This window comes from Tenebrio molitor, chromosome 1, assembly GCF_963966145.1.
Source record: "Tenebrio molitor chromosome 1, icTenMoli1.1, whole genome shotgun sequence".
Lineage (NCBI taxonomy): Eukaryota > Metazoa > Arthropoda > Insecta > Coleoptera > Tenebrionidae > Tenebrio > Tenebrio molitor.
In genome coordinates, this window is record NC_091046.1 from 8,037,352 (window position 1) to 8,276,743 (window position 239,392).

Below are 239,392 nucleotides of genomic sequence, written 5' to 3' on the forward strand. Positions count from 1 at the left end.
ATAATAAATCATAGCTAAATTTTGCACTTTAATATCAAATTCCATTTATTTCAAAAACCGGTCATATTTTCATGATTTCAATGACACCAAATTTTTCCAAAATGTTTGAAAGAATTCTCACTGAAAAACTATGTAAATTAATGATCGGTCATTGAATTCAAACGAAATATTTACCTGTTTCATTAAAAAATCTGAAATTTTTACAAAATGTGCTACAGCGATACAAAATCATTCCTGAATTTTTTGAGAATTTTAAATCGATTACAAGTGGGTGTTTTCGATCGGGCCGTAAAACTTGACTCACCCTTTACAAAGTGACACCCGTGAAACTTGACTCACCCTTACAAAGTGACACGGTAACCAGTTTTATTCCGAGAATAATGGTAAGCATAAAATGTAGAATATGTATCTAAACATGTTACTTTATCTACGACTACTATTATGTCAGTCATTTGTGTTAGATAATGAAGTTCATTACTTCATTATCATACTACGACTCATTTTATTTTTTACAAGTAATGAAAACAATAAAGTAATCAAAATCTATTGAAGCTACCACAAAAAAATACAAATTATACCTGCAAGAAACACCAAAAAACATATTAATTATTATAAATATTGATTACATGTTTTTTGCATTTAGACAAATTTAAGGGGGACGAAAGTGACCTGTGGCAAAATTTTACTAATAAATTCAAACTTTTAATTGTTAATACTTATTGAAGCTTCCATATTTTCTTTTTCGGCCAGAATTCTAGAAGTTATTCTTTCTTTTATTTTCATATGAAGTCGCAGTAAGAAATTCTAAGTAGATAGATAAAATTTTGTATGTCACACGTGGGATAAGGCATCATTATAGCACTCGTGTAATGGGATGCTTACGACCTGGTCATGTAACTTTCACGGTTATATAATAATGCCTTTATCCCATGTGTAACGTAAATAACTACATATTAGCAAAAATTTTTTTTTTTTTTGAGTGAAGTATACACATTTAATTTTTATATGATGTGGCCAACAGAAGATTTAAATGTAGATTATAGAAAATAATTAATTAAATATGACATTTCCATCTTTTGCAAGTATGTATATCAGGTGCCCCAAGGTTATTGATGGAAAGATCAATAATACAATTAAAAAGAACATAAAGAAAATAATTATAAGACCATGTAATTATTAAATTTTCAATAGGTCAAAGTTGTATTTCTTATTATCCCAATTAGTGACCTGAGTTAATTAGAGAATTCCTTAGGGGGATGATTAATCAAGAGTATTACATAAGTGCATTAAACTGGCCAGAACACATCCGAACAATAATAAAATAGGTATATTATGATTTAGTAATTGAGATTTTATTTTTACCAAATCTCCTAGCTCCTACTCGTACATGTTTCTATTCTCCTCGATAAGTGATAAATAAAGAATCTTTTAAACTGAATAATTTATTAAAAGGCTCGAGATAATATTGAATACGAAAATAGTACTTCTGCATCGATAGATACATATTTGCATTTCTCAACCCAATTCCGAGATACGCAGAAAAGTGGACTCATATTTAAAATTTTTAGTAAACAGTTGTTCATGACTCATGAGTTGGAATAATTAATTCATTTCCGTAATTTCCCGTTGTTATTAACCAATTAAGCACCGAAATCAATTCTGAAATCTTACCAATACAAATACTCCAACAAAAGTCATTACTTCTGCTACGGCGAGCGAACGTTCTCTTTTCAGTCACATTTGAACGAGTTCCCAGTTAAAAAATGCTAAAATTCTATGATAATCGTTTTGGTCACTTTTCTTGTCAACATTTTAACAAAACTAAAAGGTGTTATAGTAAACAGTAAAATAATAACGGGTGTTCATTTAAATTTATCCTCAAAGTTGGCGTTGAAGAGTCGATTGTGAACGCACCCCTCGTCAGTCTGCAGAGTAAAAACACGAACAATGCAAAAAGTGAGGTTAGATTTTAAACTGCTGATCCGTGATCTGTAATCCGTGATGCGTCCATAATCAACTCTCATTCCATATATTATAGCATTCCTCACAGAGAAGCAAAAGACTAAGGAGAGTTTTTCTTCTCGCAACAAACTTACTTAAGACGCTACCTCATATGGTGTAATTCACTAGGAGCTAAATCCGGAGAATGCGGGGGTTGCTCCACAAAAATCTATGGAGTAACCCCAAGATTTGAAAACAAATTGTCATTTTATTCTTTATTTCCTTGATAGAATTTCATTCTACAGGAATTCCAAAATACTAATCATAAGTTTTCCTGTTGAGAAGGTCGCACATAATTGAAAAAAAATCCTTGTGTCTCTATTCTCTATTTAGGTAATTTGCTTTAAATTCTTTGATGTTTCGCCGTATCTTATTAAACGTATTCAATTTGGAAAACGTTTTTTCTACTGTAGCATTATCAAGCTCGTCCTGAATCCAAAATTCTTCAATCTGGTAAAATTCTCCGCCCACGACGAATTCCCAGTAGCATTCCATCCCCAAACGCCACGCACCCTTCACATTCCTGCAGAAATGACCATGACCCGTCGAACCGAAGAGGTCAACCGCAATCCAAAAAAAAAAAGGCACAAGTCACGTGTCCGTCGCCGAATAACGAGGGTCCTCGTTGACGCCACACCGTCCATTTCCGGGGGCGCTCCGGGTCCGGGTGGGAGCCGAGGTCGGCGCTTGGCCGGCGCCCCCGTCGGCTCCTCCACTAACCTAGTTCGGCGCGGCTTGACGGATTTCGGGGGAGAGCGGTGACGTCGTCCCAGGCAGGTGAAAACGTCGACGTAGAGGGAGAGCAGGCGCGTTGGCGCGTCAGGTATAGCGACCAGGGAGCCGAGCCGGCCGTCCGGGCCAACAGAATAAACGCGCAGCTCATCCAGTTCGCGGAACGTCCAGGCGACGCTGCCGACGCTCATCGTCGAGACGCTCGCAACAGGTAGCTCGACCCGCTGTATAGTGCATGTGCGCGCCGACATACACCCTCTAATTTACCACGTTCACACTCGCCAACCGGCCAATTCGCACAAAGTTTGTGGAATTTATTGCCGTCTTTTACTCATCTAGATGCGGTTTTATCTATGAATTTTCGACGAGGCGCTCTCCATCATCACGAAAAACCCTTACAGACACACTTTACCAGTGAATAATTTCGCGGCTTTGTGGACTGCTCGCAGTGAATTTTTTTTAGATTTATGAGCTCTTGACTCGGTAAGTGACAACGAAAACGAAGTCTTCCAACGACGAACAAATGCTAATGTCGCGGTTTAATCTTTTTTCTCTTTTAATAACGCCGCTGATGTATCGGCTGTCTTGGCAATTGTCTGTCCTTCACTTTCGAAACTAATAAAACCTCTTTTTTTATAAACTCTCCCACGAAACCAATAAAAAACACAAAAAATTCAAATTACAACACGATTCTTTCTCTGAAAAATCTGTTCTACCACAAGAATCGACCCCCGTGAAGTTATTTTTTCATTTCATCATTTAATATATGATATTTTTCGGAAACCGACTGACAATACCTGGGCACCTGAACAAACATCACTGTTATTTATAACGCAATGTTTATTTGTGTAAATTCCATAATGAACGAGAAAATAGCTCTGCCCAAATTGTAAAATATAATTCAAACAAAAATATTTATTGAGAGCTGAAATAAACACACGCAAACAGTTTCCATTACAATGTTTGGTTTGTATTTTGAAAATACGAGCATCATTCGTTCTGTCTAAAAATTTTTTACGGTGAACGTTAATCTGTTTAAAATGCGAAGTATGTACTTTTTTCCAGTTCTTTGTGTTACTTATTTGTTTTAGAAATTACAAACTCGATTCCGAGTGTTCGGCAAATATTTCAGAAAAGAATATTTTATATGTTGATTATTTATGCACACCGAGCTTTCGTTTTAAGCTTCAAATTTACTCTGTCGATACAGTTCCTCCACAGTCCATTTGCACGCACAGATTTTATCTTGAGCTTTCGCCAAAAATAAAAAACAAATACTCAGATGCAGCACCGAAATGTACAATGTAAATTTGAATAAAATAAGATATTTCAAAAAATTAATTTTACTCTGAAAGCAAATAAATAACGAGAGTGGCGGTACAAAATATTGACTCGATTGCTTCATTCTAATTTAATTCAAATCAGGGTATGTAGTAGAGAATTATCTAATTCCACTAAAGATGAAGCAATTTATATGGAAATGGCTGATATGACGTACCTACGAAATAAAAGTGTTGATTTCGTGAAAATAAACTATAATTAATATTTCCATTTCGAAAATCAGTGTTACTTGTTTATTAATATTTTTTAACGTATATGGAGAACATATTTCTAATTTGACGTATTGTCCCTGATTCTCTGCGTAAATTTCTAGCCCGGCGCATCCACCATTTATGATTCAGACGAGGTAAAATATGTTCTAAACACTTTGTTAAAAGAGGATTTCACACTTCTTGATGATAAAATAAATGTTTTTCCACTTTTTTTTTTTAAATAATATTTCCCAATTCTGGAATACATCTAAAGCAAATCATTTTGTTTGTCTTTCCGAATCGGAATTCTTTAGGCAACAATATTTTATTAATGCAAAATATCTAATTTTCCATTTATAACTATTTCAGAGTAATAGCGGTAGTTGTGCACTTTATTACAAACAATTTTGCTGCTAAAACAAAATGTATTAAACTTTTATTGGCTGATACGATAAATTGTTTCCTTAATTGAGTGCTCGTTCGAATAAAAATAACTGTGTCTAGATAATTTTTACAATTTCATTAATGTATCCCCATAGTCCTAATGCACGACGTTATCTGTTATGACAGTTTTTTTATGAGTTAGCGGTTTTCCTTTCTTACCGTTTTATCATCAAACCAAATCATTAAAACAAAATTGTTTTTATGCAAGGAGCGCTCTTTTTCATCACAACTTGTGCCGAAACGATAGATAAGTCCCTCGATCCTGTGATTTTGATTTATGGCCATATATTATTTGTCACCTCTGCAAGAGACAGCTCCGTAATATTCTCATAACTTGCCCTAAAATATTTATTACCTACTGGCATTAGATAAAAAATCGTCGTGTTGACCCTCGGGGCATTCTCTCCAGTTTCGGGGGTTGGATTTCGTACCTTGTTCTACAAGCCGTAGTCCCTTAATGCTGTACAAATTTGAATAAGATACGTCTACGGCTTATCCCACAATTCCCAAATTTCCCCGTTCCATTAAAATATTTTATGCAAAAGGGATTACATTTGCGGTGTTCGTTGTTCTTGTAGGTGTAAACTGTTGAGAGATAAATTTGGTACCTTTTGAAATTTTTCAAAAGACGTTTCGTCACGTGTATCAGGAATTATATAAAACTCTCACGTTTTCTTTAAGCTTTTGAAAAAAATAAATGTGAAGGTGTATCTTATACGTTGATTCTTTTTATGCTTACCGGGCTTTCGCCCGGAGCCTTAAATTTGTCACTGTCGATACAATTTTCGTGCAGACCATTTATGCGTACTCGTTTTTATTGTGAATTCCCAGTAAAAAAGCTGATTTGGCGCAAAAATAACGTTACATAAATGGGAAAATTCAGACGTCCTCGATTGAGGATCTATGACGCTCACAAAATTTTACATAAATAAATAAGAATGTAGTAGGCAGGGTACAGTTTAATAACCGTCACATAAATCTTCACAATGTCATCACAGATTACAATAACATAGGATTTTACTAATAAATTACATTCTCTGTCCTTATATTGCTCTGGTTAATATTTATTTAGTTTATTTGTGTAAGTCTGCACAACTATCTAAACAACTTAGCAAATATTAGTTCATTTCGATTTTATATTGTTTATCAAATTATTTACAAAAATAGATCAATCGTTTCTAACTATCCAGATTTTATCACATTTGATTCTTTAGGTATGATTTTCAAAAAATCATAAATTCTGTTCCAACAAAAATGTGTTAAAAATGTTTTTGAAATACATGATTAGAAATAAATACATTTCTGTAAATTATTAAATCAAACGCTTTCAAATTTTTCTTTCAAATTAATTTTATTCAAAATATCTCTGGTTACTTATCTCGTACTGTCCCTGTTTATAAACTTTTTTTAATTTAAAAATATTTTATGATAAATATTTTTATATTATCAATTTTTTGAAACATTTATTGTTTATGAAAAACAAAAATATATTATCGACTACATTTTAAAGCATTTTTTATATGCTTGGGAGCTTTTTTATTGTATTATAGATATATAGTGAAATTAGAAAATCCAGCGATTGTATGGAATTACTAGTGACTGTACACACTCACTGATCAATCTAGTGAAAGTAAGAAATTCCATATTTTTTACTTATCTATGTTATAGTACAATCACTATAACGTAATCGTAATAATTAGGGAGATTGAGGTAAATATGAATACATTTTATTTCAAAATCTAAAAATAAAGTAGATACATAATGCAACTTATTTGTTGCCAAGGGATTTAGAACTGCATTTTCCACAAACATGATTGATATATTCGTGTGTAATTAAATACAGTCTTTTTTTTCGAAATTTAAAACTTTAGTTCCTGTTAACTGTTACATTTTTCAGAAAAAATAATAGCCAGAATAATATTTCTGCAATTGGAATATTAATTAGACTTCAACTATCTACAAATAACAAATACATACCCTAATAATTACTAGTGTAAAAATTAAATTCATATTAATTTAATAATTAAATATCATATTTTATGTTTTAATTAATTTGGGATATAGTTTTTAGTTACAATTTGTTACTATTTGAAAATTATAACATTATATTATTTTTTTAGGATTTCGATATATTTTTTTTGTTTTCCTTGCAAAATAAAATTTATATTGTTAAAAACATTTGTAAATCTGGAACTGCAATATCCTGTACATCTAGTATTGATTCACTCAAATGTCAAAATACGTAAGAGTTCAAACTGGAGGAACTGCAAAAGCCTTAAAACGTTTCCCGATCATCCTACACACGCTTTGACTAAATTTGAAATTTTATTTCGAATATAGGTTCTTTCAACGTATAATCTTGCGATCCTCAAATGTACAAATAAGCGAGTTGTTGGAGCAAGCAATCTTCCCTCATATATAAATATTTTCCTTCAATCACAGATTAAATTAGTTACAAACTACACTCATAAAAATATCCGGTATTCATTTAAATTTCTCCTCAAAGTAGGCGTTGAAGAGTCGATTGTGAACGCACCACGGATTACGGATCAGCTGTTTAAATCTAACCTCACTTTATGCGTTGTTTGTGTTTTTACTCTGCAGACTAATGCGTTCACAATCGACTCTTCAAAGCCAACTTTGAGGATCAATTTAAATGAATACCTGATACATACTTCAAACAGTTACTCATCTTTAGTAGGTCAACCTCGACATTTCTTAGCTCCACTTTGATGAAAACATTTAAATCCGGAAACAAATTTGAATAGGTCGAGTAGGAGGATTCAGTTTAGGACATCCCATTTGCCGGATGGGTGCTTTACCACATCAGCAACCCTCACCTGTAAATGTTAACAACAATCTTCCCGTGTACAGATTAGAATTCTACTTTCTGTGACGCATCAAAAAGACCCACCATCTCTCTTTTCCAAAACTGGATCCGACTAATTGCACAACAACCCAAAAATCATCCATTCGTAACGTTGAAATTTTTTCTAGCGGAAAACGTTTTCCCTCATTTTGTTTGACACATACCCACATATAAACAACGTCCTTGTTTGTCTTGTCGAGAGCGCAAAATACGAAAGCAGATTAACGCGAACATAATTAAACATTTCTTCCCAGGGACAGAGACCGATTTTACTGATTCAAAATATTTTCCCTGTGTCGTTGTTTACGCAGACAGAAAGTTTCGCATTTTCCAAAAACGTGAAGAACTTCGGCCCTAGTTGAATAGTTGGCTATTAAAATCGGCAACAATAGACATCTGATGCCAACATTATTATTCGGTTCGGATTGTAGACGAAATAATTGGTTGCGATGCATCGGCCTAAATTGTAAGGGCGATTATGGTGAGTGCTTTGTGGAAGTTTTGTTCCCGGTTACCTACTGCTAAACTTTTATCGAACAAGAGTTTCAGGCCTACCCGCAATGATTAGTGTAAATTTTGTCTCGGTACTTGTTCTGCAAAGACGCGAAGGCTTTTTGCTGGTCGATAATAAATTCACAATTTGGCGGCGGCAAAAAGGAAACTTTCCCAGGAAACTTTTCAAATTGCACATGAATATATTTTTTCGGGATAAAACTCCGACAGAGAAAACATTGGAATTGTCTATTTACGTTACATGCTGTAATTTACCGACGCTCTAAATTTAATTTTGGATTATGATTTCCAGAAAAGTGGAGTTTGCTGTTTGTTATAAAACTCCGCCGCCCACGCAACGGAATCATTTGATAAACTTCCTAATGCGGATTATTTACCCAGACACTATTATTTAGCAATTCCCAAAGGTTACCTTTTTGACCCTGACGTCTGCTTTACTTTTTGCAACTAAATTTGTTATTCTCAACACAAGATACAAGAACACTCTAATAATAATAATAACATTCAAAATTATTTTCATCGACAAACGTCAAGGTGACATTTCTGAAAAATGTATCTATAGTGAAAACGTTTTAGATGTGGATTGTCAAACTCAAGGTCGCTTAAAATTTATGACTGAACTGTGCTTTAGTGAGAAATCTGTCATAATAAATTCCAAATACCTTATAAGCGTGCCTAGTTACTTTTGCTGGTAGCGCCAACTTAACGACAAGTTCCCAACCATAGCTGAGTTGTAGTTCGCTGCCCTCGTGCGCCTAAACTTCCCACTTGCAAAAAATGATCTCTTTGTAATACAAAGATTATTTTAGGTCGTGCTGGTGCATTTCTGACGTCTGGATCTTTGACCTGGTGCGTTGGTGTAGTCCATTACTTTACTAATATGATCTTGGGCAAAGATAGTATAAATCATACAGACAATAGGTTTCTCCTAAAATTTCTGACCACCCAATTACACGAGATTTATTACTCACTCAGTCACACGGCCGTATTTACCAGACATTTGCTACACTTGCAAGGAGTAAGTTATCAGGAGAGCGTAGAGGAGTCCTGCGTGGGCTTATTAAAATTTAAGGAATTAACATGACGGAGAATTTTAAAATTTTAATCACAGCTTATATTTACCCGTAATAAGGGAAGCGCAATAACGAATTTATTGAACAGAAAGAACTCGTATAAATGGTAATAGATTACGCGCTGCAAACAATAAGCGATATTAAATTTCAGATAGATGTGAACTTTTCCCTGCACAAAACGAATACGGATTATTACTTTGTTAATGGCGAAGTTTAATTAAATTATTCAGAACGTGTTAACGCTTCGCAGTGAGGGAATTCGCTTTTTTTTTGCCGTCTATCAGCTTAAACGATTCTGTTAGGATGGGTCTACGGCAAAAAATTCGCACAGAAACGTCAGCCGAATTGGAGGGCGAAGGTCAGGATGACCTGGGCCGTCTGTTCATTTAATTTGACTTGCACATGATGAAGTGTAGACGGCGATAAAGTCAATTGTGGAAATTAAAAGTAACTCAAGACTTAATTAAAATCCTGGAAGGCCGCACGTCCCTGTTGTTCTCCGATTACACGACGATTGGGTCAATTAGTGGAAGATCCCGGGTCGGCTCGATATACACTCGATTCAAAATAAATGTCTTCTTGCATTCAGTTTAACCACTTTTCTAATTGTCTGATGGTGAGAATATAATTAGTAACAACGATACACGATTGATGTGTCAATCATAATTCAACAGGTGAGTTATTGTTAGTTCCACGCACGTTCAATTAAGTTCAAATCTGGTCGTGCAGGTGACAAAAGTTCTAATACGACTCTCCACTATTTTCGAGAAGCTAAAAAAACATACATAAAAGTTTTCAAAATTCTTAAAAACATCTTCGAATCAAAGATAAAATTAAAACAACTCCTCTCAAAAATCTCACTGAATTTTTTGACGGTAGTTTGCTTTTTTTTACCATTTGGTAAATTTTTATTTTATACGAAGCGATCAACAATTACTTAGATAAGTGGCGGCTATGACTTTTTCAGTGCCAGATTTTTCGTATCTTTGCTAACTCAGCTAATAAACGTCAAACAACTGCCACTATGAATAAAATTTTAACGCAAAAATAGTTTCTACTTCAGGACATAAAAGATTAATCGTACTTTTGTAATGGTCTTTTCAATAACGAAGAATGGACATACAGGGTGACTGACGAAAAACCTTTGACGCTGTATCTTACTTATTTTTTATGCGATTTGAATAAACCACACATCAAATGAAATAGTTCGAAAAACACTTCATTATTATCCCATTCGATATATTTTTTGACATTTATTTTTTGACAGACGATAGCCAACTTTTTTTTTTCAAATTACACTCTATGTATTTTTTTATTCGTTCTTATAAAGAATCTTCTTCTGAATATTTCGTACATTAAAAGAAAAAACAAAAAATGTATTTTAATTGAAAAAAATTGAAAATCAAAAATCAAGTAATCAAATTTGTAAACAATACAAAATCTATTCTAGTTGCTCAAAATTTACTCAATGCTGTTGCAGACACTGTCGATACCTTCTAGAAATGCCCACCTTTGCATTCAGTAAAAAAATTCGGGGTTTTTCCTGTCATACTCGCACTATCCTTTTTTTTGAAACTCTTTTTGGGTACCTGGTGGGGTCAAATAAACATTGTCACGAAAGTTTCCAATGAATATAAAGAAATCCAATAGCGAATAGCTCTATGAGCACCCATTCATCGTTCACCAACATAATTTAAATTATTTAAAAATACAAAATTCATGTGTGCATTATGTGGTATGGCGCCGGCCTGATGAAACATGACTCTATTCAACACTGCTAATGGTATCTTATCTAGAAAGTTGCTTATTTCGTTTGATAATAAATAATATGATATTTTCTTTGATTGATACTGCTATCAATAAAAAAGGGACCCACTAGTCCATTCTATCTCCAAAAATGCCACACCACACGATAACACTAAATCGTCTTTGGAAATTTTCTTCCACAGCAACATTATTATTATTATTATCATCAAACTGTTTTGACAAATGAATATTCAGAGCTTACTTAGTCATTTCGAGCATTTAGAACAAACTTCTCTCTTGTTTATTTTGGTCTCTTGATTTTTAAATTTTGTACATTTACTCTTTAATTTATTGACTTTTCTTTAATGAATGGGTATAGTTCTTTGTATTTTTATATTCAGAAGACAAATCTCTACAATACTGAATTAAAAAAAATGTACAGTGCTATTTGAAAAAAGGAAGCTGATGTTCATCTGTCAAAAACTGGACGGAAGAATTTTTTTTAAATTAGTTGGTAATGAAGTGTTTTCAAAATTATTTCAATTGATGTGTCACTTATTCAAATCGGATAAAAAATAAGCAAGATACAGCATCAAAGGTTTTTCGTCAGTCACCCTGTATAGCGCTGTTGCCTGTTTGGCCGTGTTTCGGCAAAATTTTCGAAATTTAAATTGTAACGGGGATACGAGTATGCAACCAGAAATACTTCTATCCCCGTCGACACACGGCCAAGATTTCAAAATTCTTAAAAACACATTTTAATCAAAGACAAAATTAATACAACTCTCAAAAATCTTACTGTATTTTTTGACTTATGTACCTTCCTCAGTTTTTACCGTTTGGCAAATTTTTATTTTATACTACATAATAATTTTTATACAGATCCATCTTGTTTTATCATCGACTTTCTCCTATACCTAAGTACGAGTAAGTACAGGGTTATTCACGAGAGGGGTACTTCTGAATTTTTATTTTGCCGCAACCAACAATACCAATGGCAGTAACTACTAAATCAAATGTGTTATTTCTTTTAAATTAGAAATCAAAGTAAGTTGGATAGATTTGTGAGAAATGTCAGATTGGCAGATAACCTGTATTTAATCAAAATTCAACAAATAAATTAACAAATAAATTTAGTGTAAAAGGTGTTCGAAGTGTCTACCATCGGCTTCTAAACATCCGCAGCGGCGACAGAATTCTTTCCACACTCTCCATAAATGAGGAGCATGTCAGTCTTTTCGTCGTTATTGTAAAAACACATTTTTCGAATTGACAAAGATTTTTTGCTTTAACGTCAAAGAGACAGAACTAAGAGCCATCGTGGATTCAGTTATAATTATTTTCAAAATTTGAAATCAAGATATTGTTGCAATGTGTATAATGGGTTGCCGTAAAAAGAAATTCAGAAATACCCCTCTCGTGAATAACCCTGTATACATTTTTGAAGTGAAATACCTCATACATTATTCCCGGACATTGATTAGATTTCAACCATCACGCATCACGCGTCACGTTATCATGCCGTCACGTCTCACGCTCCGAGGTGAAAGGCTCATTCGAGTAAATTCCAGGGCGCCGAGTTTAGCCGAGCGAGCGAGAAACAGTGAGCTGTTCGTCACTTCCAGATTTTCATTATGTTGTTAAGTTTAAGCGATATATTTTTATTTTTTATTTTAAAGTAGTTTGTGTCTGTTTTTTGCAACGTAGCCTACTTTACGAACGATAAACTTCCAAAAACAGCATTTTCTATTTTACATTTCAGTTGTATTAAATCGATTAAACTATACTAATAGTTAGTTGCCATAAATAATTAATTAAACGTCAGTAGTTGTCAGTGATATCTGTGTCACCCACCCTTCTGATACCGCAACCCTTGTCACTTTATTCAAAGCGTTCTTACCCTACCGAATTTCATATGCTATGACACAGAAAATTACAGACTCAAGTCATTACTGTTTATAATAGTTATTTTTATATTAAGTGCGCGAAGAGAGTGTTTTTTGTGCATGAAAAGGTCTTTTACGCCGAGACGAAGGTCGAGGCAGTATAAGCCTTTGAATGCACAAAAACATCTTCGGGCACGAAATATAAACAATATTTTTTCTATAATTGATTCAAAAAATTGAAATTAAAAATTCAAATTTTTGAAGGAACTCTGAAGTTTCAATGCAGTGACCATGTTGCTAGGTAACTAATAAAAAACAGTGCGTCAAATGAAAAACAGAAATAGTCGTATGCGTGAGATTGCATTTCACACACTGTTTTGTATGGTTTCTATGGTTTCGATCTTACTAACAATGCAAAAAAAAATACACGTCAGAAAATGACCCACTTCAGGCACAGATAACTATGCGTGAATTTCAATTTTTTGAATCAATTATAGAAAAAAATGATTTGGAATATTTTTAAAGCTAAACTGCTAAAAGTTTAGAGTTCCTCGAGTTTTTAATTATTTCCATTGTGTTTCTCTCTCTACTCTGACAAAAGTAAAACAACAAAATGCTTCAAGATTAGTCGAAAAGTAAATCAATGTTTTTGACAGAAAGATAATAATTTAGCGATTTTATCTGAAATTTATATAATATAAGCATGAAATTCAGTTCGGAACACCACGGGAGCACAAAAGCGGTTTCTGGAAAGTTTGTTTCACACCCTGGAAGGTTTTGTTTTAATCAATGTACACAGTGGGAACCTTGTGACTGTTTTCAATTGATTCGACAAGATAATTTACATACAATAACAGTTTCTGGGTGTTGAACCCCGCAAAATCCGCCTTATTGTTGAGTGTGCGTTACTGAAAATAGAATGTTTTTTTTAATACTCGTGTAATTCAAGTTATTTTTGTTTGACCAAGAACAAAAAATAAAGATGAAAGACCGAGAAAAATTGGCGACCAGCGTCGATTTTAATTTATAATGCGAATATATCAAAAAGACAGCTTTGAAGTTTTACCAACTTGAACTTGCCTTCGACTGCCATTACTTCAGCGTAAAAGCATAAAAGCTCAACTGCATCATATGTTCTTTCCTTTTAAACGAAACGTGGAAGCTTAATTTAAAATCACTTTTAAACGGTCGACATTGACGATGTTTTATTTGTGCAGCTTTGTTCATGAGGGATATCTGGGTGAATGCCCATTCAGCACAAAAAAACCACGCCGTGGGTAAATAATGTGTTGCTTTTTGTACTGGAGAGGTGATCATTCAGTGCCCTTTGTCCGTTTTTTAGAGCATAATGGTGCGACAAAAATGATAATGAAAGGTTGGTTGTGTTTGTGATGATAAAATTAGCCCCCGGCTGATATTACCATTGTAAAACGTGAAAAAAAAATTGAAATGGAATTAATTAGTCAACAACAACAGGTATAGGCTTGTACGGGCTCGAGAAGAATTTATTCAAATGATTTGATCATTTCGACTGGTCAATTGATTTTGAATTTTCTGGTGGTCTGGTATTGATCGTGTTCGCATTGTGGTGGGTTTCAAAAGTCGTCGTACGGAAATCAATTTCAATTTTGTCTCTAATAAATGTCAATCAGTTTGGCATACACGGGAGAATCAATTTTCTATTGAATTTTCGATGTTCGAGAGATATTTTAATCAGCGTCATTGAATGAAGATCCAGCGGAAGGGAAATAAAAAAGAAACTACCCACATGTAACGTAAAAGATGATCAATTCTTATCAATCGCGCTCGTACATTTTGCGTCCTTATCGATAACCTCTAGAAATTCGGTCGATTGATTTTAAAGATGAGCTCGCATTCTTTGCCCAAACCGCACCATGCAAAACTCTTCTGGGGATTGGCTTTCCACTTTTCAATTCTATATTTAGTGGGCTCGGGGAATATTGATAAACACGTGGGGGGATCGATGCCACACCACTGGCGCTTATAAATATTCCTCGTTTATTTAGAATTCATCACCAATCTCACATTTACATTCAATTATGTCATTCACTCCGAAAGTTTTAATTTCACTGCGCATAAAGTTCAGCAGAATATTTGAAATGCCTTCGGAATTCCTCTTTATTGTTGTTAATCTAATTTCCAACCGGAGTAACAATTTCCTCGGCCTGATATTATTTTCTCTGTTTCATCAGCTTTCGTCTTCCTTAAAGGTTAATTCCTACCCGTCAACTTATTTGCTCTTATTTATTATCATTTCTCGGTCCAATTGTGTTTCTGCAAATGTTAGATTCCTGTTTGGGAAATGCGAAATTGTTCACGTCTAAAGCTGTTACTACAATAATGTAACCGACGTTCGATATATACCCCGCTCAGAATGAAACTCCATCTAGTGACTTTTCCGAATTTACATCAACGCCATTGTTCCATTCTACCTTGCTGGAACTTTTCAATGGTCAAATCAAAACTTTAAACTTCGTGAACAGTCACACCCACGTCTACATCTCCGCCATTTTAAGTAATCTAAACTGAATTGTGTGGGGTATTCTTAGAAAGGGCAAGCTATTGATCAGTTGTTCTTTCAGTTTATTACATTCCACCCAAAACTGCTTCTGTTGCTCACAACGTATGTCTCGAGAATCAGTTTCCAAAAAACCATTGGAACAAACTGACCACAATTTTCCAAAATTGTGTGGTGTGTTTTAGGGGAAAATCTAACTGAAGGTCAACGCTGTCGAAGTGTGTTAAATATCAAAAACGCCAATGAAATCATGTTAAACCTAAAATCAGAATTATTTCAGACCAAATTTTACCTAATTGGCGGGTAAATTTACATCAGAGCTGCCAAATGAAGCAAAAAGTACCAGAAGTGCAGCTCTATCAATTTTATTTGGCTTTCGTTCCTGATTACAAACATAAAAATACAATTCCAAAAATGAACATTTTTTCCTATCCCCAACCCCTTTCTTTTTCTATACTTTCCGTCCTCTTCCATATCTCTTTCATCATCTCCCTTCCGTCTCCATTCAGTATTTCTCCCCGTTCCTTTCTCTCCCTCTCTCTTATTTCGCTACATCTAGCTCAATTGTCTCTCTCTTCTCATATCACATTCTGCACTTCTTTCCTCTTCTATCATTCAATATCTGTTTTCTCTCTCCTCGTTCCCACATCTAAATCTCGCCTTCATTTTACCTTCTTTTGCACTCTCTCTCCCCAGGTACTCCGGAATTTCCTCTGTTGCATACTTCTCATACTTCCTGTTGTATCTGGATTCTCTGATTCTTTCCTTTCTTTCTTACTTGTTTGTGACTTTGTCACCATCACTCAGCTCTACATTCTTCCATCTTCCTTTTGCTCTTAATCTTTCCACTTCTTCACTGGCATACCCGTTTCTCTCTCTCTGATAGTAGTTCTCTCTCTCCTTCTTCCCCGTGTTTTTTCTTTTCTATGCAGCATTCTGTTGTATCTTGCACTCTTCCCTTCCATCCATTTTGTCTTCAAACTTTGCCTCTCTCTTTCCGCTTTTACTCTCAGCCTATTCCTTTTGCACTCCTTCCTTTACTATGTGATCTGGCGTTTCTCTGTCCACTCTCTTCTCTCTTCTTCTCAAAGATTTTTCTTGCATTTACTCTACCTCTTCTTATTCCTTCCATCTCCAGATCTCATTCATCATCATTCTCCTCCTACGCCTCTAATACACTCCCTTATTTGCTTTCCTCACTATCTCTCTAATATGATACTTGTTCTATTTTCCTTCCTTCCCAATTCCAGTTATTCTCTTCACTCTTCCTCTTTCTCTTATTGAACACCATCATTTTCGTCTTCCCAACATTCACTTACAGCTTTTTCTTCCTCACATACTTTCCCAGGTTCTTAATCAGTTCTTTTTTTACATCCGCCATATCTGCCACATACTCCTATATCGTAAATAGCAGAGAGCTAAGCGGGCAACCCTGCCTCACTCCCTTTGTCGTCCATATGCACTATTACAACATTTATATTATATTTCTCTATTTAGTACAGGGTCATTAACTCATTATATTGTCCCGTCGCAGTTGGGAAACCCACACAAATTTTGGATGTGCCGCAGCCTCGCAAGGTTAGACAAACTATATAGCAGACAGATTTCCACTACCGCCGGTAGCGCCATCTATCGACGATACTAGTCTCACTCATGTTATGAGGTTTGCGGCACATTCATCTACTACAATAATAATTATGTAATAACAATGTTGAAATCTTTCTAAGAATACAAGTAAGTTAGTTTTATACAAAATAAATCACAAAATGTCTGATTTAGGCAAAATCTCTTCATATCTTTTATTAAAACGAAGCTAATTGTAAGATAAACATTTGCTGCTGTGGGAGTGATGTTTCGCAGTGCTGCTTCGTAAAACATGAATGATAAAGGAAATAATGACGTTAATTTGTGTTTGATTTGTTTTATCAGTTTCTGTGCATATCCAGATTTGGTATTTATGAAATTACATCATGGCGAACGTGCCGATAATAATCATGGGGAACCGCAAAGATCAATTTAGGGAATGTAATACATTTCCAATTGTATTTCATGTAGTTTACAGCAATTAGTGGCAGAACAGCGATTATGCACCGATCGGACTGAAAATAGCATCAGGTAATAAATTCATTAGAAATTCAAGGGAGAAACAGTCGCGAAGATTCAACCGTTGCGGATCGGACTAAGGCGTATCCGGCAGTTGCATTAATTCCACATGGGATTTGTGTCGGTTTGACATTTTTCGATGCGTCTGTCGACGTCAATGACAACCAATCCATCCGAAAGAAAGTGTCGTGTAGTGGAATAACATATTTCTAAATTTAGAAATTCATTTACGGCCGATCGGCTCGCGTAAAGTATTTTCTATTAAAATTTGTTATTTGCGGGGTCGGTCCTAGTCCTGTGCGCAGAGAAACGTCCCTGCAAAAATGTCAACACAAATACAATTTTGGAACAATTTTATTATGACAGCGCATAAAACAGGAAATGTCATTATTGTTCCTACTTAACAAAAAAGCTTTTAGTTTTCATTTGTCGAATAAACATAAGTGGTGTGTTGAAATAAATGGCAGAGGAGCGATAACTCTCAAATGGGAGTACCTACAACTCAATTGTAAACTACGACATAATTATTAACGGGGGTAATATCAATCGAAACGTCCGAATCAACAAGTTTTCCAAACGCACCCCAATAACACATTCAAACTTTTAAAATTCGGGCTGCGTTTCGAACTGAGCAATTTTAAAATTCAAAACAGTTTTTTGAAAATGTCGGCTCTGGCACCTCCGGAACTAGGATTGTTGTTTGAATTTTTCATAATTTGCGGCGTTAAATAGGACAAATCGTCGATGGCATGTTTAATTCATGGCTGCCGGTTCGGGATTGATCCTTAGAGCAGGGGTGTTCCATCAGGCCTAAATCCTCGCCACTATCATCGCTTAATGCGTATATTTTACAGCAACACCGACTCCATACACTCGGTGGAGCTTTGGCTCTGCAGCTAAAAATAACCTAACCGATCCGTCTACGCCTTGAGTTCAAGTTGGCCTTCGACCTCGTCAAGCCTTTACAGGATAAAACGAATACACGTTCGGGCTATTGGCGACGTAAAATATGTGCACACAAATACTAGTGAATGGTTTCGATCGTCAGTCAAGTGATAAATGTTTTTTATTATCGCTCTCACGGATCAGGGAGCTGTTTGACCCCCCCTGCCTATCAGTTCATCACGAATTTTCCCCCATTTGCATTATTGCTTCCAGTTTTGCATTTTTCCACGCACAAATCAATATCGATTTGTTTGTGTATTAAAACAGTATTTAGCAAAATCAGCATCCTGTGCAAGAGAGCTTTCCATCAGCCCGCCCTGAATTTCCGACGAAAGACGAGGAAATTTTTAATGACCTTGTTTCTCTCAGCTTTCATTTTAAATTTTTATCATTTATTTTAATAACGCTATATATTTTAAGAAATGGAGATGTTTCAGGGAAATTGCCTCCATTACGGCATGCAAACAAAGTGAATTTTGTTCCTTCCTTTAAAATTTCTTTGTTTAAGAGGTTTCCTTAAATAGAAATAATTGTAAAGTTCGCAGAATAACGTTTTATTTATGGCGTCTAGACACACAAGGGAAATTTTTGATCGAACATTCATTTTATGCGCGAACGAGGCGCAATACTAAATTCTATGTGGTCTCAATTGCAATAAAACGAATAACTGCTTTACTCGGATAAATATAGCTACAAATTCTTCTATCAATATCTGATCGCAATACATTTTTGTGGTTTAAAATAGCGACAAATATTTTGTTGACGTGCTGGGATTCCGACTAAATATCTAGAAATGGAAATTAATTAATATGTCAAAAAGCAACAAACACGGCCAGTATTATTATTAAATTATCTGACAATTAAATGTTCAGTTCAACAAACAAATTGAAAAAAAAGAACCATCAGACTGGATAATATTTACTCTTGCATGATCTTGTCTTTCACGTACCTACGTAGCAGGTAGGTTTCTATAGAAAACAAAAAAGTGTTGTTATGAAAGCACTAATGCTGTTACGTAACAAGTACCTAATATAGTAAGTGATAACCAAGACGACTGGAATTCATTTATACAGACCGTCTACAAAAGAATGTAGGATCGCAGTTGGCTCTGGAATTTGAATTTGCCACCTCGTTTAAATTCATGAAATACTAATCGCAAACTGTCAAATATTCACAAGCTGTCAACACAAAAACAACTTAACCTCTTCCGCTTTCGAAGTCCTCCTTTGTTGTTTCTTGCGTTCCTGGTCTGTTTATTCTTAAAAAAAGTTTTTTCCAAAGCTAGATAATTTCTGGTGGTGTTACAAAGGTATTGTCTTTATCTGTTTTTATAATTATATTTTATAATTTCCCAAATATTTTAGAGGTAATTGCTAAAACGGTCCTCTCACTTGAACAAAATAAGTTCATTATAATGTCTTATTACCGCAACGGTGTTAAAAGAGACGGAGAATGCACATACAGGTTCAAGCTTGTAAAGAAGAATTTTTAGCCAACTACCCGGAGCAAAATGTTTTAGAAAAGTCCCTCGCCGCTCACACACATCGAATTGTTAATCGTTTTGTTACTACTGGTAGTATTGAAAAGGAGAAATCATCAGGTCGTCCCAAGGTGATTGAAGATGTAGTTGAAAACATACGAGATCATTTAGATTTAGAAGAACATCCGAGAACATCCCTTACCAGACTGTTTCTTCAAACTGGCGTATCTCGCAGTACATGTCATAAAATTGTTAAAAAGAACTTTACGAGTACATCCGTACGAAGTAACAACTGTACAAGAGCTCCTCCCTAATGATCCTCAAAGCCTCATAAATTATTGTAACTTATTTCAGAATAATCTGTTCGCCTGACTTAACTACCTTAGACTTTTTCTGTTCGGCTGCTTGAAAAACGAAGTGTTATTTTATTTTTATTTCATTCCTTGTAAAGCACTTAATTTGTCAAGCTACGCAACCAATAAGATCAATTTGTTCTGAGAATTGCATATCGTAGATCATATTAACATTCGATTTAATATTAATTAATATCAATTAACCAATAAGATCAATTTGTTCTGAGAATTGCATATCGTAGATCATATTAACATTCGATTTAATATTAATTAATATCAATTAATTAATTAATTAATTAATTAATTAATTAATTAATATTCGATTTCTGGTAAAAGAGTCGGCAAACTTTCAACGCTTACTAGGATCCCACATTCATTTATAGACACTCTTAGACACTCTGTATAATGAACCGCAGGGTTTTTCTGTGAAATGTTACAAAATTAAAAGTTTTCTTCCCTTTGTTGTATACAGTGTGGTGATAAAGTAAGGAACAAAATTTATAATTGCGTTATTTAATGTTTTTAAACAAAACAGAGGTCAATTTTATTCCGAAAAATGCCATCCTGTGCCGTGCAATTTGTTTAAGGGACGTCATTGGTTTTTGTGCAATGACGCCATCGGCCATCACCATTTTTTTAAATGACAACCCCCACTTTTTCCTTCTCTTTCTAGTAGACCTTCCCGCTACCTAAACGATGAATGAAAAAAATTGCTACCTTACATAACAATTTTTTCGAAAAAATAACAAATTTGCTCCAAAAATTTAATTTAATTGTAAGTGAAGAAAAAAGTGGGGGTTCTCATTTAAAAAAATTTGTGATGACGTTATTGCGCAAAAACCAATGACGCCATTTAAACAAATTGCATGTCACAAGATGGCATTATTGTAAATAAAATCGACCTGTACGAGCGTTTTGCTTGAAAACATTAAATAACGCAATTATAAATTTTGTTCCTTACTTTATCACCACACTATATAAATTCAATGGACAGAAAAAGTATACGCTACGTGGTTAAGTACGAATAACAGGATTTTGGAAAGTGCGTCTCGTTTTTTCAAATTTTTCCACAATTTTGTTTTACCAACCTCGTTGCGTAATATTATGTACGACCGTGCGATAATGTAAATTTTTGGTACATTCCCAATTTATTGTGTTATGTACTGTGTATATTGCATTGGTCGTGCAGTACAGTTATAATTCTTATCTACATGCATCAGTGAAAATTGATACAACTTTAAAACTAATTATATACGTACGAAACTGTCATGTAAAAAACCTTCATACAAGCATGTTTCTCATTATTCACGTTCTGCAAAAATGTACTTTTCTGACGTTATTTTCGATGATATTTAGTTTGTATATCGACGTTTTTCTTAATTAAAAATTCTGTTTTTAACATGGAATAACAGCACCAGCACCACAGAGATCAAAGGTTTTAAATGTTGCTCACCCACCAAAATACACTAACAAAACCGTATTTTTGTATTTGTCGTATCCTTAACATTTTTTCCTCACACCATTTATCACACCTGTCATAAACAAATTTATATTTGCCTCGCGATTTTTCAAGTACGAGACTTGAAATCACGCTTGATGTTGTTGGTTCTACACGCGAAGGGTCATCTTCGTCTGAAGAACTCATCCTTTACCACGGCCTCGTTGTACAAACTTCACACCTCTGCGACAATAATGTCTATATCAGATCGCGCTTCATCTTGTTGAAGTACTTAATGAGCCAATAATTTTGCAACAATGTCAGTAACAATTTTCTTTTTATGAGTTGAAATGAAAATGGTGGTCGATAAATTTCAACAGGAGTAAAAGAAAGTTTCGCGAAGTCCCACCCCAAAACGAAACATAATGTTCACTTGAGCTCACTTTGAACTCATTTTTGCAAGTTTTCAACTTCATAAGTAGAGCATCAAGCGATTCAGAAATGTTAATCGCTTCCAATAACCATGCAACATCACTTTTTTACAGCTCATCAGTGCATAATAGCCAATCTGGCTGCTTCATTGTGCCAACTCGATTAAACCAAATGCGGTTTGCGATTTCTGTAACACACTGTGCGTCGAATTTTCTATTATGTTTCGCACATTAACTGGATACGAACGAACTTTTACACTAAATTCGCGCATTCAATTTTCACATTTGAGAATGTGGCCACTCGAGCAGAATTTACTATACTGTTACATCGTATTTTAGAACTTCATTCCAGTCCGAAATTACCACAAAAATAGTCCGAATGCGCGTTTCGACTAATTTTGACCGGAAATGTGATGCTCGAAAGGAAACAACCAGTCGCACACGAGAGAACTTTTTACACAAAATGTCTCTTAAACCCACAACTTCGTACTAAAAGAATACTAATAATTTGTTGTTTTAAATTTGTTCTCATCTCATTAGAGATTATTTGACACGGAACGCAGGATCCTGTTTACTTTTGTCGAAAGTTGTATTTAAACAGTTCGGCTGAACCAACGTAAACATCGTTTTCTGAGTCATTAAATTCGTCCTTTCTACCCAAAACAAAGCTAAAGGCTCTACAATTCATTGCCGTTTAATATACTGTCTTCGCACACTTCAAATTTCTTAAGCAAACATTTTGAAAATGCAACATTTCCTACTTTCCCAGAAGCTACTTCCAGAGCAACCCCCAGCTTTGGTTTTAACCACAAAATGAATTATGGAATGCACTCATCTGATACTCGAGATGACTAATCTAATCGAAACGCATCCCTGGAAAGCGTATCCAATTTAACTTTATCAAACACAAAAACGGTAACACTGAGTTATCGCAATGTATAAATATTTTCATTAAACTTACACCGAAACCGGTTAATTATTTCATGAATCTTGGAGGTATTTGCTCATTACCGAAAATGAGGCAAGTTCGTTAAGGACGAAATGATGTTTACCCCTCTAATCGCTCGTTGCAGGATAATTTAGATTCTTAGATTTCGCGCCGTATAAATATAATAATGGAATTAAAACATTTGTCAATCCTTCACTGATATTATCTTTCGGAAAATGCAGAAACCATAAATATTTCACTTTGGTTATTTAGAACGGGAAAACATGTAAATTACATCACACAGGTACAGCAAATGGGAATTACAAAATATTTCAAAGTTCAAAGTAGATATTCATTCTCAGTTGTTTACTCAGTGTATCTTACATTTAAGTGATAAAAAAAAATCACACAAATTTATTAATTAATGAAACCACTTAAGTAACATTTGTTGAGTTTAGTCGAGTAGTAAAAAAAATATTTGTTCGATACCTCCATAGAAAGTGAGTCTGTATCCATAGTTGCCAGTGGGTGAAGGTTTCTCTTTCGTTCACTTCACTTTCCCTCATCGTTTTTCGCTCACTGGTTTTCTTTCACTCGTAAATTTTTCCAATTCTTTCTCATAAGTCATAACGTAATTTTCATTTTTAGGCAACATTTGATTCCTCGCGGCACTTGCCTCTTCCAGGACATCATCAGGAACATATAATTCTTCATCATCCATTTCCACAACGTGTACGCAATCACTTTATTGATGTTACAGAACTTTGTTTATTTTGTATTTAATTTTTTTCATAGCAACAGATCCTTCCAAAGATGTGATTCATTTTTATTTATCGCAATTCGCGTGAACAAAAGCTTTGCTTTCCTCACTCCTACTGTAAATAACTATATCATTTTAAGTTAGTAATATGAGAGGCAAAATTGTCACTAGTTTATTTTCTATTTGAATGAATAAATCTAATTTGGAAAGAAAATCTAAACCAGTTTCCTCATAAAGCTGAGCTAAAATCAAAAGCCTTGGGATAATAAAAAACAAATCTTTGTTTATTCTGTGTGTTCTGTTAACGTTCACATTGACAGTTTAAGTACCACCGATACCGTTTGCTGATTTGATATTGGAGGATTGTTGGCGCCGGATTATGTTGTTAAATTCAGTTTCATTGATACCGACACAGTTGAAAGAGCAAAAGATTTGCTGACAGAAATCCGGATTAACGTACAATTTGCCGGCATTGCGTTGTTTGCGTTTATTAAATTACTTTTTCGACTTTCAATAATCATATTCATGTCGATTCCGCTTTTCCCTTTTATTTATCGTCGTGATTCTTAAAATTAATAAACAACCAACCGAAACTTTCCACAGCAATAATTAACGACGCAGCCTGTACATATTATACATTTTCGGGAGACGTCGATGAAATAATAAACGAAAGAGAGCAAATAACAGAGGGACATTTTATGAAGCAGCTCGGAATTCAGCAAATAAACTGAAATGAATTAGTTCTACGGTATTTGCTCATATGCGGTAGGTCTTGCGACATATCATATTTTACAAATGTATTGCTTAGCCTCCAGCAAAACGTACACGAATTTAAAATCTAATTTCAGAGTGATGTGTACTTAGCTACATTAATTTTGCCAAAGCAAGATTTTCGTCTGAGAGCCACTTAAAAACTGCTGAATATTTTAACAAATCCAGTTTTAACGAGTAAGTACTTTGATTTTACCTAGACAAGAATGCTGCAAAAAGCAACACTTTTTTTTACGCTTGGGCGCTGCGGTCGTGCTTGTAACCTTCCCACTTGTAAAAAAATATGTAAGACCTACAACTCAAATTGCAGCTGCACTGGTAGGCGATTAAGAAATCTTTGTAAACATTGTTCGTTGCAGTAGTTCAGCTTCCTGATTTCATAACAGTTGGAGAACTGATGGCCGCATGGAGATTCCTTTAATACCCCTGAGGGGTGGCAATTATACGAAGTCTGGACTTTGTTAAAGACTGCTGAAAGCGTCGAAGTTTCGGCAGCGAAGTATGACAGCTATTGCCATATTTGCGAAGGGAGAGGTGGTTGCAGAAGAGCTCGAGCTCTTGTTCTCAAAGCTGATCCAGCAGAGTAGGCTTTAATTTGTTGCGTGACATCAATAGTTTTCTTGGGCATCGTATCATTAATCTTATTTACGTTATCGATACTCCCGATCGATGTCGATGAAAAGTTGAACTTGTTTCATCAATCACGCCGCTTGTTTATCGGCTTTACATCGTACTATGTGAATTAAAAAAATGAAACGCGTGCAATTCCTTTGATGAAATGGGGAGGTGTCGACACCCCAAAATAGCAGTCTATTTCGGGGATTATGAAAAAGAGAGCTCAATTATTGCTCAGTTTTTGGAGTGGTAGGTTGGCGTTTTAGAGGAAACAGAAATCGGATGGCAGCCATCCGAACGAAAAATTCAGCATATGCTTCATGAAATATTGAACAAAAATATGAAAATCGCTCCGAGGCAACAATGAAATTATGGCAACTGCTGTCACTCATCCAGATGTGAAACGTATGAATACGATCGCATTTTAGCAATTTAATGCATAATAATAGAGCACGGCGAGTGGTGACTGGAAAAGTCGAATATATAAAGCGAACGGAACTGGAGTTGCGTCGAGACGTTGGAAATAACTCCGGTAGATAGATGAACAAGTCATGGGGAAAACAAATGTCTGTATCAACGTGAAAGCACGTCTGTTATACGTATAACTGCGAAACACCCGCATCTGATTAGCTGATGTCTGCCTACCTTGTGATTCTTCGACGAAGAGGACTCATGTTCCACGGTATCAGCCAGGTCGTTCTCCTGGAACAATAGAGGAGAACATGCAAATTGCGAAATCCCAATTTGAACAAGCTCACCGGCAAATTTCACTCTCTAGCTAAAAATGAGAAAGTGAAATTAACGTGCCAAGTGCATCGAGTAAATAACGTGTGTTTAAAAAATGTGGTCGAGTGGTCTGGTGCTTGGTTTTGTTGCCGTCACCGTGCGGCGTAGCTTCACCAGCTGTCAAATATTTCGTGAAACACGAAGTGTAGAAAGAAAGAAAGAGTGGAAGTCGATAACCATCAATGTGAATTTCAGAAAGCGTTCAAAGAGTTAGGGAAATAACATAAAATGAACCGAAGACTTCAATTTGTCATTTATCGGAACAAATGAAGGTATGATCAAGGTATAACGTAAAAAGGAAACCTACGTTTGGAAAAGAGAGAAAAATCGAGGCCTGCTTCACCACAAATTTATTGTAACATGTTTTATGTTAAATGAATGACACCAAAAAAATAATCCGTTTAAAGTTCAAACCTACTGAACAATAATTTATTTTAAATTCTAAGATCTATTATGCTCCCTTTTCTTGTTAATAATCACGAGTAGAAAGTGAATACCAAACAATAGGAGTAGAAATAAGATATGTATTATTTCTGTTTAAGAATAGTTGTTTTTGTATCAAGGCCCAAAAAGTGCATCTTTTTCGTCCGAGTCTGGGTTTTCTAGTCGAGGCGCAGGTGAGACTTAAAACAGGGGAGGACAAAAGGCACTTTTTGGCCGAGGTGCACACAACATTTTTCATGTTCGTTTAGGCAAAAATTTTGAAAAACATGAATTAATTGTGAATTTTTAGGTTATCTTTGACAGATGTCAAGCTGGGTATATAAACTGAAAAATTTATATATTTCACGATTTCCTTCCTCGCTTTCTCTCTATTGAAACGACAGAAACAGAAAAAAACAAAAAAGCGGTTTGTGGTTATGTTATGCTCCTGTCAATTTGACAATTTTTAATTTCTTTCACTTATTACATTGATTACAAACATAACATTTCAGAGCAATTGTCAACTAATTTGAAACATCTGTTCAAAAGCATTTGTGGTCAAGTGACTTGCTTTTGTTTACGTTAACGTATGGCGTAGCTTCTTCAGCTGTCAAACATAATTTTTCTTAATAGAACAAGGAGTGATATGAACTAATTCTTGTTCCAAAAACAGTTCTCGTTAGAACGAGAGCTTTTTTTTAAGTGTTCCCTGATGGTTCTCACTTTAATCTAATGATTTAATTTACAATAAAATAACGATCAAAGTGGGGTTATGTTTATGTATCTGAAGCGTACCACCTAAAAGACGGCCTGCTTTTATAATAGAGAGAAAACCACGAAATTGTTTTTGAACGGTTGTTATATTCAAGTGTCAGGAAATATTATTATCGATTACAGTTTCATGAAGAACTGCGACTCGTCTTTAAGTCGTTACTTACTTTCTTTTAAATTATCATCTTCAGATTGTCGTGGCTCCGACGAACAATTGCCAGGAAATGATGAACTTTAAACGCGGTAGTTACCAATAACCTGCGCAAAATGAATGCAGAAACTGCAACATTAATTGTACTTCAGCGTTAATAGAGATTCTTGCATTTCTGCAAGTGCATGCTTTCTAAAAATTTAACATAAAATTATTTTTCGACGAAAATGGCAGGTGATAAAAATATGGTGACCCATTTCACTGATTTTCACTTTGATATATTTTTTTAAAGGAAAATGCCTTAAAAAATGTAAACAAACTAAAACTACATTATGTACTTAAACGATTTGCAGATTGTAGAAAAAATCTTGTTTTCTATTTGTTATGAGCATAATACACATTATAAATGATTGTAGTCTAAGTTGGCATAAAAACTGAATGTAAAATTTATGGTTGCCGCTCCATATAAAAATGATCAAAACTATTTATATTTTATATACTCGTACATCCGTGCTGTCAGAGTCATTATAAATGATTGTCCCATCGCAGTTGGCGTTGAAAACCCACATAAATTTTGGATGTGCCGTCAGCCTCGCAACGTTAGACAAACTAGTAGTCACATTTCCACTACCGCCGGTAGCGGCACCTGTCGGCGATGCTAGTCTCACTCATGTTATGAGGCTTGCGTCACATTCAACTACGTCAGCAACGCCTACTGCGATGGGACAAGACAATCATTTATAATGACCCTGTATTTTATTTGATTTGAATTTGTCAATTTGCCGCGTCAAGGTAAATTGCCAAATTAGGAAATTCAAAATTATGTACTAAACTAAACTGAAACAGCATGTGTCGCATATCGCATAAACCAAACCTAAAACATTTTAAAATTTTTATTTAAAGCTTAAAAATAATGCTAATGCGAAATATTATTAAAAACACTTCTCAAATAGAGGCAAAAATAATTAAAAATTTGTAATCACACAGTGTGTGATTCTTCATCAAATCAGTTTTGTGTTGACGCGTACATATAGGATATTGATCTGACTCTGAAGGCCCCACTAATATACCCATACAATTTTTCACCGAAGGGACACCAGATGAAGATGGTGGTACCGACCGTTTCATTGTAATTTTACCTTAAAATATTTTACCATATAAGGGTCATTTATAATTCTTGTCAAATCAGGTAGAAACTCCGAACGAATACATATTTATTCCCTCATCTGCAGGAAGCGTTCTTAGTAAATTCAGATTTAATCGTAATACTTTGGGAAATACAACTACACAATGCCGCTCCCTGGATTTGGTGAATATTATAGCTTTATCAGTCGGGCCTTCGGAGTCAGATAAGTAGCCTATAGACAAAGACAAATACTACTGACTTCGATAAACTGCCTTATTTGAGATTTGTTTATTTTTACTAACAAAAAAAATAGCTATTTATGCAACGATGAATCCAGCTCGAGGGCTTTAGCCCGAGAGATAGATATCGTTCGATGGGCGTAATCATTCGGTGACGCCGTGGTGCATACAAAATTTTATTTTTCACTACGTGTTCTTTAAAAAAAAGACAAAGAATTGGCATCTTTGTGTACGCTTTACCTACATAAATATCGTGCGTTCAAATGAAATCCTGGGCTGGGGAGGCGTTGAAAACCGTCAATTGTTGTGCTTTTTTACAGCGTAAATTAATTGGAGGATGTTGACAGCTAACCTAACATTTAGAGCCATAAAATCTTTCTTTTTTTTTCTTTCTTTGCAATGTTTTACATTAAAAATAGAATAACTTAACAATTCCTATTCTCGAAGCAAATATCTAAGGGCACGCTTTGATGAAAACAAACAATGTTCAATAATGTCCCGATTAAACATAAACAATTGTCATTCGTGTCAAATGGCGGGAAATTCAAACTGTACACTGTTCTAAACGGTTTAATTTTTCCAACGCCTACTCAGCCCAGGATTTCATTCGAACGCCCGATACAAGATTTGGTAGCCTATGAAACAAAACAAATTGTTTATTTATAATTGTAAAATTTTCTTTTGTGTTGCAATTATGAATTGATGAGGGCGTTATGAATTCATTACGCTCTCTTATTCTTATTACACCCTCTTATTCTTATTACGCCCTCTTATTATGCCCTGGTTGTTATGAACGTGTTTACGTATTTCGTATCCTAGGAGTTATCATTCAATTATAGTAAAGTGAAAAATAAAATAAGTTTAAAATAGCACGAGAAATTATTTTTTTAACTGTTGAAATCAGTCGTTTGCGTCATAACTTTTCTTGTTAGTTTTCGAAAAAATGTATTTTACATTAAAATTTAATATTTATTTTTATATTAAATTATTCAATTCTCCAATTTTGCTTCAACGGCAAAAGTTTTTGCCTATTAATTACATTAAAAATTTCAAGAGAATTTCCAACAAAAATTAACGGAGATTGTAAACCATACGGGGGAAAAATAAGCATTTGAACAAACAAAATTACTGAAAATAATGGTTACTAAATTTTAAAACTAGAAGTAACTTTACGCCGAGCTAATGAAATGCATTACGTTTAATTAACTTTTTTCACTCTTTGTTGGTCGCAGAATTAAGATTTATACTCGAGTAGAACGCAAGCTAAAGCGGTCTGCTTCAAGCTGAACAGACAGTTTAATGTTTTGTTGGAAGGCAATTAGAGCAATCTTGGAAGACTTTTATCCTTTTTGTGTCTGTCCAAGTTACTACTGCTCGACTGTACGGACTCATCTTCAGACATGAATGATTTACAAAATGTTGATGTTTCATTCAGAGACCAGTCCCAGATTGTCTTTGCTGAATTAGGACTTGTCCCAACACGTCTTGACATTTAAATCGACAACCACATTCGGTCATTAAAAAGTCGAGGGTGCGCTGTGAAGGCAAATGAGATAAATAAATGGAGTTTTAATTTTCAAACATGTTTTTAATAATGTTATTACGGAGCAAATTGCATTCATCATTGTCAAAACAAAATTATTCAGCTATACTCGACGGGTATGAATGCAGATGTTTTGAAACACAAACTTTCGTTACATTTAACATTTAAATTTCCAAAAAGCTTGCACGCCCACGTTTCGTCTATGTTTATTATTATGTTTGATATTTCAGTTTAAACAAAATTAACTTCGAAAAAATATCTCCTCTCAAATTGAAAACTTTGAAAATTGCTCATCTGGGTCAGTCTTGTGAGTTTAAATGTCAACAGAATCATTTGTTTGGAAACAATAAAGCGATTTGTATCGATTCTGCGTTACCCGGAAAATTTAAAATATCCACATTTTCTCCATACCCTCGTCTCTATTTGATGATTGGTGAATATAACAATAGAGGAAAATACAGGTTGTTAAAATTGAAAACGTGTTCAAAACGATGTTTGCTTTGAAATCAAATTTTAAGATGTGCTTGTTCCGTTGTTATGCTCTGCTGATCAAATTCGAAGTTCCAGTTGGGGAAACACAGTGCATTAAAAATGGAAACATGTCGACTAGGTCCTCGTCACATATTTTCAGCCATCACTGTATCTACAAACAAAACGGAATCGTTATCTACCATACGAGTATATCAAACGGTTAATCTTCAATACCGTGCGGGTGATATTGCAACATGTTGTTAATTCAGACTGGGTTATTAGTTTTCGTAAACACACAAATGACAAACAGGAACTTCGGTCGCTCCAGTGTCACTAGAGTGCACCTAATATCAGAACAGTTTGTTGCATGTTGCACCAGAACACACTGAAATACCTGACGCGACCTGACGCCATTGTCAAGTTAGAATCCATCACATCGTCTTAGTACTTTTAAATTACAATTTTCGCTCGCGTAATGTCTACATTGCGACACGAAGTTGCAAATTGTGAAACTAACTTGCATAAAATTACATTAGCAAGATGCAAGTTTTTATTACCTGGAAAGTTATTTATTGCAGGAAGTGAAGGGTTTCACATCTGATAGAACAAACACCACACTATGTTTTGTGGTGTAAATTGCAACTTCTAGAGCTAATATCTTACAGATATGTTTCTATGTGCACGTATTGATATTTCTAGAGCTCATTTATTTAATAATAATTGTTGTATCTACATAATGTATTAATCTTCGTGTCCGGTCATTTGATTAAGTGCTAGACGATTCCAATAAAGACACATAAATCCTCGATGCAGCTAATTTCGTCTGCACTGTCATTTGCATTCATTGCGTCAAATGCTTTGGAAAATTAGTGCAGCAGTATCCAATTTGGCATTTACTTTCCAAAGCCATTGGGAATTTATTTGAACACAAGGGAAGGCTGATATACTTTCACGAACGACATAGTGTCATCCTGACTTAATTGGTGTTTATCTTTCACTCATAAGTATTTATTGGCCTTACAGCAGAAAATGTAAAATATTTTTTCTATTTTGCACCTTTAACACAGTCAGTATAAAGCTTGTTTGACACGATGCTAAATTTTGTAGAAAATTTGTTAGAAAATGAGAGAGACCCTCGACCAGGACCAATGAACGATCAGGATCATAGTCTGTCTTTGTCAGATCCTGATCGTTCATTGGCCCTCTCTCATTTTCTAACAAATTTTCTACAAAATTTAGCATCGTGTCATACAGCCTTAACACTCAAACGGGTTTCGAAAAGGAGTTTTTTTCGATACCGGTTTCAGGAACATTTACTTAAATTTTTAATGTTGGCAGTGACTCACAGTGATTACTGATCACTGATCACTGCACTTCACGACACTTTAAATGCAAAACTTGCAACCGTTCGCCTAGTTACCAGTGTTACCAACCCTTTATATCTGCCAAATTAATTTTCCTAACATTATGTTTTAAACTTTTTTTAAAATTTAAAATTTAAAATAGGGGCAAAATAGAAAAAATATTGTATTACACTCGTTTTATAACCCATTTTGTCGCACTTGTTTGCTTTATAGCACTCCTCGCTGAGCTCGTTGTGCTCTAAAAAACGCGTCCGACAAAATGATGTCTTATAAATAAATTACTATTGTCTTTCTTCGATATTTATTGGCTTATTGCTCTTTTACAGCATATCGTGTTTAAGCCGTTGTAAACTAATAGAAATAGAGAGAAACTAAGAACGTCGATTAATAAAATTATGTTAATTTTCAGTGAGATCATGGTTCAAAAACATTCAGAAGATTCAGTTCCTGTAAATTCAAAAATTGCAAATGCGATTGAAAAAGTGGAAATAATCTCGAATAGTGATTAACTGATTAGTGATTACCAAGAGTGATTTCTATTTTCAAGTTGAAAACAGCAACGAATATACATAGTTGGCTGGTCCAGTTTGTTGAAAGTATGTAAATATGTATTTTAAATGGACCAACAGTAATTCTATTTAAAAATGCAAAATTAGAGGAGATTAAATTTTATTACTGAAATAAAATATGCAAACAAAATTATACATTTAAATTTAAATCATTGTTGTTGCAATACATACGCGTGTATGAGGGTGATTCATCATGTTTGAAACATGAAACATATTCGTAATTTGGAAAATTTACTTAAAATCAAGTAATTTTTTTTTTCGCAGACATTGATAAAAACCCGTCTATTTGATTGAACAAAATGTTTTCTGTTTTCGATATAAAATATTTATTTAATTATTATCGTTTTAGCAGTATACAGTAATGGACTATACTGCTAAATTCAATATTATTTAGTCAACTGGTCCTCTGCAGCTATTACTCCATAGTAACAAATTTAATTCATATGTTTCTCCACGCCTATTAAAGAATTAATGCATTCTTGTTGGATATTCAGTGAAAGAATGATATGAATCCACGCCCCGTGATAGAATATACTGAAATCCACGGCTGTCGGCCAATCACATCTCTCGTAGTTTCATTCTATAACGGCAGATTGCCAATCGGACAATAAGTCGCGTATCGCATAGTAACCACTAAACGAGGCACAATTTTAGTTGTCAAATATTAAAAATCAAATTACATCCAATTTTCAAGTATTGTTTTTTCTTCATATCATCGTGGAGAAAGTATAGTCTTCAACTCGCCTATAATGGCTATTATTTACTTGGATGATACCACCACTCGCCTACTCGCTCGTGTTGCAATTTTCATCCTCTTGAATAATCCCCATCATTATACGCTCGTTGAAGAATGTACTATTTTTTCGAATTTTCTGGGAGGAAACCTTCCATAATTGTGCTTTCTGCTTTACTTTTTTGACCTTCTTCTCCTTCTCCAAATGGCAATATTAAAATTTTCACGACACATTTGAAATCGATATTTTTGTATTAAGGGCGTGAAGAAGGTGATTTTGGCCCGCGACGGAATTATAAGCACGAGGCTCGAAGGGCCGAGGGATTATAAGATGCCAAAGGGCAAAAATCACCTTAAAGCTTTGAAAAAATCAAAAGTTATGTTGTTGGTTGCCAATGTGATGCAACGAGTAAAATAGCTATTAAAATTAATTGTTGTTCTTTTAGGCCTTAGGGCGCAAAAAGCATTATTTACGCCCGCAAATTACTGTATAAATCACTTCATTTTGATACGATTTTACAAAAAATATTTTTATGTTCGATTGTATATAATTCGTGATATTGTTTATTGTCCATAAACTACCTCTTTAGGGACTCGTCCGTAACGATAAAGTAAAACGGACGCTTGTCAATTTTGGGTATTACTTCAAAATAAACGTCAAAACAACTAAATTTCATAATTTTATTTAAATCAGGAAATAATAGAGTTAATAGAAAACTTTGCTGTAAAGATTCTTTGGCACATTGCTCATTATTACAACCAGAAATAAAGACGATTTCAGTTCGTATTTCAAACACAAACACTTCGTTTACAAACAAATAGTAATAAACAACTTCGTAACCGCAGAAACAAAAACAGAACACTTCGAAATTATCGTAATAATTTTTAGAATCTATTAATTTTGTATCTAAAAGAAACTTAAGTTCACAATCGAACATAAAGCTTTGTATATGTAATTCATACATAATTAGACTTTGTGAACTTGCCTTATTTATTAGCCTCGCTCGCAAGCTCTCTCTGCCATAAACTAAAGAGTTCGTCCACACAGACCTATATTATGTACTTATTACATAAATAGCTATTGTTTGTTTATTAATAAAATGCCAAAAGAATGCGGCTTCTCAGGCGGCCACCCATCCAAATATTAACTGCCACCAGTGTTGCTTAACTGCCCTGCTTGGATAATAATGATTATGAATTTCTTCAAGCGGTAGAACCGCTATTATTATTATTATTATAAGAACGGGGTAGTGCATTGAGGTTAGACTTATTTATCATCAAAAATATTTCCATCAAGTCTTAATGCATAATTGACGCAGATTGGTCCCATTCCGATTAACCGACATTCCTAGTTTTGTATATTAATAAAATAAAAGTGAGCAAAAAATGGTCAATGAACATAGCGAGAAATTAATGACTATTTTTCATTCCAGAAATGGTGATTTGTTAAGTGCACAGATCATTTAACAATTGAATGTCATGTTTGATTAGGAGTGTTTAATAATTGAATGGTATGTTTCATTAGGAGTAAAGTTATGTACCAGTCGAGCTACAAATCGATAGTATCACACTACATTCAAAAGTAATTGATCTCACTTGACACAGCAAACATTTTGTTAAAAAATGTAATTTTATTTTATTTCAAACCAACTGTATACGATGTGTACAATAGGCGTCTTAAACATAAACCTTGAAAAACAGCGCATGATTTTTTGTATCGAGTAACAAGACATGTTTATTAATATAACTCGACTTCGCCTCGGTCTTCAATTTCTGGGCTTAGCACAAAAAGACTCACTTCTACTCTTAATGATATAATCTACTACTATTTCCTTCTTTAATTTTTCTGTTTTGGTTATGATAGGGATACATTTTGGTAATGATTTTTAAAAAAGTCGCGAAGCAAATTTGAACATATTAGGTATTATCATAATTAAATAAGTAAAGTCTCGAGGTGATGTTAACGATAAAATTTTATAATTAAACCATGAGAATAAATTGCGTGACTACATAAACTTTTCAGGTTGAGCATATCAAAACACGAATCTAAGTTTATTAAAAACCATAAACAATACTTCACCACTTCATCAGTAGTAAAAACCCTACAAAATATTAACAACACTACGGGCGTCTTAAAATTAATATAATTTCAATTTCTTGGTAAACCTAATTTATTTTGATTACTGGTTTGATAAAAATCTGTCTAATGTTGTATCACAACTATGTAGCTGCTGATTCCAAGAAACTGTTGCTCTACCATTGCTTATTATTAACAGAAAATATCCGAGAAATCTGTTGCTTCGTAAATGGAAATAATTTTTCCAAACATTTAGTACATTTTTTACGTAGTATTTGTCACACTTTGTGCTTTCTTGAAGTGGTTTTATCAGACACTAAAGAGGAAATAGTCATACATGACATTTAAAGCCAACACTTACAGCTTTAAACAGCACATAAAGCAGAGCTAGTGAAACTGAAATGAATAGCAAATAAGTGTAATTTACATTTCAAATGTAGATATTCAAAATTACCCCAGAAAACTGTTGTAAATACTTGGAGGGTTCGCGTATCACTTTCTACACAAATGACTCATTTAAATCGTTCACTCGTATAACGAACTCCCAAAACAATTTAAGTTTGAAGTCCGCCGTATTTAAATAAGAGAAAATAGGATAGCATTTAGTGACTGATGATTAAAGACATTTCACAAATGTTACTATTCCGGATGGCTCGATCAATACACAATCAGAAATTGCAGAACACCTGAAGGGTGTGTATAATCATGAATTCCCCACCACAATCCATTATCTTGATTTCTCGATAATAACCACAATTTGTTTCCTCGAATTCACATATTTCAGAATGTGGAGCGCAACTTCCCTCATAAATTCATAAAATTGAACTCCACATCGGTGGATGTATGTGTAAGATGTGGGATAAATTTACAGCAATGCGTCTAATAAATTCCTAATATAGTGGGTGTTTCTGCACGCTTTGTTCTAACTTTAAAAATTTCTGTTTCAGGAGAACACGCGAATTTTATTTATTGGCGAAGTTAGCGGCGCCCTCTTCTCGTAAAATTTCCCGTTCGGCGATGGTGGCGTTTGGAAGAAGCCAAATTTCAGAATAGACGTCTATAAATTTTATGTGGCCGTACCTATGAAGCTGTCAATGCCTACCAGTACGATGTTTTCCAAGTTCAAGAGCGGAGGAGGTGCCCAAAGTCCGCTGGAGACGAATCCCATCGGGCAGTTTTTCGAAATCGGGAAGCAGACGGCGAGCGCAGGACCGGAGCTGGTCTGGAGGATTCACGACGCCTACAGGAAGAGTGACGGAAAGGTGAGTTGTTTGTCTTCAATATCGAGCTGATTTGCCACATTATTATAAGAAGCGCCGCGGGCTTTTCTGTATCTCTTGGTGGAAACAAATACGTGTATGTAAATATATTGGGGCCAAGACAACCGATATTTTCCATCAACTCGGCACAGGTAATCTAATTACGATTGCTATACAGGTTTGTTTGCGTTTTAATTAAATTACAGGCTTGTTAAAATGTTCCATCGTAGGTATCTAAATGTGTACAAGTTAAACTACAACACTAAGCCTCGGCAGAGTTGTTTTATTAAAGTTGATATTCAGCCGGAGTTTGACTGGAAACTTGCAACTCGAGCAAGAACTGGAAGTGCTCACCTCCAAAATTAAAACCACATTATTTGCCCCAGCTTAAAATTATAACTGCTACAAAAAACACCCTGTAAAGTTTTAAATTCCTTTTTAAAATTATTTTTCAACAGATTAAATTAATTGAAAATCTCAAATCTACGACAATTTCTAGGAAAATGATAATGAACCAATACATCGATAACAATTTTTATTTTATTTTTTATAAACGTTTCTTACATCGTAGTAGACTCTGATATGCAGCATCTTTTAGATTCACAGTTGTCATTTTTGTAATTTTCATTGTTTGTCAGTTTTCAAATTGTTAATTTAAAGAACTTTTTCAGGACTATTTCGTGCAGGCCATTAATTACTAAGTGAGGAGACATTTTGTAAAACATATTTGCATATTTTAAAGTGTTGAAATGACAGTTTAAAGACGGCAAGAAACAATTACATGTTAGTGCCGCAATATTGGTCAGAGAAAATAAGTGAAGAAGAGTAATCAGCTACATCTGGAACACAGCAGCGAATATTTTTTTCTTTGAGAACAATATGTAATACATTTGTTTTTGTGGAATGTTTGCGAAATTTGTTGTGGAATGATTCAATGTTTAATTATTTGTGACAATTTTTTCTTATAAATTACATTGCCTTAAAGCCCCTTCTTTTTAGGCAACCAAGCAATCATATCAATTTACTTTTAGTATAATACAGTTACGCTATGCATTGGATGTGGCAAATACGATACAAGAAACACTTATAATAACCCGTTATTTTTTTGTTAAAAACATTTTATACAATTTTATCAACGTAAAAATTCAACGAAACGAGACCGTTGGGAACATTTAAAAAACTGTTCTGATTTAATTTGAGTAGATTAAACTAAATTAAAATCTATAGTTTCTGATAATTTCCCTAATGATTTGCTACATGCCCCATGTTTAGAAAATTGACAGATTTAGTATGTCTTACTCTTCCAATTTATCGTTGATTTTTCTTTATACAACAAACTCCATTATATGTGTAACTCTATTATTCCCCATTGATTGTTTTGCTACGGAAGCTAAATTAACATCAATATTCTTGCCGCATCCTAAAATAGTGCCATCATCACTTTTTGCTTGATGAAATTACTTTCGTTTTCTTTGGAGTAAGATATCAAAGAGGATTGAAAGCCATAAAACCAACTTCTGAATGTCATTTCAAGGGAGGGCTTTGACAATATTCTCACTATCTAATTTGTAGGTGGTATAAAAATAATCCACTGCATAATCATAAAACGTTGTACAGAAAATTTACTTAGTCTCAAATTTGTTTCCCGTGATTAGGTTATTTGCGATTTGGTGCATAGTTTCTAATTAATCCAATTTATTTTATTTTTTAAATAAGCATCTATGTAGGTAAATCTGTATGAATGGACAAAGTGATCAAAAAGAAAAGAAATCAGAGCATGCGTTGCAAATTATTATCATGTCGTAGCGGAATCCTATGCAAATAACCCTTCAATGAATGAGCATAGACAATTTGTGGTCTCAAAGGCCACTTTATAATAAATCATACCTCATGAATTTTAGACGTTGGAATTATAATTGTGCATTTTATCACTATGTATTACCTGATAAAAAGAAAAAAGAAAGTTTTTAAAATAAACAAGAGCAACATTTATTTATTGGTAATTTATTGTCAAACGCGACGGCACTAGAAATGTCAAAGAAACGTTAGTTAACCTTGAAAAAAAATTTCGATTTCGAGAAGTTTACGGACGTTTCCTGTAACAATTATCCCAGAATAAGCGGTAAAATGAGTTTTACCATTGAAGATAAAGCATTAGTCATTGACAATTCATAATCGAAGTAGGCAACCAATAAAACGACTGTGTATAGCAAGTATATGTTGTGTACGATTAAGCTAAGACAGACGTTTCGATAAAACAAAAGATAATGTAGCATTCTTGATTTGTTTTCTTGTCGATCACTCTGTATATGTGTAGTATGCAGATATTTGAAATTTACTTCTATATATTCTAAAGTGGAGAATGTTATATAATTTTTGGTCTAATTTGAAATTAATACAGTAAAACATGAATACAACAAATTAATTTGAATGAAAAGCGCGTCAGTGTCGCCTGATCCGGGGGTCAATTAATTAAATAATAAATTTTCCTCGGCGAGAAAACCTCATAAATGTCACAATCATAAACTCATAAATGTTATTTTGTTACGTCCTGACTAAATTTATTGCTGTTCCGGCTGTAATCAACCTCTGTTAACAATTTCCAGTAAATATCAATTAATAAAAAGGATTTTATCACGGCTAATGTCGTTTTTAGCGCGAATACATTTCTGCGACCACCAAAAACGCTAACACTTTCGGAAATAATGTTTCCCGTATGTTTTATCTGGAAAATTCTCGTATGACAACGCTATAACCAGCTAAAATATCCCCAGAAATGGGTAATTCCTGTGTCAACAGAATGTGATCGGTGTGATCCATTACACACTTCGGTAGCACCCGAGCTCAAGATCTGCGATATCCCGTAGGAAGAAAGTGAACTTGAAAAGAATCCGACACTTCCTGGCGCAATTTTAGCGTCGTGTCCGGCCAATCAATAATTTTCTTCTTGTTCGTACGAGTGGATCATCTGCTAGCTTAATTAGATTTTAGATTATAATTCCATAAATCATTTAATCTAAATTGAAATGTTGGGGCGGAATTGTGTATGAACTAGTGCCTTCTTAAGATTAGGAAGTAAATTGCTTTCGAAAGGAATTTCTTTGAAGCAATCTCGCTTTGGAATAACACCTTCAACTTAGACTAGCAGAATCACGTTTAATCTCTTGCCTCATGACTTACACCTTTTATGAAGTTTGTTTCGTACAAAAAGCATGATGTTAATAAAAAACATTTTTTTCTAATTCCGTTGTAAAATGTCGAATTTTATGTTGTCGTTTTGAATGTCAAAATTACGTTCTTTTTTGCACTAATGCGTTTTGATTGTCACTTTTTTGCATTAATGCGAAAAAAAAGTGTCAAATTCAATTAAGAATAATTAAGTGGATGATTTATTATATATATTTATCTACGGCTGCTTGGATAAGTCGTTATTACCACACTCATTTACAGTCATTTGAGTTGCGTAATGTAGTTCATTACCGCACTGGTTTCATTACGTAACGCATTTTTATTTAGAAGCAAACAGACAAAATTTATTGAAATACAACAATACAAAAGAAAAGCTAGGTACTTATTGTAAATACATAACACAGTTCTTGCATTTTGTTCGCCCAATAGCCGGCATCGACTGCGTTTCGGTCTTCAATCTCTGGGCTTGGCACAAAAAGACTCACTTCCACTTTTAATGATATCATCTACTACTCTCTTTTGGGTTACTCGCACAAGAGACCACTTTGTAATACACGTCATACTGGAAAAACGACGCAAACTGCAGTGACACCTCCAGAGACGCTCGTCTCTTGCACTCCAGGTCGTCCTCGAAACAGGATCACACACGTTTCCATTCCAGGTTCTGGTACTTTTCTCACTTGACGTCGGGGTAACCCTAATGTACATTTTTCGAAGTCACTTCACTTCCGAAAGCCGAAAGACGTAAACGACCCGGTTCTCAATTATGAAAAATTTAAAACAACGCGTTGTTTACAAACAGAATTAGCTGGTTGTCCTGGTATTGAGCAAATTGTTTCAATCTTGTTGCTTTGATTTTGAATTAAAACCATTGAAACTGACATTTAACAATTATCAAAATATATTTTTGTAAATGTCAAATTTGACGTTTTTGGCAAAAATTGATTTTTTTAATTAATAATTCGCAGCCGTAGATAAAATGTTGTACATAACACGTGGGCTAAAGCATATTACAGGAAACTCGTGTGTTACATATGAACTCGGGCTAACGCCCTCGTCATCTGCAATCTTCACACTCGAGTCCTGTAATATTGCTTTTATCCCACTAATTATGTAAATAACTATTACAGTACAATTATGTAAATGTGAAATATGGACACCTTCTGTTAATGATGATGACAAGTTAAGTTCGTCTGAAATTTGATTGTTTGACGATACAGCAGACATGTCATGATAACTGTCAACCGATAAGTAATTATTTTTCTCTGGGATTTGACCACTTGAAGACGTAGCATCATGTGTTTTCAATTTTTTTGAAAGATAAGGCTTTACTGGTAGTGTTGTCTTTGCCTAAAATCATTTGAGCGATCTTCTTCTTATTTTGTATTGATGCGTCAACGTAACCCTCGGCAACATTGGTCGATTTCCACCCCCCAAGACGTTTCAAAATCGACGTATCTGCTCCGGATTCAGCTAATAATGTAGCCGAACTACGGCGGAAAGCGTGACCGGTGTATTCTTCGGGATTCCTCAAACCAAGGAAAGTGGCTATTTGTTTTGGAGCGCCGCCAATAGTATTTATTCCAACAGGGTGGGCAATGCATTTTCCAAGTCTATAACCAACAAAAAATCTCTGGTGCCGTGTATTTTTAGATCGCAATGAAAAATATCTTCGAAAGACTTCTAATAAATTTAATCCACTAACATTTCCCGGAGTTATGGTAAATTCTCGTGGTACTTTTGTTTTAGTTTCAAGGATCTGAACCTTCAGGAATTCTCCCATATCTTCTATGTCTTTTATAGACAACTGAAATAGTTCTTGCCTACGGCAGGCTCCTGATATACCGACAATTAGTAAAACCTGAAAAAGATGATTATTTTGTAATGTAATTCTTCTCCAATAATTTTTTTCTTGTACCTTTAACATTAAATATGTTTCATCGTTGGCTTCTTTTAAAAATGCATGGACTTCATCCTTGGTAAAAACCTTCGATTTCTTCCCGCGATAGCCTTCACTCTGTCTCTTCAAGAATGCAATCAAATTGTTGAATTTGCTAATATCTACCTTTTTATTCAAATAAATGGTGGTTCTTAGTTTTGAATACTCGCTTCACATTGTTGATGGTTTCAGCAATTTAGACCTTTGCATGAAATAAGCTAACATTACTTTTTCGGATATGCATTCCAACTTCCTCAAACCCAACCACTGGTCGAAGCGTTGATAACTTAACTCATAAACAGCTCGCGACTTCGCTGGTAACAAGGTCGAAGTAGCAGCTTCCACTGCAGCTTCAATATCTGCACCCACACTTTCTTCGGAATCACTCATTTGAGGGACCAAATTGATACCAAATTGTGATTTTGTGGATTTTTTTTCTGTTTACATATTGTCATAGTAAAGCGAAACATAAATTCCTTGACAAATTCAATGGTAGAATGATTTAATTAGGTACTTACTAAAATTTAAATATTTCTTGTTTTTTTTTAACAATTTTATGAGGAATTAGAAAAAATCTTGTATGTGATTCGTTGCAAAACCGAGTGTTTTTCGCATTCGACGTGTTGCCCAACTCACTTCGTTCGTTGGGACAATTTTCACGTCTCATGCGAAAAACACTCTCATTTTGCAACTAACTACATAAATAGCTATTATGCGAAAGGGGAGCGGTGAAAAATTGGAAAGCGAGTAAATACCCTTCACCTTAGATACCTTATACTTATAATACTTGTGATTTGGCAACTTTTGGCGTCTTTTACTTTAAAATTTAAAACAAAGTAGCTGTTGGCATCCGGTTAAAGATTTCGGGTTCACTGAAATGAAAGAATGAAAGGTTTAAATTTATACAATACTAACAATACGGCCAATCTTCTTACTGAACTGAAGTATATTTTGCCAGTTGAAACGCTTTGAACGGTTGAAAAGCCCGGAAAGCGTGAACTGAAGTTGTAAACATAACTTTACATACAGATCTAAGAAACGGACGTACGGTCTGTGTTTCTGGCTTTTGGAAACTTGTGCAAAAGCAGTGTTTGCAGCAAAAATGTATGTTATAAAATAATTACAAATTTATTAAAACTGAAAATTTAATACAATGACATGCTTGACTTGGGTTAGTTATTAAAACGCATCGTTAATCTAAAAGTTACAAGAACTATTTATAATAAAGTGCAACGAAACTACGTTGTTGAATTAAATTTGGAATGTTTGTAACAAACGGAGGTGACAGTTTTAATTGTATTATTATAGTTTCAAGTTTCAAGTCAGTGTATTAATAAAAAATGTTGAAAGCCACGAGAGTTCCTAAATTACACCGGAAAATAATGAGCTAACAATGGAGAAATTTAATGAAGACAAATTTTCCTAGGGATGAACCTCTCGCACACGTCATATCATTAGGCTGGGAAAACTGCTGTCGTCTAAATTTTCCTGTAAACTTAGTACTGCGTCAAGGTCTCGAAACGTACAAAAAAACATAATTTTCAGTAAAACGTAGAAACCGAATAAACAGCACAAAATTATTAAAATAAACTGACAAAGTAGTAATTTGTCCTCATTTTTTGCATCAAAAATATTTTCGGAAACATCAAAAAAAGATGGATCCAATATTGTTGCAATAGTAAGTTGGTTAGATTTTCCAACTTAATTTCTAAATATCAAATATTTCAGAACGGGAATAGTACCGCAATCTCTTTTTAAAAATTTAAAAACTTTGGACTTAGAGAACACATTGGTAGTGGAAATTCAAAAAGGTATATTATTATACTCATGTCATATCGTGAGGAAATTCCTTAACATTGACACAGAACATAAAACACAAAAAAGTCAAAATGTGGAGGCGAGACGCCGGTAATTATGTTGATAAGCACTGCACTATTACTTGATAGTATTATCCGTAATAGTGTATGTACTCCGGCAAAATTGCCGTGCCGCCGTGTGGTGGAGGGTTAAAGTTGGTTAGATTTTCCGACTTAATTTCTAAATATCAAATATTTCAGAAGTTATATGGATATTTGTATTAAACATTAAAAAATTTATTATTGGATAATGGAATATTGATTAAAAAAAAAAACTATCTCTTTGTAGCATGATTTAAGGTTATTGAATTTCAATTACAGCAGAGCAGAATTGTATTTTTTGCTATACATTTTAGAGAAAATATTTTGCTATTATGAGCAAGAAAAAGACCAACATCTGATGAAAATTTCTACGAAAATACAAAGAGTAAAAAAGTAAGATACTCAAATTTATATCACTGGTGTTGAACATATTTCTCCTGCAAAACAGTGGAAATTTTAATTGAGAAGCATTTTTATAAAATTTAGAGAACCATCATGACAGTTAATTTTTTTTATTGGAAAAACAAATAATTTTACCTAATAAGATTCAAAACTTCTAGCTTAACCCTGCAATATGTGCCTTGTTTTGTCCACATTTCTTCTTATTAAATATGTTTCAAGCACAAAAATTTGAAATGAAAAATTTGTATGTATGTATGTATCCCTCTTTCGCTTATGATTATGACTAAAGAATTACTGAATAAATTTAGATGAGGTCTCCACTAGCGGTTAGAGCATTTCTTTAACGTAAGTTTTAATACACAAATCAGTGACCACTTAGGGAGGGGGCTGAGTGATAACGAAAATTATGGATTTTTGTAACAAACATTCGGAGTGGTTGCAACGGCCTGTCTACAAGACATACTAAAGTAAAGTTAATTCATCTAAATTTGTGACAGTGACAAACAACCAATTTTTGTATGTGTAAAATTTACTGCGATTACGTTTACATGCTTCAATTAGTTTTTCTGGTTGCGTTTTATGTAAAAAAATACTTCTAATTTCAGATTTACAAATGATCCCATTTAATGTTTTAGATATTTGACACACTTTGACGACATGAAATCAGCGAAATAAAATCTGGACAATAGTTAGTCATTTCTTTTAGTTAAGTAAAGCAAATTCTTCTTCATCCAGAGAGTTTTAGGTATTAAAAATATTTTATTTTTCCAAATAAACACTTTTATCTTTTATGCAATAAGTTTCAAATATTTTTCCAACTGAACCTTGCATTTCATCACATTAGTCGTGATATTCATTATCCTTACCCTTACGGATACGACAAATTGTTCTCCTTTGAATTTTCCTTTCCCTGTTGAAACTAAACAATATGGTCATTACTTCCTTTCAGAAATCTGTAACTTTCCTTTCTTGTGCTGTTCCCAGATAACACACTAGATTAATTTTCTTCTTGATGACGGCAAAAAATTTCGCTGTTCCTTGAGTTAGAATAAACTTTCTTCTCGATGCGTACGATTCTGTGATTCTTCAAACGTAACTACAACTTTTTCCTCAGTACAATTTTTTTAAAGCATGATATCAAAAACCATAGCAGGATAAGAGACAAAACCATCGCCCTCACACCTTAGATATCTAATGGAATGAACCAGGGCTTTCAAACCATCGTGTCTACCGATCATATGGCAATAGTCTAATCAGAATCCACATGCGCTTTGTATAACTGTTAACTGCAATTCTTTAATGTTTCTTCCTTCATAACATTGATGTATGATTTTGGCCTTCCTAGGACTTTTATGACGAGATTTCTCTTCAATAGGCTTTGTTTTTAAACGGAATTACGAGAATTTAGCTCATTCTTTCTGTTGAAAAATTTCTTGACACGCTTCCATACACCATTTGTCCACTCTTTGATAAGTAATTATTTTTTTTAATTTGATTTATGGGATAGAAAAATCGCGTTCCAGATAAAGCCATGTTCTCACTGTTCTATTCTCAAATCCAAAAAGAAAATTGGTGTCTCCCTTGTCAACTGTGCTTGTCTCAGCCTGTAAAATTTTCTTTCGTTCCAGGTAACATTTGCAAAAATGCGCCTATTTGAATTTTTCTTCTTGCAAAATATTTCCGTCAGTGGAAACTCAAGGGTTATTGATCTTGATGCCACTCGGATTAGCTATTTTGGAAATATTTGCCATTTTAAGCATTATTTTCTCTTCGCAATAACTTCCACAAAAACACATCAATTTTGATGTTTTTTCGTGTAAAATATATGCCTTGGGAGAGGGCTCAAGGCGTACTAAATTTGGTGCCAATTTGGATCAGGAATTTTGCATTTGCAAATTTGCTAGAAAATTTGGTTGACATTTTTTGTATTAGATATCATTTTGAAAAATGATTTTTAGAAAATGGAAGTCATGTATGGTTCTTGATACCGATTTTTTAAATAACATTCTTACTAGGTAATTAATGTTACCTTTCCACAATAAACAGGACAAGAATTCATTTAACAATTAGACATAACACGTAATTTATACCTGTTGTGTACAGCCCAGAAAACACAATTTCCGTGTTGATGAGTTCTATGCGTGACCTTTTATTTAGCAGAATTCTGCTCGTATCGATTTACCTATTATCTCCCTCATGTAAATTGCATCTTTCAAGAAAATTGGACTTGATCTGATATTGACAGATCCCACCCACTTCTGTTAACGACTTTAGTCTCGATTTTAGCAGGTTGGGATATCCGGCAACGGTTCTGTAATCGACAGTATGAACCGCTAATCTGGAGGATTCCGTCGTCGAGACGCCGCATACACGAAGGATAAATTTAGAATTTCGCTTACAAATCAATTATATCATTGGCTTTGTTGCGAAATCGGGTTTTCAGGTTAATTCGAGTCGGTGAAGACGACCCAAGTAAAAAATGTCATGATCGATAACAATTCGACGATAATTACCGCTTCGCCAATCAAATTATAAAAGAGGCGGCTTCGAGTTTGTTGAGAAAACAGCCATCTTATTATTCGTTGCAGTTCTGCACATCTCTTCAAGTTCATCCACCGTTAAGAAAGCTTAATGAGTCAACATCACTCGTTAATAAATCCTAAATTTTTAAAAGCTCTCTACAAAGACCTCTTTAAATATTTCCTTGATTCTGAATTTTAGATTAAAAAATGCTTTATCAAAAGTCGCATCATTATGTTTGATATTATTATTTACGCTGTATAAAGCAGGCTTCATGCAGAATCCACTCGTAATCACGAAATCGGAAAAACAGTCGACATCCCCATTTATTTTGTGCTGTTTTAGGTTGCGGAAGGCCAAAACTGTTGGTAAATTTCTATTTCACTATTTCATTTTTTCCGGTGAAATTGTTTTTCAGCAAGAGACACAAATAGAAGATTTTTATTATTAAAGCAGTACACGTGATTATAGTCGTATTAAACAAACATTTCTGTTTTGTCAATGCAAGAACTGTTGTTATTGGTGAAGAGAAGTTTGCTACATAATAAAATAATTGAGTTCTTGGCACACAACAGAAACACCAATTTAAGTGCTCTGTTTGGAGACAAAACAATGCATTTACAAAGCTAATAAGTTGGTAATGTATTTTCAAGTCTGTTTGGGTTTTGACAATAAACATTCTATTTTATTCTTTTCATATTCGCAGAGCTAAATGCCTTTTAAGGTTATACAAAAATTACTATTTCATTGTTTAAAGTTCTTTTATTCATTTATTTATAATGCTCTGGCTATTAGGTTTAAAACAACAATCATTTTCTTCCAAGAAATGTAACCATTTTTCTTTTCTTGAAATAACAGTAACGATAGTTTTCTGCTGTTGTTACAATTAGCGTAAATTTAATTATTAAAGATGCAGTTTAAATTCATGTCGCGTCTACTTCAAATGCTCGGAAACCATAAACTTTCGTTTCCTGTTTTCTTTTTAAGGAAAAGAACATTTCTCACTTTATAACGGTGAACTGTGCTTGCCGACGTGGAAAGCAAATAATGCAGCTTCACCAAGAAGCCACGAATTTTATCGAATAGTTCTGCAAGCTCAAGTACTTTCTTTCCTCACTTTGCTCTGCTTTGGACCGACACCCTGTCAATTAAATAAAATCGCAATTGGCTGATCCTAGAAAATTTCCAACAACATTTTTATTTTTTTGGTTGTAATATTACGAGTGAATGTCAAGTGCACCAGAGAAAATTATCCAGCCAGTTTGACATATTTCTTTAAAAAAAAAATTAAATCACAGAAAAATAAATGTACCTATGAATACGAAAACGTATTATTACATATTTCTGTGACACGCTTCTTTTTGTTCAAATATTTTAGCAAATCAGACGGCAAGCACTGAACAGTATTGATTCCACAATATAATTGCACTAGTGCATGAATATTCGCTGTCATTTGCTTGTCATTGGTTGCAATTGAATTTGGCAGCAATCTGATTAGACTAAATGTTGCGAAAGAAATAGCAATTCACAATCTCCCTAGTGCATGAATTATTTCCAAACATAATACACATAATTATTATTTACAGTAAGAGTGAGGAAGACAAAGCTTTCATTCACGCGAATTGCGTGTTTGACGATGCAAGTCAAGTGAACGAAAGCGGCTTTACTCTCGAGTGCTATATGTATTTGGTTTTGTTCGACACCTCCTTAGAAATTGAGTCTGTAACTTTATATTCAAAAATTTAAATAAAAATAAATCACATTTTTGGACGGATCTGTTGCTATAAAAAAAAATACAAAATAAACAAAGTTCTGTAACGTCAATAAAGTAGTTGTGTGCACGTTGTGGAAATTGTGAAAATGGATGATGAAGAGTTATATGTTCCTGATGTCCTGGAAGTGGCAAGTGCCGAGAGTTACCAAATGTTGCCTAAAAAATCAAAATTACGTTATCAGAAACAATTGGAAAAATTGACGAGTGAATGAAAACCAGTGAGTGAAAGACAGTGAGCGAAAAACGATGAGCGAAAGTGAAGTGAACGAAAGAGAAACCTTGACCCATTGGTAACTATGGATACAGACTCACTTTCTAGGGAAGTATCGAACAAAATGCTTTTACGTCGTCTGCGACTCGTGCTTCTTTCTCAACAACAACAAAAACACGAATGAAAGAGTGAAAAACGAGGAAAAATTTACATGCACATGGGAGATTCTACGTCAAAATCGTAAGCCAATACCAACTATTTATTTGAAATGTCAAACCTGATATTCGGTTATCATGGGAACAGTGATTAAAAAATGTTCTGGCCATTGGCATACACGAAAATAATTTCCATTTAATTGTATTTTGAAATTGCAAAAATTTGTGGAAATTTTTATCGTTGCCAGGACACACGTAGCAAGTGCAAACGTTCTACTGAATGTTTATTGCAGGCGAGCAATTTTCCCTGTAAATTTCAATTCTCAATATTTTATCTTCCTGACATTACAACGGAACTATCACGAACATTTACATGATCTGATTATAAGATGCTGCATTGAATTTCCATTGTTGTCTTTTATTTTCAATTCTATATAATTAAACCCAAACACTGCACCGGAACAATTACTAACAATTCATTGATACAATCTGATTATCAGATGTTGCATTGAATTTCTATTGTTTTAATTTCAACCTTGAGTAATGAAAAACTAACGCAAAAAAATATTTATTTTACCTAAAGTATAACTTCTACAAAGTGCTTAAAAAAAAAACAAATCAGAGCAGGTGTTGCAAATTCTCGGTCATGTCGTAGCGGAATTCTATGCAAATAAGCAATGCATGGGCGTAGACAATTTGTGGTCTCAACTGCCACTTTATAATAAATCATACCTCATCAATTTTAGACGTTGGAATTATAATTGTGCTTTTTACTATTATTATCTGATAATGGAAAAAATATATAAAATAAACAAGAGCAATATTTTACATTCGTAAGAATGGGTAAATTACCAGCTTTATTGCCAAACGCGACGCCACTGGTAAGCAGATTTTTCGGTGAAATGTCAAAGAAACGTCAGTTTTAAAACAACGGTGTTGATGTTAACTTTGACAAAAGTTTTCGATTTCGGCAAGTTTATAGACGTTTCTTGTAATTGTAAGCAATAATTAATAACAGATTTTTCGGGAGGTAGTCAAGCAATAAAACGACTGTGTATATTAATTATACATTTGTGTATGTTTAAGATAGACGTTTCGATAAAACACACTCTTCATTTGTTTTCTTGTCGATCGCTCTGTAAATTATTATAAAAAAATAATTATTTCACAATTTATTTTTTCTTCACTCAAATATATTTGTATGTATGTATATTATTATACAGAGTGGCTATGAAAATTGGAGTCACTTTTCTTCAAATTACCATCACCGCCTTTTCTTCCTTTACTTTTTTTATTTTAGTTGACAATTATGGGTGCAGTTCAATCAACACATTTTTAATGATGACTCGATTACAAATTTTCTCGAGCACACAATATTTTTATTACCGCCACTAAAAACTGCGTACAACAGTTTCATTAAAAACAAAAAAAAAGTAATATCAATATTTTGTGAACCCACAATGAAAAGTAAACGATTTTTTGTGCGTGTTGATACGAATTACTTACAGAACTTTTCATATTTTCTATTTGTTCAACCGTTCAACAACACAATTTTATATAATTGCCCTTTAATTTTACTTTTAACGTTATCGCCCGCCGACCTTTTTTATTTTGCCTTGTTGACACGAGTACTTCTTATCTGTCGTTTCAATCTACCGAACACACCTACAAAATAATCTTCGCTCCATTTATTTTTATTCGACACCATCCGAACCGTTGTCTTGTAGCAAATTTGTTTAATGCAGCACCGCTGGAACCTCAAAGCCCCGCCGCGGTCTAGATTTCACGATGTTTCTAAATATTTGATGAAAGCATTTCTGATGGATTCACACCTCCGACTCGGCGCAGCGACCTTTGCATCCATCAAATTTCAAAAGGGACACTCTTCAATTTCTCCTGTAAAAATATTTATCATTGAGGTGGAAGAGTTCGGATCCGGAGGTGAACGTCGATTTTGGCGGAGGCGCCGGGCAAATCCAACAGAATTATCTCATTCAAACAACTTTTCTTTATTGCAAAGTTGATTTCATGACCGCAGCAACTACACAAAAATCAATATTAACTCTTTTATTACTCACATAAGTTATAAAAACAATATCCACGGCCGTAAGAATGACCGGAATTAAACTTTATGGGCAATACTTATTTATCGCCACGAAGGCAATTTGAAAATCAATTAGTTTGATATTAGAGATTAGAGCGAAGGTGAAATAACACCGATAACACTTATTCCACAGCAAACGACTAGTCGTTTAGTGTGTGGAGGAAATTATATGGGTTTGCTCAATCAAAGACGTTGGTTTTTTTTCTCTTGTAATCCACACAAGTTTTATTAAACCTTGTTCTGAGCATTCTGTCCAAACTTAATGAACAAAAAAGAAATAAGTGATATACCAACTTTAATTAACAACGACCTTATGACTTTCTAGACTTAGAAATTATTCTGCAAAATTCTGCAATACCGGAATGAACTGCTTGCTTAATCATTTCTTATACTGGTGTCAAAGAAAAACGACTCTGAAAAGGGTCCGAAAAAATATAATTAAAAACGTTTCGTCATTCTATGCATTGTTGCTTTAACACCTTCGAAGCTGTAGGATTTCTGACTGCGTTCAGCGTAATTTCTAAAATCCGTTTTAGATTTGCATTTTTTTTTCTCATAGTAAAGTAATCGAACATGAAACTTTTCGAATACTTGGAAAGCGAATCATTGTGCTGAAATTTTAAAAGCACTAGGGGATATTGAAAAAAACAGCATTAAAATGGAAACATATTATTGAACCGAATAGCTTTTTAACATAAATATTGGATTAACATTTCCGAGGCGTACTTTAGCTGAGCCTTTCATCTTTTGTAAGATCTGTAAGTGCGCAGAAACGACGTTAAACAAGTTTTCAAAGTTAAAAATTAGTTTTAAAAGAAGTGAAAAAATATTTTGTTGCATAATACTTATTTATGCGTATAAAATACTGGGTTTTTTTATAAGTGGGAAGTTTACACACACGAGCGTGGCGAGTGTTACAGTTCTACGCATACATAATTTTTGTAACACCGTAATTTTTGTCAGATAAAATTACAATGAAAAGAATTACTTATTAATAAAATTTCATTATACATATGTGTGCCACAATATTTTTCTGTTTCTAAATGTAGAGAAATTAAATAATCGAAAGTAGTTCCTAGGTATGATTTAAAAATATCATCAGATTTATCCGCGTTTTAAACAACATTTTACCTTTGGTGAAATTCAAATTCTGGAAGCCAATATTTTAGGAGAAATATGAGACACGAGCCACAGATAAAAAAGATACACAGAATGTGTCAGTTGAAAAGGTAGACATGAACGTCAGATTTGTGTACAATAACAACAGATTATGTAAAGTTGCCTTCCCAAATTTGTTCAATGCTTTATCGCCCCTTTTTTATTACAGTCAGGAATTTGAATACGTGGACGTTCTAAAGCTTTTGTATTATATTCTGTTAAAAACCTACTTTTTTGTCGACGAAACTTTATTTTATGAGTTAAGTTATTCAGTTTAATCAATCGATATTTTAAAAAATTAAGCATTCACCTCGCCGACGCTCCTCAAAAGCAAACACAAAGAATGAAGTTTGCTTGGTAGCCTATTTACTAGACACGTCTTAAGTCTGTTATTTTAACGTTATTCTGAATTTATCAAACTTGTCCTTTTTTCTTTTCAAAGTCTTCACAACTAAAAGCAGATGAGTGGATGGAGTGAGTGTTCAAAGTGTTCTGTTAAAATTTCATTGACTTTATACCACAAAACGTTTTATTCCGTGCTATAACATTATGTGATATAATTTTTTATTCTTTGAAAACACCAAATTGAATTATCCATTGTTTGATTTCGAATCAAAACTGATGAGTAAATAATGTCAAAACTGAATTAAAAATTTCTCATTTCCTGTTTTAACAAAAATGAAATATACTGCAATAAAACTAGTTTTCTTTGAAGTCTTGACTGTTACGCTACAGATTTTTCACAAACAGATTCTTAATTTTATTCTTTAATTTTTATTGGATTAACAACTTCGAAACTAACAGTGGTTTAATTCAAATTTTAAATGAAGTCCTAAACCCTCCTTGCTAATGTCACCACTTAGCAGGATAAAATAATTCCCCAAAACTCATTAAATAAAATTTTAATATAATCTGCTTCCTTAATTAGGTCTATTTAGTAAACTACCCCTTTAACCAAGTACGACAGTCCCTTCGAATAACTTCGTTGTTATAAACATAAATATAATAGTGTAACGTCCGCAGCTTTGCAGATGTGCCAACCTTGCAAACGCGATTGTTCAGCTTCTGTGAATGAAAACGAATTAACAAGGAAAAAGTTTTATTTTTATCTCGTTTCCTATATTAAAACAAGGAAATGAGATTTTTTGCCAACACCCATTACTCCTAGGTAATTCAGAAGTAATCCTCCTGGAGATGCAATTTAAATTTCTAGAGCAATTTCCATGCGATATTAATGATTAATTCCCACGTACATCAAACGTGCGTGTTCAGCCAATCAGAGCGCTTGCTTTTGTCCAATCAAAAATGTTTATCGCGATTAAAACGTCCTGCTACTCTGTCATCTGTCAAAAGTAATTAAAATTGCATGCTAATTCTGTCAGATTCTCAAATTGTTTTTCATAATTATTGTGTTTTTGATAACTGTATTATAAATAAATAATTACCCAACGTTAAAGTTTGTATTCTGGAATTAATCTTGCTAAAAATGACACGACCTAATTTTTAATATCTGATAAATTTACTAATTTTCACTGAAACATTTTTGCTTTACACAATTTTACTCGTTGATATTTGGGCATTTTTATTCAAAGGTTAAATCCTCGAGCTAAAGCTCTCGGGCCCAACCAGAAAATTGTCAAAGCAAAAAGTTTTAGTAAAATTGAAAATTTATCCGATTAAAAAATTAGGTCTTGTTATTTTACCTTCAATTAAAAATTATTCTGAAAATAGTCATATTATGTTACATAGAAATATTAAAATTAGGAAATCATTAACAAGACAATGAGAAAAAAGAGTTACTATAAATGTGTGTTACAGTGCGGTGTGTTGCGGAATTTGCCACCTACAATACATGAGGTAACGATACTATCGATGTGATTACTTGGTTACCTGAAAAGAAGGGGCTTTAAAACAATTTTAAAATGTCACAAATACATAATTAAAATCGAATCACTTCACAACAATCCAGTGGAATAAAATTTTATTTAAACATAAAAACAAGTACATAGCGAAAAAACAGATGTTTTGTTTTCAAACCAAAAATATTTACTGTTTATTTTATCAGATAATAATAATAATACAACACAATTATTACAATTCCAATGTCTAAAATTCATTATTATTTATTATAAAGTAGCACTGAACGCTTATATGCATAGAATTCCGCTACGACATGACCGATAATAATTTGCAACGCCTGCTCTGAATTGTTTTCTTTTTGATCACATTGTATGAATAGTTAAAGCTGAATTGTAAAAGGCAAATTAAAGGACAAGAAAGTTTCTATGCCTATAAGGATAATTTTTCTATTACCTATTATCCTTCTATTAAAACAGTTAGGCTACGTAGTTTTAAAACATATAAACGCAATTTTAACGTTCGTTACATTGATGCGACTTCAATGTCTTATTTCAGTACTTTTTCATTTAAATTTTTTCTTAATTCGCCAAACTCTAGAAAGAATTAAACTCAGACGCGAAATCTTTCTCCTTTTCACTTTGGTATTCACTTTTCTTCCCTGGACTTGTTGTCCCTGATTCGATAAAAACTGGAATTTGTGGCTTCTTAGAAAGTTAACCACCTCGTTTTACAGACTAACATGATGCAGAACACGAGTTCTGAATAAAACATTTGTTTCGAATGCTGGCACGGTTTCCAAACAACACGGCCGGCCGGACCTAATCCCAATATTCCGGTTTCCCACTAATGCTTCCAGATGAAATAACTTTATAAAACCATTACTAATGATAATCCCTTAACCCAGTTCCAAACATTAATTTCGTCAAATCAATATTTGCCATGTCGCGAAATCGGATTTATTATGCAAATTTATGGCGGAGGGCAGATTCCCGCAAGAAAACGACGTTCCCTCTCTCATTCTCGCGACTTTTCACTTGAAAGCGAACCTATGTATCGAGAGGATTTTATTGGTCGCAGTAAATAATTGCCTTAGCTCGCCCGTTATTATTAATTAGCAACGTTGTGAACTGTCTTCTTTAACGCGATATATCAAGTCCAAAATAAACGAAAATGCTGCCGAGGAGAAGGTCTAATGTAAGAGCAAGTAATGGACCGGTAGCTTTCAGCCGCCCAGCTTTTATTATTGCTCGTTGAGACAAATGATGTTTAAATTCACAATTTAATTAACAATTCAGCAGATTTCGCATTGCTCTGTTAAGAATTAAACTTTGCTTGAAATTTTTGATTTATTTACTTAACTCTACATTTCCTGAGGCTAAATTGCGAGACGTAATGTGATTGTGACGTAACTGTACTTAAACGGATGGTGCACTAAATCAAATTTACTACATATGTTGTGTGTTATATTGTCATGTAACACCGTGTCAGGCTAAATGTATTATCGTACGTACATAATGCCCAAGTTTCTCGAATTATTATAGCAGTCTCTCTATCTCTGTAGTCATTATTTGCTGCTGCTCGTCTAGCCAGCACAAAGCGTAACTCCCCGAAATGCTCCAGTTGTACCAACATTCTTTTGATCATTGTATCTGGTGTTCACAGATACCAATTAGCGTACATTGTTAATTATTTCTTTCAAAGTACGCACAAACTTACAGTTAGTCGAGTTGATAAATTGGATGTTTATTTTTACTCTCATTTACATATCTACCGGCTGTGTTATTATTTTAATTTTGCGCTGTTTGAATATAAAGTAGGCCTGTACCAGAAATTCGAGTCTACTATTTATGTTTCCATTCACATTTATTGTATTATTATTTTATTATACAAGGTGATTCACGAGTAATAATGAGCCCGACCGAATTGAAAATGCAACCCACAATACATTTGGAATGTACAGCTGGATATTTACCGCGTCCGAATCCAGTTTTACGTTCCAAATGTATTGTGGGTTGCATTTTCAATTCCGTCGGGCTCATTATTACTCGTGAATCACCTTGTATTACTTAGAATTCACGACAGATGAAAGAGAACAAGATAATTATATCATATTTATAAAATATCAAAAGAAATCATTCATCAAAACAGAAGTCAACTCTTTCTGAGTTATTTCAGAATATTTTTTTTAAACTGTCCAAGGCTTTATCACAAACCACACAGGGAAACATATGGTTAATATCAATTGTTCCAACTTGCTCTAAACAGCACAGATTGGTTTCCTTCACGTTAATCGTCATTAAGTGAAACCCTTACAAATTTAAATTAATTGCATCAAGTGTAAACTATTCCTTCTGAAGGTGCTTTACCGCCAAAGTAAAACAGGACCTTTCTGTGCCAATATAATTGTTTCTCGTTAAACAGACTTTACCATGCAACACCTATTTTATAATTTTGAAAAGAACAGGTGACAGCTATAACAATTAAATTAGAACTGTCAAAAGTACAATATAACCAGCACTTGTCTAAATAAATTTAAAGTTGGCGTTGAAGAGTCGATTGTGAACGCACCACTCATTAGTTTGCAGATTGAAAACACAAACAACGCAAAAAGTGAAGTTAGATTTAAATAGCTGATCCATGATCTGCAATTCGTGGTGTGTTCACAATCGAATCTTCAACGCCAACTTTGAGTATAAATTTAAATGAACACCCGATGTAGCAAGGGGGATTATCATCAATAATATCTACGAGGGGAGTCGAGCTGCAGATTCAACGAGCCTGTAAGACCAGCTGTGTGAGTGTGTTGCGCTGGTCTCACGAGTCATATCATCGATTAATTATCGGGAGTTTATATTTGATCAAAGAATGTGATAAATGAAATAAACAGACGCTACTGGATTTGTTTTTTGATAACTGTATTTTTGGGAACGACTTCCTGACTGTTATATCAGCTTATAATCGTCCAATTTGAAGAAATATTTTTAGCTAAAGTAAACTGATGATAACTGTCAGAGTTAATTGACAATTAATTGCTATTGATTCCTGATTTTTCGACGTGTGATGTAATCTTACAAATAATTGAAAACGGATATTTCATAACACAGTTTTCAGTATCAGCGGAAATTAATTAAGGTTACATTAGTGTTACATCCGGTGGCATAGAAAATGTGAAAAGTGTACATCATGTGTTCTTGTCAACATGTCAATGTTACAAAGCGCACAGCGCTCGTCTAACAAAAGTAATATTAAATTAAAATATACATAAAAGCACTTGTTTCGGTTGGTACAAGCTTTCGTTCGATAAATAAATCATAAAAATAAAGATAACGCAGGTTTAATTAACAGAGTGGTAGAGCTGTTAGGGCATGAAATTGGATAAAGTATCTCAAAGCTGAAATCTTCGATAGCTCACGTAGAATCCCGACTGCCGCTTAGAGATCCTATCTAATTGTTTGTGAATCTGGCGAAATTATCAACACTCGCACCAACTGCACAATTTTCGTAATACTGTTTGTCCCTAAAGTGACCCGATGGGGTAAGGACGTTGTTCGAGAGTTAAGTGCAGTCAGTTTAAAATCAAGGCACCGCAGTGTAAATGGAAAATAATAAAAGTAAAGCCAGCTCTCAGCTTTAATAAAAAAATTTCTTCCGAAGGAAATGTATTTGGTAAAAGGTGGCAGCTGTTCAAAGGTGGGACACAATTACCGACAATTTGCTTCCGGGACAAACCCTCGAACGCAGTTTGATCTACTGTCAACAGGATAATGGGCTCATTCGCCCATCAAAATACTAAAAAAGGTCATTTCTGGAAAGAATATCTGTCTAAATGATAAACAAAAATACAAAAAAAAGGTGAAAAATTATTACGTATTTTTAATTTCCTTAAAATAACTTTGGCAAAAAATTTCTCGTCTCTACAGTCTACAATATCTCCTTTTATAAAATGTAACTTATACGCGGGACAATTTCTTTTAGATAAGCATAAATCAAAATTCACTTACGCTTTGATAACCAAAAACTATCTCGTAAAGTTTTTTCTGACCCAGAACCTCTAACGGTTCAAGTTGTTTTGACGGAACTTTAAGATTGTTCGAATAAACAACTTGATTATCGATTGGCTCAAATCTGTCTCAACCCTTCAAAACTCAATTTATTTAATCTGCACTTAAAAATTATTGTAACGTTATACTAAATGATCCTCAATAATTTATCATTTGGGCAATTGAAATATGAAATTTTGCCACACAATTTCGTTAAATGATTTGCAAAAATGTGAGTAGCTTTATTTAGTGAAGGATTAATTAAAAAAAAATAAATAAATAATAGGTCCACAGCGGTTTTTTTTTTAATTATTTCTCTCATATGTTAAATAAATAACAAAATAAGATTCGTTTTTGGAAAATCCAGAAGTGCTAAAGATTCAAATTCAAAGAATTCGAATTGCTGCTAATGTAAATTGTTCGTTTTTTAAGATACAAAGTGATCAAAAAGAAAACAAATCAGAGCAGGCCTTGCAAATTATCGGTTATGTCGTAGCGGAATTCTATAGAAATAAGCATGGGCGTAGCCAATTTGTGGTCTCAAACGCTACTTTATAATAAATCATACCTCATGAATTGTAGACGTTTATAATTGTGTATTGTATTATTATTAGTTATTACTTATCTGATAATGGAGAAAATTTATAAAACAAACAAGAGCAATATAATAATGGGTAATTTACCAGTTTTATTGCCAAACGCGACGCCACTGGTACACAAATTTTTCGGTGAAATGTCAAACAAACGTCAGTTTTAAAGCAACGGTATTGATGTTAACCTCGAAAAAATGTTTTAGATTTCGGCAAAGTTTATAGACGTTTCCTGTAATTGTAAGCAACAATTGTCCCAGAATAAGTGGTAAAATAAGTCTTACCATTGAAGATAAAGCATTAATTATTAATATTAATTAATTAATAATAGATTTTTCGGGAGGTTGGCAACCAACAAAACGACTGTGCATAGCAAGTATGCATATGTGTATGATTAAGCTCAGACAGACGTTTCGATAAAACAAAAGATGAGTTGGCACTAGATCTAATCTCAGTCATGTAACCTGAATATTATTCATCTAAACGAAATATCATTTATAAATCTGTCTAGAGCTGAGATTGCGACTTTGAAAAATGTTCGTCGATTCGATAATAAAAAATGGTATTTGATTAGAAAATTCCAGTAATTAAAATAACGGTCCTCATTTAAGCGGGTTAATAACCTTAATGATTGAGTTTTCCACTGAACATAATTTCCTTGTAAAATTTCATTAAAACTGTTGTATTAAAAGCTTGTTTACAGCTCGCCCTTTAATTAATTTCATTACAGTAAAAATTCCAGCTGGGAAAACGACGACGCATTTTAATCTTAATTGGCCTCGGCCCAGCCGATACTCCGATTAATGCACCCTGAATAATTGTCGATTAATGTGGTCGTTGTTCCAGGAATGTTCGGTGTTTTTGTTCGAGAAGCGATGCGCCGAGAAACTGCACAAGCCTAAACGGAAGGAGACCGTCACCGAAATTCTTCGGAGTTCGGTCAGACAACTGGAACGGTTTCGCCATCCGAAAATCCTTCACGTTCTTCATCCGATTGAAGAATGTGCCGATACGCTCGCCTTTGCGTCTGAGCCTGTGTTTGCAAGTTTGGCTAATATATTGGCGCACCAGGAAGGAAGCGGCAATCACGGGGGAATTACGGCTACTGGAGCTTCCCAACAACCTACTGTGAGACCGGCACATGCCAGGGAATACAACTTTTTAGATATTGAATACAAATACGGAATATTGCAGGTAAGTCCCACAGATCTATATCAACTAGCTGAATAGATAGTAAAACAAAGGCAGTTGAGTTATTGGAATGCAAACATGAGATGACCTATCTTTATTAGCTGAAGAAATTACTTGAAGATGCAGTTTAACTTTCCTGTTCAAGATAACATTTTATAGTATTGGAACATTTATTATACAGGGTTATTCACGAGAGGGGTATTTCTGAATTTCTTTTTGCCGCAACCCATTGTACACATTGCACCAATATCTTGATTTCAAATTTTTAAAATAATTATTACTGAATCCACGACGGCTCTTAGTCCTGTCTCTTTGACGTTAAAGCAAAAAATCTTTGTCAATTCGAAAAATTTGTTTTTACAATAACGACGAAAAGAGAGCGTGGAAAGAATTCTGTCGCCGCTGCGGATGTTTACAAGCCGATGGTAAACACTTCGAACACCTTTTACATTAACTTAATTTGTTAATTTATTTGTTAAATTTTGATTAAATACACGTTATCTGCAAATCTGACATTTCTGACAAATCTATCCAACTTACTTTGATTTCTAATTTAAAAGAAATAACACATTTGATTTAGTAATTACTGCCATTGGTATTGTTGGTTGCGGCAAAATAAAAATTCAGAAGTACCCCTCTCGTGAATAACCCTGTAGAGTATGATCAACTGATCAACAAATAAAACAGACACGGGGGGCCATGGAAAATCATTTTTTTTAAAACGTCTAGCCCAGCTGCAATCATACAACAACAGCAATGAAAGAGAGCTTTTGCCGAAAGTCCAATAAAAAAAGTTGTGACTGTTAAACCCCACCATCGTTTTCTTCGTTCTAATTTGAAAAATACGATTCTGTCATGTACAGGGTTATTATAAATTATTGTAGTCCAAGTAGGTGTAAAAACTGAATGTAAAATTTATGGTTGCCGCTCCATATAAAAAATATCAAAATGATATGAGTAAGTGAGTACACACCGTTCACACAGAGGAGTTAAATTAGGTGCAAGACAACTCAATATTTTTAGATTCAATCATTAATTTATAAAGAAATAAATAGAATCCTCAACACCGCACTTTTCACCTAAAAAAAGACTGACAGCGACAAAAATTGACAGAAAGCGGCAAAAATTTCATAACATGGGTATGGCCTGCTTTGACTACAATCATTTATAATAACCCTGTATATTTTCATTCTCGAGTGAAAACAGTTTTTTTTAATAAAATTTAGGTAAATGTCAAAATTGACATGTGTCAATTTATTAAGTAACACGTTTTTCAGAAATTTTGTTTTCCTTGGCCACCCCTTGTTTCTTTTTGATTGTAGAAACTGATCGGGGCGGTTGAGTTCATTAACTCAATACACACCAAATGCTTCATAACTTTTATTTGCATCACTGCAACCGGATACGTTTGGTGGTTTGTTTGACAGATATCTGACGTAACATTAACAGTGACAAAATAGTAGATTATGAGAGTAAAATTTAACGGTAGAAAGAAATTAAAATTGAAATACAGAACAATTAATTATTTTCAGTGTCAAGTCGTCAACAACCGGTAGTTACTCCAGCTGTACCATTTAAAAATAAAATTCAGTTTCACCCATTCAAACAGTCCTTCTTGATCACCCGTATTGTTATTGTAATTTTCTTCTTCTGTTCTGGCAGATGCTTTAATTGTTTGTACTGGTTACTACGGTACGATCGAGAATAAAAGAAATTAGAGGGAGTCATTATTAACATCCTACAGTTGGCAATTCTGATTTTTGCTTTCCAATTTAAATGTCATCTGTTACCAGCAACTTTGACAAGCTAACGATTTTATTCATTTCGAATAACAAACATTTTAACTGGTAATTGTTCACTTTAACTATAGTTCTCCCAGAGCTGCAGCGGTTTTATGGCAGGGCAATAGTAATTATTACGCCTGTTGAGATGCCGATACGCGACATGAACAGACCCCTGTCAATCATCATTTTCGTTCTATACCTGTCAGTTTACAGGGTAGCACTTGGACGAATTTACGATTAGGGGTTGTACTTGCGGTTTAAACCTATTGTCGGTGTTGTTAACGTTTATACAATGGTACCCTGCCATAAAACCGCTGCAGCTCTGGGAGAACTATACTTCTGGAATTTTCGCGTTTTTTCTGGCTAGACAGCCTCAGGGCGTCCTCCTAGATCGTGTCCCACCATTCAAACCTTGTGCAAATGCCTTTTTTTTTCTCTCTTGTTGTGTTTCAAGGTCGCGCCAAGTCTTAGTATAACTAACTAAAGGGTAAAGAAAATTTTCATTTGCACAATCTTAATCACCGCCTGCTCTGATACTTTTCATCACAGAACACTTACTCTTTTATTTTCGATCAGATGGTATAAACACATGATATTGGAATATATTTTTAGCTCCATAACTTACCTCTCCCCCATTTCAAAGTGACACCCCTAGCGGTTGAAACATCATTATTTCAGGTCGTGGGGACTGCAACTCCATGACCCTAACGTTTTTGTCACCTCACACACGGACTTGTCTAAAACCCCGTTTTTTTCCATTTCACAGCCACTGATTCATCTCCGGTAGACGCGCCGCGTCAACTTTTCTCTTTTACCGGTCCTATCGCGATAGCATCCCTTATCTCCTTCGGCTTTATATTTCACCTATCCCTATTTCACTATATCGTACAAAAAAGCACCGCAGCAATTTCCTGACACGGAAAACCACCTAAAGAAATTTCTTCTGCAATTCTAACCTCACTCGCTTGTTTACCTCTGGTCGTTGACAGTTGTAGGTACCATCGGATAAAAATATCCTGCGATATTATCGACAACAAACGAATCATTAAAACTCATAAAGTGCAAATGTCATTATTAATATAGGTAACCTCTTGTTTACACACTGAATAAATTAAAACCTAAACCATCGTAAAATACACAAACGAGTAAAAAGAAAATGTGAAATGTGAGCAAAACGTAAAATACCAGGAATACAGTAGATGTTACGATCATAATGAAGGGGTTACACCATACGCCTATTTTGTGAATTACCCACCATAAATATATTCTACATTTAATATCATACTAAATTTAATGTAAAACATTTCCATTACGTGGGTAGGTCTCAGTAATATCGATCTGATTATTCTCTGCGACCAGAATAATTAATTCTACTAATTTTCTAATTTTATCCAACATCTCATATACCGGGATATCAAAAATTATCTTGGTCAAAGGTGGTCATGGGAATGGATTTTCAAATAATTGTCGAAGCTTTGTGTCAAATCATTTTTTGAATGTCAAAAGCAATTTTCGAGGGCACTTCCAACACTTTGCAGTAATGGAGAAGAATTTTTATGCATGTCTTACAAATTGTGTTGGTGTGTTTTGCGAAACTGGCTCTGTGACTCATAAAAAAGGTGCTGGTAGGCCAGTCGTTCGTACCGAAGAAATCATCACACTAAATAAGTTGAGACGGACGTTTTCCAATCCATGACCATCTTTGACCAAGATCATTTTTGATATCCCGGTATAATAGTATCGTGATGGTGATTTTAAACAAATAAAGTGGCATATAAGTCACTAGTGATCTAAAAGCCATATGAGATACAAGTCATCTAAAAAAAATTTTTGCTATGATAATCGGAATCAAAGCGTGTACAGTTCGAGACACGGAATTTCGGGCATCACTGTCACTATACTGTCAAAAAATGTAAAATAGGCTTTACATTATTAACCGCAATGACTGACATGCGACTGACATGGACAGAAAATAAATTTCAAAATTTGACTTTTGAATGTCACGTTGACAATAAAGAGTGATTTACATCGCAATTTTTTGAAGTGACAGAACTGTACTGATTCTCGTATCGTCGATCAAATTAATTTGTCACATAAAAATGTCACAATTGTCATCATTTTTCAACGATATTCTGGAGGTGTTGGATAAAGTTATGTATGGCATACGCCTGTTAGCGGCTATAAGTAATTTGAAAAAAGTACCATAAATAACTATTCCTAAAACAATAAAAAATATTTTACAAACTCTCTTAAGACATAGTCACAAAGGCAATATTTTAAGATTCAAACACTGACTTACAATGTGCTTCACCTTTATGTCGCGTTGTGTGCCATTTTAACCTGCTTTGTTTACACATGTAAGGTATTTTTTTAATTGTAAATAAAAGATTTATAATACATCATGTCAGAAGAATTTTTGCAAAGAGTGAATCAGTATCGAATACGTGTTCAAATTTTCTTTTTTTGTGTAATGGGTTCTATTCCTAGAAAGTTATACAGACCGATTCACATAACTTTTCGATACTAAGGAAATTCAAAAGCCAGTATAGTAATACGTTATTCAGTGATAACTTGATACCTTTATTTACTATGAAATCTGGACACTCCTCGCATTATTGACAATCACTTGACAATTCTTTTTTGTATAATTCTGAAATAATATTTGTTAATTAAAATGTGCTCCAATGACGAAGAACTTGACATATGATGAGTCAGTTTCTTAAATAAAAAAAATTATCGATTAGTACCATTTTTAAATTTTTATAATTAAGACTTTTGTGAGGGATGTCCAACCCATACAAAACTTATCAAGTTATGAATGAAAAACGTATTTCTTGCTGCATTTAAATTGCATTAGGGTCGGAAAGTTGTGTGAATCAGTCTGTGTAAAGGTTAGCTATATTCTTAAACAATAAATTATTGATAATAACCTTCGATATTAACTATTGTAGAAAGTGTTGTAAATGACTGGTTGCATTAAATTTGTACTTTCGTATTAATTAGTTAGTGTGCCCAGATTTTATGAAAAATTGTTTTTTTAAACCATTCTTCATTGTACTTACCAATATTAATTTTGAAATTTACCAGTTTACCTTTTTTGAAATTTACAGTACCTACAGAAACAAATATTTCTAGAAGTTTAAATTCATATTTTATACCCATAGTGTGGATATTTTGTAGAAAAATACCTTCTTGCTTTTTGTATGTTTTCCTTTTGTGCCAAAATGGATTTAATATTGTGTTGTAGCAATTATGCTACATAACAGCGTCAAGGACTTGGTAAAGTAGTATCTAAAATATTCATTTTGGAGAATTAAGCATGGGGAATATTTACCATCTCTTGTACTGGCCCTGTATCAGGGACAATCGATCGCTTCCACTGTTTGGATAACGTTTCCAATACAGTGCTGTTACTTGCCGAGAATAAACTACCCTTTATGTGACGATTGCAACAAGATCTCCCGTACTTTTTTACTTTCTGATTAATATCTTAACGGCAACATCATCTAAATAGTAGTTTATTTAACGAGTTTGTGTGTAAATTGGGCTTTTTTGAGATGAATAGGCTTCCTAAATTTATAAAAAGTAATACATACTTAAATCAACGATTGCTGGCCCTTATTCTCTGTCATATCAGTATTATTTGTCATGTCAGTTTTCACATTTGTAACTAATCATAATTTTTCAAGATTTTTTTCATAATGTACACAAAGATGAAAAGACGAATATGATTCTCATATATGGAGAGTGTAAAAAAATGGTGTGTAAGCTGCATTTATTTAGAGACGGCGATTTCCAAATAGGCAACATCCATGTTTGTTGTAAAAACTTTTGCTCATAACCTCAGTAAAGAGAAAGTGTCATGAGTAATCTTATTCGCCAAGCTACTTGGATTGCTATCTTATTTCGAATTAAACAAAATATCAAGTTCTAGGGGTTTCTTGTATTTTGGGTTGCATATAACGAAATTTTCATCGGAAATTTCTCGTGACTAACCCTGTATTTTTTGGTTTTAGGTTTGATGTATTGGGACTAGATAACATTGTATTTTACTAATAAAAAAGATTAGCTTTAGCTTAAGAAATATAGACTATTATGTTTTTTATAAAATAATAAAGCACACGGTTATCAATGCTTTTATAATTCTAGTGTACTCTGGAAATTTGTAGAAGAACAAATGTATTGCTCTCGAAGAAACTATTTGCTTTTAAGCTTCAGCCATTTATTTACTCTTTTCGCTTATTTTCAAAAATGTTCCGCAACACTGTTTGCTCAATATTACCACACCAACAGGTAATTTCTTCCTGTAGTTCTCTTATGTCATTAAATTGTTACTTGGTCGTTCGAATATTCAAATATTGTTGTAAATAAGCCACCTGATCTGTGTGCAGTTAGACAATTTTGATAAGATTTACCTGTAAACATTTTTCACATTGCTCTTGCAACGTTTAAAAAATGATATGAAGTTAATCAGAAAAGTTACTTTCTCATTGTTTATTTTATCATAGTTAGGCAACGTGACATTACCTTGTTATGCCAATTCATTTAAATTGCTTTTTGTAATCACGAAAATCATATAACCGGTCACTTCATGGTGACAAATAAATTAGCCGGGAGCAAACATTCAAATTGGGTAAGATTACCTAAAATCCGTTTCGTCTATTGCAGTTGATCTCGGCGTAAAAGCGAGCTTTCTTTATCTTGCCGTTACAACGTGATAAAGGACTTCTTAAGTTAGAATCACGTCTCTTTTTTCTTGTCGCTTCGTAATAAAGCAGGTCTGAATTTTTTAAGGCGCCTCCAATCAATAAAGCAATGCAACAAGTGCTTAATGATGTACTCAGTCCGTAAACCTATTCCGCTAACCAAATATTTGATCAGGTCGCCTTCCTTGATTGCACGGGAAACAAAAAGAAACAATATTAGCATTGGTGTTCCCTGCGTTTTGGGGGGTGTTTGTTCTGTTTTAAATGAAAATAGTAATTTCACCTGGTCACATCCTATTAAAAAAAATTGTCGTCAAAGTAGCGCAACGAACCGTGCGCTCCCGTTCGAAACAACAAAAGTATGAGATAAATCAACTTAGAGTGCGATCAAAAACGTATTTAAATTTGGGTATCACAACGCTAATGTATCTCGTTTCGTTTGAAGAGTTTACTAATACCGTCGACAACTTGTGTGAAATGCTAATAAGCAACGAACATCAAAGGAAACAAACTGAATGGCAGAGAAATACGAAAAATCTGAAATTGCGTAAATATAAAGAAGCACCATATCAGTCAATAAGAGTGATCCTGTTCCGTTTTGTTTAGATGTGTTGTGCAGGTAGCCTGAATAATTTAGTACCTGTTGATCTATAGGCTCACCATTTAATACATTTCTACCCTTATAAATCATAAAGCTTCCGACGTTTGCTAGATTGTTCTTTCATATTTCACGAGTTGTCTAGACTTGACAAGTCTGCAAGCAAATGCGTACCCTTCTTGCAAAAAATCTAATTAAGAGGCGATGCAATTTGTCGTCACGTTGCATCGCTTATTGCTAAAGCTGGCAACTGAATATTGCCTCAACAAACTTAGATCAGTATTGGCAGATGCTGTAAAAATGAAAGAAGACATCTCGCGTTGTCATTTGGCTTGACGATTGCCTCCAAAATTATTTTATTTTTTAATTACGAATCATGAGTACCATCGATTTTTATGCACTTTTCTAAATAACCCAATCTTTTTAATGGCCGAGAGTCATTAAAGATCCATCAGACTGTACTGTTTACGTTTACGTCGTCCGTGCTTTCTGAAAATTTAATGAAAAACGTTTCGTTGACGTTTACGTGAGGTTTAGAAGAAATGAAGTCGGATCCGACCGGTGCTTCTCTAAAAACACCGTTTTCCATAACATCTCCGCGAAAATATCCTCTAACGTGTAAATAATAACGCAGGATGCATGTTGCATTAGTTGAGGGGCAAGTCGATCATTCGAATGCAGCTCGGGTTTGACTCATTTAATTAAATCGATCGATGGTTGCGTTATCACAATTAAGAACAATTTGGAAATGGATTTGAAATGCAGCTTTAAAACGGATGTTTTGGTCTAGTTTTTTGATTCGATAATCGAATTTAGCAACAAATTGTGTTTGGACTTAATGTGGGTCTGTCCCGGTTTCATAAATTATTCCAGGCGGGCATTGATTGGCTGAATTCTTAAAATCTCGTCGGGGTCGCCGTTGTTTAAACAAACTAGAGTTTAACAAAATAAGATACTTCTTTTAATTTTTGGTATTTGATCTCACCACGCATTAATTTTCCTTTAGCTGTGTTATGTTCAAGAGACGCATTGACACACAATACGTACTGATGTCCTTTTTGTGTTCCTTTTTGCTCTCGATTTCATTCCTCTAAAGAGCAATTCGACTAGAAATATTTGAAGAACTCCAAATTATAGTTAAGCTGGAGAGCTTGTTCGCTTTTTGTGAACAGACCGATATTTGAGCGAAATTATAAATATCGCTTTGACAAAATGGGATTTTAATCATATCCACAGTGCACACTGCCTGTCAAATGTTTGGATTAATTAAACTATTTTGTTTCTCGTTGACCTTTTCGAAAACAACTCAGACAAGTCAATTTTATTTTTTAAAAGAAACATCTTATATTTACCTTTCACCTCAATGACATCATCGCTATTTTCTTTAGATGGCAATCCATTTTTGGCAGATTTGGATGCATTATTCAATTTTGATTTATGTCCATACATTATCCATAATGGATTCTGGGATATTGATTTTTAAAGATAAAAACAGGCTGGTCATGAAATTTTAAACCAAGACTCGGCCTCGCCATCGTGCCTGAAATTAGTTGTCGTGCCGGAAAATTCACCTCCCGTACTCTAATGTAAATAACTATTTCGTGCTATAATAAAAACATTTAAAGTTAATGACTCGTGCTGAAATGTGCCTACTTGTCTAATAAATAAAGCCCGGATTCTAGGTTTTTTGCCTTTTTGAATCCTTATTAGGCCTAGTGAAATTTTTAGTATTTCTATGCGTTTCATAAATTTTGCAGTTATTTGACACCCCTTTGTTTTTGCCTAAAATGCCTAAACTTAAATTTAACAACCTAAAATTATATTTATTACCTAATTTGTAATTGTTAAAACCTAAAACTGTTTTTTTGTTAAATCATTTTCCGGTCGACCTAAGATGCTTGTTGGAATGAAAAACTTGTTTGAGAGTCACTGTAGCGCATCATGCTCATGCGTCAAGCGCATGAGCAACAATCTATAACCTAACCACACTTTTTATTATTTCATTTTTAATTTGCTTTGCTGCTTTGCTACAAGTTTTGTGTCCAAATTTATTCCAAAGTCGACAACATGCCAAAATCAAAAACAAATTTACATGATTATTTCCTTCATGTGTTTAGCAACCAATTGCGTGACAAATATTGACCAAACAAAACGAGAAAACAAAAAATAACCCGATAAAATTTCTCTAAAATGCACATGTGCAATAATCCGAAAAAAATGTCTGTACCTGATTTTCTTTTTTTTAATAAATTATTTTGAATAAAAAGGATTGGAAATAATGCGTTTAGTTTCATTCTATTCAGGAAATAATCAGCCGAATACCCCTCGTGCAAAATTTTAATATCGGAAATTTTTTTGCTAATGAACTCAAACATCCATAAATTATTCGGTCAGAAGAACAATTATTATCAAATGAAAGCCTTCCACTTCGTCTCGTGCTCTTATTTGCTAATAATTGGTTTTCTGACCTCATTTATGGATGTTTTCGTTCATTAGCAAAAAAATTTCCGATAAAAAATTTTGCACTTGGGATATAATATGTGATAAATTAATATAATAAATAAACTTAATCAAACTTGAGTTTTTTCAAAAGAAAATTTACCTTTGAACTGATTTTTTTTGTTTAAAAATTAAAAAAAAAAATTTAGGTTAAAACCTATTAATGACCTTTTTTTCAGTTTTTATAGACTATTTTCCAAAAATTTTGCACCTAAAAATTCACCTTTTTTCTAATTTTTAACGACCTAAAATCCGGGCTTTACTAATAAAGTATCACTTTCCGTACTTGTTACGTAAATAACTATAAAGATACTAACCTTGAAAAAAATGTCTTATTCTAAACATAAAAGTAAAAATAATTGGTGATATATTAATAACATAATTACATAAACATTTTTGTTTTATAATACAAAAATTTCCGATAATATTGCGGAATCTGGAAAAGTGCCCCGAATGCTTGCAGCGTTTCCACGTTGAATGGCAAGGGAAATCCTCTCGAAAAGGAATTTCTTTGATTTTGAATCGCCTGATTCCGCGATAAGTCGGTTTCCGATGACATTAATGAAATCGATGGCTTCATTGCACCAAGGGCCTAAGGTTTCAAATGCTAAACCTTTAAACACGTAGTTTGACGAAATGATTGAACTATATTTGCTATGTTTGCGTTTGCAAGCCATTTCAGCGGCAAAACCTGAGACTTCAGATGATTTCAATACGTAACTGTCTGCAAGTGTATCTACAACAGTAACGTCCCAAACCAAAGGTTGACCTTTAATCCACGGTACTAAAGTCATCCCATCTGGGCGTTTTCCGTCATCCCGAGACAGTCCGTTTGGTTCTAAAGTTGAATTCACATGAATTGAAGTTAAAGACCGGTTGATAATGGAATTAATTTCAGCGTGTCTTGAAAATCTACCACTGCTTTTGAAACAACTTAGACCGTGGGTGCCAATTTCGTCAACTTTCGCGTTGCATTTGCAAATATGAGGTGTACAAAGATTACAACCCAATCTTAAACCAATACAAACTTGGAAGGAAGTGTTATCTAAAAGAGTACCAATATTAGGAGAAGGTATTGCATGTAACCAAGATCCTGATTCTCTGCATTGCAAAGCCTTAAAACGAGCCAAGTCTCTAGGTGAATTAAAGATTAAGTCATTGGCAATTATTCCTTTGATATTAATATTATCCCAATTCTTCTGAAATTGTGGGATTGTTGGTATTTCGTTCTCATTTGCTACACCCCAGACTGCTAAAGCTTCATCATAATGGTGAATATTAAGCTCATTATCCTTTGAGTTTAGTAATAAAGAAACAAGCTTTTTAACCCCATTAATTGAAGATAGGAAAGCAGGGAGGCAAATATCGGAAATGCGACGAATTCCCAGACCACCAAATCTAATCGGTAAAGTGGACTGACGCCATTGTAAATCAGTTAAACGTAAATTAAGTATTCTCTCTAAACAAGACTTTAAAGAAGAATCAATTGAATTAACATAATTAGAAAATTTCCAAAATGGAGTTGTTCTTAATAAAAAATTAAATTTTGGTATAAAAAGACAGTTTTTGATTAAAGTATAAGCCACGTGTCTGTTAAGGAGTTCAGCGTTGTTTAAAAGATTTTCAACTGTAATTATAGTTTTTTCGACGGTGTTTTTGAAACCTTGGTCAAAGATTGGAGAACCTAAAAGAGATAAACTTTCTCGGTCACAGATTTTAATGCCTGGTGCTAAATTTTGGAATTCCTTTATGACTTTTAAATCTGTGTCTCCAGAACAGCAAAAGATCTCGCATTTGTTAAAGTTTAATTCAAGGCCAATTTCCTGAGATAAATTTATAACTTTCTTAAAGTCGGATAAAACTACTTCTGGGTAATCAGCTAAGGTTCCATCATCTAAATATCATATATTCATTTGAGAATCCAAAGATAAAATAATTGGTTGAATGGCAAGACTAAAAATCATGGGACCGCAGGGATCTCCTTGCTGGGCTCCAACAGAAGAAGAAATTAAATGATTACCGAAAAATAAAGTTGAAGGATTTCTATAGCATTGATAAAGATAAGGGTACAGAAGTGGGGTATGACATTGGACTTCTTTCAGAATACAATCCCGTTCGACTGAGTTAAAGGCGTTTTTGAAATCTAATTTAAGAAGAACTTTGCCACGGTTTTGATCGTTATTAACAAAGGTTCGTGTGGTATGAATTGCTGCTTCGCATCCTAGTTTAGCTGCAACTCCAAGTTGGTGTGGAGATAAATACGAATTTACAATATTGCGACTTTGAAAACAGGCTAGCTTTGAGGTCAATCTTCGCAAACAGTTTCCGATAGCGATCGGTCTAAGTCCTCCATAGTTTGGTTAAAGCTCTTAGTGCCTTCTGACCTGCTTCACCCGCTGACAAAGATATGATATCTTTCAAGTATTGTGGTCTCATCCCATCTAAACCTGGTGAAGAACCGGCAGGAAATGAATTGATAGCTTCTCGAACGTTTTGCTCATTGACTATTAAACTAATGTCTCCTGGTTTGGAAGGGTCTGGGAAAAAAAGTTCGCGAGATGGTGAAGGATGTTTTTTTTTAAGTTCTTCGGCAACATCTTTGTTGAATGAAGCTAATGAGTCATCCGAGGACAATAATTTAACAGCTCCTCTGATATCAAAATCGGCTACTTTTGCTTCTACTTTCTTAGCTAATGATAAATTTGTACGTTTCTTAGAACCAGTTCGTATTTGAGGTACTTCAAAATTAGAAAGATTTTCTTTTATATGCTTATTCAACGACTTATCAGATTTCTCTGCTACATTGAAAGCTCTATATGAAAAAAGCAAAAGATTCTCAAAGGATGATAATGATTTGGTCGAAAGACAATTATTAATAATGGAACTTAATTTATCCGCAGCTAAATGTCTACAAGCTTTCGGCAATCTTCTAATAGTTGGTAACTGAAGTTTCAAATTAAGTAGCAATTTTGTTATTGATTCGGTTGAAGAAGTAGAAGAAGTTGATAGATTATTATTGACATGATACTTATCTACGTGAATTTTCAATCTGTTGTTATCCTTAAATGATTTTCCAGGACATAGAGTACAACGTAATCGTTGAGATCCATCAGGTTGACTATCTTCTGATCCGGATTGTTTCTCATAATCCATGGAAATAGGTGGATTTTGATTAATTGTTTCATTCTTCCTTCTTGTTTTATCACTTTTTGAGGAAAATGATTCACACAAAACAGATTGGCCCATTATTCCATGGATTCTTGTTCTATGAATTTTAAGACCCTTTTCATTTTTAAAGTTCCTGTTGCACTCTTCACATTGAAAAACTAATTTATCTTCAGAAATTGTATTGTGACATTTCTTGACATTTCCGAATTTTTGGTCAAGATTTATATTAACGTTCGAAGGACCTGCGTCGGTTAAATCTTTGTCACTAATTTTCCAGTGGGTAGTTCGTAAACGAAATCTTGAGTCTTGAGGATATTTAAATTCAAAAAAACTATCATTTTCGTCAAGAGAAATATCACATGATGTTGACATAGGCATGGCATATTTTTCCAATCCTTTATCATGTGTTTAATTTCAGTGTTGTCACGCTAATACCCACTAAGATTTAATTACTTAGGTATATACTCTGAGATTTTTTTTCCTACTCCGAAATAGATACTTTTTTAGTTATTTTCAAGTTTTAGGCTTTTTAGTTAAAGTTATGAAAATGTTTAGTTTAACCTACATTACCTACATCAGAGATAAAAAACAGAGTAAAATACTAAATCGAAACACAAGTTATAAAAAATAAAACCAACAATTAATAATGGTTGGATAAACTTATTACCAGAGGTCCGTCGAATCATAACATTTTCTTTTAATTTTGCAGATGATTAATAATTGGAAAAATCGTTAGTGTTGCCATAATTGTGTTGATTTTTGAGCGTGAACGAACTCTTTCAGCTTTTCGATGAAATCAATTAACCACACATCAAAATCATTCTATTATGTAATGTAATCACAACAATATACCCCATCATCTGTCCCTGAATTCAATTTATCTCGGAATAAGTCATCAATCGTTCCTTACAAACATTCCTTCAATATATCATGTAAATTTCAACCAATCGTGCAACCCCAGGGTTGTCAACAACTTTCGGTAGTCTTTCGCTTCCCCCTGGTATAATTTCAATTTCTCTATACTCTCACCAGCATCCAATTTCAAATATCTGCGCTGCTCGTGTTCGTTCTTAATTTATTACATAATTATCTCTTAATGAAACAATGAATAATAAAACGACTGAAACCGTTTTAGGGATAGAGAATAATTAAAACCGCAACGTTTTCCAAATTATTTTTTTAAATTGTCATCACCTCATATCCATTAGGACACTGAGAATCTTTCGACGCGTTATAATCGCTAATTTATAGCAATAACCCGAAACTCCCTTATCCTTTTGGTCCAAAATTATTCGGTGACCGGAAACGATTACTCTGCTAATCAACAAATTATGGAAACTGTGCTCATCAAGCGTGCTACAAACTTCAAGAAAAATATTTCTTTATTTTGTAATTACTGCAGAACTACACATGATTCTCTCTTTATTATTAATTTATAGATATAACAATCCCCAGAGGATTTTCACGCAATTTGCAAATATTCCGGATTTCCTTTTTGTACTACAAATAGTAATTACTAATTAAACTTCCCAATTTTCCACATGCAATGTATTTTAGCTTAACAAGCTTAGGATTATACTCGGCATGATATTTCGAGCTAACTGGCTCGTCAGTCCGTGTATCCTTATCTGACCTAAATTTTTTCATTAAATTCTGTGAAATGCAGAAGTAGCTCTTCATTAAAAAGAAAAATAAATGACACAGGAGTGTGACCGCAGGTACACTCCATAAAACATTTGCAACAAATTAACCCAATTTTAATGTTGTTTGGGAGCATTTTGGCATTTTTCTAATTTAGCAGAACGTTTAAAAAAATAATTTGTATGAATTACACAAAATATGAGTGTTCCACTGCATATTTATTGTCATTATCTCAGATAAAACTTTCTTAATTTTAATTTAATAATTTTAAACACTTCCCATTAACACTTTGTGCATTTTAGGTATTTATTCAAACAGATGTAAATATGTAAATAATGGAAATTGCAAAATATACGGAGGAGACTTTACGCAAGGACAACTAACGCCATTCCACTTTATCTTCTATGAAAATTGAATTTAGCCTCCAGAGATGCCAACTTCTCCATTGTATTTAATGTTGAATTTACTTAAAGTTTAATAAACAGGTTCTTCCGTGCAACAGAAAAATTCACCACTATTTTTCACGTTTTAATATTTAATGCACAGTACATTTTTAACGTCAACAAATTATTATTTCATAAGCTACCAATTTTGTTGGCATTGGCACAATGCAGATATTATAAATGATCATTGAGCGGGTGCACGTGGCAGGAAAAATAATCACTTTCAGCGAACTATGCATGCTGTTAAATTATAAAAAATTACTTCACGATTCATCGATTAATAAAATATCTATTATTAAATGACCAAAAATGATAGGAGAGCAGTGGAAAACTGTGATATCGAGCGTTCAAAAATATTTGTCGTCAAGCAGGTTTTCGTCTTCTTTCTTTTACAGATGCAGGTCTTCTTTTTACTTGATTATATAGATTGTTTAAACATTAATTTCAGAATTGTAAACGTAGTAACGCAGTAGCTCTTGAACACTGTAAAGGATTTCTGTTCTAAAGTAAAAACCACCCATAAAAAAGAAACAGGAAAATTTAATTGGCTCTTAAATAACAGTCCTTCGCACTTCTTTTTTGCTCTAAATTTGGCCCGGCCACTTGACTATACATTTTTTGAACGCCCGTTGCAACAACGCTTTTTAATATGGCAACTCATTTGCTATACAATTTGGAGAAATTTATTCTAACCTACTCGAGCCGTAATTCGATGTAAAATGTATAAATCGTGAATAAAGAGGACGAAAGAAATGGACCCAACTGACTCGTCTGATTTTTAAATTAGCCAGTGTTCATCCATGCGAAAATAAAATTAAAAAATGAATTACTAAATAGAGGAGTAAAGGAAAAAGTTCTGCAATGCACTGTGACCTGTTTAATTATTTGATCGATTTAATTCCTTCCCAGGATCGCTGTGTCTGATTTGTACATCGTAATAATAATCCTGGAATTTCATTTCTTTTGTCTGCAGTTGCATTTTCACATCATTTCCATGAATCTCAAGCACTTTAAAGGGTACTTTTTCATCTCTTAGTAGCCTGTTGCGCACTAATATTACACGGTTCAGTTTATTTCGTGATTAATAAGAACAAAACCATTTTCATCTGTGTTTTGCTTCTTCAATAGAGGCAAATCTGCCGTCGTTTGTAATATTGTTACGCCAAAATCCAAATTAAATTTATTGTTAAGAAACACAATAACTCGCGATTTAGACAAAATAAAATCTAGATTAAGAATAAATCTTTCTGTTTCGTATTAAATAATTGTGTTTTGTAAAATTTACATGTAATTTCATTTTCATATAAAAATTTTAATATAACGCAGTTAATTACGAAGACAAAAACCAAATTAATTTTTTTACATTCAGCATTTAATTAAGTAATGTACTTGGTCCAGATGTTAATTAATTGTTAATTGAAAAGCAGAAATTAAAATTCGAGTCATTGTAAAGTACGACGAGAACTGATATAAAGAATGTACAGAGAGAGAATAACATTATTTGCAAGTATAAATTTACATTTCCATAATTAAAGCGGTTGCAGTTCACTAAAATGCAGAGAATGTTTTTTTAAAAGTGACAATTAAAAACCGTCGTCTCGGAAAAATTAATTGAAAACAGAAAATTAAAGCAATTAAAACATAAAACAGTAACATAATGAATGTATGTTTGCCTTAAATATATTTGAACAACCTATAGGAAGTTAAAACATTGTTTTACATTTTTATCTTTCGCTTTTAGTTTTTAATCCTTTGTAAGCCAACCTACAGTACAAGAACCGACAAGGAGCAAAATATTTGTTAGTTGTAAATTGTGAGAGATAAAAGACAATTTTTTTTTGCAGACGTCAGTAAAATATGACATTATGCTGCTGGATTGATAATTCTAAAGTGTCACTTCATTGCCATGACATCTGACGAGCGGCAGATAAAGTTATTATCTCCCCTGACGAGCGGCAGATAATGTAAACTTTGGCTGGTTTATCTGCCTCATTGCATTCGACAGTCAAACTACCAGTCTCAGCACATAAAGCTTCATTTTTGGTCCTAATAACGTAATATACTTATATTTTTATGTTAAATTTGAAACTCACCTAAATTTTGAAAAACATTGTTGTGATTTTATGAAACGTACAGATGCAGTGTCTATGTCGCATAAAGCTAAAAGCGTATGCTGGTTGATTACATTATGAATTAGTTAAAAGCAAACATATTTAATATTTTATGTTAACTCCTGAACTGTTGAACTGACAATGTTACGCCAGGAAGCTAAATTTTTTTCGCCCGATATTTCCAAATTTATCCAAACCGTTCCCGCAGGAATGTGGGATGTAAAAGGATAATATTTTCTGTGTCACCGTAAACCTCGATGTTTGTATTTTTGAATACATATTTGTGATGTTTTGTCTTAAAACTACACGAGTGCACTTTTCAGGAATCTTTGTTTTTTAAAATGGTACACTCGGCAAGTATTTCCAAGGGTGAGAAATTTATGTCGGAGACGGAAAAACACTCCCGGGTAGACAATTTGATCGGCGCTCTTGTATTAACTCTGATTCCTCGTAAGAATTTACCAAGCAGATAACTTCCAAAACAACAGCAACAAAGTGTGATCGATAAAGCGAACTTCCACGGTACTTGGTCAACTCCTTTGTCTAATTCCGGATTCACTTTCGACTCTCGAGTGAATCTCGACTTCCGAATTTGACAAGCAGTTAGCTTCCAAATTTACGATTAATAAGGGATGCGCGGAGAGTTTGCAAGAGTCGGCCAAGAAAAAGCAAACCTAATTTTAGACGATCCGTATCTCACCGTTCCTATCTCAAGAAAATTTCCGAGAAGTCGTTATTTTACAAAAAAAAAATGTCTCCGCTGTTGCTGCTTTGATCCAGCGATAAGGCCGAAGGTGTCAATATGAATAAAGTCGGTTCGGAGTGAGTTTATTTAAATAGAATTTCAAGTTTGATTCGAATAAAATCGTCTCGTTAATAAATCTAAATTTATATTTGCAGAATGTTGTGATTATGAGTCTGAAGCAACATAATTAACGGCGGGACTCGCTTGCAACCTGATATGATTAAATGAAAATAAAAGGTAATTTTGAAGTTGTTCAGGTGGCGTTAAACGCGAATCTTGCAACAAACAACAATATTCGGGATGTGTGGCAGGGCCACGATTTAGGTATACTCGTCTATAATAAGATTATGGCGGCCATATTGTCATCTACTAATAAACCATTGTTCACATGATCGACCTGAACTGATTAACGGATTCACTCGGCTTAGATTCAAATGTTAATTAAGTGTTCATTTCAGATAACGGAGGCTTTATCGTTTCTACATTACTCCGGACACGTGTTGCATCGTAACGTATGTCCGGCAAGCATTCTGGTGACGAAGAAAGGCACGTGGAAGTTGGCAGGACTGGAGTTTACAGGTGAGGTTAAAATAAAATTTTATATTCCTTTGGAGCATGTGTGCGAACAAAATTACCATTCGGTTTATCGAAATTATTATGTCTATGGAAGCATTAGAAACAACGAATAAACATTTAATTAAACTGCTAGTGTAGTTCAGCTGCAGCTAATTATAAACAACCATTATCTCCATTTCGGCGAAACACGTAAGCGGATTGTGGAAGTTTAGTTTTCAACAAAAATTAAAACTAAATTCGCAGGGTGCGGTTTGATGAATGTCGACTTCGTTGCGTTATCGTCGCAGTGACTAACAATAATAATGGAAAACCTACTGTCACAGTCACAAATTATACCGGGACATTTTTTAAGTCCATACTTATTCCCTGTGTTCAGTCTTAAAAAACACAGATCAATGCGTGTATGTAATCAAGTAACCAAGGCAACCAAAATAACTACTTGACAGGTAAAAAAAAATGTCAAGTTGTTTGAATTATTGTTGTGATTAATTGAAAAAATGTATGCAACTGAAGAAAAAATACACATAATGAGCTTATGCCATGCCAATCAGAGCATTAGAAATGTGCATGACATTTTTTCAGTGACTTATCCTTTGCTTGAAATTTGAATTATCTTGAATGACATTATTCTAGTCGACATTTCGACCATTTTTGACAGGTTTGTGTAAAATTGGTTGCATGCATTGATCTCCTGCTTTTTAAAACTGAACATAGGGAATAACTGTGGACTATGTTCAGTGTTAAAAAAATGTCCTGATATAATTAACGCAATAATTAATCATTGCCACAGTAACGTAAAGTAATATGTGAATTACATTATTTTCAGAATTGTCTATTGATTTGCATGGAGTGTTAATTTAAATTTCACCACAAAGTTGGCGTTGAACAGTCAGTCGATTGTGAACGCACCACTCGTTCGTCTACAGAGTAAAAGTGAGGTTAGATTTAAACAGCTGCTGATCTGTGATCTGATCTGTAATCCGTGGTGCGTTCACAATCGACTCTTCAACGCCAACTTTGAGGAGAAATTGAAATGAACACCTGATATACCTAATTATCAAAATTAGATTGCGCTAATGATATTAATGTCGTTTTTATTAAAACGTTTCCCCTAAGATGTTTCTTTTTATTAGTTTTAGAACATATCAATTTGCACCGTAACAAATTTGTTAAAAACATAGATAAATAACAAATCTTATTGTAACACAAAGAAAACACTTATTCTACTTTGAACGTTGGAAATTATTTGTTTTAAATTAATTTGATGTATTTTTTTAAATAACCTTTCTAGTTTTCAAGTCTTAAAGGTTGTTCAGAGCTGCTTTGGATAAAATTGTTAGATGTTGCTTCATTTCATTCATTTTATTGATTCCAGTTCTTATGGTAGGTGTTCAAAGCTACAAAGCTTGAATAAGAAAATGTAGGCGTGGTGTGGGCAGTCACTAAAACCCAATATTCATCTTCCAGACAATTAGGTCCTAATTACATCTCCTTTCTTGTTTTTGTTCGACTATTTTAGAGCAAAAAATTGTATCTGGTCCAAAATCTCTTAACCCATACTTGCCAAAATAATCGAACTTTCAAAACGACATATGTTAAGAAATATTTCAGATTTTACTTTATTATTTTATTTAATAAAAATTGTTAATCAAATTCTGGTGCATTTGCTAATTTTTGAGATAAATTTGCGAAATAGCTTCTTCAGTGTTCTTCCTGTTCCTTGAAACATCGTACTTGTGCGCTAATTTTAGTCAGTCTCTAATTAATATCTTAACGAGACAGTTAGGCATAGTGTTTATTTAATTCCGAAGTAAAAAAATCTCAGTCGTAATTGCGCCAACAAGTTGACGAGTTAGTTTGAAATTCCAAACTTAGGCACTGCTTTACCTACAAACATCTTAAGGACTTGAAACGTGACTTGTAATTACGTTGAGACTCCATTAAATTGTTTAAGGAACTTTCGATTTGTTAAATTAACAGTTTTGTTTAGAGCTGCGATGGATTTTTTTTAATGATCGAACAGGAGGACGGCAGCTAAGTTCACGTTTTACAAGGCGTTCTCTTTTATTCGTTGTAAAATCAAAGCCAGTTTCATAACTAAATGACATGCAAATTGGCATAATAAAAACACTTTTACACGTTTCGTTTGTTCGCGTTTACAAGTCAATTATTCTGAAAATAATTCAAATTATCGTCACGAATGAAAGATAAAATTCGGTGATACTCGGTGTGAAAATCCAATAAAGTTTAACAACTACGTAAAGTTCGTTAAGTTGAGGCGACAGAGTTGCTGTAATTTTATCTTATCAGATATAATATAGATTTTAAGGTGGGGAAAAATAACAGTGGTGGGTTTTACACCCTTTAAATTTAAATCGTATTGGTTCATTAAGGTGCGCACGTCATAATATCATACAAAAATATCTACAAAAATCTTTAGTGTGCATCGGAATTTAATAAACGACACAATTTATAAATCATATATTGTAATAGTTATTCCATACCTGTTCGGTTATTATAATATAATATTTATGCTTTAATGTAATACAGTATAATCAACAGTTAATGTACACTATCAGCGAAAATCATCTGCTAAATTAGCTTTCGCGTGCATCACTATATGAATATTAATATTTTTACTGTTAAATAATTGACTTAAGTACAACTGTAGACACATGAAACCTTACACAGATAAAAATTCATTAGATTAATTAACGGTTATTTATTATAAATGTCTATTTTATCGTAGTTGGCTATGAAATTGGTTACATATCGCGTAACTATATTATCCTAAAGGTACATTGTTGTGATTACTTGCCTAAAAGTAAGCGCTAAGCGGCCTTAAGATATTGCAACACAGCGAATTAATTTTTAGTACTTCAGAAAATTTGAAACAGTCTCAATTTTTAGAGAAGTAAAGTACGGGGTTATTATAAATGTTTCTAACGTCGTAGTTGGCTGGGCGATTAATTTTAGGTGTGCCGCTTTATACAGGGTGATTCAGCTTAAATGACCCACTTGACCCCTCGTGGCACATCCACACAACAAGACATTTCAATTATTGGCAATATTGACAATGACTGAAAGACACGTTCTTTGATTCTCAATATTTTGAAAATTTAATTTTGAATCAAGGAATAATTTTGCTCAATGTATTATGGATTGCCTGCCACGAGGGGTCAAGTGGGTCACCTGAATCACCTGTAAATATGTATAGATACAGTCCTACATGACAGTTGACAGATTTCCGGCGGTAAAAACTACCGCCAATGGATCTTTACAAATAAGGATGCTCTTATGCGTCTTATGAGACAATAAAGATGTTGACCGTTAGGTAAAATAACTTCGACAAGTTAAATCAACACGAACCAATGGAAATAAGTGTAGCGGTTAACTGTTCTCTCACAATGCGCAGATCTCCTGCGCATATTTTCCATCTCTTATAAATGTAAAGGTCCATAGCGCTACCAATCTGCGATACTAGTCTGTCTTTTACGAGGCTAGCGGCACATCCAAAATTTGTGTGGCTTTTTACGCCAAGTACAATGTTATGAACATTTATAATAATCCTGTGTATTAAACCTCTGTATTTGATAACAGAATCTGCATACTTATCCGCAACCAATATCAATTAAAAAAATTAGCTCCCATACGCTTAGTTAAACATGTGACATTTCCTAGATTGAAAAGTGTAGATGCTGTCTTTGATTTATTAGGAGAAAGGTTATTGATTCCTTATAAGATGTGTCCAGGTCTTTATTGATTGTATCAATGGCGAATAGAATTAAATTAGACTATGAAATGCAGTAGATATGTCGTTGATATAAATTAAGAAAAAAATGGAATCGTTACATCCCTAGAAAGTGAGTCTGTATCCACAGTTACCAGTGGGTAACTCTTTAGTTCACTTTCGCTCATCGTTTTTCGCTCACTGGTTGTAATTTTTTCGAATTCTTTCTGATAACGTAATTTTGATTTGCTAGGCAACATTTGGTATCTCGCGGCACTTGCCTCTTCCAGGACATCATCAGGAACATAAAACTCTCCATCATCCATTTCCACAATTTCCACAACGTACAGAATCACTTTCTAAAGATATCGAACACAACCAAATACAGGACTCGAGAGTAAGGCCGCTTTCGTTCACTTGAATTGAATCGAACATGCAATTCGCGTGAACGAAAGCTTTGCCTTCCTCACTCATACTGTAAATAGGTAACTAAGAGTTATCTCTCTATTTGCCAAATCCAAAATATTTCCAAGTGGTTAATGGAGACTATTATCGCAACTAGATGAATATTTATGCACAAATAAAATATTTTTTATAGACAACAAAGCACTTCACCAATTTGGTTTTTTCTGTATCCCTGTCAACAATTGATAAACTAAATTGATCAGATCACGGAAATCATTTTCAATTGGTTTGTTATTCCAGTTAATAAAATTAGTGGAAAATCTTTTGATATTTTCCAGTAAAGATTATATTTTTTTTTTTCGGCTGTAACACTCTCCCACGTCATTTGTGCTTGCTACAGAATTTGTTATTTCCCCACATGCTGCAACGTCGAGGAAGTTATTTTTCTTCGTTTAGGTTTATTAAAAGTTTTTCCCTCAGATAATTCTTGAGTTGTTTGATCCTTATATTCCTTTATAACATTTACATGAATAACACCAACGATGTTTTCAAAACTTGCTACACCTTTATATTATCCCATGTAATTTTTTTTTTTTTGAAATTCAATTCGTTATAAAAATTATTTTGAAAATTATGCAACTCCTTTTCAGTTTTAAAACTGAATAGAGAGCTTAGCTGACAGATGTCCAAATAAATCGGGTCGAAATGTATTTACTACATGTTACAGGAAGAGAAAGAAATTTTTCTATAAGTTCACCAAAGCACTAAACATCAAACTGACAGCGATAGTCAGCATTGTCAACATATTTGTTCGAGATAAAAATAAAAATCACCAGACACGCGTCACGTAGAGACGAACTTCCATTCGAGATTTATTGTCAATAACGTTGTGCTGTGCGATTGAATCAGGTAACATCTGCAAGTTTGTAAGTTTAATGACACGTGTTACACTTCGCACCGGAAGATTGCAACTTTTATTGCAAGGTTTAAGTGCAAATGATACGTTTCGGAAAGTCGGCGAGCTCTTCCTCTTGAAGAATCTCGGTAGCCCTCTGCCACCCCTCTGAATAACCGGCGGTTTATTTTTGAACGTCGATGAAGACATAACCATAAAATTTCGTTAGGGCAATCGATAAATAGTGGGTGCAATTGGGCGCGATCACGTGTAAGTCTAATGCTGGGTCCCCAACGCTTCGGCAATTGGCGGGCAATGGAGCATGTACTGCCAACGGTATAAAACAAAAGTTCAATATGGCATCGTCGGTAATTTGTCTGCAGAGGTAAATGGGAATCTTCCGGCCAGTTGCTATTGATTTTGTACGGCGCAACACGCGCAGAAGGCAGGTCAGCCGGTTTCCATTTGCAGGATATTAAAAATGTTCTTTTATCTTTAATGAGATTGACATTTTCTCGGATAATTATGCTTTCCGGTCACAAAAATAACAATGGCGGCGAACCGGAACGCCCGTGCTGGGATTTATTTCTGGATGCCGGCAGGATAAGTGTGTGGGACGCGTCTTGACGCTGCTCCCGTCCCGCTTAATCCCGCACTGAATACGCTCTTCCCCGTTAAGTATCAAGTTTCGCACTTTGGCAAAAATTGCCACTCGACTTATTTATTGCGACGAACTTTCCCAATAATGACCGTGTCGTTCGCATGTTTTCAGAGAGGGTAAACGACGTCGACGGCGTCGAACCGGTTCCCTGTCAGCCTTGGACGTCCAGGCTGTCGAAGATGGCACAACCCTATTTGGACTATACCGGTAAGTAGAACAACTGAACCCAGTCCCCATCATTTTACACAAATGCATCACACGAAAACATTTCCAAACGTCCCAAAATCACAGTTAACAATTTCGAAAAAATCGGCTTTTACCAAACCATGTACCTACTTGTCAATTTCTAAATATTTCATCAACTAGGTACTAATAAAGTTTCAGATTTTTCTTTTCGTCAACTGAATCCCAAAAGTACCATATGAACGAGTACTTTTATCCCATAGAAGGCTATGGAAATATTTTTTTAAGTTTATGTTTTAAGTACCATCGGTATTTTACATCTCATAGTTTATTAACGTTATATTATTAGGACTGTGATTTTACCATTAATTCGTTCTTGTGCTAACATTATTTTAAACAACATATATGGCTGACATTTTACCAAACTCTGGTAACTCATTATTCGTAAAATACATTATTCAAACTGATTCATAAAACTTTGAATGAAAATTCACAAATGTGAGTACAGAAGTAAGAGTACAATAGACTCTAAAATAAATAAAAGTCCTCGTACCGCTTGTTGGCCTGTCCCGCATTGCCTACTGTAAATAGAAAATGAAACAAAAAACACACAGTGGGGCTCATTCTTACATTTAATACTGAAATCTTCTTTAATACCCAGGCGCGTTCTTTTCTATTCTTTTTTATTTCTACAGAATATAGAAGTATATTTAATTAAAACAATTTTTAAGGATACTTTAAATATATTAAAGAAACTCGGCATCCATTTTTTACTTTTTTAATAACCAAACCAAAAAAAAAAACATATTGGCTTAATTATGGCAATGATCAACACCACTCTAAATACGAGTGTATTGACTGGTGTGAAGTATCGAGCGTTCAAAAAATGTGGGGTCGTACAGTTTCTCTCATACAAACATTTCTTGACATTTCCTCAAATACATAACCTCACATGCAAAACAAAAATACGGTATTAAATCACAAATTATTTGTTATAAACGGTCTTGAATATGTCCACCTTTATTTCAATTCTATTCTGCATTTCAAGGCATCGGAAACACTCTTTAACATGTGTGAACTGTTGCTTATTTCTTCAATCTCATCTGTTATATGTTTAAGTTCATCTATACATTATTACTGTAATGATAGAATTTTTGAAATATGGACATGAAGAAAAGTGCCACCAGAAAGAATCGCTGTATTATAAATTATGAGATGATTATCAAAAAATTCTTGTAGCATTACCAGTAAAGATATTTTAAATGTTGTTGTGCGGATAGATTGTTCTAAGCACATGGATACATCTTCTGAATATCAAATGTATAATGTCAAGACAATGGGGCCAACCGAACAGCGTCTGATCTCTCATGAGATTAAAGAAATCCTCTTACATTATCATAAAATAGTTTCCAGGGTCCTTTGAAAGCATACAGACACGACCGGATATAAGCTTTCTTGGTGAAGCGTTCCTCTGTCACAGTTTGTGAGAAAAAACTGTTCAAAAATAAATTATTTGCCCAAATTGTCAAGTTAAACAAGATGCAGAATATTATTGTTACCCTGAAGCTGTTTTCACAAATGTAATTGACACAGGTGCGGCGACAATAAAAGTCAAGTTTTTCTTTGCAAATTACTTAAACGAAATGGAAAGTATTTGCTCCTACAATTACATACTCACATTTTGTTTGTTGCATCTGAAGGAAATTGAAATATTTTATCTGTAGATATTTTTTCAGAGTCGAGTTCAAGTTCTCAAAGGTTGAATTGCAGTAATACACCATAAATCATAATATAATTTTTAAAAATACTTTTTTTTTAATTATTGTATTACTTTGACCTCATGATACTACGTACGTGTATAGTTTGTCCAGCGAGAGATTGGTTGACATAAATATCACTAAATTCTAGGCAGAGAAATTACTACCTACCGTAAATTATTTATTTACTTACCTTCAAGCAGTAACATTTTTTGCCCTGAAATTATGCTCTAATTAAAGTATTGTAGTGTTGGGTTACAAGTCTACAATTGAAAATCTCCCAATCTCTCGCTGGACGAAGTATACCTATAAATATACCTATAGTATATTTTTTTGTAAACCTTTTTTTTCACTTAAGGTTCGTTATCTGTCGGTCAATAACCTTGCCAACGAGCATCTCGTCTTGTATCTGTTTCTTTGTTATGTTTTTTTGTATCCTCATCACGCGATCTTGTTTTCAAAAAATTATTTTCCTTTGGGACACGAGGCGAAGCCCGAAGAAACCCTCCCGCGGACCGTAGGCTGCGTAACAGTTATAGCGTCCGAAATAAGAGTCGGTCTTCGCCCCCTGCTTTCCCTCCTTTTTGTCTTTTTTTATTGCCACTAGAATTATTTTCTTTTGCGTTAAGGGCTCAAGGGACAAGTTAAATAGGTTCAATTATCTCAACAATTGATTAAGTAGGATAGTTTTAACGTTGTAAGACAGGAGAAAGGGGCTGAAGAATAAATAATTTAAATAATTTTATTTGTATCATTATCCCGGGCTCCCGGGATAACAAAATAACAACCATTGAATTGCTAATTTTAGCCAAAATATTTTTTTCTAATAAAACTAATATTTTATTAGAAAAAAAAAAATGCTTGAACAAGTGAAATTGAGAGTTAAGGCGAATTTACACGTGTCAAGTAGCTAAAGCAAGTTACTAAATCAAGTAACTAAAATTTAGTCGTTTGTATTTAGTGTGCGTCTACACGTCGTTAGTCCGTTTGTGTTTAGTGAGCGTCTACACGTGGTATTCTTCATATTTTGGTTGTGAGATAGTGTTCATTTAAACATGGACGCAAAAAAAGTTGTCCGGGCAGCAATGCAGAATTGTATAGTTGATATACAGGATGTCCCAGAGTTGCGAAGAAGCTCCATAACTTGTATGTTATTAAAGTTATCAACTTTTACTTTTTTCTAGATGATAGCTACGCTTCTTCTGCATATTCGGAAAATATTGCGGCATATATACAGGTGTTCCAATATGATAAAAACACTAAAGCTATGTTTTTTTAAATGGAACCTACCCTACACGGCACAAACTAAAACCTAGTTTTTTGTGAACTTGACTAAACTATCTGTCTAGACGTCCATTCGGCCTTTCCGGTGGTCGAAAACGGTGGTGGGGGAGGCTACTTGCTCAAGTAAATCGAAATCGTTTCTATCCACTTGGCTAAACAGTTTGCTAAATGAAGTACTTGCGCAAGTACTAAATCAAATGGTTTACACCATACAAGTAACTAAATTTAGTTACTTGATTTAGTAACTTGCTTTAGCTACTTGACACGTGTAAATTCGCCTTTACACTCCATTTTTTTTATTATAGTCCGATGAGCTTAGTCCGAACGAGTCATGACCTATGTCTGCTTCCGACATTTGACAGCAGTGCATGGTGCTAAACTTCGTCCAGCGAGAGATTGGGAGATTTTAAATTTTATTAAATTAGCCCAACACTACAAAATGCACTAGAATACATTAATTAGAGCATAATTTCAAGGCAAAAATGTTACTACTTGAAGGATATATTTCAAATTTTACGTGCGCTAGCTACTCCTTTCTCTACGTAGAATTTAGTGACTTTTATGTCAACCAATCTCTCGCTGGACAAACTATACCAATATTTGAAAATTTTTATTTTGGCATCTTGAGACAAATATCATTACAAATTTCAATTGTTGAGATTTTGAGTTGTATATACTGTCAAATGAAAGCCTCTGACAAATTAAAACGAATTTATTTTGGGTAGATGACCGACATAACTGCATGTGAGTTTGATCACTATTCCCCGATCTTGCTGTTTCTTGATCCGAGCAGAGCGGTGTTTCCCCCGCTGCCTCCGGACCACCGGCCTCGCCGTCTGGCGGGACATTTGAAATTTCATCTAACAGTACTTTCGTGTTTTTATGATTTTTCTGCAAATTCATTCCTCCGTTTTCATTTTGTTTTTCAAAAAACAGTTCTTTTCAGAACTCTTGATAAATATTTATCAACTAATAGGTAAAATATATTCAAAATAACACTAAACAATCAGGTTTGGACTGTCTTTCTTTCTTCCTAGATTGTGTTTCGGCAATACCACGTAAGGCCCTTTTACATGCTAATAAGAAATTTGTAAATGTATTTTACACAGTAACGAGGTAATAATGGTCCGCTTCTGCCAGTGGCTGCTGTTCAAGAAAGAGTTGCGTAGCTTTTCCTTGGCATCATACGGCAGAAATTTCAAGCAAAATTAAACAAAATCATCACAAATATAGTTACAACCTAACCTAAAAATTTGACGTCGCTAATGGAATAAACGTCGCGTGTTGCTCTAAGCGCACATGCCAAAGTGAAATACATAGTACAAGAGTCCACTAGCTTGTTTTACATTATGTTGAAAAGAGATAGCAATATAACAGTTACTCTGCTTATTAATTGATCCATCGGACTCTAATTAAAAAATGGACTTTACGTTACAACAGTTGTCCCAGATTTATTTGAACAGTTGCTTAAAAACACAGCACAAATAAATAAAAACTATAGAATTGTAAACTATGCAAATAGATGATATCTGCATTAATGTTTTTTGTAGTGGCCCTCTTTTAGCCACATTTTGTAAATAAACGGAGAAATTAAGAAAGAAGAATTTATAAAACCGGTGATCAAATAATCGTGGAATTTGTTGGGTTACATTTATTTGTTAGAAAGAAAATCACCCTGCGGTTATTTTTATGTGTGGCTAAGTGATTACGTCTTACGTCATTCTTTGTAAAACATCCTTCAGTTTGCTCTTAGCCGCAGACCTCGGGAGTGCGTCGTTTCGATTCCCTCAATTTTCAAACAGCGATTTACTTTCGCTGGAAAATCTGAAAGTGAGATCCCCAGCGCACATTCAGGAGGGAGGGAATCAACTGGTCCGTGAAGTTTTGATCCAGAAGCCTGATGTTTATTCAGTCGCGGCGGTTATAACCATGCCGCCCCTTATTGGTGGCCTTTTAATTCCTTCCCAGAATACAGAACTTAACTCCTACATGAACGAATACTGAACGATGTTATTTTTCCCCAAAGGCGTAACAGTCATGTCAGATTTTAAAGCAAAAAGTGAATTCTCTCACACGACATCGTCTGAGTAAGAGCTGAACTAAAGAAAAACTTGTTACGCGCATTTTTTTGGGCCTCTGCAGGATTTCTTACGTGATCGTTTTATCGCTCTTATATTATCTAAATCTGCTTTTGTGGAGCTCATTCGTTCGATTTAGCCCGCTCGTGCTTTATAGCCTTCGTAAAATTTTAATTACAGTTTAGCAGGAGACAAACTGAAACTATTTTTGCAGGTGTTCCGGGGAAAATTTAATTTTTATTGTGAACTTCCAAGAGCTTTTCCACGTTTCGATTGAACGTGTATTATTTTGGGTAAAAATGTTTAGAGGGTCTCGATTCAACTCCAATATCATTTTTGAATTTTTCAATACCAAACATGCCTGCGCTGCTGGGCGTAACCAATAACTACTCTTCGTATTTCGTTTTTTAAAAGAAACCAACAGCAAATATGAACTTCAAGTTCATGCTTCGGCAGTGATTGATTGATTATTGAACAAATAAAAATACTGAAAAATTTCGTTGAAATATTAACAAATTGAAATAAAAATTTCAAAATCAATTTTGTGTGTACAAAGAAATTGTCGGAAGAGACGTGGAATTATGAAAATAGAGTAGGGAGATTCGTTATAAGATGATCAATTCTGCAGCAGTAATTCACTGTCAACAAGCATTTATCTTTAATGAATATTATACGCTTGTAACGTTATCGGAAGGTATGGTAGACAGACTGACAGGAACATCCGACAGGAGTTTTCTTATCAATTTACCAGAGGGAAGAACACCGCAGCCCACGTGTTGTGATCGTTTATGATGGAAATATCCGTGCAATAGCTCCAATATAAAAAAAAATAATTTAAACGGAATGTGTTCCGAACCGGAGCTCATTTAATCTAAGTTTTGTCGTTACATGGCGGAAAAAAGGTACAAGCAATAACCTGAATTCATAAACATAATAACGACGTTACGTTCGTGATTAAATTGTCGACCCACACACAAATTGTGTTATTAGAAAGTGGGAAAATTGACGATAGGGAGATGACATGATGACAATATTTGACTTTTAACTCTCTGTGCGGAAACTAACCGAACGTAGTACCTATACCTGTTGTGCCATGTCTGTAATTAGTTATCCGCAAACTGTGGCTGTAAATGATGTTGACAAGTCATTTTAAGCTAGATGTTTTACCTCAAATGTGACTAATTAACTTGCCACCGCACTCAATAAACGTGTGTCGCTGGCAGCCAAGTTGTTGCAGCGAAAAATTATTTTTTCTTCTGTTGCAAATCGATTAAGGGTGCGGGTTTTGCTATAATCAAGACACGGGAAATTTTTCATGCGACACAAATTTCGTAAAATTTGTTGAGAGAAGACTCCAGAATCAAAACTACGGGACACCTGCATTATCTTGCAAGAAAGTTTTGGCCTATAACGTGAAGACCGTTTGAAAGATTTGCAGCCTGACATATGTGATACTTTGATGACTGACTTTTTACGCATTCTAAACCGCGATAAGTTATACAGGTATTTGGTGAGTCATAATGAGCCCCGCGGAATTGAAAATGCAACCCACAATACATTTCTAAAGTTAACGTTGGTATTTTAAATATCGTATTGTTTTAAAATGAAATTATGAATCCATAATGGCTTTGCTTCAAATAATTTTATTTGTCACAATGGTCGTTTACGAAAGAGTTAAAATACGGCGATTAAAATGTATTCGAACGATGAGAAAACAACGTAACAAAATGCATCCGCCGTTGCGCGTTTATGCAGACAATAAACATTTTCCCAAAAACTCGTTTTTTCACAATTTCATCCGTTAACTTTGGAAATGTATTGTGGGTTGCATTTTAAATTCCGTCGAGCTCATTCATTATCTCTCGTGAAATATCCTGTATATTTTTAATAATTTCCTGAAAACGAATGAAAGGAAAGTAAATCACTGTTTGAAATTACATAATTACTTACATTAGAAATCAAAAACTGCTTTTTATCACTAGAATTTTTACAATATAGTGTCCAGTGCCAAATGTAATTTTTGAAAACTATTCATATTAAATTAGGCGACAAAGAAATCAGACACAACCGCAACTGAACCCTCCAGACAAAATCTAATCTCCCTCATATACAGGGTTATTTACGAAAGACTTTCCATGAAAATTTCGTTATATGCAAACGAAACTACAATTTCCAATAGTTTCTATATTTCTAATTTATAAAAAGTAATCAACGATTGCTGGCCCTGTCTGTTATGTCAGTTTTCACATTTTTAACTATACTACATTTGTTTAGCAGGAAGAAACCAGGTTTACACAGCAAAAATTATAAATCGGGTAGCAGGATTGCAGGAGAAAAATGGCGCGAATATTTAAAAATGCCGAATATAAATCTCAATTAAATTATTATCGCAGAATGTTATTCAATTCAAAAAATTGCATTATGAAAGTAATTTTTTCTTCTAAATCACTAAAAGATTCAATTTGAAAAGAGGTAAAGCCTGTTTATATAAAAATTTTATTATAAATTCATATTCAAAATGTTGAGAGGTCGAGAAAAAATAACAAATACAAACAAAATATGTATAATAATAAAAATGCGGAGGCGAGACGCCGGTAATTATGTTGATAAGCACTGCACTATTCCTTGATAGTAATATCCGTAATAGTGTATGTACTCCGGCAAAATTGCCGTGCCGCCGGGTCAGTATAATAAGAATATAATTGTCTCTGAAAAAATTGTAATCCCATCTTAGCCCATCTTAGGAATTTCAGGATTAAGTTTAGTCTCCTCATGTACAGCATCAATTGTTGGCGGAATTTGTTTAAAAAAAAATCATGCACAGTTTTCCTAATTAGAATTACATAGTTTGCATGATCATCTAATATTATTCTTTCTTCATGCTTCGCTTTTTTTGCTGGGCTGACATGTCCAGTTGAGTGTACTTCACCCAGAAGAGTATAAATTGTAGACAAAGAGAAACCTGTGAATAATTACATGTTAAAGAATTTTTGTTTTTAACAAAATCACAGTAATACCAGTATATGAAGCTGTCTTCTTTTTCTGTTCAGTTGCTCCAATATCTGAGAAGTCCTTTACAATGTTTTGGTGAACATTATGTATGACAGTTTTTTTCTCGAAGAGTCAAATGACCTATATGGAACAAAATTAATCATAACATGCAATTTTCATCACTATAATTAATTATACCTGTTGGTAATTTTCGTCTTCTGGCATTTACTGTAGCAGAATTTGCAGCTGGTGCCTCCACGATACGAGGAAATAGGTCCACAAGACTGGTTCTTCGAAATCTTGAAATATACTGGGTGCCCCAAAATTCGCGAAACAACGTAGTAGTATGTTGTTAAGTAGTCATTAAGATATCAGGTAAAAATGTTTAAAAAAAATCAATCATCTTTTTTGTAGAAGATATGGACCTATTCGTTACACTAAATGTGGCAACATTTAAAAACATTCTATGCATCCCAATAGTCTGCAAATATTTAATTTTTGTTGTATCCATGGAAATGAGAGGGAAAAATCAAAGCCATGTTGCCGTACACTATTTGAGATAAAACTAACATAAAATTACTACTCGGAAATGCTGGAAATAATGAAGAAAATAATTGCAACACTGATCACAATCGTTCAGAATTATTAGGCCACTGGCTAGTAAAAGACAAATAGTCAAAATCTTTTTTAATATTTAAAATAAATGAGATCAAAGCTGCACCTTTTAAGCCCCCATATCTTCAAATCTAAGAGGTATAGAATTTTTTTTATTACTTTTCTCATCATTTTCTAACATGAGTTGACATTGCCTCATTGAGTTGTTCCGCGAATTTTGGGGCACCCAGTATACAACAGTATATCATTTTGTTTTCTCATTGATACAACTTACCACGAAAACTGTAAACACAGCAAGGATTAGTTCTGACAAGAACTGGTTTTTAATAGACAAATAAAACGAACACAGGAGATCCAAAAGATAACCAAACCACGCCAATCTCAAAAACGAATATTACCAATGACAGTTGTCAAGTGTCAAATGCTCAAATGATTCCCTCTGCACTGTTGTCAGTTTCATATCCTGCAAAATCCTGTGGATAATATTATTTATAATGGGTAAAAAAAATATTAACTTACTAAAATATAATACTTACTAAGTTTGGTGAACGCATGAACGCATGAAGAGTTTTATCCATTTCGATGTGAACAATTATATAATTTTTCCTACTTTACACGAACACAATCTGACAACAACGCTTAAAATCTCATTTTATGCGATTTTATTAAAAATATCTCAAAATTTTTGAAACTGTAGATTCCTACCAATTCCATTAAGCTTTAAGAACATTACATTATAGTTTCTTTTTTTTTCAGTCGTAATTTAGAAGTTTTTATTTTAGATCATGAACCCTAAACTTTGCTCGTGTAAACGCGCCTCGCTGTTAGCCAATCAAATTTAAATACTCCCTACCACGATTTCCATCTAACAAGAGGATATACTACAGGGTTATTCTAAATGATTGTAGTCGAAGTAGGCGTGAAAACTGAATGTAAAATTTATGGTTGCCACTCCACATAAAAAAATCATCAAAATGATGTGTTAAATTGGGTGCAAAACAACTCAATATTTTTAAAATTGATTGTAGAACAACTCAATATTTCTGGATTCAATCGTTAATTTAACAAAAATAAATAAAATCCTCATCACCGCTCTTTTCACCTAAAAAATGACAGTGACAGTGACACAACTGACAGTTCACACGAAAGCAGCAAAAACGCAATAACATGGGCATGGCCTACTTCGACTACAATCATTTATAATAACCCTGTATAATCATAATTTTTTCATAATGTACAGTGGTGAGCACGGAATTTCGCACACATTGGACAATTCACTGACATAATTTTATTAAAATGAGATACTGGCGGCATTTTCGTGACAGTTTAGGTGAAACGTCAGTCATGATCACATATGTCATGAACTCATGATTAATTATAATGACAATAAAGCTTAGACTAGAGAGTTTTTTTTAATGACATACAAATTGGTGTGCGAAATTCCGTGCGGTCAACTGTACTATTGCGGACAATAAATTTAGGCCGGCCTGTCATTGGCTTGACATCAAAATGAGAAGCTGGCATTGGTCATTGTTCACTTTAACTACTTCTGGAATTTTCGCGTTTTTTTCTGGCTAGACAGCCCCAGGGCGTCCTCCTAGATCGTTTCCCACCATTCAAACCTTGTGCAAATGAATATTCCTTACCCTTTAGTTATACTAAGACATTTGCGCGACCTTGACGCGACCTTGAAACACAACAAGAGAGAAAAAAAAGGCATTTGCCCAAGGTTTGAATGGTAGAAAACGATCTAGGAGGACGCCCTGAGACTGTCTATCCAGAAAAAACGCGAAAATTCCAGAAGTAGTTAAAGTGAACAATTACCCTGGCATTATGTTCAACTAACCCCATTTTCGATTTTTGTCATTCTTGTCATCGTGACAGCGATAATCAAAATTGGGAAAAGAAGCGTGCACCAGAGAGAAGTACTACTACAAATCAGTTATGCTAGTGCGTCATGATCTGTAAGTTACGAAACGGGCGAAGGAAACGCCAAACAGCTCGAAAACCTTCAGTTTTACAAACTGACAGATCAGTCATAATGACAATAAATAGTCGCTTGCATTGACTTTTTTGAAATGTCAGAAATTTGCCGGCCTAAATTTATTGTCCGCCATAGTACTTATACAAAAAATGAAAAGACGGATATATGGAAAATGTTAAAAAATTGGTGCGCAAACTGCATTTATTTACAGACATGTTTGTTGTAAAAACTTTTGCTCATAACCTCAATAAAAAAAGAAAATGTCATGATTAATCTTATTTGCCAAGCTACTTGGATTGCTAACTTATTTCGAATTAAACAAAATATCAAGTTCTATGGGTTTCTGTATTTTGGGTTGCATATAGCGAAATTTTCATCGGAAGTCTCTCGTGAATAACCTGTATGTGTGCCCATTTGTCTGTTAACCAATTAACATGTTCACAGTTAACTGAAACTTTGCGGTGTTCCACTGTTAGTCTAGAATTTCTTGCACACCTTCTGGGCTCAAATTTATTTCTCAACTTCGTTCTAACGACTTCACTACTTTGACGATGAATAATGATTTCCAATTATTTTTTTGGTAGAATGTCAATGAAAACTTAAAATTTAATTGAAAATGAAGATTAGAATATTTTAACCAAGATGAATCCTGGTCCCGGCGCTGACAACAGTTTGCAGAAAACTGACAGAACGCTCAGTTATTGTCCCAATAAACATTTCAACTCACACATAACATGCAAAACGATTCATAAAGCAAACTGAATTGGCCGTAAAGTAAAAAATGAACGGAACGAAAGAGTCGGAACCTGATTAAGCTGCATATTTGCATTCAATTTTGTTGTGCTAAACAAGTTGTAAAAGGGAACGACACAATAAACGATTTTATGCGATTTATTTACAGCGGAATCCTTTCTGCAGGATATTGGGAGTCCGTTAACATACTTGGCTCAAGTCCGACAAAGGAATTTGACTCTCAAGTAATCTTAAAGGACGCTCGTACAGCTCGAACCGCATTTCGGAGGCCGCAACAATTTCCGATATTTTATTTATGAAGTTAATAAATGTTTCCCATCATGTCTAAATATGAAGTAACGTCTACGACCCCATGCATTAACCAGCTGCCATTGTAGCCATTTTGTATTTATGGCATCGTTTATTATATGGCGGCACGCACGTGTGCCCCTAATGATTATTATGCAAAACTATCATCAAACGCTACTAAACAGAAAGTTTCATAACGAACGGGTTATTTTCTTCCTAATTAACGCACTACCCCAATTATTTCGCGTCGGCCGTGTAAGTGTTCAAACCAAGTCGAGGTTCTTTGAAATGCCGAAATAAAACGATTAAATTACATGCACTTCGTTAAACGTCTCTACTTTCACTGGCTAGCGTCAAAAACTCATTAGATTCTTTGTTTGTTTTACATCAAAGCACTCGATACCCTTTGAAGCTGATCTATTGTTAAATTCGTCTGTGTTCCAATATTTTAGCGACAGTTCTTTCTTTAGTTAACATCTACAAAGCTCCACCTAATTACTCGCCACTCTATTCCGACTCGAAAACTCTTTGTTTTTCGCAAAAAATTTAATATTGGCTTTCCTTCGCGTTCGGCGACGAATTTTAAGCGTTCGGATCACGAAAATGTTTTAAAAATGTACTAAACAAGAACACAAAGACTGCCAGACTACTCTAGAATTTCATTAAAAACGCAGTCTCCTCTTTAAATAAGTAATGACACTGGTCTTGCAACCTCGTTGTTCAGGAAACCTAAACTATGTCTGGATTTTTTTCAGCTCCGGAGACGCAAACGCAATCAGTCTGCAGCATTCTTAGCGACATGTTTTCCCTAGGAATGGTAATATGTGCAATATTTAATCACGGCAGACCACTTATCCAAGCTGGAAATTCCAGTTCGGCTTATCTTAAGCAGCTAGAATTGGTGAGTCTGGTTATGTAGAAAGAAATTTGTTGTGTTCTCGCTGAAATCGTTTTTCTCCACCTTCTCCTCATACCTTTCAATTCCTCGTTATAATGCACATCAAACTCCAATAGGCATAAAATGCACAATACAAGGGACGCAATATTTGATGCCCCGTGGAGCTGTCATTTACAGCTTTGCAATCACGTTCAACGACGTACGAGACACAGGTGGATGAATGCGAATCATTATTTAATAATTTTTTAAAATGCGATGTCAGCAAGCGGTGGATTGATCGCGATTTGAAGAGACGGCGATGTCACCGCTTCCAATTAAAGGGATGTAGGTTAGAATCCGGGCGAACTTCTGGCGAAGGGTCGACCAGCGAGAACAAAAACAGCTACTCCTGGGGCTGTTCACCACCGCTTCACTTCTAACGCAGAAGCCAAGCCGTTCACCAAACAAACCGCAAACCGGTTTCGCTCTCCAACTGCTGTACTTAGCAGGAGTTGAAAAACTGAAGTCACAGCTGAGACGTCCGGAGTCTCCGACCGGAGTACATGTGGAGTTCTGCCGTAAACTTAGCTGGAACAGCCGAAACAATAATAAAATGAAGTTAATCAACAGGGGCGACTTGTGGATTTCCGTGTTTAAACTTCCATCCCTCAGGCAAAAAGCTTTTACCGCTTTATTACGGACTCCCGACGGTAATCGGAAAATGGAATTGTGGAGTTCCCCCGGGGCCACGAGAAGATTATGTTTGTCCGATCATTAAATTATTTTTCTCCAACGTGTAAAAATTATGCAGGACTAACGATCGAGGAGCGAGGATCAGGCCCCGAAAAATAACTCGAGCCAGTTTCATCGCGGCCGTAAATTTTTACGGCAGCGTTTTGTTTTCCTTTCAGTTATTTGATGTTCTTGTGTGTCAATAACCTGAATTTTGTTCAAGTTGGAGGATCAAGTGCACAATATTATGCCTAGAATCCCGTTGCCACTCCAGGAGGCAACAGTCAGGCTGTTGAGTAAGGACACTAGACAACGACCCACGGCGCAACTACTCACCTTAATTAAGTATTTTAGGTGAGTATTGGCTCGGACATCTGAAAACTGTTGAGCAGACTCTTTACACGATTGAAAAATATTTAAACTCACTTCAACACGTCCTGGCGTGAAAGTACCAAGTCACCCTTTGTTTGCTCACAGTGGAATGTTGCCGACAAATAAACTCCACTTCTCAATTAATGTTTTAACGAGATTTTTAAATGGCGCTGTTTCCGAGTTTAGCACAAATCGGGAGGAAAAATGGAACGTGGAGCTGCTCATGATAGAAATCGAACCAGTTGGAAATTGTTAAAAGTTTAAACTGCCACCGAAGCAATTTGTGTTTCTGCAATAAGTGGCGAACAGTCGTTCTTAATTAAATTGCCGCCCTGAAGGTGGTGAAGCTTTTGAGAGAACCGAGTTAGCTCTAGTGCAACATGCGAAAATAGGAAGCGCAAACATCGGCGCGTATTAATTATTTTATTGCGCGAATGCAATTTCCACATAAATAATGTGGAAGCTGTTGGGCTGGAGTGTTGCGTCAGTTTAATAAACAGACTGATCCGGCTTTGTGGCCGTGTCTAACACAAAGAGGGTTTTGTTCTAAATTCAAAAGCACAGCAGTTGAGAAAACGCCATAAATTGTCCGTCTGGTGCAGTCGGGGTCGCCTAAAATGGGGTGGGGGGAAGGTGTTGAACCAATCGTTAAGGTGGCTTAAAGGGCCGGCGGCAATAAAACCGAAACAATTAATTTACGAAATAGATAAAACGCACAAATTGAAGCGGAGCACGTTAAATCCAGAAAAAGAACAACAAGAAAATGAAACCGGAATTTCGGCACGTCCATGTTTGAAGCTGGCCTAAACCAGGATTAAGTATTTACATAAAACAACATTACTCACAATGGGCCTATAACGCCTCAAATCCCTAAACAAAGGATAAATGCACTGCGTTCGAATGTTTGTTTAGATGGGGCCTTAGCGACAATGAGTTCCCCAAATAAAAAAAAAAGAGTGTGTGCTTAAGACCGCACGACAGAAGTGAAAACTTCTATGACATATAGTGACATTTTTTTAATAAACAATTGTCAATGTGAAAATTAAGTAAAAAAAACACCCTAAAATATGCTCATATGGACCAGCTGTATAACAATTTGATACCAAATCATAATTAAGGTTATTTCAAAACAAATTTAATGAGAAATCAGCAGAAATCTTTTTCGAATTTGAAATAAACTCTCGCTCGTCGGGGCGCAGGCTCAGTTACATTAAAAAAATGTTGACACTCAGTGTGACTAATCGTATTATCATGAAAATCACTGTTTGGCTCATACCAACGTGACAACGTTTTGACAATTGTTTATTAAAAAATTTCAGTTATAAAGGGTGGAATAAAACGATTTACATCTAGTTACCTTTGCATTACCCTTGTAAAAATACGAAATGCCGCTCTACAAAAAAAAGAAAGCCTAACCTCAAAATATATATTTAAATTCCAAATGTGATTTATTGCGAAGGGATTGTATGAATGCAAAGTTGAGATTGCAATTAAAAAAGAACTAACAAAAGCAAGTCACAGCTAGTGTTGAAAGTGGCCACCAACGTTTGTTAATTCAACTTACTAAATTGTAACAATTGTCAATTCGATTGATGACATTTATTGACAGAACTAATAGCTGGGCACTTCGAAAAAAAATGTAGAGCGGTACAGTTGGCTTCAAAAAAACGGGAATTGAAATCTGACCTAATGTGAATTGGAAATTTAATTTGTCAATTTATGTCAATTTGTGTTCGTTTGACAGTAGTATTTCTGACACATAAGTGCAGTTTTTTAACCTAAACTCTAAAAGGCCGTTTCAAACTATAAAAATTTAATAAAATCTGACAGAACTTTTTCTGACAGTTCCCGTTTTTTTTTGAAGCCAACCGTACAGGAAAATTTACATGTGCAAAAATTCCAAAGGTAACTAGATGTAAATCATTTTATTCCACACTGATGTGGAATAAAATAAAGGACAGCGTGATCAACAATGACTGAGTCTGTTGGCAATGAAACAATTGAAAAGTACTGGTGTTTTTTGCCTCGCAAATGGCACTGATCGGATTTTTTAGGTTGAGACGACATTAAAAACATTTTTGGTTATGCCGGTTACGTTTATGCTACAAGTATTACAAAAATTAACCTTTGTTGGTAAATTTCAAATTTGCCAAATTTCATTGTTACCAATAGACTCAGTCATTCTTGATCACACCGTATAAGCCGTTCACGATTGTTTTAAACACGCAGCAGGCCAAGATATTTTTTGTTAGATTGGCGTCAGGTCCTGTCATATGACGTTTCGTTTTTAAATATTGTTGTCAATTCCGTCATTAATTTAGTTAATAAGTATTTACCCAGAACTGCCCTACAAATATGTATGTTTCATTTCAATTAGGTACAATTTTACGATTATTGTTCCTAACGCGTTCAATTATTTAAAAAATGTAACAACCTGGGAGCAGTATTGGATTGAATTATAACCTAATAGTATGTTATACGCCAAGGTAGAGAAGACATTTTTTTAAGCCGAGGTAGTTTATTCCCCGAGAAGCGAAGCTTCGAGGGGAATAAAGAAGCGAGCCTTAAAATTGTCTTCTCTAGCGTGGTGTATATATTATTTTTTTCACTACTAGATCCGTTAAAACCCTTTCTAATAATAATTATTAATTAAATTTGTTTGTCCGATGCGACGATCCGAGTTCTCATTTTTCAACGGTTGCTATGAAAATTGAAAATCGTCTGTCTACGTTAACCAATAAAATCAAAGAAAATCTTTCGTTGCTAGGTGACGGCTGGTCATTATTGACCTTGGTTAATAATGAAAATTATTATTAACCTTGGGAGAGAAATTCTACTTCCGGGGTCGGTTCTAGAGTCAATAATGACGCCTTCTGAGACTAGTAGTGAAAAAAATAGATTTATTATGACAAGTCACAATACTGCCAACTAAAATGTCAGATTATCATAGATAGTCCGAATTTGAAACAATCGTGAATGGTATACCGTGAGTTTTTTATTTTACTGAACATAAAGTCCATTCAAAAATCAAAAACCACCAACGTCGCATTTTCCTCGATAATTACTATCGGCAACGCTGTCTAGTGTAAAATTTGGTTAGACTTGTAATTTTGAGGTTAAATGTTGTTTTTCTGGCCATGTTTAAGTAAAAATAATAAGACTCCATAAATAAATGAAACGTGCTGCTAATAAAACAATATGAACGAACTTCAAAGCAATTGAATTTTATTTTCAATCAAATAAATGTCATAATTTATAGTTACCAACATAGTATGAAAAAATATCTACCTAGGGTTTTTTAAATTTTACCAACCTAAAGCAACAGGTGGTGGTTTTTTGATTTTTGAATGGACTTTAGGATTCATGGAATTGTAAGTTTGGTTGCCTATTTCAAATGAATTGACTTGTCCATTTTAGAACTGAACATAGCTAGCCATTTTACATTGTATGTTCAGCGAAATAAAAAACGCAGTGTGTATAAATGGGTCTCTCACCTCGGAGCGTGTGACGTGACGGCGTAACGGCGTGATGCGTGACGGTTGAAAACTAATTCACTGCCCGAGAATAATAATGTATGAGGTGCGCCTAAAGCAGTTTTCTCTTCAAAAATGTTAATGTTTTGTGGTATCGTTAAATTTGTTGCCTGCGCTTTAACCCGTCGTAACTAAATAACTCTAATTATAGCGCATTAACTGCAAAATTAAAACTTCTCAAAGCTTGTCTGTCAGCTTTCGCGCGAAAAGGAGTTTGGTTTTATAGTAGTGATGAACGTGCTTTAAAGAATATGATAAACTTGGCAAATCTGAGTGAAAGCATAAACGTAAATAAACTCCCAGTGAGCTCACTAAAGAAATTAAAAAAAGCTGATTTGAAAGTTGTCCGGTGGGGAGCCAAAAATGGCGTTCCAGCCATCCGAATCACATTTTAGGGAATTTACCTTCCGCTTTTATGTTCGGCTTTCAGGATAAAAAAGTTATGGTTTTTGCCGCATGTAAATGAGGCCGGATCGATAATACCAATCATAAATTTTTAAACAATTTCTCTCAAAGGCATCGCAAAGCTTTCACGTTCCGTTTGTGTTCTTTGTGTTCGTAATTGTTTTCAAAAATCATTTGCTCCATTTCAGACGGGTCAAACAGGTCAATTACGACGATTAATTCTCTAAATTTTTCCAATCAATTTCGCCTACAGACAAAATTGTTTTATGTTTTTAGCGATCCAGCGGTGCACGCGCTTCAATTTCTGGACGTCATTAACATGAAGGACCCCACGCAAAAGGCGCATTTCTACAGGAACACGCTGAAGGAAGCATTACCCTTCATACCCAAGGTAGGACATGTACGCTTTCAGGTGAAAAAAATAGAGAAAGCGCGAGAGGGGTTGTAGATTTTTTCCTCTAGCTTTGTTCATTAGGGCTGAACAGAATACAATTTCCAAAAAAAAAAAACGAAATAATGGGAGGTAATGTAAATAAGGAACTTTGTTTGCAACTTTCTTTGCTTTAATTTTTAATGAGCCGAACCGGCGGGTCCCAGACGTCTGCAAAACCGAGTCCCTTGTAATGCGATTCAAAAGGAGAAAATCGAAGTTTAAAGCCTCCGAAGCTGTCGAGTATTAATAAAGTTAATCTGGAGGCGTCACGTATTGTTTTCGAGCAGTCCGACAATATTACGCCGACATGAAGAATGTTACAAAGATTTCCGTGCGTTTTCCGAGTCTTTGCAAACATCTGAAGGCGCCTTTGTAAGCGCTGTCACGGGTAAAAAAGCGTCTCAGCAGATGAAGCGGCTCAACCGTAAACCCGCCGCTATTACGTTAAATCCCTATGAGTGTTTCTGGTGAAGGATTTACTGCAAGGATAAAACGATACTGCAGCATTGACGGTGCAATCAAACTGCAATGTCGTCGCGTGAAATTTGTAAAAATAAGCCAGCAGGTGTGTATGGGTTTTTATTTTTTGTCAGAAACTTTGGTATCAGCATGTGTGGCCTTCGCTCCAGCAAGAGATGAGATCGCAGGAGGTCCTGGCCGCGGTGCTCCAACCGGTGCTCTACTTGATACAAGAGTCAACAATAGAAGAATATGAGTCCATCATTCTTCCGTCCTTCAGGTGAGTCTACAAGTACATTTTTTTTAGTTGAGGTAGAACAGATTAAATTTCCCGAGTATTTATCACATTGTGGTTGAGACAATAGAAGAAAAAATTTAACTTTCACAGTTAATCTAAGTTTGTTGTGCAGAGTTCTAAGAAGGGAGTGTCTCTCTGAACAAAACTTACCACATAAAAGTTGGTAAAGGGAAAAGATTCAATCTCGAGCTTGTAAAAAAGCCGTAAAATCGCAGCTGTTTGTCTCACTTACGCTAAACAAACTAAAATTAAAAATAGTAGATACAGACGACTGACGGAGATTTAGGGGAGACGAGAGGAAACGGTTGGTTTTTATTTTTCCGACAACTGAAAATGCAGGAAAAATTAGTTGGGGAATCGTCACTTAAAACAATAGTTTAAAAAGTAGTATAATTTTTGGTAGCAACCATTTTAGGGAATATACATATTGTAAAAGATTAATACAAGCGAAAAACTTAGTGCCAGGTTTTCTAATGACATACTAATGAACTAAAAGCGTTTGAGAATGCCGCCCGATTCTGAGTTTTTCGTTCATTACACTTAAACCCTTGCAGATCATAAATTTTATGTTGCTACAAAACTTTATAGCTGAACAAACGCACATTTGGGTATACACAATGTGTCTGTAGCTATAACAGATATTGAGATACGAGCGTTCCAGTACTTGCAACTTAGTGCTAATAAGTGGAAAGGTGAAGTCAAAACTCAAAAACAAAATCCGTCGCTACTCAATTCACAAGTTTTGATATCATAATGCACAAAGTGATAAGTTATTGGTCACGTCGTAGCGAAATCCTATGTATAGGCCGTGCCAAACCCAAATAACCACCACCTGTTGAATTATGTTGGTGAAAACAAAATTACACTAAGTGTATAATGGCAATTTTTATATGTATTACTAGGACGCTGGGCCAATCAAATCTAAGTGTACAACGTTGCCGGTTGATTTTCTGGGTAGAATGCAGTGGTGGTTATTTGGCTTTGGCAAAGACTATAAATGAGCATTCAATGCATGGGCGTAGACAATTTGTGGTCTCAAACACTACCTACTTTATAATAAATCATACCTCATGAATAATTTTAGACGTTGGAATTATAATTATAATTGTGCATTTTATTATTATTATCTGATAATGGAGAAAATTTATAAAATAAACAAGAGCAATATTTTATATTCGTAAGAATGGGTAATTTAGCAGATTTTTCAGTGAAATGTCAAACAAACGTCAATTTTAGAGCAACAACGGTATTAATGCTAAGCTTGAAAATAGTTTTCGATTTTGGCAAAGCTTACGGACGTTTCCTGTAGTTGTGAGCAACAATTATCCCAGAATAAGTGGTAAAATGAGTTTTACCATTGAAGATAAAGCATTCATTATCAATAAATAATTATGTAATTAATAATAGATTTTTTGAGAGGTAGGCAATCAATAAAACAACTGTGTATAGCAAGTATATAAATAGATCTGATTAATGATAGACAAACGTTTCGATAAAACAAAAGATGAGGTAGCACTATTGATTTGTTTTGTTGTTGATCACTCTGTATACCAAAACAACCACTTTTCTTTTAATTAATTCCATACATAAAGTCTGTCTCAATTCTAAATATCCACCAACACTGCATTCTACGTTAGAAATACAACCGACAACACTGTTTGGTGAAAAATGTGTCAGGTTGTATTTGTGAGGTTATCATTGTTTGTGTCGTTTTTACAACTGAAGATTTTAGAATAAAGGAAAAGAACGGTGCCAACCTTGTTATTTCTTCGAAACATTTTGCTAGAGCATTTTTCAAATTAGCCTCAAGTAAATTACCTTGTTTTCGAATCATGTTTATTAAATAATTATATTGCCAACTTTGGTTACAACAATCCCCAATTTAGAAATATTTTTATTTTGCCAACATAATTCAACAAGTGGTGGAAATTTACAATTGAGACAGATTATATCTAGCTTCTATTACCTAACAGTAATTAATTAATCGAATTAATCGATAACAAAATAAAATCGTACATCAATAATTTAAGAATAAAATAAGAGTTAATAAAGTTAACTGTTATACAAATAGCACTTTATGGTATCTTACAACACTAGTAAGTAGTACTAATCAAACATCGATGTAATCAACTGTTTCATCTCCACCACCATCTTTGTGTACAATTTTTACATGATTTTAGATATCCATAGTTGTTTTCACAGTTACCCTTACACGCACTCGTTGCATTATCTATTGATGTTCATTTATGCACTTGTTGCATAATACAATACAATACTTCATAAATTAATTAAATACTACTTTGTGCACTTGTTGCATAATTATAATTTATGCAACAGGTGTATTAAGTTGTACTTGCTTTCATGAGTAGGAAGGTAATCCCGTGATTGACAAAAAGACACTTATGCATGAGTTTCATACAATATTTTTCTACGATTCTCTGTAATTATAAAAACAATTAACCTCAAAATTAAATCTACTATTGGACGTTTTTAATACCATTTTGTTGGATTGTCGTGAGTTTTGTACGTTGCAAAAATTTTAACAACATTTTGAAAAAGAAATAGGTAGCCATTGTTTTATTTTTGAAATATTTATTTAGTTTCGTTGTCTAATCTACCATAGAAAAGAATTAACTAAAATTACATTACATATTAATTTACATCTATTAGTCATATCTTAATCGATTTTTTTTTAATATGTACAAACATTTGTATTGTTCTAAAGTTCTTCACTGAACATAAAATGTATTCTTTGGAACGACTTAACAATAACAAACAAAAAACCCAAAAATCAGTCGCCATTTTCCAAGATGACGCCCGTCGCACAAGCTTAATTTGGATACTTTTGGTATGTTAATAACAAGCTTAGTACTGCAAGTATGCCAAATCCCTTGCTTGTTTTTTCCTTTGACCTGCACCGGACCATTATTAATTTTAACTGGAACTCTCTATCTCTCGAAGCTTTTTGGTGAGTAATGAAGCTTCGACTGTGCTTTAGTCTGTTACAAATTTGGTGGAGGCGCCGGGTTATAAATCTTAAGAAAATGTGTCAGTAGAAGTGTACTAGCTCCAATTTCTTATCAAAACCATTAATCTAAACCTATTGGAATAGAAAAACATTTGACGGCTTTCAGGAGTTTATAATCTACGATATTATTAAAGTTGCTTCGAATCGAATTATGAAATGTTCGGCATTAAACTATGATTAAGTTATTTAAATAAGTAACTTTTTGTCATAGTGAATTATGTTCGTTAAATTATTATTAACTCGAATTTTCTGTAATCTCTCGAAGTTTTACACTGCGTAACGGAACCTAGACCATTTTTTGTGTTGGGTAAATTTGGTGGAGGCGTCACAAATTTTAAGAAGTAGCAACTTCAATATGTTATCAAAGCCATTAATCTAAACCGATTAGAATAAAAACATACACTTGACCGTTTTTTGGAGTTTACAAACGATATGATTGCTTCCAATCGGATTATTAATGTTCGACATTAAACGATGGTTGCATTATTTGGATAAGTGACCTTTTGTGTTAATGAATTCCGTTGCGAGCAGCATTTGAACTTTTTGTGGTCCTCGTAACTCTCGTTAACACCTAATATCCGATTTTTATTGTAAAACGAAAACGACTCCGCCGGGTCTGATCCAATTAAATTGAGATTTAGTGGCAACATGCAAATAGACGGTTCTTTTCCAAAGTTAGGTAATCCGACAGGACTATTTTAGCACCCTTCCAGCTCGTAAAACTTTCCGGACATCAATAAAAAATGACAGTTTAATTATTAATCATAACCGTTATCAAGCCCACTGACATAGGTAGGCTAAAATTGGATTCCTCTTTGAATCCTTGCAAGATTAATTTCGTTTCCAGTGAGTCGCTTTTGAGCTGCGAAATCGAACTACACTATGTAATGCGACGCGGCTTTTTAAAATTAGCCCTCAAAGGCTCCTCGTTGATCACCGTCGTTTACGCAGATTGTAAAAATAAATTTGTTTCAGGAGTGTGTTTTCAGCTCCGAAAACAGTTCAAGCCACCGTCACGCTCCTTGAAAATTTGCACATAATATTAGAGAAAACCCCGCGAGACGATATTCGCACTGAAGTGCTGCCAATGTTGTACAATGCCTTCGAAAGCACCACAATACAGGTTCAGGTGAGTACGTTCCTTTTTATCCTGATGTGCTTCCCCTTTATTTTTGCTCTGGGAATTGGCAAAGCTCCCGGCGGGAAGTCGCTGGTAATTTCTGCCTCATCGGTTGATTTGTTTATTTTCAAATAAGATAATTTCGGTGCATCGTAAATTTGATCCCGTTTCAATTTTTATCCGATGCACAAAAGCAATTTCATCCAACGCTGCACCGCACTATCCTTTCATTCAAATCACGTTATCTGCATATTAAGCAGACTTAAAAATAAACGTATCAACTCGGTCTCAGTTTCGTTTGACATTAACGAAAACGTATTTGTAACACTCTCTAGTTTGAGTACGTTCAGCCAGAGTTTGTAACAATTTTAGGAATTTCCGCACCTTTTGGGTTAAACTTGTTGCTAAAGTAACAGTATTGTTCGGTGCTGAAGGGGTTAATTTAAATCCAGAGCAACATGCACGCCGTAATAACTGACGTAAAAGCTACAGAATAAGTGTAATTATATAAATTAATTAAGCAAATCTCTATGATACAAGTTATGATATGGGTTTCCGGGCTTTTGTCGTTTACTAATACCACGGTAGAGCTACGTTTTAGCTTGTACACAAAATGAATTAAGTGTGGCACAAAGAAGATTAATCTTCTGGCTACGGCCGCAGAGAGTGTGTTAAGATGGGTTCAATTATGAAAAAATTAAACGCAAAACAATTCATTTTCTTCAGCTGCCACAGTTAATAATTAAACATTGCTAATTGTCAAATGGTGTTGATTTCTGCAACATTTCCAACCGGATGCTCTTACTTAGATTAATTACGTAATTTGAAACCTGAAACGCAATTATCGCCGTTTTGAAATTCACATTAAATTTCGTCTGAGAATTTTAAATAAACATCTCTTCGAAAATCGATACGAACTGGTTCAAAATTTATGGCGAGTTGTATAACTGTAAAAGCAAATATTTTTTACAAAACAATTTCATTTTCGTTTCAACATAAACGTAACATGTTCATTAAGATTTAATTGTCACTGTCATTAAATACTGTTTTTGTACAATTTTAAGTATAAATTTTTGATTCTTCATTAAATTTTCAAAAGGTAACGAGATAAAATTTCGTTACGTCCATTAATGTCATGTTTGTCAGTTTTTGCACAATCCGGGACCATTCTAACTTTTACACTAATCTTCTGCAAATTATAGTGGTTTAATCAGCTATTTGATAACATAGGTCAGAGTAAAATTAACACAGATATGTAGATGGATTTGCGATAATTATGCCCCGGCAAAACTAATCTACTAATTATATTCCTATTTAGCAAGTTATTAAATAACTTTACAAGCACCATTAAATTTTCCATTGCAAACACCGCCAACACTACACTCCTTCAGCGATTCTCTCGTAAATATTAGTTTTATTCAACAAAAAACGTATTTAATTTAATAACAATATCAAAAGAGTTCTTCTACGAGTAACTTTTATTACTTGTAGCATTCTCTTTAATTTTGTTAATAATAATTAATATAATAAATTAAATTAAATTTCTAAATTACTTTAAACGTATTTTCCGTTCACGATTGTTTCAAATTCGGACTGTCTATGAAAATCTGACATTTTAGTTGGCAATATTGTGATTTGGCATAATACATATATTTTAGGTTATAATTGAATTACACTGAATCAATTAGGGAATTGATAACAAGACGAATATTTAATAACGAAACGTCATATGACAGGACCTGACCCCAATCTAACAAAAAAATATCGTGGCCTGCTGCGTGTTTAAAACAATCGTGAACGGCATATACGGTGCGATCAATTAAAAAATAAATCGAGTCGGCGTGTTACCTATGGCAACCCATGCTATAGCATAGGCTCCAAAGCAAACTCGATTTATTTTTTAAATGATCGCTCGGTAGATAACTACGAACAAATTCATTTCCAAGTTTCTTAAAATGGAACAAAACAAAATATTTGAAAAATTTTGTAGTACAGAATTATTTGTTGTTTTATTTTGTACCTATAATTGTCCTAATTATAGCATCTTTTGTTTTTTAAATAGTGGCTTAAATAATTACTCAAATGATGCAGTAATTCAAAATTTATGCAAATCTAAAAAGAAGTATTCTTGGAGAAAAAATATTTTTCTTCAACGCCAGTCGCTTTGTAAAAATTATCTCAACCCATAATTTATTTGCAATATATCGGGTATTCATTTAAATTATCTTCAAAGTAGGCGTTGAAGAGTCGATTGTGAACGCTCCACGAATTACAGATCACGGATCAGCTGCTTAAATATAACCCCACTTTTTGCGTTGTTTGTTTTTACTCTGCAGACTGACGAGTGATGCGTTCACAATCGACTCTTCAACGCCAACTTTGAGGATAAATTTAAATGAATACCCGATATTATGATGTTTTCCACCCTTGGTGTGATGTTTGATGTTACAAGAATTTATCCAAAACAGAAACAAAAAAATCTGATGCAAAAACAGATTCTTAGAGGTTGCTCTGTTCCAGGCTTTAAAATAAAACCATCTAAAAGATGCTTGGAATGGAGTATCTGTAGTCTAAATAATAAAACAGCAGTTATGAAAAAAAATGCCTACGCTTTGGACGAATTTGAATTTAGATTATCAGTTATAATTTCCCTCGTGTATAAATTTTTTTTGCCGAGCTTACGAATGCTTTTGTTGTGGAAATAAGCACGGCTTGAAAACGAGTGCCTCTAGTACATGAAGCATTTTCTGAAACTACATTTTTATATTTTGTGATTATCCTTCAGCAATTTGCACCTTTATATTTAGTTGCGTGAAGTCAGAACTGGCCTCAATACCAATTCCAGTTTTTCAAAAGAGCCAATTCATTATTATTGGTTTTATGCCAACAACCTTTTTCTGTGGCCACGATAAAACAGAAAAAATACATTCTTCACTATTTCTAACACGGTCTATTATTGATTTTCATTTTGCCCCCAATAAAACATTCTCATTTTTAGTGACCCCTCTTTAAATTATTTTTATTTTGTATGGTAATTTGAAATTTTTAAAAGATCCAATCAACTTATCACAAGCTAAACAAAGAAAACAGTCCTTCTTAATCACCTTGTACATTGCATAAATGGCTGCCAGAAAACACTCATAGGAGAAAGTACCGAGTGACTATAAATGATTGAAAATTATTTTGTTATGTTGGTAACACATTTGAAATCTTTAGTTGGCAACATCGTTGGCATGACACACGCAATTTTTAAAACTGAAACAAACGCCAAAAAAATCTAAATCGACAATGTACTTCGTGACTTAACCTAACCTAAATAGAAATGATTGACAGATGATGCACGAGAAGACTTGCACTGCCAACAGCATCAGTGTTGCCAATCCACTATTTTCCTTCAATCATTTATAGTCACTCGGTACTATGTGGGTGGGATAGAATTGACATTTGTATGACATTTCATAAGCGTGCATTTGATTTTTTATACCATTGCACATTGATTTGACAATTTTCAAAATTGCGCGACTATGAACTGTCAAAGAAATATCAACTCGATCCTACCCACACGGTTGCCACATAAATTTTCGTACATAGTTGCCGTACTTATCCACAATCAATATGTTTAAAAAGCATTAGGTAAATGTATCCAATTTGATAGCAATTAAAATTAATTGTATTAAAGTTTTCAAATGGTGTAACCTTAGATGCCCCAATTAAAAGCGGTACTGTTTTATTTCCAAGGCTCACTGGATTACAAATTTTGTTGATCACACGATATACACGGTATTTCACGAGTGATAATGAGCCCGACGGAATTGAAAATGCAACACACAATACATTTGCAAAGTTAACGTGGGTATATCTTGTTCACGTTGGATTGAACATCAGTGGTGCAAATCGCACACATTTGGCATTAACTTTCATATGAGTTGTCATAGTAACAGGTCAGGTCATTTGCACCACTGATGTTCATTCCAACGTGAACAGATATTATTTGTTTTTTTATTTAAAAAACGTAAAACATAGTTAGCTATGCAGTTTCGTTAATTTTGACATAAACGTCATTCGCTTGCTTAAATGAAATTGTGAAAAAACGAAGAGTTTTTGGGAAAATGTTTATTGTCTGTATAAACGCGCAAGGGCAGAAGCATTTTTATTACATTCGCCATAAATCAGGGTCATGTCTGTTTTCTCCTTCTTCGAATACATTTGTCACAGTTGTTACAAATAAAATTATTGGAGGCAAAGCCGCCATGGCTTCATAATTTCATTTTAAAACAATACAATATTTAAAGTAACTACGTTAAAGTTTGGAAGTGTATTGTGGGTTGCATTTTCAATTCCGCCGGGCTCATTATCACTGGTGAAATACCCTGTATAATGAGTGAATTTGTACATGTATATGGAGGAACAAAAAATTGTTATCAAATCAGACATCCACACCTAGCAGAGTTGCAGTATCTAGTTACTAATTAGTTGAAATTTTAAAAAATCTCTTTGGATTTTTTATCTCATAAAGATTTTTAAATAGCAAAGCCGTCTGAGTCTGGACTAAAATTAGATGTTCGACACAACCCGGTCAAAAACCATCTGTGATTAAATAAAAAACCAACACAGCAAAATACTTTGCGTGCCCTCTATTCATGAGAATTACTCTTCATTTAAAAAACAAGCTCGCCAACCAATAATCGACTGGTGGTCGTGTGTGTATCCCCGGTGGTGTGGTCACCGCTGGGAGATAAACACTCGTCCTTTCGTGTTCGCCGAACATATTTTTTTCGCCGCCCCACCTCCGCACAAAAGAAAAACATAACACACCTGTTGTAATTCCAGAGTGCCGCTTTGGTAGCAGTGACAAACGTATCCGAATACCTGGACGAGACAGCAATCAGACGCATGATACTTCCAAAAACAAAAATCATCTACGAAAAGAACCAGTCCGATCTGAAGATCGTGTCGAACGTGTTATCGTGCGTCGAGAGGACTCTGGACCGACTGGACAAAAGCCAAATCATCGACGAAGTGTTGCCCCTTTTGTACGACATACGACTATCGGATCCCCAAATAACACTGAGGGTCGTAAGTAAGTGACGAACTCCAACCATCCATTAGCCAGACCACACACCACCTGTTATCGCTTTAATTTTTTCGCATGGCGCGTGATTCCCCGAGACTTATTGTCATCGTCGAGTCTCCGGGGGATTTTCCACATACATTCCTCCTCCACGTTCTTTTTTGTCCTAAAATTGAATTTATCGCAGCGGGCTGCGGCTCCTGCAAGAACGGCCGACCGCACGGGCTCAGTTTTTTTCACAGTATACATTTCTCCTTCGCAGATATCTACCGGTTAATGCTCAGCGACAAGAGATACGGATTATCCGTTAATTTAATGGCAACCAAAGTAATGCCTTCGTTGTTACCGCAGACGGTAAATCCTTCCTTAAACTTGGAGCAATTTACCATTCTCCTCGAAGTTTTACAAGAAATGTTGGATCAGATTGACCGCAACCAGCGTAATAAACTCAAACTGGATAATCTGTCCCTGCCGAGTCCGGAGCGACACAGACCCCTGAGACACCAATACAGCTCCGATAATATGCACGTGCCCCCCTTCAACATCCCCAATCTGAGAATAGAGCAGAGGAAGACCTCCAGCGCCGAAGACATGGCCAGGAAGAACTCCACAGGTAAACATGTTTGTCTTGTCTATAATTTTTTGTTGCTTGAGTTATGTGCAAATGTGCAAAAATGCGAGATTTGTCCGCCAGGTGGCATGTTGGGGGGCTGGTGGTTCGGAGGGTCGCCTTCGTCGCCCGACAGCAACTTCCTCAGGGTGGTGAACGCGTTCCCGAATCGAAGACTGTCGGACAACACGCTGATGACACCCAAGATCCGCATAGCTCCCTCGTGCGCCTCGTCTCCGGGAGGAACCCCGGGGGGCGGGCTGCCCATCCGCAGACACTCCAGCATCGGCCCCCAGGAAAGGAGAGGATCCACGGTTAACCTTTCACCACCAACGGTAGGCCTCCAGCCGTGTAGCAGCGCGATTTGGAACGTGCAACGTAAACGTCGAAAATGTAGCTAATTACGCACACATCTGGGTAAACACTAGCTCCCCAACTGAATTAAAAATTAGTTCGGCTTAGGTAATTGAACGGTCGTATTTGGGGTTGAGCGTCGGTGGTTCTGGGATTTAAGTTCTAACTTCGTTATATCCTCGTTAAATCGAGATCAGACGAAAATTCAGAATGAGCAGAAAATTAGATGAAAGTACATCAACGAATTTGAAACTCGTAGTGGAACTTCCGCAGCCAATCAAGAATTAAGGGCGGCGGAATTTATATTTTAGACGTTTACGTTGCACGGCGGGTTCCGACAGCAGCCTAGATATTGGTAATTCATAAGCTTCAGTAATAGTTATTTATTGCAGATTTGAGGTTTAATACAGGCGGTTCTGTCCATTATTCACAACTTTCGGGAAACAATATCGGCGGCGGACGCCGAAGTTTTATTGAGTGGAGATGGACCGCGCGATTCATCAATTTAGAGCGAGAACGTAAATTCTTAAGCTTCTACACAAGCAATAAACGGAAACTATTCCAAGAAAATTCTTTTTCTATCCATTATAAAGTACGTGTATCGACCGACAATTGCTCGGTCAAGAGTCCATCGAAAACTCGGTGAAAATTTAATTGCAACGGGAAAAATGCGTTGACACAGCTTTCTTTCTGAAAGAACACCCTGGCAACATATTTTACAAAATTAAATCAACGTACCTCCAGCAAGGAAAAAGTACGACCAGCTGTCTTGTGGGTGTTTTCTACATCAGATTATTAGGTCAATCCATAAATTCCTACATATTTTTTAAAAACTTCTTGAAGAGAAAAACATCTCTCATCTATTTTTGTTTATGTTTACTATCGCGTAGACAATAAAGGAACTCGGCTTCGTCAAAAAGAATGTATAATCTTCTTAACTTTGCGTCCAATTAAATGTTTTCAATATGTAAAAATAATTTTATAGCAAAACAAGTGGTAGTTAATCAAACGACTAAAGAATGCAGTAGACGAGCACTAAATTCTGCCGCGTGAGGGTCTTATCAATTAGAAAGAACCTCCAGATAATATCGCTGCGTTCTGTATTTGTGGGTTCGTTCGCTTGCAGTACTTTATAACAAATCATCGTTTTTATTCAACACTCAGAACTTCTGAGAATCTTTACATGTAATCAACATTTTGTTGTCGGTTTAGTCCGCTAATTCTTATCTAGTCACTACCAGTTGCGACACAGTAGAGAAACATCTTGATAGTGCCGTGAAAAAACAAATTCGATTTCATTTTAATGTTAAAATGTATTGTGACAAAAATCATGCATTTGGGTCCGTATGCTATAACGAAAAGCTTAGAAATGTGTATCAAGTTCTTTGAATCTAGTCATGAATAAAATGAAACTACATATTTAGGAAAGTCGTGGTGAATTCGTCTTGGCTGATAGAAAGTTTCAGAATTTCTTATTAGCATTATTGAAAATGAAGAACACAGACCAAGATAGCCCTTGGATTTTGTTTAAGCAGGACTTTTCAAAGGAAGTACTTCAAAGCAGGTAGAGAATTAGAGATCGCTGCAGTCTGTTTCTAGAAGGCAATGTCAAGGAAAATTGCGAATTTAAACCTGTCACGATTTACCATTTAAAGGTGTCATTTTTTATTTATTTTTTGACATAAAATTTAAAAAAAAATCCGAGTTCTACATGAAGCCGTGAATTTCGATCACATCCTGTACAGATCGAAGTTGAGAAACATATTCATGGAAATAACGAGAAGAATTTAATAAAACTCTATCCACTCATAGATTGCTTGACGTAAATGTTACTAAAAATGTTCACTCTGCGTTAACAAATAGATCTGGCGCGAAATTTTAAAAAATGGAAAGAGCAGATTTACACGTGATGTTTTATTATTATTCTGCATATTTGCACTTAGGAAAGACGAAAGACGAAAGAAAACTTCAGTACAGTAGGAGTAATATATTAGGTTTTATTAATACATGGTATTTCATGAGTAATAATGTGCCCGACGGAATAAAAAATGCAACCGACAATACAATTTCGAATTTCCGAAAAAGCTGGCTACTGAAATTAAAATATCCAGCTTTTTTCGGAAATGGCTAAACACGCAAGAGATTATTTAATATGTACTCCTATTTAATGCATGAACAAAAATTACCTCTGTATCATTTTCGATGTTTGTAATTAGATTCTTGAGGCACGCACTCACTTCACAAATTTCAAAAAATCAACAAAAAATCGCAACGGAACAAATCAAAACAGCAACACGATCAAAACTAATAACTTTTAAAAACAAAGCTCTAAAGATGAAAAATCGCAAATCTAAATGCTTAAACCACTTTGACAGAACTGACAATTTCAAATTTGAAATGTCATAATTTATTTTTCCCGTGGGTTTCGTAACAACCAATGAGATTCAGCGGCGCGAATGCTTCAAGATATTACCAACACAATCTATGATACTTTCTTAATATTTTAATGTTATGGTTTGGGGATTTTGTTATCTAAAGATATTTAAAAAAATGCATTCTATCAGTGGACGTAGTTTACATAGTTTCATCTCTTCATTTCCGAAGCCATCCAATAAAATGGATTATCTTGAAAATGCTAATTGTTAATGTTAGCAAAGTAATATATGAAGTCTAATAAATATACCGTGCGATCATTTAAATTATAAATTAGAGTAGGCGGGATTTTTTTTATACGATTGCCCAGAATGCAAATTGACTGATTAAATAAATGTGAGGTTATGGTTAACTTTATAGCGTTTATGGTTCCCATATTCAATCGTTTTAATTTAAATGAAATGAAAGCAATAAAGAATAATGTAGTTTTATTGAGAATTACAGAAAGTGTTCAAAGTGTTCTCCCCCAGCTTCAATGCAACTGTTAACCCTCCGTTGCATATTTTCAAATGCATTACAGAAAGTGTTCAAAGTGTTCTCTCCAAGCTTCAATGCAACTGTTAACCTTCCCTTGCATATTTTCAAATGCATTTTCCAACATCTGAACGGTTATAGCGTTGCATGCATTAAATAGTGCCTAGAAATAATCTAAATTAGAAATTTAGATGATTCAAAAACCACTGATAGTATCTTATTCGCGTAGGAGCAGCTCTTAAACGACGGTAATTTTATAGGAATGAAGATTTAAATCTTGTTTTAATATTTTGTGACGAGTTCGATTTGAGAGGTCCATCTCTTGGGCTAATCTGCGGGGAGGTTTTTTAGAAGACTGCTTCATTCTTGCTGAAACATCTGCCACAATATCAGGAATTCTTTTTTTGGGCGCTCTGCTACCGGCTTTTTAATCAACAGTCCCAAAATTACGAAATTTCGCCACACTTTTATAAATTTGTTGGACCAATTTTTGGTAATCTACAGGAAAATTAGGGAATGTGTTTTGAAAACCATTAACGCAGTGCTCTACAGAATACTTCCATTCGCCATTCTTTTGTTGTTCAGCGTTTCAGCGTTTTTAAAATAATTCTCAGTAAGAAAAATGTTCTGTTCGAAATAAAAAATTTTGAAACGTCACTTTGACAATTCAAATTTTAAATCAAATTGACAACAGTTAATAATGCCAACCTTATTTACAATTCACAGCCCGCTCTAATTTATAATTTAAATGATCGCACGGTACTAAATTTCCACAAAAATAATTAACTAACAAACTTCAAATACATGCGATGAAGTATACATTTAATGCATTCACTATCATTTTCGGATTTAGAAGATTAGACAAATTACAAAAAAATCTTCAAAAAGTTATTTAATCTAGAAAAGCTCTGAGCTTACTGGGCTGTATGATTTCCCTTTCATTAAAGTTAAAGAACGTCGTTAAATTGTTATGTCTCTGTCTAACTTAGTGCTTGGCATATACTCTCACTTTATCTAATCAATGATTTAGCTAATGAAAAGTTTAACGAATGGGAAATCATACGGCCCATTGTTTTCGACTTTTAATTGTTTTTCACAAAATTAAAATTAAAATGTTTAGCTCTTCAATAATTTACACGAGCCTTATACAAGTGCGACAATACCACGAGTGAAAAGACTATTACACATGAGTTCCATATTTTTTCTAAAGCTTAGACCGCGAGACAACTTCACTTATGTAACACAGTTTTTTAATTGCAGGAAATAGAAATTTTCTATTTTTACGACATATCTACAAAAATGCCCAACATTTTTAAAATTGTGGTTAAAGAAATACGAACGAATTTGTGGAGTCGACAGAGAATATTGTTTTTTTTTGTGTTTTTTGCTGTTTATGTTTTACTATTACATTCTCCTTTGAGGAAAAAAATTAGCACTACCCACTTATAACAAAAACACTGCTGAGACATTCTGAAACCTCTGTGTAACTTATAAAATAAAAAGCAATGTAAACAATTTATAAAAAATTTGTTGGACGGAATAATATTCCAGGGTAAAGTTCTTGCAAGGTGCCCTAATGAAAAATGTAACTTGTTAAAAGTATTTGGATAAATGTGATGACCGCAATTTTGTGTTGACGGAGTATTTCACATCAGAAAACGTCAAAATTCCAACTAAACTTTTCGCTGATTGTTGCGATATCAATAATTATTTTTGGTGTCTAGCAACCTGTCCGATTTTTTAGTAATACCTGAGGACGAGCTTCTGGGATCAGTGAAATTGAAAACTTTATAATAACTATATGTTCGAATGAATGTTTGATGTAGCTATAACACTCTACGGTAATAGTGTTACACCCCACGAAACCAGTTGCGTCTTCTAAAAAAAACAGTGTGGAGGGTTAATTACTACTTTCCCGAGTTCCATTACACTAATAGGCGAAAACAAAATTTCACGATTGGCTTACAACACCCCGCCGACCATTTAATTATTGTTGAGACGTATCGATCACTCCCGCAAATTAATTTACACCGATCGATAATTTAGGGGTTGTTGACTTAAACCGCATACGTTCTCCATTTAAAAACCACAACCGACCGTCGTCTTCTAATCAGAAGCTGGATTTCGTTTAAATGAAACAAAATCACTCCCGCCAAAAAAAATGATATTTCTTACAAATTCGGTTAGGTTTGGAGGTAATTTAATTCAGTTCTTTCCTCTGAAAGGATCTTGTTAAAAGGGGTAAATTTAAATTCGCGACACAAAGTAACGAAATTCTCGCGTAATGAATTTTGTGAAAATTTCACGTTATAAAAATTATTTTGTGAAACGCGTCCAACTTTCAAATCAGACGGAAGGCTCTGCTGTTACATGAAATATGCAATTTTCGCCAGCACTTCCGAAGCAATATTTTCAAGTAGATTTTGCGTCCATAATGCGAACTTTGACTGCCTGTATTAAACTTTTGTAGATGCTTTGTCGAGTATTAAATTGATTTTCACTAGATAAACGCATGTAAATTGTCGCTTAAAATAATATTGATGTTGAGGGAATTTTTAACGGTGGGCGTCTGCCTCAAAATTCAACATTAATATCATTTTCGATAACATAACACAGCCCTGAAACAACTCGTCCAATAAAATAAATAACTATTACGTCAGATATCTGAGAGAAGGAGTTACAGTAAATTAATCACCTAAGTCTAAATTTACCTACACTTTAACACAAATTGTTTACCGTACAGTGTTGATATGTTTACAAATTTTAGCATTGGTACACATTCAGTTAACACTCGCTATTTAGACGATCTCGGTCAATAATTGCAAAATTTAATCAGTACTTTTACGCCGCCATTAGATTATTATTAATTGTCCGATGGGCGGTTTGTCATCGTTTGTAAAATTTATAATCATATTCGCAACACTGTAACATTTCAAAATACTCTTTGCAAAGGTGGTCGAGAGAACAGGACACGAACGCCGAAAAGAAAACAAATCCAATCAATGACATTTTGGTTTCCGTATGTAATTCGTTTCACTTTTGCAAATAATTAAAATTTCACAAAGCGAGCGGTAAATATTTATCTGAAAATTTTTGTAAAACGTTTTAGAATAAAATCATAACCGACACATTTTGCGTTCACATTTGGAAATATACAACGCAATACTCGTACAAACAAACCTAAATAAATATCGCCGGTGGAACAACGTTAACTTGAAAAGCAAGAATAAACGTAGGGATTTGTTGGGGTTGTTACGAGCTTAAACTGCAACGGAATTCGTTCAGATGATGGAAAATTGGACAAATCTATTGTCACATTCGCTCACATTTCAGTTCTTAATAAATCGGTAATTTAGCGTTTTCCAAAAATACTTGAAGCAGTAAAATGTAACTTTTCATTGTATCGAATAGAACCTACATTTCAGTAACCAAACTGATGCTGCTGAAGAAATGATTACAAAGCACTTTGTTATCTAGTTTTTATACCGTGCAATTAGGAACATGTGGAAACCGTAAAAAATGAAAGTTCATTCCTAGATTGATACGTACAATTGAAATTGAAATAAAAATAGATCACGTCTGTCAATTACGTTTTGGACTGTTAATTGACTGCATAAAAAATTTGTTTTCAGTCAAAAAGATCTTGTCATGTGTCAAGACCGTAACAGCAATTAATATTTGTATTGTCCCAGCACAATCCATTATTTTTACAAGCTATTAAATACATTACGTTAAGAAGAATTAAAATAGATTCAAGTCTGTGGCAGTAGCATGAAGTCGTTACCTGAAACGTCGACAACAAAGAAAATCTTGTAAATTTTTAGCGGATGTGATTCACTTTAATTTTGACAATTATGTATGCAATAATCTACGATTTATTTCCGTTTTTCGTAGCTTACAAATGTATTTTTTTTAAACTGATATACAATGTATTCAAAAAATTATTCAGTATCATTTACAATATAAAGAAAACATCCATTTACATACATTACCATTTTAAAATTAATTACATACAGGGTGATTCACGGGTAATAATGAGCCTAACGAAATTTGTGATGCAGCCAACATTACATGTGCCCTTATTATGTGGATTTAAAAAATATATATTTTAATTTTATACAAGATAGTCAACATGCATTATGTGGAGTGATTAATAAAAACACAAACTAAAAAACTATGGAGCATGTATTGTTGGTTGCATCACAAATCTTGTTAGGCTGATTATTACTCACATTGTAGATGAAATCTAGTCAAACCCAATGCAGAATTAATGAAAATTAATGTTTTGATCTTACACAAAAATTTGTTGTGACCATCGCAAGACCAAATATTATTGAAATAATTTTATGTGCCCGTTCATTATGATAAAAATGAAACTTACTGATCAAGATTTAATATATGCAGTAAGTGTTACTAACTACTTACCATATTTATACAATTTTATGAGCATAGGTATTTAATACGTATGGTTAATTAAACTTTTATTAGGTATTGTGGTATTGACATAAAACTCTCATTACGTCTATTATTATCGTGCATGTTTCATGTTATGTTAATGTTCTCGCCATTCCATGTACTAGTACTACTAGTTTGTATTATTTTTACCTATCCTGTTATGGTCACTCAACTATTTATTTGATAATACAGATCAGAGTGAATTAACGTGTATGTGGAGTTGAATTATGTGCAGCTAGAGCTAATCTATGAATCAGGTTGCAGTTTAGTAATTTATTAAATGCTTTTTCAAACACCATTAAATTTTCCAAAAGCAGACGCCATTAATAAAGTAACGAACAAATTCAGTATTGGGGAAAATATACAAATAGCAAATCTACATTATTAAAATTAAACTATGCTCAAAAAACTAATACTGTGGTACTATCACAATAGAAGAAGTTAAAATGCAGTTTTCTCAATACATAATAATATGACAATGTATGAAGTGTCTATAAAAGAACGTAAGTATATCAAAAGTCCTGTGCAATAGTGCGGCTCCAGAGTTTTATTATGTCGAACTAGGTTGAGCCGTTAAAGCTGTCAAATCAGATGTCAACAGTCAAATGTCAAATTGTTAAATCTATATTCTAGTTACTTTTCATCTTACAACAGTTTATTAAAAACCTGTCATTAATGGACTTATGTAACCTCTGTTTTTCTATTTGGTACCACAATATGCTACAGAACGGCAAAAATCAAATATATTAGATTTCCACAGGACTCTTGATATACGTTCTTTTATAGAGACTTTGTATTATTATACAAAAAATTCAAAACAAATATTTTTTTAATGTTCATGTAGGTTATTTCTAGATTTAGCATGTCAAAATATAAGATCTAAAGTGTTGTTTTTAACGTTAATGCTAAAATGTTGGCCATGGTAATTATGATTACTGGCTCGACTTACTTCTCCACGAAGAATTAGAAAATTACTTAGTGCAATATTAAATGTTTTAAATAAAGCAGATCACGTTCGGGAAGATTAAATTCTAGCTAATAAACAATTTAAATTCCACTTGGACCTATTAAAGTAAAGATTAAAACTCTGTGATATCTTCTTTCGCAGTCTTCTAAACTCTTGAGAATTTTAATAACGCCCACTACGCACATTATTTGTTCAAAGTTATTATGACTCTAAATGTACAAAGTTAAATTTTTAAAGCCAGTGTGATATTATATCAGTCAATGCCAAAGTGTTTCCTTTAGGTTTGCATTCATCATTTTTATTGGGGGTGTCTAAAAACACATTTTTATTATATAGAATTTAGCGAACGTTGTTGAACAATGCGACAAATTGAAGCCAGTGCTGTTTAAGTTACCAGCTCATTATTGATTATAGAATGATAATTTTCGCAACAATGATTGTTGACTTCTAAAATGTACTTGTTAACAAAGGCAAACAGCATGAATAACTGGCGTTAATTAATAATCAAAAACATTCATTTATTGTGGGGCAAACTTCAATTTGATCGATATTCAATACGGAAAATTAAACTTGAAAGTTAAGGACTCGAACTTGATCCAAACTCGTCGTAATAATTGTGAAAGAGGCAATTATTATTATTGGCGCCATTCAGATAATTATGGCGTTTGACGCATAAGCTATAGCTTTCAGTGTCAGATTGTACTAGATGATATTCTCCAAATTTATTGGCTCCAATCTCTTAAGTACGTTTCATAAAAATGAAACAATCTACGGAATGGTAGCATTCATTTCTGTTCTAATTTTAATTAGATGAGATCAATAGAATTTTTGTTAAAACTTCGAAGAATTATGAGTGGATGTGTTTAACCTCAAATATAGATTTCTATGAAAAAATATATTTTAACCGTCACTCCGTGGTATTGATTTGCCATATGAATATATATCTTTCTTAAAGAGATGAAGCCATGAACAATAAAAAAGGTTCCCAAGGCAAAATCTTTCACAAACTTTCTTATCTGCTCTAAATAACTACTTAGGAAAAAAGATAATCAACTTTTCAGTTTTCTCCAAAAGTTTTGAAATAATTTAACTCGGTTAAATTTATCTGCATAAAATTGATCTTGCAACTTTACTCCACTTTGGCAAAGTTTTTTACACTAAAAAAACAACAATATTAAACTTCCAACAAAACTGAAGAGATTTAAAGCCGATAATGTTGTACAAAATTTGACGAGCAGGCTGTTTAGCGTAGAACGTTCCCCCAAAAGGAGTAATTCCCCATTCTTAACACATAACTACTGCCCTTCACCTTAAATTTAATGAAAGTCTATTTTTATTGTACAGTAAATTTTCTCATTCTTTGGAGATAACTTCACTTTTACTAACACACAAAACTCATTGGACTCATCACCATTCTACGAGTATATAGTCGGCTTTTAAAATAAGAGGAGTAAATGAAAAAGTCTCATTTACACTATAAAAAGTTACTACAAAACTCACTAGATCATTTCTGGTCGTCAATTTATTACAACTTCATTGTTAACAAAAATTGCATTTATTAATTATAATAAATGTTTTCAGTTCATTAATTATAAAGATAAAGAATTTTATTTAAAAAAGTAAAAAAATATACAGTGTTATTCACATAAGATGACGAGCCTGACCAGGTAAAAATGCAACCCAAAATACACTTTACAAAGCATGTGTTTTGGTATTTAAAAATTAAATCAGAAATCCGAGTAGGTATTCTATTAATTTGAAAGTAATATCTGTCATTGCATTTTTCGTTCATATTTAGTATTTGAAAAGGTTTTCGAACGATGACAGAACCCATATGATCCTACTTACCCATTACTTTTGTGATTTTAATCGCGTATTATTGTTTTTTTCACGATCGGGAGTAGAAATCAACTTTTCGGATGTCAACATCGTGACAGAAGTAGAGCATTTTCTCCCTAGGGAGCATATTTGCTCCCTAGGGAGTTTTCATTTTTTTGACAGTTGTGACAAAAATCTAATGGGAGTTTTCATTTTTTTTTGACTGTTGTGACAAAAATCTAATTGTGTTGTCAAGGCAACTACTAATTCCATTAAATTCATCGAAAGATGACAACTCATTTGTCATCATTTTTTTATTCTTAAAATTTGAGATTTTTGTGCTGTTTCTACTCCCTACCGTGAAAAAAATAGTATACAGTGCATTTTTTTTAACTGTTGCCATAGGGAATTGCATGGTAAAACTTATACCCCCTGTTAACTTTTGTTCTGATGAAAATATTCAAACCATTTTTGGAACAAAGTTGGAAGATTTTTTAAACTACCGGATAGTTTACAATTCAATATCCTAAACTGTCGAAAAAGTTGTGAAAAAATATTTTAAAGCGCGCCGGAATAATAGTACGTCGAGCGGTCGCCAGAATAGCGTCCCTATCGGCTCAACCTGACCAAATTCCATTCCAGTGCGACATTTACAAAATAGTCGAAGAAAAACATTTCGAACAATTCCTTTGATAATTTCTGTTAATGTGTTGAATTATTTGTGCGTTAACGTTTTTACGTTTTGTTTTTTTATAAAGAAATTTAATCATAGCCACCAGAAGATCTCGCTATTTATTTTTTAAATGAAACTGACAAAAATCAAAAGTGGGGATAGGCAGTTGCTGGTTGAGCCGACAAGGACGCTATTCTGGCGGCCGCTCGACGGACTATTATTCCGGCGTGGTACAAATATTTTTTTCACAACTTTTTCGACAGTTTAGGATATTGAATTGTAATCTATCCGATAGTTTAAAAAATCTTTCAACTTTGTTCCAAAAATGGTTTGAATATTTTCATCACAACAAAAGTTAACAGGGGGTATAAGTTTTACCATGCAATTCCCTATGGCAACAGTTAAAAAAAATGCACTGTATATACTTCTGGAGAGAATGCTCATTTTTCCCTCGGTGCTTTGTAGCCCTCGGGCTTCGCCCTCTGGCTACAAACTGCACCTTAGGAAAAATCATGCATTTCTCTCCCTCAATATATAATATACTATTAAATCATACTTTGTTGAGAGAGGTGTTTTTCTGTCAGAATTTGACATCCATTTGGCTGACGTTAAAAGCTGTCTATGTTTTATGTGCATTATGATAATGCTGGATAATGTGAAAGGAATCGAGATTGCTTTGTGAATTGCCTTTCTGGTTGCATTTTTACCTGGTCAGGCTCGTCATCTTACGTGAATAACCCTATATGCTGCGTTCGGCAATGTGCTCTGGATTCAGATTTGGATATTTTGAATAGTTTGAACCAATCATAGGCAGTAGTTTTAGCGCGACAAATTTAAAACACTCCTTTTAGTTTAAAAACAGACTCTAGTTACAAACATAAAATAAAAATAAGAAAAATTGCGGCCCCCAATCAAGCTTTTAGTATTTTTTTTTAGTCTGGGTTTAGAAATGTCTGAATAAATTTCTCAAGGAATTAGTGAACAAAATTAGACTGCTTTAGATAGATTAGTTGCGTGTTAAAAAGGAACGGTCCATTTGTAGATCTCTGAGCTACATTAGAAATAAAACTAGAAACGTAGTTTTTACCCTGAACCATTTCAGAACAGAAAATGAGTCTAGTATTAAAAATATAGACGTTAATATTGTGTAAAATTATATTTAAAGATTAGAACAAAGAGAAAAGACTAGTCTGGATGAAACCTACATTGTTCAATAATTAAAATACTTTTTCTTAAATAAATTTGAACATATCTACAGTCTATTCCATTTAAGTATGCAGTATAGAATAGCATAGGGACTATTTTCCCATCGTTGATTGGTCAAAATGAGAGAAAAGTTTACACCAAGGCAATGTTCGATTTTTGATAACTACATACTTTGATATTTGATCGATTTTTTGGTTATTGGTGTCAAACTTATCGAGTTTTTGTCATTAAACTACAATTTTGTTACTTATTAGAATACCTCTACCGTAAGTTCCTTTATGAGTTTTTTTTTTTCTTAATTTTGCTTGGAATGTATGTTTTCAAATTTGCCGCGTTCGCCAGTGTGAAACGTTCTCCATTCAAAACGACATCTACTGCATTCTTAAATGGAATGGACTGTAGTTTCTAGTTTTTTAAGTTTTTTGAATGTAGATAGAATATGGCTTCTCGTTTAATTTGTTTGGATAAGATTTGAAAGGTAGATGGTATAAAATCCGTCGATACGTACGCAGGCTGGAAATCATTGAATAGTAGAATAGTAAATTGTTGTTAGTGCTAGATCCACCGCCTATGTAAAGAGTATTTCCTACCGACTTTGCTAGAGACAAAATGCTGAAGCGCTTGTTCGCACAGGGCGCTATAGGGTACAGCTCTGTGTCCCGTGAGGGCTCGAGCCTATCGGTGCCGTCCACCTATGTAAGTGCTCTCGTGTATGTCGTGTGGTGTGTTATGTTCCGACGATGAGTTCGTGCACCCGTGATGAGGTTCCGGAGTTCACATCCATTACGAACCTCCCCACGGAATCATGCACGACACTACACGCTCACTCATATTATCACTTTGTTAATCATGTCTTCATTCTCATTTGTGCCGTCCGACCGCTTGGATCATGTGCAATGTGTTGATTGCGCTCTGTCTCTATTCAGCTTGCACGGAGCATGATAGTGAGTATCTGTATCTGTTACCATTAAACGTACAAAAACCCCACCTTATCTGACATTCGCCAACACCAGAGACACCAATCGCAAGGAGCGCCGTGTCGGGAGATCCCCGCTCTCCATCGACGCAGCGCCACCTATCACCGTTAAATGTACTCACCCGAATCACCATACAGTAGACTAGAAACGTGGATGTTGTAGACGTACATTTACGACAAGCGTAGTTTTACCAAAGCAATAAGAATGTGTTACCGAAAAGAATTCGAAATTCTGACGAAATCCATTCGATCTTGCGTGGGCGCTCGCCTTTGGTAGAACCACCCCGTTCCTGCTAACATCTGAGCGCGTGTTGATGCTTTCAGGGAGGCTCGATGCCCAACACTAGCAGCAGCGTCCCGTTCCTGCTCAGCAGTAGCATGCAGAGCATCCGTTCCAGACGGCCGTCGGCAGTGTTGGGCGGCTCTCAGGGCTCAGGGCTGCTGCAGCAGCTCGGCTCTGGAATGGTAAGACTCACCTCTTCACACCAACCGACCAACGGCCGAACGTTCTCTAGTAGCTCGGTTAGGAAATGCCCCTCCCTGAACATTACATTTAGCTGAATGTACGTACGTATGACCGTCGTATTAACACTCACACTCCTGCTTCTCCCACACAAGTCATATGTCTCTGTCGTGCATTTCATTCACCTGGCGGGGGCTATTGAAACTATTTATCTTCTGGATAGGGGCTAAATCAAGATACGAAACCCACCTCCGCCTAATCTTTGCATTGTTGAGACTGACTACTAAAGACTGTTTTAGCTGTATACTTACTAGAGCCGCAAAGGAAAGCGACCTCTAAAGACAGGTAAATGTTGTCTTTTTATTATGAACACACTAGAACTCTTTTAAACTCCGATAGGACCATAAAATGGTAAATAATCGTAACATAGTGTAACATGAATTATAAACACCACCTTCTTTAGGCGATTCAGACGTCCTTTTATCGATTTTTTTTTCTTTATTACGCACCGCAGACGTCTGACGCACCTAATTAAAACAATCATAAATGTTAAACAATACATAATAACTACAAATAAAATGCCAAAAGACTAAAGATAAATATGAATCAGGTAACATGGGTCTACGTCCTTTTCGATATTTTTTTTAATTAGACGAGGAAGCGAAGAAATTAGATTATTGCGAGCGGAATTAAAACAACATTCTCATCACCATGAGTAAATTTGATAAAGGCAAGGTGAACGCGGAAATAATTCTAAGAAAATGCTCCAAGGATATGGATTAAAAGTTCGAAGACGGTAAATTAACGAAAGAAAGAATCTCCGGGAAAACTCCAAGTATTAACAGACTTAATTAGATCTAAACCTCAATTGAGAAAATGCCCAAAGAGGAAACGGTTCAAAGAGGGTTTTCAGTGAAATTAACTTCTCTTTTTATTGACTTTTTACAATAACACTTAGCAAAAATTTTACAGAAAGCTTAAGGACCAAATGAAGGTGATGAGGAGATGATAGTTACTGATGAAATTGTTCAAAATTTTAAATTTAATTGTCACACGTTAAATGTTAGTTGGAGAATGAGGTTAACATTTAATCAAGATTATTTATTGGATGAGACAGCTTTTGTGGTAAAAAAAATCCCTTTCAAGTCCATTGCGTTTACATGTTGGAAGGAAAAAAAAAGTTAAAAAAGTGTAATGTAAAGAAAAGTGAAACATGTAAATGTTTTGAGGAAAATTAACAAGATAATAGTACATTTAAATCAATAGCTAGTAGGGGAAACCGGTTCAATAGGGACGAAAATAATAGTACATTATTCCACGACCGTACAGTGATGGCTATTGACATCATTATAAAATAATACGAGTCAGTAATAGCCGTTACACGCGAGTGAACATGATACTTTTTCCACGACTTGCAAATTTCGTTGTTTTAACTACCAGAATGTATTTATAAGTTCTTCTTTATCACTAACACATGCAGACTCGGGAATTCGGACATTTAACCTTGTGTGACTTGCCCTGTGTAACAAATGTATGTGTTATTAATAGGAATATATTGAGTGATTCAAAATGATTGTAGATAAGTATGGCAACTATGTACGAAAATGTATGTGGTAACTGTGTGGGTGGGGTACAGTTGACATTTTATAAGCGTGCATTTGATTTTTTTATGTTCGTACATAGTTGCCATACTTATCCACAATCATTTTGAATCACCCAATACATATAACATAACATAACATCAGCAAAAATATTTAATTTTTCAAATTCTAATCAATAATAGCTTCTCTAACAAAAAACCGATGAAATATTATACATTCTTGGCAAACTTTCTATGCTGTCATCATCATCAACGCAAACGTAAACTCATTTGCCGACAGCTTCACAGAACACCCGCGCTGTGAATATCAACCCCCAGAATACAAAAATTGTTCGTTATTAGCCTCGCTTCATTTACTGTCTTGCAGTAGGGGCATTGATGATTTTCACAACTTAACAACTTAATCAATAAAGGTTTATTTATAATAGTGGCTCAAAATGTTGTACTCGTAGCTCCAGTGACAAAACGTTGTCACGAACAGTTTAGCGAATAAATTATAAAGTGCAAGGAGAGGGAACCACGTTCTTTCAGCACCAGATGCTCATAATGCACCGGTTTCCCCTAAGTAGAACCATACTAAATTTCATTCCATGAATTTCAAAACCGAGAAACCTAATTTACATACTAAATAATAACATGCTTGTGCTCGACAAACTGTACGCAGTAGGTACCCTAAGAAGATCAAATAATTTTTCTAGTCACCGCAGACCAAGTTAACGACGTTTGCAATTTCTCTTAACGAAAAATAGATAAGACGCGAACAAAAAACTTGAGAGCCCCGATGCCATGAAAAACAAAATTGGATTCGTAAATTGACGCGTACGGCTTCATTTGGGAACTTAAATGTGGGAGTAAGTTAACTTTTGATCTTTGGATTTTATCGATTTATCAAATGGGACTTTCTTTTGACGAGAACATAACAATTATAAAGTTTAAGAAAAAGTGTTTTTTTGTAATAGCTTGTGATTAATTGAAAATTTACTACTACTTTGACAGACGAGAGTTTCGTTAATCTATACAGATGTATGGGCTAATCTACGAACCGACTTGCTTTTTTCATGACTAATTGGGCTCTCAGATGTTCTCAACCGTAGGATATAAATGAAACATATTTTTTGTATCGAGCGATCAAATTAATTTGTAATCGAGTTCAAGTAACGACTTACAAATTAATTTGATCGCTCTTTATAAACATATCTACAAACTAACCGTTTTCTGAAGGAGCGACATTTTATCTGAAAGTAAATGTTACATTATCCCTGAAAACAATTTACATACCTACTTATCCTTTAGCCACGATAATAATTGGCAAACAACTCCTGTTGAAGCGAACATCAATAAACGGACTTTACAAACTGTTGTATGAGTAAATAATTTACAGAATTTACAGTGCACATAAACCCAAACAGTTGTAATTAAAAAAATTAACATACAGGGTGTTTCACGAGTGACAATGAGCCTGACGAAATTCGGTCGTAATAAGCCCGACGAAATTGAAAATGCAACCCACAATACATTACCAAAAGAAGGTGGATATTTTTGGAAATGTATATGGGTTGCATTTTCAATTTCGTTTGGCTCATTATCCTCGTGAAAAACCCTGTATGTCAAGAAATTGTGTTTGTTAAGAAAATTGAGATAGAATTATGGGAAGCAGATTCTTCTCAAAATTTGATTTTTTAACCAATCAGGAATTAAAAGACTGTTGAAAATCACCAATCAACACATTATTAAATCGATAAATGTTCTCTTCCTGTTTTGTTACTTAGCAACAATACGAAGACTAACTCCATTAATTAGTTTAAAAAATAGCCTCGTATTTTACATTGTTTTTTAAATCTGGTTCAGGAAATAATCCACTTAAATATCCTACGATCTTACAATTTTCCCTAGGTAATTTTTTATTTCAACAAACGCAAGCTTTATTACTCTAAGTAACAACACTCGGACTAACTGACATTTCGTAAAATCCCTGGTGCTCTATTAGTTGTTGTTAAGTAACAAAGTTTCTGTGTAAATGTCACCGTTGATAATAACACAGAATCGAAAAGAAAACAAATAAAAACACGAGATACTAAAGTTTTTTTGAAAATTCTGTATTTCAGTGACGGGCTCTGATGACCTGTGCCTTTACGTTAGCACCCTCAAAACATTGACATTTAAGCGAATTCACTCTCCAATCAATAGAGCTACCTGTTGACACGAGTTAGAAGAGGTGTTCGCATATTTCTCCACAAAAAGCAACTCGTCCCTCACATTTAGGTGGCGGGAAGTTTTTCCTTAACGAAAGCTCATATCCGAGACCATAAAAATATCCGAAGTGCTAAAAATAAGTTTAGCGTACTCGCGCCGACCCATATTACCTGATTTCTGCGTACACAACGTCGAAACGAAATTTTCTCCCTAGTCGAATAAGTGAAAATTACGATTACGTACACAACAGTATAACAACACTGTTCGCCTGTTTAACTCTAATAGGAGTAATAATAGGTTACGGATTAGTCGGAGGGAGTCTTGCCAGCACACAACGGAGGCGTCGTACGTAATCATAATTTGCACGTTGTCGAATATGTGAACTGAGTGGGATGTATACTTTGGTTAGTAGATGTTTTAGGTTTCGACGAAGCGAAGGAAAGCGTTTCAGTTGTTAGTTGTTGTTGATAACGTGGTTATCGATTTGGTGGCAATTCAAAGAGCATATTTAATATGCAAGTTCCGGTAATAAGGAGTAGTTTTGACGCTTTGTCAGCCGAGATGAAGACCGCAACAAGGGGAGGGAGTGTCTCGTATTCTTGAACAATTTATTAATTCTTGATTAATGCATTGACTACCTACGATAGAGTAGTTAGATCGCCGGCTTTCTTCCAATAACCCCCGCATAATTGTTTTCTGATGTTCCAGTACCAGCTATTTGCCGGACGTCAATAAGCATCCCCACGCTGATGATTCGAGCTCGATTTTATTTTTTATATTTTTTGTGGATGTTTCACTGAAGAGCGGAAGTGGCAATCCGAGCGACAATCACAGGCGACCGCACAAAATTCCAGAAATGTTTAATTGTTGTGTGTGTCCATTGAAGTGTTTCTTAACTCTCTCCATCGTCCGATAGCATTTTCACTGCAATATTTATCTCATGTCACTAAGAAAAGTGTTCTCAACTAGTCGATACAGTCAAATGAACTTGAGGCACTTGTGATCGCCACCAACTCCCACTCGGCGGAGTACCGATTGCTCGAAACGTAGCTAGGAACTAACGAATTTATCTACTAAGTGTTTTCAAGATCGATTTTGTCACTCTCTCGCTACTGTAAATCGCTAGATAGATCATTTCCTCATCGACTTAACGATTGAGGGTACCGACTCTCGTGATTAGCAATAAACAACGGAAGAAGTCTGCGCCAGACCGAATCGTCCCCGTGCGGGGGCAGAATCTGTCTGTCCCTGCCGGGACGACAAAATTGTTCGGTTGAAAGTTCCTTTGGTTTGAACACCGCTGAGTTGCGTTTTCTTATCCCGTCGAGTATTTCGCAAATGTCAGAACTGAAGCGGACTCGGATGGGACGGGACATTCACGATTACTTTCCCTAATTCGAAGATAAACATTGCGTTCATTTGACTGAATTAATCTGGCGATGGCGTGTAACTGTGCACAGTGTTCCATTGGAAAGCGACCTTCCGCATGCCTGCGACTCTGTGCCCTTCTAGCCTTGTAAAATAAGAAATACACCCTCGACAATCGTTTAAGAATATATACAATTTCATATTTTTCATATGCATATTTCGTAAATCTTTTATGTGTGTTTGTGCATGTAATCGTATTGACGTTTGTGTGATTTTAACAGCTCGTACTGACGAGTGCTCGTGACACCAATGCTAAATTAGATCGAGAAATATTTTAGAAAAGCTTAATGTGTTCGCCGATTCGAATTTATAATTGCTGCACAACCACCAAATTGGATTATATGATTACACAACGTCTATCCCGTGATGATTAATTGCCTCCGCTGCGCTGCAATTCGTTTCCAAATTAATTCTATCATTCTGGATTAAAACTTAACGGTTGTATCTTTCTTGAGCAATTTATTATTAAACCAACTCATCTGGAAAATCACTCGCATAATAGACGGTCCGGGTTACATCAGCAACTTGTTAATTTGCCAGTAATTCGACTTGGTTCGGGTCAAGTGGATCGCTCCCAACCTCACAGGCTACAAACACTCTTAATATTAATTTCATCCGATCCTCCAACCCACCGGACAGACTACGGTGCTTCAAACTCTTCGCTTGATGATGCCACAGTTTCGAAAATCTGAAGCGAGTAATTACTGCGGACTGTGCTACCTTCATGCATCGAGGTGATGTCATTTCCACGAAAGAAATGTAACAATACGGGTGCTTCACAATACTACGTTCAAAAATTATTCAGAATCTCGTCTGCCACAAATACAGGGTGACTCACGAGTAATAATGAGCTTAACGAAATTTGTGATAAACAACAAGGGGCTACGTGTATTGTTGGTTGCATCACAAATATTGTTAGGCCCATTATTATTCGTGAATCACCTTGTAGTTTATTCGAAATGTCTTCTGTTGGTTCTGTTTTGAACGCGGTCTCGGCTGGTCAACGTTCTAAATGATCGATTTCGTCAATATTTCAGCATTCTATAATGCCATTAGGAAAGTTGGAGGAGCAGACTAAATTGTAGGTAGTGCGGTTTTCCGTGTTAGCTTAGCTGCATCTCCAGAAATCAATACGTAAATGTTTATTTTTAACTTTTCGATGCCGTTAACGGTTTCCGTGTAGTACAGTGGGGAGCACGGAATTTCGCACGCCAATTTGTACGTCATTAAAAAAAAACTATCTAGTCTAAGCTTTATTGTCATTATAATCAATAATGAGGTGGGATACGCATGATATATATGTGATCATAACTGATGTTTCACCTAAACTGTCACGCAACTGTCGCCAGTATCTCATTTTAATAAAATTAAGTCAGTGAAATGTCCAATGTGTGCGAAATTCCGTGCTCGCCACTGTACATTTCTGAAATAAGGATACCGTCGTCTGTAATTCCATTCTATGTAGAATAAAACAGCAATAACTTCCAGAAACAATAATTAGAGACCAATTGTGTAAAATATAAGTAGCATCTCGGTTAGTTGCTTGCGAAGAAAATACATCCAAAGTACAACGTGATCAAGAATGACTGAGTCTGTTGGTAGCAATGAAAATTTGAATGATTTTGGTACCACTGTAATCTAAACGCATTTCCGGTTGTCAGCTTTGACAGAGTTGACAGGAGAATTTGACGTTTACCATCAAAGGGTCATTTTTGTAATAGCATAAACATACCCGACATAACCAAATTTTTTTTAAATGTCTTGTCAAGTTAAAACATCCGGTCAGTGCCAATTACGAAATAGAAAAACACCAATATTTTTCAATTGTTTCATTGCCAACAGACTCAGTCATTGTTGATCATACTGTATTAGGGACTAAAATATTTTTAAATGGTCACATTAAGTAAATGAGACTGTCATTGTAGCAATAATAAAATGAAAATAACCTACAGACCACTCAGAATAATACAACATGGTACAGTCTTCAATTTTGTTTTAAATCCAATTTGTTCGATAAAAATTGTTAAGTATTTTATAGCGCAGGTTGAAAAAAAATCCTTTTTAGTTTAACTTTTTTTTTTTAATTCATATTATGTGGAAGCAGAGAAGAAAGTTCACGTGTCTACTACAAAGTATCTATAAAAGAACGTAGGTATAGTATAATTCAGAATAAATGGCATCGCAATAGGCGTGGATTAATCTGAAGTGAGCTTTATGTTATGCCAAAAAATTTACTAAACATAAAACCGTCATTAGGTTTTTTTATTAGGTACATACTTTATTTTGAGGTTACTCACTGAAAATAAAAATATCCTAAGCTTATAAAAAAGACAGTTTTTTTACACTTTTGGTAAATAAAACAAAGAAATTACAAATACCATAACGAGAAAATAGACACAAAACCATTCCCAAAACTAACACAATCGAAAGTAGAGTATTATTAGCAAGAGTCTTGCTGCCAACGTAAATTTGAATTTCCAATGCCTACCGCGATGCCACTTATTCTGAATCATAATATACTCGTATATCAAGAGTCCTGTGGAATTGTTCGGCTCTATCAGTTTACTGTGTCGAACTATGTTGAGCCAAGCCGTCAAATCAGATGTAAACAGGCAAATGTCAAATTATTAAATCTTAACGTCACTTGTCAGTTCGACGTCTTATAATCGTGTCAAAAATAAATTATTCCCTATAATTCGAACTTTTAGGGAAATAACGTTTTTCATGTTGTGTGTAACTAGAATTTTCAAAAGTTATTTTTAATGCCTAAGGTTACTATGAATTGAGAGATTAAGTCCAACTAAATATGCCGCCAGAAACAAAAATTGATTTTGAAACGAAAAAACATCTATCACTTAGCGAGAAATTAGCGATTTGCAACTTTTACAAGGAATTCGCTGCCTTACGGTTACGATATCTTTGGTTTCTTACCAGAAACCACATAGCCTCCAACCTAACCAAATTTATGGCAAACTAGTAACGAATATCCCTAAATCATAGGGAGTAATTTATTTTTGACACGATTATAGAGATATTTTCAAATTTGATGGCGGAAACAAAAGACTCAGAGATGTCACAAATTTGTATTGTCAGTGTCAAATTTCTCAAAGACGTTCGTGATTTCGACAGAAATGCAGCAAATTGGCAATGAGAAAGTTATTCATCGTCGAACTAGAGGAATAATTTGTAATACGTTTGACTATATGAGAATAACTTTTCCTTTTGAAGCACTGACAAAAATTGGTTTCCTTAGAATTTGTTTTTTCAATCTATTTAGCGAAAATTTAAATTTACCTAGACATTCCTTTTTACGGCGTTTATGAGAAATTTGACATTGACAATACATTTTTGTGACATTTCTCAGTGTTTTGTTTCCGCCACCAAATATGAAAATACTTCTATGTACATATTATCCGTTCACGATTGTTTCAAATTCGGACTGTCTATGAAAATCTGACATTTTAGTTGGCAATATTGTGATTTGGCATAATAAATCTATTTTAGGTTATAATTGAATTATACTGAATCAATTAGGGAATTGACAACAAGACGAATATTTAATGACGAAACGTCATATGACAGGACCTGACGCCAATCTAACAAAAACAATATCGTGGCCTTCTGCGTGTTTAAAACAATCGTGAAAGGCATATAGTTGTTTTGCTTGTGATTTTCTTCAGTTTTTCAACAGACTGATTCACATAACTTTCCGACCCTAACGAAAGTTAAATGCAGCCAGTAATACGTTATTCTCGATACCTTTATTTACTGTGAAATCTGGACACTCCTGGCATTATTGACAATCACTTGACAGTTCTTTTTTGGGTAATTCTGAAATAATTCTTGTTGATTAAAATGTGCTCCAATGACGAAAGTTTCTTAAATAAAAAAAAATATTGTCGATTACTGCCATTTTAAAAATTTTATAATTGAGGCTTTTGTGAGGGATGTCCAAACCATACAGAAGTTTAAAATAATTCATGTTTTTGGATCAAGTTATGAATGAAAAAGGTATTGCTGGCTGTATTTAAATTTCGTTAGGCTCGGAAAGTTATGTGAATCAGTCTGTATATTTTAATTACTTTTCATTATACCTACAACAGTTTATTAAAAACCTGCCATTAATGGACTTACATAACCTCTGTTTTTCTATTTGGTATCACAATATGCTACGGAACAACAAAAATCAAATATATTCGAATTCCACAGGACTCTTGATATACCTACGTTCTCTTATAGACACTTTGTACATTAACTCTTAATTGTATGCAAAAGATCCAGGGTTTATTAAATTTCTGTAATTTTATGACGAGTTGAAGAATGTTTTGATTGTGGAAATTAATACACTTTATAAAAAAATTGTTAGTCACCTAAATTTTCTTGTGTTAAATTATTTTAGTCAATTTCTTGTTTGCATTACATATTTGAGACACTTGGTGATATGGTGATAAACTACAAAACTGCCAACAACAAAAAAATTAAATGTCTAAACATTTACGAACCAAGTCATCAAATACAGAACAAGTTCTATCGGACATTTTGAGTGGGAATTTATTTCCTGTTTTTTTAAACAATGTAACGTTTTAAATTTTAAAAAGCCCAAGTGAATCATTTTCAACTCGAAGCTAATAATAAGCATTTTTGATCAATTAAACTAGAAAAAAAAATGGTGTCATTAAACGCAGCAGCAATAAACCTACGTAGAGTTCCGACTCCCCTCAAAACGATGTTGATCATGGAGTCTACGATCGGAAATTTATGTTAATTACGATCTCCACCCTGACTGTGGGTTTGCACCTCGTATGGTAGAATAAGGCCTTGAATGTTTCATTTTCCGTGACTTCCACCAGCTCCGAAGCCAATCCCATATCTGTGGCATACCGTTTTTTGTTGTGATTTACATAATAAATGTGCAGCACCCCTCTAATTGGTCCGACCGAACAATTTGCGATGTGCATAAAATTCTAATGATACATTGCAGATCGAACATCCACAATCCGACTAACAATAAAACATTATCTGTTCCCAAATCAGGTACAATATTCGGCTGGTAAATTGCCCGTTGATCCCGTTGCAAATATTTACAGCATACGTAACAGCAGAACCATCAATCTCTTGCCGTATGCACCACACAACATGAAAAAATCTGACCCACGATACATGCGACAATTCTTTTATGCGCACTAATGTCTCTTTGTGTTCCCGCCGCGCGGTGCAACGGTGCATGTTAGGTAAAGTTGCATACATCAAATGTAAGTGCCCAGGAACAACTAGGTGATAAGTAGATTCATGTCTTTCCTTTCGTACTGTTAACATCGTTCATTCATCCAAGTTGTTGTACATAACATTGTGACTTCGAGCATTCTCTCACCTCTTCCGTTATAGATTAATAATAAATAATTTATTTTTTTACAATGATTGAGAACACCTTTAGATAATAAATATTGCGCAAAAATATTTCTCCATCTAAGAAACGATGAAAATGATTAAAACTGATAGTAGCGTTTAAAATACATATTTTCTTTATATCGTGTCGTTCATGTCATTGTTTAAATCCTGCTGTGATTCCCTGTCGGATTAGCTTGTTGTGTCCCTCCGATGGTTGTGCCATTTGCTCAATGTTGTCGATCAGAGACTCTGTCCGTTTTATCGACAGCCCAGCTTTCGGAAAACGAACAGATTCCTCTACACTCATAATTCAAGTTTGTTCATTTATGTAAATAGTGAAGTGTATAGCGTTTTCGAATTTACCAATCAATATTTCATGTTTACCATTCGACAATCTGTATAATGCACAATTATAAGTCATTCTTTAACGCTATGAAATGTCAATACACTAAATGTATAATGAAATGCCAATTCTCGACTGTTCATATCAACTTAATAATTACATATTTGTATATTGAACATTTTCTTATTACTTTCGGTGTAAATAGTTCGGATATAGTTCTAATGTGTGTTGACTTTGTAGAGGTCAGAATACAATCAAAAAAGAGAGTACAAAATGTCGAAGGATTGTTGTAAAAGTTGACAACGATTCGCGAGGAGCACCCACGGAAAGGCCACTCAATGTGCAAGTGCACTTCTCGCGAAACGTTGTCGCCTCTGTCATATCAAATGTTCCAATAATGTGACGTTTCAGAATGTTAAGCAAAGGAATGAGAGATTATTAAAATGTGATATGTTTCAGTATCGCTGTTTTATTTCATTTGCCCAGCGCTCTGCCGCATCAACTTTCAGCCGCCGCCGTCTTCAGCTGCCTACTTGTTGCTGGAAATCGATATTTAATCGCCCGGATTGTGGGGGATTCAAAACGATTGTCAGTTTAGTCAGCCACGTCGGGTTTCAGTTTGGACAATGTGGACGCGTCTGCTGGATGGCCACTCTTAAGCCCCGCACTGATTGCAGGTCGAATAAATTTCAACACGGAATGCGGAAACGTACTACAACTTTACGCTAAGACTGAAATCAGATCGTTCTGGTGCTTCACTGCACTGACCGGATTTTTTCTGAGTGCTGCAAATCACGCTAGATTCGTTATAAAAAATAAATTCTTTCAGTAGGTATTGTGTCGCAGTTTTTCGTAAAGGAAGAAAAAAAAAAGAAAAGAAAGTTATCAGTGTTATCACGAATTTATAAAATCAAATAATTGATAGCTTTACCACTGGCACGAGCTTCGGGGAAATGCATCTTTGCGACTTTGTTGTTCGTGCCGCCACCTATGGAGAAACGTTCAATTCCAAGAAGAAAATTTCAAATATGTGTATCCCTCGCAGATACAACCCACAATACGAGGTTCAAATGAAAGAATGTCCTGGATTGAACACACACACCTTTCACTACACTCACTGAAATAATAGTATATTATACACCAAGGTGAAGACGTTCATGATTATAGCCAGAGCGCCAAGATTAGGCTATATCTAAGGCGCGAAGGCTATAAAGGACTTCTTCACCGTGGTTTATATACTATTTTTTCCACTACTAGATACGTTATGTTGCTATGAAAATCGTCTACGTTAACCAATGAAATCAACAAAAATCTTTCGTTGCTAGGTGACGGCTGTTCATCATTAACCTAGGTTAATAATGAAAATGATTATTAACCTTAGGAGAGAAATTCTACTTCTGGGGTCGGTACGAGAATCAATAATGAAGCCTTCTGAGACTAGTAGTGGAAAAAAATTTATTTTGGAAACTTTTGGATGGTTATAAAAATTGAGGGCAGTTAGTTTTCATCCATTTTATTTAGAGAATTATCATAACGTTAAAAAATATCCACTTCATCAGTCGACGGATCCATCAGAACAACACCTAAATAGGCCAAGTGAAATATTGTCGCGACAGAATAAATCAGTAAAATTATTTTATTGCTTTCAACTGTCATAAATTCTCATTTTTCTCCTTTGTAAACTGCTTCCTAACTGCTCTAAAGCAAAAAATATCAGATAACCAACCGTTGCCCTAGACAACACATTCAAAGTGACATTTCTTGAAAAATTTGTCAAAACTGTCAAAAACAAATGTGAAATCATTATTAATAGATTTGGAAGCTTTGGGGACGTCCTTTCAAACAATAACGTTTTGTATGCAACTCGTTTCTGTGCAAATTGGGCTTTTCTAATTGCCCGAGAGGCCAGATTGAAATACGAGCGTAGCGAGGATTTTAAGGCCTCGAGAGATCAGTTCCATATCCCCACCCCTATCAGCTATTAGGATAAACAAACCGGCAAGGTTATGTTGTAAACCTGTGTTCTGAACAATACCGGCCTGGGGTGCGTTCAGAAATGTGCTGTGGGAATAGGTAATGGTAAGGTAATGGTACACCCAAGGATTATGACGTCATTGCCGAGATGTGCCGCGGCAACATCACATTTGTGAACGGTTTGTTGCAATTTTGTGGTACTGGTAGGAGTGGGAGTTGTTCTATTCTATGGTTTGTGGTTATGTACAATTGTACATACGTATAAAATAAAATGTGGACATTCCAATTGCGTTAGCTGCAGACTTTATTTTAAATTTAGCATCTGAAAGCGAAGAAGAAAGTAGTAATGATGATGAAGGAATAATAGCAACATTAGCAACTGATGTCATTGTGAGAAAAAAAACTATCGATGATGTCATAACTCGGAAACAAATGACTGCTTGGAATTTTATTTTGTATTAAAATATGTATTTTTATAAACTAAAATTGACCTGTCCAAAGATTTTTTTGAAAAAAATTTTGTTTCATTTTTAATGAATTTATTCCATACTTTTGCCGTTCACGGTATAAGCCTTTTAAAACAAATATAAACTGAAGAAAATTATATAAATCAAATAAACTTTTTAAAACAAATACATATTACATTATTTTACTCCGTTCAACCTATATTATTTTATTAAATTAGAAAAATATAGGTAAAGGTAAAAAAATCATCAAATTGGCAATACATAGTCCTTAGCGACTTAGCCAGCCCCAGCTTATTATTGAGGCGCCAAAATGACGGTGAATTGACAGTTTATTATTACCATTGCGCATGTGCGGCAATTCTTCCCACACTCATGGAGCATGGTAACTTGGGAACACCGTCAGGCAATCACCCAAACAATTCTGAACGCATGACAGATGACCATGTCTGCATTACCGGCAATTTACGAACGGCGCATGGCGACCTAGGTGCACCTGGGTACGATTTCTGAACGCACCCCTGATAACAGACGAGATTTCTGGACTTACAGTTATAAAATGATCAGAACACAGCAACACAGCACAGCCAACAACTCCACAAAACGAAGGCACTACACATGAGAACAAATTTTTAGTTGACAAGTGCACAACTCCATATCTCTGGTGTACACACACTAATTACACTTTTTGACATTACAATTTTTTCGAATATACTTTTTGTTCAGCGAAGCACGATAGAAACTTTAAAACTTCGACACTTCCCTATTAGAACTCACTACAAAACCGGTTTGTTTATCCTAATAGCTGAAAACTGTGGTGGGGATATGGAAGTCAGCTATTTACACAGAACCTGGTTGCATAAATAACTAAAGTCCATTCAAAAATCAAAAATTATACGTCGCATTTTCCTTGATAATTACTATCGGCAACGCTGTTTAGTGTAAAATTTGGGGAGAATTGTAATTTTGAGGTTAAGTGTTTATTAAATGTCTTGTTTTCCTGTGCATGTTTAAGTAAAAATAATAAGAATCAATAAATAAATGAAACGTGCTGCTAATAAAACAATATGAACGGAATTCAAAGCAATTGAATTTTATTTTTAATCAAATAAATGTCATAATTTATAGTTACCAACATAGTATGAAAAAATATATACCTAGGGTTTTTTAAATGTTACCAACCTAAAGCAACAGGTGATGGTTTTTTGATTTTTGAATGGACTTTATTAACTCTAATGTTATCACGTTTGTATTTATGTCTTATGTGTGCAGTCTTTACAAGGACGGACTTTGAGGCAGTAAAAAAACACAACGTAGGGAAATTAACGAGGTAGGTACGATCACGCGTTCTTGGCCATTTTTGAATCTCGCGGGTTTTGTTTTCATTGCGCATGTTGGTAAAAAAAAAGATGGCCGCTTGGTGGGATATTTGAATGGCCCACTTGGTTCATCACCCTAGATAATTCATCACAACTAAAGTTAGTACAGCGTGATCAACAATAACTGAGTCTGTTGGCAATGAAACAATTGAAAAGTACTGGTGTTTTTTGTCTCGTAATTGGCACTGACCGGATTTTTAAATTTGAGACGACATTAAAAACCATTAAAAACATTTTTGGTTATGCCAGTTATGTTTATGCTATTACAAAGATGAACCTTTGATGGTAAAATTCAAATTTGCCAAATTTCATTGTTACCAAGAGATTCAGTCATTCTAACTCATTCTTGACGTTATTGATCATATAGAGTTGGCTTCATCTAAAGTTGGTAGGTATATTAAATAGAGTTGGCTCCATCCTGGTTCCTGGGGGCGTTTTTCTATTGATAATTGGCTGCACTTTTATTGTCAAAATTGGCACTACATATTTGTGTTTAAATAAAATTGTTAATTATCAAAATGTTTCTAGAGTGAAAAATAAATGATAAATATTATGTTAACTACCTATTTAGATTTGTTTGCATTTACTTCACAAAGTCTGTGACAACCAGGCTGCCAATGCAAATTTAACTCTCAAAAACTCCCCTAGGAACCAGGATCGAACCTACTTTCTCTTCGGTGCTTTCTCTTATATACCACTCTAATCACAACCTAATCAACAGACAGTTTTACCGATTTACTACTAACTTAAAAACGCAGCAGGCCAAGATATTATTTGTTATTATGGATTGGCGTCGTCCTGTTATGACATTTCGTTTTTAAATATTAGCCTTGTTGTCAATTCCGTCATTAATTATGTTAATAATAATTTACCCATTTGAATATACATATTAGAAATGTATTTAAACGAGAACTGCGCTGTATGTATAATAATGTTGCCAATTTGTGAATTAAAACAGGGTCGAATTAAAGAACATAAAAGTCGCAAACGAGACGAACTCGATCAGGTCTGAACAGGCCAGGGGAAGAATTGAGTGACCCCTTGGTATGCAACTGGAAAAGGGACACAGAATTCGCGGAAGTTGCAGGAAGACTCACAGGGGGCGACAGAATAAGAAACATGAAATCCAATTTCAAGATTTCAAGAACTAGCAGTTTATTTTACAATTATTTTATAATATTATATCTTACGAAATAAATTAAAATTAAATAAACAACCAACTTTCTCAAACTCCCATCTTTGTACAAACATAATGTTAATGTATGTATACAGAATATTTCACGAGTGGTAATGAGCCCATTGGAATTGAAAATGCAACCCACAATATATTTCCAAAGAAAAGCTGGATATTGAAGTTACATATCCAGCTTTTCTTTAGAAATGTATTGTGGGTTGCATTTTCAATTCCGTCGGGCTCATTATCACTCGTGAAGTAGCCTGTATTATAACACGTTTTCACATTCTACACACTACTTTTTCCATTGGCTTTCAAAAGTTCATCAGGAACATTCAAGGGGTTCAAAATAACATTAGCCTGAAGGCAAAAACAATTAAAACGTAAAATCCAAAATCACGAAAACGAACATACCCTTTTCCTCTTTCTATTGTAAGTCTTGACACCCTGTGGCTTCAAAATCTGATCAAGATCCTTGATTTCTCTAACAAACTTGTTCTTGTCAGTGCTGTTATCCTTCTTGATTTGAAGCGCCAGCCGCGCCAAGTTTTCAAAAAAGAAATAATTCGTCGTGGGATTCAAGTTCTTTGAAACCATTCCATTGGACATTTCTGACAACGCCATGTAACAATCCCTACAATCACATTTACAGCCTTCCTGAAACCATCAAATCTAGACGCACCTCAAATTTACATCCTTATCAACCGGTCGTTTCTCAAACAGCGCAATGTACTTCAACACCCTCGGGATTACGTCGACGACGCCGTTACTCTTCTCGTGCGTCTTCTTCACTATCTTGATCCACAGATTTATCGCCGAATCTTCCTCTCGGAGCTTCTCATGTTGGTTCATTTTGTTACTAGCTAGTCGAGAGTACTTCTCAAACGCTTGTCGAATCTCGGTAATAGTCTTGTCTGGTAGATATTTCTGCACCTCGGCGATGTTATTTGTGCCACACTTTTGCAACGCCATCAGCAACTTTTTCTTGTCGGCGACACTCCAAGAGTCGTCCACTGAAATTTACACCGGTTGAGAAATGAAAAAAATTAGCAAAAGTTAAAATTTATTAGAACCAGTTTGAATCAACAATTACAAGCTTTTATAATTCCCTAAGACAGTTCCCACAATTTCAAAACTATTTCTAAAATGAGCTTCGTCAACTCCAAACTTTTTATAGTGGTGTAAATAAGCGCCGTACTTGTAGAGATTCTGGGCGTCGTCTAGTATCAGCTTTATTGGCACGCAAACATTATTACTGTTGGAAACTACAGTCAGAGAGTTTTCCAAATTGAAGATTTTCCTTCGTTGGTGGTACAAGTTAACCGTTTCAGAAAAATTCGAATCTGTAAAAGGTTTCAACTCCTTCTCTGCAGGCTTGTGCACCCCTCTACACACCATCGCCGTTGATAAACTTTTGGGCTTCAAGTGCACGCCATGCAAAGATTTTTGTTGAAAATCGAAGCGAGACTGTCTCGAGATCGACGTTAACAGAGATTTCCAGTTGGAAGCGCAGTCCATTTTTGACAGTGGCGCTGATCTGATTTGTAAAAACTTGCGAGAGGAGTCTTCGCACAATTTTGTCAGCAACTCTGGTGCTTGAGCGTCATTGAGGGGTTGATAAATCGACAACAATTGTCGCGCTATTAAATTATTAATGTCGTCAAAAGTCACGTCTTTGATACTTAGGGAGTTGACGCAGTTGTAATGTAATCTATCGTTTTCGAATACTATGATGGCGTCATTGATTGAGTATATTTTGGCTAGAGTGAGTAGACTGTTGTAGCTCTGCACAACTAGTTCCCCACTAGCGTAGGGCAGAACTACAACATTCGTGATAATTTTGTTTGAGAATTCATTTTTTAAACACTCTGTCACACAACTTCCTACACCTGAGCCTGTGCCTCCAGAGGCACTGAATACATTCAGAAAACTGCTTACTACATCACTCTTCTCCAGTTCCTTTCTAGTTGACTCTAGTACTTCGCTTATTAACAATTTACTCTGTTCCGAATACCCAAATGCCCAGTTATTTGCAGAGCCCCCGCAAGATTTTATGACTAGATTCTTGAACTGGTAAGTTGCGTTTTTCTTTTTAGGTGCAGTCTTTGTTTCAGTATCAATTAGGATAGCCCGCGGCTCTAGTTTATTTTTTTTAGTAAGGTGGAACCACTTATTTAAAGATTGAGTATTGTAATCGCAATCTTTTTTCGAATTGTATATATCATCATAAATATTTGAAAAAAATGCTTCACTAATTTGATTGCCACACTGGCCGTAAAGCAGAGTTATTACGCTCATTGTGGAGGTGTATTTTGTTAAAAATAGTTTTAATTTGAAAGTTGAAAGCTGAGGTTATGTTGAGATTCATAACATGTACGATAAATCTTTAATAAAGTTGAAGCTACGTACTTTTGCTTGTTTTTTAAATGCTAATACTTAAATCTTGGTAGCTGTTCGTACTGTCGGAAAAATGTTATTGCTAATCTCCTGAAACAAAGAAAAAAATTTGGTTTGAAAAGAGGTTAGGCGAGAATTACAACTTACAGATTCAGTCTTAAAAAAATTCAATGAAAAGTACGAATTTATCTCATCTCTTCGTAAATTTTGCTATTTTGTCTATTTCGCCAACAATGTAAACTTCTTGACTCACTTTTAAAAAAACCACCAAAGCAAACGCAAACAACCATTTTATAATAAATTACAGAAATCTGTCTCCAGATGGTGCCATCTAGTAGAATTTCATGATAACCTGAAATTTACAATGGAAAACACCAAGAGAATCAAAAAAGTTTAAACAATAATCGTTATTTTATAAAACATTTAAAGCTAGCGAGTCACCCTTTTTTCTGTAATTTCTTTATTAGTTTCTATTTCTACTAAATGATGTAAGTCAAGACAAAAATACATAAATTTCATTTAATAATCCAAAAATAATTTTTTAATTTTTACAATCATTCTTGTCATTTAAAAAAATAATTAAATCTATAATTGTTTATTTATGAACATGCCAATTTATCTATAAATACAGAATGTTATACATGTTAGATGTTATATTTTATGTTTCATGTGCAAAACCTGAGTTATTTTTCTGCTATAGCTGTTCCAAGATGTGAGTTGTGGCAAATAAATAATTTGAAGTAATTAAGATTACAATTTTTTGCTTGGAGCTCCTGGAAGATAAGCAATTTTATTTTTAATATTGTTTTGAAAGGAAGGAGTCTTTAATGTAACAATAATATTAGCATATTCATGCATAAACAGTCATCATAACATTTTAAATCTTACATGAAACATTTAGGCCCGGTTTATTCACCTTCAAGTAAATTTATCTGGCCAGTAGTTGCTATGATTTAGAATCTGCTATTGGTAGATCCGTGGTAATTATCGTTCAAATAAAGTTACTTGAAGGTGAATAAACCGGGCCTTAATAATTTATCATTCGCCAAATAACGGAGCTGTTATTATATGATTTACTAGAATATGTCCTTAAAAGAGAATCATCGTAAAAAAATAATATCTTCAAAGGGATCACACTATTACAAATAAATGTTTTACTAATCTTGTAACTCTAAATAAAACGAAAACGTAGAAAAAAATTTTCATACTTCCAAAAATGTCATAGAAAGACCGGAAAGCTGAACTGCCACATGTTTTAACGAAACGCATGTCCAAGAAGGTTTATATTGACCTTATTTGTGGTTTACTTTTGACGTAAAATTCTTTAAACTACCCTTATAACACTACAATCAGTCAAGTTTTAATCCAAATTATTTTAACCTATAGTGAATAATTTTGCTTTTAAGCAATTTGTGAAGCAAGAAGCTAATGTAAATCGTTTTTTAGAAGGAAGAGAAGTGACTAATAATTTGTTAATATGTATTTTGGAACAGTCAGTCCAAGTAACAGAGTTATTTATTATTTAGTAATGTTCATAAACAAAATAATATGTATCTTTCGCAAAGAGTAATCTAATGTAATTTTTCATTTCATGATGAAAACCAGAGTTTTGTTCCATAAATGGCGAAAAAAACGAATGTCAAAGTTCGCGTTCGAGTATGTCAGTCAATGAAGTGTACCCAAAGTACTCAACGGCACAAATTACATAAATAATACGGTTGCCCGAGCGACTATCCAACGTTCTGATTTCTGGAAAACCGTGACGTGCGTCTGGTATATTATTTATCTGTTATTTAGGCGCTCTTAACATTATTTTGTTGTTAAATATTGTGTATCACACTTATGGTTTTCCCCACCACCACCTGCGCTATCGCTCAATGCTGAACATTAATTTTGCGGTGCATGGAACAACAAACATGTTGCTTTGTCCGTCAGTTTGCGTTTAATAAATTTCCACAGATGAGTGAGTCAGTTTGAGAAAAATGTGATTTTTCGAGTGGCGAACAGAGTGAGGTGTGAAGACTGAAAAAATGTGGAGAGTGCGTTAATCTGCCAATAATGCGACCAAATGACCTTAGTCGGTGCAGAAGATAACTCCGTGACAAATGTGTTTCCGGTGGGAATGCACAATTCCGGACTGGTGCTGAAGGATGAAGATGGAAACAGCGTCACCGAGTTGGAGGAATGGTCTGGTGCGAGCGACCAAACTGTCGTTCCCGCCGCCATCAATATCGAAAATTCGACGGATGTGATCATCGGTCCGGTCACACAGTTTAACGGACCGGTTACCATTTACCAAAACGTAAACGGACAACCGACGACAGCGAACCAGATCGAAAACGGATCCGTCAACAACTCTGTAAATGGTAGATATTCCTACGCTAAATACACATTCTATTTGTACTTGGGTGCGATTGATACTGATGCGATTGAGCAACTTCCGTGATGTTTTACGTAAAAAAATATTGAGGATAACCTGTGTCTAATAATAAGGAAATATACTTGTCTCGGTGCAAGATCCACAGTGTCAACTGAGGCTTAATTATGTCAGAGATAAGTTGCTTCAAGAGGTTTCTATAATAGAACAAAGAACACGTTTGCCAAGGTGTGATGTTAAAACACATTAAACAATTAATAATTGTTGTAGATTATTATAAAATGAAGCTCGTGATACATTTATTAATACATAATCTACACGTTTAGTCTTTTATTTACATTTTTTTCTATAATATGTATTTAGCTATTAATATTTCCTCCCGATAAATTTATAAAATGTTAAGAAAATCTCTTTTTTAGAAAATATTTTGATGTTTTTTTCAAGTACATTCTTCTCTTATTTGATTATTATTATTAGATAACTTATCTTGCCATATTTTAATAAGATTAATTATTCCCGGCTAAAACACGCTTTTCGTTTAAAAAGTGTTAATATATAGGAAGAAAATTATTCTCCATTCATCTTGATCGAAGCTTTCGAATGAGTTATACCTGATCCACCTTCACCAATCATCAAGATATTTATAACTAGAAGTCATGATGTGGTTTTCAAGGTTTAAAAGTAACCTTTACGACTTCCTAAATTTATTTCATTTAATTTCTTAACAATATATTTATTATTATCTGTGCCCGACTTAAACTGTACGAGGAGGTGTTGATACATTTTTGACCTAACAATAACTTTAAAAGTAAGAGTCGTTCTCAAACCCATTTGGATATTGTCACTCTTAATTGTGTTTGGTCAGCACTCAGGAATCATGATGCACGATGTGAAAGATCGTAGCATTACTCCAATTCAAACATGTCATGCGAGAATCGATATTTTTTGAAGTGTTCATTTCTGATCTACGTTCTTCCCTCTTAAAATTTGCAACTCAATTTTCTGTCGCGGCGTAAAAAGAACTTTGAGCTGCATAAATTTGCCTTCCGAACAACCCTTCCAAATCTAGATACCTACATATCTACTTTATTTCTTTATTACTGACCTATCCTCAATTGTAATTGAAACAAACATTTTTGTCTGTTATGTTAATCGATTCAACATTTTACCACTAAACTTGATGCGACCGTTATTAAACATCGTATTCGTTTTTATTCTGATCATTTAATTTTGTCCTTGCAACACATTTTAGACCAACTCCTCGTATATACTAACTGATAAGACATTTAAAAATAAACTTTTATATTCTTTTCCATGAAATTATACCGGAACCAAAACCTCTATAAACAAAATTTCTCAGAAAATTCTAAGCTTGCTCTAATTGTCTTAAATCTTATTAAAATGTAAACACCGAAACCAAAAAAAAAAAACTTTGTTACTAAATAACATACATTTTTTATATTTTTCCGTCAATCCTTTAACAATCTTTACCTACTGAAAGTGTTTTCGTAGTTGTTGTTATTTTATCTTTATTGTTTTCTTTTGTAGAATTATTGTACCTAATTATTGGTTGAACATTGTATTTTTCTGTATTTAGACAATATGTCTGTTAAAAAATAAATATTGTTATAATGTAATTAGTTAAATTTTAGCATAATAATTAGGAGGGTCGCCGACAGTTTAAATGTGTGAAGAATTTTAAAATTAATTTTTTGGTTAAAAATAATTAATCTATGAGCTGTGTAGATTGTATCGGATGTTCATTTAAATTTCCCGTCAAAGTTGGCGTTGAAAAGTCGATTGTGAACGCCTACGGATTATGGATCGGCTGTTTAAATCTTACCGTTGTTTGTGTTTTTACACGAATGATGCGTTCACAATCGACTCTTCAACGCCTACTTTTACCAGAAATTTAAATGAACACCCGATATTATTTCAATGAAAAATTGAAAGTACCAAAGAAAATTAGACAGTTTGTCCTCAGTCCGAGACAAATACATATTGGAAAGAGTTTCTCGTCGTATTGTTTGAAACACATTTGTTATGCGGTTTTTCATATCCTGCGATGTAGTGGGCTTTTCTTGATATACTTCTTGTTTCACAAAACCCCAAAGAAGAAATCCAAAGGGGTTAGATCGGGTGATCTCGCTGGCCAAGCGACAGAACCACCGCGTCCTATCCAGTGATCCCCCTTCCAATTATCGAGGTACTGTCTAACACGGCGATAATAATGAGGTGGTGCACCATCATGTTGGAACCACATGATGTGTATACAGAGTGTCCCAAAAATGGCGTACTAACTACTTACTACCGTATCCAGGATGTTTAAATGTACACGAAAAAAATATGGAAAAAAAAAAATCAGACAAAAAAATTAATTATTATTATTTTTATTATTAACGGTAATACAATGTAAACAAAGATGTACTGGTACATCATTACCTTGCAATGTTACCGTAGTGGATTTAAAATATTTTTTTCGATTTCCAAAGCTTCTAAATTCACTATTGTGCAGGATTAGCTATTGGTAGTGAGTAATCCTGTACTTTGTGATAATATGTACGATTAGACGTAGCTGTCATGACAATTTAATACATATATTTCAAAATAATTTTCCTGTGCCATTTTCAAGGACCGCCAAATCAGCAAATAAGTCCAATACAATTTTTTAAACATTTTTCTGACGTTTACGGTAGTCTCTTCTACACCGTAGTGCACCGTTAGTACGCCATTTTTGGGACACTCTGTAGTTGACTCAAGTTGCAAAAAACCACTTGTCATTTGCAACAGTGTTTTTTCAATATTTTTGAACCAAATAAAGGCACAAAGGTACCAGAAAATCATAGTTTGGATTGAATATTTTCCATATAAGTACAGTTTTAAAGTAATTTCAAATGACTAATGCCATAAAAGTGCTGTTGCAAATGCAAAGTGGTCTTTTGCAACTTGAGTCAATATTACAACCGCCACTGTTCTTTTTATTTCTTTTTTTTTATGTTAACTAAAGGTTGAATTTATTCTCTTTTGAATTATTTTGTAAATCTATAATAATAATATTAAACTCGATGAAATGTATTTTTTTGGTTCAGTTAAATTAAAGAAAAATCTGAAATACTTATTTGATATTTTAAATGAAATTTGTGGATAAACTAAAGTCGGTACAGGTTGCAAAGAAGCATCTTGCAACCGACATTGAGAAATTTGCAACGACTGCAACAGTTACTTGTTTGGTATGCGTCGGGATTCTAGTTACATTTTTTTAACTGTCAAACGCACTGTCAAATTGCTGACTTTTAGGTTATGTGTATTAAACGTTCTCCTTGTAAACGTTATATCAATTTGACAGGGATTTCAAATGTTATGAAAGAAAGAAGCGCCAACGCCGCCAACTATAAATGTTGTAAATTACCAGAAATGTTACCAACATAATTTTTTTCCCCTGCTTCTTTGCAACCTGTACCGACTTTATTTATTTTAGATGCCAAACACCTTATATCTTTTGAACGCTCATTGAAAGATCTATTCAACGGTATATAGAAATACAGGGTGTTCCATTAAAAAAAAAGATTAAATAAAGAGTTTGCGTTTGAAGCGCCCTCTACGTAATTAAGTAAAAATCTTAATGTTTTTCAACAAGGCAATAAAATTGACGATATTTACAATGTTCTAAAAAAACCTAATCTAAATAATTATCATCTGTTATATTTTTTACAAATTTTCAAAGTTTGGTTTGTCCGGACACAAAAGAGCGTATAGTTTACTAACAGTAGAAGTTAGACCCATCAAATGTGGTATCTTCCTCTTTGTTTTGACGAGAGCTTTCCAAAAACGCAAAAAAATACTGGGTGTTCCATTTAAAAAAATATAAATTTGTGTTGCTACCGATACACCAAACACCCTGTATAATCTAAAATATTTTTAAACCGTGCTCATAATTTGTGTGTATAACGTGAAATAATAACATTTTTCAAAGAACTTACCTATATTAACTTAGTAAATCTAGTTGGGACACCCGGTATATTTATTTCCATCGTCATTGAACATCATTTTATGGAATTTGGAACTGTTTATTAAACTTACAACTATATTTATTTCAACATTTTAACAATTAGAAAAAGGAAGTAAATAATAAATATTGATTAAATTCAGTGTTAATAACGAGTGTGCCCACCTCTTACTTACACAAGCTGTAATTCTTGAAGGCATACTTTGAATTAATGCAGCAACCTCCTCTTGATGAATTGCTGTCCAAATTTCTTGCAGACTAATGGATAGCTCCTGCAGTGTGTGAGGAAGATTTTCGAGAGCTCTGATTTTTCTGTCAAGGTTGTATCAGAGATGTTCTCAGGACTCAGCGATGGCCACTCTAACGCAACAAGCTCCTGCCATACAACATTTGCAATAACAATAGGGATTATATTATGTCATCCCTATATCTTACTGGAGTCATTGAACATCTGTTTACAAGCACCCCAAACCATAACTCATCAACCACCAAACCGTTCCACTTATTGTGTGGCACATTGAACAAATCGGTCACTTGGCCTTCTCCAAATTCTTCTACGACGATTATTTGTGGAAAGAGACTAAACCACGACTCATCCGTGAACAAAACGTATCTAGACGGTGTCTAGAGTCTTCATTTAAACTTCATTAAAACTAGCCCAGTAGCAGGTCGGTACGCTTTGAATTCAGCTTCACTTCAGAGTCTTTTCCTAATGGTATCTCCACTGACTGCGGTACCAGTGGCAAGCTGTAGGTCATTTTTGAGTTAACATGCGGTGAACAACCGCTTTCTTTTCACTAATTCTCAATAAACGGTCTTCTGCATATGCTGTCATGCTTTTTCTACCCTGTCCTTGTTGTCTATGGTAGATACAGTTTCCCTATACCTCCCCCAAGCTCTGCTTCCTACAGACTGGCTTACACATAATCTTCGGGCAACTTCTTCTTGGGAATGAACTTCTTTGAAAAGAGTCACTAATTTAACGACTTGAATTTCAGATAAATGACGATGTTCTCTGTTATTTTTCATGGCGTCTACTTTTAAGGAAGTTTTTCACATATTTGTTCGAAAACGCAATATCGACACTTTCGAAATTTTAAAAAAGTCATAATTTTTATGAAATTTGAATTTCCTTAAGTTAAATTTGGTCTTAAATAACAACGGTATGCCTAAAAAACATATTTTAATTACAATTAAGTAATTTTTCTGCGAAGTATATATCACAAAGCTCTTCATGGCTCGTTAATCATCATACCCAATTATCATTTGTACCTCAAATCCTTTTGTTTTTGTTGCACGTGCTATTTTTGTTTGGACATTCAAACTACGTAGTACATATAACAATTTTACAAAAGGCCACTATAATTAATGTTCTCTGGAGTCACATCAATAAACTGCAATAACAGGTTTCGTTCAAAGAATCCTAAAAGCTTTTAAATTTTTTGAAGACATTGGTTGTACATATTTGAAAATGAAAAATAAATTATAAATTTGTAACAAGTAATACATTGTTTGTCGTAATCTCCTTTCAGATAGTATCAGTTTTAGTGCCCCTTGCGGCGACTTCTTCACTAAAAATAGAAATTAGTTGTGAATTTTTTAATCACAATAAAAGATAAGATACAGAATTTAGATTAATTAAATTAATGAAATTATTTTTGTAAAGAATTTTAGCCACTGTTAAATCATATTTTCCTTGTAAAATATGTTATTAAATTGTGATGTAACGGGTGACTATTAAAATTTTCACTTAGGGTTGGCTATGGATCATTCTTTGTTTTCCGTTGCAACTTAAACACTGACAAGTTTGACATTTCAATAAATGTTTTTTCTCTTAATTTGGTTATGTTTCAGTTGTACTGACTTGACATTTGTCGTTCGTTCTTACGTGTGTCTAAAGTAACAGAAAAAATAAAAACTCGTTCAAAGCCAACTCCAAGTGAAAATTTTAATAGTCACCCGTTATTTCTAAGATATTAAACTATTGTTTTTCTATAATTGATTCAAAAAATTGAAATTCACGCATAGTTATCTGTGCCTGAAGTGGGTCATTTTCTGACGTGTATTTTTTTTGCATTGTTAGTAAGATCGAAACCATAGAAACCATACAAAACAGTGTGTGAAATACAATTTCACGCATACGACTATTTCTGTTTTTCATTTCACGCACTGTTTTTTATTAGTTACCTAGCAACATGGTCACTGCATTGAAATTTCAGAGTTCCTTCAAAAATTTGAATTTTTAATTTCAATTTTTTGAATCAATTATAGAAAAAATATTGTTTATAACGTGCGCCAAGATGTTTTTGTGCATTCAAAGGCTTATACTGCCTCGACCTTCGTCTCGGCGTAAAAGACCTTTTCATGCACAAAAAACACTCTCTTCGCGCACTTAATATAAAAATGACTATTTTTGCAGTAAAAAAACCTTCATTTTTCATTTTGACTGACATGCATTTGATACACTTTCCCTCTGTAAAAATAAAACATGTCTAGCAAAAATCAATGCGCAATACGAGTGCATAGGTAATGTAGGTCATAGTTATTCACCCAAGTTCTTTGCTATGGAAGTAGGCAGTAATTTATTTTCACAAGGTGCACGTTCATTTCCTTTGGGTCCTGCTTTCAAATATAAAAATAGAAGTACTGTTTACAAACGTTTTCAACATGTTTTTACACTATCATAAAAAATTCAGTTATCTAATTAATTGGAGTAAAGTGCAGCCATAATTAACATTTAAATATAGACATTACATTAAACGAAGAATGAATGTTCTAAATATTCCAGTGATTCATATTTAGTCAAAATTTATTAGCTGTGAAAAAACAGAGACAACCATTTGAGGAAAACGGAGTTTCTGCATTTTATATTTCTCTCTCGATTTAATTTTGAATAATTATTCTTTAATTAGGGAATAATTACATTTAGCAAAATATTCGTCGTATTATATCATTGTGTAAGCATACAGTGTTGTTTCTAGACTAAAGTTGACCTTGAATCTGGTTCTATGAAAAGCAAAATATGTATTTGCATCACAAAGATAAACGCACGAGATATAAAATAAACACTGTTTAATAAGTTTTAACTTTTAATGATTGTCAGAATTTAATAATCTGCGATATAAACATTTAATCGGTGCCTCATTTACCTTTGGGTTTTTACAAATGGCGAGTACAATCACTTAGACCCAGATCTTGGAAATATTTTCCATGTTAAAAATACTTTGTTGCTTTTACTCGTTCGCGTTTGAGATATTTTCCAACGTAATGTCCATAATCAACAGATTTTTACCACACGACGTGTACAAAAATTAATTTCCAACAAGTCTGAAGATTAAAATGCGTAATAAACCGGAGGATTCATGTATATTTTGTTAATAACTTTACATCAAAACACCCAACCGATATAGAAAATGTTTACACGATTCGGATTGATGTTAAACGGGAGGCAAAGTTAGTTTCTTTTGATAAATGAATCGAAAAAGAAAGGTGGAACAGTTTCAATCGCATAGATTTCGGCGAGTGTTTCGATGAGAATGACCATAATGTGTCCTCTGATGAAGCTGATTAGAGTCAATTCGCGTCATCATCGTCAAACGAAGGATGTCGTCTCCAGAAGTCAGAGTGGTGAGTTGAACAGATTTTTGAGAATTTTCGAAAATGCTAATAACAATTTTATAATGTCAGTAATTTTAATCTCAGAGTGTGGACAAATAAAGATCAACAGGAAGCTTATTAAAATAAATAAATTGACCAACGGATTTAGTTTTTTCGCTTGTTGCTATAAACGTTTCATAACTTCCAGTTATATTTATATTCGGGAAATTTACACAGTTTTAATCTATTTGCCTTTGATCGGTGTGTTCTCCCGAATCTGTCTACGCAAGGTACAAAAACCTTAACCAAAAAGTAGAGTTTTAGTGAAAGGAAACAATGCCAGGTTCGTAGAAAATGTACTTTTACCAATAGAACAAAAAAATTATCTATCATATAATGTAAACACACTCAAGACAATATATCTAAAGCTACTTGAAAAAACAGGAAATGTTCTAAAATGTTCGAGTACCTATTCACACATTTTTCGAACAATTTAAGAATCGAGATTACAAGTGAATGATGTGTTTAAAAAAATCTTTTCTGTTGTGCTCAAAATCTTTGATTTAACTATTTAGAAGGTGTTTTTATGCTTCGCCCAGTTATCAACCTCGACTTCGTCTCGGTCTTCAATCTCTGGGCTTAGCACAAAAAGATTCACTTCTACTCTTAATGATATCATTTACTATTCTCATATCGTGCGAACTTTTTGGTAAACATAAATAAATAATAATATAACACATAAATAGTTAGTTAGGTCTATTTTGGTATAACACTTTTTCTTGTGTTGTTAGTCCCAATGGACTAGAGTCCCTGAGATCTACGTCATTAGCATTTCACTCAAAAAATGTTTCTATTTAAAGAACCGTTTTTATTTCTGATTATGCAAAACTTCCAAATCTTAAGGTATTTAGAACTGATCTCGTAACAAAAGTAGAGGAAGATTAAAAGTAGTCATGTTTTTTCGTTTGAAATCCTTTTAGAATAATTATGAAAAACAAAATTACTAAAAATTGACATGGCACAATAAATAAAATAAACATCCAAATTTATTATGAACTCTTCGTACTAAGAGCACAACTTACTCTAAAATCAGAATGCCATTGTACAGCTGCTCTCACATATCTTATAGATACAATAAAGCAATGATATTTAAAATTGCTTAAGTCTGTAAAATATTTTCTTCCCATATTCGATTAGATCCAAACAAACTAAAAAAATAAAATAATAAATTTCCAATATTTGTCCTTCCTGGTAGTAATATTTACTTCTGTTTAAGGGAAGCTGGTAAAATCTGAAAGCACTTCATCCGATGCACCCCATCCGGTGGAAAAATCGAGCAAGAACTCCCTATGCAACTGCAAATACATGAAATACCTTATTATCCCAATACTCGTAATCGTAATACTTGTAATTGTGGGACTTGTAATACTCTTGGGTAATTCGAAAGACACGCCACCCCCAAAATCCAACGATAACCTAACCATACGTCCCATATCAGAAGGAATGATAATTGAAAAGAGCAAATGGGGTGGACGAGAAGCGCGGAATAATACCGAACCTTTGCCCCATCCAGCTCAATTTGTTATAATTGCTCACACGGTTACTCCGATGTGTTACGACTTTCCAGCGTGCTCTAAAAGGGTCCAGTCGATTCAAAATTATCACATTGGCAGTAAAAATTACGCCGATATTGGATACAATTTTGTGGTGGGTGGTGATGGTAACGTGTATGTTGGTAGAGGGTGGGACCTTAAGAATGTACAAAACATCGATTCTTCCATTAGTATTTCTTTCATTGGAGATTATACACGGGACTATTTAACACCAAGTATGATTAATGTTACGAAAAAGTTGTTGGAGGATGGAGTGGAAAAAAATAAGCTTGCCAGAGATTACAAATTGGTGTGTCACAGTCAGACGCAGAGGACTATAAGTCCTGGACCACACGTGTGCCAAGTTGTCCAAACTTGGCCACATTTTGATCCGGGCATTTACTTTCCTCGTTAGCGTACTTGTAATGATGTATTGGAAGAAGAGTTGAAGCATTTTTGAATTGTGGAAAGACTTCAAAATTGTTGTTATGACTGAATTGAATTGGGACTAATTATTTAAGTGAGAAGAACAAAAAATACTAGTCAATAAATGTGTCGTAGATGTAGCTTGTTTTGTTATCTGCTGATTAGTTGTGTATAAATACTTACGTACAATTTTTGTGACCGTTATATGTTATGTTGATATTGCGAGACTTCCATAAGTACTAATAAGTTGGTATTGTACTACAGTTGTTTAATAAATCGATGTTTTCAAAGCAGAATTAAATTTTTATTTTGATGATAATTAATAATAGTGTGCGGTTAAAAATCTTTTGATAAATAAGTGTTCAAACAGAATGCAATTACTGTAACTAAGTTTATTTAAAATATTTAATCAGAGAGAATTTTGCGCAACTTGAACCAATATTAAATGGGAAGTATGATTAGATCTATTGAGAAGCAAATCAAGAAGGTCAATGATTGCGACTGCACTTTCTTAGGTATCAGTTCCTTATCAGAGTTTATCAGCATCATCGCCAACAGAAGGATGTTGCCTCAGGATGTCAGAGTGATGTTCTTTATCATCAGAACTAAAAAGGAGAAAAAATATATCTATAATTAAAGTGAAAACATTATTAAAATCAGTTAATAACAAAAATATAAGTTCTTTGTATTTTTACCACGTTAGATCTTTATTTTTTATTGAAGTTAAAAGTATGAGCTCAGTTCATGAATATTATTTACGGAAAGAAAAATAGTTGGTCTATTTTTATACGATCACTTGATCAATAATAATTCATTTTCTATCATGTAAAGTTTACTTTTCTCTATAGTTTTATAACATTACTTGTAACATTATTGTAAAAGAACAGAACAAGAAAAGAATTAAAATAAAAATGTTAAAATTATCTACCTCATTTAAATAATAATAATAATAAATAAATCAATATGAATGAATGAATTCTTAGAAGAAGTATAGGTAGATTCTCTCGTGGGTTGTGACCTTGGAGATATTTGCGCGAAGGCGGAGCGAAACCCAGTGAAAAATCTGTAAATGATAACTGAAAACGTCGACTACTTTCAAATTCAAATAAACAAGAGAGGGACGAAACTAACGTAACAAATGACGATGTTTTCCGGTCGGTTTGTAGCGCCTGCTAGAGAGCGATATTCGTCCTTTGCGCAGATATGACTCATAGCCCATAAGAAAATCCAACAGCTCTAGTAGTTACAAGAGAAATATGTAAAATTTGGAACCAGAGACGAATAAAGACGTCCAGCACAAGCAGCGGTTATTTTTTTCTCGCAACAAAGGGAAGTTAAGGTTACGGTCCTAACAAATACTATATTTATTTTATATTAATATTTACTTTTACGTGATATTCATTGCACCTCCTTATACTGAATAATCTGTTAGATTGTCAGTTATACAGTATTTCCCCATATTATGACCCCTAGTATGTCCTGTTTTATTTGCTGTGTCTTTTATACAAATTTATTTTACGATTAAATGATTAAATGCATTAAGTCAGGAAAAAATAGCATATATAGGTACACCACGGGAGTGAGGTGCCTTTTCATCCTTTATGTAATTATTATCCTGGCAGCAATAAACTGAGGATTAAAAGACACACTTTAATCCCTCGTCATATAATATATCGGGCCTTCAAATAAATATATATTTAGAGTAGGCGTAGGCGACATTCTAATTCTGTTAACAGTGTAAAGTAATTTTTGTAGGTAACCAATTATTCTCCGGAGTTACACAGGTTACATAGTAAGCTTTTTTCCAAATTCATATTGTCATATTCCGTGGAGGGGGAATAGGGAGAATGCACTACAAAAATTAAAAATATTTTCTAACCTAATTTTATTTCGTTAAAATGTCAAGACGTTTCTTGTGTCATTTTCTACGCTGGAAAAATGTTGCAAACAATTGAATAATTTCCATAGGTTGCTCTAAATATAAATTTATTTGAAGGCCCGTTACTATTTCCATTAATTCAGGATTTCAGAAACACCATGGCGACCGTCTTCAATAAGCTCTCATTGCCGTTTTATTGTAAATTCGTCGTATTTTATTCTTTAAATATTAACTGTGATTGCCGTTACCTTTAAACATGTAAATGAAAGAAATGAAATTCTGGGGCCTAGCCTCAGCAAATATAAACCTCAGCAAAGTGAGCAAAAATCTGAGAAACTTTTTGAAAAACCAATTACATAAATTTTTGATAATCACATTAGCAGCAGTCAGTCTGTTAAAAAACTGTTTCGGTGTATGTAGCATCACCAAATATTTGTTTAGGTCTATGTGATTAGATCAATGAAGGTAATCACTAATCACTAATCAGATAAGATTACTACATCCGATTCATCAAAATATTAAAAATTTATATTGATCTTATCCGAAACCTGCCGCAATAATAACATTGGTTGCATTGTTTCAGGGAAGTCAATAAAATCGACAGCTGCTGAATCACTCCTCGCGCCTGACGAAACCGGTAAAATTTCCGTTTTCTTCTCCAAATATGTGAATGTGAAATATCTTGGCATCTTACTAACTTTACTCTTAGTACTTGTAATTATCGGATTTGTTATACTCTACTATCAGCCTACGTCTCCGAAACCTTCCAACAACGATGGAGACGACCAGCCTACGTCCCCGCCACCGAAACCTTCCAATAGCGGTGGAGACGACGACGTCACAGTAGCCCCTCGAGGACCAGGCGCCATAATTGACAAGGCCCAATGGGGAGGACAACCAACCTTGAATTTTGCCAAACCTTTGCAACATCCCACACCATTTGTAATTGTGTCGCACACAGTCACACCTGTGTGTACGAATTTTGTGGAGTGCTCCCAAAGAGTCCGGTCTATCCAGGAGTATCACGTGGGGAAGCTGCACAGTCCAGACGTGGGTTACAATTTTCTGGTGGGCGGTGATGGGAACGCTTACGTCGGGAGAGGGTGGGACATTAGAAATTTCCATTCGCCAAATTCGATCGGCATCAGTTTTATCGGCAATTATATTTATGACCATTTAACACCGGAGATGATTCGAGTGACGAAGGAACTCTTAGAAGAGGGCGTCAAAAAGGGAAAGCTTGCCGAAGATTATAAGTTGGTGTGTCACAATCAGACTTACAACACTGAAAGTCCTGGAGGAAATGTTTATGATGTTGTCAAAACTTGGCCCCACTATGATTCCGGTCTCTATCTTTAGTATTATTGTGATATTAGTACAAGTGTTTAACAAGAGCTCTATTGTAGTGTTTTTAAGAAAACATCGTAATTTTAAGAGTAGGCAAGATTTTTTTATAGTAATGTTAAGCCAACGAAAACTTGCTAGTCACAACACGTGCTGTAGATATAATTGGCCATTGAATGATAGTGAGAAAGATAACATACGCAAATTGTCTATATTTTTGTCTAGCTATTTAGGACTTTATTCTTAAAAAAATCATTGTATTATACAGGGTGTTTCTGAAATAGGTGCATTAATTTTAACTGGTAATAGAACTCGTCAAAAGGAACAACTTTTCTATCCACCATTTTGCCGAAAAACGATGTTTAATTCCAAAAAAAAATTGGAGAGATTTTTCACTAAAATAGCCCTACGACACTAAATACTGCAATGGCTAATTGAGATCAGCGCTAATATGAAAAAAAAACGTCCATTTTCATCCAGAAAACGTGTTTTAACGCAGAAATCGAAATTCAAAGAAATCTACCCGTATAGCAAAAAATCCAGTTCGTAAGAATCTGGTTGTTTCAGGTTTTTAGGTAGCTTAGTTTTGGAGATATGAACGTTTTTAGGAAAATCTTTCCGACTTTTTTAAGCCGTTACGCAACGTTTTTCGCCAAAATGTCAGAGAGAAAAGTTGTTCCTTTTGATGAGTTCTATTACCAGTTAAAATTAATGCACCTATTTCAGAAACACCCTGTATATGTAATTTTTATTGCTCAAAATTTACAACCAACATTTATGTTTGTAATAACAGGTAATAACAGTTAATTAGAATATTATGTTGTGATTAAACAACAAATGTGTTTAAGCAGAAATAGTTATTAAGGTATCAAGGGTGTTATGAGCTTGATAACGCGCGAGGTCGGCAGAGTGAAACCCGAGAGCCTCCGGGCCGAGGGGAGTACGCCGACCGAGGGCGTATCATTATAACACCCGTGGTGCCTTCAAAACTTAATGTCCGACTGGTTTCCTGTGTTTTTGGATTGACAATGATTTGATTAATTTATATCTATCAGTCAAAATTTGGTCGTAACTAAGCAACGAAGACCTTATAACGCCCTAGAGCCTGTTATTTGAAGATAATCCCCTAGGGGATTATTTCTCTAATAACGTATCAGAAAACTGTGTCATTATCGTTCAACAACAACACAGTAGGACATTAATATTAATAATTAATTAATTATATTTAACAGACACTATGTTAATAACTAAAAAACTATATAGTTTTTTAGTTATTAACATAGTGTCTGTTAAATATAATAATTAAGGCATTCTGTAATAATTTATTAAGTATACTAAGTGTGTCATAAAACTCTTTTTTTGGATGAGGATGAAGAATTTTCTTCTTTTTAATAATTTGTGTTAAGTTTCGTTACTGCGAAAAGCAATTAAAATTTGTTGAAAGCTGATAAAGTGCAGCATTAAAATGGAACTGTATTTTTTTTAATATCGATTATTACTGTACGCCGAAATTGAAAAAAAATATTCGAAAGAATATCAATGAAAATTCCAAATCTCTGTAAATATTCCATCTAACTGTAGGTAAGTTGCAATATTATGTCTAGGTAAGAGCCAGTTAATTTTTTGAAAATACGTTACTTTACACAATTCTGTACTTTAGAAAAGAAAAAACTGCAACATCCCTATTGACATTTTAAATTATATTCAAACATTGCGAGTTGAAAGTTCAAGTTAAGAATAGGTAACGTGAAAAAAATATGAACAGCTGCTTCCTATCCACTTATTATTAGTGAATGTGATGATAACTTATAAGTTATTTAAAAATGCTTCAAGCTTGATTAAACGTAACAATCCAATACGTTCCAACTGATTTGTTAAAGTTTATTAATTATATTATTGAATGAAATGAATATACACATGTGGAACATACTGTTTTTATGTTTGATGATTATATTTTTGTATTTGTTGTGCGTACTTTTTAACGATTTTTTATAATATATTAAAATAATTAAAAATATTATAAGAATCAATCAGTTGTCTGGTTTTACTTCCCCTCCCGAGAACACCAATTTCGATGGACGATTATTTTTAAATTGGTTAACTTCAAAAATCATATCTTTTGTAGATTAGAATATTGTAATAGGACTTTCTGACAAGAAAAATTATTTTATTATTATCTTTATCAGTTAGAAGATTTTAATAATATGCAAATCAGACTGTACAGTAAATAATTTATTTAAAACATTAATTTCATTATAACTGTATTATTTACAATACAACATACATTACAAAGTGACCAAAAAGAAAACAAATCAGAGCAGGCGTTGCAAATTATCGGTCATGTCGTAGCGGATTCCTATGCAAAACGCTACTTTATAATAAATCATACCTCATGAATTTTAGACGTTGGAATTATAATCGTGCATTTTATTATTATTATTTGATAATGGAGAAAATTTATAAAATAAACAGAAGCAACATTTTACATTCGTAAGAATGAGTAATCTACCAGTTTTATTGCCGAGGGCGATGCCACTGGTGAGCAGATTTTTCGGTGAAATGTCAAACAAACGTCAGTTTTAAAACAATGGTGTTGTTAACCTTAAAAAAAGTTTTCGATTTCGACAAAGTTTACGAACGTTTCTTGTATGTACGAGTAATTGTAAGCAACAATTGTGGTAAAATGAGTTTTACCATTGAAGATAAAATATTAATTATTAACAATTAATTAATTAATAATGGATTTTTTGAGGGGTAGGCAAACAATAAAACGACTGTGTATAGCAAGTACATATTCATATGTGTACGATCAAGCTAAGAAATACGTTTCGATAAAACAAAAGATGCGGGTTGATCACCTTGTACCCTTTCGTTCGATAATTATTCAAATTATTTATTTATCCATGTCATAATGTTGTATTCAACAATACCACTGTTCAAGTGTCAAACCACAGATGTCAAAAGTGATCTATTCGGTGAACAAACAGTGGTGTGAATTAAAAAACGACAAGCGTTTGTGAAAGAGAGACAAACACAGCCTGCTTGACCATAGGTTTCTTTCAACGCTCGTTATTTATCCACGAATATTTCGGTGAACAAACAGTGGTGTGAACTGTGAATTAAAAAACGACAAGCGTTTGTGAAAGAAAGATAAACACAGCCTGCTTGACTACAGGTTTCTTTCAACGCTCGTTATTTATCCATGAATATTATTCGATTTATTATTTGCATATTCCAATTTACACCTTTTAAATAATTGTGGCGTTAACCAAAGACGAACGGTAACACATGCAAACATTATTAAGTATGACACGCAGAAAATTAAATTCAGATAACATTTGTTTGTTACAATAGGTGTACAGGGTGTTTTCGAAGTTGAGGCGTTTCTTTTAACATGTGATAGTATGCGTTGTTCTAAAGAGTTTTAGCCAAAATCACCTTAGTAAAAAGTGTACGGCAATGAAGATACAATAAGTTAATTTTTTTGAAATGTTTGAAACCGGTCCTGTTTAATTTTGCGCTGATTTGTTAGCAACCAAAATTGACAAAAAAAATCAAATGAGCATGAGCGTTAATCAAAAATACTGTCAGAATTGTCATCTAATTAGTCAGAATGGGTATACGAAAATAACGAGCTTACAGATATGTTGCTAAAGTATGGGCAATGCTATCAGAATATAGTTCCAACGTCCAGAGAGTACGCAGAGCGATTTTCGGAAAGATTCCATCCTGGGCCACGTCAGTTTATGAATCTAGTACAGCGGAGACATAGACAGGACCGGACTCAAAATTTTAGTAAACTATAAAAATAATATGCAATCAATTATCTCCGTTAATACAAACATTTTACTAAGACGATTTAGGCTGAAATTCTTAAGAATAATGTATAGTACCTCCTGTTACAAGGAACACCTCAACTTCGAAAACACCCTGTATAGGTTATAATAATTTAAGTTAGCCAACAGTGAAAGCTGCAATGACGTGATGTAAAAGAGAACAAATAAAATGATTTGCGTCAAACATAGAGATTTTAGCTGCTGATGTATTATAAAATGTGCTGGTGACGTCGGTACATTTATATAAAATGCTTAAAATATGTCAACAACCTGTACCGACACGCATTCTTATACAAAAGACTTAAATGCCGAGCCATATTATACAGATACGAATTGTGAAAGTGTAGGCGAATGTTGATGTTTTTTAAAAATCGTCCTTTTCTGATGGGTATAATTCTGTATTGATATTTCAATATGAAAAATAAAACTAAAAAAATATTTGCCAGCATTCTTCCAATACCACAAACATTTGACATTTGACGTACTACTATATTAATATTCACATATTATGTTGGTTTCTTAACCAATCCCACGTCAAGATCAAGATGTTTATATAACACCTATCACATGCAGAAACACAAAACTAAAAACTTATTCCTCAACAACCAAACCACTGATACATCTTTAGCTCTTGTTTGTTTTGTGGCTCTTAGAAGAAAAGGTTATTTCCTTGTGGCTCAGCCACTCATTTGCTTCTTCTAACGTAATTGAAAAGAAAATTATATGAAGGCTAGAATTGATCAGGAGGGAGTGAATGAAGGTTTCTCTTTCGTTTACTTCACTATCGCTCATTTTCGTTTTTCGCTCACTGTCTTTTACGCACTGGTTTTCATTCATCCGTAAATTTTTCCTATTCTTTCTGATAACGTAATTTTGATTTTTTAGGCAACATTTGGTACCATTGCGGTCAAAGCATACTGATACAGTATGTTTCTGTAGACACTTCCAAAACTAAATCAAAATGTACGTTTTAGATTCTTTGACTGCGATGGTACCTCGCGGCACTTGTCTCTTCCAGGACATCATCAGAACCATAATAACTCTTCATTATCAATTTCCACAACGTGTACACAACCACTTTATTGACGTTACAGAACATTGTTTATATTGTAATTATTTTTTTTCCATAGAAACAAAAACAAGAAATCAAATCAGACTCAATTTCTAAGGAGATATCGAACAAAACTTTCGTTCACTTGAATTGCATCGTCCACGCAAATAAAGCACTCGAGAGTAAGGCCGCTTTCGTTCACTTGAATTGCATCGTCCACGCAGCTCCGCTTCGCGCAATTCGCGTGAACGAAAGCTTTGTCTTTCTCACTCTTACTGTAAAAGTGTAGATAACTACAAACGTGAGTTTAAAGAAGAAAGACGCATATTTCATTTGTTGAAATCAATTCATTGGAATAATATAATTTAAAAAATAACTGTAATTAAACAGAATTATGTCGATAAACATTTCAATTTAAATCAGTAAAATATTGTTATTCCCGAATAAAAAGTAAAAATTACAATGCTGAAGATAATACCATGATTTTTTTTTGTTACAGTTGCATCATAACATGTTTTCTTTTTCATTTATACAAATCTCCTGTTACTATATTGACAATTCCACTCAGAAAATTTCAACCAATCAGGTTGTAGTATTTTGAATCATTGGACCAATTAGGAACGAATTACACCGATAATTTAGCATGGTCCTAAAATTATCGAAAAATTATCGCTGTAATCATCTCCACCTTCCCAAAAATTATCGCTGTAATTTTCTCCTCCTTCCTCGAATTTTGATACTCATTTTTGATCCACAGTAAAATTTTTGTTGTTTTCAACTACGTTAATTAACGCTTTGAGAGTCATAAGAATACGTATAAATTAAAAAAATTGTGTAAAATTTGAAAATGAAATTTTCCTTCGTGGAATTGTCATGCCGAATACAACTCGATGGTACGAAATTGCGGGAAATTTTTCTCCTCATTTTACTCGTATTTGTTTCTTAGACAATTTCCACTCGTTCGCTACGCTCACTTGTGGAAATTGTCGTCGAAACAAATACTCGTATAATGAGATCGAAAATTTCCGGCAATTTCGTACCCTCTCGTTGTATTACTAATGAAAATTTATCATTATAAAGTAAAGCTGACTTACTTGTTGACTTGTTATAACCACAATAGCTCGTACAAGTATTATATTTACACACTTTATCAATAAAAGTATGTAATAGACAATAGTCTCATTTACCACATGAAATTGATAACCCACTACATTTGAAAGACTTTAACTATGAGAAAAGACAAAATTTCCGAAAAACTTGTGTGACGCATTAATTATGATAAACAAACATTTTATTTATGTAAAGTGGAAAAATAAATAATATTGGTTTAATTTGTAAGTTAAAACTACGTATTTAGTAGCATGTTGCATTTTAAATGGGAAATACTGATTTCGCACTTGTACTAAACCAGTGAAATGACTTTATAATTGTGAAGATGTAGCGGTTTATTATACATTTTGGAAGACTTATCGGAAGTAACATATTAAAATTCAATAACCTTGAAATACCTTGCTGCTTCAAAAATTCCAAACATCTGGAGGTAACAAATATAGAACTGAGAGTAGATTTGGTAAAGGAGACATAAAAATGTACAGGACTACAGTACGCAGAATTGCTCCTGAATTCCGATAATTTGCTATTTGATAAATAATTTTTTGTCCCGTCACTGTTTATCACTTTAATATCGCTGTTTTTGCAATTATAAAAACCATCAAACAAATTAATCGTGACCGTCGGCTGAATCACAACTAAATAGTTCTGCGGGGATTTTTTGGATTGACAGATCGCTTCATATATACCGCAGCCCGCCCAACTCCGCTCAGTTTCTGTCCAACCTGTTGACTCAATTATGGTGAACGACAATGCCAACCCCAAATGCATTTCAATTGACGCAATAAGTAAGTTGTGCGCATTATCTTTCCCATTTTTAATTAACCGTTGGAGTCTCGTGGCAATCTGCATAAACCCTGATAAACCCGATTATTTTTAGAAGCAGAAGTGCCGCAGATTAAGCCGACCTACATATTTGACTGCAGACAGTGCCTCGTTACGTTTGTTGTGGCATTTGTAGTATCGATGGTCGTCGTCTTTGCCATCGGCATAATCGGTACCCATGTCACCATTGCGACGGACCAGCCCCTGGTCCTTGCTTACGACGGCGATAACACCATCGACGTGGAGCCTCCCCGACATCAGCTGATCCAGCGGTTCAGATGGGGTGGCGACCCTCCCTTGAAGCAACCTAAACCAATGAAGTATCCCGCAGATCTCGTCATAATTGCACATACCGCCACGAAGAGCTGCTCGACCATACCAAAATGCTCGCAGATTGTTGCGGCTGTGCAAAAGCACCACTTCCAAACCGACACTGATATACGTTACAATTTCTTGATAGGTGGAGATGGCAATGCGTACGTGGGGAGAGGATGGGGCGCGACCAACCCCCAGAGTAACCACTCGATTAGTGTCAGTTTCATTGGCAACTATCTTCGCGATTTTTTGAGTGAAGACATGATCGAAGCGTTGCAAGAACTGTTGGCTGAAGGGGTGGCACTAGGGAAGCTTGATGATGATTATAAAATTGTTTGTCATAATCAGACCAAAGCCACGCTTAGTCCAGGTGTTAATGTGTACAAAGTGATCCAGACGTGGTCGCGGTTTTTACCGGGAAGACTTCGCTCATGAAACGTTTGTTGTTTCGAGTTTTTCTAAATCTGAAAAATTGTACAAGAAACTGAAATCCCAAAGTAATATTTTTTCAGAATTGATTATTTTTAGTTTTGTTGACGTTGCTCCAGAATTTTTCAACTGTGTTTGTGTTAAACAAAGAAAAATATACACGTGATTCATCTAAGCGGCAACAATTGTTGAAGATCATTCAGACGCAACAAAGCACATACTGGAACAATTTAATCGTACGTTGTATATACGTAAATAAATAGAGAACAAAAAATTGTTTGTAAAATGATTTGTTTTTTGCAAAATTCGGTTTTTAAAAATGAAACTTTTATGTTAAAAATAAACATTGGACAAATGTTTTTATTGCTGCAATTTTTATTAAAAGCACACAAAGAACCCTAATTCCAGTTAAAAAATATATAAATTGTTAATAATAATTTATCGAATTGGTGTCTTTTTAAATTTCACCTCGTAGTAGGCGTTGAACACACCCGATACATACAGGCTTATTCTAAATGATTGTAGTCGAAGCAGGCCATGCCCATGTTATGAAATTTTTGCCGCTGTCCTGTCATTTTTTTGGTGAAAAGTGCGGTGATGAGAATTTTATTTTATTTTTTTTTTAATTAACGATTGAATCTAAAAATGTTGCGTTGTTTTGCAACCAATTCTAAAAATATTGAGTTGTTTTGCACCCAATTTAACTCTTATGTGTGAACGGTGTGTACTCACTTATTCACATTACATACTTTGATGTTTTTTATATGGAGCGGCAAACATAAATTTTACATTCACTTTTTAGGCCTACTTGGACTACATATAATCATTTAGATTAGAATAACCCTGTATAATACATATATTATTACACAAAACCAATTTATCAATTCAAAAAAGAAATCCAAAAACACACTTTAAATGTTTTTTTTTAAATCATGTACTTACCTAATCTACTAAAAAGAGAACCAACTTTACAGTATGTATAGAATTTATTTTTAAGGATGTACGAACTTATTGTTATGTTGTGTTTATTTACCCCTACAAGTTATTTTTATACTTGCTCTATAATTTCTTGATAATTTTTTATAACACGATATTATCATTTGTTTTAAAAAACAAACCAATAGTTGCACTATGTCGATATCATAATTTTTTTTACCCCACCGATAAAATTAAATTATAGGATAGGAAAAAGTAAGCACATGGACTAAAGAAAAATAAAATGATATAAATCTTTTTTCCAACATCGTTTATGAAAATGATACTTTCATCACTCAATTTAGTGAGGAAAATTTATTTAACAATCTACTAGATTAACAATCTACTACCTACTTATTAATATAAAAATTTAAAACACTGTTATTTGCATTAATTGAAACTCCAGATGCGGAAGATTCAAAAAATAGGGGAGTAAAATAATTGTAAAAAAATTTAAAATTGAGACTCATTTTCATAAGCGATGTTGGAAAAAATAGTATACACAATTCGTGATCAAAGTGCGATTTTTCAATTCGCAATACTATCCTCACTTGCTGGCGCTCGAGAGTATATCATATATTGCTCGTTGAAAAATCAGGCACTTTCATTACTTATAGTGTAATATATCGGGTGTTCATTTAATATTCTGGTAGCATTACCTATGGAAATATTTTGTTTCTGTGAAGGCATGTTGTCGTTTGAACTTCCCGTTAGTAAAATTAGAGTAGAACTGTCAATTTTGACATTTGCGTTCAGACCCTAGGTTCAGACAAGTTTAATGGTTGCTGGTGTTCACGTTAGAGCAGAAAACGTTTTGATTGAAAATTATTTTCGCAATCGCAATGGTTTGAAAGTGAATGGTTCATGGATCTACTCCGTACAAAACTGCTTAGAAAAGTTTATCGCCGAATTTCCCAATGTTATTGTTGATGTTGACGGAGAATCTTCGAAGATAACCTGAGCTCGTGTGTAAAGTTGTTTCGTGAAACTGGAGGCGCATACCGAAGAAAAACCACAGGTCAGCCGCTAAAACGCACTGCTGCAGTTAGTGCAGTTATTGAAACTGCAAGAGAAATAATGCAAAATGCTCCCCACACTTCAGTGCGTCAGTTATCGCAACGCAACAGACTGAACCTTATGTAGGTAGGAAAGCAGGAACGTGCCACAAATTGTTACGAAAAGAAGAAGGTAGACATTTCCAGCACATCATTTAAAATATTGATTAATTTGTGGGTGAATTGTAATTGAAATTGTGTTACTTTTTTTATCATAATTCGTGTCATGCTGTTATTTTTTAGTGAGGTTATGTTGTATTTTAACGCTGCGACATCCGATTTTCAAAACAAAAGATTTCCATAGGTGATGCTACCAGAATATTAAATGAACACCCTTTACTATAAACTGTTGTAATCCAGTTGTTTAAGTTTAGAAATAATACATTCTTTACTTCTACTTTGGAAATGGGTAGGATTTTTTTGTAAATTTGTTAATCCTAGAATTTTTATTATTGTTTTGTAGACCTTATGGTGAAGAAAAGTGGACTTAGCACGCAGCCTTTCAAAACGCCAAATACTCGTAAAGTTGCTTTCCTTTTATTGACCTCTATACTACGAGTACATGCAGTTTCCTTTCTTTAAAATGTTAATTTACAAAATTAACTGACGAAATAGACAGACCAGTGTGGTAGACTTTTCTAAATAAGATGTGATTCAGGGTTTCAAACTCCTTACAAAGTCCACAAAAACCACACCAACGTCAATTCATCGTTAACGCTTCCGTTGCAAATCGAGTTGTAATGCATGTTTCAAAAAATTTTGATATTATTACACGTAACATAACCACAGACTAACATTCACATAACCTAACTTTTAATTTATGAATTACTGTACTATTGGGACCGTATCTAATTCTAAGGAAGGGCGGCTCGGCCAAATGTTGGTCATGCTGCCTCATTCACTGTTCTCAAATCAAGACCATTTTCTAATAATGACGTTTTTAAAAATTTTCTTTTCCGCAGTGGATCCTGATCATATATTTTTGGATACATAACCAAGTAGAAAATTAGATTTTTTTCTAAAAGATACTTTTTGTTACAAACCGTTCATAATCTCAAAAATATTTAATTTTGAAAGATCTCTTTCTACCTTTAATCCAGCCATTTCTTGTGATGTTCGAATTGGTAATTCAAAATTTAAACGTCAACAGAACATGTTCTAACGTCAAATTCCAAAGTGTTTTTTTAAATCCATCTACACTACACAGAGATGATAATCGATGATAATCGATTCTACCTAAAACACATCAGAATATATTCCTATTGTTGTAATAGAGAATAATAATTAACCATAACATATAAATATGTATAAAATTCTATTCATAATAATAGACATCATAAAAAAATAGTAACTGAATATGACTCATTAGTGATAAAAACGTTATTTTACTTATTTTTCTTATGTTGTGACTAAAGTTCTCTACGACTCTTGATAATTAATTACACGACGATAAATACACTCACCGACAAAAAAAGCGGAACACTAATTAAACAACAAATTTATTCCCATAATACCTATTTTGATGTATGTATTTTGAACAGGACGCGATGATAACAAATATAACCTTGAGCATTAACATAGGCTACTTTATTATCCCTGTTTTTGACACTAAAATGCGTGCGAAAATAGTTATTTACGAAATAAGTGCGGTAAGATATTTTTCGCACATGAGCGCATTATTTGAGGGACGAGCGACGAAGGAGCGAGTGCTTCATTTGCGCGAATGTGCCGAATACGTCTTCTCGCATCGAAGTTTGTACAATATTTTTTGAAACGAACATTATGTCTGATTTGTCGTATACCTTTTATGGATAGAATAGCTCTTGTCCATGCGATTGCCAAAGTGCCAATAGAATTAATAGCGATTTATTTTCACTCTTTCAAAATTTTCGTCATCCAAATTGGAGAAATGTCGTTTTGGATGATTTTGAAACACTAGTGCGTGAAATCGACGTTCGCGCACTAGTGCTTCAATATCATCCAGAAAACATTTGCACTAGTGCGCAAACATCGATTTCGTGCACTAGTGCTTCAAAATAGCCTGCGACCGCATAGTAGTGCGCGAACATCGATTTCGCGCACTACTATGCGGTCGCGAAATCTCATTTTGAAGGTGGTGAGTTCAAAAAGGGCCTTTAAAACACTAAGGATTTATGGGTTGCTTAGGTAACAACAAATTCACCTACATTTTGAACAATGATAAATAGACATTTATAGAAAATTTATAATAGCAACGAAACAACAACAATTGACCATTTCTGTATCAACGATTAATGACACAGATTACTTCGGAAAAGGTATTCCAATTTACTTTTTTTGTTATAATTTTCAGATTGTAGTGCAGGTATAATAAATACGCGTCGTGCTCTTAAACTCGTCGCGCGTGCTTTAAAGGCTTCCTTATAAACTTGTATCATAATATACTTTTCAGGATATGAATGAGTACATTAACCATCAGTGAACGACAAACAATGTATCCAAAGTTTTTTAAAAATACATACCAAGACTGTAGACTTTTAACTCCTCAACAGATTGAACTTTGAACAATTGAACTCTAAAAATATTGAGTTGTTTTGCAACCAATTTAACTCCTGTGTATTCACTTATTCACATTATTTTGATCATTTTTTATATGGAGCGGCAACCATAAATTTTACATTGTTTTTATACCAACTTGGACTAGAATCATTTATAATGACCTTATACAATGTTAAAATTCAGTAACCTTGAAACATCTTGCTTCAAAAATCCCAAACAACAGGAGGTAACTATAATTCGATTCACGAAAGAACGTAGTGCGTCATCAATTTATCGCTAAGTTACGACATACGGTGAACCGTTTATGCTTATATTGAAAGAAAAGATCTTTGAAACGTATGTCGAAATTGCTGAATTCATACGAATATGATCGGTGCGATCTTTCCTGAATCCTACTATAACAAATATAGAGCTGAGATAGATTTAGTAAAGGAGACATAAAAATGTACAGGGTGAGTACGCAGAATTGCTTCTAATTTGCTATTTGGTAAATAATTGTTTGTCCCGTCACTGTTTATCACTTTAATATTGCTGTTTTTGCAGTTATAAAAACTACCAAACAAATTAATCGTGACCGTCGTCTGAATCACAATTAACTAGTTCTGCGGGGATTTTTTGAATTGACAGATCGCTTCATATACATATACCACAGCCAGCCCAACTCCACTCAGTTTCTATTCAACCTGTTGAGTGTTGACTCAATTATGGCGAACTACAATGCCACCCCCAAATGCGTTCCAAGTGACGCAATAAGTAAGTTGTGCGCATTATCATTCCTTTTTTTTAATTAAGCGTTAAATAGTCCGATTATTTTTAGATACAGAAGCGCCTGGTCCTTGCCTACGACGCTGACGTGGAGTCCCTCCGACATCAGCTGATCCAGCGCTCCAATTGGGGTGGCGACCCTCCCCTGAAGCAACCTAAACGCATGAAGGGTCCTGCAGATCTCGTCATAATTGCACACACCGCCACCAAGAGCTGCTCGACCATACCAGAATGCTCGCAGATTGTTGCGGCTTTGCAAAAGCACCACTTGCAAACCGACACTGATATACGTTACAATTTCTTGATTGGGGGGGATAGCAATATGTACGTGGGGAGAGGATGGGGCGCGAATAACCCCCAGAGAAACCAATCCATTAGTGTCAGTTTCATTGGCAACTATCTTCACAATTTTTTGAGTGGAGTTATGGTCAGAGCGTTGCTGAAGGGGTGGCACTGGGGAAGCTTGATGATGATTATATAATTGTCTGTCATAATCAGACCGAAGCCACGGTTAGTCCAGCTGTTTTAATGTGTACAAAGTGATCAAGTGGTCGAGGCGGTTCTTGCCGAGAAGACTTCGCTCATGAAACGTTCGTTGTTTCGAGTTTCGAGTTTTTCTAAATCTGAAAAATTTTATACGAAACTGAAATCCCAAAGTAATATTGTTTTAGAATTGATAATTTTTGGTTTTGTTGACGTTGCTCCAGAATTTTTTCAACTGTGTTTGTGTTAAACAAAGAAAAATATACACGAGATTCATCTAATCGGTATCAATTGTTGAAGATCATTCACACGCAACAAGGCACATACTGAAAGAATTTAAACGTATGTAGTACTATGGCGGCCAAAAAATTTTGGCCGTCACTTTCTTGACATTCAAGTAAGTAAACCTTTAGGAATCGTAACCCCACTTTCGATTCTTGTCATTTTGACAATCAATTTAAAACTGTTTGAAGCTCAGATATTCCAAAAATCCGACATGAATAAACAAAATTAGAGCAATTGTACATAGATGACCTGAGGTAAACGTTCTGTGTAGTAGAAATGACAAAATAATTTTGAGTTTTGAAATTTACCACCCAAAAAATAACGTTCATAATCAAGACGGTAATCATGATGACAATAAAGTACGGGTTACAATTTTTTTTTTTTGAATTGACAGCAATGACGGCCAAAATTTTTTGGCCGGCATAATACATATAATTGAATTTTTTTAATAAACAATTGTCTAAACGTTGTCATGTTGGTATGAGCCAAACAGTGATTTTCATGAAAATCACTCTAGAGAGATTTTCGGAAATCATATCACGCGGCCATTCATTCATCAATACACACTTATATAATAATTTTATTTATGCGATTTTCTAGCTGAATCTATTTCGAGCCGTTTTGATTTCCAGAAATTATTATTTCTCCCTGTCTCATTCTTTTAGCGTAATCACCACTCACTGGCGTTCGTGGTGATTAATACGCAAAAAGAACTCGACAGGTCGAAATTTCCGGAAATCAAAACGGCTCTTAATAGATTATACAGAGTGTCTATAAAAGAACATATATCAAGAGTCCTGTGGAATTCGAATACATTTGATTTTTGCCGGTTTGTAGCATATTGTGTTACCAAATAGAAAAACATAGGTTATGTAACTTCATTATGACAGGTTCTTTGATTTTTACAATAAAAGCAATTAAACGCCTTCATGAAGCAGCAATCCATACTCCAACCTTTGTAGGATGCAATCGGGTTTCTACAAAAGCATGTGGATTTTCTGAACTCCATATTCTATAGTTTTGTGCTTCTTGAAATGTTGTGGTTTTGTATGGGTAGAAGTTCAGGTTTTTCCTAACAAATTTCTGACAAGTGGAGAGTAGTAGCTTTGTTCCATTCGTTGGCATAAATATTCAACAATTTTTTCATTCACTGGCGATCTTCCTACACTTTTACCTTTTTCAACATTTCTAGTTGCCACAAATGAATCCACAATCATTCTGACGGGTGCAATTAAATTTGCTTCCATGATGTTGTCATTTCGAAATTTTCGGAAAAATTCTTCCTTGCAAACTCTATTCTGCAGGGTACCATTTCGGTAATACGATATCAGAATGAAGGTGTTTTGCTCTAGCGATAAAACCATTGGGGTTTACTGAAAAGATGCTGATTACTTACTGTAAACGTATGAAAATAAATGTCTTACCTTCGCTACTTCGTGACTTGTTTTTGGAATTCAAATTTCACACTTATGCGGAAAAACGTTTTAGTCTTGATAGACTGTAGAAGAAAATTACAAGTAAAACAACTAAGACGCCGAACTCACAACTGAAGCGCTATGATTTAATAAATAATTTGACATTTGTCATTTGACTGACATCTAATTTGCCGGCTTCAACGGCTCGACATAGTTCGGCCAAAAAAAATATAGAGCCTCACAATTCCATAGGACTCCTGATATACATATGTTCTTTTATAGACACTTTGTATATGATAATACGGTTAATCACGTTGAGTGTCAACATTTTTTTAATGTAACTGGACCTGTGCCCTGACAAGAGAAAGTTTATTTCAAATTCGAAAAAGATTTCTGCTGATTTCTCATTCAATTTGTTTTGAAAATGAATTCGCGGAAGAAAGGTACGGGAAGTGAAGTGAACATAACCTTAACTATGATTTGCTGTCAAATTGTTATACAGCTGGTCCATATGCGCACATTTTAGGGTGGTACGGTTGACTTAAAAAAAAACGGGAACTGCCAGAAAAAGTTCTGTCAGATTTTATTAAATTTTTATAGTTTGAAACGGCCTTTTACAATTTAGGTTAAAAAACTGCACTTATGTGTCAGAAATACTACTGTCAAACAGACACAAATTGACAAATTAAATTTTCAGTTCACATTAGATCAAATTTCATTTTCCGTTTTTTTTTTTGAAGCCAACTGTACAGAGTGGTTTTTTACTTAATTTTGACATTAACAATTGTTTATTAAAAAATTCACTGTAGGTTTGTACACTGTTGTGCAGAAAAATCGCGTTTTCGCGTACACCTATTTTTCGCTGTGTTAAGTCGGTATTGATTGGTTTTGACTTTTTATTTGTCAATGTCAAACAACTGTTTCATTTTCCTAATAACAAATAAAATAGTGACAATCTCACTGACAGTTTATAACCTATTTACAAATATGATTTCAAAATCCATATTCACAAAACACAAAATATGTACTCGAAAACTTGATTGCTTGTTTTTTGAACCCCTTCAAGTACAAGTACAAATACTGTTGAGAGGACGGAATTTTGCAGACCAATTTTAATGTCATTAAAAAAAAAAACTATCTAGTCTAAGCTTTATTGGCATAATAATCAATCATGACATATGTGATCATGACTGACGTTTCGCCTAAACTGTCACGAGTTTGAGTATTTATTTATAGATTAATAAAAGAATGTTCCATTTCTGTAAATGAATTAGAGTTCTTGAAGTCTCATTATAGTTTCTCGTTTTTGTTCTGAACAGTTCCGTGGTGGTGCATTCCGTCAAAATGACAAATATGACAAAAGGCAAAAATAAAGTTACTATTACGTAAGGTTCGTTTCACATTTTATGTCAGTGAAAGTCCATTTTATAACGAGATATTCTCATTTGTTTTAAAAAATAAACTAATAGGTAATCGATATTATAATTTTTTACCACACCAATAATATGCACCTATTTAGCTCTTAGTGCCGCAGAAAATAATGCGGCATTTAGCTGCACGGACATACGCTATGCGTTTTCCTAATGGACGGCATCCCTGTGTGATTATTATTACCATGACAACTACATACGGTAGTTTTTATGTAGTTGCGTTTCTGCCATTTTCATTTTCACTTTCTCAGAGTTTTTTTTTAACTGAAAGCTACAGAACATTTTTTGGTATAAAATCGGAGTCTATGTTATGCTATACTACTCAGACGCCTGTCGGTCTTTTTTCACACACCCGAAATATACATGATTTTTTAAAACATTATTTTGAGTTTCCAAATTTATAAATTTAAATCAGTTAAGATCATTTTGAGCCTGATGTTTTCTCTAATTAAATGTGGTAATCGAAAACGCACGAATAAAATCTGTTACGTTGAAATATTCAGGTGCGTACTGTTACGATAATAAATTTCTTTTTCCACTACTAGTCTCAGAAGGCTTCATTATTGACTCTCGAACCGACCCCAGAAGTAAAATTTCTCTCCCAAGGTTAATAATAATTTTCATTATTAACCTAGGTGAATAATGAAAAGCCCTCACCTAGCAACGAAAGATTTTCGTTGATTTCATTGGTTAACGTAGACGATTTGATTAATATGTAATTATTATCAGAAAGGGTTTTAACGTATCTAGTATTGAAAAAAATAGTATATAAACCACGGTGAAGAAGTCCCTTAGTGCCTTAGCGCCTTAGAACCCTCGGCACGCCTCGGGCTCTAATCTTGGCGCTCTGGCTATAATCATGAATTTCTTCACCTTGGTGTATAATACACTATTATTAACTTAATATAATTATATATAATTAAGTAATTCATTGTCTTAGAAAAATTTTTGGATATCATGTTGTATTGATAAGTGTTATTTAAGTTATTCTTTGCCAAAGAATATCCGACAAACAAAACATTAAACACAGCAAATAAAATTTTAATAAAAAAAAAGTAAATTTTCAGAAAACATTTTATGTTATGAAAAATTGCCAAAATTTGAACAGCATTTTGAATTAGTATCTCGTATTGTCACATTAAATCTTTTAACACGTAAATCAACCAACAAAAACACAACGTGGAAGTAACGCAAATTTTCTAATAATTTATTTAAACAAAACAATTCGGTTGCCATGGTGACCATAGATCAAGATCGTTTATTAAAGAAATCATGAGTCGTTTTTTGTGCCGGTGAGTGTATTTACAAAACCTTAAACAACTAAACTTAAACCTAGACTTAAAACTAAACTTAACCTACACCTTAAAACTACACTGCACCTCACGGTGGTCCTCACACACGCGTCTCTGGTCACCCCTCGACCTCTTCTTCGAAGTACAGTCCCGGAAAGGGACCACCACCGCACCACTTGCCTAGCTAGATCCTGCATCCTGCCCGCCGGCTCTCAACAAACACCGCGGCCGCGATCCGCGGAGGATCCAACCAGACTACTCCGGGAGAACTTCTTCCGGCTCCGACCCTCGCCGCCACCGTCCTGTCACAAAAACGAAAAACAGCAGAGGCGAAGCAAGATAAGGAGGATACAAAAAGTTGTCCGCCCCGATAACGACTCAATTCTTGTCGATGTCACGCTATCACCGGGACGAAGAACACGTGAAGAAAAAGGAAATTAACGTGTTCCTCCTTGTCCCCTTGGAAAGCCGTTGACGAAGATCCTCCCTTCAGTGCGGGGTTGTGGAGCCGCTTCCTCGGTGAGTGGGGACGGCGTCCCAGTGATCCGGGGAAGAATCTATCCGCCAACTGGGCGTCGGTCGCAACCACTGTGGACCTTTTCATTGAGGGGCCCCCTAATCCGCCCCCGGCGCTAGGAGTCGGTCCACACAGGACACACGACCCTACTTCTGGGAGTCCATCACGTCTTCACACCTTCACACTGGAACTGCCCGTCCACCACTCACTCTTCTCTTTTTCCCTACGACGGTCGTACCCTCCACAAAAACCTCACTCCGGAAGGCGCGAGTGTCTTCCGCGAGATGGTGATGGCGGGAAAGTTTTGAAACGTAACAGTACCTATGTCTTATAATGAATTGTTGTTAATTTTATAAAGATTAATACCATTATTAATAATTAAAGAATTGGAAATAGGTAGGATTTTAGGGTTTTCATTATTCTTTTGTAGACCTTATGGTGAAGAAAAGTAGACTTAGCACACAACTCTGCAAAACACCAAATGAGGTAGCTTTCCTTTTATTATGACCTCTATACTATACACTGTTTCCTTCCTTTGATATATGAATTTATAGAATTTACTGACGAAATAGACAGACCGGTGTGGTAGAATTTTCTAAATAAGATGTGATTCAGGGTTTCAAAATCATTATACAGTCCACAAAAACCACACCAACGTCAATTCATCATCATCACCAACGTTTCCGTTACAAATCGAGTAACAGTATATACTGCCTCCCCATAGAAAACAGGCATCTGCCGACCGCAAAGAGACTAAAATAAAGTTTCCTGTCTTTTCTCGATTATCGCTTGAGGTAGGACTTTTTTCTTTAAAATTCAGATTATCACATTGACCCAAATAAGTACCCCCGTTTTACTCTACGAAGGCACTTTTTGTTACAAACAGTTCATAATCCAAAAAATATTTAATTTTGAAAGATCTATTTTTATTTTGAGTCCAGCCAACTATTGTATTAATCTGGAAACTTGAATCAATACCTTCACAATGCATAAGCCCATAACATAACATAAAACAAATAATACCGAGTGATCAAAAAGAAAACAAATCAAATTTTGTTTTATCGAAATTTTTTTCTTAGATTGATCATACGCATGCGTATATGTACTTACTATGCACAGTCGTTTTATTGGTTGCCTATCTCTCGAAAAATGTATTCAAAATTAATTAACTATTAATAATTAATGCTTAATCTTCAATGATAAAACCCATTTTACCACTTATTCTGGGATAATTATTGCTGTTGCTTATATAATTACAGTAAACGTCTGTAAACTTTGCCGAAATCGAAAAGTGATTTTCTAGGTTAACAACAGCACATCGTTGACGTTTCTTTGATATTTCCGCGAAAAATCTGCTTTCCAGTGGCGTCACATTTGGCAATAAAACTAGCAAATTACCCATTATTACGAATGTAAAATGTTGCTCTTGTTTATTTTATAAATTTTCTTCATTATCAAATAATAATAAAAAAATACACTATTATAATTCCAACGTCTAAAATTCATGAAGTATGATTTATTATAAAGTAGCGTTTGAGACCACAAATTGTCTACGCCGATGCATTGAACGTTCATTTGCATAGAAAGCAAATTATTTTTAAAAGTTTAGGTAGTTTTATTGTTAACATAAATTTTGTTAATTTTTTTCAACGTGTTGTATGTGGCAGAATAATAAATAAGGACATTCTGAACTATCTTTATTGCTCTTAAACAAAATTCTTCATGGACATTCCTTTAAAATATTCCAGTGTGAGCAGGTTGTGAAACAAAGTGTGTCCTCACGTGCCCACATACTGCTACTACAAAGGTTTAATTATTTTTATTAATTGCGAATCACTATACTTCCACAAATTAGAAAGACTTATTTGGTATTCTGTTTAAAGAAGGATCATATCTTATTACACAAATTGGTTTCACAACATTTTAGTATAACCAAGTACAACACCTTCTTAATAGATTTGACGGGTTCTATTTTTCATTTGACAAACCAAATTTGTCCCTCACCTGGTAGACAAAGAAAATTAAGTGACAATGAATTAAAATCGATTTTATTTAATAGTAAAACGACGGTAGGTACTAAATTATTCCCCAATAAAATTTACAAGAACTGGAAAAAAAAATCTTTTTCCATGTGAACGAATAAGATATTAAACCAGTCAGACAGGTTTGTTATGAACAAATTATCATCATATGTTAGTTCAAATCAGTGGTGCGCGCAAACACTTATTTTTTTAAAAGGTCAAAAAAAAGATATTTTAATAACCGATTAATGAAATCAGAAAATTTTCAATCTCGATCAAAACGCAACTGACATTTTTATTATATGTACTAGGTACAAAGCCATAAACGTCACTTGTCAATATAGAAACAACAATCAATATTTGCTGATAATAAATAAAGCAATCAGCCTTGCGGTTGACTGATTATGCTCACGCTAACAACAAAGCCCGCCGTCATTATCAGTTTTAACAAACTGCATTCAGGATGCAAATCGTAATTACATATTTTGATTGGGTGTCGCGACTCTAGTTCGATCAGTTATCCGAAGACGCATTTTTTTGCCAGGTAGATGCATTGCAAAATTGTTTGTAGCGCAGTTGAACTTTAACCTACGCCACTGATTATTTCGATAATATGCACGACGTGCTAAAGAAAGTTGAGTTGCACAGCCGCAGTTCAGTCCTCAACAGTGTCGTGTTACCACCACATGAGTGCGTCCTCTACGTCCATCTATGTCCGCGGGTGCCCAGGCATCGGTGATTTGAATGCGCTACCGTAATGGTACCGGAAGGCGCACTGTCGAAGCCCTCTTTGAACAGTGATGGCGAGGACACCGTCAGCACCACTTCTTCGGAAGAAGACCAGTCCTACGACGGAACCGTCGTCTTGCGCGATGACAACACACCGGAATTACCATCGTTCGGAAACGTTTCGGTGATGAACTCTAGTGACATCCATTTCGGGAACAAAACGTTTTACCAAGGACCAGTGACTATTAAGCAGTTCTTGTACGCCAACGGCAAAACCCTTCAAGATAAGGCTGATAGTGAAATAGTGATAGATGCGGCCACCATTCCGGAGAGCGGGCTCGATAACCCGACTTTTGACACGGATTTTCCAGCGGCCAAAGCCAATGGGACGAGTAAACCGGAGCCGCAGGAGAGCAGTTCCGGAATTGTCAAAGGTGAGGATCGGGGTTCCGGGAGCCTGACGTTAATAGACGTTCCGGTTTGTTCAAGTGGAACATGTTCGGTGTTACTAATGCGATTGTTACAGTTTTAATGAGTTGTTACGACAATAACATAATTAAGTGAGACAATTATCGTTTGTATCTTTGTTTACACTGACAAAATGCTGCACGAATAATAATTTTGTAAATTGCTTCACCGTTCTCGGAACAATTAATTTTGATTCATTTGAAATGTCTCTTATCATTCTTTATTATTAATTAGACTGGATTTAAACAAGAATGTGCTTGTCACAAGGACGGTGCAGTAATTATTTTCGGATTAGGTTTGTTGACATTCAACAAAAGTTGAAAACAGAGTAGCTCAAGAAAGCAACAAATAGTCTCTCTCGTTTAAAATTGCAAAATAATTTATTCGAGTGTGTTAGTAATTATAATAAGAAAATGACATTATCTCGGGTGTCAATAACCGATAGGTGATTCATTGTTGTCCTTTCTCTAGTATTATTTGCATTAATTTTTTTATCCAAAAAACCATAAATTATTTTGATACGACCATTCGATGAATTAAAAATATCTGCAGATTAGCTTGACATGTGATCTTTAAAATAAACAATATTTCGCAAATAATATTTTTGCATGTCTTGTGCCAAGAAAATGTTATCTTACAAAAGTAAAAATACATTTTTATCACTTGGTCTGCAATTTCATTTTACTAATTTAAAATTTAGAAATTTGGTGACGTAAAAAGTGTGAAATTTGCACTTCAGCATTACGCAAATTTCGACGTAAAATATAGTTTTTAATGCTGAAAGGATTCCGAAGACCACAGAATTATTTTGGTGAGATTTGACTGTCTAAAAATGATTTAAAGATGTCATAATTTAATATTGAAAAAAGCAATAATTAAAATAATAATCACTTTATAAATAAAAAGCGTTTGAATCTATAGAATTAGAATTGTTTTCTACATATTAAGTGAAACATTATCCTGATTTTTCCGTTTTATTAATTCGTTGTTTTAGCGAAGTAAATATACAGGGTGATTTACGAGGAATAATGAGCCCGACGGAATAGAAAATGCAACCCACAATACATTGCAACAAAAAGCCGGACATCGAAGCGGTAAATGTCCGGGTTTTTCTCCTGATGAATTGCGGGTTGCATTTTCTATTCCGTCGGGCTCATTATTCCTCGTAAATCACCCTGTATTATGAGAGGTAATAAAAATTAATCTCTTGCTGATCTTCCATTGTTTCTATAGATTATAAAGTACTAAAAAAATTTTCTTCAAAACAAAATTGTTTACTTTTGAATATATTTTTCTACTGAAAATCAAGCAGCTCCAATTTTATTCAATATAACATTACATCTTTAAATATGCTTCGGCAAGTTCAAATATGTCAATCCCTTTAAGATCTCCAATATATTTTTTAATTACATATTTTATTACAATTTCTAATATTTCTACGTCCACTGATAGAATGCATTTTTTTAAATATCCTTAGATAACAAAATCCCTAAACCATAACATTAAAATATTAAGAAAGTATCATAGATTGTGTTGGTATTATCTTGAAGCATTCGCGCCACTGATTCTCATTGGTTGTTATGAAACCCACGCGAAAAATAAATTATATGACATTTCAAATTTGAAATTGTCAGTTCTGTCAAAGTGGTTTAAGCATTTAGATTTGCGATTTTTCGTCTTTAGAGCTTTGTTTTGCGATTCTCTGGTTTTAAAAGTTATTAGTTTTGATCGTGTTGCTGTTTTGATTTGTTCCGTTGCGATTTTTTGTTGATTTTTTTAATTTTTGAAGTGAGTGCGTGCCTCAAGAATCTAATTATAAACATCGAAAATGATACAGAGGTAATTTTTGTTCATGCATTAAATAGGAATACACATTAAATAATCTCTTGCTTGTGTTTATCCATTTCCGAAAAAAGCTGGATATTTTAATTTCAGTAGCCAGCTTTTTCGGAAATTCGAAAATGTATTGTAGGTTGCATTTTTTATTCCATCGGGCACATTATTACTCGTGAAATACCCTGTATTAATAAAACCTAATATATTACTCCTACTGTACTGAAGTTTTCTTTCGTCTTTCGTCTTTCCTAAGTGCAAACATGCAGAATAATAATAAAACATCACGTATAAACCTGCTCTTTCCATTTTTTTAAATTTCGCGCCGGATCTATTTGTTGTAGCGTAGAGTGAACATTTTTAGTAACATTTATGTCAAGCAATCTATGAGTGGACAAAGTTTAGCATCTTTTTTTAGGAAGGACAGAGTGTACTGAAGCAAATTACAGAAATCAGATGGTAGATGCAAAAAAGAATTACATAATACAAAATCGATTACAATATTTAAAAAGTGCAAAAGGAAAATGTGGTCCTCTTTTATAAACTGTTTCGTTCAAAAAATTAGAATTTAGTCGGTGACAAGAAAATGACAGCGGTAAATTTGCAAATAGCAAATATGTAGTAGTAATTAATGCAGTAGTCCAATTATCAAATATTGTACTTGTGCTAATTAAGTCCTTGCCATTAGCTGAAATTCAAATTTGGCGGCCATCTGATTGGAGCTGTTTTTTTAAAAGAGAAAAATGAAACTATATGATTAGAGAAAAATGTATTAAATTATGCATTTTGATGTTCATAAATTTGTTTTTCTGTGAGTTTTTGAATTTTCTTACAGGAAATTGTCTACCAAAATATCCCGCGTGCATGTCAGATTGACACGACTACGCTATTACTACATTGTTTAAATTATGTAGTAGGTACACAAGAGGAGAGTTTGCTTAATTTTTTACGAAACACCCTGTGAAACTGATAAGGAATTAATTTTCGCCGAAAAATTATTGACATTATTTATTTATGTAGTGTTAACTCCGATTAATGTTGCTGCATTTCCCTTGTGGTTTAAAACTTTTAACGTCATTGAAATTTTGACCTCTCACCACAGAACATGCAACAAAATTCCACAGGATTAAGAAGTCTTAATGTGTGTGGATGTAAACAAAAGAATAATGGTAAAGATGAGATCACAGACAAATAAGTGCCTAATTATTTATTTAAAACATTCTTTATCCAAATGGACTACTTTATCAACACTTTATCAGCTGACTAATTTAATTAGATATAATTTTTCGCGCAAATTCCCAAACTCTAACAAAATATTTTAAAAGTTTTATTTTGATCTTCAATTTATTTCTGCTTGAATATTCTACATGGACGAAATTGAAACTGAAAATAAAATATTACCTACCAGTTGTAAACAACAGGACTATCCTTGAACTGTAGCTTCAAAAAGTTGTGATAGCACATTATGTGATAAGCTTGTGGTAAAGACTTAAAGAGGGTGTACAAGAAATAAACCTACTAAAGCTTTTAAGTTTTTAGTTATAAATGATTGTCTATGAAATGAATAATAAAAGCCATCAACAATTTAAATTATTGCAATTTATTTAGGTACATATTAAATGAAACACGACAGCTTTTCTTCCTTACCATTAACATAATATGTAGCACCTGCATTGAGTAAAAATCAATGGTTTCCATGACGTAAACAATAATTTTTTATTTGTTAGGAATCGTGTCATTAATTTTCCATCAGAAATATAGAGTGCAATTACCACTTAATTTATGCTTGACATTCGGTAATGTTCATATTTCTTGATTGCAAGTTGCATAATTCCATAAATACTTTACGTCCATAAAATCCTGTTCACAGCGGCATTTTTACGCAAGCTAAGAATTACTAAAAATTTAACCCAGCACATACAAACCTTTTTCAAAAAACTGTAATTCCGGTCAACCGTCATCTTGTACCTATTAGTGGAAAATTTAATGCTTCTCAGAACCGCAACAAACTGAGACACCAAACAAGCAGGACTAGATAGTAAAGGTCACAGGAAACTGAGTTATTTAAAATTGTTTTGTTGCTACGCCCAATTTATAAAATATATTCATTGTAAATGAAATGGAAAAACATTTTTTTTTGTAATAACGCATCTTGCTAAATATATCTGAATAAGGCGCTCTGGCCTTGAATGAAATTAGCAGTTATGGATTTTTTTATAATATCGTATAAATCTCCCTGTCAATACTCCTTGAAAAAGATACAATCGAAATAATAAATATGTTGTCATATGTAGCCAAGTCAGCAATCAGCCAAGAACAATTATTACTTGACAAAATTTCACCTGAAGTTTGTATTTCCTTAATTACAGGATTTCGACGGCTGCAGAAGTTTTCTCATCAAAACATGGTCATTCTAGTCAGTCTTCTTGCTGTTTTAATGGTCTCTTTAGCAATTTTAATGATAGTTCTATTATTAAGGCACAATCCGGTCACCACTGAAGATGATGCAGTTTCGAAGGCGGATCGAGAGGAGCAAGATAAGAACACGCCGATAGCCTCACCAATAGGTAATAAATAACTTATAACATTAAACTAGCTCATCTGTTACATTTTTTTGTCAAACACGTAACTTGTTTACTTTCTACTTGTGACGTTAATGCACTCAACTTTGTCTTAGTTCTTGTTTACTCAACTTGTTTGCATAATCTTTTCCTAACCGCAAACTTTTATGCATATATTCCTTTAATAGTTATGTTATTTGTATCGAGCGATCAAATTAATTAATCGAGTCATCGATGGATTTGAATCCGTATGTCTTTTTGATTGATATGCCTAGATCTAACTTGTGTTTTAAACTTTTGTTCAAGAAACGAAATACGATTTTGGATTCATGGATAACTCGATTACAAATTAATTTGATCGCTCGAAATATCAAGGCCGCGAAATCATCTGAGAGAAAAATTGTCGCCGAGGTGCTTGCGGCCGGGCTGTCAATCTCAGGGATGTTAAATGATTTCGCGGCCAAGCTGTACACAACATTTTTTGTGAAACCGAAAATTTGTAATTATGTATTATAAAACGAACAAGCAAAATTTACTTCACGGTCAATAAATACATATAAATTTGGCTTACATGTCCAACTCCAGAGTTAAAAAGTACGTGTTATTAATTCTCCTGTTTCGAATTTCATACCCGAAAAATCTAAACACCAGTCTTACATAGAAACTTTGATTTGTGTCAAATATTATAATAACGTTTACTTTAACGGCCCTCGTTAAAAGCAACGTTTTAGCCTGTTTTAGGTATGCGAAGTGCTCGTTTCACGTACGGTTGCACAAAAAATTATTTGTATAGTACACAATTAATTCGCTACCTGCAATCACTCTGTCCGGATTTTGACTGACCTTGCAGTGCAGGTGGGTCATCAAACAATGGAAATATTAAACCTGTTCAATGGGCTTTCCAAAGTCACAGCTCTAAAAAATTCTGGGTGTGATTTAGTGAATTAAAAAAAAAAAACAATAATAACAGAAAATAATCGTTTTAAGATGTTTGGTGAAATAATTTTTAACTATTAAAGTAAAAAATAATACATTAGCTAATTTAATCCACCATTTGAAGAAAAAGTGAAATAAAAATGTACTTTTATTTGTGTTGTTTTTCTCAAAGAACAACTGTCTAAAGTCCATTCACGTTGGATTTTCCTCAAAAGGTCAAATAATTTAATTTTTTGGCTCTGTAATTATGTTTTGTAAATAGTGACATGCAGATAAACACCGTACAGGTGGGATTGAGCATTGCTAAATCACATTATGTTGGTTAGCTGCGTCACTATTTACAAAACATAATTACAGAGCCAAAAAATTAAATTATTTGATCTTGAGAGGAAAATCCAACGTGAATGGACTTTAGTACCCATTATTTTATATCTTGTTTGATCATTGTCAACGACAATAATTGGTAATTATTTACTTGTTCATTAATTCAATTCAAAAAAAAATATATAATTAATCTCTGTATGTTTTACAGAACTTCATTAAATGGTTCTAATTAACGTTAATGTAAGTACCTGTACTTAACTTAGCTCTTGTTCATATGTATGGCGGGGGAATTCCAAGGAGAAAAGTGAGGATGTTAAAAAGTGATATGATAATTTATTAAAAAATTCAGACGCAAGCTTTCATGGTCACCAACTGGTAAATCAGTCTGTTTCCTTATTACCCATTGACAATATATCACATTTTTTAGATGTATGTATCTATAAATGTTTTCGAGAGAAACGTTTTGATAAAACTTTCAGATAAATAAAATATACAGGGCGTCGCAAAATTAACGTATTCCAAGTCGGGGGTCTTGTAGGGAAAAATCTCAGGAATCTCGAAAAAATAAAATAAAAAATACTTACCTATTTCTTTACAAAGATATATTGGTCTGAAAATTCAAACTTTTCATCAAGTTTTCTTCAAATAAAAAATATAAATGGTTGACATTCATTTTGAAATATGGTGATGATTATGTAAAATATTAAAATATAAATGGACATTTCTTGAAAAAATAGCTTTATCTTGAAAAAATAAAAACATAGCTAGAATATGAATCAGGTACTTCTGAACAAATATTGGCAACTTTGATATTTTTTTTAAAGTGGCAGAATTTTTTTTTTAACATTTTTACTTGGTCAACAGGATGTCCCCTACTAAGCCCCGAACTCGGAATACGATAATTTCAAGACACCCTGTATAGTATTTTGTTCTGATTAATTGAACAATTTATAACCAGAACTGTGTACATGACCTTTTTCAAAATTTGAAAATTTTAGGAAACCCCTTCAATGGTTGGGTTATTTAGACCAGTTTGATGTTTCATTTTAAATCCTTCAGGAAGTTTTCCTTTTTCCCAACAATAAAATGTCTTGCTTCTATTTTCTCCGACTCTGATAATTAATAAAATAATGTCTACTAACAATTATACAAAATATATCTGCCAAATTACAAAAAAATATATCAACCGCAAACATCATTAGACTTTACTTTGTAAAACGTTCAATAACAGTTGAGACAATGATTTATTTTGAAATATTATTTGTTATTATTCTATCTTGCGCCACACGTAATACGTCCTTCCTTTTAACAATAGCTCAACCTTGGACGTGTTGTATTTTCTATAGAAATTTCAGCTACTTTGCCTCTGATATTTGCATTCTGCACAATAAATTTGCACTGAATATGCAACTACACCATTCTGAGCTATTCCCAAAATAGTTTCAGCGTTATTATACGCAGAACTAAAATTTTATTAGTCGTAAAACACCACAACAGTGATAAGGTGCGGTTTTGTGGAAAACTTGTATGTACTTACGACAGCCATAGATTTACTAGTTCACTACACTTGTTCAATATTACTCAGATAAAAAATTATCAATAGAGTTTCAGAAAAAAACGAATCAATGACCTGCTTACACGTCTACGAGTAAATTGTCAATTACGAAAACAATGAAGGTGATTTTTGTTAAATTTGTTGACATCTATTTTACAAATGCATCGTAATCGTAAAGAACGTTTTGACCTCGAGGATACGCATCACATCTTCTGCTTTGGCTCATAGAAAAAGACAAAATCATTGTATCACAATGTAAAGAGTAGATATTCTAACATGCAAATATAACACCAATTTTTGAAACTTATCAGACAATCATTATTGCTCCAAATATGTTCACAGCAAATTAAAACAACTTTACTGCCACAATCCCTAAATTTAATACTTAACAAAACAATAAACAAATATGCAGTAAAAAGTGCAGCTTATCTTTATGAAAAAATGTATTTCCATGACAAACCAATATTATCTCGTGACAGAAAAATGTTTCCACTAATGTTTTATTGTTGAAAGTAATAGTATATTAAAAAACAAGTTTCATAAGACCAGGCTTGAAGCAAAAATGCAAATTTAAAAAACGAGTGGCGTAGCTACGAGTTATTTTAAAGAATGAGTGCTTCAAGGTCTTATGAAACGAGTTTTTTATACAAATTTTTGTAATTAGCCCTTTTTAAGCAGTTTTTAAACAAAACTGTTTACTTTAGTCGATTTAGGGATTTTTGTGGCGGTTAGTAATGTCTTTCTTAATTTTAAAAGTACAAATTTGATCTAGTCACCTTTTGTTTTATCCAAATTCTGTCACAAAATACGAATATGGAAGATAATCAAGATAATCTTGCATGTACGCCCCTTGAAATACGTGAAATTGCTAAAAATATGGTCACATTTTTCCACTGGACTCTTCCTGTTCTTGACACATTTTCTAATTTAAACTGACATGCATGACTAGATAATTCCACAAGAACCTTTACCAACCCAAAAAGTTTTCGTAAATGCTCCGTGAATTAATGGCTATAATGACATCGCAGATGATGACGTCACGTTCGTTAATATGCCTATTAGAGAATCAAAATGGAGGCAAATTACAAAAACAATATTTTGCAAATGACTGGTTTTCAAATGTTTTCGTTTTATTTGTTTAAAAGCAGAATATTTGTTGTGTTGGTTTTTCTATGTATTCGTATACCAAAAATGCAAAAGCGTCTTTAAGAAAAAAATTCAAGATCTAATTTCTTCTTAACCTACTAGTTCCACTTACTGGTTGGTTAAGAATCTGTGAAAAAATGTGTTTACCAATTAAAGAAAAGTTTTAGATATATTTTTAGATATATCATATATTTCATTTGAAATATGAAAATAGCAACGTTTACTGAATACATTAGTGACAATGTTTTCTGTTCGAAAAAAATTATAGGTAGAATGGTTTTAGTGATTCTCATTTTAGTCTTCAATGGGGCGTATTCTGTAATTTTTAAAGGGGCGTTAAAATTTTAGCGTCGTTTAAAATTTAAAATGTTCATGCCCTGATTGGTCATTGCAATGACAACTGAATTTAACGCCCTTTAAAATTTAGCGGAGCAGTTACAGGATACGCCCCAAAATTACTAAAATTTTCTCATTATCTTTTCCTGCTTCGTATATCTTAGAATTGCTAAATCACTCGCCACCAGACTTATTAATAACCAAATCTTTCGCAATAAACAGCGGTCAGTTCATTTTTGTGTAATGATGTGAAACATTTCCAGATCCGACCGCGAATTTAACACTTCCTGGCAAACTGAAATTGGTTTCGCGTCTCGAATGGCTTGCTCAACCTCCTGTCGAACCAGCCAACCCATTACCAGTGCCAGTACCATACGTAATAATCCTGCACACCGCCACAGAAAACTGTTCTTCGCAGGCTCAATGCGTCTTCCACGTGCGATTCATCCAGACGTTCCACATCGAAAGCAGGAACTGGTGGGACATCGGTTACAACTTCCTCGTAGGGGGCGACGGAGAGGCCTACGAAGGTCGAGGTTGGAAATCCGAAGGCGCCCACACCTACGGGTACAACTCCAGGAGCATCGGAATCGCCTTCATTGGTACCTTCAACAGTTTCAAGCCTCCTCAGAGGCAGATCGCTGCTTGCAAGCAGTTAATCGCCAAAGGGGTGGAACTGGGGTACATCAAGAAGGACTACAAGTTGTTGGCAGCGAGGCAATTGCAAACCACGCAGAGTCCCGGGGCAGCTCTGTATGAAGACATCAAGACGTGGGATCATTGGTCGAAAGCACCGTGAATAGGGTTTTTGTTAAAACGAATAATTTAGAACGATGGAATGTACCTACACTGTAACGGAATTGTTCAGTGATTTACAGTACAAATTGGATGAATTTTATTTTTCGTTTTCCGTCATCGAGCCAGTAAATTATTCTAAAAATAATTACAGCTATCTGGAGTGTTTATGGATACGTGACTGATTTTTAATTATGTAGTTGACGTTCTACCAACAGAGAGAATGTGTTAAAATGTAAATATGTACCTAAGTGTCCTACTGTGATTCTACGAGACGCGTAATTTGTTGTATATAATTTTCGCTTGATAAGAGTAAGAATAAGACTGATGTTAATTTTGTACGCAACAGTTTAAGATATTAATAAAAACCTTCAAAAGCAAGTCTTTTGGGTGATCAACTGATCACTGTAAACAGCATTACCGTGGATCTAATCCCACCAGTTTTTATTCTTCAAGTATGTGTTAAGTGGTACCAGAAATATTTTCTGCACCGCCAATAAAGAAGTTATTGTTTTTTAATCAAATTAGATATTAATAAGTCATTAGATATTTTATTATACTGATAGATAAGAATTTAAAATAAGTTTTGTATCATGCAGGTATGCAGTGTTACCAAATAATTTTTACTGTATCTACAGAGTTTTCGAAGGTTATGATGGTATCCTCAAATTGATGTATGGAGAGTAGTTGGCCTAGAACCTTGCTCATGGGTAAAAATCAGCAAAAGCAATGCAACAACGCTAGATTATTTCTAGTGTTGACTTATTACAAAAAATTTTTTTTCTTAAAAAAATCTACTGTGATAATTTACTGTATTCCATGAAAACGGTGATATCTTTGTAAAAAATGACACAACTTGGAAAAAAAACGGTGATATCTTTATAAAAATGACACAACTTGGAAAAAAAAATCATAATTTGTCTCGTGTGTTAAAAGGATTGTAGTAGTCTTTTTGTAAATTTAAAATGTTTTCGGCAGTATAACATTTTTAGAGTCCAGCTAGTCACACGTGACGAATTGTTTTGCTCAACCCCCTGTGCAAACTACGAACTTTTTACAAATTCTTGTTCCATACGTTATATGATGCCAAACAGAGAAGAATGTTTTTCACAAGCGCAGTGTACTTCACGTGAAGAGTAATAAGTAAATGGTGGGATATCGGAATGTTTACGAAGGACGAGGCTGGAAAGTCGAGGAGCTCATACTTACGGTTACAAAAGTTTAGGAATCATATTCGATGGAATTTTCTCTACTTTGAAAGTTGCCACAAAAGGACTGACGAGAGGTTGTAAATTAATTGCAAAAAGTGTGGAGCTGGGAGGACCATGAGCTGCTAGGAGTTCAAGAGTGACCGCTGCATCAAGATATGAACACGTGGGATTATTAGGTGAAGGGACCTTGAATAGTTGCATAATAAGAGGTATAATTGCAATGACAAATGAATTGAAATTATTTTTCAAATAGAAAAATCGAGCGTTCTTTTATTAGAATGAATAATAAAATAATGTTTCATTACATAATTCTCAGTATCCTTTTCTATCAATTATTATATCTGTTGTATCTTCAACACGTTAGGTTATTTCTCAAAACTGTCAATGGAAACATTGTCGTCGTCAATTCTTGATTGAGTCATTGTAAAAGGTTGTGAGGTTTTTTCATATGTTGACAATGCAAATATTGATTATTGTGATGTGTTTGACAATAGACATAGGAGTACGCGCTTAGAAGAATAAACTAGATATTTTAACAAACATATCAAAGTAATTGATTGGAAAAACTGTTTGAAATGATGTCCAGCAAACAACACTGAATTCTTCCATTCAAATTATTCAAAACAATTCAACTCTCACATTTGCTATGACATCTTCAATTGCTTCTTATAGGTCTTGCAAATTATTAATCGGATGTCTTGGCACTAGATTTTATACATAGGGGAATCAAAAGAAACAAAGAAGAGACACGTCAGGTGATGTTGTCTGCAATGCTACACTCATCAATCGCCGTAGGGAGAACTTCTCAAAATAATGAATTGTCGTTCGTGGCTTGTGAGAAGTAGCTGATTTTTTTTTAGAAATAGCCGTTTCGTAGTTCCACATCATCCAGTTGATTTATAAATGGCTCAAGAAGAATTCTTTGGTATCTTTGAGCATTAATAGTTTCTTTAGAGAAAATTGTGCAAATAATTTACATCAAGGGCATTACAAGCCAAAGACCAATATTAATTGGATTTAATGACACCTCAGTAACATTGTGGGGTGGTCCATCGTATAGAATGTTCTAAATAAGCCATATTTCTAATCATCTTAGAAATTTGAATTTGGCGGTCAATAATCTGCACTGAAAGTATTACAACATGAATTTTTTATTTTTTCAAACAGACGGAGCAAACGGCACCAGGACGGCAAAAAATGAAAAAAATAAAGTTGCTTAATTTTTTTATTAACTCGCTGTATTAAAAATACCACTCATATTGAAAATTATGAAGGAGTCATTGATTTAAAATTAATTGACTTAATGATTTTTGGTACCTACCAAAATGTGAGTAATTTATTAGGACGACCCTCGATGGGTCGTAATTCTTGATTGACAATGGTAGCTTACCGCAAACAATCAGCTATAAATCATAACTGGCGATACGGTCCTGGATTTGTAAGGTGCCCACGACCCTTGTAAATAAAACTTGACCACCGTTTGATGATTTCCGTCATTTTAAAATACCACCATAAAAATGCTGCTACTTTATTCGTAGATGTTAAATGTCGATTTATTCAGTTATTATTCTAATTTAAATGCCAACTTTAGTATAATCAAAATCGACGTTGTCCTGTAGGTGAGATTGTAAAAAAAATCCGGATTGCTTTATTACTTTGTAAATGAAACGCTATCAAAGTCAAATTTCACATTTGTTTTATTTTATAAAAAAAATTTCGGCCATTTCGTACATCAGAAATTTAAGATTATACCTTCTAAATTTCAATTTTTTTTTTGACAATTAAAAAAGGATTTTATCGCAAATATTCTCTACGATGGACCATCCTGTACCTATGCTGACTAACTTCTGTAATTTTAAGAGTTAACGAAACTATTATAGGAAGGTGAATCCAACCCTCATCACAGAAGACAGTAATATTTTGCGTATCGTTATTATTAGTATTACTTAAATAGTTGTTCTACCAATGGGAAAATTGGATTCCTTGGAAAAAATTATGAGATAGGAGTTGTTGAAACAAGTATTTTTCTAAATGACGCACAGAAATGTGTGGATTTAGTTAAAGAATTTGGTAGCTTTGTGTAGCCACTAGCTATTATAGCAGATCCAGTAGACTTCCCTATAGCTACACAGTCAGTACATGTTTAAAAAAAAACATTCAACCACTCTTCCACAACGCTTTGACAAAACACGACATTCCACTTCTTCTTCTGGATTCAAAACAAGCAACTGATGATATACCGGTTATCGTGAATGTTCCCAATAACCATTTTCAAACCGCTTCGGAAACAGACCATTGTAATAAATATGTCCTCAACATCATGTCATGTCATCAAACATCAGCTTTGCCAAAGCAATTTTGAAAAGTATCACCAACCTAACAAAATTAGTCACAATATAGGTAGTCACCTGGTATATGTACGGAAACAGCTTCTTTATATAATTCTTCCCTTTTACGAAGCTTTAACCCTCCGACCCCAACCCCCTTGCAGTGCTTCAAGTGCTTCCAATTCAGCGATGGGTTAGCCGAATGCACCAACAAACTCATCTGCCCCAATTGCCCTTTAAGTCACCCCCTACCCCCCAACAAGTGCTCCTCTAAGGAGCCCTCTTGCACCTTCTGCTAGGGTACTCACCCGGCATGGTCCCGTTCGTGCCCCAAATTCAAGCAGACCGAAGTGACCGACAAAATCCACGTCCTCCCGGTCAAAATCGTCAATCCCCCCTCAGAGCTCGCCGAAGCGGCTGACATCGAGACTGATCCGGAGGATCGCTTTTGTGACCAAGGCCCTTTTCAACCTGTTCTCCATGCAGAGGTCCAAAATCCAGGCTATCCTGGAACAAACTTCCAAGGCGGTATTCAACGTCATTACTAAAGTGTCCCATTCCGAACATAACATTCACTTCACTTACGATCAGTGAAGTGCCCCCCCCCCCTTCTCTGCGTACCAGCATCGGGAAAATCCATATCCCAATCATTCCAACTCAACTCATCTCCACGCCGAATAGTAATTTCGTTTGTAGTGTTTTGTCAAGATCATATCATCGTTTCAAAATCTACAGTAAACTTAGAATAGAATCTTATCACTTTGTTTTAAAACTAGGTATGTACAGTTGCGTCCAAATAAAAGCGACCACTAAATTGACATTTTATGTCATCTTTATAAATTTTGGTAATTCAGGCTTTTAAAATGAAAGTTTCTCTGGCAACCAGATACCCATACCTGTGGCACAACATAACAGTGACGGATGATGTCAATTTGAAAAATAGTTTTTTTATGTTATCTCCTAGGAGATGATTTTTCAGGTGATTTAATATTTAATTCCGATTTATAATAGAAAAAATGGCTGCCCAGTTTTATTTGGCCGCAACTGTACTTTAATTTATATTTCACCTCAACCTTCCATTTTTCGTATTATCAACAAAAAAGATTGTGGTTGTGTGCAAGCATCCGCTTACTCTTCTAAATAATTCATTACAATCATAAATAATAACGATAAACTTTAGCATTAGCGTCAACAAATTAATCAGAATTCAAAATATAACATATTCAAGTAATTCCCAAGAGCGGTTTCCGAAGTGTATAATTTTTTATCTAAATTCAGTGAAGCCTGGAGCACGCTAGGATTGCTGCATTTGCTTTAAAACTACATAGTTGGTGTTAGTTATGGCAAAAACTGCAGTTGAATCTTCGGAAAGTGACCGATATGCCGCATCCACAAGTTTGAAAAAGAATTTAAAAGGTAAAAGGTAGATATTTTAGAAATAAGATTTATAAGCACAACGTTAAAAATACAAAATTCAATTCTCTATTTTTTACTATATTTTAGGACTGCGCAGAGCACTAAATTTTCTTCAAAAAAATATCATAGTCCTGTGTGTACTTTTCTGTACTGTGATAATTATTGTCGTCGCTGCAAGAATACTTTATCTCGTTGAAAGCAATGAAACCTCAATAAAAATCGAGGCAACTCGAAAGGAAGTTACTACTGACCAAAACAATGAAGATACCATTTCTGTGATTTCAACGTCTACAGGTGCTTTTTTTTTATTTGTCGTCTCTTTACTTATAAAACAAATTCAGATAACAAATAAAATTTTTAGATTCCAGCAATTTATCACTTTCGGACGATTTCACGCTGATCACACGTAACGAATGGCTTGCTCAGCCCCCTCAGGAAACTGCAACTCCTTTACAACTCCCTGTACCATACGTCATAATCCACCATACAGCAACAGAGCGTTGTTCTTCACGTTCACAGTGCGTTTTTAGCACACAACTTATTCAAACATATCACATGAAGTCTAGCGGTTGGTGGGACATCGGATACAATTTTCTCATCGGAGGTGATGGAAATGTTTACGAAGGACGAGGCTGGAAAGGCCAAGGAGCTCATACCTACGGTTACAACGATAAAAGTTTAGGAATCACCTTTATTGGATTGTTCAGAGGATCACGACTTCCCACAAAAAGGCAGATGAAAGTTTGTAAACAATTAATCGCAAAAGGAGTGGAGTTGGGATATATAAAGAAGGATTATAAACTGATGGCGGCCAGACAGTTATCACCCAACAGTCAAAATCTTGGAGAAGCACTGTATGAAGATATAAAAACGTGGGATCATTGGACGAATAGACCTTAAATGCTTCTTTGCAACAAAACTTTGTTACAGTTGGTTGCAAAAAAAACGGAAACTGTCAGAATAAAATTGACACATTTTTACAATCTTTCATAGTGTCAAACCTTCTTATGAGAGATAGGTTAGAATTATAGTCAAAATTCAACATTTTTAAAAATTATTTGATAGGCATCGTAAAGTAGACAATTATTTAACAAATGGAAAAACCAAATTTACATTAGGAACATTTTCAATTCCCGTTTTTTTGCAACGAGCTGTAAGTACAGTTGCAGTGCTTGATAGTTTTTCTCCCATTCTCTGTACTCTGCAACAATTTTACAATGTCCAGTTGTTTCAATAGATTTCTTCTTGATTCGTCATTTTTTTAATTTAATTTCATTATTGATTCAAGTATCGATACCGGTCATTTTTGAAAGCAAATTTCCCAGGTACACCAACACAACAAGAATAAAAAACGCGTAAGCGTAAGTGCAGCCACCATTTTACCCGTCGTAAACAATTTATATTCTGGTGAAGTCTTAACAAATTAATAATTTGTTGACGATTTGTTAATCACAATGTAGAGTAAATAATGACGTTGTGTATATTATATATAGTTTATTTTAAAATTTTAAAGGAGAATGTAAATAAGAAAGTGATATTAGAGTTAGGTTATGTTGAGGATACTGTGTTGACTGTTGATGAACTTCTTTGTGTACTAGGTTTTTAAGAAAACCTAGCCAACGGTAGTCAACAATAAAATGGTAATAAACAGAAGCGAGATGAAGAGAAAACGCAGAGAAGAGTGTTCGTCTCCTTTATTAGATGATAGTCCGAAAAGGTTAGTACATGTTGCTCTGATTTCACAATATTTGTGTTAACGGGCGGATTTTTCTGTTTTTAAGGACAAAAGTCCACGCACAGCGTAAATTTGCGCAAGGTTCGAACGTAAATAGTCCTGTAATAACACCAGTTAAAGAAATAGAGAAGCAAGAAATAGACGTGTTACCTGAACCAGTAGAACTTCTCCCCATAAAGAGACCAAACACTGAAGACTTTTTAACGTTTCTGTGTTTCCGCGGTACACCAATTCTTCCCCCAAGTTTGAATTTTTTCAACACAGCATCTATAGTCGACACGAATGGTCAAGTGCACGAGATAAAAAGCGAATCGCCCAAGAACGGCCCCCTTGACACTTCAGCCATAACCAAAACGGGATCGGGCTCCTCGGAACGGCCCTTTATAGCTTTCGGTGTGCGAAAACGAGCAGACCCTATCGTAATTAGTAGACAGATGGATAAGAAACGACGGCACGCTTTAGCGCTGCAAGCTCTTCGCAGAAAGTATCAAGAGCAGAGAATGGCGAAGATTCGAGCTGTTACTATAAGCAAGTTGTCAGAGAAAGTTTCAAGTAAGACTTTGGTGAGGTCAAATTCAATTACAAAAACTGAAACTGTCACCAAAAAGAGCGCAACCATTCAGAAAACGAAGGTAAACGAACCTGTCAAACCTGAGAAAATTACGACTCGGTCCGTGAAGGCGGCTCTAAGGCCACAGATTAAGCAGAAGATGTGTTTGAGAAGTTTCAGGGGGAGATTTGTACAGAAGGAATTGCAGTTCAGAAATGTGAAAAAGAGGCCCTTGCCGGCAGTTAAAAAATTGGGCAAGAGTAGTGCGAAGAAAGTTGAAAGTAATAAGGACAGTGACAGTTCTGAATATTCGTCTGATGATGACAAACCGCTTTCGAAGACTTCGACTGAAGTGAAGGAAGTTCCAAAAGCGGTGTTGCCGAAAATCGCAAAAAAATCGGCACTGGCGCCTAAAAAACCAACGGAAATAAAGTATTTAGGAAATTATTTTGTTTGTTGTGTTTGTTAAAGGGGTTTTGTTTTCAGCTACAGGATCACGCGTTCGAATAAGTTTATGAATAACAAGATTGCGTCGCGAAGGCAACAAATCAAGCAACGCATGTTAATGAGTACACCAAAAACTACCGTGAAACCAAGAACTCTGAGGTCACATACTGCCCAAAAAACCAAATTGTTGCCAGAGACAAAGCAGAAGATGCTAATGAAACACAAGAAGGGAAATAATGATAAAGAAGTGAGTAAAAAAGAAGCTGCAACAAAGAAACCTGTAAAAGTAACAGAACCGGTGAAGAAAGAAGTCAAGGAAAGTGTGAAGAAGGATGAAGGAAAAGAGAGTACAAAGAAAGAGTCAAAGTTGGTAGTGAAAGAAAATGTGAAGAAGGATGAAGGAAAAGAGAGTACAAAGAAAGAGTCGAAGTTCGTAGAAAAGAAAGTTGCGGGTAAATCTACGGAGAATGTAAAAAAGACGAAAGATTTGCCAAAGCAAGCAAATGAAATTGCTAAAAAAGACAACGCAAATAAGAAAAAACCGTCAGCAGTTGTGAAGAAAAGTGGTTCCAAATTGGTGGACAGTGCTGGGAAAAAAGAACCTGTTCATAAGAAGGAGCCGGTAAAAGCTGGAGAAGTGGCAGATAAAAAACTAGAAGCGAAAGTTGTGGAACAAAAAGAAAATGTTGAGCTGAGAACTTCTCAGAGACCCACTCGCAAAACTAAAGAAGCTGCTGCCATCTACATGGAAATTTTAAGTCACAAATTAGTAAATGAAAGCAGAATCGACGACGACAACGTTTCCATCGACAGCTTTCCGGAATTGCCTAACGTGAAGAAAACGGAACAAAGAGAAAATGAATTGAAAGCAAAAGCGAGGTCGACTAAAACTTCAGAAAGTGAACTCAGTAGCGACACAAAGAAATCATCCAAACCTAAAGAAAAGGAACAAGAGGTCAGCGAAAGTAAAGTTCTCCGATCGAGTGACAAGAAAAAAACCATCGTTCAGAAGAAAAATGAAAATCCTGACGCTAAAAAGACCGAAGAGATTGAAAAATCTAAAGAGAGTGGTGAAGATCAAGGAAAGAAAGAAGTTGTTAGTGAGGAGGGAAAACAAAAGAAGACTGCAGAAAAAGTGAAACCGGAGAACGTCAAAGAAGAGGTAGCAACGTGTGACAGAAAAACTAGGTCGTCAAATCAGGATAAAGTGCTGGACAAGGTTGTTACGTCTCCGGCGGAAAAAACAAAAGAAGTGGAGCTGAAGGCGCACGTAAATCCTATCGAAGGAGCGGAGATTAAAAAAGCCGCGAAAGCGGACATCAAAGAGACTGAAGTGAAGAAGAAATGCAGCGAGGTACGTGATAGTGACACGAGCTTCGAATCGGACATGTCCGATAATCCGTTGAGAGGGAAGAAAGTGGAAGAGAAAAGCAAACCTGTTGAAGCGGAAGTAACAAAGAGACAAACAAGGAATTCGTCACAAAACATCAGACACGTAGAAGAAAGTGACGATTCGGACGAATCCTTTCGTGCGGACATCAGAATACCGAGAAAAAAACAAATCACTCGAAGCAAAGTGTCAAAATGTTACGGGAGCGACTTTGAAGATTCGCCAAAATCTATTAAAAAATCGCTCAGAACGACCGCAAGAAGCTACAAGGAGTGCAGCTCCAGCGAGTCGGACCATTCTACCACTTCTGAGGTCAACATCCAACTGGTCAAAATGGTCAGCAAGAACAAGAAGTTCACCAAGACGAGGAGCCAGCAGAAGGGAGAACAAAGCTTCAGCGATTCGGACGAGGAACCGCTGAGCAAGTTGACGCAGAATAAGAACGTCGAGTCCAAGGAAAACGTGGTCGCCGTGAAAGAGGAAATTAACTCCGAAAAGAAAGTAAAAGTGGAGCCGGAATCGAAAGCGAGCAAAAGCGGGAGCAAGGATAGTAAAGAAAAGGTCGTCGAAAGTAACGAGAAAGAAAGTTTCACGAAGCCGAAACGGGAGTGTGCGAAGCGCCCTCAGAATTATCTTCCGATGTTCTCTTCGTCGGACGAGGAAGACAGCTACTTCCACGGATTCAAGATGAAAACGGAAAGTAACAAACCTGCGAAAACGCCGAAGCTTCCAGAGAATAATTGCACCCATGCGTCCACCTCCTTGGACTTGTCGTGCAAAGACATCGGTCGGAGATTCGGCAAGGGCAAAGTGAACATGTCAACCGAACAAATCGAAAAATGGTTGAAAGATTCGGCAATGGCGGGAAACAGCGTGAAAAGTGAAAACGACGCGATGCTCAAGTTTGGCGAAAAAATACCAACCGAAACGTCGCACAGCGTTGCCACGTCCATCGACACCGAAAAACTGAAGACTCTGCTCATCACCACCATAGAAAAACAAGACAGTGACATGGAGAAGAAAGAAATTTCGCCGAAAGCCGTCTCGAGCGAGACGGGAGTCTTGAACAAGCACATCGCCCTCAGCAAGCCCACAATAGACAGAAAATTGATATTTCGCAATAAAGATAAAGCGGGACTTGCGCGCAATGTAAACGCCTTTTCGGCAAGCAATGAGAGCAGCGTGTATGCGTTCGGTGAAGAGGAGGACGTGATGAAGACGCCATTCAGGAGACCCACAAGGAGACCATCCAGCACTGCGACTTCCAGATCCGAAGACGAGTCCTCGAAATACGAAGAATTGCCAAAAACAGGTGTGTATTGTGTATACAGCTCTAGAGTCTTTGTTACATAATCCATATGTCAATAGAAATTTGTTAATATACGGTGCTATAAAAAAAATTACCAAAGAAGGGCTATGAACAAGAAGACGTATGTCTTAGGGTTCCTTGGTACCAATTCTCAGCTACTCAGCCTTCAAGGAAGGCTCGATGCTGCAATTAGTAATGCATGGGGCTGGGTACATCGATTTTTGAAAAAGGGTTTATTTTTAAATTAATCGATCTGTGTAGCGATGTAGGATGTTTGATTACTTTTTAAGTGATAGTGACTCCATGTCAATTCCGGAAGCCGCCACTTTTGAGACAAGATTCGGTCAAATCCACTAAAGAATCTACGGCAGCAGAAGAAACGTCTGAAGAAAGCATGCAAGTCGACCCGGAGATTGCGTTTTACACTCCGCATCAGCCCCAGAAGTCGTCGGTGATCGTCAAGTCCAGACCCGGAGTGATAGTTCCCTGTCTGAAAGTGGAGAAGAAACCAATTTCGTCCACATCGATGGTTCCACCAATCTCGCAAAAAATAACCAGTCTGAAACATTCCCAGAAGCAAAGTCCCAGGACTTTGGACAAGGGTTCGGATGCATCCGAGGAGTTAAAGTACAAGGTACCGAGCTCGCCTAGCGCCAGTTCCTCGTCCAGTGCCAAACTGTACAAAAGGCCTAGTTCCAAGCCGAAACTGCGAGCGTCGGAAGTATTACCGGTCAAGCTTCCGGAGTTTCCGGTCGGTGGGACTTGCGGGCAGTTAATCGAAGCACCAACTTTTCACCCATCGGAGAGAGAGTTCCAAGATCCGCTGGAGTACATGGAGAAGATACGGTCCAAAGCTGAGCAGTTCGGTATATGTCGGATAGTGCCGCCATCTACGTTCAAGCCCGAGTGCAAGGTGACGGATGACATGCGGTTCACCGCCTACAATCAGTACGTCCACAAGATGTTGCATCGGTGGGGGCCCAACTTTAAGGAACTGATGGCCATCAAAAAGTATTTGTCGACGCAGAATATCAGTTTGACGCACCCGCCATGGGTTGGTACCACCATGAGTGTTTTGTGCGTACAGCGTATTATATTTTTGACTTGTTGCAGATCGGGGGGATGGAAATCGACCTTCCGCGTTTGTATCAAACGGTGCAGTCGTTGGGTGGATTGAAGGAGGTTATCGAGAAGAAGAAGTGGCCTAAAGTGTCGGACGCCATGAAGATACCCAAATTGGCTCAAGACAGGGTTACAAAATTGGACGATATCTATTGTAAATATTTATTACCGTACGACACGTTGTCTCCAGGTGAGAGAAATACAGATTTTTTGATAATGAATGGTTGGCGGCAAAGTGTTGATTTTCAGCTGAAAGAGAAAAATTATTTGACGAGGTGGAAACCGAATGGGCCAAGCGTGAGTCGAAATCTCTTTTGAAAGCCCAACAAAACATCGACGACAGCGATACGAACGACGTGGAGTCGGAATCTGACGACGAGGCGGAGGAGTGTATCGTGAAGGGGCGTAGCATGGCGTTGAACGCTTTTTACAGAATTGCGAGAAATACGATGAGTATGTGGTTCAAGAACTCGGAGCCGTTAGCAGAAGAGGTAAAGTAAAATGTTTCGTTTTCGTGGCCAAGTAAACGGAAATGTGGAAGAGAGTTTAAATTACATAAATGGAATTGCAAAGTTTCGAAACAAGTTCAGATTTAATAGTTATGTGATGTAAATAGTATACATATTGTTATACGAGTTGCACAGTCTATTGTCGAACGGGAGGGTTTAGGGCACGACGAGCGTAGCGAGGATTAACTACTTTATACATTAACTACACCGCTACTAAAATGATTGACATACATATTGGAATGGTAAAAGAAGTAAAACCAAACATTTTTAGGTCGAACAAGAATTCTGGAAGCACGTTACGTTGAAGCAAAACCACATCTGCGTCCACTCCGGTTCCATAGATTCGGGAAATTGGGGTTACGGTTTCGCCGTCTCCAAAAACAGCCCTTTCGCAAGACACGCGTGGAATCTCAAAGTTTTAACCAACAACAGCGGATCAGTATTGAGATCCATGGGACCCGTGATGGGTAAATTTAAAACAAAACTTCTCGATATCCTGTACACGTCTCGACTTGTTTGCAGGTGTGACAGTACCAACCTTGCACGTCGGGATGGTGTTCAGTTCGTGCTGTTGGTACCGCGACCCGCACAGTTTGCCTTGGATCGAGTATTTGCACACCGGAGGAAATAAAATCTGGTACGGGATACCGGACTCGACCAGCGCCGCCTTCCGAGCGGCTCTAAAAACATTGGTACCCAACTACTGCAGAAACAAAGGTTTGTGGTTGCCGTCGGATACGGTGATGGTACCGCCGAACCTGCTGGTCGAACACGGGGTGTCGTTGTGCAGAATCGTGCAAGAACCGGGACAGTTCATCGTAGTTTTTCCCAAGGCTTTCACGTCCAGTTTAAGTACTGGATACGTCGTTTCGGAAAGTGTTTATTTTGCGCCGCCGTATTGGCTAGAAACGGGCAAAGTTGTTTTCGACGAGTTGCGCAACAGCTGCGAACCGTCGATGTTTTCGTTTGACAGGCTTCTGTTGTGCATACTCAATGATTCTAGATCGAACGTAGAAGTTTTAAGGCAGATCATACCGGCGGTGGAGGAACTCTGTGATAAAGAAAAGTCGGCGAGGGAGAGGATCAGAAATTTGGGGGTCTCCGCGACGGAGAAGCTGCCGCTGCCGGAAGAACCCAGAGTCAGAAAAAAGAAAAAGCTTCAGAACGAAGACGGAGAGTACGAGTGTGAAATCTGCAGAATGAATCTCTTTGTTTCCATGGTACTAATTCAATAATGTGATAAAAATGGCATCACTCCAAACGATAATTTCAGGTGACGGAATCTCAAGAAGACGCCGTATATTGTTTGGACCACGCCGCTGAGTATATTGAGCAAAAGAAGGTTCAAAGTAAACACTGTACTCTCATGTTTACTTACAACGATGAAGAACTGGACGGCTTAGTGGACAAGGTGCAGTTGGCAATTACCAACAAGCTGCAAAAGAAAATACCTAACAAATATTCAGGGATGCCAACGTTACTCACGAAATGAAAAAACTCGGTTAAGAAACTTATTTGAGATTAGAACGTTTCAGTGTATTTTTGCTATGTTAGTATTTATTTGAACCTTTAAAGACGTTATTGACAGTGTGAGTTTCATTATTTTATTTTCACTTTATTAATACAGGTTTTATTTACATTATGCACGGTTTTCTTTTTGTTTTAACTTAAATCGTGTTACATCAAGTTATATACAATTAATTTGTTTGGAGACAAAAGCAATTTGAAATGAACAAAATTCTATAAAGTCGATGATTTTAGCTAAAATAATATGCCTTAATATTTAATTAAATAAAATCGAAAAATGGTAACTATTTAGAATGTGTGATGTAATTAACAAAACAACAAATCACTACAGAAATACATCAGTTTATTTTAACGTTACAATATTATGTAACAATATCACAAAAACCGTTATGTTTTTACAACGTAAATATGTGAAGAGATGGCCACAGCCTCGCCTCGTGACTGGAGATCATCAATGGTTCGTGTTATGTAACTCTGTATATCTTTATAAAAATATGAATTTTGATATCGAGTGCATGCAAAGTGAATTCGGACTGGAATGTTTCCTCAAAAAGATAGTGACATCGTCACGTGATACGATGGTTGGTCATTGTGACCTCATCACATGGCAACAGCGACCTGTACAGTTGCTTAAAATTCTACGACCCAAATAAAAGGTCATTTCATTTTCGAGTTTTTAATTGCAACCGCACAGGTCACGCCGATTTGGTGTTCTAGTAAATGAACAATTAATGCAGAGGTCCAGTATTTTAATTAAACGCACCTAGTAATAAAACTGTCAAAGATTTTTAACGGCGTCGCAACTGGAAAATTTTACTTTCATGAGAATTGCGAATGTGAATATGTATGTTTTTCAACATTCGAATCCTTCAAGGTTTTTTAACCTGCATTTATTCAACAGCATAAACGATCATTTTCAGATGCAACTTAGAAAAATTTGATGGCAACTGACGTTTTCGCAGCGCCCTCTGGTGATGAGGCTTTCACAAATTACTCTCAAATTCCGGTCAGCAAAATAAATGCTTTTGCAAATGGTCCACAAAAATATAATTTTAGCCGCATTAAATCTAAGTTAAGTACCTACTTATACACAGTCATATAAATTCAGTCACATGTTGAATGCTCTTGGGTCCTTGTCGCACGACTACCTGTCACGACTGCGCAAAATATCAAACAGGACCTGCGTGTCATTTTTTTCATCGTTTTCACTTGACCCGTCGTACTGATTCTCTTCGTTGATTATTAAATGCTCGCCCAACTCGCGATGTTCAGCTTGGACTTCGTACGTCCTTCCCACCAGCTTGGTCGAATTTTTTAACTTGTGCAGGACGTGACACGTTATTCCAGAGAAGCAAATAAGCAAGCCGACGACGTTTATCGGGGACAAGGTGTCCCCGTTCCACTGTACAGCTAGGACTAGCACGAACATTTCCTGTTACGTAAAAATCATATCACTCTGCTGCACAACAATAAGTTGTTTTTTTTTTACCTTAACTATCCCTGCAATGGACAGGGTTAAACTTGAAGTATACCCTACCACTAGAACTTCACACATTTCCATAAAAAATGCAATGAAAGCTCCTAACAGAATTTTAGACATTATGTTGAAAAATACTGTTGCTTCGGAATACCTAAATAATTGACAGTTTTTTATTACTGTTGGGCCTGCAATGCTAATTTGTAGTTAATCTGTTTTTTATCGGAATGCTAACATACCCTCCATCCATAATGCAAAAGGCAGAACTGAAAGTATCATCCAAGGCTGCATATGGTAAATCATGTCAACTGGATTTCGCATTCCCATTTTAGACTTTTGAAGCAACAACTGGACACATGTCCATCTTATCCCACTAAACATTGATGCAAATAACAACAATAAAAATCCTAACAGATCAAATTGTGTTGCTTTGTATGTAAATAATACTAATCCTGTACTGATCATTAGCACAATGAGTGCAAGGCTCCAAGACTGAAAATGTAATATTGCAATGTTGTACAGTTATTAATGATGATTTTACCTTCTTTTCTAACTTGAACAGCATCGAGAAACCTAATATAAATATAATGGTAGTAGATTTGGTCATTGTGTATCTAAAAATTAACACATTTACTTTCATGTATGGTAGTTTGGAGGAGTGAATATCTATTTCTAACTGTTTATTTTTGTGCAGTTGTTGACTTACAATGAAACTTTAATCAGTTCTAATCCCCAGTTGGAAAAGCCAATGTCAAGTCCGCTGAATGTGCCCATTGGGGCAACAGCTATGATGTACTCTTTCCATCCCAAAAGAATCCTTTGTTTGCCTTGTTTTTTCTCAAGAATGGCACGAACTAGCATTGCAAGAAGAAATTTAACAACCATGTGTATCAAGACAGTTGTTAAAGGAAAGTGAAAAGTCTGTAATTTTACAATTACATTAAATAATTTGGAGGACAATTCAAATTACCTGAAATAGCCATCTTTGATAAAAAGTTAAACATATGGATGGTACATAGTAAGTGCCTATCAAGATACTTGTAAATAAACTGGACCAAAAACAAGCAGCATTACATAAACTGCGTTTTTTTTCTTCGAAATCGGTTGTTTCTTCTTCTTCATTTTCCACAGCTTCATATTTCAATTTTTGCCGTTTGCCCAACATGTTGCACGTTTGGAGTATCCTGTTTTTGCAGATGATTACATGTTGATAAACCAGATGTGTATGTTATTTGATTGAAGTCGTCAGATTAAAAGCGAGTTTTTAATCTACTTTCGAAAATCACATTGTCAATACCGTTTTTCACTGGAATTTGTAGCGGGCTTCCCTTCTTGAGTCTTATCTGTCACTTATCTTCGAAATTTCCGTGTTGACTGTTGACGTTGACGTTTGTACAAAAAGTGTCACTTTGGTGCACTCCTGATATCAAATTCCCCAAAACCTTAAGCTCCATTCACACTGCACTTGGGCTACTATAGTTCATTTTTTAATGCAGTAGAAAAAGTTAGGCAGCCCAATATACAGTTATCAATGCTGCCTAGATACCTTAGATTAATTTATAATTGATATGGATCCACGATACCACTAAAAATTCTGTTTGTCAAAATCTGTCAGTTTGACAAGGTTTTGACATTCGATAAAAAATTTAATTGAAATGAGAAAACGTGTTTAATAATGTGTTTAATCTAGAATTCATGAATAAAAAAGCAGTAAGTTAGTAAATAGAAACAATAATTAACGATAACTCAGACATATTATGGATTTAAAAAATCAACTCTCATCTTGGAATTCTTCCGGTTAATCCGAATCGTCATCAGACTCTCCAAGGTGTATAATAAGTTGTTCCACGGTCACTTCAATACGCACATCCAATACCCACATCTGCTCTTCTTTAGTTTAACCGTATCCCCAACCTTAAGTTCCGCATGTTCATCATAGACATGTTTGTAAATGTTCAAAATCATGTTTTTTCGAATACAGATAAGGGCGACTTACTTTTTCGTTGAACATAATTTGTTCTGTGCAGCCCATCGATAATCAAGTATAAAAACCCTTGACCAAAGTAGCCTTTAAATTAATACCTGTGACACAGTGACACAAATTGACATTAATGCATTTATTGTGGCATATGGCATCATGGATTGAAGTAATTTACAAAATTGAAATAGGAATCTAGTGAACTATTGAAAGTGTATATTTGGCTGTCTGACTTTTTCTACAGCATTAAAAAATGAACTATACACCTTGGCCGGCCGCAAATGTTCAAAAAGTTACGAACAAACAGATAACGGTACAATCTTTATAACTGGTAGTAACTGTGGCGTGGACTTGTACGGTTGTAAACCAAGAACTTGATAAAAATTTATCAGAAGTTCCAATTTACTTTTACTGCCGTTCGAATGATATCGAAATATCAATTTGGGGACTTAATAACGAGATTAAATAACTTTATTCTCTTGTTGCTTTATCGTAATTCGGTGCTAATTGCTAGTTCTGTTGGCACAATTAATTTGCCAAAAATAACAAAGATATAAATAAAATTTCGCCAACTTCCAAATTGTTGACCCTGAAAAATGTAGATTGATCCCTTCAGTTCTTGTTTTCGTTAACAACAATTCAGTAAAACATTTACACTTTGAATTACAAATTTATCTAAATGAAAAAACCACTAGACTAGCAGTAAAGATAACAATCTCTAAAAATTTATAATTCCCGATAATATCTACAACAACTTGAATTCGCTGTTATTATGTAGGTACGCTCGTTTGTAAGCTACTCGTAGGTCTAGGACTCTAGGTAGGTATAGTGGCTGTCATTAATTTGGAAACACTGGCCTAATCTCGTTTACTGGATATTTCTAATATGTATTTGATAGTGTAAGCAGTGTAAGCGTTATGACATGAACTTATGTCACCCATGTCATCGTCGAGCTCATTTAACAGAAAATTTATATGTCAATAGCATTGTCAAAGTGACAAACAATTTACAATAGAAAAATCTTGGCGTTTCCAAATTAATGGCCGCCACTGTACATCGTTGTCGAATCAAAAACTTTTTTACGTTTAATGAAATACGAAATTGGAGGGGATCAAAGAAATTCTCAGATGTGAGTGTTTTATAGGTACAGTTCTATTCAGAAAAAAAGCGTACAAGTAGTGAGCCCAATTTTGGCTAAATTATCATATTGTAATCCTATCTTTTAATTGTTGTATTTTTATTTTATTGATGTATTTTTCAGAGATTTTAAAGTGTATAAATTTTTTGCCTTATTTATTAGGCAGGCATTACCAAATACTACAAACACAACTCAAACTCAAACTACAATTTAAAAATTTACAGAGTTTATAAAAGCAATTTTCAAACATTTGACATACAAAATGTCAGTAATACGTTTTCTTGGAAACGATTAAATTAATTGTCCCATTTACAGTAGCCCTTATTAATACGTGTACGCTTTTTTTTTAATAGAAGTGTATATATGTTCCTACTTATATCGAGCGATCAAATTAATTTGTAATCGAGTTATCCATGAATCCGAAATCGTATGTCGTAACTTAAACTTCGCGTTCCAATAAATTCTCGAAACACAGGTTAGATCTGGACATATCAATCGCAAAAGACATACGGATTCAAATCCATGGATGACTCAATTACAAATTAATTTGATCGCTCAATACTTACCTTTTATAAATAAATATCACAGACTAATGTTTAAAAGAAATCTTGAAAAAGAGGGAAAAAAATTGAGAATATGATCGGAGTACAGTTGCGGCCGTTGAAAACTCAGACACTTTGACAACGCCAAACTTTTGGCTTTGTAAATGGTATTGAAAGTGACGTTTCTCAAAATGAAACTCAAACATTATCCACATTAATTTCTCTCGCAATGGCTCTTATACTCACACCGTCCCTCAGTCAAACACATTTTTGCAAATCAGATAATTGCGGCATTTCAAAAGTTACGCGCGATTCTGACCTAATATGTCAAATACTGACACTGACTTTATAATCCTTGATGAAAATCCTGTTTACGCTAATCAAATTTCGGAATTTATACAGAGTGTTTAAATCTTTCCTGTCTGAGATTTCAACGGCCGCAACTGTACCTACACTTAAATCAGGGATTCCAAAAGAATTGCTCAACTATGTTATTATAATAAATATGCATTATACAGCATGAGTCAGCTAAAACAGGTCAGTCATATAAAACAGAAAATAAAGAATAATTTGAAAATTTGTGGTAAATTTAATGTGTGGTGCCCTCTCATTGTATGCACGTTTTTTTAGGATTCTGTGATAACCCTGTTAGGAGGTAGATACCTAAGTGACAAATCAAAAAGTGTTTTTTGTTCGACACTGTCAGAATTTGAGAAATTTCTCCTGTGTGAGCGGATTTTGATAAATGTCAAATGTCAAAACGAAACGTCAAGCTAATTTTAAAGATTTTAAGCGATTGGAAGCCTTTAAGGGGCTCGTCGAACAAAAAAACGTTGTATTCAACTCGTTCTTGTGTAAATTGGGCCTTTTTTGGCACTCGTGCGCCTTTAAAACGCTCGTTTCACTCGCGTTTAAAACTGGCCCACTCATGTCAAAAAAAACCCTTTTACACATGAACTCGTTAAAACTACTATTATTTTATCGACGAACGATGATTTTATGTCTTTTTTACATTTAAGATTTAGCGTCCATTGTTTAATAAAGTTTATTCTCTTTAAAAATGAATGCAAATTGGCCCTAATTAAACAAGACCTGTGCGATTTGTTGAAACAATTGCTTATTCCGAGGATGAACCTTCTCTTATCAGTTGGATCCAAAGTCAGCTAAAGTGTCGAAGTATGAGGTGGAGTCAATAGGTTTTTTTTTGCGATTCTGATGGAGTACTTCTAATTAACTATTTATCTCGTCGATAGATAACAAGGTAATGTTATGTTTTATAACACTTGTTATTATTATTAACTCAAAATATGGAGTGATGGAGAGCTACTCTGACACTATGACAAATTTGTAAAAATGTGTCAATTTTATTTTGACAGTTCCCGTTTTTTTTTGCAACCAACTGTACCTACTCATGGCGCGATAAAACAAATGAATTTTTACAAGAGCGTCAAACACTTTATTTTGCGACTGTTTTACTTCCTTTCAGATCTACAGGATGTCTCAAAATTACTTCAGTAGTCCAAATATGGAAATTAAAAAAAATCGGGACTCCCCCCACAAAGATACAGTCGTTGACCAAAATAAAATAGCACAAAGTGTTACCTTAGACAGTTTCACAATTCAAAGATTTGTGTAGTGTAACTGAGACGTATGTGTCTCAGATTACAACTTGATTTGACTTGACAATTGATTTACAAAAAGTTAGGTTGTGTTTTTTCACTTGTCATCTCGTCACTGTCACTATGTTCAATTGAATGATTGTGAGTTTTTGAAATATTGTCGAATGATGACACTTATCAGAATTATTTTTTTATTTTTGACACTTTTGTTTCCTAAGAGATGGATTTCGCAAAAATATCGAATTACACAATCGAAATTTACTTTGTCCTATTTTATTTTGATCAACGACTGTACATTGGTCTGAAGGTGCACTCTTTGAACTGCGTTTTCTTCAAATACAGGCTGAAAAGTTCAGTGTTTGTTGTTATTTATGGTGTAGATGATTGTGGAAAATAATAACGTAAAACAATTTTTTGAAGAATAGCTTTACTTTGGAGTAAAAAAATCTTACATTTTTCTAATTTTTCTTAAAAATGGAACGGCAAAGTAGCTAAAGTTTGTCTAAACATAAGTGAATTTTATGGTTTTAACATCTAAAGTACCTACTTTATGAGGGATTTTAGGGTTGTTCACGACAAATCCATCACAACAGAATATTTAGCTACCCTGTCGTAAATTTTGCAACGCGTGCCTGTCTTTGTTAAACGAAAAGCTGCAGATTTGGTTATTGCCACTTTTACAACATCCCTCGTAAAGTACTTTAGTTGTTAAAATCGTATGTTTAGACAAATTTTAGAATAGTATTTTGTCACTGTGGATATGAAGACTGCTATGTATTGAATAAAATTAAAGTGCTTATACCTTCTTCAGGAAGAGCGATTTTTTTTTCTAAGTATTTTTCGAGCTTCACTGGGTCCTTCGTTTCTGGTCCTTCCCTACCACGGTCTGAATTCGGAATTCGTGGATTTTGAGACACCCTGTATAATAATCCTCTTCTATGATTATGTCGAGAAATAAATTATCATTACGCAAATACATAAATTATTTGCATATAATTCTACTCAGACGTCGGAAATCATGAATCATCCTCGTTTTCTATGTGTAGCAAAATAAATTAAGTATTAATAACTTTTTTAGACATCGTAAAAATACTAAAAAATCTTCAAAAACTGTCATGAGGAATGAATCTTGGTTGTCAATATCATTTAAAATGTCGTAGTATTTTCACAAATTAAGATTTTTTCGTTTGATTATGTCCTGTCAAAAAAATTTCAATAACGTAGTGAATTGTATGGCATTCATTTTTGAAAATTGTTTCAAACCATGACCCTAATGTCATATTCTACGTACAGTCGGTTGCAAAAAAAATCGAGTACCTACATCAAATTTTCTATATATTTTTTTTAGTTTAATTCATCCTTCTTGTTGTCAATTTTGAAGTTACTGAGACAAGCAAAATGTCAAAACTTTTCATTTCTTATTTTCTTACGTCAGACATAATGACATTTCTTGTGGCAGGGGTTTGAAAAAGTATGCCATTAAAAGTCAGAAAAGCCTGATTTACATTTGTTAAAAATAGGAAAATTCAGTGCTCTTGATTTTTATGATGTACTCGATTTTTTTGCAACCGACTGTATAATTAAGAATAATTTCAATAATTTTGTTCCAGTCAGTTCCAGTTATGTCCGGTCCACATTAAAGTAGGTACTTCAATTTGTTCAAGAATGACATTGACAACCAAAATGTATTGGTCGCCACTGTACATTTCAATGTTCTTGCAGAATCATTTCTGTTTCTATTGTTCTAACTTTTTTATGTAAGTCTTTAATACCAATTTTTAACAAATTATCTTCTTTCATTCTGGAATTATAAAAACGCACACTGAACTACATACAGTGAGTTTTTTTTAAAGACTGGCCATAGGGTTTTAGCAACCCCCTGTTAACTTTTGTCCTCATGAAAATATTTAACCCAGTTTTGTAGTAAAGTTGTTGGAAATGATAATGTATTGAAACAATTCCAATTTAATAATCAAGAAGCAAGGAATAAGCTAGAAAAATACGTTTCTTAAATTCCGTTTGCTTCAATTTTAAATTTTCAGTAGGCTGAAATTTCACCTTAAATTTGTAATTTTGATATAAAAAAAATATGTAATTGATTGTGTAATTGCTTATTACAACTGCCTATGGGGGCCATTTTGAACATTTTATTTGATTTTTATTGAAGTAAAGAACCTTGTTATAACATAATAATGAATCTATCGTTTTTAAAGTACCTACCTAATGTTCAAAGTATTTTTTGCAAATAACATTTTGTTTGTAAATTGTATATTACAACCATTTATTGTTTAATCTAAAAACAACGCTAGGTTTTGTAATTTTCATAAAAATAAAAGTTAACAGGGGGTTGAAAAATTAGCATGTAAAACCCTATGTCGTCTTAAAAAAAACTCACTGTATTTTCTTATTCTAAAAAAAAAAAATTCAGTACATACCTATATGACGGACAATAATAAATAACAATAAAAAAACGAGTTTGTTTTATTGGTAACAACTACCAAGAAAGCCTCTCTGTTAGGACAAAAAATTCTAATAAAAGTATCCTAATTATTTGAGTTCATGTTTAGTAAGTACATGCGACGACCTCCAAACTACCAAAACATCTGTTCAGGTGAACGAGCGTCAAACTACAAACAAGGTGATGCAGATGTGGTGAATTAAACAGCCTGAAGGTCTCATCTTAACGTCTTAGGAGTAACACCTTCATATGTTATCGCCAATACGGTAGTCTTCAATCTATTAGCAGTCAAAGAACCAGTGCATTGCTTATTTGTACAGAACCGCTATTTTGGTATCTGACGCCGTCGTACTCGTATGTGGAGATATCTCCGCATCCAATGCTGACGCATAAGTTTCTTCTTTAGGTTTTTTTTTTGATGACTGAAGTACCTTTTTATCCGCCCATTTTTTGTAAAACTGATAAACAGCAGAACTAACGTCTTGTAAACATAAATTTATTTGTGGGTTGCTATTTTGGCTTAAACAGATTTAATTCAACTTTAAATTATAATAATTACAACAGTCAACAGCTTTACAATAATATAATATTTTTGTTTGACATGTCCAGTTTGCAATTTAAAACCTCATGCACTTCTCGATGGAACACTTGTTTACTTAACATTTGCTAAAATTTGTTGGTACAACAATTATTACGATTAAGTCGATTAACGGGAACTGGACATGTTAATTGTTGCATGGAATCTGCTGGTTTCATATTGAATTCCCTTGTTAGGACATGTAAATAAATTAATGTGGTTCGATGGACTTAGTTGGCTCTGTTGTGCCTGTTCCGGTGTTGGCCGCCCCTGGATCCCCTCTGCCGCTTCTGGTTGTCCTGAGGGGGGCCGTTCCCGCTCGTCCTGTTCGTATTGCTGGGTGTTGGCTTGATGGGTCCGGCTGTGTTGTTGAGCATCGGAGAGGACGTCGTGACTGGGGCCTGTAAAGGGGGACCTATCCTACCGGCACCGTTGTTGGTGCCGTTGTTTAAAGGGATGTTGTTTGGGGGTCCGCACACGGGCGGCGTTTGCGGGAACGCTTGATTAGGTTCACTCATGTTAAGCTGTTCATTGAAAACCATACAAAACTCGCCGACTTTTTGCAGATCACCACCTTTCGAAGTATACAGAGTCAGACAGTTCCTCCAGATGGACAGGTAGCCCTTGGTCAGTCGGACGATGTCACCTGGTGCTAATAACTGTCCCGCCTCGTCCCAAACACTCGCGTTTATGCACGCAGACTGATCCGCCACTTTGAAAGTTCGAACTTCGCGGTTTTCTTTCGTCACAGTGGGGTGGCCGACCTCCAACACGATAAACACTACGGTTATATTCTTCAAACCAGGACGCATGTCCTTTATTTGGACGTAATTAGTGTCCATTATGACTGGCGTTGTCGCGAATTATCGGGGAAAAAATACAAGGAGCATTTCTAGGTCTGGGTTGGGGTGTTTCCGCATGCGATGTTACCGCTTCGAATCGCAGACGTTAAATGACATTTTTTCGGTCTCTCATGTTGGTATTACGACTGGCAGATGACAAATAACTGCGATTTATGTGATAGTCGGTAATTAAGATAACTGCGTCATCCATCTGACTAATCGTTGTTTTTCCATTGTGCTTCATTAAATGAACTATTTAACGTTGTAGATCACCTAAAATGTGATGATAACTCCAAATTTCAATTACTTCACTATTATCAAATGTAAACTAAATGTTTTGTTACCTACCGTTATTTTTTATCCACACACCTAGAGGTCGCCATCGTCACTTTCTTTAGATTTAGAATGGATTTAGACCACTTTAGACATATTAAATTAGTTTGATTATAATAGCAGCTTAAATCATAATTCTGTTACCGTTTTCACGGGAATATGACTTATTTTTATTGATTTTTAAAGGCTAATTAAGAAATAGTTGTTACCATTTTGCAGTTATTTTAGTTTTTAAATGTTTACATGTTGGCAACACTTACTAGTTTTGTTCCTTTCAAAATGTGTCATGTATTTAGACGAACTAGAAAAAATATTGCATTTCTATTTTATGGTGTTTTGTAATGTTATAAAAACAATCAAATTGATATTGTTGCAGTGCCAAGGTAATATGAGATGTTTATTTTGAACATTTTGATTCCAGAAAATACTTGGTGAAGCACATTTTGAAAATGTATTCTATCAAAGCAGCAACAACAGTGGAAAAACATAAAAACAACCTTGGGAACGGCTTAGAAGGTTTGTTAATAGCAATAGAAATGTTTTTAGAAAGTTAAAATAACAAAAGCATTCATGACGCTGCTATGGCTATTTTTACCCTACTGGAGAATGGGAAGATTTTGAGATTATTTATGATTGTTAAAAAAAAAGTATACCAAGAAAATACCTACTACGTTTTTTTATAAAATTTTTAGGAATATGTATTTAGATCAATATTTGGTTGGGGAAAAAGCAATAAAACGTTTTGCGAATGAAGAAGGTCAAAAAAACATAAATCAATTAGAAAATCCATAAAATGTATGTTATTTTTTATATTTAATTACCATTTATTATTTATTTATTTAAATTTAGGAAATAAAATAAAAATGATGATATAAGAAATTAAAATTACATAATCACAAAAGAAAAGATAAAAAAAATCCGTAAAATAAAAATTAGAAAACATGGATCAATAATTTTTCAGTTGAACAGAAAAAAAAATCAAGTTAGGTCAGATCAACAGGTCAACAAAAATAATTTAAGACAAACTTCGTAAAATATGGAAATCCCAAAGATATTTTGGAAATATTAAAAAAAAACAGTAATTGAAGAAACTAAAGTGATTAGAAAATGCATGTATAAATTCTTGTCAGATGAAAAAGACATCACAGTCAGATGAGAATGAGTGTGGTAAAAACATAAGTATAACTTACACGACAAAAAAAGAACTCTGCGGTGAATAAGAGAAAGAAAAATTGACGTAATGACAAAAGGGGCAATAAACAGATTCAGCATGTAGAATTTTAAAAAATCAAAAAGAAATAATAGAACAGAAGAAAAAGAAGAAATTGTAGACTGAATATTTTTAAAGATTTAACAATTATCCCTATTTGGGGACTTTTCATTTTCTGTTAAATCAGTTTTAGACAACTAGGTAGAACATGCAAATTCCTTAAAGAGGCAGTAGAAAGAGAAATAAAAGAATAACGTTGATTGTTATGCGTTTTCAAACGCTTTCAAAACTCGACAAAACACAGTTTGTCCAATTTTTAGCGTCGTTTATTAAGTAGCGATTTCCAACATTGATTTAATCGTAACGAGTGATTGGTTAATCTATCGAAATTGTGAAACATTCTTTATATAACACTTTCATGTGAAACCTATGTTGAGTTTAATTCACCGTTGTCGCAATTGCGGCGACAAATGTCAAAAGTAAAAATTCGCACAGGTACAAGCGTCAGTTGTGACAATTTTTAAATTACAGAACACACTGACTTTTGGTGGATGCGCCGGATCATTTTTATCAACTATAAAGGGCAACCACAAGAAAATTATCTTCTGGTTTGCGGATCTAGCGTCCAGGATGGGTAACAATGGCAGTTATTCCAAGCTAGGTAATAAACTAAGATGTTGGTTCGGATGAGGCTCGAATAATCGTTAATTGCGCATTAAAACGGCACAAATTGAAGTTTTAAAAGATAGCATTTCGAAAAGTTAGCGCGACATCTTACAATCGTGACCACAACGTTGCAGTTGCAGAATTACAGATCGCTTTTAAGTCTGCGTTGCAACGGGATCAAATTCGTCGAATGCGAATTAAAAGTGATCAATCGGGTATGCCATCTGCATCGGCGCATATTTGCGCAATTCGTCACAGAAGAATTTCCGTCCATCGAGATCGTCACGCCAACACATGGCAAATGCACGAGCGACCTGGAAAGCAAACAAACTATTTGTCGAAGCTGACGCAGGTTATAAAAAACGAAACATGTTGAATCGCACACGTGCGAGTGGGGCTTTTCTCCTGCTCCCGCTTTCATAGCGTCCAATAAAAGTTTGATCGGAAAACGATGTCTTTTACGCAACGGGCGTCGTAAAAATAGAAAACAAATCAAAGGTATTATTAGAAACATGTGGTGCCGGGGGCGGCGTTCGTGCACCGGTCCTGGGGCGTAGGTAGCGCAATAGTAAACGTACGGCATAGAAAGTACCGACTTACATCACCGAGTGTCGGTTTCCGCGAACGGCATACCGCATGCCCCAGTCGCTCTCCGAACATCTTCAGGAGCGTATTACGGCACCGATGTCTGCGGCTCGTCCGCGCATTTATTAAAATCCGCTCGAAGTGGATCGAATCCTGGTGCATTAGCCGTCAGGTCGGCGCAGTGGTGTGTGCATTGTGCGGCCCTTAACCTAATAATCCGCTATTAGGTCAGGAGGAACTATAATTAGGCGTCCGTTATACCAGTTCTGAAAATCGGTCAATTTCTCGTGAACAGTTAGTCTCGCGGGCGGCAGGATGAACAAGAACTCGGCGCCGCCACCGTACAGCCCGCCCCCGTCGGCGCCCCCGAGCTACGCTCAAGCGGTCGGGGGTGTGCCACCCACCAGCCCCTTCATACCCCACCCTACGTGTAAGTCCCAGTTTTGGACCAGTTTTTTCACAAATTCTAACGCGTTTTGACACAGTGAAAGCTAAAAATTCTGCCAGTTGTTATATAAAAACGAGGTGACGTCATAATGCCCTACTTCGTTTAGATTTTGGGTCCGATTGAGACAAATTAGCGACCATTGTCTGCACATTTTTTATTTGAATTCTTCGCGTGTTCCCAGCGTTATAAATCATAATTTATAATTATTACATACTCAATTCAAATTTTCTTATTAGCATATTTTTTATTTTTTTGGCCCTGAAAATTATTTACAGGCGATTAGGAAGACAAGAATTTTAATTTTTAAAGTAGTCGTTTTCAAGAGGTTTAGTTTGTTAACACGTAAATATTTGAAGTGGAGCGATTTTGTTTGAAGCACAGTTCCTGCTGTTTTTACACCAAATATTTACAAATAATTTTTAACGAGCAATAAAAAGTCGCACTTCTCTATTATCAAGCGTTCAAAAGAAGTTTTTAACGACAAAAAGAATTAAAATTGCAATTGAAATTGATGGTTCCACATTTAGCTATTTACGTAGTCTGGCTAATTTGCTTTTATTGGTGGGTTTTTAAAGTGAAACTGAAATTATGGCGAAGAACATCTGAAAGTTATCCAGAATATATCTTGTTTATATGTTGGAGATGTTCGAGGATTTGGACCACCCATTCGATTTATTTATTTTTCTCTATTGAAGAAAGAATCTTTGTGATCTTTTGCCGATTGCTACCTAATAAAATACCCCGCCGAATTACGTGTAAAGACTGTTTAAAATAAAACAGAATATTTTTTCTTTAATCAATTATTCAACTTTCATTGTCGGTTTTACTGGAATAAAAATATAAAAATAATGTACATACTCATAATTATCGATTACAATTAATTCAAATCTCTTTCACATTTTTCTTTAACTCAGCCGTTACATTAGAATTCTCGGACTGAATTGCAACTGCAATTTGAATTTTAATTTTTGAAACTTTACGCATAAAGTTGACTCAAGTTGCAAAAAACCAATTTGGATTTGCAACAGCAATTTTATGGCATTAGTCGTTTGAAATTACTTTAAAACTGTACTTATATGGAAAATATTCAATACAAACTATGATTTTCAGGTCCCTTTGTGCCTTTATTTGGTTCAAAAGTATTGAAAAATTGCTGTTGCAAATGACAAGTGGTTTACAACTTGAGTCAACTATAAATGTTATGTGGGTTGCAATTGTAAATAAAACAACCACAAACTGTTATTTATTCTTATTGTACAGTCGATGGACAAATAAAACTGGCACAGAAATGACAATCACATAAGTCAAAATTTACAAATTTGCATCGTTTAATTACGGCTTTATCACAAATAGGTTAACTTTGGTATGACATTTTATATAGACACTGACAGATATATTGACAATTCAATAGTCTGATTTACATAGATTTTATTTGTCCATGGACCGTACATTGTTATTGCGGTTTGTCCAATCACTTGCATCACAAAAAATACAAGTACAGATGATGCTTGCCAATTACTAATTATGTACATTTAAAAATTCTGATTAAAGTCTTCTGTCCATCCACTGGATAAAAAGTAAGATTACGGAGTCACCTTGTAGGTAGTACTTTCTGCTTTATTTAGTTGACGGCTTCGATCTTTGTTCACACGGACATTCAGCCAATTTTTTTGATGTTTGTGAGTTACTCCAATTACATTTACGTGCGCTAATTAGGTATTGTTCCGTTTTAAATATAGATTCTTACGTTTTCATGCTTACGCGATCCGATCTGACCTATCTGTCTAATATCATATTAGACATTTTGACATATTTGTCGCCAAAACACAATTTACACCACTCAGTTTTGTAAAAGTTACTCTAGAGAATGGAAGGATAGTAATGACCCCACGTACACTAATTCTGTTTACTTAATATAAAATAAAAACGTTTAACAGTGTTGTTAGTGTGACTGTCGATTTTATTGTATGGTAAAAGGAAGAAACTTGCTGCTAATGTGTTTAGCGTATTATTAGAGGGACACTGGAATAGTGCCATACTTTCTCCACATCGCTTGCAAATCCTTTAACAAATCATGTTGGAATTAATTAATAAAAAAGGTAAAAATTAAATGCGAATCAATTTAAAACAATTTAGTTGATGCAAAAGTTACAAATTATAGAAATTGAATACTTACTAGAGCTCAAAGCTCAAACCATCTGTTCCAATTTCTTTGTGGGTGTTTTTTTTGTATTCTTTTCAATACCTACTCTGTATTGCCAATGAAACTTTTTCATCTATTAAATCTAAGTGCATTAAATTTTGGTCATTTATTAATGTACGTGCTCTTGCAACGGATCTTGAAAAACTATCCGGACTGATTAACATTGAAGATTTGGTGATAGCTCTGCACTATGGATGGACCTTAGCCAAATGATACGTAAAGATATAAAGATATAGTTCGTGCGAGTATCAGCGGTCAGAATTCGTCTGGTGGACAGGTTGAATACCCTTTGCCTCGTCAGTGTTATAAAAGTAAACTTGTGCTTGAGAGCGATCTTGGAGCCGGAGTCGGTATCAAGGATGGAAGTTTTAATGAATTTTGAAGGGATAAGGACCTCCTCGCTGTTGTTCATTAATCGCAGCTTTCGAGTTGACCATTGTTAATGCTGAGTTGCGGAAGTTGTCAGATTTCATGTCGCATTTGTGTTTGCGCAGCGAAAAGATAATGTTGGAGTTCCTTAGTGGAGATACATTAGGCTTTCCATTATGACAACACTTCAAGAAGTCTCCATTTGTTGATGGCTCTGAGGCAAAATGGCACATGTTAAGAGCCCTGAGTGTGAATAACACCAAATGAATAAGCTAAGAGAAATGAAGAAAGTTGAAGAGGATTTGTTTGAACCAAGTTCCTGTACTTTTCGCGAATGTTCCGTTGATGGCATATTTAAAATGTTATACGATTAAAAAGAAAAAAAGATTGCATAAGTTGAATGAGTATTAGTCGATTGTAGTACTTAACCTTAAAATGGGAAGTGGAAGTGTTAATTCCTAGACATTTAAGTTTGACATTTGCGATTGTAAGGTTAAGTCGAGGGGAATGATCGGTATCTATTTAGGCGCAAGGTGGTCTCCAAATATTTTATTTCACCTCGAAATTACGAAAATCGCTCTTGAAACTTTCTGATTTTTAATTAAAATTCACATATAGGTACACAATTACAAAAAAAAAAAAAAATTGGAAGGTCTAGCTAGTCTATTCACGATGTACTGTCGCGAGCATAAAATTCTGGTCGTCAATGTCTATTCAAAATTTGGTTAGATTGTCACAAATTTAAAAAAATCCCTGCCTAATTATGCCCATGTCAACAAAGTGTCAAAAAAATAAGAAAAAAATGACAAGTAATGTCATACAACATGATATTATTATGTTATGATATTTACGACGGTTTTACAATGGAGCATTTTCCATTGTGTCAAAGCATGAATTTGACGACCAATTTTTTTTTGGCTCGCGGCAGTATGTGGATAAGGGGTGGCTATATCATCTGGTAACATTGTTGTTAGTAATTACAGAACAAATAAAATTGCCTATTAGAAATTGATAGCTTTAGGTTGGTTTCAATAAGACAATAAGGTTAAATTATGTGACGGAAACGGTAACATCGTTGCCAACTTAAACGTATTTCGAGTTGATTAAAACAGGATTTTTTAATGAAATTAAATTAGACATTGTTCAAATTGTAATGTCGCAATAGTCATGTCATAATTGTGACAGGAAAAAATATAAAATCTCTTTATCCAACATGATAAAATAAATTACAGCCACCCTTATCCACATTCATCGTGAATACACTATAGCTTCTAAATATTTTATTTCATGTCAAAATTGCACAAACAACTTCCACAAATGTAAAAGCATTGACTGCTTCCATGATTTTACATTTGTCAAATAATTATAAACATTTCAAACACCTACTGTATCTTTTTACGTAGGTAATTGTCAACCTGCAAGTATAATTAGTTTTTTTTTTTAGTAATGAGCTTCATTAGAGCCTAGCTAGTTCAACGATAAATTAGACGATAACGTAATTTTTCGCATTACGTACGGTCGGTGGACAAATAAAACTGGGACACTTAAAATTTAATCTATGTAAATCAGACCATTGAATTGTCAATATATTTGTCAGTGTCTATATAATATGTCATACCAAAGTTAACCTATTTGTGATAAAGCCGTAATTAAACGATGCAAATTTGTAAATTTTGACTTCTATGATTGTCATTTTTGTCCCAGTTTTATTTGTCCATCGACTGTACCTACCTTTCGTTAAAAATATTTCGTGGAGAGTACGGTTAGGATTATATCTGGTTTAAAGACATTTTGCTATAAACTGATTGTAAATTTTGATTTTGTTTATATAAGACAGCCTTCGCAACATCATTTCAGTCGATGTTTAGCGGAAGCGACATTGAAAAACCGATTGTTTATTAACAATAAGAAATAGCACATGTTTATTTTCTGTGAAATCATCAATGGTGAGAAAATGATTAATACACCCGAAATCAGATTAGATTTCAACAAATATTTTTCATTGTCGTATAGAGACATTTCGCAATCTTTTTTTTTTTTTGGTGAAATCGGTATTTTTGCAGTCGAAACTAGACCAAAAATCAAGGTGTTGTTCTTAATTTGGAAATATTGTAGTAATAAAATGTCCTTCTGTCGTGGCGTAGTAAATAACTTCCTACCAGAATTTAAGGAAATAAGTTCACTTAAATGTTTCTAATTAGTTAATCAGATTATTGGAATATTAAGTTTTCCTGAATAATTCATAAAGGAAACCAACCTAACAGCTGTAATAAAATACATTGCCGACATTTTTTGATAAAAGCGAATCAAACATATTTGTAGATACAGATTAACCTGAACCTGAACCTCTTGGAAAACATTCGGTTTATTGTGAATCATCAATGAATTATTTATGGGCGATTAAACATAAAAATTGTGCAAACGCTTGTTGAACATTTTTAATTTTTAGTTTAGTTAATGTCACAAAAATGACGGTTTTACGAGTTGATTGTTAGTGTCAAATTTTGTATACGGTGGTCTGGACAGTTTCAAGGAACGTGTTAATTATTTGGGGTTTTTGTTTGTATTTTTAGGCAAGCGACCTTAGGGACTATATTTACGTTTTAACAACATAACGTCAATAAACACACTTGTGTCCACACAAGGGCTGTATTGCTGAAAAAGTTTATCAAACTTTTGAAAAATAAAATTTTTGTAGCACGAGAATGTTTTATTTAAGTTCCGTATTTGGGTGGTGAACCTGTACTAATTGAAAACTACCTTCTGCCATTAACTGGACAGCAATGTAGAAGAAGCAACGGGTATATACGCTGGTTCCGTTATTATTATCATTACCAACACCAAAAAGAATTTCTTCACTGATCGTCAACAGTCTGATGGTCTCGGTGTCTTTTATTGATAAATAATAATCACGTTTCGTTTACTTATTCACACTGTATGTTTTAAAATATTTGCATACTTGGTTCTGGTTATAAAGTAATAAAATAGTTGATAAATATTTAACTTACAACTTATTCCCTTGGAAAGTTTATGTTCGTTTATTTTTTAAAAAATGATTCAGGGAATTCCACAAATAGGGTTTGCTTATTGCAATTGTTCACCCGATAAAGACACACTTGGACTGCACATTTATAAAAAAGATACCTGGAGATACCACGCATTTTACTCATTAAACAACATCTGTTATGACTAGTAATAGTTCTATAAATATAAATACCTGTTTAATAAAAATATTACTTCAAAAATTCTTAGACCTTCTGCATAGTTTAGTAATTTTTTTATTTAATTTAAAAGTAGTTTTGAAAAGAACTTGTTTTTTGAAAAAAAAAAAACACCAGTAAGTAATTTACAGTATCATGCGTTCAAATGAAAACCTGGGCTCAGTAGGCGTTGAAAAAAAAAACTATATTTGGAACACTGTAAAGTTTGAATTTCCCACCGTTTGGCACGAATGACATTTATTTATGTTTAATCGGCACATAATAGAACATGTTTATTTTCATCAAACGGATTTACTTTGAACGCCCGATACTGCTTGTCGCGGACTAAATGATTTTTGACATGTATAATTTGACAGCACAACCAAGCCCCTTGAAAACAAAATTTTTGAACGCTCGTTATTTGACCTGTAAAATATATCCGTTACAAGACAAGTCTAAATAACCCCGACCACATTATCCATGGAATCAATATGTTTCTCTAAATATGGTGATGTGGGACTATAAACCGCACATTTCCATTGCGGTCACTGGTTTTTCGAGTCAAAATATTGGATTTGCTTTTTTTTTAAATAATAGTAAGAACTTTTTATGTGTTTTATCAGTTTATTGTTAATTTTACTACTTTCTCTGTTTGACAATGCCGTCTGTTTTGAGCGTTTAAAATAAAAATAGATCACATACGTAGCCAACTGGTAATAGATTGAGTGTGAACTCCAAATCACAATAATTTATCTAAGTGAAAAAGTACTTTAATTACTATTATTAAATCGTCCAAGTGAAAGCAGTGAAGGTGTTGAGTGATTCTTAAGTTGCCAATAAAGTTTGTATTTGTCGATTACCAACAACAATCAACACCAATTGCGGAGTGCAAAAAAATTCTTTTGTAACCTGTAGTCTAGCCTAATGTTGCCTTAAGCGTAAACTTACGTAATATTGTCACGTTCTAGGAATTAGGAGTTAATAAATGGGACTAGCACTTTACGCATATATGCATATAATTTATTTATTTACACTAAAATTTGCATACCGACTATGAAGGAATCTTAAAATATTTTCAAATCCAGTTTTTCTCTGGTCTGACTGCTAAACTGAATTACCTTTACTTGGTATCCACCGTTAGTGAATTTCTGAAGGATTCAAAATGTCAAGTCAGACTTGACTGTGTTGTTAGAATCTTAAATATCTTTTTTAAGAAGCATTTGACAGTAGTAGTCCCAAAAGACAAGTTTTAGACAAGAAAATGTTTTCCAGTTATTAGCGTTAGCACTCTCATCTACGAAGAAGAAAAGATGAACGATTCCATAAATCAAAATTGCACAATTTAAGATAGAGTTGCAAAATCAAACATTTTAGAATGTATTTCAGATTTCATGTAGGTAGTTGCCCGAAAAGTTCGCCACTTCTTACCCTGGTGAGGAGCTGGACAATATCCAGGAGTACCTATGATATTTCTTCTCGCTTTCTTATTATCACATTATAAAACTAAACTTCTACACAATTACTAAACTCGGTACAGGTTGCAAAGACACTTGTCATTTGCTACAGCGCTTTTATGGAATTAGTCATTTGAAATTACTTTAAAACTGTACTTATATGGAAAATATTCAACCCAAACTATGATTTTCTGGTCCCTTTGTGACTTTATTTGGTTCAGAAATATGAAAAAAATGCTGCTGCAAATGGCAAGTGTGTCTTTGCAACCTGTACCGAGTTTACAGACAAAATAAATTAATTTAGTGATACTAAAAAATTTCTCATTTTCTATCCACTTTCAAACTCAGTTGGCATTAAAACCTTATTCTGAGATAAGTTACTCTCGTGTCAAAAATAAATTACTCCCTAGGATTTAGGGATATTCGTTACTAGGTTGCTATAAATTTGGTCAGGTTGGAGCCTATGTGGTTTCTGGTGACAAACAAAAGGTATCCCAAAAATGTAAGGCAGCAAGTTAATTGTAACAGTTGCAAATGACTAATTTCTCTCTAAGTGATAGATGATTTTTCGTTTCACAATCAATTTTGGTTACTGGCGGCATATTTATTTGGATTTAATCTCTCAATTCAAAGTAACCAACCTTAGGCATTCAAAATTACTAAAAGTTCGAATTCTAGGGAGTAATTTATTTTTGACACGAGAGTACTCTACTTTATTTTTATACGAAGACTATTTTTGATAATTTAGTCTAGCAGAAAAACAATTAGCATATTTTTTACCTGAGGTTCATTACAGTTTCTAAATTTGTTTGTTGTTTACAATTTTACGAATCTATTTTTGTTGGAAAATTTATTGATTGAAACTATACTCGTGCATTTCTCATTTATTTATTTCGATAAAAAGCACAGACGCTCGAACGTTTTCAAGGTTTATTGCAAAAAACGGCATTGATGTGACGTCTGCGAAAATAACTGGACATCCTTTTGTTAAATGCAATGACATTTCGTCGATAAAGTGAAGAAAGATTAATAGACTTAACACGGATCCTTGGACCACACCTATTCAATGTGCAAGGCAATGGATATTTTTCCCAACTGAATGTTTTTTTTATTACAAATGGATTCAAGAGTGGGTGGAATTGTTGAAATAGAAAAATGTATTCTTCACACATTATTTGTTAATTAATTTTAAAATCGCTTATTGCCATTCTAGGAAATTGCATAATTGAAAGACCTTCCGCCTACATTAAGCCTGACATTATTCTAATATGCGTTCATTTATGCACATACTATTGTCCTTGTTATTTGCTCATATCAATAATTAATTATCTAGCAATTTCTTATCATTCGGAGAATCTAGGAATATTGGAACACTTTTTTATATACCATATTCTAAATGTTCCATAATAACATGCACGATGTCAAATTTGATTAATATCGGGAAATTTGGAAACGATCTGATTAAATTAAATTTTAACGCATTATAAATGCATACATATTGAATGACTTTGAAGTTAGGTAAAAACTAAACCTTACGCATGAATATGTATTTGATCAGTTCAGGTTTTATATTCAGAAATTCTTGCGTTTCTGAATTTATTAGCTTGCTTAGATTTTTTAAATCAAGGAGTGATGTCACACTATTCAAAAAATAAAGACCTACTTGTTAAGAAATTGTTAATTACATTTGTAGAATCCACAAAAATTGTAGATTTATGGATTCCGTCGGTTGAAGGTCAGATTATTTAAATGCAGTAGCAGTATTGGGAAAAAAACTAAAAATAATAGTTAAACGTATTGATTGGTGTAAAACGATGTTAGAATGCACACTATAACAAATAATTAACGAACGAAACTAGGTATTCTTAATGTAAGATGTACCTAATTAGAATTATAAAAAAACGTATGAATGAAAAAAAAACTCATTTACGACAATGGTAATTGATACGTCCTACATTTCGCGTACTTCACGGTCATTTTTACGACCTGGTGAAAATACTGAAAATATTAAATTTCACGAAAATCGTTTTTACCACATTTGAAAAATTTTGTTTAGAATTTAAATTATTAATATGGTGTGAATGCATTTTTATGAAAATCAATATAAAACAGCTTCAAGTTGATAAAAATATCAAGAGTTCAAGCCAATGTACAATCATTTGCTACTAATTGAAATTGGTAATTATCAAAGGACGTCATTGATCACAATTTGTAACCATTACTTTGTTTATTTGCTCTAATTCACGAAATGAACTCCCAATTATTCAGGATTCCGTTCTCGATGTTCATCAACGTTACGTACTCTGTCCAAGCATGAGCTTTAAAATATTGGACGATTGACCGGAGACATAACTGTCTGCTTGTTAATCCAATTGTCAACACTATTCACCACGCATAAATTTGCACATCGTTATTAATAAACTAACAATTACGATGAATATAGCACTTGTTTCAAGGTCTAAATGTACGAGAGAGAAAGGATGTATGTACTTAGAGCTTTCGTTGCAAATAAAAAACTGTAAAAATAAAATCTTAAGAACAAACAAGAATTAGTTTTATTTCGAAATGCCATTAGGATCCAAAACCGTGACAATCTAATAATGATGTTGACACTTATAAGTAGTTAAAGTTGTTTTTAAGCTGCTTTATTATCTTTTTTTTTTGTTGTTCAAAAGTACTTATTAGTATCTGCATAACGACATTACTGATGTACATAATTGTATCATGTTTATTTTAGTTTTTTTTTTATTCGTGTACTTTTTCAATGACCGATGTTAAACATACCAATAAAACAAACAGAATACATTAAATTATCTACGGTTTATCATGGCAACAAGTGCGAAATGAAAATAACGGCATCGAGTAACATATTACTTTGCTATGCAGCGCAATATGTATCTGTCATCATTACTTTGAATCTAAATAAAATGTCGTAATTCACTTGTCAATACGTTTTTTATTTTATTAAAAAGATAGTAAAAATAATACGACATGGAAAAAGTACAGTATTAAATTCGTGTGTAGAGCCTCGTGCATAATAGCCATCATTACTCACGGGTTGAGTGATGTACTATATTTATTTATTAAAATGTGAACGTCTTAATTTTTTTTTCTCGATCACTGTCGAAGAGTCATCCCTTTCAATTGTCATTTCAGTTTGAAAAACGTCGCTTTTGCGCACCAGCGCGAAAACAATTTTTCTGGTGCACTAGTGTGAAAAGAAATTCATAAGATATAGAATCAAATCAAAATTTATAGGTCTTGGAAACATGTTAATAATGATTAATGAGAGTGTAGTTTGCCAACAAACAAACACTTTCATTACCTAGTTACAGTAATTTCTTAGATGGTTTCATTACAAATTCAGAACCTGATCCTGATTGATATACGTCGACATTTTATAGAATTAATTATTCAAGAAAATATCAAAATGTTTTAAGTATTTTTTGAGGGGTTGGTTACTTAGTCTGAAATAATTTTACACGAAATGTGCACAAAAAGAAACGGATGTTTTTAAAAAGATGAAGAAGTGGGTTAATAAAAGTGGGGCATTATATCAACGAAACCAGAAGCATTTTTTAAGGTATTAGCTTGAGGCGATATAAACAATAAATTATTTTTATTGAGACGTTTTCTTGCCCGTAATGATACTTGAAAATTGATAGCAAGGCTGTAATTTTCAGGTACTATGCTTACGTCACAACAAGAGTGTTTGGGAAACCAGGTAATGGCCTTGGCTCTTCGGTTTTCCAACGAAATCGCCACAATAGAGCCATTGTGTAAAGAGACTGGCAGCAGCACATAAATAATAAACTACGACTTTATACTTAATCAATAACTTGCTCTTGAACTCTTCTATTGACATTCAACTGAATCAGTAACATTAGCACGAGCTTTTCATTACGATTATGGCAGTTCTGATAAATTGTTGTCAAGATTTTAACGTCATACATTTAAAGAAAAAAAATTCAGTCGACAAATAAATCATCACATACAAGCTATTAACTGCTATTTACCTGTTGGCAAGCCCAACTAAATAATAATAACTGCTGTCGTTATTATGTTCAACGTTTCCCCTGGTTGCGTCGACATGATGCGAAAGGTAAAAAAGTGGGATTATTTATTGTTTAAAGTAAACAAAACGATAGGAAACATTGTAATTGACGTGTACAATTTTATAAAACACAATGAATCATGTGGAAGATTTTTTGAAGTTTTTTGTTCTTTTACTCCTGATTACAAAACAACATCTTTTGTGGCGACCAATTAGGTATTTACAGAGCACCAAAATGTTTTTGTTAGTATTTTTTAAAACAAGACAATTGCAAAAATAAACGTCAATGATCGAAAAAAAAAAGATTCTATTTTTCAATTCTTTTAACTTGAAAAATAATTTGCAACATTTTTAGGACCTTTTCTAAATAAACCACCCGTTTTGAGTCTTTTTTATTTTTTAAAAATTTGTTTCAAGTTTAACTTTGACAATATGTATCGTCATTTGCAAGTTAGACACACTTTTTTGTTTTTACTTTGACTAACTTTTTTTGGTCGGCCCTTATATAACGAGTGTTCAGATAAATTTGTTGTCAACCAGGCAGTGGTTTTCTGTCTCTTTTCGAAACGTCTTTTTAGTTGACACATTCTTCAGATACCTACATAAACTTATTTTGATCATAACCTTATTTGTTAAGTTTTCGGTTCATTTTGTATTATTGCCTTAATAAATCTTTCAACGGTTCTGAAATTCTTCTTGAGGGTCGTCCATTTCCACTCTTTCGTTCCACACTTCCTGTTTGACGAAACATTTGACAGCTGATAAAATTACGTCATATGTTAACAGGAACAAAAGCTAGCAACAGGCCACTTGACCACCATTTTTTTAACACATCTGATTTTCTTTTAATCCAAACCTTTGAATTTGATTAAATTTATCTCACTCTATTTAATAGTCTTATTTTTTTTACATTGAATATTTCCCATTATTTCAAGGTTTTTTTTGTTAACGTGATTCCTTTTCGCCTCAAAAATATAACATATTTTATTTTGCTACTGTTTAAGCAAAAAACACGATACAAGTTAAAATATTGTTAAATTGCAATGATTTTTTGGTTGAAACTGAAATCTCTGTTCCCTGTTTATTTTTTATCTCGGACATATCCTTGGCCGAAGGTGGGTCGATGTAAGGTTACTCGTCTGTTGAACTGCAGCTACGGTGAATGGAATTTTCCCCAAGAAGACTAATTGTCCGGATTTGCATCCTTTTTCTTCCTTTCGTCATTCCAGCAAAACAGTTTTGTTAACTTGTATTTCCTTTTGCAGTGATGAAAGGACCTTCGATCGTCACAACCGTGGTTCCCGTGGGTCCTGACTCTACACACATGATCTGTCCTCATTGCCATGCAGAAATAGATACGACGACAGACACCAAACCGGGAAACATTGCGTACATAGCCGCCGCATTAATATGCTTAATGGGGTACGTATACTGGTTGCAAAAAATCAGGACAGTGGTACGATCTGCATGAAAAGAAAGTGTATGGATTATGGCCAGTACAGTTTTGGTATCTGATGATGTCACTCTGCACAAACAACAGTGACATCATTAAATGTGGGACCATTTCCTTGCACAAGTTTGTTGTATTTTGACAGTGCGGAGGCATGTGCTAAACAAACAAAAACATTTACATGGGACAAAGTATTTATCGCAATTTAACTCTTCCAATAAAAACATTCGACTTCGTAATATGCAATGACATAATTAACGGCCCTGACAACCTCGTTAATTCATAACCGACTTGTTGTTCAAGTCGTAACAAATATTCGCATAATATTTCTGTACTATCTGTTTCAAAATATCGTAAAAAATTTATTTAACAAGCGTCGACTTTGTTTGCAAAAAAATTCTGTTTTATCTAGTTTTAAAATTAATTTTTAGTAGTAGTACATCTATTATTCTATTTCTTTGTCTGCAAGAGATAACTCACTTATGTAGGACATGTGTCCCTATTACATATTATCAATCAGAGTGCGTTATATTTACGGAAGTGTGATCTCTAAAATAGATATCTTATCGTTTCGTTTTGCAAAACCTTGAACTAGGCAATAATCTTCAAATGAAGTGAGCACGAACTATTAATTTATTAATTAATAAATATTTGAATGCATTATTCGCAATTATATATTTTTTGTTCGACACTGTCAGAATTTGAGAAATTTCTCCTGTGTGAGCGGGTTTTGATAAATGTCACAACTTGTCAAAACGAAACGTCAAGCTAATTTTAAAGATTTTAAGCGATTTGAAGCCTTTAAGGGGCTCGTCGAACAAAAAAACGTTGTATTCAACTCGTTCTTGTGTAAATTGGCCCTCGTGGGCCTTTAAAACGCTCGTTTCACTCGCGTTTTAAACTGGCCCACTCATGCTAAAAAATGCTCAATTTACACCCGAACTCGTTAAATAAACTACTACATATTGTGATCCTATACAAGTGAAAAACTAAATTTGAAATTTTAATTTGTATTTTTAAGATTAGATTACATACTCAGTTTTTATGTGAAGATTTAAATTAGTTTTAAATTAGTTAGAAAAATAGATGGTATCTAACAATTTTTTCCCAAATTTGAAAATATTTATTTTAGAATAACGGTGGTTCAATATTTATCGATCTGACGTGGAAGAAGAACAAGAATAAGAATTTGCCAAACCTAGTCTGCACTCTGCAGTAGTCACTGTTTATTCCCAAAATTAAAGGAACACATTTGTAGTATTCATTTTCAGGACTGTGTAATATTGACAGCAGAATACCTCGGGGCAAAAATGATTTTTAAGGGCATCAGAATAAATCAATGTAAAACATTGCAAAGAAAGAAAAAAACGAAAGATTTTTTTTGGCCCTAAATTTTAGGTTAGCTGTCAACAAGCTCCAATTAATTTACGCTGTAAAAGTACACAACAATTGACGATTTCCAACGCATTCCCAGCCCAGGACTTCATTTGAACTTTAACTTTTTCGTAAATGTTAATTGTGACAAATAAATTATTGGAAGCTAAGCCATCATGGCTTCATAATTTCATTTTATGCACGATTATATTATAATTTGACAATTATGCACAAATTTTCTTGACATAAACGTCTCTTTATGGCCCACGGATCACTTTATGCCCGTGGGCCATAAAGATATGTCAAATAAAAGTCAAAAACATTTTTGGTGAAATTAGGAAAAAAATTGCCACTTAACTTAAATTACCTAATCCCGAATGGGGATTACTGGATACTGGACACTCATTTCTGCCGCTTTCTCATCCTCGTTTATCATTTCGTTAATGAATTTATAACCGAAAATTGCAATTGGCATAATGGCTACGGGTATTTTCACTGTCTCCAAGGTTACGCGCAAAACTAAAATTTGACGGGAGCACTACGCAATGCAAACATCCCGTGGTGTGGGCAGACATTTATTTATTAATTTTTGTTAAATGTTAGGGTTTTAGGTCTTCATCGTGCATAAAATAGTGTATGTACTGCGGGCGTGAACTTCAGCGTGTTTTTAGCCCTCGTTATCACTCGGACTCAAAATCACACCTCAGGCCATAAAAGCCCTCTTACGCCCTTAATACATAAATTACTATTAAAACAATACGATATTTAAAATAGCCACGTTCACTTTGGAAATGTATTGTGGATTGCATTATCAATTCCGCCGAGCTCATTATCACTCGTAAAATACTCTGTGTAGGGCCTGTCCCAGAACTACCTCCCCATAGAAAACAGACACCAAAAGAGACTTTAAAAGGAATCAGTAATTTTCTATAATTTAACTTTTTTTAGATTTAGAGATTTAGAGAGAGATTCTGATGCCCATGTACCTACCACGTACCAGCCTTGGAATGATGATTCCCCCGAGATATCGATTTTTAAATGTGAAAACAAGGTGACAGTGAAATTCCAGTTTGACCTCGAAATGTCTACAAAAATTAAACTCTTTAATAAGGAGACGATACTCGCATCACTGATTTTCACTATTTCAATATCAACATAAAACAGTAAATTGAAAAACGTCCAAAATGCACATTTTTGAACACATAAAATATGTAATGTTCAAACAAATTTTCTTCTTGGCAGTACGGTGATGATTTTTAAAACTCGGAACAAATTTGGGCTGGATTGCCCTTATTTTATCCCAGATACTTTGTTTCAGTTGTTCAATTGCAGCTAGCCGATGAAGAAAACCTTGTTTATGATATGACCCCAGAAAATATCAAGTGAAATGAAATTGGGAGACCGCGGAGGTCACTTCTTCGGAATCCTAATTTATTCACCGAATTAGAAGGTTTTTTAGTCTGAAAAACGTGCATTATGCATGTTCTTTTAATAATATGTGATTTTAGTTTATTGATACCAAAATTACTTTGTTGATACTGAAATTAAACGAAATGAAATTAGGCACTGTAAGTATACTTAATATTAAAGAATTTATTATGGCAAATTGAAATTTTTGTGGCACCCTCTTTTCATATATCAGGAATCATCAGTCGGAATTTTAATGTTTCCTGTTAATTTTGCGGCGTGATTTATCGTGTAGATTTTAGTAGGTACAAGTTTCTAGTTCGTTGACTCCCTACCGTATAATTAACACATTTTTTTAAGCAGTTTTTTTTTTGTCTTAATTCAGTTTCTACTGCCAAAAATAACATTTGCAAATGTCATGATGTATCATCAACCATAAAACATTCTGATCACACTTGAACTTCAAATTAATACGACTGTAATACATTATTGATGATGTTTCATTCATTTGTTGTAGCGAATGTAAATTTTATGCAGCGGAGGCTCCCATTTCCAAAACAATGTTACTGTGTCATCTGTGCCTACAATATTTAAACACGCCGATTACGTTACACTTTCCGTACCTATATCGAGGAGGAAGATGAGGACTACTCGTAGAATAAATATTTGTATCAATTTGAAATTTAAATTTTATCGCACACCCACTTCGTTTATGTAAGCTATGAAGCTTCGACGTCGTAAAAACTTTATTAACAAATCAAATTAAGCTCGGAATCATTACAGGATAGGCAGAAAACCAACTTGATTTTTGTTTTCATTATGCAAATTTGACATTTCATTTCAAGCAGACTGGTTGTATCAAAGAGTGCTGGCTATCAGCGAAGAAATAATTTTAGACTTCCTGTTTGCTCAAGTTTTGTTAAAACAACGGTGCCGAAAGAGCACTGGCGCACATCTTTGTTGGTTCACATTGTGTATCGCGCGTTTATTACCACACAAATAGATTTAGGCAAGGTGTACGTTGCTCCATTTTGTTTATTTTTTTCAGATGTGCCTTCGGATGCTGCCTCATCCCGTGCTGCATCGATAGCTGCATGGACGTCCACCACAGCTGTCCCAACTGCAAGGCCTATCTCGGCAAATACCGAAGATAAATTTCTGCCAAATTAGGCGCATCACATTTTCTTCTCTACGTTAGCTTTTATTTACACGGTGATTATACTAATCCAGAAGATTTCATGTATATGTATGTCATTAATACTCATTTTGAAGATATTCTTTTGTATCAGTTGTATTTTGTATATTTATTTAAGTCTTAACTGTGTCATGACGGAATTCTGGATAACGCTGACAAAATTTTCACAAGAGTAAGACGTCATACAGCGGCTGGGGAATTATTAATGAGCTATTACAAAGCATCTGCTTTCATTTCAACATTCCTAAACTGACGTGGTGCTTTCTTCAAAAACCTCTACTGCTGCTTTTTTGTGAATTTCATCTGAATAGGTCGTTTGGCTAACCGGTTTTGCGTTTTCGTGTTCTGCATGTGTTCTCCGTGCAGAATCGTTCCCAGTTTTAGAGACTGTATTTTTCAGGAGTTTACTCGTGCTCAAATTAACTTGGCACGGGAATAGCTTTACCTTGGGAACGATCCTGCTGCATAGACAGACAGGTAGTTGTACATGGTTTTCTGCGATGAGTTGTAGTTTGTAAAATTATAAATATTGTACATTTTATAAATTATTATATAAGGAATCGATGAGTGTTTTTTTATTTATAGTCCAACGTGACGTCATTTCGAAGTGGATGTTAGAAGCTCACTTTGATGCTGAAGTTCTAGTAAATCACCTTAAAAAAAAAACAAATTTGTTAACCCCCGTTTGATAAAAATTTAATAATTTTGCAAAATTATCAAGGATATATCAGTTAGCTTACACGAAAATACATTTTGCAACTTCTATTTCTTGGGGGAAAATTTTCGTTTATGTGAGTCGAATAAAAAATTGATAGTTCTCATTAGTGATAAAATTATCGTCAAGTTTAACCTTGATAGGAAAATATGTAGTTAAATATGCATGTTCTGAAATTCATCAATATTACAACCAGGGAAGTCCATTTAGAGTCACATTTGTGACCCGTGAGGGCATGCGATATAAAAGGTTGTTAACGCAAGGGGAATTTTATTTCTACAAGTGCTCGTTGAGTAAAATCAGTTAACGTCGATAAGTTTGGAGAATGCTTTGCAAATAACAGAAAGTCTGAAATTTGGGAACCTGATATTAGAGCTAAAAAGTGACAATTTGTTGAAAAAACGTTTGGTTTTTATTTGTAAATAATTTCTTCAACGTAAACAGTTTTTTGATTAAACAAAAAGTTTGTAATGGACCGGTTTTAAATTCCAGCGATGACCCACAGGAAAGTGGGAAATTTGCGGAAAATCTCGCCTGCGCGTGAGACGGAAAGGGTTAAGGGTGGAGGGCACTGATTCTTGATTAGGTCGCACTGTGCCCAAACAATTACTGAATTCAAAAGCAAACCCACATTTCATTCTGTTCGTGTTTGTGTATCTAAGAACATATTCATCTGTCTAGGTCAGTTTTTTGAAAGTGTTCTTTCGTTGACTACGTAATTCAAGAGAATTTCGGAAAACGTCAATTGTAATTTATTTTAGATTAGTGAATTTGATTTTAGAATTTGTCAGTTTTACTTCAGAATAGTAAATTGTGTTTCAGAAAATATTACGGTTGGCTTCAAAAAAACGGGGACTGTCAGAAAAAGTTCTGTCAGATTTTATTAAATTTTTATAGTTTGAAACGGCTTTTTAGAATTTAGGTTAAAAAACTGCACTTATAGTGAAATTTTTTTAATAAACAATTGTCAATGTCAAAATGAAGTAAAAAACCATACTGTACCACCCTAAAATTTGGACATATGGACCAGCTGTATAACAATTTGACACCAAATCATGGTTAAGGTTATGTTCACTTCACTTCCCGTACCTTTCTTCCGTGAATTCATTTTCAAAACAAATTTAATGAGAAATCAGGAGAAACCTTTTCGAATTTGAAATAAACTCTCGCTCGTTAGGGCGCAGGCTCAGTTACACAAAAAAATGTTGACACTCAATGTGATGAATTGTATTATCATGAAAATCACAGTTTGGCTCATACCAACAAGACAACGTTTTGACAATTGTTTATTAAAAAAATTCAACTATATGTGTCAGAAATACTACTGTCAAACAGACACAAATTGACATAAATTGACAAATTAAATTTCCTATTCACATTAGGTCAAATTTCATTTCCCGTTTTTTTTTGAAGCCAACTGTATATAATTTGTAATTTAGATTTAGTAAGTAAATTGTATTTCGGAAGGCATTACATGGTTGCATTTTAGATTAGGACAGCTTTAAAATAAGCTCTCATAGTAAAACAAATGTAAGTAACTACTAGATATACAGAGTGTTTGGGGTTTATGCCGCTAAATTTTCCATATTTCCATATACCTACTGTTACGTTATTTACTTTCCCTGATGGTGAAATTTTCCCAAAATAACGATTTAACAGACTTCGGGTCGAGATGCACTGGAGACTGATCGAGACTTCGAGAGTACAACCTAAATGTGGGTGTGGGTGGTGATAATTGGAAGAAAGAAAACTCCCAGTGGTTTAAACGAAATGAATATATTTTCACCCCGTTCTGCACACGTAAAAATCTGATTATTTGATAATAAAAACGTTTCTCACACTCAATAATTATGAACAAATATGAAGGGTTGTGCTCTCGCCGCGACGGAAAAAAAAAATAAAGGAAAACTCGAAAAGTAAATTGAATTTAAAAACTAAATTAACAAGAAGGGGGAGAACCGAAAGTGAAGCCCGATATCGTCCTCGACACTATCCTTCGTTCCTTCGGGCCTCACCTCGTTTCCCAAAAAAAAAGCTAAATTCAAAATAGAAAAGGAAGTCGCGCGGCGGACGAGGACACAAAAGATAATGAAATAAAATAAACAAGAACTCTTACAAAAAAAAAACTGTTATCGGCCTGACCGGCCGTTTGCAGACGAGGTTACCAGCAGACCGATAACGGCGATAACTCAATCCGAACAAAAAAAAACACGTTCTAGTTGAAACGACGCCCTGGCTTCGCGAAAACTAAAAATTTTTTCTATCACCCTGGCCTTGATCGTCACGGGGCGGTCAACGTCTTTGGAGACCTGGACGTTCCTCGGGGACTTCCTCGGGCCCACGGTGGACGACGAAATCCGGGCGTGGAATTTGACTCCGCACTCCGGCGTTTGGTTCTTCACGAACCTTCCGTCGGGGATCCGCAAATCCGCTCCTCGGCGTCTGGGTTTGGACTTCCTGGACTCTTCCTCCAGGCTCACCCTCTTCGGACCCTCGACGTCTCCACACCCTTTTCTCGCCGTTTCAGCCCCCTTCACAGTCCTGCACGGATCTGACTTCCCTGACCAAAGACCAAAGACCAAAAAGCCCCTCCCCGCACTCCTGCCTGTCTCTTGTAGTTTCTCCCCTCTCAATTCGGGTTATTATTATTTTTTCATGCCGCCGGCCGTTATCGACGGTTTTGCATGATTCAAAATCCGCCGGGAACGTAAAATTCCCGGCCTAGTACTTATAAAAGTGACCTTGACTAGAGAATGGGCAGGCAGCATTGAACGGACTGTTTCGGCGCAGAGACGCGTGGGTCGCGGGTTCGATTCCACTTGTGAAACGAATTTTTTACTTTTTAAAAATGATTTAAATTTGTCGGCATGAAAAATTTTGTGGATTACACGTCCAGAAAATGTTTTGCGAGTGCTCGTGTTGCTTCGCCTCGGCTAAATCGCCTCGGCTACGCAATATCACTCACACTCGCAAAATATCATTTTCTGGACTTGTGATCCAAATAACTATTGGCGGAAAACGTCGTGCGCACGATGATTGAATCATAGAGAAAACTTGGATTTTTTTAAAATGTAACACTACCTAAAGTCCATTCAAAAATCAAAAAACCACCACCAATTGCTTTAGGTTGGTAAAATTTAAAAAACCCTAGGTAGATATTTTTTCGTACTACGTTGGTAATTATAATTTATTACATTTATTTGATTCAAAATAAAATTCAATTGCTTTGAATTCCGTTCATATTATTTTATTAGCAGCACATTTCATATATTTATTGATTCTTATTATTTTTCCTTAAACATGCCCAGAAAAACAAGACATTTAATAAACACATAACCGCAAAATTACAATTCTCACCAAATTTTACACTAAACAGCGTTGCCGATAGTAATTATGGAAGAAAATGCGGCGTTGGTGGTTTTTTGATTTTTGAATGGACTTTAGGTACAGTCGTTGACCAAAATAAAATAGGACAAAGTAAATTTCGATTGTGTAATTCGATATTTTTGCGAAATCCATCTCTTAGGAAACAAAAATGTCAAAAATAAAAAAACAATTCTGATAAGTGTCATCATTCGACAATATTTCAAAAACTCATAATCATTCAATTGAACA

The 239,392-nt window shown here is 34.5% G+C and overlaps 11 protein-coding genes and 3 long non-coding RNA genes across 24 annotated transcripts; 9 read left to right on the forward strand and 5 right to left on the reverse strand.

Moving 5' to 3' along the window:
• Positions 1-2,875: 2,875 nt before the first annotated feature.
• Positions 2,876-137,764, forward strand: bma (SCY1-like protein bma). Of its 6 annotated transcripts, none has more exons than XM_069045258.1 (17): positions 2,876-3,216; positions 36,360-36,674; positions 59,358-59,705; positions 77,856-77,976; positions 83,776-83,871; positions 96,353-96,498; positions 97,430-97,560; positions 101,793-101,907; positions 102,543-102,688; positions 106,710-106,863; positions 111,685-111,934; positions 112,188-112,538; positions 112,620-112,870; positions 125,549-125,611; positions 125,842-125,859; positions 126,216-126,454; positions 130,856-137,764. In XM_069045258.1, exons 2-16 carry the CDS (start codon positions 36,495-36,497, stop codon positions 126,450-126,452), a joined length of 2,607 nt encoding a protein of 868 aa, XP_068901359.1. In that variant the 5' UTR covers positions 2,876-3,216; positions 36,360-36,494; the 3' UTR covers positions 126,453-126,454; positions 130,856-137,764. The 6 variants fall into 6 exon arrangements, with proteins under 6 accessions (XP_068901359.1, XP_068901377.1, XP_068901363.1 ...); XM_069045276.1 differs by having other exon boundaries at positions 126,216-126,356; XM_069045262.1 differs by lacking the exon at positions 125,842-125,859.
• Positions 91,453-93,436, reverse strand: LOC138138518 (uncharacterized). Its single transcript, XR_011162049.1, has 4 exons — positions 92,847-93,436; positions 92,156-92,256; positions 91,984-92,098; positions 91,453-91,928 (listed from the first exon to the last, which is right to left on the reverse strand). It is a non-coding gene; the product is annotated as an uncharacterized lncRNA (long non-coding RNA).
• Positions 137,765-142,248: 4,484 nt separating the features above from the next.
• LOC138130933 (uncharacterized) lies at positions 142,249-145,001 on the reverse strand. 3 transcript variants are annotated; one of them, XM_069047668.1, is made up of 5 exons: positions 144,842-145,001; positions 144,707-144,784; positions 142,980-143,310; positions 142,712-142,931; positions 142,249-142,657 (listed from the first exon to the last, which is right to left on the reverse strand). In XM_069047668.1, coding segments are annotated over exons 2-5 (624 nt in total). In that variant the 5' UTR covers positions 144,708-144,784; positions 144,842-145,001; the 3' UTR covers positions 142,249-142,585. The 3 variants fall into 3 exon arrangements, with proteins under 3 accessions (XP_068903769.1, XP_068903760.1, XP_068903751.1); XM_069047659.1 differs by lacking the exon at positions 144,707-144,784 and having other exon boundaries at positions 142,249-142,530; positions 142,574-142,657; positions 144,948-144,986; XM_069047650.1 differs by lacking the exon at positions 144,707-144,784 and having other exon boundaries at positions 144,948-144,986.
• LOC138130926 (tubulin delta chain-like) lies at positions 143,348-144,700 on the reverse strand. Its single transcript, XM_069047639.1, has one exon. It carries the CDS (start codon positions 144,593-144,595, stop codon positions 143,387-143,389), a length of 1,209 nt encoding a protein of 402 aa, XP_068903740.1. The 5' UTR covers positions 144,596-144,700; the 3' UTR covers positions 143,348-143,386.
• A 1,515-nt stretch (positions 145,002-146,516) lies between the features above and the next one.
• On the forward strand, positions 146,517-161,945 carry LOC138123904 (peptidoglycan recognition protein 1-like). Of its 3 annotated transcripts, XM_069038758.1 has the most exons (3): positions 146,517-147,060; positions 159,155-159,208; positions 159,319-159,459. In XM_069038758.1, exons 1-3 carry the CDS (start codon positions 146,763-146,765, stop codon positions 159,390-159,392), a joined length of 426 nt encoding a protein of 141 aa, XP_068894859.1. In that variant the 5' UTR covers positions 146,517-146,762; the 3' UTR covers positions 159,393-159,459. The 3 variants fall into 3 exon arrangements, with proteins under 3 accessions (XP_068894859.1, XP_068894842.1, XP_068894851.1); XM_069038741.1 differs by having other exon boundaries at positions 159,155-161,945; XM_069038750.1 differs by lacking the exons at positions 159,155-159,208; positions 159,319-159,459 and adding an exon at positions 155,951-156,993 and having other exon boundaries at positions 146,521-147,060.
• A 4,347-nt stretch (positions 161,946-166,292) lies between these two features.
• Positions 166,293-167,844, forward strand: LOC138125003 (peptidoglycan recognition protein-like). The gene is made up of 2 exons (XM_069040214.1): positions 166,293-166,700; positions 166,793-167,844. The coding sequence occupies exons 1-2, from the start codon at positions 166,652-166,654 to the stop codon at positions 167,485-167,487; spliced, it is 744 nt and encodes a 247-aa protein (XP_068896315.1). The 5' UTR covers positions 166,293-166,651; the 3' UTR covers positions 167,488-167,844.
• A 1,860-nt stretch (positions 167,845-169,704) lies between these two features.
• On the forward strand, positions 169,705-172,979 carry LOC138125012 (uncharacterized). Its single transcript, XR_011157321.1, has 3 exons — positions 169,705-172,501; positions 172,593-172,802; positions 172,852-172,979. It is a non-coding gene; the product is annotated as an uncharacterized lncRNA (long non-coding RNA).
• Positions 172,980-180,304: 7,325 nt separating this feature from the next.
• On the forward strand, positions 180,305-191,321 carry LOC138124998 (peptidoglycan-recognition protein LC-like). The gene is made up of 3 exons (XM_069040201.1): positions 180,305-181,420; positions 185,657-185,854; positions 190,409-191,321. Exons 1-3 carry the CDS (start codon positions 181,015-181,017, stop codon positions 190,942-190,944), a joined length of 1,140 nt encoding a protein of 379 aa, XP_068896302.1. The 5' UTR covers positions 180,305-181,014; the 3' UTR covers positions 190,945-191,321.
• Positions 181,427-184,838, forward strand: LOC138125020 (uncharacterized). The gene is made up of 2 exons (XR_011157322.1): positions 181,427-181,546; positions 183,244-184,838. It is a non-coding gene; the product is annotated as an uncharacterized lncRNA (long non-coding RNA).
• Positions 191,322-195,818: 4,497 nt separating the features above from the next.
• LOC138141280 (peptidoglycan-recognition protein LE-like) lies at positions 195,819-196,794 on the forward strand. Its single transcript, XM_069061981.1, has 2 exons — positions 195,819-195,894; positions 196,256-196,794. Exons 1-2 carry the CDS (start codon positions 195,819-195,821, stop codon positions 196,792-196,794), a joined length of 615 nt encoding a protein of 204 aa, XP_068918082.1.
• Positions 196,795-197,236: 442 nt separating this feature from the next.
• Jarid2 (Jumonji, AT rich interactive domain 2) lies at positions 197,237-204,543 on the forward strand. Of its 2 annotated transcripts, none has more exons than XM_069039785.1 (9): positions 197,237-197,611; positions 197,676-198,611; positions 198,666-201,328; positions 201,616-202,379; positions 202,439-202,637; positions 202,697-202,938; positions 203,228-203,423; positions 203,479-204,176; positions 204,230-204,543. In XM_069039785.1, exons 1-9 carry the CDS (start codon positions 197,532-197,534, stop codon positions 204,446-204,448), a joined length of 5,997 nt encoding a protein of 1,998 aa, XP_068895886.1. In that variant the 5' UTR covers positions 197,237-197,531; the 3' UTR covers positions 204,449-204,543. The 2 variants fall into 2 exon arrangements, with proteins under 2 accessions (XP_068895886.1, XP_068902544.1); XM_069046443.1 differs by having other exon boundaries at positions 201,622-202,379.
• Positions 204,544-204,546: 3 nt separating this feature from the next.
• On the reverse strand, positions 204,547-207,439 carry LOC138135234 (solute carrier family 35 member C2). The gene is made up of 6 exons (XM_069057468.1): positions 206,931-207,439; positions 206,667-206,881; positions 206,502-206,574; positions 206,200-206,452; positions 205,973-206,148; positions 204,547-205,915 (listed from the first exon to the last, which is right to left on the reverse strand). The coding sequence occupies exons 1-6, from the start codon at positions 207,123-207,125 to the stop codon at positions 205,628-205,630; spliced, it is 1,200 nt and encodes a 399-aa protein (XP_068913569.1). The 5' UTR covers positions 207,126-207,439; the 3' UTR covers positions 204,547-205,627.
• Positions 207,440-214,170: 6,731 nt separating this feature from the next.
• LOC138125270 (SOSS complex subunit B homolog) lies at positions 214,171-215,262 on the reverse strand. The gene has a single exon (XM_069040511.1). It carries the CDS (start codon positions 215,112-215,114, stop codon positions 214,503-214,505), a length of 612 nt encoding a protein of 203 aa, XP_068896612.1. The 5' UTR covers positions 215,115-215,262; the 3' UTR covers positions 214,171-214,502.
• Positions 215,263-217,936: 2,674 nt separating this feature from the next.
• On the forward strand, positions 217,937-235,626 carry LOC138125275 (LITAF domain-containing protein). The gene is made up of 3 exons (XM_069040523.1): positions 217,937-218,338; positions 230,902-231,058; positions 234,916-235,626. The coding sequence occupies exons 1-3, from the start codon at positions 218,224-218,226 to the stop codon at positions 235,019-235,021; spliced, it is 378 nt and encodes a 125-aa protein (XP_068896624.1). The 5' UTR covers positions 217,937-218,223; the 3' UTR covers positions 235,022-235,626.
• The last annotated feature ends 3,766 nt before the right edge of the window (positions 235,627-239,392 follow it).

Bases quoted from the DNA above. Each gene is read 5' to 3' on its own strand.
- LOC138130926 (XM_069047639.1), bottom strand. From the start codon at position 144,595: ATGAGCGTAATAACTCTGCTTTACGGCCAGTGTGGCAATCAAATTAGT.
- LOC138135234 (XM_069057468.1), bottom strand. From the start codon at position 207,125: ATGTTGGGCAAACGGCAAAAATTGAAATATGAAGCTGTGGAAAATGAA. The intron at 206,882-206,930 runs GTAATTTGAATT...GTAAAATTACAG, and splicing joins ATCAAAGATGGCTATTTCAG to ACTTTTCACTTTCCTTTAAC. The intron at 206,453-206,501 runs GTAAAATCATCA...TTACATTTTCAG, and splicing joins TGTTCAAGTTAGAAAAGAAG to TCTTGGAGCCTTGCACTCAT.
- Jarid2 (XM_069039785.1), top strand. From the start codon at position 197,532: ATGGTAATAAACAGAAGCGAGATGAAGAGAAAACGCAGAGAAGAGTGT. The intron at 197,612-197,675 runs GTTAGTACATGT...TCTGTTTTTAAG, and splicing joins TTAGATGATAGTCCGAAAAG to GACAAAAGTCCACGCACAGC. The intron at 204,177-204,229 runs GTACTAATTCAA...CGATAATTTCAG, and splicing joins TGAATCTCTTTGTTTCCATG to GTGACGGAATCTCAAGAAGA.
- LOC138125003 (XM_069040214.1), top strand. From the start codon at position 166,652: ATGGTGAACGACAATGCCAACCCCAAATGCATTTCAATTGACGCAATA. The intron at 166,701-166,792 runs GTAAGTTGTGCG...GATTATTTTTAG, and splicing joins CATTTCAATTGACGCAATAA to AAGCAGAAGTGCCGCAGATT.
- LOC138141280 (XM_069061981.1), top strand. From the start codon at position 195,819: ATGGCAAAAACTGCAGTTGAATCTTCGGAAAGTGACCGATATGCCGCA. The intron at 195,895-196,255 runs GTAAAAGGTAGA...TAAAATTTTTAG, and splicing joins TTTGAAAAAGAATTTAAAAG to ATTCCAGCAATTTATCACTT.
- bma (XM_069045258.1), top strand. From the start codon at position 36,495: ATGAAGCTGTCAATGCCTACCAGTACGATGTTTTCCAAGTTCAAGAGC. The intron at 97,561-101,792 runs GTGAGTATTGGC...TTATGTTTTTAG, and splicing joins ACCTTAATTAAGTATTTTAG to CGATCCAGCGGTGCACGCGC. The intron at 106,864-111,684 runs GTGAGTACGTTC...TTGTAATTCCAG, and splicing joins GCACCACAATACAGGTTCAG to AGTGCCGCTTTGGTAGCAGT.
- LOC138125275 (XM_069040523.1), top strand. From the start codon at position 218,224: ATGAACAAGAACTCGGCGCCGCCACCGTACAGCCCGCCCCCGTCGGCG. The intron at 218,339-230,901 runs GTAAGTCCCAGT...TTCCTTTTGCAG, and splicing joins CTTCATACCCCACCCTACGT to TGATGAAAGGACCTTCGATC. The intron at 231,059-234,915 runs GTACGTATACTG...TATTTTTTTCAG, and splicing joins GCATTAATATGCTTAATGGG to ATGTGCCTTCGGATGCTGCC.
- LOC138130933 (XM_069047659.1), bottom strand. From the start codon at position 144,984: ATGGTTGTTTGCGTTTGCTTTGGTGGTTTTTTTAAAA. The intron at 143,311-144,947 runs GTGAGTCAAGAA...TGTAAATTTCAG, and splicing joins CTTTGGTGGTTTTTTTAAAA to TGGACGACTCTTGGAGTGTC. The intron at 142,932-142,979 runs GTGCGTCTAGAT...ATGTGATTGTAG, and splicing joins GATAAGGATGTAAATTTGAG to GGATTGTTACATGGCGTTGT.
- LOC138125270 (XM_069040511.1), bottom strand. From the start codon at position 215,114: ATGGACACTAATTACGTCCAAATAAAGGACATGCGTCCTGGTTTGAAG.
- LOC138124998 (XM_069040201.1), top strand. From the start codon at position 181,015: ATGGTACCGGAAGGCGCACTGTCGAAGCCCTCTTTGAACAGTGATGGC. The intron at 181,421-185,656 runs GTGAGGATCGGG...CCTTAATTACAG, and splicing joins CAGTTCCGGAATTGTCAAAG to GATTTCGACGGCTGCAGAAG. The intron at 185,855-190,408 runs GTAATAAATAAC...AAACATTTCCAG, and splicing joins GCCGATAGCCTCACCAATAG to ATCCGACCGCGAATTTAACA.
- LOC138123904 (XM_069038741.1), top strand. From the start codon at position 146,763: ATGACCTTAGTCGGTGCAGAAGATAACTCCGTGACAAATGTGTTTCCG. The intron at 147,061-159,154 runs GTAGATATTCCT...GCATTGTTTCAG, and splicing joins CGTCAACAACTCTGTAAATG to GGAAGTCAATAAAATCGACA.